The sequence below is a fragment of the Nycticebus coucang genome, chromosome 6 (genome assembly GCF_027406575.1).
Source record: "Nycticebus coucang isolate mNycCou1 chromosome 6, mNycCou1.pri, whole genome shotgun sequence".
Taxonomy (NCBI): Eukaryota; Metazoa; Chordata; class Mammalia; order Primates; family Lorisidae; genus Nycticebus; species Nycticebus coucang.
Window position 1 is genome coordinate 76,250,617 of NC_069785.1, and position 288,358 is coordinate 76,538,974.

A 288,358-nucleotide genomic window follows, 5' to 3' on the forward strand; every position below is an offset into this window, starting at 1 on the left:
ATAACAGATGTGGCAGTGCTCTACTGACTATACATCACGTAGAAATGTCGTTTAGTTGCAGCTGCCGTTTGAAGCGTGTTGCCAGCAGCCCCCATCCATCTGCTCCTCTCAAAGGGTCTGGAGGGAGTTATGTCCAGGGGGCTGCAGGATGGCTGATAGGAAATATCCACGTTTCCTGAATGACGGGTGGACCTGGGGCTGTGAGGCAGTGGGGTCAGGGACATTGTCATCTGAAAAGCTGCTGTGAGAGAAGAAAATAACCTTGTCCAGGCAACTTCCCGGAGCCTGCCTAACGCCAGTTGAGTAGAAGTTACCAGGAGTCAGCCAGTTTGGGAAATTCCTCAGAGTCAGAGCCGCTGGATGATGACATGGTTGCCTGAGGGAAGGTGAGGGCTAGAATGCTGCAGGGATGAGATCAACTACCCCTTATTAGCGTCACAACCCAGGCGGAGCCTACAGCCCCTACTCGGTTCCCTTGGTCTAGAGCCACCCCAAGGCCCCAGGAGCCCCCTGCAGGAGTCTTCTGAGCCTGCCCATTGGCCTCCGCTGAGGGGAGGGGTTGGCCTTGGGTCGCTTTCTGATTGGTTAGCTGTGCAGATTGGCAGGTCCCGCTGGCTGCGTGTGCTGGGAGGGAGGCCAGACATGGCGGAGGCGGGAAAAGTGTCTGGCGGCTTGGGGTTTCCTGGAGGAGGAGCGGCCCAGTGGCCTCTGCAGAGGTATGGTCGCTACATGCCCTTAGGTGCCGAAGAGCTGCCTGGGCCTGGCCTGAAAGCTGTAACAGCCTCCTCCCCAACGTGGAAGGTGAGATCTGAAGGCAGACACAGCTCGAGGCGCTCACACCTCCGAGGAGGGAGGGAAAACCGAGGCTGGTGCCCCAAAGGCGACTTGGATAGGAGGAGGGGACACCAAGGGGCTGCCAGGCGTGTCAAGGAATTGCCGGTCCAACAGCTAACATTTAACAACAACAAAATATATATATGTGTGTGTGTGTATAGTAATAGGAGAAGTGACTGGAACCCATTACATTCTCAAATTAATTATGCAGAGCAGTAAACATTCATATATTCAACAGATATTTATTGAGCATCAAGTATGTGCAAGACTCTTTACAGGGTTCTAAGGGTATAGCAATGAGTAAGATGTAAAGGTCCTTACTCTCACTGATGTTTTTAGTCTAGTGGAGGACATAGTATTTGTCCAAATAACTGTGTAATTATGGAAGGGACCGTTGAATCATCCATAACCACGTTTTCATGCTCTTTGGCAGTCAAGCATTCACACAGGACTAAATTTGAATCCTGTCTTTGCTACTGAATTTATGTGATACTGATTTAGTTCCTTAACCTTTCTGTACCTTACTTTATCTTAAAATAGAGGTAATAATTGGGCTCAAAGGAGTAGGGCGCTGGCCCCATATACCACAGACGGTGGGTTCAAAACCGGCCCCGGCTAAAAAAACTGCCAAAAAAAAAAAAAGAGGTAATAATGGAACAGGCATTCCTTGGAAATATTGTAGGCTCAGTACCAGACCATCACAATAAAGCAAGTCATTAATTTTTTGGTATCCCAGTGCATATAAAATGTTATGGTTACACTATACTGTAGTCTATTAAGTGTGCAATAGCATTATGTCTAAACAACGTATATGCCGTGATTAAAAAACAATTTATTGCTAAAAGAATGTTAAAATCAGCAGGTGGTAATCTTTTTGCTGGTGTAGGGTCTTGCTTTGATATTGATTGGCTACTGACCAGGGTGGTGGTTGCTGAAGGTTGGGGGCGGCTGTGGAAATTTCTTTATTTTTTTTGAGACAGTCTCACTCTGTTGCCCAGGCTAGAAGTGCCATGGTGTCGTATCTCACAGTAACCTCTGACTCCTGGCTCAAGCAGTCCTCCTGCCACAGCCTTTCAAGTAGCTGGGACTACAGGTGCCCTCCATGGCACCCAGCTAATTTTTTTTTTTCTATTTTTAGTAGAGAAGTGGTCTTGCTCTTGGTCAGGCTGGTCTCCAACTCCTGAGTTCAAGCAATTCACCTGCCCTGGGCTCCCAGAGTGCTAGGATTACAGGCATGAGCCACAGGGCCTAGCCTGTAGAAATTTCTTAAAATGAGACAATGATGTTTGCCACATGGATTTATTTACTTTTCCTTTCATGAAAGATTTCTCTGTAGCATGTGATGCTGTTTAATAGAATTTTACCCACAGTAGAACTTCTTCAAAATCGGAGTCACTCCTTTCAAATCCTGCTGCTGCTTTATCAACTAAGTGTATGTAATATTCTAAATCCTTTGTTGTCACTTCAACAGTGTTTATAGCATCTTACCCAGGAATAGATTCCATCTCAAGAAATACATTTCTTGGTGGCACCTGTGGCTCAAAGGAGTAGGGCACCAGCCCCATATGCCAGAGGTGGCGGGTTCAAACCCAGCCCCGGCTAAAAACTGCAAAAAAAAAAAAAAAAACAACAAAAAAACATTTCTTTCTTCATCCATTCATAGGAAGCAACTCTTCATCTGTTCAAGTTTTATCCTGAGCTTTACACATCTTTGGGCTCCACTTTTAATTCTCTTGCTATTTCCACTACATCTGCAGTTACTTTCTCCACTGAATTTTTTACCTCCTCAAAGTCATCCATAAGGATTGGAATCAACTTCTTTCAAACTCCTGTTCACGTTGACATGTTGACCTCCCATGAATCACTAATGTTCTTAATGACATCTATAATGTAAATCTTTTCTAGAAGGTTTTTGGTTTACTTTGCCCAGATCCATCAGCGGAATCACTATCTATGGTAGCTATACTCTTACAAAATATATTTCTTAAATAGTAAGAGTTGAAAGTTGAAATTACTCCTTGACCCATAGGTTACAGAATACAAGTTGTATTATCAGGCATAAAAACAACATTAATCTTCTTGAAGGTCTCTATCAGCGCTCTTAAGTGACCAGATACATTATCATTGAGTAGTAGGTCTCAAGAGTGAGCTTAAAATATTCAGCAAACCATGCTATAAACAGATGTGCTGTGATATAGGCTTTTGTTGTTGTTGTTGTTGTTATTGTTCTGTTTATAGAGCACAGGCAGACTAGAGTTAGCTTCATTCTTAAGGGCCCTGGGATTTTCAGAATGTAAATTGGCTTCAGCTTTAAATCACCAGTTGCATTAGCCCTAACGAAAGAATCAGCCTATCTTTTGGAGCTTTGAGGGCAGGTATTGACTTCTCTAGCTATGAAAGTCCTAGATGGCATCTTCTTCCAATAGAAGGCTGTTTTATCTACATTGAAAATCTGTTGTTTAGTGTAGCCACCTACATCAATGATTTTAGCTAGATCTTCTGGTTAACTTATGGCAGCTTCTACATCAGAACTTGCTGCTTTGCCTTGCACTTTTATGTTCTGGAGACAGCTCCTTCCTTAATCTTCATGAACTGATCTCTGCTAGTTTTAAACGTTTCTTCTGTAGCTTCCTTATTGCTCTCAACTTTTATAGAATTGAAGAGAGGGACTTTCTCTAGATTGGGTTTTGGCTTTAGGGAATGTTGTGGCTAGTTTCAGTTTTTCTTCAAACCACTAAAACTTTCTCCATCTGAGCAGTAAGGCTGTTTTGCTTTCTTGTCATTCTCTGGAGCAGCACTTTTAATTTCCTTCAAGAACTTTTCCTTTGCATTCACAACTTGGCAAACTGGTGCAAGAGGCCTAGCTTTTGGCCTGTCTTGGCTTTTGACATGCCTTCCCCACTAATCTTAATCATTTCTAGCTTTTGATTTAAAGTGAGAAATGTGCAACTCTTCCTTTTGTTTGAATCCTTAGTGGCCATTGAAGGGTAATTAACTGGACTAATTTCAATATTGTTGTGTCTCAGGGGAATAGAAAAATCTCAGAAGGAGAGAGACAGGGAAGGGCCAGTTGGTGGAGCAGGTGGAATACACATAACATTTGTAGATTAAATTCATTGTCTAATATGGCCATGGTTTGTGTGCCCCCAAACAATTACAATAGTAACATCAAAGATCTCTATAAGAGATATAACAATAATGAAAAAGTTCAAAATATTGTGAGAATTACCAGAATGTGACACAGAGACACAAAATGAGCACATGCTATTGGAAAAATGATATTGATAGACTTGCTGGATGCAGGGTGGTCACAAACCTTCAATTTGTAAAAAAAAACAAACAAAAAAACAGATATGCTGATACTTGCTTCATCAGATTGTTTTGAGCATTGAATAAGTTAAAATATATCAATCACCTGGTAAATCAAGGTGATTAATATAAATATATATCAATATATATATTGATATACTTAAAATATATCAAGTACCTGGTGTATGTTAAGTTACATAAGTGTTTGCTGTTATTCTGTTCTGGTGGTATGTTTCAACACCATGATTGCCAGTCGTTCAGTTGCCTTTGGTCTGGTTTGACTATTGGACCCGTGGACCCTGGCATTCTGGATATCCATGTGTGTGCATACTTGTGTGTACGTTTGTGTGTTTTGAGTAGCAGTAGGCAGGAGAAGAATAAAATAAAGAGAAGAAATATTCCAGGTAGAAGGCATGGTCAAAGTCCCATACCTGGGAAAACCTCAGCATGTGTAATGTATAGTGAGAAGGCCAGTAAGGCTGGTGCTTAGAGAAAAAGGGGAAATGATAGCCAGAGGTGAGGCTGTCTAGAGAGGCATGCAGGTGCATTATAAACATTTTCTTATAATTCACAGGAAACTACTGAAGGGTTTTAAGCAGGGGCATTTTCATCTTTGAAAGATCACTCTGGCTGCAGAATGACGGAATTCTGGGGAAATATGAGTGGATTTTGGAAGATTACTTAGAATGCTATTGCAGTGTTGTGCCCAGGAGAAGGAAGTTTCCTCAGTGGTATTAGAGTTATTTCAAGGGGAAAGCATGATTAAGTTTGTTGAATGATGATGCTTCAAAGTGAAAAAAATGATAATGAAGGGGTGCCCATCCTTAATGGTCTTTACCAAGAGACTACCATGGAGTGAAGGGAATGGAATCCAGATAGGAGTGGGCTGAAGAGTGACTGGTGGGTGAGGAGGTGAAGCCAGTGACCACGGAGAAGTGTGGCTGTGATTGTGAGTAGAGAGAGTATGATGAATTATTCACCACATTCTAGAACCTTAGAGCTGAGGCATTCCTTAAAGCTTGAAATCAATATATCTAGAACCATAAAAAAGGCATTAAAAACTTAGTTGTACTCTCATAGAACCCTGTATCCTGAGAAATGATAGAGGCTAAAAAGAGGCACACTGGGGTGAAAGAGCTAAATTCAAGGATGACTGGTCTGCAATTGGGTAGTTTGAGGACATATTTAATTTTTGAGCCTGCTCCGACAGATTTCCTTGATACTTTCTCTTAATACTCTTTAAACCCTTTCTCTTAAGGCTTCTATGTTGAGTGCCTGAGCTCAGATACAGCCAGGTAACTCTTAAATTCTTATCCTGCAACCCAGAGGCCGTGGACATTTGACCATTCTAAGGAGTTGACTGTTATCGCACTTTTTTCCCTTCTCTTTGCAAAGCTTTTCATAATTGCTTATAAGGAACAGCACTTTTCAACAGTTTTCAAATGTTTGGCATGAAGCCACAGCTACAGTGACAAGAGATGAGGTTGGCTTTTGCAGTGCTTTTGAAAACTGAACATTTGTACCTTCCTTTGAATCTGTGCCGAACCATCCAACCTGCTGTGATCAGTTTCAGCCTAGGTCTGTCATTTTTTTTTTTTGGAAAAACGAAAGAGAAAACAAGATTTGTTCTATTTTATGGGCACTGTGACTATTGTGCAATAATAATAATAAAAGATGAGCCATCTAAAGAACTGTACTCTCTAAGTCCTATGTGAATTTTTATTTTAAAAATATGTGGTACCTGCAATAAAAGAAGATAGGTTAGGTAAAGCTTAAAAATATATTATTGTGGAGGATAGAGTCATTCTAGTTGTTTTATTCTTTCAGAAACTTTAAAATTCAACCTTGGTTGAACCTATTTTGCGTTTTTTTCATTTTTTCTGAACTTATGGGGAGAATCTGTTCTCCTGATACTGTTGTGGTTGTTTAATTGCAGAGAAGACTTTCATCACCCTGGCTATATGCCAAGACAAAAATGTCAACTCGAGAAAAAAATGAATGGTACAACATGATTTCTAAGACTTGAAGTCCTAGTTGAGATGTAAGGTCAAATCTAAGACAAAAAGATTATTATATATAAATTGTCTAATATATGTCATAGAATAGCTAATATACTTTATTATGTGTGCCGATTTGATTTACTTCTCTAAATTGAATTATTATTAAAAGTCTCTAAAGAGAAATTAACCACAATTTGGAAGCAAATAAACTTTTTGTAACACAGTAAAAAAAAAGTCTCAAAACCCAGCAGATACTCATACTTAATGTGCATATCTGGGAATTAGTTAAAAATGTAAATTTTGGCTCAGAATAGGTCTAGTATGGGAAATAAGATTCTATAGTTCTAACAGGCTCCCAGTTAACACTATTGCTGTTGTTTCAAGACCACACTTTGAGAGACAAGGGCTTAGAAGACCTTGAATGAAACGGGCGGCCATATAGTAAAATTAATAAAATGAATTTATGAAGTTATGAGTAATCAGATTCATAATGAATATGCAAACATTATATTAATAGAGTTAATATTTAAACCATCTGTCATGATTTAAATGGAATGAGCAAATGAAATACAAACTTGAACTTGATTTTAGTTCCTTACATCTGTTGTCCCAGCCTTTCTGAAAAGATTATCATAATAACAGATTGGTCCATTTTATGTATTTTATGTCTGAATATAATTTAGTCTACTAATTTGAGAATAATTGTGAAAGGTGAAGTTAATTGCAGGTTGCTTTTAAATTAAAGTTTTACCATGTTTTTCACATTCCAAGGATTTCTCTTGCCCTAATTGGTTGAACCTGACAACTTCTAGATTATTTTTTCCTTTCATAGGGAGAAAAAAAACATCCTTTAATTTTTATAGGAGGAACTTAAAATAATTGCCCTACTTAGAAATTAAGCAATAGAATGTGAAGTTTGTACTTGAAATGAACTTTTAAATGTGGATTTAACCTAAGATTTACTTTGAGTCTTCTTAACTTTGTCTACTTTTCTTTTATATTCCTAGTGCCTAGGTGCTCAGTAAATGTTTGACCAAATGTGTGGTATGGTAACTTTTCTTATGATATTGGATAATTGTGAAATGATACCTGTTTGTTAAGTGTTTAGTGTATTTCTTAGAGCAGCCTTATCAAACAGATATTATTATGCCTGTTTTATGGATAAGGGAACTCCGGTTCAGTGGATTTCCCAGGAACACAAACTTGAGAAGAAAGAATTCAAACGTTGGTTTTCTTATCTTTAAAACTTGTGCTTTTAAACTCTATGCTGTTTGCCTTAGAAGTGTTACTATTTCATATGGATAATAGTGTTCAATGATGTGGATAAGGAAGTTTTTGAGATTAACACAAGTTAAAAATAACAAAAATGATAGTTTTTTTTTTTTTAAGGAAAATGTAAGATTCAGTAAAACCTCAAAATTATTTTTAAAAATAGTGACATGGTAGTTCTTTGCATTCCTGATAATTTTTGAATGGATGCCAAACGTTATGTGTTTTACCTTGTTGGATGCAGGATATTTTTGTATTCCTGTAAATGTTCCTGAGCTTTTGTTCTGGCAGAAGTTAGTTGGAAATAGTTTGATCCTTTGAAGTCTTGCTTTTAATCTTTGTAAGGGTGGGACCAGAGCAGCATTTAGAGGGAATTTTTTTCTGACTCTTGAGGCAAAACTCTTGTGTATTCTACTCAACACCTTGTAAATTATGTTCTCTCTGACTGAAGAACAGGCACTATTCCCTGCCCCCAGTGTGAGCTCTGGGGATTATTGCCTTAATCCTCTCAGGTGGTTCTTTCCCCAGCCTCTGGCAGTTTCCTCACACATATATTTAATATATGCTGATCATTACTCAGCTGCAGCAGAGGGAGGGGGTTTTACAGGTGTGGAGTTCTCTCTCCCTGTGGCTGCTCCCTCTGCGATGTTCTGGCCCACAGACTCTAGCTGCACTGCTCTCGGACTCAGCTCTAGCTCCCTAACTCAGGAGGCCTTGCCAGGGTATGCCTGGGTTTCTCCTTGCACTTTTTGTTGTTGTTTTGTTGCAGTTTGGCCGGGGCTGGGTTCGAACTTGCCACCCTCGGTATATGGTGCCGGCGCCCTACTCACTGAGCCACAGGCGCCGCCCTTCTCCTTGCACTTCTCCAAGTACTCTAGGACAGTGGTAAGGCTCACCTCCTTTGCTTCTTGTCATTTTTCAGTAGCCATGTCTTTCATTACCTGATTATCTATGGTCTTAAAAACTGTTGCTTCTAATTTGTCCAGCTTTTTAATTGTTTTAGCAGGAGAGAAACAGGAAGTATCTGATTCTACTTGTTGGCTAGAGGAGAAAGTCCACAGTGAGTCTTTTGATTCAGTCCCTCTTAGTTTTTTTGGACTTAAGGTCACCAACTCAAGAAAGTGTTATTAAATTATCTCCTAGGTACTTGGCATTCAGCTAGATATTGGAGATGCTGTGGGACTGTTTGTATGCTTCACACAATCCTAAAATGTGAGGGCACTTGAGTGGAGAATTATAAGAATAGATAGAGCCTGATCAGTGGAGCAAGTTTCAAGGTGGGCAGATGGCATTCATCAGAGTCTCTAGGGATGTTGCTGAAAATGCAACTTCATAGTTCTTGCTTTAGAATATACTTGATTCATATGTACTGCAATCAATCTGCACACTCAATTCTGAAGGAAGGGTGGAGAAAAGGGAATAACTGCCAAAGTAATGCTGTTACTCTATGGCACTTCATAGTTTATAAAGCATTTTTGTTAACCCTCTTTCCATTTAATTTTCAGAACTTTTTTATTTTTATTTTTTTGAGACAGTCTCACTTTGTTGCCCCTGAGTAGAGTGCCTTGGCATCATAGCTCACAGCAACCTCAAACTCTTGGGCTCAAGTGATTCTCTTGCCTCAGCCTCCCAAGTAGCTGGGACTATAGGCACCCACCACAGCACTCACCAGTAGCCCGGCTATTTTTAGATAATTGGTCTAAAAATAGACACCTTTAGTTCCGTGATCTACCCACCTCGGCTTCCCAAAGTGCTGGGATTACAGGTGTGAGCCACCGAGCTGCCTAGCCCCTCTTCTCAGAACTCTTTCTTTTCTTTCTTTTTTTTTTTGAAAAGTTAAAAATTCCTTAATTTTTTATTCCTGGTACCACTACCACAATTTATAGGGCAATGTACCTGATGTAATGAAAAGAAAAAGACAAACCTACACAGATAAAAGATCTCAGGAATTTACATCTAATTGACACTACATTGCATTAATCAATAGCTGCACTTTTTGCAAACTGTGGCTATGACAGTCCTGAACAAGAAGGATTTCTTGTTTAAGCTGCAGTAACTTTCCTGATATAGATCATCGTTCCTTCTGTGGCAGATTTTTACAGTTCCTCTAATGCATTTGGGACAACTGTCTCAAAGTAACCTGCAGCTTTCCTGACAACTCCTTGCTCTCTCCTGCTAAGAACTGTAGCCCTTTTCTGTTGTTTTTAGAACCTTCTGCTACCATATTCATCACTTCCACCACCAGATCCATAACCACCACCATATGGACGGCCAGAGCTTCTTCCACCAAAACTGCCTCCTTTCATGGGTTCATAATTTGATTGCCGTTGTTCACTATAATATCCAAAATCATTATAGTTCCCACCACTACCATAGTTACCACCTCCAAAATTTCCTCCTTCATTGTAACCATCACATCCTCCTCTACCACCATATCCACCACCTTGGTTTCCATATCCTGGTCCACCACCACCATAGCCCCCTCTACTACAGTAACCAGGACCACCGCCATAGTTCCCACTGTCACCTCCAAATCCATTGTATCCATCATCACCTCCTCCACAACTACCTCTGCTGCCACCACCTCCACCACCATATCCTCCTTTTCCACCAAAGTTTCCACCACGCCAAAATTACCTCCACTACCTCCAAAGTTTCCTCCCCAACCCATGAAGTTGCCAGATCCACCTCCATAACCTCTTTGCAATCCAGCAGACTGCATCTCTTGTTTAGAAAGGGCCTTTTTCAGGGCAGTGCCTGTGGCTCAAAGGAGTGGGGCACTGACCCCATATGCCAGAGGTGGCGGGTTCAAACCCAGCCCTGGCCAAAAAACTGCAAAGAAAAAGAAAGGGCCTTTTTCACTTCACAATTATGCCCGTTAATAGTGTGGTATTTCTGAACAACAGGTTTATCAATAGTATCATGATCATCAAAAGTTACACAAGCAAATCCTCTCTTTTTTCCACTCTGCCTGTCTCCCTTAACTTCTATGGTTTCCGTCTTGCCATACTTTTCAAAGTAGTCTCTCAAGTTATATTCTTCTGTATCTTCTTTAATACCACCAACAAAAATTTTCTTCACTGTGAGATGGGCTCCAGGCTTTACAGAATCCTCTCTAGAAACAGCTCTCTTTGGTTCCACAGCAGCCCATCAACCTTGCAGGGTTGAGCACACCTTGCTGCATCCACCTCTTCCACACAAGAGTAAGCCACAAAACCAAAGCCCCTGGGACGTTTTGTTTGGGGATCTCTCATTACCACACAATCTGTGAGTGTGCCCCATTTCTCAAAACGTTCTCTTAAACTTTCATCTGTAGTTTCAAAGCTCAGACCACCAATAAACAGTTTTCTCACCTGCTCTGGTTCCTTTGGATCATGGCTCTCCTCCCCCCTGGGTGGTGGTGGTGAGCCGGTGGAGGTTTTACCTCTGTTTTGAGACCGGACTCGCCTCTTCCAACTTGAGTTCAATATGGGACCGAGAGCTATTCTCAGAACTCTTAAAGTCATAATACCACTTTATAGATAAGAAGCTGAATTCTGTTTAGGTTGTATAGCTTGCCACAGGTTAACAGAGGAAGTGGAAGAACTGATTCTAAAACTGAGGTCTTCTTCAGACTAGTGTGCATTCTGCTCTACCCCACCGCTTCCTGCACTGGCGTCTTCTCTTGTAGCTGTAGGAGTAGCATCAGGAGCTAGTGTTTTTTCAGGTACCATGCTTTTTTTTGAAGCTCTAATAGGTAATATTTTATATTAATTGGGGTTAAGATTGGCTGGGAGTGACAGAAAATATGGTGGGTTAAATAAGATGAAAGTTTACTACTTTCTACAATTAAATGCAGATCTGGTGTGACATTCCAGTGGCAGGAACTGAGGCTCCTATTTTGTCTTCTGCCTTTCATGCCCATGGTGTCAGTCTGAGACAGAATTGTGGAGAAGAGGATGAGGAAATGGACAAAAGGTGCATGTCTGCTATCACTTAAGGAAGTTTCCAGTAAGCCACCAGATGATGCTTCTTCCTACAGCATTGTGGCCAGAACTTTGTGGCCATCTTAGCTGTATGAACAGCTGGCGCATGTAGTCTGAATGCCACAAGGTCATGTGTCTCTAAAAACTAAGGGTTTTATTACCACATAAGAAGGAAAAATGGATATCAGGGGACAACTGGCAGTCTGCCATATATTTTTCACTTTTTTCTTCTGAATCTGAAAACTGCTAAGAATAGACTTATTTCTGGTAGGAACTCAAAAGGCATTTTCTAATAATAGCAATAACAAAACTATTATTTAGTGCCTAAAAACTATATGCCAATACCTAGGACAGTGCTTGACAGACTCCCTCCCCTGCCACATGAATGAAATGAATCAAGGCGAGGCATTCCACTAAGCATCTGATCTTACATTTCTTTTAATCTTTCAGATGATCCTATAAGGAAGTTATTACTGTTTTTATTTTGCAGATGAGGAAATTAAATATACTTCTAAGTGGCAAAACTGGGATTTGATCTTAGGGCTATCTGATTTAAGATATTGTCTTTTATAAAGTAGTCATTAATGCTGTTCACCTAATATACTAAGATTGCACAGCTGGCCCTGGCCTCTTGAAGTTGATTGTGTCATGTGACTGCTTTCAGCCAATGAAATGTGAACAGAACTGACAAATGTCTAGAGCAGAAGCCCAGGCATGTTCATCTTATTCTTTCCTTTTGCGATGGTGTTGCAAATGCTAGCTTCTCTGCCAGCCTCCTTCCTATAGTGAGAACCTTAGGCAGTGCAAGGAGGAGTGTAAGATGAGGATGGGTAGGTAGAGTAGGTGAGAAATAAAACTTTTTTTTTTTTTTTTTTTTTGAGATAGTCTCATTATGTTGCCCTTGGTAGAGTGCTGTGGCATCACAGCTCACAGCTCACAGCAACCTCAAACTCTTGGGCTCAAGCAATTCTCTTGCCTTAGCCTTAGCCTACTAAGTAGGTGGAATACAGGCGCCTGCCGCAACACACGGCTTTTTTTTTTTTTTTTTTCTTTTTGAGACAGAGCCTCAAGCTGTCACCCTGGGTAGAGTGCTGTGGAATCACAGCTCACAGCAACCTCCAACTCCTGGGCTCAAGCGATTCTCCTGCCTCTGCCTCCCAAGTAGCTGGGACTACAGGTACCTGCCACAATGCCCAGCTGTTTTTTGGTTGCAGCCGTCATTGTCGTTTGGCAGGCCTGAACGCCCCACTATTTTTTGTTGCAGTTGTCATTGTTGGTTAGGTAGTTGGACCCAGTTCAAACCTGGGTATGTGGCTGGCACCACAACCACTGTGCTACGGGCGCCGAGCCTTAACTTTTATTTCTACAGCATACTCTAGGCTATACTTGACTGATAGGGAAATATTTCTACACTTGAAGTTATGTTTAATTCAATTATGTGTCATATGCATTGCATAGGCTTTTGAGGAAATACATTGCAACTAATGTTCTAGTATTTCTTTCTATGATAAAATCATTGCTTGTTCCAAAATACTAGTTTATAAATATGTATTTCCAACTTGGGATTAGTCTCTGTTCTCTTTCTCTAATAAACTAAAAGCTTAATTTTGTCATGTAACAGACATAGTTTTCATAGAGGCAATGGCTTGTTTGTGTAACATGATTTAAGGTAGCATTTATCTGGACAAGTACAGTGAAGAAGATTTTTTTTTTTTTCAGTTTAATGGTTTAAGGGAGTCCAGGAGGTGACAGTTAGAATGATACTCAAGAATATTAAAATTCATCCATTTTAGGATTTATTCCCCACCATCTATGTGCCAAACATGCTGCCAGGCTCTGTTCAGAGATGGTCAAGGCAAGCTTTTGCTACCGAAAGAGCTTGCCAATTGCGCCAAGTGCCTGCTTGTTTGGAATGGAAGGTATTTTAAACTTTACAAATGACAGCACTGTATCTGAGAAATAAATTGAGGTGTTTCTGTAACTCAGGTTTGGACATATAATTTGGATATTGGGATTGTTATGAGCTTAAATGGGCTTTGTTTTGTTTTCATGAATGAACAGAGGCGTGTGGCCATGAAGGTAGCAAAGGTGAATGTGAAAGATGCAGAGACCCAGGCGAGATAAATGTGCCCATGGGAAGTGCCACTTTCAGGGATAGTGGGTGATTTTTATAGGATTTATTAGTCTGGGAAAAATTTAAAGGATTTTTAAACATACTAGAGAAATGTCCTAGGAGTACTTTTTTTATAGAAAGAGTGATATCCAGGGGGGCCTTGATTAGTAATTTCAGAGACAAGAACTTATTCTTTTGTTGCATGGAGGGTGTTTTGAGTAAATCCATTCTATTTATAGCTATTAGAAGAGGTGATCAAGTCAACTTTAGTAGCTATAATTATCCTAGGACTGGATAATTTCATGACCAATAATTTAAATTTTAGGGCTGTGTGGTAAAAGAAGGGGAATCACATCTTGTACTTTGATACATGAGATAATTTTTGTAAGTTACGTTTAAAAGAAAAAAAATTCCCCCAGGTATACTTTGGGGAGGAGGAAGAACTGTATTATTGCTCTCGTATTGTTTTTATTATTATTATTAACACTTCGCATTTCTGTGAAACATCAAAAATTGCTGAATTTTACAGTTTGGTAATGGGCATGTGGCAGGACAACTTTGGTTAGCGTAATATACTCTGCAAGTTTATTGAAATAATTTGAGACCCTGTAACTACCAAGAGTCAGTGGGGAGGCAGTTGATAGCTTATTTAGCAATTTTGCTTATTTTTCTTATTTTGTAATGCACAAATCAGCAGTTTGGGCCAATATATAAAGCTTTTTTTTTTGAAGGGGCTTAAAAATAAAACCCATATTCAAGTACATAATTTAATTCAGCACAATCTAAAAAATAGCCCTAATTTAGCCTTTCATGTAGCTATAATTTACTTTAGGGTAAGTACACTTGAAATATTTTTCTGTTTTCATATTCTTTGACATTCTTCTACTTCATTTTAAATTTTTCTGTAGCAGATTTGCATAAATACTTGCATGTAAATTTTGAGAAGATATTGTTTATTTAACCTACATATGATGTGCTCTAGTTATTTAACTGACATATAAGCTTGTGATAGATTCCAAATAAATCAGTGTGTGTTATCGTGTTTATGGCAAAATACTGTCAGAGACGGGGGTCAGGTTGATGTCAATGCTAAGGTAAATTTAGGTTAGCTGGAATGAAGAGAAGATGTGCATATAGTATATGCTCTCTGTGACACCTTAACATTATCATCTTTGTATGTTATGGCTTGGTCCTTAGAGATAACATTTTTCTTTGTGCTTTCCATATTGTGTAAATGTGAGCATTATCATTCATTAAAGGTATTTCCCAAGAACCTGAAATAAGCAGATTATTTCTCAGATAACCTGGATTATGTTAGGTGTGATGATATTGGAATTTCTCTGTTGAATTAGGATGTTATGTTTAAGTCCTTAGTGTCCTTGTCCTTTGTAGTAAACTGAATGTTTTCCTTAATCTTGATTCTATCCAGTGAACAAAGCACACTGAAGCCTCTTGCAACAATTTTTATTCTAATGAATTTCAAGCATGATCAAAGGTGGAATAGTGACACATGTTTGTATCACCCAGCTATAAGAATTACTGACCCAGGGCCAATCTGGTTTCACCTGTACCCTGTTCACTTCCTCTTCCTTGTGTTATTTTGAAGCAAATCCCAAACATCATACATTTCATGAGTTATTCTTTCATTTCATAACTTTAAAAGAATGAATTAGTTCTCTAGAATCCTTATGACTCTTAAAAGACATAATACCCTAAAAAATAACAATTCCTTAAAAAAGCAAAAACAAAAGAAATTAACAGTACCTTAATATTAGTCTGTGATCAAATTTAAAATGGTCTCATAAGTGTCATAATTCTTTTAAACAGTGCTATGCATTGTGATGACTGGTATGTCTTTGAATTTTTAGGTTTTTCCTCCAGATGTTTTCCCAGCCCCACCTCGCTCCCTTTCTTGCAATTTTATTAGTTGAAGAAACTGCTCATTCTGCAGAGTTTCTCTCCAGTATTGATCTGCTGACTGCCCCTCTGTGGCCCTTTACTGTGATCCTCTGTGCTCTGTATTTCTCGTTAGGCTGTAGTTTAGTAGAGGATTGATTAAATTCAAGTTTGATTTTCTTTTTGGCAAGGCTACTTGGTAGGTAATTTGATTTTATTTTTTTAGGAGGTGTGTGATACCTATTTCTCTTTTTGTGACATTGTAGCTGTCAATGCACAATACCTATAGCCACTGATTAGGAGTTGCAAAATGTTGATATTGTGATTTTATCATTTATTCTTTATATTTATATATATATATATATATATTTTTTTTTTTTTTTTTTTGAGACAGAGCCTCAAGCTGTCACCCTGGGTAGAGTGCTGTGGCATCACAGCTCACAGCAACCTCCAACTCCTGGGCTCCATCGAGTCTCCTGCCTCCGCCTCCCAAGTAGCTGGGACTACAGGCGCCTGCCACAACATCTGGCTATTTTTTGGTTGCAGCTGTCATTGTTATTTGGTGGGCCTGGGCTGGATTTGAACCCACCAGCTCAGGTGTATGTGGCTGGCGCCTTAGCCACAGGTGCCGAGCCTATTCTTTATATATTATCTGAAACATTTCTGTGAAGAAAAACTAGGTTCCTGTTGGTTGGTTTATATAGGAGAGGTGGATAAATGCTTGATCCTTTCTCTTCATTTGACACTTAAAAAAAAACAAATTAGTTCTCTAGAATTGGTCCTCTAATGTGGAAGGAGAACATTTTTGTTTCTAACTGGAAGCTTTTCCGATCTTCCTCTATCCTTATAATTCAGGCATTTGCTGTGTCTCCACTCCATACCCTCCCCATTAATGCCTGGAACTCAGCCTGTCCATCTTTAGTCTCAAGTCTTTCTGCAGTTGTGGAATTTCCTTTTCTGTTTTTTTCCTGTTGTTTGTTTTATCAGTGTTCTTCCTCAGTCTGTTTCTCTCCCTCCACATTAGCCCCTCTCATTCACATTTGTTCTTCTGGATCTGAATCTTTGCTTCATGAATCTTGTTATATATGATTTCTTCTTTGTATTATCATTTTGCTCTGTTTCTGAATATTTCTCCTACTTGATCTTTCAGACCATTAACTTGGTCTCAGTAGTGTCCATCTACTTCTTCAATTAGCCATTGAATTTTGATATTCATAAAACATAATTTAGCTCCTGGGCCTCAAGTCTGACAGTGGGTACTGTAAGTGGTGAGTATTGGGGGATGCAGAGGTCACGGTGCCGGGGGCCTCCTGTAGAGAAGTAGGAAGGACTCAGTTAAGTTGTCCGGCCATGTCTGGTGCCAGGCTGGGAGCCCAGCTAGAACTTCAGAGCATGTAGTCTGGTCTGCCCATCTTCTTGAGGTCCACCAATTTCCATGGGCCAGGCTGTCTCCAAGAACTGATGCTTTGTTTTTGCCTAAGGGCTCCTTGCTCCGATTTTCAGGGCTTCCTTTCTCCTAGAGGGTGGGAACATTATACTAGTTGCTTTTATCTGGACCCTGAGACTTTGGCTCACCCTTCTGTCCCACTTGGATGCAGATCTTAATAATCACTCAAGGAGAGGTAATTGGTACTTTGGATTGGATTTGGGAAGGGAAGACTGCAGGGATGCAATCAAGCTACCATTTTTTCCTGAACCCTTTGGAAGTTCTTAAATTAGATATTTCTAAACTGTTTGAGCACCCCATACAGACCTTTTTTAGATGAGAGATTTGCAACAGATATCTGAAAAATAATATTCTTTTCACCTCCGTATCTAGTTTACTATTATACCTCCTATTTTTTGCTTAAGTTTCACCTTCTCAGTGATGCCTACACTGACCTCCCTATTTATACTGTGACTTCTGTGTCCTGTCCTAGCGACTCTGATTCCCTCCTACCCTCCTATATATTTTTTCCCCTATCTCTTAGCATTATCTAGAATTACTAGATAATCTACTTACTTAACGTGTTTGGTGATGTGCTTAGGACATCTGACACCCAGAATGAATAATTGTTTAATACTTTTTCTCTTAAATTATGAGATTATTTTCAGAAATAATCATGAAATTGAATTAGAAATAATATTCACTTATTATGCAGACAACGAAAATTTTCTTTTATTGAGCTTTGTTATAATCATGCCAGTTAAATAAATAGAAAACGCACATTATAGTATTAGTTAGGAAAAAACCCACAACTCTTTAGCCAGTTGTTTTTATGTCAGGTTGACTGTTTGAACTTTGATTCTCCAGTTGCAGAATGATATAGGCAGTCCCCACGTTATGAACAAGGTAAGTTCTGTAGGGTTTGTTCTTAAGTTGAATTTGTATGTTGTAAGTTGGAACAGGTACATTTATGTATTAACTGTAATAGCTTGTTCTTAAATGTGAGTAGTCATATGTCAGTTGAGTGACTGTAACTCAAGGACTTACTGTAATAGCCTCTATTCAATAACTACAAGTTGCATCCAAGTTGGGTGTTTCTAACTCAGGGACTGCCTGTATTTTATGTAGTTTTCCATCAATAAGTGAGTTTTTTTTTTTAAAGTACTTTTTTTTTTTTTAATTGTTGGGGATTCATTGAGGGTACAATAAGCCAGGTTACACTGATTGCAATTGTTAGGTAAGGTCCCTCTTGCAATCATGTCTTGACCCCCATAAAGTGTGACACACACCAAGGCCCCACCCCCCTCCCTTCTTCCCTCTTTCTGCTTCCCCCCCCAATAACCATAATTGTCATTAATTGTCCTCATATCAAAATTGAGTACATAGGATTCATGCTTCTCCATTCTTGTGATGCTTTACTAAGAATAATGTCTTCCACGTCCATCCAGGTTAATACGAAGGATGTAAAGTCTCCATTTTTTTTAATGGCTGAATAGTATTCCATGGTATACATACACCACAGCTTGTTAATCCATTCCTGGGTTGGTGGGCATTTAGGCTGTTTCCACATTTTGGCGATTGTAAATTGAGCTGCAATAAACAGTCTAGTACAAGTGTCCTTATGATAAAAGGATTTTTTTCCTTCTGGGTAGATGCCCAGTAATGGGATTGCAGGATCAAATGGGAGGTCTAGCTTGAGTGCTTTGAGGTTTCTCCATACTTCCTTCCAGAAAGGTTGTACTAGTTTGCAGTCCCACCAGCAGTGTAAAAGTGTTCCCTTCTCTCCACATCCACGCCAGCATCTGCAGTTTTGAGATTTTGTGATGTGGGCCATTCTCACTGGGGTTAGATGATATCTCAGGGTTGTTTTGATTTGCATTTCTCTAATATATATAGAGATGATGAACATTTTTTCATGTGTTTGTTAGCCATTCGTCTGTCGTCTTTAGAGAAAGTTCTATTCATGTCTCTTGCCCATTGATATATGGGATTGTTGGCTTTTTTCATGTGGATTAATTTGAGTTCTGTATAGATCCTACTTATCAAGCTTTTGTCTGATTGAAAATATGCAAATATCCTTTCCCATTGTGTAGGTTGTCTCTTTGCTTTGGTTATTGTCTCCTTAGCTGTACAGAAGCTTTTGAGTTTAATGAAGTCCCATTTGTTTATTTTTGTTGTTGTTGTAATTGCCATGGCAGTCTTCTTCATGAAGTCTTTCCCCAGGCCAATATCTTCCAGTGTTTTTCCTATGCTTTCTTGGAGTATTTTTATTGTTTCATGCCTTAAATTTAAGTCCCTTATCCATCTTGAATCAATTTTTGTGAGTGGGGAAAGGTGTGGGTCCAGTTTCAGTCTTTTACATGTAGACATCCAGTTCTCCCAACACCATTTATTGAATAGGGAGTCTTTCCCCCAAGGTATGTTCTTGTTTGGTTTATCAAAGATTAGGTGGTTGTAAAATGTTAGTTTCATTTCTTGGTTTTCAATTTGATTCCAAGTGTCTATGTCTCTGTTTTTGTGCCAGTACCATGCTGTCTTGAGCACTATGGCTTTGTAGTACAGACTAAAATCTGGTATGCTGATGCCCCCAGCTTTATTTTTGTTACAGAGAACTGCCTTAGCTATATGGGGTTTTTTCCGGTTTCATACAAAATGCAGAATCATTTTTTCCAAATCTTGAAAGTACGACGTTGGTATTTTGATAGGAATGGCATTGAATAGGTAGATTGCTTTGGGAAGTATAGACATTTTAACAATGTTGATTCTTCCCATCCATGAGCATGGTATGTTCTTCCATTTGTTAATATCCTCTGCTATTTCCTTTCTGAGGATTTCATAGTTTTCTTTATAGAGGTCCTTCACCTCCTTCGTTAGGTATATTCCTAGGTATTTCATTTTCTTTGAAACTATGGTGAAGGGAGTTGTGTCCTTAATTAGCTTCTCATCTTGACTGGTATTGGTGTACACAAAGGCTACTGACTTGTGGACATTGATTTTATATCCTGAAACATGACTGTATTTTTTGATGACTTCTAGGAGTCTTGTGGTTGAGTCTTTGGGGTTCTCTTAAGTATAAGATCATGTCATCAGCAAAGAGGGAGAGTTTGAGCTCCTCTGCTCCCATTTGGATTCCCTTTATTTCCTTGTCTTGCCTAATTGTATTGGCTAGAACTTCCAGCACTATGTTGAATAGTAAAGGTGACAGAGGACAACCTTGTCTGGTTCCAGTTCTAAGAGGAAAAGCTTTCAGTTTTACTCCATTCAGTAAAATATTGGCTGTGGGTTTGTCATAGCTTCAATCAGTTTTAGAAATGTGCCACCTATGCCTGTACTCTTCAGTGTTCTAATTAGAAAAGGATGCTGGATTTTATCAAATGCTTTTTCTGCATCTATTGAGAGGATCATGTGATCTTTATTTTTGCCTCTGTTAATATGGTGGATAACGTTTATAGACTTGCGTATGTTAAACCAGCCTTGCATCCCTGGGATGAAGCCTACTTGATCATGATGAATGACTTTTTTGATGATAAGCTGTAATCTATTGGCTAGGATTTTGTTAAGAATTTTTGCATCTATATTCATGAGTGAGATTGGTCTGAAATTCTCCTTTTTGTTTGGGTCTTTTCCTGGTTTTGGTATCAGGGTGATGTTTGCTTCCTAGAATGTGTTGGGGAAGATTCCTTCTTCCTCAATTTTTTGGAATAATTTCTGCAGTACAGGAATAAGCTCTTCCTTGAAGGTTTGATAGAATTCTGGAGTGAAGCCATCTGGACCAGGGCATTTTTTGGTTGGAAGATTTTTTATTGTTTCTTTGATCTCAGTGCTTGAAATTGGTCTGTTCAGGAGCTCTATTTCTTCCTGGCTGAGTCTAGGGAGAGGGTGTGATTCCAAATATTGATCCATTTCTTTCACATTGTCAAATTTCTGGGCATAGAGTTTCTGGTAGTATTCAGAGATGATCTCTTGTATCTCTGTGGGATCAGTTGTTATTTCCCCTTTATCATTTCTGATTGAGGTTACTAGAGATTTTACTTTTCTATTCCTCGTTAGTCTGGCCAATGGTTTATCTATTTTATTTATTTTTTCAAAAAACCAACTCCTTGTTTCATTAATTTTCTGAATGATTCTTTTGTTTTCAATTTCATTGATCTCTGATTTGATTTTGGAGATTTCTTTTCTTCTACTGAGTTTAGGCTTAGATTGTTCTTCTTTTTCCAATTCCATAAGATCTCTTTTGAGATTGTTGATGTGGTCTCTTTCTGTTTTTCGAATGTAGGCATCTAAAGCAATGAATTTTCCTCTCAAAACTGCTTTTGCAGTAGCTTGTGTTTTGGTAGCTTGTGTCTTCATTGTTTTGCAGTAGCTTGTGTTTTGGTAGCTTGTGTCTTCATTGTTGTTATGCTCAAGGAAGTTAATGATTTCCTGTTTTATTTCTTCCTGCACCCATCTGTTATTCAACAGAAGATTGTTTAATTTCCATGCCTTTGGGTGGGGTCGAGCATTTTTGTTAGAGTTGAGTTCCACCTTTAGTGCCTTATGGTCTGAGAAGATACAAGGTAAAATGTCAATTCTTTTGATTCTGTTGATATTTGTTTTGTGTCCCAGGATATGATCAATTTTGGAGAATGTTCCATGGGGTGATGAGAAGAATGTATATTCTTTATCTTTGGGGTGGAGTGTTCTATATGCGTCTATCAAGCATAGTTGTTCTAGGGTCTCATTTAAGTCTCTTATATCCTTGTTTAATTTCTGTTTAGAGGATCTGTCCAGCTCTGTAAGAGGAGTGTTAAGGTCCCCTGTTATTATGGTATTATCAGATATCATATTGCTCAGACTGAGTAAGGTCTGTTTCAAGAATCTGGGAGCATTTAAATTGGGTGCATAAATATTTAGAATTGAAATGTCTTCTTGTTGTATTTTTCCCTTGACCAATATAAAGTGACCATCTTTGTCTTTTTTGACTTTAGTTGCTTTAAATCCACATGTATCTGAAAATAAGATTGCAACTCCTCTTTTCTTCTGAATGCCATTTGCCTGAAAAATTGTCTTCCAACCCTTGACTCGGAGCTTTAATTTGTCTTTTGAAGCCAGGTGTGTTTCTTGCAGACAGCAAATGGATGGCTTGTGTTTTTTAATCCAGTCAACCAATCTATGTCTCTTCAGTGGGGAATTCAAGCCATTAACATTTATTGAGATAATTGATAAGTGTGGTAGTATTCTATTCGTCTTATTTTGTGAGAGTCCATTGCTTAGTTTTATCTTTTGCATCAGTGTGGAAGTTAGGTTCTGTCCTTTAATTTCTGAGTTCTTACTTTGCTGCTGATCCATTGTGGTGGTCAGTGGGCAGAACAGGTTGAAGTATTTCCTGTAGAGCTGGTCTTGTTGTGGCGAATTTCCTCAATGTTTGTATATCCATAAATGTTTTGATTTCTCCGTCAATTTTGAAGCTTAGCTTAGCAGGGTACAGAATTCTGGGCTGGAAATTGTTCTGTTTAAGTAGATTAAAGGTAGATGACCATTGTCTTCTTGCTTGGAAAGTTTCATTAGAGAAGTCTGCGGTCACTCTGATGGATTTGCCCCTGTAGGTCAACTGGCGCTTACTCCTGGCAGCTTGCAGAATCTTTTCTTTTGTCTTGACTTTGGACAGGTTCATCCCAATGTGTCTTGGAGAAGCTTGGTTAGAATTGAGGTGACCTGGGGTCCGAAAGCCCTCTGAAAGCAGTGTGTCAGAATCTTTGGTGATATTTGGGAAATTTTATTTTGTAATATTCTCTAGTATGGCTTCCATTCCTCTGGGGCATTCTTCTTCCCCTTGTGGAATTCCTATAACTCGTATGTTGGAACGCTTCATAAAGTCCCATAATTCTGACAGTGAACGTTCTGCTTTCTCTCTCTTCTTTTCTGCCTCTTTTACTATCTGAGTTATCTCAAAAACTTTGTCTTCTACCTCTGAAATTCTTTCTTCTGCATGGTCTAACCTGTTGCTGATACTTTCCATTGCATCTTTAAGTTCCCTAATTGACTGTTTCAGTTCCTTCAGCTCTGCTATATCCTTTTTATATTCTTCATATCGTTCATCTCTTATTTGATTCTGTTTTTGAATTTCCTTTTGGTTATTTTCCACTTTATTAGCAGTTTCCTTCATTGTTTCCATCATTTCTTTCATTGTTTTCAATATGTGTATTCTAAATTCCCTTTCTGTCATTCCTAACATTTCTTTATGGGTGGAATCTTCTGCAGTAGCTACCTCATGGTCCCTTGGCGGGGTTGTTCTGGACTGGTTCTTCATGTTGCCTGGAGTTTTCTGCTGATTCTTCCTCATGAGTGATTTCTTTTATCTGTTTCCTTGCCCTAAATTTTCCTTTCACTTCCTCTTGCTCTTTAAGTTCTCATGCCTGTGGACTAAGGGTTACAGGACCAGAAGGGTGAGAAGGTTGAAGAGCAAAAAAGGGATGAAGAAAGGAGGACCGAGTGATAAGAAAAAAAAAGAAAAATAGAGAAAGGAGAGGGGGTGGGTAAAAGGAATATTGACAAAAAGAAGAGAGGCACAGAAAGAGGGAGACAGAGCAATATAGGTGGATAGTAGGGTAGTTTGATACAACCTTAAAAAAAAAACCACCTTCTGGGGGTGCCCGGTTGGGTGGTTCCCTTGAGGTCAGCAGCTCTTTGCTAACCTGATCAGACACAGTACCCCACCTCCACCAAGTAGAGAGGAAAGACACAAATGCTATAAATCAAACCAAAACAAGCACACAGAAAACTTTATGGGATAAAATTGGGTGGAAAACCAAATATAGTGGTAGAAACACTAACAAAAATGAAGTTCTAATTATTGAAATAGGCAGCAATGGGAAATTATAATTAAACTAGAAAAATTGAGAAAGAAAAAGGATCTGTATGGAAAAGGTTGAACTTAAAAAACAAAACAACATCAACAACATCAAAATTAACAAAAAAAACAACCAAAGCAAAAAAAAAAAACCCACAAGCAAAAACAAAGCAGTATGTATATGTTATTGAATATTGTCTGGGCAACACGTGGTCTTCTGGGGTATGAGATGTTAATCACAGTTCTGATATGCCTAGAGGCTGCTAGTTTCTCAAACCCCAGCAGGTAGACACCCTAAATCTCTCTTCCGCCCACTTAAAAGGTTTGAACTTGTTCACTTGCTGAGCAGAAGCTTTCCCAGGGAAGTGCTTGTCGCTGGAATCACTGCTGAAGTGGCTATCCACTTACCCTGTGTGCCAAAACTGGTCTCCCTCTGCCCCCGAGGGTTAGGGCTGCAAGGCGGCTCAGACCCCACCCTTAGGCTACTTGGTTGCTGGGTTACCAGCTCCCACCCAATTCTAGCTCTGCGACCCTGAGGGCGGAGCTTGCCGGGGCAGATCGCTCACAATGGCTGCCTGTGACCCAGAGCCAAATACTACTAGCTCTGTCTGGCTCAGTGGCTCAGACTGGGGCCCTGACAAAGGCCAAAGTTCTCCGCACTCCCGCTCAGGCTCTCCCCAAGGCAGTTCAGCTGGGTGCCAAGTCCAGAGACACCAAAACAGTTCACAGGTAAGGCCTTTCTGGTTTGCAGTCTCGCTGCTACTGAACTTACAGTTGCGGGCGGGTTTAGACTTATTGAACACACGCGACCACTTGCCGGTTTTCCACTGTTTTAGTCCTCCTCTTGGGGTCCAGAAGTCTCTCGCTGACTCCCTGTATCCTCTCAGGGGTGATGATAGGCAGATCCCACCAGCCAGAGATGCCTGGAGTCCTATCTCCCCAGACTCACCAATAAGTGAGTTTTTTAAACTGTACACTTCCAAAATGTATAATTTAAGTAACTTGCAAAATTACTGATAAGTTTTATTCTCTTTTAATGCTCTAGTCTTGAACATTTAACAGTTTGAAAAGAATATATTTTAATGGTTAAAGGTATTGTTCAAATTTAGTAAAATATTTTGACTATAAACAAAATTTTACTAAACAAAATGTTACATCTTGCTGTTTATATTTCATTGTTTTAAATTTTAAACACAAATATAAATATCAGAAGGTGCCCTAAAATGACAGGATTTGAATAACTCAAGTTCTGTTTCTAGGTCTTTACAATCATGGTTCTATCTTTATTTTGAATCTACCATTTAAATGCAGAAGAATGTAGTACCACAGGGTTGGAGAAGTGACTGCATCCTACGAAAGGTTTGGAAATAAGAACTTCATATTCAGCCGCCTCCAAGTATAACAAAGTATTCTGAACTACTACTAAAACAAATGTGTGTGGCTAAGTTTACGTGTATAGGAGCCAGTTCTAACTGGGAGTTGTCCCAATGAATTTCTATGTGGAAAACAGTTTATTTAAGAATAAATAATAAAAATCTGATATTTTGGGCGGCGTCTGTGGCTCAAGGAGTTAGGGGGCAGGCCCCGTATACCGGAGGTGGTGGGTTCAAACCCAGCCCTGGCCAAAAACTGCAACAACAATAAAAAAAAAAACTGATATTTTGAAGTTAACAGGTATATTATTAAACTCAGGTCTGGACGCAGTGGCTCATGCCAGTAGTTCCACACTTTGGGAGACTGAGGTGGAAGGATTGCGTCCTGGAGTTCAAGACCAGCCTGGGCAACATGGCAAGACCCTACCTACTTCTATAAAAAATAAATAATTAGCTGGGCACAGTGGTGCACATCTGTAGTCCTTATCTATTTGGGGGGCTGAGACAGGAGATTGTTTGAGCCCAGGTAAAGATTTCAGTGAGCTACAATTGCTCACTGTACTCTACCCTGGGTGACAGAGCAAGATCCTGTCTCTATAGGGAAAAACCAAAACAACTCAGCACTAACTACAGTCATCATTTAGAACCTAGACCAGCGGTTCTCAACCTGTGGGTCACGACTCCTTTTAACAATGAAAATACATCCTTCATATCAGATATTTACATTACAATTCATTACAGTAGAAAAAATACAGTTATGAAGTAGCAACAAAAATCATTTTATGGTTCGGGGTCACCACAACATGAAGAACTGTAATTAAAGGGTTGTGGCATTAGGAAGGTTGAGAACCACTGACCTAGACCAACAAAAAATTTTTTTAGGGAGGAATATTTTATTACTGACATTGTTTAGAATTGCTGGTACATGGTAGTAGTGCAAAGCAGATTGATTTGTTAGTTTTATTATTATTTATGAATTTTCTACAGACTAAGCATTCCTTTATTACCTATGTCTGGGGTGGACAACTCCCACAATCCCACCCTTAGTAGGCCAATAATTATGTTTGTTTATTGTTGTATGTACTCTTGCTGTGCATGGCCACCCCACTATAGCTCTATCGGGGACAGGGACCTTTGTTCTGTTCAATGATGTATCACATCTAGAATAATTGGCATCTAGTAGGTTCTCAATAAGTATTTGTTGACTAAATGAATGAATGAAGCTCAAGGTCAGAGGTTTTCCTTCTATATATTTTTTTCTTAAACTACTTGTAAGAGGGATCAGTATACAGCAGGTACTGTTATTGTTAACTCACTGGCTTTAATGCTTGGTATATGGTCTCCTCTCTTGAAGTCTTGCATTTCCATATGAATTTTAGAATTAGCATTTTATTTTATTTTTTTTGTTTGTCCAAAATTTTATTTTAATTTAAATTAAAGGGCCAGCCAGATATTCTGATAAGAAATTCACTTTTCCTTAGGAGAAAGAAAATGCTTTCATGGCATTGTTAACAAATGTATACATCTCCACTTTTTTTAAGGGTTTAAAAAAAATCACATTAAGTAACTGCCTGTGTAAAATTAAACCTTTATAAACAGAAAAGAAACCACTTCCAGTATAAGAATTAGCATTTTAGAATTGGTTTGATTGATATTTGATCTCTCAACTCTGGAAGAACTAACATCAGTACTAGTTTCTTATTGCTGCTATAACAAACTAACACAAACTCAGTGGCTTTAAGCAACCCAGATTTATTAGCTTACAGTTCTAGATGTCGAATGTTTGAAATGGGTTTTATATGGCTAAAGTCAAGGTGTCATCAGGGCTGCATTCCTTCTGGAAGCTCCAGAATTCATTCCTTGCCTTCTCTAACGTGTAGAAGCAGTGACATTCTTCGCCGGCTGCCTTCTGTCTTCTGAGCCGGCAGTTACTTTTCCTCCTCTGACTCTTGCTGCCTCATTCTTTCCCTTGTAAGGACCCTTGTGATTATAATAGGTCCACCTGGATAATCCAGGATAATCTCACCTCAAAATCCTCAACTTAATTACATATATAAAGTCCCTTTTGGCATGTAAACACATCCATAGGTTCTAGGTATTAGAACGTGGAAATATTTGGGGGACCATTATTTTGCATACCACACCATCTTATAATATTAAATCCTCCCATCTATGAGTAAAGTATACGTCTGCGTATGTTTATGTGTTCTTTTCTGTCCTCAGTGTGTTCGTATTTCACTTCTTTTGTCGTATTCCTAAGTATTTCATATTTTTATGCTATTGTACATTTGAGGCTTTTAAAATTTCAAGTTCTAGTTCTTTACTAGTATATATAAATACAATTGGTTTTCATTGATGTTGTATTCTGCAACCTTTCCAAAGTTCATATTAGTTCTAGTAAAATCATTTGGATTTTCTACATAGATGATCATGTTGTCTGTGAGTAGAGAGTTTTACTTCTTCTTTTCCCATCTGGATGCTTTTTATTTCTTTTTCCTGTCTGATCACAGTGCTTAGAGCTGAAATGGACACCTTGTTTTGCTTATCTTAGGGAGAAAGATTTTAGTCTTTAACCATAAAGTGTGAAATCTACCATAGGTTTTCTATAAATGCCCTTTATCAGGCATTGGAAGAAGTTCCTTCTATTACTGGTTTGCTAAGTTTTAAAATCAGGAAAGGGTGTTGGATTTTGTCAAATGCTTTTCCTGCATTCTGTCATCTGTTAAGGTGATCATATGGCTTTTCCTTTTAGTATGTTTAACATGGTTAAATACATTTGCACAGTACTTCCTAATTTCCCTTTTCATTTCTTATTTATCTATAGATTACTTAGAAGTACGATACGTAGTTTCTAAATATTTGTAGAATTTTTCAGATATATTTCTATTACTGATTTCTAATTTAATTTGATTGTACTCAGAGAATATACTTCTGAATTTACCAAAACTTGTCCTGTGGCCCAGAATGTAGTCTTTGTAAGTAGTCTGTGTACTTGAGAAGACTGTGTTGGGTAGAGTGTCCGTGACTGTCGTCAGTCGTGTTGGTTGATGTTGTTACTCGAGTCTACTGTATACTTGTTGATGCTCTATGTACTTGCTCTCAGTTATTGAAAGAAGGGTATTAGAATCTCTGACTTTAATTGTGAACTTGTCTGTTTTTCCCTACAGTCCTATCAGATATTGTTTCATGTGTTTTCATGCTTTATTATTGGAGGTATAAATGTTTAGGATGATCATTGATTAATTTACCCAGTTATTATGAAATAACCTTCTTTATACCTTTTGATACTCTTGTGTAATGTTTTTTTTTGTCATCACTGTCCCTTGTTATTCTTTTTTTTTTTTTAATTAAATCATAGCTGTGTACATCAATATGATCATGGGGCACCATATACTTGGTTCATAGAATATTTGACACATTTTCATCTCATTAGTTGACATAGCCCTCCTGGCATTTTCTTAGTTACTCTGCCAAGACATTTACATTCCACATTTGCCAAGCCTCACATGTACCCTTGTAAGATGCACCACAGGTGTGATCCTTTCAATCCCCCTCCCTCTACCACGCTTTCCCCCTTCCCCCTGTTCTTAGGTTGTAACTTGGTTATAGCTTTCATGCGAAGGTCGTAAGTTAGTTTCATAATAGGGGTGAATACATTGGATATTTTTTCTTCCATTCTTGAGACACTTTACTGAGAAGAATATGTTCCAGCTCCATCCATGTAAACATGAAAGAGTGAAGTCTCCATCTTTCTTCAAGGCTGCATAGTATTCCATGGTGTACATATACCACAATTTGTTAATCCATTCATGAATCGATGGGCGCTTGGGTTTTTTCCATGACTTAGCAATTATGAATAGGGCTGCAATAAAGATTCTGGTACAAATATCTTTGTTATGATGTGGTTTTTGGTCTTCTGAGTATATGCCCAGCAGAGAAATTACAGGATTGAATGGCAGATCTATTTTTAGATCTCTAAGTGTTCTCCATATATCTTTCCAAAAGGTATGTATTAGTTTACATTCCCACCAGCAGTGCAAAAGTGTTCCCTTTTCTCCACATCCACGCCAACATCTCTGGTCTTGGGATTTTGTGATATAGACTAGTCTCACTGGAGTTAGATGATATCTCAAAGTAGTTTTGTTTACATTTCTCTGCATGTAGCTTTCTTCTGGCTGGCATTTGCATATTATACTTTTTTTTTTTTTTTTTGAGACAGTCTCACTTTGCCACGGTAGAGTGCTGTGGTGTTACAGCTCACAGTAACCTCAAACTCTTGGGCTTAAGCGATTCTCTTGCCTCAGCCTCCTAAGTAGCTGGGACTACAGGTGCCTGCCATAATGCCCAGCTATTTTTTGTTGTAGTTGTCATCGTTGTTTGGCAGGCCCAGGCTGGATTCGAACCTGCCAGTTCTGGTGTATGTGGCTGGCACCTTAGCCACTTGAGCTACAGATGCCGAGCCTCTCTTTTTGTTTTCACCTGCTCATGTTCTCATATTTCAAGTGTAGGTGACATACAGCTGCATCTTGTCTTTTTTATCTAATCTGACAACCTCTGCTTTTAATTGGGATATTTCAACTATTTTTTTATACATTGAATGTAATTGTTGATAGAATTAGGTTTAAGTGTATCATCTTGCTGTTTGTTTTGTATTTTTACCATCCGTTCTTTACTCCTTTTAAATTTTGATCCTGTCCTCTTTTGGATTAAGTGAATATTATTTATAATCCCACTTACCACTTCTCTTTTAAAGATACTTAAATAATAAATATATTCTTACATACACATATTTACCCATGTAATTAATATTTCCAGAGTTGTTTATTGCTTTGTAGAATAGTAGAGAGCTCAGTTTTCATCTGGTATCATTTGCCTTCTGCCCGAAGAATTTCCTTTAACATTTCTTTCAGAGTGGCTCTGCTGCTGCTGAGTTCTTTTTGAAAACATCTTTATTTTCTGTGAAAATTTTGCATCTTAATCTGGTGCATTTGTCTGGAATTTTATATTCATTTATCCATTTAACAAAATACCGGGTGCCTATAATGTGCCAGGCAGTATCCTAGGCATTTGAGTGTATAGAGGTGACCCAAACAAGGGGAAAAAAATCTCTATCTTCATAGAGCTTAAATTCTGCTCAGGGTAGATGGAGAACAAATAAGCAATATAAAGTAACAAGAATAAAGTTGTAAGAGCTCTGGAGAAAAGCAAAACTGGAGAAGGGAATAAAAGTAGTCTGGTTTGAATGAGTTTTCTGCATGATGGTTAGAAAAGTCTTATCTGCAAAGATGACATTTAAGCAAAGACGTGATAAAGATGGAGTAAGTCCTGTGGAAATCTGAGAGCAGAGAATTTCAGATAGATCTGGAAGAGCAATGGTAAGAGCCCTGAGGTTTACAGTCATCACTGTGCCCAGTGGGTTCAGGAGCAGTGATGGGGCCAGTGTGGCCGATCAGGATGCATAGGGAGTGGGTCGCAGAGGATGAGCGCAGAGAAGCTGTGGAGGGCTAGACGTGGAGAGCCTGGCAGGAGCTTGTGGAGGGCTAGACGTGGAGAGCCTGGCAGGAGCTTGTGGAGTGCCTGGCAGAAGCTTGTGGAGGGCTAGACGTGGAGAGCCTGGCAGGAGCTTGTGGAGTGCCTGGCAGAAGCTTGTGGAGGGCTAGACGTGGAGAGCCTGGCAGGAGCTTGTGGAGTGCCTGGCAGAAGCTTGTGGAGGGCTAGACATGGAGAACCTGGCAGGAGCTTGTGGAGGGCTAGACGTGGAGAGCCTGGCAGGAGCTTGTGGAGGGCTAGACGTGGAGAGCCTGGCAGGAGCTTGTGGAGGGCTAGACGTGGAGAGCCTGGCAGGAGCTTCTGAATGAGATGGACAGCTGCTGCAGGGCCCTGAGCCGGAAGTGACGTGATCTGACTTAACTTTAAAAGGATCACTCTGGCAACTGTATTGAGAATAAACTGTGTGTTAGAGAGCAGAAAGAACAAAAAAATGGAGAAGCCAGTTAGGAGATTGTTATTGTAGTCCAGCTAGAGACATGACACGTGCATAACTCAGGTGAGACCTATAAGGGGTGGTTAGATTCTGGATATTTTGAAGGTAGACATGAAGGATTCGCTGATGGCTTAGATATGGGTATGAGAAAAGGAGAAGAGGAGTTGAGAATAATTCCATGGTTTTAGCCTAAAGAAGTGGAAGGATAGAACTATTTTCTGAAGTGAGAAAACTGTGAGAGTCAAATGCCTACAACAGCCTAGCCACGTGGTAAGTGCTTTGTAACTGTTGAATGAATGATGAATGAGAAGGGTAGGAGTTCACGTTAGGGACTCTTTATACCTTTACATGGAGATGGTCATTGAGCAATTATGTGTCATAATTTAGAGGGCAGGTAATAAGTCTAAACTGGGATCCTCCTGGAAGTCATAGGCTGTCACTTAAAAAAATTATAAAATAATCCAGGAAGAATTGAAATTCTTATAATACTGTATTTCTATCCAACAAGAGACATAAATAAAAATATTTATAACAGCATTATTTGTAGTAGACCTAAACTGGGAAGATATATTCACCAACCCCCACCCCCACAAAAAAGGAAAAGAAATTGTGGTATCATCATAGTATGGTATTATACAATAATGAAAATGAATGTACATGTAACACGATTGAAGCCAAACATAATTCTTTCTGGATAATTTCACTCATAAAAATAAAAAAAAATATGGTGCTAAAGGTCAGGATGAAGATTATTTTAGGGGAGGAGGAAGCAGGTTACTTTTATAATTTACCTATTTGTTATCTGTCTATCCTGATGGAAGACACCACTAAGGAACCTTCTGGAAGACTTGTAATGTTTGATTTCCTCACCTGGGCAATGATGATGTATTTGCTCTGTCATCATTCATTGAGCTGTACATTTATGTTTTGGATACTCTTTGGTAGACATGTTCCATTTATATAAAAAAAAAAAAAGTCATGTTAACATATTGCTTTCCAAAGAATTTATTGCCAGACTCTAGTTTTGTACTTTTCCTCTTGTTCAAAGTGGTCATAAGACATACAAAATAATCCATTTAAACTATGGTGGGAAGAGTATTGTGTAAAGGACCATGTTCTGAATACTGGGAAGGAGGCAGAATTTTAACCCGAATGAGTTAGTACAGGGCTTAGTAAGCTGTCTCCCTTGACATCTAAAATGTTATTTGATTTTTAAGTTTGGAATTTTAATTAGAAGTCACTAAGAAATCTCAAATTTAAAAATAATTTGTTTCAAATGTAACATTAAAACTCCAAACCTCACATTTGAAACTATAAGATCGAGTATTTCTCAATACAATGTGGTAACCTTATAAACATAGACCTAAGTTGCGTTAAGTCTGTGTTAGTTATTTTGAACTTTGAGCATTAAGGTGAGTATATGAGTTCTTATGATTTATGAGGGTTTCCCCTGCAGTATTTATTAATGATATTAAAGCCACCTATATAGACAGTCCCACTTCTATATATGTATCAGTTATGTCCTCCCTGTCATTTGGCTTTAAGTGCTTCAATTAGATGAAATCTAATAAGATAAAGGTAAGAGTGAGTAAGGCTAAGTTCATTGAGGTTGAAGATAAAGGAAGAGAAAGTACAATTTACCAACATAGATGGTGAAGTTTCAGGAAGTTTTATCAACTGAAGATCAAACCTCAGTGGGACTACCCCTCAAAAGGTTAGCGTGTTTGTAGGCTTCACTATTCCAAGAATGGGAGATAATTAGACTACACTGAGAGTTAAGTGATGGCATGATAAGTTTGTGGCACTGTGTTTTAAGAGGGACATTGACAAAGTAAGCTCATCCAAAGGAAAGCATAGGCTTGGGGGGTTATGAAGAATGGGTTATATGGCTTAGGATACTTGGACTTGAACTCTCACAGCAGCCCTGTAAGTAAGGCATTGTCTCTGTTTTATAGAAAAGAAATTGAGAGAGTTAAAGCATAACTGAAAAGTGGTTGGCTCAGGACTCACATCTCTTGATTCTTAATCTGGTTTTCTGTTTCAGAATACTGGTTTTTAATTTTGTCTTTAAAAACGTATATATTGATAGGCTAATTAATGGCTGGGCTTTTAAAATATGGAAAAACTTGAAGATGATATTATCTAAAGATTAAAAGGGAACATTCATGGTAGGAAGATCAATATGAGCAAATAGTTTGGTTATCAGTATTATACATTTAGCAATATTATAGAAATGTATTGTCTTTTACATATTTCTCTTTCTTTTTTCAAGGTCTTTGACTCCAATGAAGAATCTGGGTATCTTGTTCTCACCATAGTTATATCAGGTCATTTCTTCATTTCCCAAGGACAGACACTACTGGTAGGTTTTGTGCGTAATAGTTTAATATGCAAATATTTCTTTATACTCTTAGCTTTATATGAATTGTATCCTCAAGCTTCTTCAGTCTCACTGAAATTTGTCAAGGTCAACAGATTAAGCATTTCTCAAATGTGCTATAACAGTGGGAAATACAGAAATGTACTGAATATTGGCTCTGTGCCTGTAGCTCAGTGGCTAGGGCACCAGCCACATACACCGAAGGTGGCGAGTTCGAGCCTAGGCCGGACCTGCCAAACAACAATGACAACTACAACCAAAAAATAGCCGCGTGTTGTGGTAGGTGCCTGTAGTCCCAGCTAGGAGGCTGAGGCAAGAGAATTGCTTACGCCCAAGAGCTAGAGATTGCTGTAAGCAGCTGTGACGCTACGGCACTCTACCAGGGGCAACATAGTGAGATTCTGTCTCAGAAAGAAAGAAAGAAAGAAAAAGAAATATACTGAATATTGTGGATATAAAGGGTTTTAGGATTTTGTTGGGAGTCAAAATGGATCTAGGTATGATAAAGGATTCTTAATTGGTGAGACTGAGTTGAAGATAGGCTAGATTTATAAACATGAGCATGGAGGGTTTTCCAAACAGGGAAAATAGCATATGCAGAGGGAGAGAGATTTGAGGAAATAGCTAAAAGAAAACAAAAAGTATGCTATTATTAATTGATAGAGCTTGCCACAAAACTCTAGATTTATAAAGATGCACATGTTCTTTATTCTGAATATGTATATACTTCTGGAAAATTTGGAATGAAGAAATAAGAATCACCTGACTTGAAAATTTAGGTTTAATTTGGTATATAAGATGGATTAAGAAATAAGATAATTGTTAACTTCCAATCAAAGAAATTGTACAAGAAAGGAAATATTAATATAATATCATTTAGCTGTGGATGTCTACACAGATTCAAATTCATGTAACAAATATTTACTGAATATCTACATGGGCATAATTTAGCAAATATGTATTGAGTAATACATATGCTAGACACTTTTGGTGATGCTAGGGATATAGCAGTGAACAGCAAAGATAAAAATCCCTATTGTCGTTCCAGTGGGAGAAACAGCAGTAAACAAATAGGTCGAATACATTGAAAAGACATTAATTTCTGGTGACTCCCTTACATGTTCTGTTATGATCTGATGGCAGGATCCCACACGTGCATACTGTAATGACTCATCTTTCCACTTCAGTGAAATATAGCCTTATCATTGAATGTGAGGTGACCTGCAAAGTCATGTTTGTGTTCCTTGTGACTTCAAACTGCAGCACAAGTTGTACTGTTTTGCTTTATCTGTCACTGTCAGGGTCTGCATCAGTTGCAAGAGATAAGGTTTCTTCAGTTGCTAACAAAGAGTACCTCAGACAGTAGACGAGGGACGCCCAGTGCACAGTTAGCTCTCCCTGTCAGTATCACGGGTTTTTCTGAATGTGATGTTAATACAGGTTGACTTCCTCAGGCATAGGGACCACCCCGTGCTTTGTCTGTGCTTTTATCTTTTTGCACCAGTGGTAAATGTTGCTGACAAATGGGTAGAAGCTTCTTTGTCTCATCCCTAGAATGATTTTGCACTTGCAGTTATAAAAATAAGTTTATCAAATTCCACCGTACCCACTACTGAGAAATACGACGGTAAGTCTACAAGTTGGAGCATACTGCGCATGCACCTCCTAATGATGTTGTGTTAGTGGAGGATGGCATATGTGACCGGGGTCCCCTAAGATCTTTTTTTTTTAATTATTTTTTTCCCATAAGGTTTTGATGGAGCCAAAGAGTTCCTATCATATAGTGACATCTTGAAATACTGACCCTGTGTAGGCTTGGGCTAATATGTGTGTTTGTAACTTAGTGTTTTGTGTGGTGTGTGTGAATGATAGGGTTTTGGACCTGTCACCCGGGCTAGAGTGCACTGTTGTCATCATAGCTCACAACAACCCTGAAACTCCTGGGCTCAAGCGATCCTCCTGCCTCAGCCTCCTGAGTAGCTGGGACTGCAGGCACCCACCACAGTGCCCAGCTAGTTTTTCTATTTTCGGTAGAGATGGGGTCTCACTCTTGCTTAGGTTGTTCTCAAACTCCTGAGTTCAAGGAAGCCACCTGTCTTGGCCTAACAGAGTGCTAAGATGAGCCACTGCACTTGGCTTCTTTCTTTCCTTTTTATTATTTTTATTTTTGGCAGGGTCTCCCTCTTGTGGCCCTGGCTAGAGTGCAGTGGTGTCATCATAGCTCACAGCAGCCCAGCTATCCTGCCTCAACCGCCCAAGTAGCTGGAACTACCAGGCACCTGCCACAAGACCCAGCTAATTCTTCTGTTTTTTTGTACAGAGGAGGTCTTGCCTTGCTCAGGCTGGTCTTGAACTCCTTAGCTTAAACAATCCTACTACCTTAGCCTCCCAGAGTGCTAGGATTACAAGCATGAGCCACTGCGCCAGGCCTGTGTCACAAAAACATTTAACAAGTTAAAGAATATTTTTTAAATAGAAAAATATTTTTAGGGTGGCGCCTGTAGCTCAGTGGGTAGGGCGCCGGCACATACACCAGGGCTGGTGGGTTCGGCCCGGGCCTGCTAAAATCAACAATAATGACTGCAACGAAAGAAATAGCCAGACTTTGTGGCGGGCGCCTGTAGTCCCAGCTACTTGGGAGGCGGAGGCAAAAGAATCGCTTAAGCCCGAGAGTCTGAGGTTGCTGTGAGCTGAGATGCCACGACACTACCAAGAGCATGAGACTTGAGACTCTAACTCAAAATAAAAAAAAGAAAAAAGAAAAACATATTTTTATAACCCATGTGTGTTTTAAGCTAAGTGTTATTGCAAAAGAGTCAAGGTTTTAAAAAATTTAGAAGTTTATGAAGTAGAAATGTTATAGTAAGCCAAGGTTAATTTATTGTTGAAGAAAGATAAATATTTTTTATAAATTAATGAGGCCTAAGTGCATAGTTTATAAAGTCTACAGTAGTGTACATCAGTGCCCTAGGTGTTCATAGTCACTCACTGACTCACCCAGAGCAGCGTCTAGTCCTATAGGCTCCATTCATGTTGTTCTCAAGACAGATGTACCTTTTTTTATATTTTTCATTTTTTATTTTATTTTTTAAATTTCAGATTAATATGAAGATACAAAATGATATTGGATTTGTTAGGTAAAATCCCAGTTGTAGTTGTGTCCTGCACCCAGGAGTATGCCATATACCTTTACATTGTGCCCATTTGGTGGGAGCACCCCAATGGCCCTCCCTGCTCCGCCTGCGCTTCTCCCCACCCCAACTTGAATTGAATTGAGTTTTTCTGTGTGTGGGCATGTATTAGTTGATCTGCTGGTTCATATTAATATTGAATACTTTGGGTATTTGCTCTTCCATTCCTGTCATACTGTACTAAGAAGAATGTGCTTCCATTCCATCCCCCCCTTTTTTTTTGATTAAATCATAGCTGTGTACATTAATGCAATCTTGGGGTACCATGCGCTGGTTTTATATACAATTTGAAATATTTTCATCACACTGGTTAACAAAGCCTTCCTGGCATTTTCTTAGTTGTTGTGTTAAGACATTTATATTCTACATTTAGTAAGTTTTAATTCCATCCCATTTTTTATCTTTTATCATATTTTTATTATACCTTTTTTATATTTAGTTATGTTTAGATTCACAAATACTTAGCATCGTGTTACACTTGCCTACAGTAGTCAGTACAGTAACATTCTGTACAGGTTTGTAGCCTGGGAGCATAGACTATACCATATAGCCTCGGTGGTAGCAGGCACCCATCCAGGTTTGTGTAAGTACGCTCTATGATGTTTGCACAAGGAAATTGTCCAATGACACATTTCTCAGAGCATATCCCTGTTGTTAAGTGATACGTGACTATACATATATAACATAGATATTAAGTAATATTTTTAAAATTCTGAAGTGTTTTCATAAACCACTTTTATTGAAGTATAATTTACATAAGATAAAATTCACTAATTTTGAGTGTTCAGTTTGATGTGTTAGGGTCTTGCTGTGTGTAGTTCAAGCTTGTCTTAAACTCTTGTCTTCAAGTGATCCTTCTGCCTAGGATTCCCAAAGTGCTGGAATTACAGGTGTGAGCCACTGCACCTGGTCCCAATTTCATAAATGTGTGTACCCATGTAGCCACCACCATAATCATGGTACAGAACATTTTAATTAACGTGAGAAGTTTCCTCGTGCCTCTTTGTAGTCAGTCCCTCTCCCCACCCTAGCACCTAACATCACTGATCTGGTTTCCATCACTATAGTTTCTTCTCTTTTTTCTTAATTAACTTTTATTTATTTTTGAATTGACAGATAAAATTTATGTATGTACTGTGTACAGCATTGTTTGAAGAACATACCCATTGTGGAATGACTAAACCTAGCTGATTAACTTGTATGTTACCTTATTATAGTCTTGCCTTTTCTAGAATGCATGTGTTAGAAACATACAGTATGTAGTCTGTGTCTGGCTTCCTCCACTTGGCGCAATGATTCTGAGATTCATCCACGTTGCTGTGTGTTATCAGTACTTAGTTTCTTTTTGTTACTCGCCAACTCAACAATATTTCATTTTGTGGAGAAACCTAATTTGCTTATCCATTGACGTACTGATGGACAGTTGGTTGTTTCCATTTATTGGCTATTATGAACAACACTGGTGAAGTTTTATATACAAGCCTTTGTATAGGCATGTGTCTTCACTTCAGTAAATGCCCATAGAGGAACTGCTGAGTCAGAGTATGCCTGTGTTTAACTTTACAAGAAAACACAAAATGGTTTTCCATGGGCAGCACCTATGGCTCAAGGAGTAGGGCGCCGGTCCCATATGCCAGAGGTGGTGGGTTCAAACCTAGCCCCAGCCAAAAACCAAAAAAAAATGGTTTTCCAAAGTTGCATTCCCATAAGCGGTGTATAAGGTTCCAGATGTTCTACATCCTAACCACTAGGTACTGTCAGTCTTTTTTTTTTTTACTCTCCGAGTGAGGTTAGTAATATCTCATAATGGTTTTGATCCACTTTTCTTAGTGACTAATGATGTTGAGCATTTTCCTTTTTTTTTTTTTTTTTTTTTTTACTTTTTTTATTTTGAGACCAGGCCTTGCTCATATCATCATAGTTAACTGCGACCTCAAACTTCTGGGCTCTCCAAGTAGCCAGGACTGCAGGCACATGCCAGCATGCCAGGCTAATTAAAAAAAATTTTTTTTGAGAGATGGGATCTCACTGTTGCCTGGGCTGGTTCATCCTTTTTGTATGCTGTTTAAAAAATTATCTACTGGATAGCAAAGATTTTTCTATGTTTTCTTCTAGAAGTTTTATAGTGTTAGCTGTTACATTTAGGCCCATGGTTCATTATGAATTTTTTAGTCTTATTTAATAATAATATTTTTATTCTGTATAGAATCCCTTCTTCCCCACAGTTAAAGCAATGTGGTATAGATAAAATTACTATATTATAGAATATTATAATGGATCTTAGTGAATTTAATTCAGGAACAATTAAATTTTTAATATGTGGTGAAAGTTAAGTTTGGGGTTTTCTTTGTACATGGATATCAATTGTTTTAGCACCATTTATTGAAAAAAAATCAGCTTTTCCTCATTGAATTACCTTGGCATCTTCATTGAAAGTCAATTTTCAAAGTACATGTTGGTTTATGTCCTGACTTTATGTTTTTAAATTTTTAATTAAAAAATACACGTAAATGGTCTCACTCTGTCAACCAGGCTGGAGTGCAGAGGCACAATCATAGCTCACTGAAGCCTTGAACTCCTAGGCTTGAGCGATTCTCCTACCTTAGCCTCCCAAGTAGCTAGGATTACAGATGTATGCCACCGTACAAGTTTTTATTTTATTTTTAAAGACAGGGGCTCACTGTATTGCCCAGGCTGGTCTCAAACTCCTGTCCACAAGCAATCTTTCTGCCTTGGCCTCCTAAAGTGCTAGGATTACAGGCTTGAGCCACTGCACCTGGCCTATTTCTTGACTTTCTTTTCTGTTCTGTTGACCTACATGTCTATCCTTATTCCAATAAAACGTTATCTTCACTTCCACATTGTTGTAATTTTTGAAATCAGGTAATGTAATTCCTCTGTGTTTTTTCAAATCTGCTTTGGGTCTTCTAGGTCGTTTGCATTTCCATATAAATTTTAGAATTACCTCTTTTATAAGAAAACTGCTGGAGTTTGGATGGGACTACTTTGAATCGTTAAATCAATTTGGGGAGAACTGACTTCATCTTCCAACTTGTGAGATAAAAATAGCTCTCCATTTATTTATATCTTCTTAAATTTCTCTCATCAGTGTCTTATAATTTCCACAGCATAGGTCTTGCATATACTTTGCTAAATTTATCCACAAGTATGTTTTATGTTATTGAAAATAGAATTTAAAATTTTTCAGTATCTAATACTTAATTGCCAGTGTTTAGAAATACAATTGATTTTTTTTTTGAGACAGACTCTCACTTTGTTACCCTCTGCTGTGGCATCACAGCTCACAGCAACCTCCAACTCTGCATCCATGTTGCAGAAAATGGCTAGATTCCTTCATTTTTGAGGCTAACACTCTGTTGTGTATGAGTGTGTGTATCATCATTTCTTTATCCATTCATTTGATGGCTTAGGTTGTTTCCATATTTTGGCTGTTGTGAATAATGTTACAGTAAACAAGGAGTATAGATATCTATTTTTTTGTTTTTATTGATTGATTGAGACAGAGTCTCACTTTGTGGCCCTCAGGAGAGTGCTGTGGTGTCATAGCTCACAGCAACCTCCAACTCTTGGGTTTAGGCGATTCTCTTGCCTCAGCCTCCCAAGTAGCTGGGACTACAGGCGCCCGCCACAATACCCTGCTCTTTTTTTGGTAGAAACAAGGTCTCACTTCTGGCTCAGGCTGGTCTCGAACCTCTGAGCTCAGCGCAATCCACCCGCCTCGGCCTCCCAGAGTGCTAGGATTATAGGTGTGAGCCAACACGCCCGGCCACAGATATTTTTTTAAAATACTGATTTAATTTCCTTTGGATATACATCCAGACGTGAGATTATTGGATCATATGGTAGTTCTATTTTTAAATTTTTCAGGAAATTCCATACTGTTTTCTATAATAGCTGTACCAATTTACATCCCTACCAACAGTGTACAAGGGTTCCCTTTTTTCCACATCCTTGCCAATACTTGTTATCTTTTCTTAGCCATCCTGGGAAGTGTGAGGTGATGTCTCCTTGTATGGAATTGCATTTCTCTGATGATTAGTAATGTTGAACACTTTTTTTATATACCTATTGGTCATTTATAGGTTGTCTTTAGAAAAATGTCCATTTGGGTCCTTTGCCAATTTTTAATTGCTTTTTCATTTTTTTTTTTTTTTATTGAGACAGAGTCTTAAGCTGTCGCCCTTGGTAGAGTGTTTTTATGTCACAGCTCACAGCAAACTCAAACTCTTGGGCTTAAGCGATTCTCTTTCTTGCCTCAGCCTCCCACAAGTAGCTGGGACTACAGGCACCTGCAGTAATGCCCGGCTGTTTTTCTTTTTTTGTTGCAGTTATCATTGTTGTTCTAGCTTGCCAGGGCCAGGTTCAAACCTACCAGCCTCCGTGTATATGGCTGGTGCCAGACTGAGCTACGGGTGCCACCTGCTTTTTAAATTTTTTCTCTACAAAGTTGTTTGAATTACTTTTATGTGTTAGATATTAACCTGTTATCAGAATTACAGTTTACAAATATTTTTCCTATTCTATAGATTGCCCTTTGATTTTGCTGATTATTTTCTTTGCTGTGGTTTGAGACTTTTTAATGATGAATAGGGGTTGATTTTGTTGAATGCTTTTCTGTATCTGCTAAGATGATTTTTCTTTTCTTCAGCTCTATTAATATATACACATTTTAAGACTTTTCAGTTCTTACTAGATCAACCTTTATTGCAGAAGTATTTTTTAAAAATTTGGGGTGGGCGTGGTAGCTCACACCTGAATTCCTAGCATTCTGGGAGGCTGAGCCAGGCGGATTGCCTGAGCTCAGGAGTTTGAGATCAACCCGAGCAAAAGCAAGACCCTATCTCTACTAATAATGAAAAAAACTAGCCAGGCATCGTGATGGGTGTCTATAGTCCTGGCTACTTAGGAGGCTGAGGCAAGAGGATCACTTGAGCCCAAGAGTTTGAGGTTGCTGTGAGATACGATGCCACCACACTTTACCCAGTGTGACAGTGGACCGTGTCTCCAAAAAAAAAAAAAAAAAATTAAATTATGTACATGTGTAAGAGTGATAGTGGCTCAGTCGGTAGGGCGCCGGCCTCATATACCGAGGGTGGCGGGTTCAAACCCAGCCCCAGCCAAACTGCAACCAAAAAATAGCCGGGCATTGTGGCGGGCGCCTGTAGTCCCAGCTGCTCGGAGGCTGAGGCAAGAGAATCGCGTAAACCCAAGAGTTAGAGGTTGCTGTGAGCCGTGTGACGCCACGGCACTCTACCGAGGGCGGTACAGTGAGACTCTGTCTCTACAAAAAAAAAAAAATAAAAAAAAAAAAGAATACATATTTAAAAGATACTTTACCTTCTAAATTAAAGAATACTTTTCCTCCGTTCACACAACTTATTCACAGTGTTTTGTGGTTCCTCAAGAGCCAACACACAGAAGAGCAACACATTTGAATGATAACACGAGTCTTTGTGATTTTATGTTGGTATTGCATTTATACACTCTTTCTCATACTAATCTGGGTCGCTATATTTTTAGAATTTGTCTCATAAAAGATAGCGACAGGATGGTCATGGAAAGTTTTAGTCACTTCTTAGTATAAGAATCCAATTGCTGGCATGTATTAAAATGGTGCTATATTTATACTCTCAAACTTTTGTGGAAGCTGCACAACCCCTCTTGAAAAAATCATTTCTTTCATGGAAACTGATGGTGAGGGCCCAGTAACAGCTCCATGTGTGATGTTTATGCAAAAAATCAAAACTGATCAACACAGCTTTGGGCTTTCTGCCTGGTCCTGGGAAGCGATTTGAATTTAATTTCCCCTAAACTTCACAGGTCTCTGATTGCTACTCCCTGTGAGGACCATAGGAACTTAATGCTTCAGATTAAACTACATGCATGGTGTCTGGTAATAGCACAGGTTTCTGTTTTGCTTGTTCATTTGGCATCTGCAGGCTTCTAGGGATGTCACTGCCAGAGGGCTTTGTGCGGACCTGCCACTTGCCTGTTCTGTTGTTGCTGGTGTCAGAAGGTTGGTATAGCAAGGAGGCTGAGATACCTTAGTGCCCCATTCTCAGTCTACCTTGGACTTGGGCTCAACTGGCATTTTGAACAAATTCTCCACTGGCCATTTTGAGCTTTTAAAATTTTTTTCTAATTGTGGTAAATACATGTAAAATTTATCATCTTAAAACCATTTTTAAGTATAGATGTCAGTGATATTAAGTACATTCACATTGTGAATCACCATCACCACCATTCATCTCTAGAATTCTACATCTTGCAAAACTAAAACTCTTTACCCATTAAACAGTAACTGTCCCATTCCCTCTTCCGCCAGCTCTTGGTAACCACCATTCTACTTTCTGTCTCTGAATTTGACTGCTGTAGGTACCTCATGTGGGTGAATCATACAGTATTTGTTTCTTTGTGGCTAGTTTGTTTCGCACAATGACATCAAGGTTCATCTAGGCTATAGCATGTGTTATAGTTTCCTTCCTTTTTAAGCTAAATATCATTCTACTGTATGGATACACCACATTTTGTTTACCTGTTTATCTACCCGTGGACACTTGGGTTGCCTCCACGTTTTGCCTTTTGTAAATAATGCTGCTATAAGTATGAGTGTATGAAACTCTCTTTGAAACCCTATTTTTAATTCTTTCAGGTATGTACCCATAAGTAGAAATGCTGAATCATATGGTAATTCTATTTTTAACTCTTTGAGGAATTGCCATATTGTTTTCCACAGAGGATCTACCATTTTACATTCTGACCATCAGAGCACAAGGGTTCCAGTTTCTCTGTATTCTCGCCAATGCTTGTCTTTTTTGGTTTTTCGGTAGTATCCACCATGGTATAACTCATGGTGGTTTTGATTTGCTTTTCTCTCATAATTAATGAGATTGAGCATCTTTTTTGTGCTCTCTGGTCATTTGTATATCTTTGGAGAAATGTCTATTTCATATTCTTCCTTTTAAAAAAAATATTAACAGAATTTATTGGTTTTCTTTGAGTGCCTCTGGTCAGGTTTTGGAAAAGCTCTCTGGGTTCCTCTGTTCTTATTTTTGAGCCGCTCCAATTTTTAAGCCCCTTTTTTCCCTGCTTCAGCTTTTAAGCCTCCTAGGAAACTACAGAGAATGTCTTGGTCGGGAAGAGGCAGGCTGTTCAGTAATACAGTGGGGAGGGTGTGCCAACCCCCACTCCCTGCTAGTCTTCTCAGAGACATCATAGCTAGTCTTGTGGAGGTTTTATTTTTTTGCAGTTTTTGGCCAGGGCTGGGTTTGAACCTGCCACCTCGGGCATATGGGGCTGGCACCCTACTCCTTTGAGCCATAGGCCCTGCCCGTCTTATGGAGGTTTTTAGGCATCTTTGTCCTGTGTTGATGCTTATCAGCAGTAGCTTTTGTGGACTTTGTCCTTTAGCTATTTCCACATGTGTTCATAATTTCAGACCTTGCTAGTCAAGGCAACAGTCTAAGCCTCCAGGGATCTGGTGTCCTCTGGCATCAACTGTTCTTGCTTGATTGTTTAGCCGCTGCCTCTGGTTGGCCATTTCCAAGACAGGAATCTTTTCATGAATTCAGCCTTCTCAATTACAGGGATATTCTGGTGGCCTTTGATCAGTGTGAAAGGGGGCAGGTCCTAGCTGGGCTAGCCTGGTTTCTGAATGGTATATCCATGAACAGTCTAGAGGAGAAGACTCCAAGGCTGCATACCCTGCTCGTTGGAGGGAACCCTGGAGGGTCCTCTGCCCAACTGCCCAAGGCCTGGGACACTGCCTGGGTCCAAATCATACCCAGTGTGCTCCATGTGGCCCTCAGCATGGGACGCTAGTTCCCACGGGCCCACTACAGCTGCCTCACTCCTGCCTATTGAATTTTCTGATTGGGGGTTTGTTGAGGATTGTCTTTACTTAAGCTATAATCCCCCTGTGCACACACACCTTAACTAGTGAATGTAGCTGTGGGGGGTCATGTCTCAGGTGATTGCCTTCTCTAGTCCAGTTTCTTCTTTCAGCTTAGTCTAGGCATAGATAGCACTTGAGCCCTTCTAGGTGGGGACTTGTAAGTGTAGCTTTTCTGGGGTACAGAGCTCTGCCTTGCTGTGCCCTCTTTCCAGTCACTCTTAAGTGTGAGGCTGCTTCTCTGCTTCCTGCTCAGCCTCCTTGGCTTCTCCCCTCCTGGAGCTTGGGCTCCTGGAGACATGCACTTACCCTTCAGTGGGCTACCATCTTTTCCCATATCACAAACTCTTTTTATTTTTTTGTAGAGACAGAGTCCACTTTATGGCCCTCGGTAGAGTGCCGTGGCCTCACACAGCTCACAGCAACCTCCAACTCCTGGGCTTAAGCGATTCTCTTGCCTCAGCCTCCCGAGTAGCTGGGACTACAGGCGCCCGCCACAACGCCTGGCTATTTTTTGGTTGCAGTTTGGCCGGGGCCGGGTTTGAACCCGCCACCCTCGGTATATGGGGCCGGCGCCTTACCGACTGAGCCACAGGCGCCGCCCCACAAACTCTTTTAAAACAAAATGGAATTCACTTTTTGGAGAAATATCCTCCTTTTGAGATGTCTCCAAATTTAAAAATCTATTTCTGTTTATAATTATAAGCCTCAAAGATCCACCTTTTATCAGCATCTTCCTTCCCAACCTAGAAGTTATAGATGACAATGTCTTAAGGTTCCAAAGATCTCCAAATGGGAGAAGTTATTTTCTAAGACTGTAGCCTCTATTTCCAGCCGCCCCTTTTTATTTCAGTTGGATCAGACCCAGCGTGCGTGTCTTAACCTAAATCAAATTATGCCTGAAACACAGAAGTTAAATGGTCTGGAGACAATTTTAATTCTGTTTGCTTGGGAAACATGGGTCATCCTGTAAATGATGGGGTCCATAGATTTTTGTTTTGTTTTAGTTTCCTTATTATGTTTTCACACCCAGCCCAAATATTCTTCCAGAAGGAATTGTCTATTTACCAGTGAAAGTATTACATTCCTATTTTAATTGAACTCTGGAACCTTCAAACAGTGATTTTAACCCAGATAATTAAAAAATGTCCAAATCAGTCTCAACTTCAGAATTTTCTAAAAAAGAAACATTTAGTACAAACTTCAAGTTATTTACACAGTTAAATTCTTTCAATTAAAGCCAGTCTTTTCTTCGGTCACTCTTTCAGGACAAATTAAGGAAGACAAAGCTCTTCATAACTTTATCACCCCTCTCTTTTTTTTAGAACCATTGGCATCAATTTAGTTTCACTGGTGTGTGTTTTGCTGTCTCTCCTATAGAGAGAGTTGGGTTAACAAGAGTTAAAGCATTTTACTATTCTCCATTTATGCAGTCCCACATCTAGTAAGCTTCAACTCTTATGTAGTACTTGTGAAGCATACGAAAGCCCCCACCACACCTTGCTTATCTCCCCTCCTGGCTTGTTCAGCTCACTTTGGGAACCTGTACGTGAAAAGCCTTACCTTTCCTCTTTTAACTCACTATTGGGCTCAATTGTCAGAGGGAGGGGGTCTTAGTCTGTTTGTGCTGCGATAACAAACTATCACAGACTGGGTAATTTATAATAAGCAATCAATAGTTAGACATCTTAACTAGTTCTAGCATCAACTCAAAAGTGTAGAGTCTAGAGTCTCATCTAAATCAGATATGGGTGAGACTCAAGGTAAAATTCATCTTGAGTCAAATAACCCTCAGCTGTGAGCCTGTGAAATCAAACAACTAATATTCTTCCAAAATACAGTGGTGGCACAGGCATAGAATAGACATTACCATACCAATAGAGAAGAAATAGTCAAAAAGAAAGGAATAATAGGTCCCAAGAAAGTCCAAAACCCAATGAGGCAAACTTCATTGAGTCTTGAGGCTTGAGAATAAACTTCCTTGACTCAATGTCCTACCTTTGGGATACACTGTGGGGTGGAGGTTGGGCTCCCCCCCTCACAGCTTTGCTGGGCACAGCCCACACAGCAGCTTCTCACGAGTTGGGTGCCTGCAGCTCTCCCAGGCTGGGATCACACCCTGGTGGCTTTCTCATCGTGAGGGCTCAGGGTGGCCCCACTCCCGTGCCTTCACTAGTTACTGTTCTAGTGGGGACTCTTTGCAGCAATCCTGCTTCCATGACTGTGCTAGGCATTGCCTTGGTGGGGACTCTCTGTAGCAGCCCTGCCCTGTGGTCTTTCTGCCTCTGTCCCCAAGGCTCTCTGAGGCATCTTTTGATTTAAGTAGATGTAGACATGCCTCCAAAACTTGTACACCTGGTACGCTTGCTGCCAAAGTTTATAACTTGTCCTCTGAAGCAGTGGCCAGAGCTGCATTTGGATCCACTTGAGCCATGGCTGGAGCAGCCAAGGAGCACTGCTACAGAATGCAGAGAGCAGAGGCTTGAGACGGTGCTGGGCCTGTGATGGGCGTGGCAGCTTCAGAGGTCTAGTTTCAAAAAAAGATATAACCTGTTTTCATCAAAGACCTCATTGAATGGCCTTTCTGTGGTATATTTCTATCAAGATTCCATTCACAACCACTCAGATAATCTCTAAGACTGGGGCTTTCTCTATAGTTCTCTTTTTCTGAGTCCTCCCCAGAGTCGGCATTAATCCTCTGTTCACAGCAATCTAAGCTTTCCCAGCATTAGCTTTAAAACTCTTGTACCGGGCGGTGCCTGTGGCTCAAAGGGGTAGGGCACCAGCCACGTATGCTGGGGGTGGTGGGTTCAAACCCAGCCCTGGCCAAAAACTGCAAAAAAAAAAAAAAGAAGTTAAAACTGTTGTACCTGTTACCTAATCCAAAGCTGCTTTCATGTTTTCAGGTATTTGTTATAGCAACAGCTTCACTCTCAGTACCAATTTCTATCTTAGTTTGTGCTGCTATAATAAATAAACAATAGAGATTTATTTTTCACAGTTCTGAAGGCTGGAATGTCCAGATCAAGAGGCTGGAATGTCCAGATCAAGGTGCCAGTGGTGTCGGGTGAGAGCTGCTCCCTGCTTCCAAGATGGTACCTTGTTGCTGTATCTTTTGGAGGGAAGGAACTCTGTGTCTTCACATGGTGGAAAATCGGAAGAGAGTGAACCCACTCCCTCAAGAGCTTTTAAGTGGGCCCCGATCCCAATTATGATGGTTCTTCTATCATGACTTATCATGACATCCCCTCTTAAAGGCCCTATCCACCTGTGAATCCTATTACATTAGCGATTAAGTTTCAACATAAGAATTTTGGGGGACAGTTCAGATCATAGCAGACCAAGAGTGTGAATTCCACTCTTACATCTACTCTGGAAAAAAACTCATTCACCTGGTCTAATCTCTCTCATCTCCACCCAAGGCTTCCTCATGGAGCAGTTCCCTCATTTACCCTCCCAACACTCCTTCCAAAAGTAGTATACATGGCAGTGTAACTTTCTGTGCCAATCTCACTTTTGATGTCAACTACAGCATTTCAGGTGATGCAAAGAGAAAGTACATTAAACAGCAGAGTTGAGGTTTCTTGCTTAATTGAAGAAAGAAATGGAGTCTTATAAGCAAAGCAATCACACCGGGGCTGGAATAGATACAATGAATCTCAGCATAGCTTTTCTTTTTTTTTTTCTTTTTTATTGTTGGGGATTCATTCAGGGTACAATAAGCCAGGTTACACTGATTGCAATTGTTAGGTAAAGTCCCTCTTGCAATCATGTCTTGCCCCCATAAAGTGTAACACACTGACAACACTGGTTTTAAACAGGCTCTGGAAAAGCTCACTTTTTGCTGGGCCATGGTCCCTGTATACTTGGGCCTTATGTCTCCATCCAGAAGAATTTGTATTAACAGCTTCTGAATCCAATGTTTGCAAGCATTGGATTCACCTCTGCATTGTTTTCAAAGATAGAAAGTTGTCGGTGCTCAGGTGTCCATGAAAATCTTATCGAGCTTTTCAGTGTTTTGGAAATTCACATGGCATCCTTCACATTTTCTGTTGGGATACTGAAGTTTCGTTGTTCGTGTTGGCATTATTTCTGTCGTCTAAGAATATTAAATGTGTGTATATTGAAATCAGGCTTTTCTGACATTGGCTTTCAAAAAATGAGTTTATTAGAGTATAATTCATATATACTTGTTGAGTTCATGGAGTTTTGATAAATATATACAACACCATAATCACAATTTGAAACATTTTTCTTACCCCCCCCACCTACCTTCATTTCCAGACAGCACTTTCTGTCTGCTTTCTGATACTACAGGTTAGTTTTTCCTTTACTAGAAACTGATATAAGTGGAACTATATAATATGTGCTCTTTTGTGTCTGGTTTCTTTTTTCTTTTTTTTTGAGACAGAGTCTCACTTTGTCACCATCAGTAGAGTGCTGTGACATCACACCTCACAGCAACCTCAAATTCTTGGGCTTAAGTGATTCTCTTGCTTCAGACTCCCAAGTAGCTGGGACTACAGGTGCCTGCCACAACACCTGGCCATATTTTTTGTTGTAGTTGTCATTGTTGTTTTAGCTGGCCCAGGCCAGGTTTGAATCTGCCATGCTTGGTGTCTGTGGCTGGCGCTGTAACCACGGAACTTCAGGAGCCGCCTATGTCTGGCTTCTTTAACTCAGCATGAGGTTTTTGAGATTCGTCCGCAATGTTGAGTGTATCAAATTCTTTCTTTTGTTGATTAGCATTTCATTTTATGGGTGTACCACAATTTGTTCATCTATTAACCTGATGACGGATATTTGGGTTATTTCTAGTCTGGAGCAATTATAAATAAAAGTACTGTGAATGTTTATATATAAATCTCTGTGTATGATCTTAATTTTGCGGGGGAGGCCTGGTGCCTGTAGCTCAGCGGCTAGGGTGCTGGCCACATACATTGGGGCTGGTGGGTTCGAACCTGACCTGGGCCTGCCAAACAACAATGACAACTACAACAACGACAACAAAATAGCTGGGTGTTGTGGCGAGAGCCTGTAGACCCAGCTATTGGGGAGGCTGAGGCAAGAGAATCACTTAAGCCCAAGAGTTGGAGGTTGCTGTGAGGTGTGACTCTACGTCACTCTACCGAGGGTGACATAGTAAGACCTTATCTCAAAAAAAAAATTTTTTTTTGTTTGGGGTACTAAGAGTAGAATAGCTGGGTTGCGCAGTAAGTGTGTATTTATGTGTGAGAAACTTCTGTACTGTTTTTCTAAGCAATTGTATGATTTTGCTTTTCCATCAGCTTTGACCATTCAACTTGCTCTATATTCTTGCTAACAGTGGTATGATGAGTCTTTGTAATTTTAGTCATTGTAGTGCTTGTTTAGTGGTGTGTCATGGTCACTTAATTCTCATTCTCTGGTGACTAATGAAGCACGTTTTTTATATGCTTATTGCCGGCTTAACGAAGAGAACAGTTCTCAGTATCCCTCATTCCTGTTGCCTGTCAGTGACGATACACCCACCTCTCCCAAAGGCTGCCACCGCTCTGACTTCCAGTAACCTAGATTAGTTTCCCCTGTCTTTGTGCTTTGTACAAGATGAGGAATACTAGACTCTTCTATGTCTGTCTTCTTTCACTCGTTATATTGATGGGCCTTGTCCAGATTCTCATTCTGTGACTACATTACAATTATCCATTGTATTATTGATGAGTGTTTGAGTAATTTCCAGTTTTTAGCTATCACAAATAGTGCCGCTGTGGTATGTCTTCTGGTGAACACTTGTATGTATTTTTGTTGAGCATATAACTAGGAGTGGAATGGATGAGTTTGAAGTGGGATTGATGAGTGATAGGACAGTACATCTCAAACTTTCATGCACATATGAATTCCCGGGGCTTTTATTAAAATGTGGATTGTGAAACAGCAGCTTCGGGATTTAGCCTGAGCTTTTGCATTTCTACCAAACTCCTGATGATGTGGATGTTACTGATTCCGGAACACACTTTGGGAGCAAAGTTGTAAAGTATGCCTGTGTTTAGCTTTGGGAGACACTGCCAAAGAGTTTCCCAAAGTTATTATTCCCAGTTTACATTCATGAAAGTAATGTATGAGAGTTCTCCACGTTCTTGACAGCAACATTCTTGGCAATTTATTATTGGTATTTCTGTTTTAACCATTTTGGCGAGTGTGTAGAGATAGCTTATTATGATTTTAGTGTATATTTTCCTAATTACTAAGGAAGTCAGGCCCCTTTTCTCATGTTTGACAGCCATCTGGATATCATCTTCTATGAAGTGCCTTTTGCAGTCTTCTGCTTATTTTTCTTTTCTTTTTTTTTTTTTTGTGGGTTTTTGTTTTGTTTTTTTTGGCTGGGGCTGGGTTTGAACCCGCCACCTCTGGCACATGGGACCGGCGCCCTACTACTTGAGCCACAGGCGCCGCCCTTCTGCTTATTTTTCTATGGGGTTATCTTCAATGTAATTTCTACTTCTGCTATTACTTTTTCCTCCCTCTTCTTATTTTCTTATTTCTTCAAATGCTCTACTTATTTCTACATTACCCTTCGCCAAAACTCAGAAGGTTTCTTAGTATCAGATCTTTAATCTATAGTTTCAAAGACTCTACGTTTTTCTAAATTTATTTAATCTTATCCAGGGCCATTTTAATTAAAGTGTACTTCTATTTCCAGTTTTGTTTTCAAAACTATATTCCCTTCCTCTTCCATTTGCTGCACTGCTTTTTCCTTTTCTTTTTCCTCTTACTACGCTTTCTCATTTTTTAATTTTCTTCGTCCTCATGCATGGAGATGTCTCATCTATAGAGGCCTGAAGATGGACTCATTTGCAATAACATGACTGTCCTTGGACACAAATGGATTTTTCCTTTCAAATATTACATAAGAGACCTGGCTGATGCACATTCACATTTCTGTTCGTTGGTCCAGTAGGCTGAGAGCTTGTCCTAGCAGGGAGTTGACTCTCATCTCTCCTGTGAGCAATCAGTATTTTGGTAGCCGTGATGTGAAGTGTATACTGTAGTTATATATCCACATTCTTAGTATCACTTCCCATTGTTTATAAGAAATTCTTTTGATTCCCTAGGTTATTGTTTCGATGGAGGGTTTCTTCTTTTTTTCCTGTGGCTCCTCTCTTCCCTAGTTCTTGCCCCCTTGGGAATGGTGTTTCTGTGGTGTCTCTGCCTGTCTCAGGAAGGCAAGTTCTAGTTGCCTCCTGGCGTCTTTCTTCAATCCAGATCTGTCTGACCACATCTTGCATACATTCTTCAACAGTTCTGTCGTGAGTGGCGTCCATCCCTGTTTTTTAGTACTAGTGTAGTTCTCCCCGGTTTCATATTTGTGTTGGCATTTTAATTTCAGCGGGATGAGGGTATGAGTCAAAAGCCTCTGTTCAAGGTGTTTTCTTACCTGGAAGTCTAACTTCTTCAAGATTATTTTTCTGATTGTTTTTTCTTCCTTTATTTTTTTTAATGAAAATTCTCTAAGTATCTTCCCTACCGCCCTCTTCCACTCAAAGTGTACCTTTTCTTACCATAGAGTAACAGCTAAAGTTTTGTGACTTTCTGTGAGGTTTGGTTGTTCCTGGTGTCGCAGATGAAGTTACGCTTTTGAAGTTGGCTGGTATGCAATCCATGGGCTAGGATATCCAAATATAAATCAGGAACATTTACGTGGGTATAAATAATTCACTTACTATAGTGGATCAGACAAAGGAGGCAAATTGGGTAGCTAGAACCGTGCTCTTTGACCTAAGCCTGTGGAAAGGCGGAGTGTATATCTAGCTTCCCTGGTATGGTAACTGCTCCAATAGGGAATTTAAGGGCCTATTTAGCCTGCTTTGCTTTTAAAACTATAATTACGCTTTTGTTCTCTTGTACTTACATTGTGACCTTTATATGTATTGTTTGTCTTTCTTTAATTAGGGGCTCATTCTTGACAATAATTTTTTAAAGAGCTTCTATTTTGTATGAAAATCTTAAGTACGTGAAGCCAATAATATTGACCATTTCATTTCTTCTCTTCTCTCTTCTCTCTATTGTGAGTCATAACTTGGAAATAAATGCTTTTGAAAGGGTACTGACTGCTCACATGGAGAGTAATTTTGACATTTAAATCCCAAGTGCCTTTTTCCTCCTCCCTTTTTTCATTTCCTAATATATTAGAGTCAGACATATTTGCCAGATTCTGAAGACTGTGTCTTTATTTTTAGAGCTCCCATTTAGTTTACTAGATTTGTAGTTTGGAAGAAGAAAATGCTTCTTTGGGGTTAAATTCTGGTTGATTCATGTTGGGTTTGCTGAAAGTTTTTCCATGTGTAACTCACTAGTTACTTCTGATAAATTGTATCATTAATGTCTTGACCCAACACAAAACATTGTAAATATCATAGTCTTAAATATTCCGTGTGCCAATATTTAAAAAAAAAAAAAGCTTCCTTCTTATTTTGACTTCAACAAAGTAAGTCATAGTTTAATTTATTTCCCTGTTTAGCTTCTTATCAAATTACATGGCATGAGAAGCTTAGTCATTTCATAGTAATCAGCCAGGCTCCTTGCTCCCTTCTCTTGTAAAGAGGTGCAGTGGTTCTCAACCTATGGGTTGTGACCCCTTTTTAACAATGAAAAATACATTGTGGCATTAGGAAGGTTGAGAACCACTGGGTTATAGAAGTTATAGTCTTTTTGAAAGGCTTTTGTATATTTCTCTCACATTATTCAAGTCTATGCTAGCTTCAATTGGATAGGCTTTATTTGGATTCTTTTAACAGAGCAAATCTTTTATCCTTATTGGAGAAAAGTTGTCATTTATATATATCATTTATTGTCATTTATATATATGACAGTACATATAAACTTTTATATATATAAGTTGTCATTTATATATATCATTTATTTATATCACTAATTATTAATGAAGGAGAAATAAGCAGATTTTACTTTGACTATTACTACTTAAACTCTTTTAAAGTCTATGGCCATACCACCCTGAATGCACCCGATCTCATCTAAACTCTCCTGTTTAAATCTTTAAAGTAATATAATATTTGGGAATGTTTAATCTTTCAGAGGAGGTAAGATTCAGGAGGTAAAACAGACTTGAAACAAAATGCATTTCTGGATGATGTGATTTAGATTCTAAGTATTAATACCAACATTTTTAAAAACACTTTTTATTTAGAAATAATTTTAGACTTAAAAGACAGTTGCAAAAATAGCATAGAGCTAACCCAGGATTCCACATTGCATTTAGTTTTTGTGTCTTCTTGGGTTCCTCCAGTCTGGGATAGTTTTGCAGTCTTTATTTTTGTGACCTTGACACTTTTTAAAGAGTACTAGCCGGTTATTTTTTTAGAGTGTCTCTGAAAGACAGAAGAGATGTTTGGTCTTTCTCAGTTCCTTATCCTAGGAGGTATATGATATTGATAATGTCTTTTTTAAATATAAAATTATAAGTATTTTATATTAGAGAAAGGGAAGAGAGTGGGGGGAAGAGATGAGAAAGAGAGAAAAGAGAACAGGGAGCAAAAGAAGAGAAGATGGGGCGGGGGGGGGGGAGGAGCAACAGAATGGCCTGGCCTCCCAAGGAAAGGAAGACTGCTGGCCAACAGTGTCTTATTATCATAGGTTACTTTGATGGCTTGGTTAAGATGGTAGGTGTCAGCTTTCTCCGTTATAGTTACTCTTTTTCCCTTTGTGATTAGTAAGTATCTTGTTGGGAGATAGTCTGAAGTATACAGATGTCTTGTTCCTCACTATATTCTGGCCCACTAATTTTTGCAGCCATTGAAGAGTCTTGCTTCCAACAATTATTTCTCTGGGGTTTGCCAAACGGCGATTTTCTGTTTCTGTCATTCCTTCAGCATTTATTATTAAAAATTGGAATTCATTATAATCAAGGGCTTTTTCCCCTTATTTGTTTATATATTCATTTATTTGACTATATTAGTATGGACTTGCAGATATTTATTGTGTGGGTTATCATCCATAACTATCATTTTACCACTACCACCAAGTTACTTGTTAGGCTGTCAGGGTTCTTTCTTTAACTTCCCAGGTACCATGAAGTTTGACTTTAGGCAAAATAGTTAGCTATTCCTATCCTCAGTACCCTCAGTAGTAAAAAAGGAATAATAATATCTGCTCCGCTGTATATAAAACAGATTTTGTGAACTATAAAATATGCTATAAATAGTAATACTGTCGTCATTTTGTTGCTAAATACCCATGGGTGTTCAGAGAACAGAGGCTCTTTTCAGGGGCATGCTTGAGAGCTAATTTCTTTAGGCTGTCCCCTTATTTCTGCAGGGGAATGAAGGTGGAGAGGAACAGTTGTACGGAGTAGAGAGGCAGATGGAAGCCCGAAGTAAATCACAGAAACTCCGAGCAGCATCCGTTCTCACATTCTGCTGTGTGCAGTCAATACTTTCTAAATTCCCTAGGATATTATGCAATAGTAAATCTATTTCTTTGACTATTGGTTTTGAAGACTGTCTTGTTTCATGTAACAGTGTATTTTGCTAAATTAAATGTGACATATAAAAACAACATTCACTTAATTTTTTTCCTGTACCTTAAACTGATGTTTGGTTTAGAAATGTTATCTCTGGTGTACTTTATTAAGAATGTGTGAAGCACACAAAACCATAAGGTGTAGTGAATGTTATTACTCTTGGCATTTATTCCAGTTTTGCTTTGAGAGTCTTTTTAGGTACCTATGGCAATACGGTGTACAAAAGTCCTCGATGTGGCTTTTTCTCATTAAGTTTCTGAATAAATACTTACTTCTGCTGCCCAGGGTCATTTGTTCCTCCATCCCGTTTGCTGTAGGTATTGGGAAGATCTGTTGTGATTTAGGTTGGGTTTTGTTTGTTTTTTTGGTCTTTGGGAATGAAGGTTTTATTTCTTCCTGTCAAATAATCAGGCAAAAAATAGTAGACTAAGCTTCTAAGTAGGTCGACCTGCCTGAGCACTGTAAGGTGGCAAATTCTAATGAGATTTCCTGACTTCAGCAGTTATCAGTGATGGGAACAGGGAGTAGAAATAGCAGTATTTGAACTTCAAATATCCAAGGAAGAATAAGTGAGTTTCCGTTTTGTTCAAAATTTGTAACTGAAGAAATAGAAGATTTCACACCACAATGTTTTTTCTACTTTATTCTAATGAAGGTGGCCAAATAAAGGCATGAGACCAGAATGAAATAAAGAATAGATCAGTGTAAATTATATTAATGGATTTAGGCTGTTTTAGTTGGCATCTTCTGTGTTCCCTAATACAGTAAAAGATCAGAGTAGATTTGCCTTGTGTATGTGTATAAAAGCTAACTTAAGGTGCTGAAGCTATTAAGGAATGCTATTTGGTGCCAGTTTGGGGCGGGGGGTGGATGATTTGTAAAATCCACTGAGACATCAACAAAAAATGCTCTGAATGAACTTCAAACTTTAGGTTTCAGCTGAGCTTTTGGTCTTAGCTTGGAATTCCTCTTTTTTCTTGGTCTTTGGCTATTGACTTATTTGCAGAATGGTGCTTCCCTGAACTCCCCCCACCCTGTCACTGATCTGCCAAACTCTCCAGATGACAACAGCCAGGGCAGTGAGCTCTGGTGAAATACCTGCTAAGGTGTTAACACTTCTGAATTAATTACCCTGGTTCCTTTTATTTAATTGACCTGAAACCAATTATAAGGGGCAAGTGTCATGGAAAAATGTTTTTAAATGCTGCAAGGCCATGCGGAGAAAGTTTTAAATAGCAAAATTAAGTATAGATTCAACAGAACTAAGTTTGACTGTTTGCTGTCTAACATAGCCCTTTGTGTAAATTTTTAGCTTAGTTGACAAAGGACAATGGGGTGTTTGTTTTTTTTTTTTTTGTAGAGACAGAGTCTCACTGTATCGTCCTCGGGTAGAGTGCCGTGGCATCACACGGCTCACAGCAACCTCTAACTCTTGGGCTTACGTGATTCTCTTGCCTCAGCCTCCCAAGCAGCTGGGACTACAGGCGCCCGCCACAATGCCCGGCTATTTAATGGGGTGGTTTTTAATAAATTGTATTACAACCAAGTATTTTAACACTTGAGTTCTCTTCATTGTCTTTCTTCCTTTGTGTGTGTGTAGACAGAATCTTAACTCTGTTGCCTGGGCTAGAGTGCTGCGGCATCAGCCTAGCTCACAGCAACCTTGAACTCCTAGATTCAAGAGATTTTCCTGCATCAGCCTCCCGAGTAGCTGAGAATGCAGATGCCTGCCACACCTGCTAATGTCCTGCTAATTTTTTTTATTTTTAGTAGAGATGGGGTTTCACTCATGCTCAGGCTGGCCTCGAACTCATGAGCTCAAGCAATCCACCCACCTCAGCTTCCCAGAGAGCTAGGATTACAGATGTGAGCCAGGGTGCTGGCCCCCTTCATCTTTATTATCATTACCTCAGTTAAGGTTTTCACTATCTTTTGCAGTGTTACTTCAGTAACCTCCCACCGATCACTGGTCTAGTCTCTTTTTAGTCTGTACTAATGTGTGAACAACCTTCTAAAATACGAGTTCTGATGAGATCATTTTCTTCAACACAGTTTCTCTAATAGCTCCCACTTACTTGCCTTAGGATAAAGCCCAGCTTTCTTAGCATGGAATGCAAGGACCTTAATGATCTAGGCCTGGCCTGCTTTTCATTCCTGACTCCTGCCACTCCCCAAAGTGAGTTGTGGCTCCCTGAAAACACTGTAGTTTTCCTTTGCACCGCTGTTTTTCATGTTTCTCTGCCTGGTATGCTCTTACTGTCTATCTCTTAGTCATGCTTCAAGACACAATTTAAATTAAAAAGAAAAACTTTTATTATAGACATATTTTAAAACACAAACAAAAGTAGAGAGAATAATGTATTAACCCCCCATTTGTCTATCACTCAACTGCAAAATATAGAATTTAGCAAATCTGTCAACTCTGGTATTTTTTCAGTCTTTATTGGGGTTTTCCGTGACCTTCCTAAGCAAAAAGAGCTACTACTCCTGTGTTCTCCTTAGCACCTGACACAAGCTGATCTTAGGATGCTCATGGATGGAGTGAATTATTTACCTGTCTCTGTCTTCAGGGTAGAGACAGAGCATTTTTATCCTGGTATTCTCGATGCCTAATGTAGATACTAACACATAGGTGTTTAATAATTATTAATAGTGGAAGTAATAAACCATCCTTCTACTATCTTTCTCTCACACACGCTTATTTTTATTTTTTTTAAGAAAGGCAAAACTAGCGTATGGTGATAGAAGTCAGAACAGAGGTACTGTCTGTGGCAGCAGGAGAGGTGGACGCATCGTTGACTGGGCTGGATCCTGCAGGAAGGAGCCAGTGAGGTTCTAGAAATGTTCTGTCTTGACTCGGTGCTTGTGGCTCAAGCGGCTAAGGCACCAGCCTCATACACCGGAGCTGGCGGGTTCAAATGCAGCCTGGGCCCACCAAACAACAATGACAACCACAATCAAAAAATAGCCGGGCGTTGTGGCAGGTGCCTGTAGGCCCAGCTACTTGGGAGGCTGAGGCAACAGAATTGCTTACGCCCAAGGGTTTGAGGTTGCTGTGAGCTGTGAAGCCATAGCACTCTACCCTGGGGGACAGCTTGAGGCTCTGTCTCAAAAAAAAAAAAAAAGTTCTGTCTTGATCTGGATGATGGTGAAATATACTGTACATATGTGTAAAAGTGTATCAAGTGGCAAAGTTAAGATTTATGAGATTTATGCACAGTACTCTGCTGCATGTAAGTTACAACTCAACTTTTTTTTTTTTAAAGCCTGATCTCTTCAATTTTTCTTTTCCTTCTGGTTGCATCATTTTCTTAATTACCCAAATTGGAAAACTGGGAGTTGCTCCAGACTTCTCCCACTCCCTCCCCTGAACTCTGATGAGTCCATTTTATAAATAGCATTAGGATCTTTCCCTTCTTATTCATCCTCAGAACCTCTGTGCCTAGGAGACAGACTAGCCTGCGTGGATGGGCCCACTGTGTGTCAAGTGGCCCCCGTGCTCTGTGTGTTAAGGGAGGGCGTCAGCTGGCATACCACCCACTGAACAGGAGTTGTGGGTGGCACTTGGCCCAAGGGAATTATAGTTTAGAAGGCTATGATTCATATGACTAATATACCTTATGTGAGAATTTAAGGCATGTCCATTAAGTCATGTTTAGTACCTAGATAAATGTATTCACATTAATGAGGTATGATATTTGAAGTTTAAAAAAAGAACCTAAAAAACCCAAACACTATTTTTTTTTTTTTGCAGTTTTTGCCCAGGGCTGGGTTTGAACCTGCCACCTCCAGCATATGGGGCAGGCACCCTACTCCATTGAGCCACAGGCGCCACCCACCCAAACACTATTTTTGCTAAGTGTGTACAGCCCATCTGTGAGGGCGCACTATTCAGTCTAGTTGGATAAATGTTAATTGAAGTTTAAAAGAAACGAGGCTTTATTACATATCACATAGAAGTATATAGTAAAGTGTAAGGTAAGATGCATTTACACAACTGTTCTTTGTCATTTTTTTTCCTATTGAACGAAGGGTGGTGAAAGCACAAATCCATAAGACGGTCCCAGATGGTGATGAGAATTTATTTATCCTGTGGGTTATTGTCAGTTTTATTATTGAAAGATAGAATTGACTCACTTTTAAGCAAGCTGATTTCATGTTGTATTCTTCAGAATAAATATTTCATTAGATGATCAGCAGGTATATAGATGCAAGGATCAGAGCAATGAATACTTAAATATACGTAGTTCGTGAACAGAGCTTATTTTTTTGTGAAATGACTTTTATTAAGATCATATTCTTCTGTAAATATGCTCATGATTTAAGAGTTCTCTTGTAAAAAGGGATGTGTACAACTTTAAGAATGATGGAGAGCCAGTCATTTTAGCTAATATAAACTATAACACTTGTATGCTTTGTATTCTCCTGGGCATTATTAAATAATAAATCTTATGGAAAACGTAATGAAAATAAAATATCAAAGCTGAAGATTGAATTTCCACACTTACTTCACCTTATCACACTATAGTTGACCCTTCAACAACACAGGAGCTGGAGGACTGACCCCCTGTGCAGCTGAAAATTAAGTGTAACTTTTGACTCCCCCCAAACTTAACTGTAATATTAATACTAATAGCTTACGGTTGACCAGAGCCTTACCAATGGCATAAGCCATCGATCGACACATAATTCCTATGTTGTATGCATTATATACTGTATTCTTACAAAAGAGTAAGCTAGAGAAAAGAAAATCATGAGGAAGAGAAATATATTTACTATTCATTAAGTGGCAGTGGATCACCATGAAGGTCTTCATCCTCACTGAACAGTCTTGCTGCCTCCCGGGTGGTGTACTCATGCAAACACGCTACCCAAGGGTTGGAGTAACTAGTTTAAGATTTCATTTCAGTAAGTTTTAGTACTAAAATTTTGCAGGGCATAAATATTTGAAAATATTATACCAATTTTGTGAAATCCTAGCTCATTCTTAAGCATATCATTTCCTCCCCCAAAACTATTTGCAGATGTATTTGCATAAAGAACAATCTCTTTATGGGAATAGAAGTTAAATGATTTTGTTTTGGCCGTGTATAAGGAGTTATAAAGGAAGATTTAAGCCCCATTTAAAGACATTTTATTAAATATCTCTGAAAATATTTCAAGTAGAAAAACGGGAAAATAAACACCATTTCATCTACCACCCAGCTTTAACCCACCTTTAATATTTTTCTGTGCTTCAATTCTTATTGATTTGATTGTGTTGATTAAAGAAATGCAGATTAAAACCCCAGTAAGATACCATTACATATCTATTAGAATAGCCAAGATTAAACTAATTAGAATACTATTTGCAAGGATGCCTAGTAAATGAGCTCTCATACTCTGCTGTTGGAAATGCAGACTGATACTAGCCACTTTGGCAAAAACATTTGGTAGTTTTTTGTAAAGTTAAATTTGTGCTTTCCATATGACCCAGCAGTAAAGGCCCTTAGATATTTATTCGAGAGAAATAAGAACTTATTTTCATGAAAAAATTGGTTAGCAAATGCTTATAGCAGTTTTTTTTTTTGTTTTTCTTTTTTATTTTGAGACAGAGCCTCAAGCTGTCTCCCTGGGTAGAGTGCTGTGACATCACAGCTCACAGCAACCTCCAACTCCTGGGCTTTAAGCGATTCTCTTGCCTCAGCCTACCAAGTAGCTGGGACTACAGGTGCCCGCCACAACACCCAGCTATTTTTTGGTTGTAGTTGTTTGGCGGGCTTGGGCTGGATTCAAACCCGCCAGCTCTGGTTTATGTAGCTGGCACCTTAGCCACTTGAGCTACAGGCGCTGAGCCAGCAATTTTATTATTTATCACCAAAAACTGGAAACCACCCCAAGTAACTGGTGAATGTATGAACAACACTTGTGTTATCTCCACGAAGAACTACTCGGCAATAGAAATAGTGACACAAACAACAAGGTGGGTGACTCTTAAAATTCATTTTGCAAGTGAGAGAAGCCGGACTCAAAAGCCAGACTCATCCCATCTACCTGGCATTTTGAAAAAGGGAAAACTATAGGAATAGGACAAAAAACCCAAAAAAAAAAACAAAGAAACGCCCCAAATCTAAAAAATCGTGATTGCCTGGGCCTGGGGGGAACCGTAGCTGGTTGATTACCAAGGGGCAGCAGGTAATTTGGGGGGATTATGAAAACATTCTTTATCTTGATTATGGTGGTGGTTTGTCAAACTCATAGAACTGCATGCTAAAAAGTGTGAATTTTACCATATGTAACTTATACCTCAGTAAATCTGACTTGAATTTTTTTCTCCACCTTTTATTTATTTATTTATTTTTTCTCTTTTATTAAATCATAGCTGTGTACATTGATATGATCACGGGGCATCATACACCAGCTTCATAAACCGTTTGACACATTTTCATCACACTGGTTAACATAGCCTTCCTGGCATTTTTTTAGTTATTGTGCTATGACATTTACATTCTACATTTACTAAGTTTCACATATATCCTTGTAAGATGCACCGCAGGTATGATCCCGCCTGTCCCCCTCCCTCTACCCCCCTCCCTTTCCCCCTTTTAAAAATACAACTATTTACAGAAAAAAATGCTATGATGTCTGGGACACGTCGGATTGGTCATGAATGGCACTTACCTTGGCGGGTGGTGCACAGGTCCTCTTTGTGCTCTTCTGTCTACTTTTATATGTGCCCCATGTGCCCTGTAATTTTTTTTTTTTTTCTGGCTGGGGCTGGGTTTGAACCCACCACCTCCGGCATATGGTGTAATTTTTTTTTTAATGTTGCTAATCTGGTGGATGTGAATTGGAATCTCATGTTTTAGAATTTCATTTTCCTGACTGCGATGAGCTTTAGTGTATTTTCATATTGGTGATTCAAGTTTCCTCATCTCTGAATTATTTTTCGTTTTGTACCCATTTTCATACTAGCCTGTTTGTCTTTTACTCACTGATTTTAGACCTTTATATATCCTGGATACCAGTCCTTTGCCAGATTATATGTGGGTTGTAAATCTCTTTGCCCAGACCATGGTTGGCTTTCCAATTAGTTTATGGTAGTGTTGCTGTAAATAAGTTTTTAATTTTTATGTGAATGGATTTATCAGTCAATTTTTCTTTTTTTTCTAATCTCATTTCAGAAATTCTTCTGTAGAAATATCTTATTTCTTTGTTTTCTTGTATTTATGTCTCTAATCTTTCTGAAATTTACTTTTGTGTGTACAGGGTTACGTAGTCCTTACACTGCCTTTCCTACGGATTTGGAAGGCAACCTGTCCTTCTCTATCCCTGGGCTGCCTGCTGAAGTAGGTTCCCTTCCCGGACTGTGTTCCTCCCTGGCAAGAAGAATCCTAGCCCATCCTTCCTGCCCACAACCAGCAGCTGCTTCCCCTCCTCTGGGGATTCTTCAGGAGCAGTTATAGATTTATGCTGCTTTGGTTTTGCTTCCTTCCAAGTTAGGAAATGGTTCGTTTTTTATTCTTCTTTAACAATATACTTGTGGGGGTTGGGTAAGGGAGGACCAGGCTATTGATTTTACATGTTGGGCTGGTCTGGATGGTTGCTTTAGATTATTTTTGTTATTTATTAAAGTGTTGATTATATACATATATGTGCTGCATTAAAATTTTATGGGCTTTTAAAAAGGGTTTTGTTAGAAAATATAGACATTTTATTAGATTCTATTTTAATTTGGGTTAAGAAACCCTGGACCTTGGGTTGCCTAAATTTCTACCATAGTAAAATTGCATCCTCTCCTCTAGCCAAACTAAATCACATTCTAGTCCTTGTTCATGTACTCTCTACATTTATATTTGTGATCCTCACATTCTTTTCTTTACTGATTGGGAAGCTCCTATATGTTTCTCCTCTTCACAGTTCATGAGCTCTCGCTATGTTTTATTTATCTTTGAATCCCATTTATCCTGCACTGCTCCTAAAATGTGGTAGGTGCCCTATAAATGTGTATGCATGATTCACCACGCTGTGGTATTCTTCATGCATACAGGTTTTAAACCTTTTCTGTAGTTTGGTTTGACATTTAGTCAGTGTAAGTTTACCACTTAACTACATGTGCTTGTTGGTCAGACACAGTAGACCCTGTTTGTCTCAAGTTTGCTAAATCTACCAACATTATTATGAAAACAATTTTTTTTTTTTTTTTGGTCTTGTTGCTGTGTGTGTAGATTTTCTGCCCATGTCTTTGGCACAAACTAGTTAAGATCCTTTTCTGGTTTACTGATGCCCTTTGCCTGTACAGGGCCTTTTCTCCTCCAACATTTAGCTGCAGTCCTCCTCCTCACCCCAGTTAGAGTACACAGAAAATTCCATGATCAGATCTTGGTTATTGTTGCTACTGTGACATCATGCTCTTAGTCTGAAAGACTCTCCTTTTCATTTTTATTCTTAGTGACGGAGACTGGCAGAGGACATCTGAGCAGTGTGGTCTGTGCAGGGCACATTCTTTCCAAACTGGAAAAGAATGGACGTGCTCACTACTTTGCCTTTTTTTTTTTTTTAATGGTAATACTTTATTTTATTTATTTTTTGAAACAGTATCTCTCTTTGTTGCCTGAGCTAGAGAGCAGTGGTATCATCATAGCTCACAGCAAATTCAAACTCTCAGGCTCAAGTGATCCTCCTGCCTCAGCCTCCTGAGTAACTGGGACTAAAGCACCTGCCACCACACCATGCTAATTTTTCTGTTTTTGTATAGAACAAGGTCTCACTCTTGCTCCGGCTGGTCTCAAACTCCTGGCCTCAATCAGTCCTCCCACTTTTGCTTCCTAAAATGCTAGGATTATAAGTGGGAGCCAATGCACCTACCCCCCATTTTTGCCTTTTTGTAAACAAATGTTTTCATATTGATATAGTGATTTTATATAGAAGGCTTCCATAAAATGGAATTATTATTTATTTATTTATTATTAGGGAGCAGGCTCCATAAATGAAATATAAGGAAAGCTTTGTTATTTCTTAGAAGCTAAGAGCCTTACTTTTTGCATGTTTTTTTTTATTATTAAATCATAGCTGTGTACATTAATGCGATCATGGGGCACCATACGCTGGTTTTATAGACCATTTGACACATTTTCATCACACGGGGTAAGATACCCTTCCTGGCATTTTCTTAGTTATTGTGTTAAGACATTTATATTCTACATTTACTAAGTTTCACGTGTACCCTTGTAAGGTGCACCGCAGGTGTAATCCTACCAATCACCCTCCCTCAGTTCATCCTCCCCCCTTCCATATTCTTAGGTTATAACTGGGTTATAGCTTTCATATGAAAGCCATACATTAGTTTCATAGTAGGGCTGAGTACATTGGATACTTTTTCTTCCATTCTTGAGATGCTTTACTAAGAAGAATATGTTCCAGGCTCCATCCATGTAAACATGAAAGAGGTAAAGTCTCCATCTTTCTTTAAGGCTGCATAATATTCCATGGTATACATATACCACAATTTATTAATCCATTTGTGGATCGATGGGCACTTGGGCTTTTTCCATGACTTAGCAATTATGAATTGGGCTGCAATAAACATTCTGGTACAAATATCTTTGTTATAATGTGATTTTTGGTTTTCTGGGTATATACCTAGTAGAGGAATTACAGGATTGAATGGCAGATCTATTTTTAGATCTCTAAGTGTTCTCCAAACATCTTTCCAAAAGGAATGTATTAATTTGCATTCCTACCAGCAGTATTGAAGTGTTCCCTTTTCTCCACATCCACACCAAATCTCTGGTCTTGGGATTTTGTGATATGGGCTAATCTTACTGGAGTTAGATGGTATCTCAAAGTAGTTTTGATTTGCATTTCTCTGATGATAAAGGATGATGAGCATTTTTTCATATGTCTGTAGGCCGTGCGCTTGTCTTCTTCAGAGAAGTTTCTCTTCAAGTCCCTTGCCCAGCCTGCAATGGGATCACTTGTTCTTTTCTTGCTTATACGTTTAAGTTCTCTGTGGATTCTGGTTATTAAACCTTTGTTGGAGACATAACCTGCAAATATCTTCTCCCATTCTGAGGGCTGTTTGCTTGCTTTACTTACTGTATCCTTGGCTGTGCAGAAGCTTTTTAGTTTGATCAGGTCCCAGTAGTGTATTTTTGAAGCTGCTTCAATTGCCCAGGGGGGTCCTCCTCATAAAATACTTGCCCAGACCAATTTCTTCAAGAGTTTTCCCTGCACGCTCTTCTAGTATTTTTATAGTTTCATGTCTTAAGTTTAAATCTTTAATCCAGCGAGAGCCTATCTTAGTTAATGGTGAAAGGTGTGGGTCCAGTTTCAGTCTTCTACAGGTTGCCAGCCAGTTCACCTAGCACCATTTGTTAAATAGAGAATCTTTTCCCCACTGAATGTTTTTAATTGGCTTGTCAAAGATCAAATAACGGTAAGTAGTTGGGTTCATCTCTTGGTTCTCTATTCTGTTCCATACATTTACCTCTCTGTTTTTGTGCCAGTACCATGCTGTTTTGATCACTATCGATTTATAGTATAGTCTGAGGTCTGGTAGCATGATTCCTCCTGCTTTGTTTTTATTTCTGAGTAATGTCTTGGCTATTTGAGGTTTTTTCTGATTCCATATAAAATGAAATATTATTTTTTCAAGATCGTTAAAGTATGATAGTGGAGCTTTAATAGGGATTGCATTAAAATTGTGTATTTATTGCTTTGGGTAGTATGTTTTTCCATTTGTGAACATTTTCAGCTATTTCTTTTCTTAGAGTTTCATAGTTCTCTTTATGGAGATCCTTCACGTCCTTAACGTCCTTCACGTCCTAAATATTTGGTAAACTCCCAAATATTTCATCTTCTTTGGCACTACTGTGAATGGAATAGAGTCCTTAACTGTTTTTTCAGCTTGACTATTGTTGGTATATATAAAGGCTACTGATTTATGAATGTTGATTTTTTTAACCTGAGACGCTGCTGTATTCCTTGATCACTTCTAAGAGTTTTGTAGTAGAATCCCTGGTGCTTTCCAGATATACAATCATATCATCTGCGAAGAGCGAAAGTTTGATCTCTTCTGACCCTGTATGGATACCCTCGATTGCCTTTTCTTCCTTAATTGCGATGGCTAAAACATCCATAACAATACGTCCGTAACTCCATTCAATACGATATTGGCTGTGGGTTTGCTGTAGATGGTCTCTCTATTAGTTTAAGAAATGTCCCTTCTATATCAATTTTCATAAGTGTTCTGATCATGAAAAGGGATGCTGGATATTATCAAAAGCTTTTTCTGCATCAATTGAGAGAATCATATGGTCTTTGTTTTTAATTTGTTGATGTGCTGAATTATACTTACAGATTTACGTATATTGAACCAGCCTTGAGACCTGGGATAAAACCAACTTGGTCATGATGTATAATTTGTTTGATGTGTTGCTGGATTCTGTTTGTTAGGATCTTGTTGAATATTTTTGCATCTATATTCATTAGTGATATTGGTCTATAATTTTCTTTTCTTGTTGGGTCTTTTCCTGGTTTGGGGATCAGGGTGATGTTTGCTTCATAGAACATGTTGGGTAGTATTCCTTCTTTTTCTATATTTTGGAACTGGTTGAGCAACTTGATTTCCCATTTTGGAATGTGGGTACTAGTTCCTCTTTAAAGGTTTGGTAGAATTCTGATGTGAACCCATCTGGTCCCTGGCTTTTCTTTTTAGGGAGATTTTGTGTGGTTGTTGCTATTTCAGAACTTGATATTGGCCTGTTCAACATTTCCAATTGATTCTGGCTAAGTCTTGGAAGGTGACGTGCTTGGTCAATTTCCTTCAGATTTTCATATTCCTGAGAGTAAAGTTTCTTGTAATATTCATTAAGGATTTTTTGAATTTCTGAGGAGTCTGTTGTTGTTTCTGATTGATGAGATTAGAGATTTTACTCTTTTTTTCCTGGTTAGGTTAGCCAAAGGTTTATCTATTTTATTGACCATTTCAAAAAACCAACTTTTTGATTTATTGATCTGTTGTATAATTCTTTTGTTTTCAATTTCATTTAATTCTGCTCTAATTTTGGTTATTTCTTTTCTTCTACTGGGTTTGGGGTTGGAATGTTCTTCCTTTTCCAGTTGCTTGAGATGTCCCATTAAGTTGTTAACTTCCTCTCTTTCCGTTCTTTTGAGGAAGGCTTGCAGTGCTACAAATTTCTCTCTTAGGACTGCCTTTGTGGTCCTAAGAAAGGTTCTGGTAATTCGTGTCTTCATTGTCGTTTTGTTCCAAAAATTTGGCAATTTCCTTCTTAATCTCATCTGTGACCCAGCTATCATTCAGCATAAGGTTATTTAACTTCCATGTTTTTGTATGAGTATACAGATTCCTGTTGTTACTGAGTTCAACTTTTATTCCATGGTGTTCCGAGAAGATGCTAGGAATAATTTCTATTCCTTTAAATTTACTGAGGTTAAACTTGTGACCTAAGATGTGATCGATTTTGGAGTATGTTCCGTGGGCTGATGAGAATAATGTGTATTCAGTTTTGTTGGGATGAAATGTTCTGTATATGTCTGCTAAATCCAAATGTTGGATTCTTAGGTTTAAATCTAAAATTTCTTTGCTCAGCTTCTTATTGGAGGATCTATCCAACACTGCCAAAGGAGTGTTGAAATCTCTGACTGTTATGGAGCTGGAGGAAATCAAGTTGCTCATGTCTGTTAGAGTTTCTCTTATAAATTGAGGCACATTCTTGTCGGGTGCATAAATATTAATAATTGAAATCTCATCATATTGGGTATTACCCTTAACAAATATGAAGTGACCATCCTTATCCTTCCTTACTTTTGTTGGTTTAAAGCCTATTGTGTCTGCAAATAGAATTGCAACACCTGCTTTTTTCTGATTACCATTTACCTGAAATATGGATGACCATCCTTTCAGCCTTAGTCAATATTATCTTTTAAGGTAAGATGTGAGTATGCAGCAAATGTCTGCCCTGAGATTTTGTATCCATTCATCCAACCTGTGCCTCTTTAGAGGACAGTTTAAGCCATTCACATTAATGGAGAATATTGATAAGTCTGGTAAAATTTTGGGTATCGGGTTTTTCAAAAGTCCAGTGGACATTTTTAATCCTTTTGCCACTGTGGAAGTTGGAGTTTGATCAAAAGTTTCTGAGTGAGTTTAGTTTTGTGGTAGAGGATTGGGTTGGTCATTATGGAGGATAGGTCTGAAAATATTCTGAAAAGCTGGTTGGTTATGGCAAATTTCTTCAACATATGAATGTCATTAAAGTATTTAATTTCTCCATCATAAATGTAACTCAGTTTAGCTAGATACAGGATCTGGGGTTGAAAGTTATATTGTTTTAGATTAAAAGTCGATGACCACCCTCTTCTAGCTTGAAAAGTTTCAGCAGAGAGATGTGCAGTCATTCTAATATTCTTCCCTTTGTAGGTAATGGATTTCTTACTTTCAGGATTTTCTCCTTCAGATTAACTTTAGTGAAGTTAATTATGATATGCCTGGGGGATGTCTTATTCGGGTTGAGTTGTGCTGGGGTTCTGAAACTGTCTGCTATCTGAATTTCAGCATCTCTTGGCATGTCTGGAAAATTCTCTTTCATAATTTCATGGAGAAGGGCCTCTGTGCCTTGTGAAGCCACTTCATCACTTTCACGGATTCCAAATGAGGCACATATTAGCCTTCTTCGAATTATCCCAGAGCTCGCTGAGAGAATGATCCATTTTTGCTCTCCATTTCTCTTCCTTTTTGAGAGTTTGGGAGCGTTCAACAGCTTTGTCTTCAATGTCAGAAATCCTTTCTTCTGCTTGCTCCCCTCTGTTACTGAGGGATTCTACCGTATTTTTCAGATCTTTGAAGGCTACAAATTCTTGCTTGAGTGCGTCAAAATCTTTGGTGGTTTTGTCTTTAAATTTGTTAAATTCTTGAGACAACTTTTGAATTGCTCCTTGAATTTCTAATTCCAAATTTTCTTTCATTCTAGTAATCTTGTTTGCAATCCAAATTCTGAATTCAATTTCTGACATCTCGGCCAGCTGTTATGAATGGGATCTTCAGTTACATCTGCTATATCTTTCCTTGGGGGGATTTATCTATTCTGGTTATTCATGTTATCAGAGTTTTTCCGCTGATTCCGCCCCATAATTATTTTACACCGTTTGACTTTTCCCCTGGAGCTTTGTCGAGGCCCCGTCTCAGTGCTACAGCCTGAGAAACTGAGGACCTGTTTGGTGTGGTGGGGCTAAGTGGCTCTCTCTTGTTTTCAGCTGGTCTCTGTCCGACCCTAGTGAAACAGTTACTCTGGGTTGAAGTCTCAGCTGTGGAGAAATACCAGCAATTAAGTCACCTTGCCCCCCATAGGTAACAATTAGAAAAGGAAAATCAAACCTTCCTACAACCACACACCCAGGGCACCACTTGGATAGTCATCAGGCGATTGGCTCAGTTCAAAAGGTCCAAATCAATTGTCTCAGTCAGCACCTGTCTCAGGTGGGAGATTTTTAAAAGGTCTCTGGCAACTAGATTGCAGGTGTCTGCTGACAACTCAAATATGACTTGCTCTAGTGCTCTGTGAAGTCAGGAGGACCCACCCAGCAAATAAATAAGTCTGGGAAGGTTGATGCCTCCTTTCCCACCTTGTACCTCTGTCACACCCAGTCACTTATAACCCCGCAGGGCTGTGACGCATTTGCCCCATATCTACTCCAAGGGTTTGCACCTGCCTGAATCACAAGGAAATGTATGTCTGCTCAGCCAGTCTCTCTGCCTCTATCCAGCAGGGGGAGGTGAGGCCTGATAACCTCGGGTGCTTGATGGAGGCTGGGGGGTGCTCACTCAGTTCCAGCCCCGCCCCTGATTGATGTTACTGACAGAACAGAACAACTTTGTGGGAATTTGTTTCCATCCCTGCTAAATTTCCCTGCAGAAGAGAAGCTGTTTTGAGTTCCCAGAACCTGCGCCTTAGGCCCTGTCTTTGCTCCTGCAGGTTTGTATCGCAGTACAGTTAGCTGTCAGTTCTAGCCCCTGCCCTCCTTTGTCTAGGCTGATGATCCCCTGAGGGCTGGGTGCGTCTTATGTTCAGTGAAGCGGTCTCTGGGTCAGCCCCACCCTGGGAATCTCCCAGCTCTGCGCATGCGTTTTCTAGTCCCCACACTCCACCCAGGCCGGTACCACCTCAGGCAAACCCTTTACTCACGGGGCCTGTGTTTCCGTCCCAGATCTGTTCTGTGGTGGTTGCCACCTGAGAAGATGCCTGGCCTCCTCTGGTTGCCCAGAGAGACAGGGGGTGAGCCCTATTGTTGCCAAAAACAGCTGCTGCTATGCGCCTTGGGGCATTGCCACTCCTCAGCCAACCGTCCTCTCCTCACTCCCGTGCTGCAGAATCAGCACTGACCAGCTGCAGTCCAGGCCCTGTCCATACCCCTCGAGAAATCACCCAAGAATCTGGACTCCTGGGGGACAGGCCTCCAGATCTCAGAGTGAGAGTGGAGGGGAGTGCTGGGAGCTCAGAATTGCAGGTAGAGAATATATACAGTTTTATACAGTTTTATGCCTGGCAGGAGAACGCCATGGCACCCTAGTAGGGGAGGTAGGTCCAGTTTTTAGAGGGTCTCTCCTGTGGAGTGTAGTGGGAGGACCTTTGAACTCTGCTCATTTGTTTGTGGGGCACTCCAAGCTGTTCTCATGGGGGAGGGAATGAATGAATTTTGTACCTTTTGTTTGTATCCTTGGGGTCGCAGCTTGCCTCAGCGGGGTTGGTGTGCGTTCTTCAACCTTCTCTCTTGGTGCATCTCTAATCCACCAGGTTACTTGCTAAATTTCTGTCCTTTAACTCTCCTTCTGGATGGGAGCCTCTGTGGAAAGCTGGCTTCAGTCAGCCATCTTGTCTTCGCCGGGAATTGTTCTTTCACTTGGTACTGGGCTCCTCAGTCCTGGCTTGGGCTGAGAAGGCCAGGGTGGGGAGGGCAGGAGGACAAGGTCACATCTGGTCTTTTATCACATCTATTTTCTAATAATGGAAGACGATAGAACTGAGAAATAGGGCTCTGAGCTGTGACCCTTCTGTTTCTTAAAAGCTTTTGCTGTTGTCTTGATTCTGCTTTTAATATCACTTAGTATTGTCTGAGCTGTACTGAAATAGCAAGAGGTGGCATTATACCTAACTCAGCTGGTTCACTGTGCTGATATAATTACTACTACTTGTGAAATCTAAAAATTTAAAGTTTAAAAAGATGCTGTGGTGCTGATATTACATGGCTGAAGTGCCACTAGAAATGAGTGCAAGGGAAGTTCTGTATTTAAGAATTCAAAAGTTAGATCAGAAATTATTAATTGTGAACAATATAGATATACTTGGTTTGATAAGGATTATAGTTTAATTCACCTGTCTATATGTCCTTATTAAAACTAAATCCAATTATTTGTAGAATCATTATTACTACAATTGTAAATCTTTTGAGGGGATATATGTAAATGAATGAGTTTTATAAATCTCATCTCTATACCTGACAGGCTAATAACCACATCAAAATTATAGGTCTGTGAGAAAGTACTTATATAAATTTGTATACTGACTCTGTAACATTTTCACTTTAGAAAGGATCTTTTCCTTGGTGATTTCAAAATCAATAGGTATTGACTATATAACCATGTAAAATTTTGATATGTCAAATAAAATCCATAACCAAACATAAAATAAAGTCTCAGAGTGAGAAGCCCAGAATCTATAAAAGAAATGATTGATAAAGCTTGCTTACATAAAAATTCAAAACTTTCTGCATTGAAAAAGTATCATAAACAAAGTTTTTTAAAAACAAGACAAAATCAACTCAAGACAAAGTATTCATTTCTTATGTATGTAAAGAATGTCTACAGTTCAATTAATAAATTATAACCCAGTTAAAAATGCACAAGGGAACTGGGTAGGGTGGCCCATGTCTATAATCCTAGCACTTTGATAAGCCGAGGCAGGATGATTGCTTGAGGCCAGGAGTTTGAGACTGGTCTGAGCAAGAGCAAGACCCCATCTGTACAAAAAACAGAAAATGTAGCCAGGCATGGTGATGTACACCTGTAGTCCCAGCAACCTGGGAGGCTGAGGCAGGAGGATTGCTTGAGCCCAGGAGTTTGAGGTTGTAGTAAGCTACACTCTAGCCAGGAAGACAGAGAAAAACCTCGTCTCCAAAAAAAAAAAAAAAAAAAAAAAAAAACAATGAAAAAGAAACAACCTAAATGTCTCACCAACCCAGGAATGGATTAACAAACTGTGGTGTATGGATACCATGGAATACTATTCAGCTATTAAAAAAGATGGAGACTTTACATGTTTTGTATTAACCTGAAATGAATTGGAACACATGCTTAGTAAAGCATTACAACATTGGAGAATCAAGAATCCAATGTACTCAATTCTAATATGAAGACAAGGTAGGGGGTAGGGGAATGAGCAAGTGGAGAGAGGGGAGGATGCAGCGGGATCACGGTGTGTGGCACACCTCTTGGGGGGCAGGACACAATTATAAGAAGGATTTTATTTAACAAATGCAATCAGTGTAACCTAATTCTTTGTACCCTCAATCCCAAACAATAAAAAAAAGATGATGATAAAACTTTCTCTCTCTTGGAGCGTAAACCAAAGAAAGGCTGTGTGAGTATACACCAAGAAGGCAACTGTCTATAAACCAAAAAGTGAGCCCTCACCAGATGCTGAACTTGCCAGTGTCTTGACCTGAGAATCCCCAGCGTCTAGAGCTCTAAGGAATAAATATCCATTGTTTAAGCCATCCTGATATATGATGTTTTGTTAGGGCAGCCTGAGCTGACTTGAAACATGGGCTAACTTTCATGAATATGGGATGCTGTTGAAGGTAGACAATAGCCATTTTAGTATTTTGCTCACAGTCTGAACATAAAGAGTGGATTATATAGCCTTTTTTTAGAGACAGAATTCTACTCTGTTGCCCAGGCTGGAGTGCAATGGGACAGCTCACTATAACCTTGAACTTCTGAACTCAGTATATCCTCCTACCTCAGCCTTCAGAGTAGCTTGTATTACAGGTGCACAGCTATGCAGGCACATCCTACCTCACCTGGCTAAGTTTTTAAATTTTTTATAGAGATGGGGTCTTGCTATGTTACCCAGGCTGGTCTCAAACTCCTGGCTCAAGTGATCCTCTTGCCTCAGCCTCCCAAAGTAATAGGATTATAGGCATGAGCCCTGCACCTACCCCTCTATAGCTTTTAAACTAATAAAAGTAAGGTTCCAATTATTAGTATTCTAAATATTTGGACCTGAAAATAACCCACCAAGAGCTTTTATGATCTTCCAAAATCTAGGACAAGAGAAATAAATTTCCCTGAGAGAGGTAAATGGTAAAAATCAAAGCAGAGGCATGGGAAGATTTCCCAATGAGGTAAGATGGCTCCCAGGCTGAGTCCTGAGGAAAAACAAATTGAGACAGGCCAACAGAAGCTTGGAGATTGTGCTGATGAGTGCAGTCCTGCATGACCTCAAAGCGAGACTGCATTTGGAGCCCAGTCCTGCTCAGAGAGAGGTGCTGTAGATGTTTATAGGCTCCACAGTTGCATTACTTAGTAAGACTACTTCAATTTCATTCCTCCCCAGATCCATCCTGGGGGAGGTGGGGAAGGAGTTGAGAGCCTCACTAGCGCAGAGGCTTGTTCTGCGTACGTCTTTGTCTTAGGAGGTTTCAGGGCCTAGATTGTCCTTATGATTTCTGGACAGTTTACGATCCTCAGAAGTCTTCTGTTTATCAGTTAGGTGAGCAGGTGTTTATATCCTTCACCCATCCCATTATGCCCTTGCAGATCGTAAAGAAGATTTAGTTTTTATCCTGAGAGAAATAAGGAGCTATTGAAGGATTCTAAGTAGAGAACTGACAGTGTCAGTTATATTTTAGATAAAAATGACATCTCTTGGAGTACTGTGGAGAAGAGCAAGGGTGGGCAGGAGGACATAGGAAGTCTATTTGAGGGTGTTTTAGTAAATCAAGAAAGAAGAGTAGCGTGGACTATAATGGAATGTATTGATTAAAAAGATATTTAGGAGTGAAAGTCAATAGGACTAGTGGCTGTTCAGAAATGAGAGTTAGTAGGAGAGAGATGTAAAGGAAAACTTGTAGGTTTCTGACTTGTGACACTTAACTGGAGGCAGCCTCATTCATGAGGTGAGGGGACTTCAGAGAAGAGCCAGGCCTGGTAGCAGGTGTGAGTGATGACCAGGGCTCTGGCTTTAGACAGTTTGAATCAGAGGTGTCTCTGAGATGCTCAAACAGAGATGTCAGTTCCACTTTTCCTCGTTTACTGTTTAACAATGAGCACTCCTTGTTCTCAGGAGATCAGAGAGAGGACTTTATTAGTGATATGATTTGGGAATCATGGTATTTAAATGGCAATTGAGGCTGTGGATCTGCTGAGGATAGCTTGGAGGAGAGTAAAAGACTGAGCAAGGGAGGAGGAGGCTGAGAGTAAGACAGCAACATAGGGAAAGGAGGAGCCAAGGTGGGACAGGTGTTCACAGGAGGGAGGAGTGGTCAGCTGTGTTGAATCCTGCTAAGACACTAAGATGAAAAAATAATTTGTTAATTGCTATATTGTTAAATGAGGAGATGTGGAGTTTTAAAATGGTGTGGCAGTTGGACTGGAAAGTTTGGATAGATAATGAAGCAGTTGCCTAACAATTGCAATCAGTGTAACCTGGCTTATTGTACCCTCAATGAATCCCCAACAATTAAAAAAAAAAAAAAGAAGTTAATTATACTTCCTAAACTGTGCATTAATTTCTTTGGGTTGCAAATAACAGAAGCCCAACTCAGGTTCTTTTAAACAAATTACTTATTGCCTCACAGAATTGAAATGTCTCGGGATAGAAATGGCCTTCTGTACCAGGGAACCCAGAGGCTCAGCCGGTATTATGAGCTGTGCCTCTCCTTACCTCTACTTCTCTCAGCTCTGCCTTCCTCCAAGGAAGGATCGCTCCCGGTGGTCCCTGGTAACTTTAGGCTTTTCTCATCCCTTGTAATAAACAATCCAAATGGAAAGAGAGCTCCTCCTCCCCAGTTCTAGCAAAAGCCCCAGGATTTACTTGAATTTTACTAATTTATATCACATGTAGTCAGAAGCAATTAGATTTGCTGACAAGCCAGCCTCAAGTTACCTTCTCACCCTTGGAGCTAAGCCAGGTCGAGGAAGCAGTCTTGTCTGAATCGCCAGGGCTGTGAGGGAACATAAAAACAACAGACATCCATTCAGCATTAAGAAGAAGCCTTTGGCTCAATACATTTGAATACCTGCTTCTGCAACATACTTTGTAGGTAATCTTTTGACCTGATAAATGGATCTGTGTGTTGCTGTAACTTATAGAAAGAGACTGGTCTGAAAAGTTGTAACTAATCTTGCTGCAGGTGCTGCTACTGGTTTGTCAAGCTGAATAATATCTAATCTTAAAGACACATTGAAGCCAAACAGCACTTGAAAAGATACTCCACATCATTAATCATTAGAGAAATGTAAATCAAAACCACAAGGAGATATCACTACACTACCTGCCCCATTTTGCCCTGTATTATTTTTCTAAAATGTGTGGTAATTTTACTTTGCATTGGCATTGATAGATGTACATTCTCCATTAACATTTGTCCTTCTGGTTCTCTCTTAAATAGTCCATTTGTGTAATCGGTATTTGTCTTGTAAAAGAATATTTTTAATCTGATTTTTCAGAGTTTATGGTTCCTTATTATATTTGTTTATAAGAAATCAGCCTACAGTATTCCTTTGGTTGGGTTACTGTTCTTCATTTTTTCATTAATCCATCACATGTACATGCACACTGAATGTCCTTGGTGAGCTGAGAGATACAGATGTATGTATGTAGACAGAATGTTTGTTCTCAGGGACCTCAGAGACAGAGCAGAACTGATAAGTGCTGTGACAAGGTCGTGTACAAGATATTGTAGGAACATAGAAGATCAGGAACTATTTCAGGACAGAGCAGGGGGTAAAGTCTTAGCAGAGGTGAGACTGGTTGGGCTAAACTTTTGTTTTTTAGCATATAAAGAATACTTAGTATAAGGAATGTTACTGATTTGGATACATTGATTTTGTACCCAGAAACTTTGCTGAATTTATCAATTCCAGGAGTCTTTTGGTGGAGTCTTTAGGATTTTTTAGATATAAAATCATAACATCAGCAAACAGGGTTAATTGACCTCCTCTTTCCTAATTCGGATGCCCTTTATTTCCTTCTCTTGCCCGATTGCTCTGGCTAGGACTTCCACTACTATGTGGAATAGAAGTGGTCACCTTTGTCTTGTTTCAGTTCTTGGGGGGAATGCTTTCAAATTTTCCCCTTTCAGTATGATGTTAGCTGTGGTTTGTCATATGGCTTTTATAATTTTGAGGAACGTTCCTTTTATGCCTAGTTTGAGAGTTTTTATCACAAAAAGAGTGCTGAATTTTATCAAATGCTTTTTCTGCATCTGTTCAGATAATCACGTAGTCTTCATTATTTTTCTGTTTATGTGGTGAATCATGTTTATTGATTTGATGTGCATATGTTAAAACATCCTTGCATCCCTGGATGAAACTCACTTGATCATGGTGGATTATCTTTTTGATGTGCTATTGAATTCGGTTTGCAAGTATTTTGTTGAGGAATTTTGCCTCTTTGTTCATCGGGGATATTGGTTTGTAGTTTTCTTTTTGTGTTGTGTCCTTTCCTTGTTTTCAGGGTGATACCGGCTTCATACTTTGAGTTCGGGAGGATCCCCCCTTCTAGGTGTTCTGAATAGCTTATGTGTAATGGGAACCAAGTCTTCTTGGTATGTCTGGTAGAACTCGACCGTGAATTTGTCTGGTTGGGGGCTGTTTTTTTGTGGGGAGATTTTTTTTATTGTTGCTTCAACCTCACTGCTTATCATTGGCCTGTTCAGGGTTTCTGTTTCTTCCTGATTCGGGTTTAGGAGGTTGTGGGTTTCCAACAATTCGTCCATTTCCTGTAGATTTTCTAGTTTGTTTGCAAATAGGTTTTTGGAGTAATCATGGGTGACATTTTCATTTCTGTGCTATCAGTGTAACGTTTCCTTTTTCATTTCTTATTGAGATTATTTAATCTGGCTAGTAGATTATCAATTTTGTTAATCTTTTCAAAGAACCAACTTTTTATTTCATTGATCATTTTGTATTGTTTCCTTGGTATCCATTTTGTTCATTTCTACACTGAGCTTAGTTATTTCCTCTCTTCTGCTGGCTTTGGGTTTGATTCTTCTTTTTCCAGTTCTTTGAGATGTAACATTATGTTGTTTACTTTTGACCTTTAACAAAGCAGATGACAACATGACTGGGAAAATTGGATACCATGCAGAAGAATGAAACAGGATCCCTATCTCTTGCCATATAAAAAAATTAACTCAAATAGTTAAATGAAAGGCATGAAACCATAAGAATTCTGGAAGAAAATGTAGGAAAACCTCTTTTAGACATTGGCCTAGGCAAAGAATTTATTACTAAGATCCCAAAGGCAAATACAGTTAACAACAAAAATAAACATAATGAATAGGACTTAATTAAATTTAAAAGCTTCTACACAAGGAAATAATCAGCAGAGTAAATAGACAACTTACAGAATGAAAGAAAATATTTGCACACTGTACATCCAACAAAGGACTGATATTCATATTCTACAAAGAACTCAAACAAATCAGCAAGAAAAAAAACTCCATCAAAAAGTAGGTAAAAGACACAAACAAGGTTTTCAAAAGAAGATAGACAAATGGCCAAACATACAGAAAAATATGTTTGGCCTAATAAAACTAATCATTAGGGAAATACAGATTAAAGCTACAATGAGATACTTACCCTGTCAGAATGCCTATTATTAAAAAGTAAAAAAAAAAACAAAAAAAAAAACTGGGCGCTGTGGCTCATGCCTATAATCCTAGCACTCTGGGAGGCTGAGGCAGGAGGACCACTGGAGCATAGGAGTTTGAGACCAGCCTGAGCAAGAGTAAGACCTCATCTCGCAAAAAATAGAAAAATTAGCCGGCCATGGTGGTGTTTGCCTGGAGTCCTACCTGCTGAGAAGGCTGAGGCAGGAGAATCACTTGAGCCCAGGAATTTGAGGTTGCAGTGAGCTACAATGATGCCACTGCACTCCACCTGGGGTGACAGAGCAAGACTCTGTCTTTTTAAAAAGAAAAGTTTAAAAACAATAGATGCTGGTGTGGATTTAGAGAGAAAGGGATGATTGTGCCCTCCCAGTGGGACTGCAAACTAGTACAGTCTCTATGGAAAACAGTCTGGAGAGTCTTCAAAGAAATAAATGCAAACCTACCATTTGATCCAGCAATATCACTGCTGGGTATTTACCCAAAGGAAATGAAGTCATTTTATCAAAAAGACACCTGGCTTGGTGCCTATAGCTCAGTGATTAGGGCACTGGCCACATGCACCAGGGCTGGTGGGTTTGAATTGGCCCAGGAATGTTAAACAATAAAAATAGCCGGGCATTGTAGCAGGTGCCTGTAGTCCCAGCTACTTGGGAGGCTGAGGCAAGATAATTGCTTAAGCCCACGAGTTTGAAGTTGCTGTGAGCTGTGACACCATGGCACTCTACCAAGGGCAACAAAGTAAGACTGTGTCTCAAAAAAAAAGACACCCACACTTAAATGTTTATCACAGCACAGTTTACAATTGCAAAGATGTGGAATCAACCTGAGTACTCTTCAATTCATGAATGGGTAAAGAAAATATGGTATATTTATACTACAGAGTACTATGCATAGATAAAAAAGAAATGAAATAATGTCCTTTGTAGCAACATGGAGGAAACTGGAAACCATTATCCTAAGAAGTTTCTCACAAATGGAAAGCCAAATACCCTATGTTCTCAGTAATAAGTGAGGACCTAATAGATGGGTACACCTGGGCGCAAAGTGCTATAAAGGACATGAAAGACCAAAAAGGGGGAGGGTAGGATAAAAACTTAACCTATTGAGTACAGTGACTGCTATTCTGGTAACGGAAACTCCAAAAGCCCTGACTTAAGCATTATACAGAGGTTGCCAAAACAAGTATACACATTTTTTTGTTTGTTTTTGAGACAGAGTCTCAAACTGTCACCCTGGGTAGAGTGCTATGGCGTCACAGCTCACAGCAACCTCAAACTCTTGGGCTTAAGTGATTCTTTTGCCTCAGCCTCCCAAGTAGCTGGGACTACAGGCGCCCGCCACAATGCCTGGCTATTTTTTGGTTGTAGTTGTTATTGTTTGGTGGGCCCGGGCTGGATTTGAACCTGCCAGCTCTGGTGTTTGTGACTGGCGCCTTAGCTGCTTGAGCTACAGGTGCCAAGCAAAAGTATACACGTTTTAAGAAAGGAAAAAATTGTAAAGTTATAATACTCAATATATATGGATGTTTGTTATCTTTCATATTGTATTTTGTATCTCTTGTCATTGCAGAAGTCAAATGTGACTTAAGTATTACAATTTTTTTTTTAATTTTTTTATTAAATCATAACTGTATACAATGATATGATTATGGGGCATCATACACTCACTTCATAAACCATTTGACACATTTTTATCACAGTGGTTAACATAGCCTTTCCGGCGTTATCTCAGTTACTGTGCCAAAACATTTATATTCTACATTTACCAAGTTTCGCAAATACCCCTGTAATATGCACCACAGGTGTGATCCCACCGATTCCCCTCCCTCTACCCACCCCCCCCTTTCCCACTTCCCCCTGTTGTTAAGTTGTAGCTGGGTTATAGCTTTCATGTGAGAGTCCCAAATTAGTTTCATAGTAGGGCTGTGTACATTGGGTATTTTTTCTTCCATTCTTGGGATACTTTACAAGTATTACAATTTTAATAGTTTTCTTTTCATTTTAAGATATCCTTATAACAAAGAAACTTGTGTCCCCTTAATATTTTGAAATTTAAAATAAATTATAAAATGCTTATGAATAAATAGACAAATCTGTAATCCTAGTGCAGAAGACTTTAACACATTTCTCGCAATAGCAAATAGAAGAGCAGACAAATATCAGTAAGGATATAGAAGGCGAAACAAAACAATTAGTAATCTTAATCTAATTGATAATAGAACACTGTACTCAGGAATAATTGAATTCACATTCTCGTGTACATAGTATGTATACTAAAACTGAATACTTGACAGTATCAACTCTGTATGAAAGCATATTAGAGAAGATGAAAGGCTAAAAATCAATGTTTTAAACTTTTTTTTTTTTTTTTCAATGTTTTAAACTTCTATCTCAAAAAGATGGAAAAAGAGGTTGGGGGTGGTGACTCACTCCTATACTCTCAGCACTGTGGGAGGCCAAGGTGGGAGCATCTCTTAAAACTAGGAGTTTGAGACTAGCCTGGGCAGCATGGTGAGACCCCAAGTCTATAAATTTTTTTTTTTTTAAAGAACAGCAAATTAAACGTAAGGAAAACAAGAGAAAAATAAAGGGAAAAAATTAGTGAATTATTAATATAAAGCAAATGTACAATGGAAAAAATCAAAGCCTCAAATTGGTGTTCTGAAAAGATTAGTAAAATTGATGAACCCTTACAAAGACTAATTTTTTTAAATAGAGAAAATACAATATGAAGAGTAAAATGGGAGATATGACTATAGAGCCTGCAGACATTAAAAAGTTAAAAGAAAAGAGGATATTTCCCCATCTTTATATCCTGTTTATTTGACTGTTTGGATGAAATGCACAAATTTCTTGAAAAATACAACTTACCAAAGCTAACAAAAGAAGCAATGAAAAATCTAAATAGTATAATGTATGTCTGATCCCATTATTTAAAACCTTCCAAAAGAATATCTCAGGCCCATATCATTTGGCAAATCCTGCGAATCTTTCAGAAATTTAAGGTAGAAACACCACCAATCTTATACAAACTCTTCTAGACAGAAGAAAAAGGCAATAGTTCCTAACTCTTGTTATAAGAAAGAAATGATAAGAAGAATTTGAAAGACAGGAAAATTACAGTCCAGTTCCTCTTATTGATCTTTTTTGTGGATGTAAAAATCTTTAACATAATACAGGTCTTAGCAAATTGAATAATACATACAAAGAGTAGTATGTTACAGCAAAATGAGTGTATGCTAGAGTAGCTTGATATTTAACAATCAGTGTATTCTACCAACTAGAAAGTAGAAAACTTATATGATCATTTTCATAGATACAACCTTTTAATTTGGCAGAAAAGGCCCTTTTCCAAGACTCTGCCTCTCTCTCCAGCCTTCTTTCCTTCTACTGGCATGTAAACACACCTTTCTTTAGCCTTATAAAGGATTGGTGTGCACTTTCCAAGTCATGTTTTGCCCCTGTGCCTTGACATGTATTGTATCACCTGTTTCTTTACCCAGTAATTTACACTTTCTTTTCAAAAGTCAGTTTATGATTCTGGGTCAAAGTTGGCAACACAGTCTCCTCTCCCCTTTTTTCATCTTTACTGGGGTGTAACTTACATACAATAAAAGGCGTCTTGGTGACATTACCACCGCCATAATCAATAGGTAGAACATTTGGTATTGCCCTTAAAAGGATGTTCCTTCTCTGTAATTATCTCTTACACCCAACCCTAGGCAACAACTATGACCTATCTGCTTTCTGCTATTTGTATTTCATCGAGTTTTATAGAATCTGAATTGTATAGTACGAACTCTTTCGTGTCTGGCTTTTTCAGTCAGTATGTTTTTGAGGTTCACGCATGGTATTGGTTAGGTCTGTAGCTCATTTTCTCTAATTGCTGAGTTGTATTCCACTGTATGAGTACACCACAAATTGTTTATATATGTACATGCTCGTGGACATTTATTTCTAATTTGAAGCTACTAAGAATAAAACGGTTATAAATATTAGTATCCAAATTTTTGTATGGACATGTATTTTCATATCCTCTAGGTAAATACCTAAGAGTTAAATTGCTGGATAGTTTTGCAGATATATTCTTAACTTCATGAGAAAGCTGTTTTGCAAACTGGTTGTAGCATTGTACGCACTGGTCAGCACGGCACCAGGGTCTGGTTGCTCCATGTCTTTGACAATACTTGGTGCTTCCGGCTGTAATTTTGATTAGTCTAATGGATGTGTAGTGATTATCTTGTGATTTTATTATTTTTTTTCTTTATTAAATCAGGACTGTGTACATTAATGCATTTATGGGGGGACCAGGAGGAGAGAGGGTAATTGGTAGGACCTCACCTAAGGCGCATAATACAATGGTACATTTCAAAACTATTAAGACTATCTTGTGATTTTAATTGATGTTTTTCTGATGATGAGTGATGGTCATGTATCTTTTAATGTGTTTATTAGCCATTAGTATATCTTACTTTGTGAAGAGTCTATTTAAATATTTTGCCTATTGAAATGTCTATAAGAGGTTTTGAAATATGTATATTAATTCATATCCTTTGTCAGATATGTATATTGTCAATATTTTCTCTCAATCTGTGGTTTGCTTTTATATTTTTTTAACATTGCCTTCACAAGAGCTACAAATTTTAGATTTTGTGAAGTCTGATGTATATAATTTTTTTTATGGTTCATGAGTTTTGAGTTTTCTGTCAGAAATCTTTGTTTATCCCAGGGGGCAAAGATTCTCTCCTGTGTTTCAGCTAGCATGTTTAGGCCTATGATTTATTTTCAGTTAAATTTTGTGCATGATGGGAGATCAGGGTCACTCCCCCTCCCCTCCCCTGTTCATGTATAATTTGGTTGTCCCAGCTCATTTCTTGTAGAGGCTATACTTTCTTCATTGAATTGCCTTGGTGCTGTTATTGAAATCAGTAGACTATGTACATGAGCATTTAGTTCTGTACTTTATTCTGTCCCTGAATTTTTATTTCTATTATGCCAAAACCATACTGTCTCAATTATGATTTTATAATACTTTTGAAACTGGTGGTGTAAGTCCTTCAGCTTTGTTCTTTTTCAAGCTTATTTTGGCTATTCCAGGTTCTTTGCATTTCCATATGAATTTTCAATTCAGGTTTATTTCTATAAATTTATGCAGGATTTTAATTGGGATTTCATTTAAGCTATGTATCAATTTGAGGAGAATTAACATCTTAAATGATATCATAATCCAATCTATGAACATGGCTGCCATAACACAATATTGTAGGCTGGGTGGCTTCAGCAAGAGAAAGTAGCTTTCACAGTTGTGGAGACCTGGGAAGTTCAGGAACGAGACGCAGTCCAGTTCAGTTCCTGGGTGAGTCTCTTCCTGATCTATATAGGTGGCTGCCTTCTCACTGGGTCCTCATGCGGTAGAGAGAGAGAAGTTGTCTTTGGTGTCTCTTATTATAAGGAACCTCATGACCTCATCTAAATATAATTACTCAGAAAGACTCCCATCTCACAACACCATCACATTGGGAATTAGGGCTTCAATATATGAATTTGGGGGAGTACACAATCCAGTTCATAGCAGTGTTCTATCCATCTGCTTGTTTAATTCTTATTTAATTTCTCTCAAAGGGTTTTGTAGTCTTCAGTGTTAAAACTCTGCATATATTTTGTTAAGTTTTAAGTTTGTTTTTTCATGCTATTGAAAATATCTTAAAAAAAAAACTTCAGGGTGGCACCTGTGGCTCAAGGAGTAGGGCGCCCGTCCCATATGCCGGAGGTGGCGAGTTCAAACCCAGCCCTGGCCAAAAAACAAAAAAACAAAAAACTTCAATCTCTAATTATTCCTTGCTAGTGTATAAAACTACAATTGGTTTTTATATACTGACCTGTGACCTTCCTAACTTTACCTACTGGTTCCCATAGCACTTCCATAGACTCAGTAAGACTTTCTAAGTATACCGTCATGCCCTCTGTGACTGTAAGGACAATTTGAGTACAGGAAGTGAGATTTGACTTCTTTGCTTCATCCTGTTCTCAGAGGAAAAGCATTCAGTCTTTTACTATGAAGTGCAATGTTAGATGTAGATTTTTTCATAGGTGTTCTTTACCAGATTAAGAAAGTATCATTCTGGCTCGGTGCCTGTAGCTCAGTGGCTAGGGCACCAGCCACATACACTGGAGTTGGCAGGTTAGAACCCAGCCTGGGCCTGCCAATAACAATGACAACTACAACAAAAAAATAGCTGGGTGTTGTGGTGGACACCTGTAGTCCCAGCTACTTGGGAGGCTGAGGCAAGAAAATCGCTTTCACCCAAGAATTTGAGGTTGCTGTGAGCTATGATGCAACGCTACTCTACCTGGGGAGTCATAGTGAAACACTGTCTCAAAAAAAAAAAAAAAAAAGTATCATTCTAATTCTAGATAGTTGAGAATTTTTATCATGAATGGGTATTGAATTTCATCAACGGTTTCTCCATCTATTGAGATAATAAGTTGTTTCTATTTTGTTACATTAATATGAATTTAATTGAGTTTTTAAAATATTAAACCAACCTTACATTTCTGGTATAAACTCCACGTGGTCATGATACATTATATTCCTCACATATAGCTGGATTTTTTTCATCAATATTTGTTAAGGACTTTTGGTAACTCTGTTCACAAGGAACACTGATCTGTAGTTTTCTTTTTTAGTATGTATGTGTTTTGTCTTGGTAGAGGATTACATGATTTTTTCCTTAAATGTTTGACAGAATTCACCAGTGAAACTCATTTGAATGTGGAATTGTCTTTGTTGGAAGGTTTTTAACTACAAATTAAATTTCTGTGTGCATGTGCTGTCAATAAGAAATTTACTTGTCTTTAAAAAATCCAAATACTGGATTTTACTTTTTAAAGACAAGTAAATTTCTTATTGACAGCACACGCACAAATACTGGGGCGGCACCTGTGGCTCAGTCGGTAAGGCGGCGGCCCCATATACCGAGGGTGGTGGGTTCAAACCCAGCCCCGGCCAAACTGCAACCAAAAAATAGCCGGGTGTTGTGGTGGGCGCCTGTAGTCCAGCTGCTCGGGAGGCTGAGGCAAGAGAATCGCTTAAGTTGGAGTTGGAGGTTGCTGTGAGCTGTGTGAGGCCACGGCACTCTACAGAGGGCCATAAAGTGAGACTCTGTCTCTACAAAAAAAAAAATATCCAAATACTGGCATTGTCCAGAAAAATTTAACAGATTTATTTATAAATGTTATAAAGTTGAACTGCTAAAAATTGTTCACTGAAACATTTTGATTCACCTTAATGCTTCACATCCCCACATTTATATTAAAAATTCATACATAGTCCGGGCAGAGTGGCTCACTCCTGTAATCCTAGCACTCTGGGAGGCCAAGGCAGGTGGACTGTTTAAGCTCAGAAGTTCAAGACCAAATTAAGCAAGAGTGAGACCCCCATCTCTGCTAAAAATAGCCTGTGTTGGGCGGTGCCGGTGGCTCAGTCGGTGAGGCGCCGGCCCCATATACCGAGGGTGGTGGGTTCGGGCCCGGCCCCGGCCAAACTGCAACCAAAAAAATAGCTGGGCGTTGTGGCGGGCGCCTGTAGTCCCAGCTACTCGGGAGGCTGAGGCAAGAGAATCGCCTAAGCCCGGGAGTTGGAGGTTGCTGTGAGCTGTGTGAGGCCACAGCACTCTACTGAGGGCCATAAAGTGAGACTCTGTCTCTACAAAAAAAAAAAAAAAATAGCCTATGTTGTGGAGGGCACCTGTAGTCCCAGCTACTGGAGAGGCTGAGGTAAGAGGACCTTTTGAGCCCAAGAATTTGAGGTTACTGTGAGCTCTAACGCCATAGCACTCTACCGAGAGCAACAGTGAGATTCTGTCTCACAAATAAAGAACAAAAGAAATTTTAAAAAATCCACACACAAATGAAAATGGAAAAACTGCAAATACCTGATCTGTCCCCTGTGTTTCCTTACGCTTAGGTATCTTTTGACTCCATGGGGGAAAAAAAAATCTAACATTCAGAATTACCAATAACAGAAAGAAGAGAATATTTTAAAGTAGTAAGATGTTTTCCCATCATAATGGATTCTTAAGCATGTTTCCCACGGATGCAGCATGCTAGCTGGATGTCTTTTGGCATAATTGTTACATATTTGGCACAGATAGCACACAGGTTGGTGTCTTCAAAAAGGTCAACCAGATAGGCCTCACTTACCTTCAGCAAAGCACCAATAGCTGTGCTCTGAAAGTGCAGATCTGTCTTGAAGTCTGGAGAAATTTCTCTCACCAGAGTCTGGAAAGGAAGTTTGGGAATAAGAAGTAATTTCACTGAGTGCCAGGGTTCCAGGCCTGCAGCAATGAGATCTCTTCATCCCTCCAGAAGAGGGTGCACTGGTGGGAGTGGCTTTGGTAGCTATTTGCTTCCTGGGTGCTTTACCATGGGTGGATTTGTGGGCGGTCTGCTTTGTACAAGCCTCAGTATACAGAGCACCTCACACTCCGTCTCCTGCTGGAGCTCGGAGAGCCAGAAGCGCACGGGCGTTAGACAGTGGCGGCTGTGCAGCAGCTGTGAACATCTTAAAATTAAAATTTTAAGATATATAGAGCTATTCAGATCTGTTTCTTCTGGCTTCACTTTTGGTATTTTGTGTCATTCAGGGTAGTTTTCTTCTACACTTAAATTGTCAGATACATTTGCATAAAGTTGTACTATTCTCATGTATCCTATTATCCTTTTAATGCCTGTGGGAGCTTTCATGATGTTTGTTCTTTTGTTTTTGTTATTGTGAATTTGTGTCTTCTCACTTTTTATTTTCAATCAATCTAGATAGATTAATGGTATTGATGTTTATCAAAGATCATTTTTTGGCTTTGTCAGATTTTCTGTTTTCTATTTTATTTACCTAGGCTCTTATGTATATTTATTCCCTTCTACTTACTTTTGGTTTATTTTACTCTCTTTTCTATTCATATAGTAGAAGCTTAGATCGTTTCATTTTTTTCCTAAAGTATTTAAGATTATAAACTTCCCAACTGACTACTACTGTCACTCTAGTCTCCAATTTTTTTCTGTTATATTTTCATTTTCATTCAGTTCAAAATATTTTTTATTTTCCCATGAGATTTTTTTTTGATACATGGGTTATTTAAAATTGTGTTATATAATTTCTAAATACTCAGAGATTTTGCTTTGAATTCATTGAATTCTTGAGACAACTTTTGAAATGCTCCTTGAATTCCAACTTTACCTTCATTCTAGTAATCTTATTTGCAATCCAAATTCTAAATTTGGATACTTATAAATCTGTAGCCTTTATATATACCAACAATAGTCATGCTGAAAAAAGTCAAGGACTCTATTCCGTTCATAGTAGTGCCAAAGAAGATGAAATGTTTGGGAGTTTATCTAACAAAGGATGTGAAAGATCTCTATAAAGAGAACTATGAAACTTTAAGAAAAGAAATAGCTGAAGATGTTAACAAATGGAAAAACATACCATGCTCATGGCTGGGAAGAATCAACATTGTTAAAATGTCCATACTACCCAAAGCAGTATACAATTTTAATGCAATTAATGCTCCATTGTCATATTTTAAAGATCTCAAAAAAATAATACTTTGTTTTATATGGAAACAGAAAAAACCTTGAATAACCAAGACATTACTCAGAAATAAAAACAAAGCAGGAGGAATCACGCTACCAGACCTCAGACTGTACTATAAATTGATAGTGATCAAAACAGCATGGTACTGGCACAAAAACAGAGAGGTAGATGCATGGAACAGAGTAGAGAACCAAGAGATGAACCCAGCTACTTACCATTATTTGATCTTTGACAAGCCAATTAAAAACATTCAGTGGGGAAAAGATTCCCTATTTAACAAATGGTGCTGGGTGAACTGGCTGGCAACCTGTAGAAGACTGAAACTGGACCCACACCTTTCACCATTAACTTAAGATAGGCTCTCGCTGGATTAAAGATTTAAACTTAAGACATGAAACTATAAAAATACTAGAAGAAAGTACAGGGAAAACATTTGAAGAAACGGGTCTGGGCGAATATTTTATGAGGAGGACACACACCCCCCCCAGGCAATTGAAGCAGCTTCAAAAATACACTACTGGGACCTAATCAAACTAAAAAGCTTCTGCACAGCCAAGAACACAGCAAATAAAGCAAGCAGACAGCCCTCAGAATGGGAGAAGATATTTGCAGGTTATGTCTCTGACAAAGGTTTAATAACCAGAATCCAAAGAGAACTCAAATGTATTAGCCAGAAAAGAACAAGTGATCCCATCTCAGGCTGGGCAAGGGACTTGAAGAAAAACTTCTCTGAAGGAGACAGGCGCACGGCCTACAGACATATGAAAAAATGCTCATCATCCTTAATCATGAGAGAAATGCAAATCAAAACTACTTTGAGATATCGTCTAACTCCAGTAAGATTAGGCCACATCACAAAATCCCAAAGCTAGAGATGTTGGTGTGGATGTGGAGAAAAGGGAACACTTCTACACTGCTGGTGGGAATGCAAATTAATACATTCCTTTTGGAAAGATGTTTGGAGAACACTTAGAGATCTAAAAATAGACCTGCCATTCAATCCTATAATTCCTCTACTAGGTATATATCCAGAAGACCAAAAATCACTTTATAACAAAGATATTAATACCAGAATGTTTAATGCAGCCTAATTCATAATTGCTAAGTCATGGAAAAAGCTCAAGTGCTAATTGACCCAGGAATTGATTAATAAATTGTGGTATATGTACACCACGGAATATTATGCAGCCTTAAGGAAGATGGAGACTTTACCTCTTTAATGATTACATGGATGGAGCTGAAACATATTCTTCTTAGCAAAGTATCTCAAGAATGGAAGAAAAAGTATCCAATGTAGTCGGCCCTACTGTGAAACCAATTTATAGCTTTCATATGAAAGTTATAACCCAATTATAGCTCAAGAATATGGGGAAAGGAGAATAGGAAGGGAGGGGGGAGGATGGGTGGTAGGAGGGTGATTGGTGGGATCACATCTACAGTGCATCTTACAAGGGTACATGCGAAATTTACTAAATGTAGAATATAAATGTCTTAACACAATAAGAAAATGCCGTGAAGGCTATGTTAACCAGTTTCATGAAAATATTTCAAATTGTATATAAAACCAGCACATTGTACCCATGATTGCATTGATGTACACAGCTATGATTTAATAAAAAAATAAATATTTAGAGAGTTCCTAGTTATCTTTATGTAATTTTTTCTAATTTAATTGTATGGTGCTCAGAAAAGCCTACTCTATAGTATTTCAATCTTCTTTTAAAAACCTGTATTTCAAGCTTCATAAAACATGATTTATGGCCTGGCATTCTGTTTTATGTGTACCTTACGTGTGTATATTCTGCTGCTGGGTATTCTATGAGTGTTAACTAGACCGGGTTGGTTGATAACTTGCTCTGTACTCCTACCTGATACTCCATCTATCTTTCTGTCAGTCACTGAAAGAGGAGTTTTGATCTCTCTAATTATAATTGCAGATTTATTTCTTCTTTCAGTTCTGTCGGTTTTTGCTTTGTGCATTTTGAGTGTGCTATTTGGCACATACACGTTCTTGATGTATATGTTACGTACTCTTGATGAATTTAACCCTTTATCATAAGATGTTCTTCTTTATCCCTGGTAATAATCTTTGATCCAACACATATTAGATATTATATACCCATTCTAGTTTTCTGATGATTAATGTTTAAATGGCCTCTTTCTGGTTTTATTTTTTTTAACTTATCTTTGTCATTACATTGAGAGTGACTATCTTCTAAAGAGAATATAGTCACATCTTTTCGTTAAATCTATCCTGACGACCTCCATTTTCTATTTACAGTGTTTGGACCATTTGCATTTAGTATTATTTCTGTGTGAGCTTAAATCTGTCATCTTGCTATTTGTTTTCCGTTTATCACGTCTGTTTTCTTGTTTCTTTCCCCCTCTTTTCCTACCTTCTTTTGGGTTATCCCAGTGTTTTATAGGATTCCATTTCATCTTCACTTTTGGCTGCTACTTCTTTATTCCTGCCCAGCATGTTTACTGTGGGGTTTACAGGTGCATCTTTTACTTATCCCAGCCTATCTCCAAATATAGCACTTCTGGTGTAATATACGAAACATAGTGTATTTCCTTTTGTCAATTCTCTTCTTTATGCTGTTGTCATCTATTTTACTTCTGTCTATGTTATAAATCCCACAATATGTTTTGCTTTTAAAAGCCTATTATCGGGCGGTGCCTGTGGCTCAAAGGAATAGGGCACCGGCCCCATATGCTGGAGGTGGTGGGTTCAAACCCAGCCCAAAACTGCACAAAAACAAAACAAAACAAGAAAAAATAAAATAAAAGTCTATTATCTTTTTCCCCTCATTTTATTGGCATTTTCTCTGATGAGATAGCTTGAGAGTTTCTGACTTGTTTTTAAGGATATTTTATACATTTACTAGCATTTTATTTTGTGAAAGATTCTTTTAAGTTGTGGCAAAGTACATATTACCTAAAATTTACCATCTTAACCATTTTTAAGAGTATACCAAATTGTGTTTTTAAAAGTCTATTATTGTTTATAGAAATTATAATACAGGCTCTGCGCCCATGGCACAGTGGTTATGGTGACAGCCACATAACACCGAGGCTGGTGGGTTTGAACCCAGCCTGGGCCAGCTAAAAGCAACAATGACAACTGCAACAACAACAACAAAAATAGCCAGGCATTGTGGCAGGTGCCTGTAGTCCCAGCTACTTGGGAGGCTGAGGCGAGAGAATTGCTTAAGCCCAAGAGTTTGAGGTTGCTGTGAGCTGTGACGCCACAGCACTCTACATAGGGTGACAACCTGAGACTCTGTCTCCAAAAAAAAAAAAAAGAAAAAGAAATTATAATATAGAAAATTCCTTTTATTATATACTTATTCTTTCTGGTGCTTTTTCTTCTTTCGTGTAGATTATATTTTCTAATTTCAGTTATTTTATTTCTCATCTTTATAATTTTATGTTTTCCATTTCTCTTATGTTCATTTTCTTAATGCTTTGAACATATGGAGCATATTCACGAAATAGCCTTTTAAACATGTATTCTGCTAATTCTCTCGTGTCATATTTCTAAGTTTGTTTCTATGGACTTATTTTTCTTAAGGCTATGAGTCATGTGCTGGTTTTTCATATGTCCAGTAATTTTTGTTCAGATGTCAGATACTGAGACTCTGACGTTGCTGAATGCTGGTTCTTACATTTCAAGAGCGTTGAATTTTTTTCAAGCAAGTAGTTAAGTTACTTGTAACTAATCTGACCCTTGTGAATCTTATTTTTAATCTCTTGGGTTAGAGTACCTTTGACCCTGGAACAAGTTTAGCAATATTCCTAAGGTGTGTTTTCTCCTGAATGTCCTCTGTATTCACTGAAGTCCTTCTACTGTAGCTGCTTATAATTCCCAGACCTGTGGAACTCTGGGACTGTTTGACTTACACTTCCTGGTGTTTCTTATTTTTCCAGAAGTTGTTCTTGCTTTGTCTTTTGGGATTTCATTCTGTGTACACACTATTGCTGTTTAGCCAGTCAAGGACCCCTCCATAGATTTCTGAGGTTCTTCCTCTGCGTAGTCTTCTTTGAGTAATCTGCCCCGCAGATGCTGGCCACTTTGGCTTTCCTGACTTACAGTCTTTTTCCTCAGCTCATTATTGGAGATCGCAGGTTGTATTTGGATTCCTATTCTCTGTACCACAGTTTGGAAATTAATTCTAGGCAGAAAGCCTGGGTGATGATTGGGCTAACTTCATTTATTTCCCCACGACCTGTTTTCTACTGTGTGAAAATAGTTGCTTTTGTCTAGTCTTATAGTTGTTTACAGGAGAAGTATTGTTGACCCTCTTATTCCTTTTTGGTCAGAAAGTATATCATAGCTTTTGAATTTCCTGAAATCTGTCCACAAAAATAACTCAAATAGGACTGTAGAACCGAAGACCCCGGATGACATTTGCAACCAAACTAGATGACTGTGCGTTCCTGTGACCCTCCAAATATGACAGGATAGCACTAAAACACTGAGAGTTAGAAGACCCGTATGATGAAACTGTGCAGGAAGATAGCTTCTGAGGTTCTAATACCTTGAGATTACAAGGATCACTTCACAAGGACTTGGGAATCAATTTGAGAAGGTCCTCAGTAGCCATGGGGAGATAATTTAAGGGTCAATAACTGCAGTGGATTGAAACTTGAAATATGTAAATTTCTTTCAAATGACATTTAAAAAAAACCCCTCTTATTGTCATCTTTTGGAGTTACTAGCAGATCACCTCATTATTTTGAATACTAGCAAACACAAGAAGTAAAGCAAGCATTTATGCTGCCTTTCCTAATTTTACCAGGAGTCATAAAATAGTTGACAAGGTAGTGTACCTCTTTCTAGATGTATTCCAGATCATAAATGAAGAAAGAGTGAAAAAAAATAAAAGATTGGGCTGGGTATAGTAGCTAATGCCTGTAATCCCAATACTTTGGGAGACTGAGGCGGGATGATCACGTGAGGCCAGGAGTTCAAGACTAGTTTGGGCAACATAGCAAGACCTCATCTCAACAAAAGATAAATTAACCCAGCATGGTGGTTCACACCTGTAATCCTACTTAAGAGGCTGAGGCAGGAGGATTGCTTGAGCCTAAAAGTTTGAGGTTGCAGTGAGCTGTGATCATATCACTATATTCTAGCCTAGGAGGTAGAGCAAGACCCTGTCTCTTAAAAAAAGTTAAAATATAATTGTTGTAATCCCTGATGAATTAATGAATCAAAGTAGTGATCATCAATGGCTGCTAAATGCACAAAAAAGGAAAAAAAGATAGTATATACCTAGGAAGTAGTCTTAAAAATATGAGGGAAAAAAATCCAACCTGAATCTGATTGAGCTTCTTAATCTGACTCACACTTTTCAAAAATTACAATAGACAGAGATACATATTAAAAGATAGCAGGAGATACAATAACAAAATTAGTGAGGGCAGCTCTGGGGCAGGAGTTGGCAAACAGTGGCCCATGGGACATATCTGGCCCATTGCCTGATAGTTTTTGAGCTAAGAATATTTTTTACATTTTCAAATGGTTAAACAAAAATCAAAATTAGAATGTTATTTTGTGAGATGTGAAAATTATATGAAATTCCAATTTCAGTATTCCTAAATAAAGTTTTATTGGAATACAGCCATGCTCATTTGTTTACTGTCTGGGGCTGCTTTCACACTAGGGCAGGGTTGAGAATGTGCATCAGACTGTACAGCCCACAATGCCTAAAAGATTTACTCACTGGCCTTTACAGAAAAAAAACTGTTGATCCCTGATGTGTAGAGATCTAAAGACCCAATTTCTTCAACAAAAAATTGCAAGCCAAAACAAAAATGAAAGAGTAAACTGTTTAAGAAAGACTTGAGAGACATATCAGTCAAGTGTGGACCTTATTTTTTTGAAAAATAAAACAATGTAAAAAACGAGGATGACAAGGGAAATGTAAACAATAATAAGAGTCGTTAGCTTTAGTAGAGACACATTTTGAAGTATTTACAGTTATCTGGATGTGCTTCAGAATGACCCAGGGAGTGGGGCGTTATTGAGTGTGGATATAAGTGTAGCAAGATTGGCTAAGAGGAAGATGAGTACGTGACGAATGGTTCATTGTACTATTTTTTCTACTTTTGTATATGCTTGAAAATTTACAGAGTTAAAAATAAATCATTATGGCTCGGTGCCTGTGGCTCAAGCAGCTAAGGTGCCAGCCACATACACCTGAGCTGGCGGGTTCGATCCAGCCCGGGGCCACCAAACAACAATGACGGCTGCAACCAAAAAGATAGCCGGGCGTTGTGGCTGGCGCCTGTAGTCCCAGCTACTTGGGAGATGGAGGCAGGAGAATCGCTTGAGCCCAGGAGTTAGAGATTGCTGTGAGTGTGAAGCCACAGCACTCTATCCAGCGTGACAGCTTGAGGCTCTGTCTCAAAAAAAATAAATAATAATAATAAATCATTATTTCAAAACAGAAGTTAAAAAAAAAAAAAAAGGCCAAAGGCCATTTGCTCCCGGCCTACTGATTTAATGCCTCTTTTCTGTGCTTCTATAGGAACAGAGAACTTACCACATTGATCATTATTATCAGATAGCTATTTGTTTGTTGAGAACCAGGTTCTCAACCTGTGGGTCGCGACCCCTTTGTAACAATGAAAATACATCCTGCATATCAGATATTTACATTACGATTCATAACAGTAGCAAAATTACAGTTATAAAGGAGCAACGAAAATAATTTTATGGTTGGGGGTCACCACAACATGAGGAACTGTATTAAAGGGTCACGGCGTTAGGAGGCATTGGGAAGGCTGAGAACCACTGTGCTAAACTATCAGTTCTTTGAGGGTGGGGACCATTTAACTTTTATCCTACAGTCATATGGCCTGGCACATAATCTGGTATCTAACAGATCCTGAGGAAGTACTTTTAGAACAAACAGTGACTTTTCATAGCATAGCATGATTTCTAGATGTTAAATTTACAATTGCTTTTATTTACCTTCCTCCTTCCAAACATCCCGTGGTTCAGCAAGAAACCAAACTGGTCATTTATCTCTTATAAATGAGGAAAACTGTAACTCCAAAAAAAGGTAAGTTATTGAGCAGGCATCTTATTTTGAGCTGTCTTGATCTGAGACACGATACTATTTATCTTCAGGCGAATTATAGAGTAGGTCCTTCTGAGTAAGACAACTATTTCTTCTCTATGCGCAACATATCTTTCTAAATGTAGCGGAAATATCCATAGTCAAATCTAAGACCCAAACCTAATCCTCAAACTGTAAATTATTTTTATTATCTACCTTATTGCTCCCTTTATTAGCTTAATAAATGTAATTTTTTGAAATTCCAATTCTTTTGCTTTCTTTCTTCCTCCTTCACATTGTTTTCTTCATATTTTGCAGCAGTTCTTTTATCAGTGATTTTTTTTTCCTTTTTTCAGTGAAATTTGAACCTCACAAACCCTGAGCTCTGGGAAAGTGAGTCAGAAATACAACCCTGAAGCTTAAGCCAGGATCTAATTTTTAAATAAATCACCTGGCACGAAAACACCTTCTCACATTTATCAAGAAGTCCTTTTGGTCCTCTGGGCTTGGGGACAAAGTGAATTGTCAGATGGTTAGTCATCAAGTTATTTTTGCATCCTTATTCTCCTATGCTCTTTTCCTCTGAATCAGGGTTTTGTAGCAGGTGTGAACATTTATAATTGTCATTGCTATAAAAGTAAAATGCTGTGTCTTTTTTCAAAACATTTATGAAATCCTAACTGGAAGGCTTTTTAAGCTAAGGTACCCAGCTAAATGCCAGTGACCCCTATGGTATCTGCCTGGCTGGCTGGCTTCCCTAGCAGATGTCTGAGACACTCAGGAAACTAGCTCAATGCCAGAGTCAAACAGACTTGGTAGAGCAGGGGCACACAGGCGGTGGTTCCCACCATCGTTTGATTTCTGAGTGTATACACTGAATCTCTCTATCCATGTTTATTTCAGTCCTTTTCTCTCTCTTTATCTTTATGGCAGCTCTTCATTTTATATGATAATGAGCCAAGAGGGCCTGGGTGACTAAAATCTAGGAGTACCCTCCATAATTTATGATGTGTACAAACCGACACTCGGACGGCCCACTGCCCCTCAGGGAGGCTGATCTGAGGAAATGGGGGTGTCAATCGTGTTCCAGAATTCAGCACTCTTGTTTTCCCTTCAACAGACATGCTGGACACCAGGAAGCCCAACTCTTGCCATCACAGAATTTGTAGCAAGGTGGGAGCCTAAAAAAGAGTGAGGGGTGGGGCAACAGATGTGCAGACAGGGCAGGGCATGCCTCCCACCCCGGACCCACAGACGTGTCAGCCTGTTTCCACTCTGTCCTGGGGCATCACCTGACACTTCTGGCCATTCCCTGCTGGAAACTCGCACCCCTCTCGCCACACTGCTCTATCCTGGACGTCAGTTCTTGGTGTCAGCTCCTATTCTTTTCTGTGCTGGTAAATTTGGTGTCTCCTAGAGGTCTCCATGCTTTTCCTTCCCACTCCACACTATCAGTTCTCAAGTATTTTTCAAACTCAACATTTCCATTTTGTCAGTTTCCAGTACCTTCCCACGTAAGTGATTCTTGACCTGTGGGGGAACAATACCCCAAGCACCAAAGGAAGAAGTTCCCTAGGTGATTCTGACCCATTCCCCTTCCTTTTAGGCAGATTCTGTGTCTTTTTTTTTTTTTTTTTTAATAACTGTAGCACAGTGGCCAGCCAGGTAGGAGCTCTGTGACATTAATTGTGTGTTTAGTGGCAGAAAGCATGACATACTCTGAGCACAGAGCAGGTCACTTACCTGTGAGAGAGTCGGGAAAGGCTGCACAGAGGAGCTGTTCGTCGACTAAACTGAATCCATCAGATAGATAAGCCTTAAAAGAGATTCTGACAGGCAGAATTCCACAGAAAGGGAGCCCAGTAACAGAAATCTGAGAATTCATGGATGATGAGTGCTTTGGTACACAGGCTTCTTTACTGTACCTCAGCATTAGAAAGAAAGAGCTCTTTCTGAATTTGGAGCAAAATTAGTATAAAGTCAGATAAAAGTAAGGTGCTCTGCATCATGGGGCAGGTAATGGATTTGCAGTCTTTATTGCTGAGGCTGGTAGATTGCTTGAGCTCAGGAGTTCAAAACCAGCCTGAGCAAGACTGAGACCCCATCTCTAAAAATAGCTGGGCATTGTGGTGGGTGCCTGTAATCCCACCTACTTGGAGAGTAAGGCCAGAGGATCGCTTGTGCCCAAGAGTGTGAGGTTGTGATGAGCTGTGATGACACAGCACTCTACTGAGGGTGACAGAGTGAGACTGTCTCAAAAGTAAATAAATAAAATAAAAAATTATACTGGCATGAAAAATATGTATGTGTGTGTGTTTATATATATATACACATGTTTTTTTTCTTTGAAACAGTCTCACTCTGTCACCCTGGCTACAGTGCAGTAGTGTCATCATAACGCATTGCAACCTCCAATTCCTGGGCTGAAGTGATCCTCCTGCCCCAGTCCCCTAAGTAGCTGGGACTATAGGCATAGACCACTACACCTGGCTAATTTTTCTGTTCTTTGTAGAGACAGGATCTCATTCTTGCTCAGGCTGGTCTCAAACTCTTGCCTTCAAACAGTCCTCCCACCATGGGCTCCCAAAGTGCTAGGATTATAGGCAGGAACCACCAGACCCAAAGAGATACTCTTTTTATTCGTTTATTCATTCACTCAGTAAAATTTACTGAAGCACCTTCCAGCATCAAACACTACAATATATATTCATAATGAACAAAACAAACTTTGCCCTTGTCCTTTGGGGCTTATAGCCTAGTGAAAAATAGGCCTTGAGAAAATAATCACTACGTACACAGAGCGTACACACACATACTGTGAAACAAAGACTGTTAAGGGAAAAGTGTAACCAGGTGACCTAGTTGAGATTAGGCACGAAGTGAACAATGATTAGAGGTTAATTAGGCAAAAAAGTCAAGAGAAAGAGCCAGAAGGAAGAGATAGAAGTTCTAGGGCAAAATGGTTTGGACAATTGATGAAGAGTATAAAGAGGGTCAGCGAAGCGCAGTGTCAGGCAGGAAGGCCGCACCCTCTCCCAGGTCCTACTCCTGCCCGGGCACTTCGAGTTCTACCACACTGGAAGGGTATATGTATGTTGGCACAAACCTTCTCACATGCAGGCATGAGGCTTACCCAGTTCAGAGATGAGAGCACTATGAAAGGCATTATACAGTGATAGCCGGGCGTTGTGGCGGGCGTCCATAGTCCCAGCTACTCTGGAGGCGGGGGAGAGAGCAGCACGCCAGCCCAGAAGTTTGAGGTTGCTGTGAGCCAGGCAGATGCCAGGGCACTCTACCCAGGGTGACAAAGTAGACTGTCTCAAAAAATCAATAAATAGGGTGGCACCTGTGGCTCAAAGGAGTAGGGCACCGCCGGCCCCACATACCAGAGGTGGTGGGTTCAAACCCAGCCCCAGCCAAAAAAAATCAATCAATAAAAGGCACATATAGTGAGAGCCCCTCAGCCCGGCCTGCCTGTCTGCCCTCATCCTCCGGGGTCGCGTTTTGTTAGCACTTGTGTGTTACTCCTGTCAGTTCTTTATGTAAGTATAAGCAGGTAAGAATATACGTTATTATGTTCCTTCCCTTTCTTATACAAATGGACATGGTTCTGTAGCTTGCTTTTTTGCTTAACAATAACCTCAGAGATCAGTTTATATAATAGAGCTGCACTGTCCAAAAGGGTTACTAATAACCACACGTGGCTATGAAATACTTGAAATGAGGCTGGTGCAACTAAAAAGTAGAATTCTAGGTTTAATTTAATTTAGATTTAAAAATGGAAGCAGTATAAAACATTTTCCTATTAAACTCAACTTTATTGTTTTGGCAGGACTACATTTCACTTTAACCACTGAAATATAATATCCACATTGAGATGTGGTATAAGTATAAAACACCAGATGCAAAGACTAAGTACAAAAAATACTTAAACTATCTCATTAATAATGTTTTACATTGCTTCTGTGCTGAAATATTTTTTGATATATTTGGTTAAATGTTAAAATTCTACCAATTTCTTTCTGTTTTTTTTTTTTTGAAGGGATACCAGAAAACTTTAAGTTACACATGTGGCTCAAATTCAGTTTCTACTGGACAGTGCAGACGTAGAGCATTCATTGCTTTTTGCAGCTGTTACATTATTCCATTGTATAGATTACCGTAATTGTATTTGACCAGTCTGATTTGAGTCTTTTCTAATCTGCTGTTTAAAAAAATGCAGAAATGCTTAACCTTGTAGATTCATCACTTTGTATATGTGCAGGCTGGTCTGTAAATGAGTTAGTTCTCAGCATGGGGATTACTGGGTCAGGGTAAATGCCCTTGTAATCTTGATATTGCCAAATTGCCCTCTATAAACTTCATACCAATTTGCACTCCCATCAGCAGTGTGTGTGAATGACAGTTTCCCCATATATTGTCGCTTGAAAGTACAATTACCTCTATATTTTACATATAATGAACACATTTCTTTGTGCTAATTCTGAGTTTTAATTCTTCGTTGTTTTCCAGAATACTGTTTTTCCAGTATGTCAATTTCTAGGAAGTTGCAGCTTTCATCATATTCAGATTTAGGAAGAGGAATTTGTGAGGGTTAGAATGGATAGGAACTCTGTTTTCCTTTGTTACTCGGCAGTCTCCCCAGAGAGAGGGGCAGAAAGGCAGTTTACACGCAGCTTTTGCATATTGTCAGTCACTGGTAACTGGTTCCCTGGATTAGTTTTACTATGTGCTAAAGCGGTTCTAACTCAATAGGGCTGCTTACCTGAGGACACAGACAACATAGCTGGAGCGGAAGACGTTCTTTCTGTTAATAAGCTGCAGGAAAAGGTCATCTTTGCACTTTAAGAATCCAACTTTTGAGACTTGTGTGCCCTCTACTGCCCTCTTTGCCTTTTTTGGTTTGTTTTCTCAGATAGAAATAAAGAACTAAACATTCCAAAAACAAATTGCTTCAAATTTTTCCATTCACAGGAATCTGAAATTAAGATTCTTGTGAAAAGAAAGCTCACTATGCAGTTAGAGATGTGTCATACCCTAAAAAATTAGGATAATGAGACTTTTGTTTTAGGGGAATACATGGTCATATTCTGGCAAGTTCTAGAGGCATAGAAGTGTATTTTATATAGCAAATGTGACTATGGACATTTACTATTTTTAATATTTTTTTGATTCTCAGTATAAAAAGATCGAGAGAACAAAGTTGACTGTTAGTGCTGATCCTGCAGGAAGAGCGCCAGGACAGGGGAACTTAGTGTAAGGGCCATCCTCGGTGACTGGTGCTACTGAGCGATTTCTACTGTGCTTAAGCTACAGAATAAATACAGATGCAGCCTTCACAGGAAACAGCTGTCCTTCATGTCTCTTTTTGCTTCTCTTGCTAATTTTGCCAATATTTTGTTCCAGGAAGGATTCTCACTCATTGGTTGCAAGAACTGGTTGAAGATCGTAAGACGCATGGACTGTCTGTTGTTCGGAACAACAATAAAGGCAAGAAGCAGTGGGCTGTGTAGCCAACCAGAGTTGAGCTACTGATCCTTCTGTGTGGTCTGGGGGAGGGAAAGGAGGGGGCACTTCTCTTTGTAGGTGAAATGGTACTGGGAAACATACACATCTTTTACAAAAGGTTTGCACTATGAGCAAAACATGAAACAAGGACTTTAGAGAGGCAGAAGCCTCCTTAGCTAGAGGCTTTGACTGATTTATCAGCACGTGGCTAATGGAGCAGTGCAGCCACTCCCCGTGCCTGAACACATACGGGAGGAGGTGGAGTGCTTCAAGATGGAGTGTTTCGTCGTGTGCCTTGCTATTTAGATCTTTAAAAAGGTGTGTATTTTTGGCTGGGCCTGGTAGCTCAAGCCTGTAATCCTAGCACTCTGGGAGGCTGAGGGGAGTGGATTGCTTGAGATCACGGGTTCGAGACAAGCCTGAGCAAGAGTGAGATTCTTGTCTCTACTAAAAATAGAAAAACTGAGACAAGAGGATCGCTTGAGCCCAAGAGTTGGAGGTTGCTGTAAGCTACAACGCCACAGCACTCTATCCAGGGCAACAGCTTGAGAGTCTGTCTCAAAAAAAAAAAAAAAAGTGTATATCTTCAAATGCTTTGCTGAGTATGTCTTTTCATTTTTTCCCTTTTAAATATTTTTAAAAAATAAAATTCCCTTTCATTTGCTGCACACCTGTATTAAACATACAGAATGATCCTCATCAAAGAATAATGCAGATGAATCACCTGAATTAGTCAAAAATATGGAAACCAACCTGTTAATATTCACTGAGTTGAAGATAATATTTAGATTCAGGTGAAAGACACTAATTTTTGATGAACCCAAGGACTCTGACAATTGGAAGAGGTCTTCAAGAGCATCTAGTGAAAAGGTCCACAGACCTCCCCAAAGGGTCCCCATAGAATTTGAGGGGGTAGTCTGTGAACTTCCATGGTCTTCCACTGACCTTAGTTGAAATCTATGATTTTCTTCCATTTATGAATGTAATTTTAGACCTTCTCACCAGTGGAAGTCACAGGTGCGCCCAAATCACACTGCAGTTGTTACAGATATCCCAAATGACATTTATGCTCCTGACTGCCTCAAAATTAAGGTATTTATTAGTTCTCCTGCTATATCTTTTTATTGAATACATTAATAAAAAAGCATATGTCATTACTTCACAAAGCAATCTTCACAAAGATTATCAAAGAATCAGGCTTCTTCTTGGTCTTCCCACCCCCAGTCCAGGACTAAATCATGCTGAATTGAATATATGGATCTTTTAAAAAGTTAGACCATGCTATATGCTTGATATTTGAGTTTTAATTTTTCTAATTATATTTTATTATTAAAACTTTCAACTATGAAACACAAAATAAAAGTCAACCATGACTTGGCCACTGAAAAATAATCTTGAAGTTTTACTAGGCATATCTATGATAGCAGTTAGGTTGTGTTCAGATGCATGTACCAGAAAACCCAGCTATATTGGCCTAAAAAGTAAGTTCCTTTTTCTTTTTTTTTTTTTCCCCACATAATAAATTCAAAGCCGTTGTTAGTATTGGCTCAACAACAGAACAGCTTCCAGGTCAACATTTCTGCCTTCTCTCCCTCACTGCTTGCCCCTCTGTTACATTTCTACTCAAGGGAGGTTAGCATCATCTGTCCATTTTATAAGGATGGTATAATCTCTCCTATAAGACTCTCCACCTCCCCCGTACCCCTGCTTATCTGCTTATGTGTCATGGTCCAGAACAGTGTAATACAGCTGTCCAAACTGCAAAGCTTAGTGATTCAGCAAAATCAGTTTGGCTTTTCCATCCTCTGTTGTGGATTGGCACTTAACAGTGTCTGCCAGCCAGGTAGTTTTTAAAATTGGGATTGTAGTCCTTTGTATCCTGTTCCTTTTGTCATGTAGCATTCTATCAGGAACATTATACCAAGTCATTGTTGTCTTTGACAACATTCTTAATGGCTACCTAGACAATTATTGTTTGGATGCACGAGAATCCATCTAATCCTCAGGTTTTTACAACTATAAAAATGTTTTTTCTTCTTTTATTTTTTTGAAATAGAATCTCACTTTGTCATCTGGGCTAGAGTGCCATGGCATCATCATAACTCACAGCAACCTCAAACTTGGGCTCAAGAGATCCTCTTGCCTCAGCCTCCCAAGTAGCTGGGACTACAGGCATCTCCTACCATGCACTCAGCCTGTTTTGATTTTTATAAGGATTTATTTACAGGGTTCTTGAGCTAGAAGTCCTAGAAATTTGAACTTTTTTTTTTTTTCTGTAAACACGCCCTCCAGATTGGGTGTCCCTACTTCAACTGCACCAGCAATGTGTAAGAAGATTCATGTATTCAGATTCTCTCCAATAAGCTGATAAAATTTAAATTGAAAAACTAGTTTCCAATTAATAGGAAGAAATGATCATCTCCCTTTGTTTCTTTGATAACTAGTGAGAATGGAAATTTTTTGCTAGACATCTGTTTTTTCTGTGTATCACCTGCCTGCTGCTTTTGCCTAATTTTCTTTCTTCTTCAAACTATATAGGCACTATATGTATACAATGGTTTGTGTAGTTGTATAATTCTTATACATAATATTTGTGTATATATCATATGGATTTTTTAAATATTTAAGGCTAGAAACTTTCACCTGTTTTTGTACATTGTATTCTTCTTTTTATTTTTTTTGAGACAGAGTCCCACCCTGTGCCCTGAGCAGAGTGCAGCGGCCTGGTAGCTTACTGCAACCTCAGACTTGGGCTGTGGGCACCTTGCTGCCTCAGCCTCCGGAAGCCACTGGGATTACAGGCGCTCGCTGCACTGCCCGGCTGGGTTTTTCTTTTTTTTAATGAGTCAGGGTCTTATTCTCACTCAGGCAAGTCTTGAACTCCGGAGCTCAAGCAATTCTCCCGCCTCAACCTCCCATAGTGCTAGGACTACAGGCGTGAGCCACCGCACCTGGCCGTAAATTGTATTCTTTATCTCAAAGATATTTCCAGTGACTTATTATTGGACTTTTCGGAGTAAATTTTGTCTCTGTACTAAACTATTCTTAACTCTGATAATTTGTCATTTTGTTAATTTCTAGGAAATTAACTTTATAATCTGCAATGATAATTTTATTTCCAGTCATCTGTACTTATTACTTTCTCCCACTTTCCTGAATTAGCCCTTCTGGAACACAGTAGTCATATGCATATAGAGTGTCCTTGACATCTTCCTGACTTACATCAGAAGTAATGTTTAGACATTAATTTTACCATGTTAAGGGAAATTCTCTTTCAGTCCTAAAAGTATTATTTACTAATACTTTCATTGGGATTACACATCAGATTTTTATCAAACGCTTTTTGAGAGATACATGCTGTCTCTTTGCACTTACCTGCATGTTCTCAGATTTTTATCAAACGCTACCGAGATCATGATTTTTCCTTCCTTTGGTGTATTGATTTGCTGCATTAGTATTGAATCAATAGATTCTTCTTTTTGCCTTACCTGGCAAAGGTACATATGTTATTAGTTCTGTTACACTCGCAATGTGGTAAGAATACAGTTACCAAGTATGATGCAATAAGCATGATTGTTTAAACTGACAAGTGGAAGAAGTAGAATTTTCATTCCTTTATAACTTACATTCTGTGGGTAATAAACATTCACTTCTTTTGTCTCTGGGAAAAATAAGTAGATTGAATAAATTCTGCCTACTGCCCAAGGTGGGATTCTTTTTGTTTCTTTTTTAGCAATTCTGATCCGTTAGTCCTGGCTAACATGTGCCTCCCTCTCTGAAGGGCACTTTGGTCACAGGAGTAACCGAGATCACAGTGCTATTTACTTTTCACTCCCAAAGTTCCTTCTCTGGTTAAGTCATTTTTTTCTGTACTTCCCTTCACATTTTTTACAGTAGAGGAGTTCACTATTAGTGCTGGTGAAAACTGCTTCAGCTGATGTCCTTGTGGTGATGGAAAATTTCTCACAGATCTGAGTGATGAATTTAAAACCCACAGGAAAACCTACCAGGTCTGTGAGGTCTCTGGTGTCCCCTTGCCTCTTCTCATGGTACTAACTGGGCACCACATTTTCCAGCTATGACAGTGCTTTGTCACAGCTGCTGTATAGCCTGTGGCTTAAGCATTGGTGTGCGGAGATGCTGTTCACATCTGTGAGTCAGCACTTAGTAGGCCTAATCCCTGCCAGAAAGTGAAGCTCTGATTTTCGTGAGAACATGCAGTTAAGTGCAAAGAGAGGGCACTTATCTCTCACTCTTGTTTAAAAGGGAATTTCCTGTCAGTTGTTATAATTGAAATTAAGTGTTCTGAAGTAGGGTGGGGACCCCTTACCATATAAGCCACCACTTACAATACAGTAATTATGAGCCAGTCTCACTAGAGAATATATTTGGGGCGATTCACGACTGCTGGTATACTTGAAAAGCTTTCACTTCTCAGCAAGGAGCTCTTTCTGACTTTGAAAGACTTTGAATTAGGTATAAGAATTAAGTTTCATCAAGATTTTCAACCTGGTAGTCCTTTTTTTGTTAACCCAACAGCAGGTTTCCCGTCTTGGCACTGAGGATGTAGCACGGGGATATAACTAATTTTCCGATTTTTCTTGATGTACCTTGGTTTTATCTTGAAGCAATTATTTCTGGCTCCAGTTGATAAGCTCAAAATCTATCTGAGAATTTTAGAGAGGCAAGCATGGAACAGGACTTCGGTTAAGCTATCAGATGTTTAACCTACCCTGTCACTTTTTGGAACTGCTCTCCAAAGACACCCTAACTCTTCAAGCTGATTCTTACGTACACTCACAGGTGGACGCCTTTAGACTTCTATAACTGGTCTCAGATTTTTGTCTTGCTTACACACTTAGCGTCTGCTTGTGCATACAGCTTTTCAGTGAGCTGTTGAGCTAACAATTTCTAATGTAACTGTTTCTCAAGAGGTTAATTACAGAATCCTAACAAAATGGCTACTATAAAATGCATGTGGTCATTTGGGACCTTAAGTAGGGTCAGTCTGAAACAGCTAATTATGTGTAAACAAGAAGTAAGCTCAGTTTTACAAAAGAAGATCCACGGTATCATCACAAACTGAGTGTATAGTTCCCCTTCCCCAGTGACTTGCTAATTTGGGAATTATCTGTGCAAGAGAAAAATGGCAAAGAGCATGAATAGACATGCTCACAGACACAAAAGAAAAAATACAAATGACCAATAGGATAAGAACAATATTCAACCTCACTTATAATCAAAGAAATTATTATTAGTATTTTTTTTTAGAACTGTTAACATAGTAGGTTGACAAAAATCAAAAATAATCTCCAATGCAGGAAGGGGCAGAGCTATGGGTACACAGTTGGTGGGAGTAAATCTGTCCTATCTCGCCCCACGGCAGTTTGGCATTGTGCAGCAAAATATGAAACGCACACATCCTTCGATGCAGCCAGTCTGCCTTCAGGTATTTATGCACAAAGATGTATGTGCAAGAATGCCTGTCAAAGCCTCGTGGTTAATAACAGGAGAAAAGCTGGAAATAACCTAAGTGTTCATCAGTAGGAGCCAGTTAAATAAAAGAATACTCTTCAGCCATTAAAAGTAATAAATAAGCTTCTACTTTATATATTTTTAAAAAATAAAATATTAGGCTACAGAATAGCAGGTAGAAATACATACCAAGGATGCCAAAAATATGTATATACATTTTAAGAGCTCTTGTTGGAAATCAATCTAAAAGTATACAAACTGCAGGTAAAATGGATGTGTGTAGCATGTCTGGGTACACTTGACCAGTGGTACCTTCAATTCAACTTTGACAAGTAATACATAGATAACATCTCTAATTATGTGTATAATTTTGGAGGCACCTTCTGTATATGCTACATAACCTATATATTACATACATAACCTATAAAATATGTATATATTTCCTTTTCATATATTTTGTGTGGGAAAGGTAATGAAATAGATTACTTTTACTAATAGTGTAAATTGTGACTAGGAAATCAAGGACTGTTCATAGGAACTTACGGGATTTTGTCAACCATGGTTAGAAATGTTTCAAATTAGCCACGTAGTTTATACTCTTAAGAAGTGAAAGGGACTGTCACTATGCCGAGCTCAGCACCTGCATTTCTTTACCAAGAGACAGAACAAAGGTATACAGGACATATACTCCTGTTTGGCGTGGCTTTTATGTAAGTTGACTCCTTTAAACTAGGCAGAATATTAGACTAGAAAAAGAAGAAATTGCTTCTAAAATGATGGTTTTATATTACAATCTAGCCCTATTTTTAAACTTAAATAAGTTGATGTACTTGACAAGAAATTGGATTGCGTCTGTCCCACATTTGCTAATTTGCCAAGGAAATTAAGGGCAACGTTCCACTATGTGGTCTGTGTGGTAGGCTGGCCTCTTTGAGAACAAAGGGCACTGCATGTTATTAACATGAGCTAGCTTAGCTTTGAGCACCTGCCTGTTCCCTACTCCCATTATTTAAGTTCACTGCTTTTTTTAATGTGGCATCTAACCTGGTTTCCTCTTTTATTTACTCTGATTAGAAAAATTTTGTTGAGCCAGAACTTTACTGTATTATCTTTACTGACTTTCCATTTAAGGAATTAGGAGCTGTGAAATCTTTACTCCTAAGCAAGATAAAACAGTGGTCTTCTGCAGTCAGCATAGCAACCTTCTTGTTTTTATGAAGTGGGCTATTCCATTTTTGTTGATTTCAGTTTCCTGAGGGCAATGAATGTTAGTATGAAAAACAGCTCCCAAAAGGGAAAAGAAAACAAATTACTGGGCTTTTCTATGCCTGCACCAACAAGCAGGTGACTACTCCCTTATCCATAACTCTCCCCCCCCCCCCAAGAAAAGGGAACCACTCACTTGAAAACCTCACAGTAAATAAAAGCAAAGTATTATGTTAAGGGTCTCTCAGGATAACTTCTGACTTGTCAAACAGAACAAGAGTCGCATGTTTCGAGTACAGTTTAGCGGAGAGTCAAAGGAGCAGGCGCTGGAACACTGCTGCAGTTGTGTGCAAAACCTGGCCCAGTATGTAACCGTTCAGGTGCCTGATGAAATCATCCAGGAGCTTCAGCCAAATCCTGGCCCGCTGAAACCAAGTGAGAGACAAGGGAAGGACCCTGCAAAGAGCATCCCATTGCAGTACGAAGTAAGTAGGCTGATGTGCTGGCTACACGTACAAGACACCTGACAGGGTAGTGCACTACGGGGGAGCCAGTCTGTTAGTGACTTCTTAAAATTGAGACTGATACTGTCACCACGTATAATCCTAGAAATGAGGGAGTCCCAGCTGCGTTCCAGGTGTCATTACAGAACAGTGATCCTCCAAGTGTGGTCCATTGACGCTTTCATAAGATCCCTTTCCAGGGGGCCAACAAGGTCAAAAGTAATTACTTTCTTAATATTTAAAGACATTATTTGACCTTTTCACTGGGTTGACATCTACACTGATGGGACAAAAGCATCATTAGTAAAGCTGCTGTCACCTCAGTACAAATCAGGCAGTGGCACCAAATTGTCCTAGTAGTCATGATTCTTTAGTCACTTGCAGTGAAAACAAACTTAACAAAATAAAATGACCCTACATTCTGCAGGACCTATGTGATGTTTGTGTTATGAGCTGAACTTGTTTCTTTTCATGAAATACCATCATCACTTGAAAGAACAATGGATTATCTTGTCATTCAAATTTGGTTACTTGGCAGACATTTTCTGAAAAATGAATGAACCGAGCCTATCACTTCAGGAAAACATCTGACCATATTTACCGATAATGATAAAATTTAACTTTCGAGTAAAAATTAGAATCTTGGAAAATTTGTATCTGCCATGTGAGCTTCACACCTTTCAACCCAGAAGACTTTTTTGAGGGTGTTATTAATGAATGTGATAATTGTTTTTTCATAAATCAATTACATGACAAAATGTGTCAGTATTTGAAAGATATGTATAGTTCAGTGAATCAGTATTCTCCAAATCAGCCATGCACAGTGCTACAAAATCATACATGGATAAAAGAGCTATTCAAAGTGCAGTAGGTACACTGATGGACTGTAATATAACAATATAACATGTTTATTGCTATGGTTTCAGATTCTGTATCACAGCTAACCTTCAAGCAACTCCCTTCACTGGGTTTTGGTGTCATACAAAGGAATAGCTGTCTGAAAAGTCTAAAATACTCCTCCCTTCTCCATTTACATATCTGTATAAGGCCAGATTTTTTTCATGTACTTTCTTTTTTGAGACCAGATCTTACACTGTCTCCCTGACTATAGTACAATAATAGCATCATCATAGCTCACTACAACGTCAAACTTCTGGGCTCCAGTGATCCTCCTGCCCTCAGCCTCCCAAATAGCTGGGACTACAGGCACCTGCCACCATGCCTGGTGAATTTTTCTATTTTTTGTAGAGATAGGGTATCATTTTTGCTCATGCTGATCTCAAACTCTTGGCCTCCCAAAGTGCTAGGATTATAGGCTTGAGCGACTGTGCCTGGCCTCTTCATGTACTTTAATAAAGCAACATATTACAGTGGACGGAATACAGGCAGCTCTGAGAGTTCAGCCATCTTCTATTAATCTAAAGATACTTGCAAAAATCATACTCTGTTTTGTTTTGGAAAATATAATTATTAATATTAACATAATGGCTTATTATTTTAATGAATTGATCAATATGTAAAAATTCTATGTTAACTTCTAACGTAAACAGCAGATAGATGTAATTCAAACAAAAGTTCTTAGAGGGCCTCAATAATTTGTAATAGTGTAAAGGGGTCTTGAGCTGCAACTCATTGCTATAGAATTTTTCAGAAATACATGCTCTAGCATTTCTTTGACATAGTCCCAAACATTGTTAGAATAAGTATCTACCTCTGCTCTGGGGATAGAATTTGTTTCAAGTTTGAGAAATAATTTTCCAAAGCTAATTTTTCTTCATCTGGTTAGTTTCCTTTTACCAAGACGATTCATTTTTGCTGTTTTATCATAAGGTGTTTGTCCTCCACGATTCATCTAAGATGAATGTAAATTTACATTATTTAGCAGCAAGTCTGTCTTTAAGTGGGTGCTGCATGACTTCCTCTTGAATGTGTTTAGTTTGCCAAACAGATTTTGATGTTGGGGAGTCCCTTCTCTTCATCTGACTTTCGTGAAGGTGCCTTAACATGAAGCTGCTCATCTCACAAACACTGGATCTAGTTTCAAACAATATGCCTCGTTGACTTGTCTTCATTGATTTAAGAATCCCCTCCCTACAAATGAGATGGAGTTTACTGTAAGGTACTTTATTGCTTAGGATTCTTTGCCCTTTAAGTAGATTTCTTCATAGGTTTTATGACCATTTGGTTGAGAGGACAGTGGACCCAATGCATGGAGTGCAACAAGGACCCAGCAGCGTCCCTTAGAAGCCCTCAGATTTGAGAAACATCGGCTAAGGCTACAATTAAAATTAACAAGGGCGAGGAGAAGTAAAAACTAAAATATGTGAAGACATTATCAGGCTAGAACCTCATCAGGCTACACAATTATCTAAATATTAAAAAATGCCAGATAAATTGAAGTCATAACATGTAACGCACAAGCTGAGTTGTGAACTATACAGCAGCACATGAAGGCTCCAGCTCCCTGATCTTATTGGCTCCAAATGTCTAGGTAGAAAGAGCCCAGAAGCGATTAGGAAACTTGCATGTCTTTCCTTGATTCTATATTTAGGGACTGACTCTCTGACCTGTAATTTGGTGTTCTGCATAGAACCACAGGTTTGGATTCAAAATTGATCTAGGTTAGAATCATGGCTTTCTTTTTTTGTAGCCGCATGGTCTTGTGCAGGCCACTGAACCTCCTCTGTAAAATGGTGAGATGGAGATGCTGTATAGAAAGCACCTTGAATGCCTGCAAATGCAGCCTAAGTAACACCCATTACTACTACCATTGACTACCATTGATAGTACTGCTACTTTTTCCTAAGTGCCTCACTTGCAAATGAACAGATTAATTTCCTGGTCAATTAGCTAGGGTCAGAACCTCCAGGGCCAAGAGGGGACAAGGACCAGATGAAGTATCTGACACTGCAGAACATTAGACAAGATAAAGCCACTGTCTTGATTCCAGAGTGCAGACATCATGAGGCACTGCCTAGAACATTCCAGTCTTCCTAATAACAAAACATTCCCAGGTTTGCTTTTAACTGCTGCCATGAAAATTTGGAATCAGGTTCCATTTCTCAGAATCCCTCTTAAGAGTTGTGAGGACGGCCAAGTTCTGGTCGTCACACTGCTCTTCTGTATTCAGGTGTGTCATTTTTCTAATACCTATGTATTTTTTAGTCTGTAATGGTTGGCTGTTCCCTTCTTTGCAAATAGAGATAATTCCATGTCTCTTTCAAGTTCTTGAGTCATTTCCTGGCTCATCTTTTAGTTTTTACTTTTTCTGAGCCTTGTAATTTTGTTAATTGTGGCCTAACCAGGTTTCTCAAGCTGAGTGCTTCTAAGGCAAACCCACCCCATCCCCAGAGAGGGGGTTGGCTGGGACAAGAAAAAGGACGGCGGCACCTAGGTGAACTGTTAATACAAGAAGTCCAGAAGAAGAAAGTAGCCAGAGCTCCAGCTAACTGCGCACGGAGAACCTTCCATCTGTATGCCTCGCAGGGTTGACCGTCTACTCCCAGAGCCCACTGGCCTCAGCTGCCTCAGTCGCGTTTGGCTCTTACTTACAGAGTTTGCAGCAGGTGATTTTGGTTGGCACTTTTCTTAGTTTGAGGAACACTGTCAGCTGAACTCATCTGTATCCTAGGAAAGTATCAATCATCAGAGCTGGCAGAAACTTGAGGCACTAGAGTCTAACTTTATTTTTACAGATGAGGAAATGGAAGAAACTGAACAAAGAACTGGGGCTTGTCTGAGGGCTACTGATTATGGAGTCCCTTGGCCTTCTTGCTCATTTTGACTTTAAAATTCTTGACTAGTTCTTTTCTGTCCTTTCTGTCCCTCCTGAGCACCCCCTCTCCCTTTTTTGGATGCTTCTAGATCTTGTTTTCTGCTACCTACTGACTGGGAACAGTTAGCTCCTCTACAGAACATGAGGCGCAATGTGGCACGCTCTTCCTTCTGGCAGTCAGATACTTTTGGTGGTGGGCAGAGGTGCCTCCAGAGAGGGCCCTCCTCTCTCCCCATATTACACTGTGGGTGCAAAGCTAGTGTGGAACACTGCTGCCTATCTGCAGATAGTGCTGCAGCAGCAGCGGCAGGTATCCAAAGCTTAGCAGGGCCTGCGGAGGCTGGGAAGGAGAACAGAGAGGGCCCTTGTGCCTCCAGACCTCCTTTACCTGGTTCATACTATTTGCCTGCAAAGTATCCTGTGTTCTTTGAGAGAGCGTGGTCCCCAGAGCATGCCTGCACATCCTGCCCAGCACAAAGCCCTCCAGTGGGCCCCCTCCTCTGTGGTCCTGATGCATTTATGCACCACTCTGCTCCAGCATCACCTGAGTTGTAGGACAATCCTCGTTTACCTTTTAGGTTCTCACTAAGCTGTGAGGTTTTCAGGAGGGCAGGACCTCTGTCTTGAGTTTTGTTAACTCCTGTCCCTGTATCACCCCTGTGTCTACTATATAGTAGATATATATCTAGGAATTTTACTTAAAGAACTCAGAACTCATTCATGTCTAAAAGGAGATTTTAAAAAACACCAGACCTGATTTTATTAAAAACAGTTATCTCAAAATTATAGTGCTTTCCCTGTTTTGCATTTGTAAGTAGACATGTATTATATAAGTAATGATTTTTAGAAGTAGACGAATCATGATCATCAGCTGGGCCCTGCGTACTGTTGAAAGGTGCTGTGGCAATGGTGCCCGCTTCCACCATGCTGGGCCTGACTCCTGGGCTGGGCCGGGCCTCTGATGACGGAAGAATGCACCGACATTTGACAGGGAGCAGCCCGCCAGATGCTGGGGACACAAGGTACAGATCAGGAGCCACAGATTTTAAACTCTTCACATACTTCTGCTATGATAAACCAGGTAACCTTCCATTTAAACCAACACAGACTTGGCTGATGACGATTTCTACCCCTTCTACTGATATGCATTCATGTTCAAAGAAAAAATGTTTCCACTTCTTTGATGGCTTATGGCATTTATGATTATGTTCAGCTAATCATAATCCTAATTATGTGTTTTATTCCAGTCCTACCAGCAGGTAGGTCTCAGAGTCAGCCCAGGCGCACCAGAGGAAAGGACCTCAGTGACACAGTTAGCTGAGGTACATCCTTTTTCAATCTTCTTGTCACAAAAAGCAATGACCCCTAAGAATCTGTATCCATCTCTATACTTCCTTGTTGTAGAACAGAAACCTATAAGTGTTGCTATAGAACAGAGATTTTTAACCAATGTACTGCAAAAAATTTTAAAGATCATTAATTTTTGAAAGAAGTTCAAAGCACAATAATTAGATTCTTTTTTACTATTTTTTTTGATCAACATAATTTAAGTGTGCCGTGGAAGTTTATAAGTTCAAGTGTATGGTGAGATAAAACAGGTTGAAAAACTGCTCCAGAAGAAGAGACAGGACATTTTCACTCCTGTTGGGAGATTAGACAAGGATGGCGCCTGCTCGAGAACTGCCCTCCTGAGGAAGAGTGGTTAAATATTTGAGAGAACTTAATCACCTTTTCCCAAAAAAGAATAAAGGGAAGAATTCAATTTTATTTTGATATTTGTCTTAAAACAGTTCCCCAAATTTCATTTCCAAAATTAATCTGGAATCGGATCTGTGATGATTTCTGAAGGGGCAAATTTTCAGTGCTAGGATCTAGATTCAATTCAAAACCTCTTCATTCAAAATCATGGTGGCTTAATGTCCACACTGCTGGGAGCTCTGCGGGGACTTTGTCCCCTCCCCCCCGCCCCCCACTGCATTTCCAGCTGCACTTGGCAAAGGTGTTCACACTGATAGCTTGTGCTTCTCACAGAACTCTGCGTGGAGCTCACCAATATTCAAGGCTGGGTATTCTCTTTAATGCATCTATGGAAACTGTACTAATAGTGGTACAAAAAAGAAACTATGGGTATTTTCTCCATCTGCCTTACCACTAACTCGAAATAAATGGACAATAATATAAAATGAATTTAAGAGGTAGGAAGACTAAGAGTTTGTGTTTATTTCTTTTAATAACCCAGAAACTGTGACAGAAAAAGCTAAAAAGCCTATTTGTCTAGCAGTAGGGCAGTCTTCATAATGCCTATATTTGTATTAGACTTGAGTGTGAACTGAATCCGAGCAGCTGAGGACACTCGAGTTACAAAAACACAGTACAACAAAACCAAGGCAGGGTTTGATGTCCTTATTTAGGAAATAACACTTGCTATAAACAGTTAATTTACATAGTAAGGAAGAACCATGTACAAAGGAGAAAATGCATGAGGCCTGGAGCTCAGATATATCACTTATTTGCTCTAATCTTTTGGAAAAGTCAGTCTGTGAATATAAGTTGGTAAAACTTTTTGGTAGGCATTTTCGTAATATATACCACATTCGATAATTCCATTTCAACTACACCAATATACATGTTTATCACAATGTTTATAACAGAGTTTAAAGTATGGTGTAACCATAAATGGGATAAAAATGCAATCAATAAAAGTTACATATAGATACCTATGTATTGACATGGAAAGATATTCACAATACATATCTAATTCCATTTTTGTGTAAACACACCTTAGTTTGGAAGGATGTACAAATAACATCTTAACAGTGGCTCTCAGTGGAAACAGCTCCGTGTTTTTTTCATTTTCTTTTTTATGCTATTAGGCAGTCTGAAAAGCCAGTATGAATTTATAAAAGTAAATTTCTATCACAGATAGTTCCGAGAGAAGTGTCAGTTGTATACTTATGCATCAAAACATGCTATCCACAGAAAGAGAATAGAACCACCACCTACCTCAACAGAATTCCTGTGAGGAGCCAGTGAAATGTCCACACCAAAGCAAGCAGATCACACAGAGCTGGAGCCCGTTGTCATATGGGACTGTGGATCCAGCGTTGCCAGATATTCCAAATTGTCAAGCACAATCAGACTTCTATTTGAACTCTCCTAATATTTAAATGTTAGCAACTTACTCAACGGGGTTTAAAACACTGCAGGTTACCAAAGAAAACATACAGATGGCACATGTGAAAAGATTAGCTTAGCATTATTAGTCATTAGGGAAACGCAAATTAAAACCACAAGTGTGATGTCCCTACACACTTATTAGAATGACTGAAATTAAAAAATACTGACGATACCAATGCTCCATGGATGAACAAATAGAACATTCATATGCATTGCTGGTGGAATGTAAGAAGGTAGAGCCATGGATGTCCACCATGGATAACCACTGGGCAGTTTCTTACCAGGTTAAATACACATTCTCCATATGACCCATTCCTGGGTATTTAAGAAGTGAAATGAAAACCTAGATTTATGGCAGCTTTATTCATAACTGCAAAAAGCAAAACAACCTAAATCCTTTTAACTAGAGAAAAGATAAACTGTAGCACATCCAAACAGTGGAATACTTAGCAATAAAAAGAGAAGAACTACTGATACATTCAGTGACATGGGTTAACGCCAAATATTTTATGCTAGGTGAAAGAAGCCAGGTTTCAACAGACTAATGATTTCCTTTATATGACACAGTGGAAAAGGCAAAACTGTAAGGATCAGTGGTTGTTAGGTCTTAAAAATTTGACCACAATGGCTAACATGAGCGAATTTTAGGGGGAGGTGATGGAAATACTCTGTATTTTGACTGGTGATGGTTTACATGACTATTTGTCGTATCTCACAGATGGCCAAAAACAAAGTGTTTTGGTGAGCTAATTGCGTGTTTTGGACAATTTGTGACCTCTTTTTCTTATATTCAGAACCCAACTTCCACACAGTGAACCATTCACACCTCTTCTACCACCTATGCTGTGGGGAAGGTGAACCAGTTCATCTGTTAATAGGTTTCTTATCCATAGGATGTTATCAGCATAGTTTTCTTCATCAACGCAGGATCTCACTTTCTATGTATATTCAAGAAATGTATATACAAAATTACAAATGCAACAGTAAAAAATACTGTGTAAAAGAAGGCTGTAAGGATAATGAACCCTAATTTTCCTTAAAGCATTGTTTTTCTGTGTTCTGTCCAGGTTGTTGCTCTGCCCTATAATCTCTAATGAACTGTTCTTCTGGTGTCCCCACAGTCTCTCTTGGCTTCAGAGGAGCTGCCCCTTGTCTATGAACAATCTGCATGGGGTGTGGAAGAGTTAGGCCCCTTTCTTCGCTTATGCCTCCTGGATCGGAATTTCCCAGCATTTGTGGAAGAGGTAGAAAAAGAACTTATAAAGCTGACAGGGTTCAGAAATTAATGTTCCCTCTACATGTCTAACTCAGGAACTTCAAAATATTGTAAAATGCTTCCTCCTAAAATTAAAGAAGATATCAGAATAAAGAGTATTATTCCAAACACCTTTTATCAATGTTTTATTTTTAAAAACAGGTGAATTCACGTTTTTATACATCATTGCACTTCAACAATTACACAAAATACCAGTACCATGCATCTACAGTTAACGTACCGCGTGAGAACCCTGTTAGGTTATAAAATCTACCATCAATCATTAAATCAATGTGAAAAATACAGTGTCAAACCAAAAAGTATAACTATAGTTGCATAGAGTATCACCATGCTATGACATTTCAAGGTCATGGAAAACAGAAGGAAAATTATAAAAGTTTGCCTTGATTGAATGTATAAGAATAAGGTTCAACACATCAGTGCAAAAGGATTTAAGAATTTACATGATTTAACAAAAGAAAAATCACATAAAAAGCAATCGTGTATGTATATACTGCAATTCATTATACCCATTCAGTGGACTGTACCAACTTCTTATTAAAGTCTTAGGGTAAGCCCTTAAAATTAAAGATTTCAGTTTATATTATTCATCTGTATGTACCAGAACTGCACATTTCCTCATTTGACAACATACAATAAGGAATGAATATCAGCAGCTTAAAAATGAAACAAGCATTTACTTTATTTTGGATTTCTCCCACCCCCAAAAATATAAATATATATATTTATATACTGTATATATCTGTAGGTTTTGCTGTACTTTACAAAAATGTATCACTAGATGGCAGCAGTGCATTTTAGAGCTTTGCCAATTTAAAAGCTGCATTAAGTAAAAAATGGCGCATGCACGATCTGATCCTCACAGGACCTTTTCACTTCTATTTAAATATTTTAACAAAGGAAAAAAAGCAACATTCACAGCACATCAAGCCCAAAATAGTTTACACCTTCTACATTGAAGCATTGTTTAAAATGTACCTGGCTAGGTCACCCTTACAGGAGAGGCTAAATAAGGCATGCTTTTAGACAGTTGTCGTGGTGGTGCTCACTTGAAAAGGGGAGAGAACCAAAGAGGTCCAAGCGGAAAATTTAGCAGGTCATGTTGCCACCAGTTTCAGGAATCTAAAAATCTGAGAAGATGGATTTCAAATTAAAAGGGAGTATATGAACAGTTACTCGAACGCCAACCCAAGTGCCACATAAAGTAAGGCTTTGGTTCCAACAGCATGCTCAGGGATGTGGTGTGAAATTCTGATCTCCATGTGCCCAACAGGAGGCTTTCTGGCCCTGCTGCTGCCTGGCCACCATTCCTATCTTGCCCTCAGAAGCAAGGCCTGATAGGCCTCTGGGAATAATCCACCCCACAAGGTGACAATTTAATCTTTACCTCTTTTTAAAGATACAAGTAAATAGTAGCTTCAAAGTATTTATTTTTAAATATCGTACATATTCTGAAATGGCCATTTATGTAAATAATTGAAACAATGCAGCTGAAAATGTTTCCAGTTGCTAAACTGGGAGGGCACAACTTCTATCAGCATCAGCTGCTCTGAAATGAACCCAAAGACCTTACAAACTAAGACCAACTACTGAATTTGTAACAAGGTCAACAGAGGCACATTCATTTGAATATCATTTTTAAAACTGCTAAAGATGACCATACTTACATTATATGCAGTACTTAATTTGTGTTTCTCTGGCGCAAGTTTTTATCTTTGTGATTGTTGGTAGAGTTGGTTTTCCTTTGGAGTAAAAATTGTATTACATGAGTTAAACTCGGTCAGTAACAACTTTTCAAAGTATTAACACATGGAAATACAGGGACTCTTTCACTTACTGCCATCCCTGGTGTAGTAAGAAACTTTACAATATTAGTGCATAAAAAATATTCCTTATGTCAAGGTATATACAGGTTGAGTATTCCCTACCCAAAATGCTTGGAACCATAAGTGTTTCAAATTTTAGCTTTTTTGGATTTTGGAGTATTGGCATTATACTTACCAGTTCAGCATCCCTAATCCAAAAATCCAAACTCCAAACACAACCCAAATGAGCATTTTCCTTGGGCATCATGCTGGCACTGAAGAAATTTTTGGATTTTGGAGCATTTTTGGACTACAGATTTTCATATTAGTATACTCAACCTGTATCTACCTTCATTAATCATCTTTTTGACTCCCAGGGCTGACAATATACTACGATTTCTAAACTATAATCCAATTACTATAAAAGTGAAAGTAAATTCTTCTCCACTGAATAGTCACTGTCTATCCTGACTGATAAAAGATAGTCACAAGCTGGCAGTGCTATGCACTCTGATACTTAAATAATTTGAGCACTGTTTGCCTGCTTCTTATTCCTCAAAGTCTTGGAGTGATTCCATACTTGCAGCTCCATCGCCCTTGGATGCCAGCTTATCCAAGCGACATTTGTCTATGCTACAGTCCAGCTTGAAATTAACAAAACCCAAAGCCTCAGATATGCTGGTCATTTCCTCTGCATTATCAGTGTAAGGATAAATAACATGCAAAACTTTAAACTATTTTTTTTTGCCTGATACTTCAATATGTATGACTATCAAAAACAAGACTATACAGCCTGTCCTGGGAATCAAATAGTCTTTAGTCAAATCCGTGTCACATTAAGAGGTCTACACTGCAAACTACATTTTCACTCACTACCTTCCTCTACAATCTTAGCTACTCCATTTCATTAAATGCAAATACAACATAATTCAAACTATTGAATCCATGTCCAAAAAGTACTTACATTGGCCCAGCTGGTTCATCGTCTACATTGGTGTTCAGTTTTTTAATAATCCATGAGAGATAGGAGAAGAAAGGAGAAAACTGTTAGACTCTACAAACAGATGAACACAACAGCAAGTACAAGTGGCAAACATGGCTGTTCACAGCATTTATTAAAGGCCATTCCATCCGGAAGTGCAAAACACTCATGGAGTTATTACTTTTAGATTCGAGTTTTAATGGCAGGTATGTTGTTTCAATGGTTTTAGTTAACACTTTGAATGCTTGTCATGAAAAACTGCAACTGTAGCGGACAGATAGGCTGCAATATCATTATACTCATCTTGTCCCCAAGTTCCAGTGGTTCACTCTTAGATGAGAAGACAAACCAACATTTCAGTTGTAAAATCCTGCTGTTTGTTTTCTTGTGGTGAATGCATGCAGTTTTGGCTCAACCCTGCAATATAAATGGATGTGTACATTCCATACATTTAGCTACACATCCTCACTCCCCAAAGGGCACTCTGTTTTTCTTGCTATTTTGTATTCTTTAGAAGAGTCTTTAGTCTGGAGAATGAGACTGAGGAAGAGGCAGCCACAATAGTTCAACCTAATACTGGGTTAGCCATGCTGGGCAATGCCAGCAACAAGCATGTGCATACCAGAGGATGTTCTGTGACACGCCAAGGAGAGCTGGATAGCGGTGACATCCCTCTAGAAAAGACTTCAGATACGAAGACAGGCTCACTCTTGCACCCTGGGCTAAACCAGAACCCAAACCCAGGTGAGCCATGAGATATCTTTTTTTTTCAATCAAAAAGCATGTATTAATCTGAGTTTAGAAGCCTTCTTAAGTAGATACTTTATGATTCTGATTTGTAAGTTTGTCTTTCCTAGTTTATCTAAGGGCAACTCAGTCCCCTTTAAGCAGATACATACATATAAGAATTTTTTTTAAGACCCACAAAGGGGAGGGAACAAGTGCTCTTAGTTTGTTTTTATTATACAAAAGTCAGGTGGACTACATGATCCAGTTTGATTTCACTGAAGGCTTCTAGAAAAACTTCCAGCAGGATTCCACAAGGGGGCTTGGTGCACATGAAGCAGTTATGGAGATCACAGTCTCAGTGTAGGCATCTGCAGGAGCACACGTTGGGAGTAATGTCTGTCAGAGGGAGACATTGCTCCACCTGTTCCTTCGAGGCAACGAAGAGGCAAAGCCACCGCCAGCACACACAGTGACTGGAGCAAAAAAAGGATTTCAAAAAAAAGAACTAACCACAAACCAATAACTCATCAGCCAAAACAATAGGCTAGCGACACGCCAGTGTCCACAGGAGTCCACTACTAACAACAGTACACTATCAAACAGGTACAGAGAACAAACTAAGACTGGAGGACACCCAAGACATCTGTGTGCTGTGTATGCAGTGGAGAGATACAGAGACGTACCAGGTACTAAACACACGAGCCCAGCCTAAATCCTCCCTCACAACATCATAATGCTCCGCATCTCGGCCAAGCCAGCTTAGCTACATGCTAGAAACTAAGCACTTTGGGGATTTGCAGGAAAAAACACAGGAGCAAACTTAGAATATTTTTAATGCTCTGGCTGTGCACCCAAAAAATACAAAATTCTAATGCAAGGTAGCTGAATCAAGAATAACACCAATCTACTCCCAATTTTAAAATAAAAAGCAGGGGAGGGAGAATTGTAATAGCCAGGCTAATCTTCTCAAAGCATAACACTGTAGGCACCAACCCAAGCACCCCACAACCACAGGTTTTTCTCCTTTTGGAGTGGAGGTCTTCCCTGGTGTCTGACTAGTAACATCACTTTCCAGCCCTACAAGCTGGTAACATGCAAAGGGCTACATGGAGGTGTTTTAGCGACAGTGCCTCTGGCACAGCTGCCATGCCTGCAAGTGGGAGCAGCAGTCTCACACTGGTGGCCAAATCCCTGGAGCCCCTTTCCCTCTCTCCCCAAATCCACTTTCACATTGACAAAGAACAAAGGAAAGAGCCTCATATTTCCCCACTCTCCTAGACTGAATCACTATCTACAGCGCCACTTCCCTTAAAGGTCAGACAAAAAACAACTTAATCCTAACAGGGAAGTCAGGAGAGGGGGAAAGAACAGAACTACAGAAAAAGGTACGAAACTCAAAAGTAAATGAGGATTAAACAGCAAACTGAAATCCAAATTAGTTGTGAAAGTGAATGAAGTAAACTTGGAGAAAGTGTTAACATTATGAACTGTGCATCGTATAGACTGAAGCGGAGATTAAACAAACTCCAAAAGCATGCATATCGCTCACTTACCACCATGTTTTAAGGGTTTGATGCAATTGAGGGGGGAAAAAAAAGAAGTCATAGTAACCGACAAGTATCAACATACCCCCAAACCCTCAGGCCAAGACAGCCAGCTTAAACAATGACTGTTCTCTCCATCCAGTGGTATTACAGCCACTGGCTAGATGACAGGAAGAGGACGGGGGCAGAAGGGAAACAAGGTGCTTCTGGAATCCACCTTCTGAGAGTGAAGTTTCTGGGGAGCTGCAGCACAGGCAGATTTGTCTGCATGCTCTGTCTTCCCAACCCATGCACTACAGCCCTTGTTCCGCCTACATCCTCTTCCTCATCAGGAAGGGGTGCTCGACCATGTCTAGTAAGTAACAGATTGCTTAATAGAATATCACCTCCAAAAAGATAGCTTTAAAGTAAAAATAACAAAGAGCTGACGCTCTGGTCAAAGCTCCTTTGTCACTGCATTCATCTCACTGAAGATGGGGTTTTATGGTTTCTAAATCTACTTAAATTTTGCCTGATGTCAGCAGATTAGCATTAAACCCAAGAGAGATTAATGTTTACTTCCAATGTCCTCCCTTATTTTTGGTTCTGTTGCATTTTCTCCATAAGGTAACTTGTTACTGTCCCAAATGACACCCTCCCCCTACCATTAACAGACACTGAAATGTGTGTTTTTGGTGTCAGTTTAAAAGTCTCATTTCATTTTCGATATTCCTACCCTGCTATAAGGGTTTACATGCTACCAGATATTTTAACAAACAGGTTTTGGAACATTAGTATAGCTCTTAGTTCTAAAGTCTCTAAGAGCTTGAATGTATCAGAGCCACTAAAAATTCCCTCCCGCCAAACCCTCGAATATCTTCTGCATCAGTAACTCAAAGAGTTCCTTTGACTTGCTTATAAAAATTATCCCAATGTGAAAATAGAAAGTTCATTTTGATGCCAGCACTTCTTTTCTTAAATCAGTTCCTACTGTTTTAATTTGATGTCTGTGAGGTGAATAAAATGCCCAGCAGACCTCAAGGCTTCAACAAAGCAGGTTCACTCCCCTTCTCCCTGTAGCTCTCTGAGTGTAGTCAGCAGGGAGCCAACACGGAAGGTGTACTCAAAGCAGGTGCCAACTATGACATGGAGGAGACTAAAGGATGCTAGCTTGACCTCATCTTTTCAGGGAATCATTGTTTAATATTTTCAGGGAATGCAACCAAGTGGTGAATAAAGTGAAAACCAAACCTCTTTATTTGGCTCCATGATTCACCTGTTCCTGAAAACACTGCTGGTAAAAGGTGGTATGTAGATAATTCACCTACATGACAACCTATTGGGCACTGAGCCTCAAAGACACCCGGAGATTTAAAAAATGTGGGTGTGAGATTTCATTTACATGTCATTCAAAATGATCTGAGTATACTCCAGTGGATACAATAACCCGGTGCTCTTGGGGCTTTTTTTTTTTTTTTTTAAGGATTTGCATTTAATAAGCAATTAAACCTTAAACAATTCTTAGGTGTTTTCAGTGTGAGAACTCTAAAGTGATCTTGGCCTTTCTAATGAAACACACGCGAACCGACTGCTACATAAGTTCAAATTTGTGTGTCTTTCTCTTTTTGTATTATTCACTTTCGTGCTTATCTAGTAAGGGCATGTCTTACCAAAAACTACCAGACTATTCAAAATATGAACACTGTGAGTTCAGTCTAAAATGAACTGTAGGTTTATCCTGACAATAAAGTATCAGTTTGGCAAAGAAAAAGCTGTCGGGCCCATAAAAAGTTCCGATTTTCATAATGGCATAAATAAGCCAACACAGAACTACAGATGGTTGATTATCTGATAGGTAACAATTGTATCACCCCTAAAACTCTTGTTTGTATCAAATATAATTTACTTATTTGAATAGGAATAAATGCACATATCTATATGTAAATGTGGGAGGAGCACATGGGAAGAAGGTTTGTCCTTGCTATGAATAACACACGAGTTCAGGGGAGAGTAGCTAAAAAGAAAAGAAGAAAAAGCCACTGAGTAAGGAAAACTCACTGAAGAACAACTGATTTTTTTTTTTGTTTGTTTGTTTAACAATTACTTTCAAGAAAGGAGAAGAAAAAAGGGGGAGGAGGCTGGAGCAGGGAGGAGTTTGGGAGAAAAAGACAGAGAAACAAAGGAAAAAAGCATGGGATGGAGATGCTGGAGCAAGGGTAGGGGTGTGGAGATGGAGAATGGAGCCCGGCCCACACTGGCTGTCAGGAAGGCAAGGAGAGAAAACAAACATTACCATCATTCCAGCACCCCATACTTTTCACCCCAATTCAGCAACAAAGAAGTAAAAACTGCTTGCGTTACAGTATTCTCCCAAGGGACTAGAGCAAAGAGGCTTAACCTGCAGTCATCTCTTATGTAGGATTTGTTCACTGTCTATATAATATCTTAGCTTAAAAGAGCTATTTTCCCTCATGGAAGCTGTTCAGAAGATTTGCTGGCCACAGATGTCTCCTATAACAAACTGGTTCCCCATTTAAGTTGATTAACCAAGAAACTTTCAAAAAGATAACAGTTTCCCTGTACTTTTCCGACAGAATTATACTATCCATTTCTCAAATCTAACCGGAAAGCCCACTGCATACACTATAATGGCAATCTTCCAAATCTAGTGACTTCTTAGGATAAAGACTGGACCCTCTGACAGGGACATGAGAGGCCAATGTGTCACTCTGTCATGACAGTGACAGCCAGCTTGTCTTAAAATTCAAAAATCAGGTTCTGAAAGCCATCTTTGTCTTCTCTTACCTGACTTTTTACCTCTCAACCTTCCAAAGGAGAGGCTGAAGAAGGTGGTTAGGTGGCAAAGCAAAAGCATTCTGGGAGGATGAAAAGGCCCTTTATGAGTCTGAGGCATAACTGTGCCCAAAGAGCCAGAGTTGAACACAGGCGAAAGACAGGCAACTCTCTCTCTTTACTCTCAGGTCTAAACATAGGTACACTGTGACTAAGGAGTCCTAATAAGTAGCAGGAAAGAAAAATCTGGAAAAAGCATGAGGGATACATGACAATCCTAAGAGAGCAGGTTTACTTCACAGAGTGGGGAAGTAAAACTCCTGGGGACACCTGTGTTGAGCAGAAGTGGACCACTCTTAAAAGGACCATTTGCTTACAGCCCATCCTGCTCCTCCGTCCAGTTCACTGCTGAATGTACGTTTGGAGGGTGCTCCCCAGGCCTTCCTGCAGACATTGGTAGTGTCAATAAAAAACCTCTTCACCAACCTCACTCACACTAATACTCAACTTACTGCAGAGATTTAAGAGCTGCCGAGAAGAAAGGAAAAACGAAAGGGCAGGGCTACTGCTCTCAGACACGTCCTTTCAGAGTGTCTTAAGCCACTGGCATGTTATACTCTTTCTGAGAGAGCACTAGCCCTCACTCAGTATCCTGCACTGACAAACATGGTGGGGAGCCACATCCTACTGTTCACCTGTAGGACAGTATCCTCTGTGGGACAGAATACAGTACAAGTGCACAAGCATAGGCCCAAGATCAGCCAGACTACAGCTGCCAACTCCCTCATCACCCCAGGACTACAGCTACCAACTCCTCCAACACCCCAGGCCTATAGCTAGCAATCCCTCCAGGCTATAGCTGGCAACCCTCCATGACCCCAGGCCTATGCCTGGCAACCCCTCCATCAACCCAGTCATAACAGCTGGCAACCCCTCCATCACCCCACGCCTATGGCTGGCAAGCCCTCCATCACACCCAAGTGAGCTTCCACTGAGCTTAAGGGCACATCTATAGGGGCATATCCTTGTAGTCTAGCCAGTGACAGAAAGGGGTTAAGATGATTGGCTGGCCAATTAATTTCCCTTTGCTGCACATGTAAGGCTGGAGGAGTGGGGGTGGGAGCTCGTTAGGAATCTGAAATACTACTAATAAAAGTCTCCATGAGTAGTTTTCCCCTGGTTGTAACCATGGTTAGAAATAAAAATCCATGATCAAAAAATACAAAAATTTCCCAGGGCTCTTCTGACTCTAGGCATATCCAGTAATCAAAGATTTTAGTTCTTCCTTCTTTCCAATGCTTAACGATTCGCTGTGATCCTGCAGCTCCCATCCACTCCCTTGTCTGACCCTAAGCCAGCTTGAGGGCACTTCCTTGGGGCATGGACTCCAGGTGTTAACCACCCAGCTATCTTTGTCTGAACCTGGGTAGGTGGTTACATCAGATACTCTCCTCCATTTGTCTGTGAATCCAGAAAAACCAACCAGTAGAGATCCTTGAAGACCTATCAAAGGCCCAACCAAGAAAACAAAAGTCTGGCTTGTTTAATGGCTTTGCTGAGAACAGCTGAACTGGGCTAGGGCAGTTACCTGCAGGGGCTACACCAGGCAACCATGTGACAACCAATTAGATACATTAAATCTGCCTAAAAGGCCAGGTGGCCTGTGATCTTGGGGTGGCTTCTAGGCTTGGATTTCCCTCAAGCCCAACCTGCCTGGTAATCTATTCTGAAGGAGGACAGAGGTGAAGAAAGAGACTGACAGTTGCCCGTTCACTACATGGGGCCCAAAAAGCAGGCAGGACTGGGATTTGGAGAACACTCAAATACACAGAGAGAGCTAATTAGAGCTCTAGGTGGCTAATGCAAAAAAATCTTAGGAGTAGGGGGTTAGGGAACCGGTATAAGAATTTTCCTTCTTTCCTTTGGGATTGAGTCCCAACATCTTTATACTCGTACTTGGAACTAACCTGAGGAAACAATCCCAATATTACAGCTATTTTGTAGGGATGCTCTTACCGTCAGGAACCTCATCTGGTCTCTTCCTCTTCTCATACACAACAATGATCACCACAAGGATGATGATTTCAGCCAGAATCCCCAAGAAAGGCCAAAGCGGGGCCAGGTGGCTCCGTACCCTGAGGATGGTGACAACAGATTTGGAGCCGATGGAGTTGGTAGCATTACATTCATACTCGCCAGGGTCTTCTGTGATCTGGAGGTTCATAATGTTCAACTCGGTGTAATTTTCCTTATTGACGATGAAGAAGCGACCAGAAGTATTGACAAGCTCCTACAGAAAAATTGAGAACACACAGAGATTGGAGTAGCTGAGCTAGTACCCAAGGGAGGGTGGCACTGCTCTCCATGCGCACTAGGGCACTAGCTGAAATGAAGGAGCAGTGTCTGGCCTCGCCTTTATCCAAGGAACTCTGAGCACTTCATTCATTACTTCCCTTTAAAATCAACAAATTTTTAGCAGGGTCAGGGTATAATAAGCCTCCCCTGCCACTGGTCCTCTGGAATTCTCCAAGCTTCATGCAGTTAGTAGAGATCCTAGTACATACAGACCCAGAAAAGACCAAAACAATTTAATAAACATTATTTCAAAAAAACAGGCAAAAAATGTTATCAGGAAGAGGATGGAGGGAGCAAGGAGGTGACCCCCATGGTCAGACCTATCTGATGACTTCAGAGTCAGCCCATCTACTTTGTCCTTGGTAAATTCTGAGAAGTCTCCTAAAACTTCCTCCATAAGCAATGCTAAGAACTTCCTCCTAGTCAAAGTGGGGAAAATTCATAACTTCCCTTTTCTTCAGGACGACAGGATGACCTTCAAGGGGATGAGTGGTTATAGGAATGTTTTGGAGTCAGAGAAGAGCTAACATTTGCACTAGATGGTGGAAAAGAGGAGCTTATCAAGCAGGGAGAAAGCATCCCAGGCAGAGATCTACACGTGTGGGAAGGCAGAGGTGTGAGAGCACACAGGCTGGGGGTTTGCATGCAGCTGAGATGGCTTGCAGGACACTCAGCTCATGGAATCCTGATGGGAGAAAAAGGAGACTTATGTGATTTCATCCTGCAACAACTAACATGTAATCAGAAATTAGCAGAGAAAAGGGGGAAAGATTATCTACCAAATGATTCCAGATACAGCATACAATCATGTCTGCATTTGAGTGTGGGTATGGCTAAAATGAGGAAAACTCATAGACTTCAAAAGAGCTATTCTGTGAAGCTTCGAGCTTCATCTTTCAAGAGATAAAAATACCCATTGAATCATTCCAACCTGCTCTGGCAAAAGCTCACAGGCTGTCCTCCCCAGTTGACCAGTGGAGACAAACGAGCATTTCCTTACCAGCACCTTAGAAAACTAAGCATCTTGTAGCTCTTTCTAGGGCTGCCCTGAAAATACTTGAGTCAACATCTTTATCTCTCTATTCTTCATCGTTACGCCCCTATTAAAGGATGTCTGAAATCTAGCCATCATTGTTAATATTTGAGGCATTATTACCACTTGGCATTTTATTATCAAGAGGTAATGAAGTGAGAACAACAATTGACTTGAAATAAAAAAAACTAGATATGACTCTTGGTTTTGCCACCTTGGTTACTATTAAATCTTTCCAAAGAAGCTGGATTAAACGATCTTTAGGGTCCTAATTCTGAAGACTTGACAGTCAAAGAGGATGCCTGGGATGGGGATGCAAGGAATGTATGGTCTGATGCACTCTCTGGCAAAAAAGGTTAATTGAACAAAAACCATTCAATTAGAATTTCATCATTAAAATCCTAAGGCAATGACTCTCTGAAACACCATCAGAATCATCCCCCAGATTGAAAAATATTCTCTTTGAACTTTCCTGGAGCAAATGCTGTCAGATCTCCAATGTCTAAGGCTTCCCAGAGCCTCTTCACATTGCCCAATTTCTCATCAGTATTTTCTGTATTCTAGGAATACAGTAATAATTGCCCTTAATGCCATGTCTTCCCAAAGCATAAGACAGGTACTCCAAGACCATTTCAAGAATACTATTTTCTTTAGGATAAACAAACAAGAATAAGATTAGAATTAACATTAAGCTTAATTTTTTCAGTGTCCTACCCTGAAAGCAAGCAAGCTAATCCTTTACCAGACAGTCAGCTTTAACCAATCATGTACACTGATTTCCTGCTGGATGGAGTCTGTCGGTGAGGCCCAGATTCATGATGCAAACCATTCATGCCTCAAGTGACCCAACCCACACACACATCTGAAGATATACCAATTACAGCAACTGGTCCAGATGTCTGAACCTCCCCCAGGAGAAACCCCAGCAACCACAGAGACCCAGAGCTGCTGCTTACTCACCATAGGCATACCGTTCTCCTTCTTGCGCCATATCCACTCTGGGTGGGGGTAGCCAACTGACTTGCAGTACATCATGGCATCCTGTCCTTCATTCTTGTTTTCACTTCGTTTATGGCCAGTGATGTCAGGAGCAGCTGTGAAAGTGTTAGACGCAGTCACCATAGACGCCTACTCTAACAGGGATACTAAGGCTCCTAGAGGCCTAGTTCTACTGTAGCCAGTCTTGGCTACCTTATAATGTGGCCCACCCTTATATTCAGCTTTGAGAAAGAACAGGGTAATGGGACCAACCCCATCATCCCCAACCCTACCCACCAAAGCAGCCCAAGTACATATCAGGGTTACCAACATGTGAGGTTCTACTAATGTCTGATGTAGGTGGTTCTCCAACCTACTGGAAGAGAACATAGGCCCAACTACCCTAACTTAAGCCTTCCTCTATAGAAAATGCAAGCACAGGCTATTATCATCTCCTCTATCAATTATTATGCATCACGTCAAATGTCACACATTCCCTTAAGAAAATGAGAGATCCTAAAATCAAACACTATAATCAAATCCTATTACAAGGATGTAAGAAACAAATGCTTAGAGAAGGTACTTGAATATCAATGACTAAGCCTCTTCCAGGAAAGTAGGAATCCAGCAAATTGGTCTTCACCAGGGGAGGAAAGGAGTGAACAAGAAATTCAACCAGTGTCCCAAGAGCTTTTATTCATAGCTTAAGAATCTGTCTTGTATACCTGATTTGCAACAATCTCGATGAACCCAATATAGGGGAGAATTTCTAGATGTGCTAGAGGCCATTGGTCTCCTCTACTTCTAGGGATCACTCAGAAAGAAAGAAATAGTGCTCAGTCTTAAAAATTAGATAAGTTTTAATGATCCAAGAAGCCTGAGATGGAAGCTAACTCTCTATGCTTCTTTTATCTCAACTGTATTTTCCACCAATGCCTCACCAGTTATAGTAATCTGAAAGCAATAAAAATCAAAGAAGGCTAGATGACACTTTTTTGGCCAAAATGGGAAAGCAAATCAATGGGCCTTGGACCAAATTTCAGGTTTGCTGGTTAATTATTCTGTGCTCTGTTCTTTACCCATTATCAAATGGAAAAAATTCTTGCCCCTGCAGACCTCCTAGTGTTCGTATATAAATAACATGTCAAAACATTCATTTTAAGACTGGAAAATCTTAAAGCAATCATAAAGAAAATAAAATTGTATTATATTATGGGCCAATCCCATGTACTACCTTTAATTGGCTTAATTTTCTTGGCTTAAAAATGATCCAAAGTCCTGCTACTCACAGACTGTGCTTCCCAGATGCACACTGGTCTTATATTCACACTGCAGAGACACCTAACAAGAGCAGACTGGCAAAGCCGCAGCTGTCTCCGTAACAACTCCCTGCCATGCTGAGGCCTGCTCAGTGGCTCTGAGTGTGAAGTGCCTTCTAGGCAGGTTATAAAGGAAATGTCCTTTGCTTTTTCAAGGCAAGATTTCTTACTACAGAAGGGAGTAGTCAAGCTGGCTCTCTCTTGTCCTCACAGCTACTCAGTCACGTCTCAGGCTTACTGTGCCACCTGGCTCCCCTTCCTCAGTGCCTTTTTCAGAAGTCAGAAAATATCCAGTACTTCAAGGAATGAGCCAGGCAGCAACCAGAACAGAATAGTGGGGGGTGCAGAGGGCACAACAAGCCAAAGAACTCCACATGTTTATTCCAGCTGTTTCATTCATCTGACAAACATCTGCTGAGCACCTGTACATGCCAGAAATGTCATGGAGTTGGGAACAGCCTTTCCGACAAAATGAATTTTAGCAAAGTCATAAAGAAAATAAGAGAGTAGGTCACAGGTATTTGTGGGAAGAACATTCTAGGTAGTGGGAAAACAAAGGCTTTGAGGCAGGATTGTGCTTATATACAAGGAACGACAAAGAGAAGTTTGGCTGGAACGCAGTAAGAAGAGAATAGATGAAATCAGGGAACTGGAGGCCTCCGCCACTGTGAGGACTAGCATTTCTGCTGCATCTCTTGGAAAGCCACTGGGGAATGCTAACAGCACATATAAAATGACCTGCATGTTTTAACAGCTCCCTGTGGTTACTACGGGGACAACTGCAGATACATGACAGTGTATGAGACCAATCTAGGAGGCTATCAGAGTAATCCAAGCAAGGGAGAGGGTGGTCTGGAAGAGGACAGTAGCAGTGCAAGCGGGGAGATATGGTGAGACTCTTGATAGATTCTGTAGGTTAATACATTTGTCAATGGATTGAATGTGGCTGTGAGATAAAAAGGAGGCAAGGATAATTTCAAGGTTTTGACCAGGGCAAATGCAAGAATGGACTGGCCAGTTTCTAAGATGAGAGAGACTACAAAATAATTGGGGTGGTTTTTAGTTTGCCTTTTTGTTTTTTTTAGGGAATAGAGAAATAGTGATCATAAAAAACCAGCAGTTCAAGGCGGCGCCTGTGGCTCAGTGGGTAGGACGCCAGCCTCATATACCAAGGGTGGCGGGTTTGAACCCAGCCCTAGCCAAACTGCAATGACAACAACAAATAGCTGCTGGTGCCCCATGATTGCATTAATGTACACAGCTATGCTTTAATAATAATAAAAAAAAAATAGCCGGGCATTGTGGCAGGCGCCTATAGTCCCAGCTGCTTGGGAGGCTGAGGCAAGAGAATTGCCTAAGCCCAGGAGTTAGAGGTTGCTGTGAGCTGTGACGCCACAGCATTCTACCAAGGGTGATAAAGTGAGACTCTGTCTCTAAAAACCAAAAACTAAAAACCAAACAAACAAGAAAAAAAAACCCAGCAGTTCAGACAGGAGTGTCCAACCTGTGGCCCATAGACCACATACTGATTTTGTGAGGACTTTGTTTTTTTTTTTTTTTTTTTTTGGCTAATCTGTGGTGTCTGATATCATGAAAAATTTGAAACTTTTTTTGCTAATCAGCTTTCTTTAGTGCTTATGTATTTGATGTATGGCCCAAGACAACTCTTATTCTTCCAATGTGTGGCAGAAAACAAAAAGGATTGGAGAGCCCTGGCAGAACGTGTTAAGTTTAAGACAGCCATTTAACATACAAGTGAAGTTGTCTAGGAGGCAGCTGAAAATCAAGTCTGGAGCTGGGGGAATTGGTCTAGGGTGGAGACATAAACTTCAGAAATCAGCTAATATGTGGCATATTTTCCTAGTTTCATTCCTCTTTGCCCCAAAGAAAACACCCAGTGTGGGCCATTTATTTGACTATGATAGTGTTGGAATTCAGTACTATCAGCTTTTGCTTTGAGGAGTCATCCCCAAGATTACAGATAAAAGTTGAGTTGAAATATGGCTCCATAACCTCTAACGTCACTATCTTGAAAGGAGATGGACTTAAAGGTCAGGACCTGGAAAAGGGGTAGGGATGGTCCTCACTCCTGCCTTGATAAGAAGAGAAGACGCTTCCCTTTTTTAGTCATCTATTGCAGTAATCCACGGACATTTCTATTTATAAATGAGAACATAGCCTTAAAGGCTACTATTAGCTTAACTGACATTTTTTTGGCCATGTTTATATAGCATAGGCCTACCAGAATTAATTTTCAATGGTTAGATCTCTTTTTGCTTTTTCCTCATCTTACCAAAGAATACTGAATGTAGTTCAGAAATATCCCCTCTACCTAAGGTACACAAAGAATAATGCCCTGATTATTTACCCTTGGGGTTATGGAAACATTACTAGTCAACTAGGCAGAGAGAAAATGAATCCTAGGGAGTTACAATAACAACTATCACTTTAGCCTTTGGGTCAATGAAAAGGTCCGTCACTTCTTTTATGGTTATCTGCTCAATCAGAATTCCTGTTCCTGCCCCACCTGCTGAACAAGGCAATGGACTCACAGCAAAGAAGGTAACCAGGTTCTCAGAGTACCTGTTAGCACTGGTCAGCCTCAGGGCTCCTTAGGGCTCAATCACCTACAGTAGTTTGTAAATGGTCCTCAAATTCTCCTCCTTCAAGAGGTGGCAACTAATTCCCTTCCTCTGGAGCAGCACTTCTCAATCTGTGGGTTGCAGGAACTGTATGAAAGGGCCACAGCATTAGGAAGGTTGAGAACCACTGCTCTTGAGGGTGGGTTTGATACATGTTTTGTAATCCTCAGTGTCTCAAAATTTAAGAGTCACTTATGCTAACTGACTCAGCCTACAGTAACACTGCTGACCCCTCAAGGCATATATATATATATGATGGGCTGAGGTGATAACACCTGCTATGGCCAGGCACAGGGGGGAACCTGACAAGAAAGTAAAATAAAGCTCAAAGGTGGCTGAGATAAACTCCTAATGGATGGCCATAAAAACCAGTGCTATGATGCCCATAAAAGCTCTGTCAGTGGGAACTTTGAAGCATCTTTTTCATAGGCAGCCTCTGCTGAAAGCTCTATTGGGAAAAGAGCAACAACTCCCCTCACTAGTGGATGTTTCAAGAAGAATCGAGACTTGCCTGGTTCATCAGTCAGTGTATTTGGTCTCTGGAGCTCCTCGCTGGGGGTTCATACCCCTTCTCTCTTACTACTGTCTTTGTGTGTCAAGTATATTTACATGATTGTTGGTGTGTGAAAACCTTTCAATAACCCATAAATTCAAAAGCATTTAATTGACTATTGAATACTGTAAAATCTTTTGGCTCCCTGGTCAGAGTTAACACAATTAGGAACTAAGTCAAACCTAGTACAGGACTGCTGGATTTGGTGACTTCCTTGCAACCAATAAAATAAAGCAGAAGAGTGAAAGTGTGCAACTTTGGAAACTACTTCACAAAAGGTACTATAGCTTTTTCTTGTTCTTTTTCTTTCCTCTTCTCTTTCTCTCTCTCATCATACACCCTGATTAGCTACCATGCTAGGGGGATACTCAAACAGCCTATGGAGAAGGCCTATGTAATGAGGAACTAAGGCCCACTGCCTCCTTGGGAGGCTCTGTTCAAGCCTTCAGATGACTTTGGCTCCAACCAAAAGCTAGACTAAAATCTCAGGGAAGACCCTGAGCCAGAACCCCTCACTGAGCTTCTCCCTAACTCTTCACCCACAGAATCTGTGAGGTGTAAGTGTTTGTTGTTTTAAGCAACAAAAGTTTGGGGGTAATTTATTGTGCAGCAATGAAGTAGACATCACTCCATTTTTATAAATTGGAAAATTCAAGTTTGGAAAAGATATTTAATGTCTATGGTAAAGCTAGAATCCAAATTCAGGGCAGTCTGAATCCAGAGGCCATGCTCTTTGTATTTTATCATACTGAGGAGAAGATAAATCAAACAGAACAGTGCTCACAAAAACAAAAATACACAATGCACTTTACTGGTAACTGGGTAGCAAATGGCCCAAATGTTACCTTTACTTGTAGATATACTAGAACACCCTGCAAGTGGGGCTGATTACCAGCCAGACTTTACTCCACATAGTATCATATAAAGAGCAAAGCTTTGGACTTGAAAACAGAGCAACCTGGACTCTTATCAAGGCTCTGATACTCACCAACTGAATAACCTAAGGCAAATATTTAAAATACATTGAGTTTCAGGATTCACTTATATAAAATGGGAAAAATACATATTTCAAAGAGGTCTTATAAGGATTAAACTACATCTCTATACAAATCTAGCACATGCTTGGAGCTCAGGGTCAAACATAAACATTAAAACTAAGTTACTAGTCAGGGAAAAAAAGGGCAAGGCTCGGACTCTGTCATTTTTAGTTCTAAGAAATCAAAGAGATGCTGACTATTATGTGTTTCCCTATTTGCTGAAAGGAGCACTATTTCTGTTTATAACTCTAACAAGGTTTAATCAGGTAGGATAAATTATATGACTAAAGGCCTATTTCAGTGCTTCACCATATATAGCCTTGCCATTTAATAAGGGACAGCTTAGCCAGGTCCTACTGGTCAAAAAGCAGATCTGGAGAGTCTGACCAGATCTTCATATCATGAAGGAGACAGAGGAAGCACTTCTTACTTCCCTTTACCCTCTCAGCAGGGCACAGGCTGAGTGGCAAGAGTGAGGGGTGGAAGGAATAAAGTACAGTAACATAGAGACCCTTAAAAGAGATCACTGACCCACTGGGAATTAACTCACTTTCTGGCCTTGTCAGTTATATATTCTAATCACATTAGTTAATGGATATCTTTCCAGTATTCTAATAAATAGCAGTACAAAGGTCCCAAAAGAGTTTTAGTTACCCAACAGCACCTGACCCAATTTCATCATCCAGGCAGTCCAGGCTGAAGACAGATTCAGTACCCTCTGCTGCCTAACATGCCTGCCCTAAGAACAAAGCATCTGGCTTCTTTGCCAAGCTGGAGGCTGTAGAAACTCAGGCAACGGAGACATGTGCACATAAAGCTGAGCTGATGTCAAATAATGTTAACAAAATAGACCCAAGAAAGGTATCAAAGAATGAGGTGTCTCTCTTACACAGAATGCTTATTTGGTGCTCATATTTCAAAGGAAATTCATAACCTAGCAACTTACCATCATAGAAAATCTAATCTTAAAGGTGTTGTCAACAAGCAGACTGTTTCCAAGTAAACACTGACTGTGCATAGCTAGCCTTTTTGCTTCTTTTAGGAAATCTATCAAATCTCAGAGACATTGCATCTTTGCTGTAGACAAAATAAAGGCTTGGCTGACGGATGAGGCAGAGTTAACATTTATTGGTAGGCAAGGGCAAAGCATAAAAAGGAGTATGACAACGTCAAGAGGGAAGCAAGCAGACTGCGGGTGGGCTTTTAGCTCAGCAAGCCTTCCCCACCCAGAGCAGGTTCATCACCGGCTATCATGACTACAACAGTCGAGGTCGAGGACCTGTGCTGCCTTCTGCAGGTGAAACCACTGAGTAGAAAAGGCAGACATTTCCTCTGAGACAATGAGTCTCAATCTTGGCTGCACATTATAATCAGCTAGTATACTTTTCTAAAAGTCTGGTGTCCAGACCACATTTTGTACAAATTCAATCAAGCTTGAGAACCACTGTTCTAACACCTCTCCTGGCACCACAGCTGGAGGTCAGGTGGCCTCATAGGAAGGGGAGATGAGTGGGCAGAGGTGCAGACAGACAGCACCTGAGGTGACATTCTCCAAGCTGAAAAGCTTCCAGTCATCACCACTGGGAAAATGAGCTTGGAAATCATTTCCTTCCATAGCCAACCTCTCACCTATGTCCATGTGAGAGAACCACAGACTTCCAGAACCACACCAGAACAAAGGAACCTTAAAGATCAGCTGTGCCAGCCCACTTCATCATACACTTGAGAAAGCTGAGGCCAGGAAAGGGAAGCAACTGGTCAGAGTCACACTGAGTTTAATGGCAGGGGCAAGATTAGAAGCCATTTCTTATAACTCCCAATCTAAGGGCTTTTGACAATTCCGTGCAGAGTTCAGCAGCATGATGACTTGGTGCTCGGGAGCAAAGGCTCTGAGGCTAGACTGCCTGGGTGAAAACCTACTTCCACCAGTGAACTGTGTCACATTGGGCCAGTTGTTTAATTCCCCTAAGCCTCAAGTGTTTCACCCGCAAAGTGGAGGTAATATTAAATAACAGCGTTTATCCCACAGAGTTGTGAAGACTCAAGGAGCAGAAAGGAATGAGCCCAGCGCAGCGCCTGGTACATAGGAAGTGAGCAATCATGTTTGCTGTTTTTATCAGAGAAGGTCAGGGTAGCACTCAAAAGAGAAGTAAAGAAAGAGTAGATGTATTTGGGGATGATGTTCAAAATGGTAGCAGTGTCAAGATATTATTATTATGCCTTCAAAGACTTCTAAGTAGTTGCAATTTTGAGTCACAGCCGGGGTGCTCTGACATCAGCTCTGACCTAAAGGATGTGACCTGTAAACTAACCACCTTTCTTGCCTCACAAAGAAAGGACTGAATGCTGTACCTGCTGTACAATATGACATGATACTCATCATTGTCACCACACGGTCTATCTTGGCCAATCTGAATTTTGATATGTCACTTAGTAGGCATTGTGACAGAGTAGGAAACAGGAAAGCAGGGTAAGGCCACTTGCAGAAATCTTAACAAAGAAAAGCGAGGAAGTAGGGAGGAGAAAAACAACATCAATCGTGGCTCTCATAGCAATCAAAAGATAGAAACTTCATTTGAAATGTCCAATGAGCAGGGAGAGATGGCCTTTTTTAAGACACTAGGTCCAAGTCCCTCTGGGACTAGGATGTACCTCTCACAGGAGGCAATGACATGTTTCTTGTCAAGGATTTGATGACCAACAAAATTCTTTTCTAAAAACAGTGATAAAACTCAAACTCCTATTTCTTGTATTCATCAAAATGGTTGAGGGATAAAAATAATGTTTGGTTAGTATGAGAAGAATTTTTCTGTTCTTATTTTATAAATGATACAGGAATTTTTAATTTGCTTTTTTTTTTTCTTTTTGAGACAGAGTTTTGCTGTGTAGCCCCAAGGAGAGTACGGTGGCATCATGATAGCTCACTACAAACTTAAACTCCTGAGTTTAAGTGACCTTCCTGCCTCAGCCTCCTGAGTAGCTGGGACTACAGGTATATGCCATGACACCCAGCTAATTTTCTTTCCTTTTTTTTTTTTTGGCCGGGGCTGAGTTTGAACCTGCCACCTCTGGCATATGGGGCCTGGCCCTACTCCTCTGAGCCACAGGCACTGCCCCTAATTTTCTATTTTTAATAGAGACTGGGTCTCACTGTTGCTCGGGCTGGTCTGAAACTCCTGACCTCAAGCAAACCTTCCTCCTCAGCCTCCCAGAGTGCTAGGATTACAGGTGTGAGCCACTGTACCTGGCCTCATTTGCTTTGTTTTATGAGCGTATTTTTTTTAATTTTAGAAAAGGAAGGAAGGAGAAAGAAAGAGAGACTGAAAGGTTGAAAAATTATAGAAATAGAAAAACAACACCTATTCATTCAAAATTCTCTATGATAAGATGTGGAGTTTCTGGAAGCCACCAGCCTCTGAAGAATCAAAATGCTATGGAAAAGATGTCCTCCCTAGTGTTAGCTACGTGGGTCCCGGGAAGGCTGGGCTTTGAGGCAGAGGTCCCGGTAACAACTGGTCACTGCTGTTTCCCCTCTTCTGGCCAGTCCTGTTCTATCCTTCTTTTCCTTATCTGCTCAGATCACCTGCCAAACACCTAAAAAACGTAATCCTTAATAGTATCTCCCTGTTTACACTGTGCCTCACTCTTGTCCTTTAAAAAAGAGAGAGAAAGGGGGGGAAACGCCTACTTTACATGCAAGGCTTCCCCTCCTACAAGTACATCCTCAAAATCCTTTCCAACAGCGATCTAGAGGCCTGGGTTAAAACTGTGGTCACCATGGGCCTACCCCCAGGCACACAGCCCTCTCTCATTCCTTCAGACTTCTGTTCTTTTGTACATACAGGCACAATATGTGGTACTGTGACAGATAATGCACAGACCCTGGCTAGACTAAGTCCTTCACTCCCCTCAGTGCTAAGACCAACACCACTCCAGATATGTTCTGATAGGCAGAAAAGCCAAGTGGGGGAATAAAATGGCTGGGGGTAGAAGCTATTTATGGTCTGAATTCTACTCCCCTGAAGTGCTGATTCAGTTAAAGCCACAAATGATGAAGATTCTCATACTCCTTTAAGCTAAGAGGTCACTTACATTCCATAAATCTTTCTGTTCTCAAGTACAACCACCTCTTACCACTCTATTACTCAGCAGATTTTTATAATCACTATAGCTATAAAAAGATAACTGTCTCTTATCTCCACCCTGAAGGCATTAAGGAAATAAAATGGGAGTTTATATGAAAATGCTTTACAATTGGGCAGCGCCTGTAGCTCAAAGGAGTAGGGAGCTGGCCCCACATGCCGGAGGTGGTGGGTTCAAACCCAGCCCTAGCCAAAACTGGGGGGGCGGGGGGGGGGGGAGGGAATGCTTTGGAATTAACACATACACACACACCACTCTAAATGCAAGGCAGCTTTTCTATCCCAGCCACAATTGGAACTGAGCCTTGAATATAATACTAGGCCTATAGCAAACCTTTTTATTAGAAAAAGCCAAAAGTCCATAGTCTTTACCAGACACAACTTTACACAACCTAAAAGACAAGACATTAAGCATTCAGCTGTTTTCTACCCAGATTTGGGGAGGAGAAGGGGAGAAAGACTAGAATTCCTTACAAACATACAATGTATTTTTCCAAAGCAGTTACAGAATGTGCCTTCGGATTTTTATAAAACAATTCTCTCAAGGTGTACGTCTTTAAAACCAAGATACTACCCACATCCCACCTTCCCCACAGGAGTCAGTATAGTGATAATGCAACAAGCACAGTAAGCACTGTGAATATGATGCTGTCTAAGTTGTAACTTCCTCTGAAAACACTCCTGGCTTGTAGTGTTCTCTTCTTCTGACCAGTGCTTCAAATCTGCTAAAAAGAATATGAAGAAAGATTCCCTCCAGGGCCACTGAACCCCATAGTCTCAAGCAGTCAAACAAATGGAAAAACCAATTCTGTTTCCATTCCTGAAAATGCTGCCTGGAAATCATTAACTCCAAATCAATAAATATTACAGTTAGTCAGAGGACTGCAATTGTATGTAATTATCCTTTAGGCTTTGGGAGGACAATTAACAAGACACCCCCCTCTTCCCCTTCCTCACCCATCCTTTCCCCATGTACCTGGACTCTGTGCTGAAGGCTCAGCCAGCCAAGAATGTTGCAGGGCTATAAGGCTCCTACGGGATGAAAGTCTCCCCACAAAGCTCAATTCACCTAGGCTGGAAAAGACCCTCAGCTGGCTCAGAGAAAATGTTTTCCCACACCTTTCATTCTCATGTTGAACAAATGTCACATTCTTCCAAAACAGAGAGAAACCCAGATCTCCCCAAGAAAAGCCACTGATGAAATCAAATATCAGGCTCTCTGGCCGGTTGTGATCTGTAACCACTCTGCCTTATACAACCTCCTCAGACATTCAGAATTAAATCTGGCAACTGGAGTAAGCAATGGCCATCTTACAATACATCAGCTCACAAGTTGGGGCTGTTTCACCCAAGATATTACTTTCCTGAATCTGCACTTATAATCTTCCAAATACTTTAAGGAAGTAGGGTCTTTCTTTCTCCTAAATTTATCCTCCTAGTTTCTAGGGATGACCCTAGATTTAACAAACAAGTCTGTGTCCTTTCTAAGCAAAATTAAAAACACTGAAAATAGGGGCAGTGCCTGTGGCTCAACGGTGTAGGGCGCTGGCCCCATATGCCGGAGGTGGTGGGTTCAAACCCAGCCCCGGACAAAAATTGCAAAAAAAAGACTGAAAATAAAAAACATCAGCTCTTCAGTCTGACCTCAAACAGCAGCCTTGCCTCCCCATGGTCATTTTATGACAATGGAAAAAACTGGGATTAGGAGTCAAGACCTAGGTTCTAGATTAGCTCTGTCACAAACTCAGTATGTGACATACAGCTAGTGGTTTCAGTTTTGTGTGTCTTAGATACTTCTTTAAAATAACACAGGAAAGTTGAGATTAATGATGTTAGGTATCCTTAACTTTTATAGTTCTATTTTGCCCTACTTGAAACTTTGTTACATCTCTTTAAGATGCCATGCACCCACAGGGATTCCATTAAAACTCTAAATGAATTATCCATCCTGCACATGGTAATTTCCCAGATCTTGGTAGCCTACTAAAGGCCTCAGTAAGTACTTGTAAGGCATTGTTCTAATTACACATGGTCGAGCCACATGAGTTGCCAACACTCAGACATTTCTGGCATGCAAAAACAGCAATTCGTATAGTTCAAGCTACTACATTAACTTTTCTAATTCTCTTAACAAACCCATGTGGAAAATGCTGCTGTGTCCTCATTTTCCAAATCAGGAAACAGAAGCACAGAGAAGTTTGTAACTTACTGTAGCCACACAGCTGGTAAATGGGGGTTTGAATGTAAACCTAGACAGCCAGGCTCCCAAGCCTCAGTGTACCCTCATACTGCTTCTTGGAAAGGAAACAAGAAGGGTGTGAAGGCTGAGAGTGCAGACCAAGACAATGTCTCAGACGGAGAGTGAGAGGCTCACACCGCAGCCTCTGCTGAGTTTTACCTTTCACTTCAATAGTGGCATTTGCTTTAGGAGCGCTGACAAAGTGATAAACGCAGTGGTATTCGCCTGAATCCTCAGCTCTTGGCTTGTTGATCCTGCAGAAGTGAGAAGAAAAATCAAGTGAGGGAACCAGGAATGAAGAAAAGGAGGAGCAAAAGGGCAACCAGGGGCCCTGCTCTCCAAATCCTGCCCTTTAATGCAACTCACCTCTGCCTAATCAAAAATCCTCCTCTGTGCATCCCCAAACGTTAATGCCTTACTCTTTACTGGGTGCCAGTAATACACGGATAGAATGGCATGTTGTCTCTATCCTTCACCTGCTCTGGTCCATTGGGAGAAACAAACTATAAAATAAGTAATCAAAATAGAGGGCTGTACAAAGTACCATAATTTATACTACAGTATAGAGGATGGAACCATCAGTAAAAACTTGTGCACCGGGCAGCGTCTGTGGTTCAAAGGGGTAGGGCGCTGGTCCCATATGCCAGAGGTGGCGGGTTCAAACCCAGCCCCAGCCAAAAAAAAAAAAACAACAACAACTTGTGCACCTCATGGTTCTAGTCAGATAAACAAAAACAGAAAACAAAAAAACAAGCTTTCTCTGAGCTTCCCTAAAGACCTACCTAACTCCTCTCCCACACATCTCGATTTACGTGGCACTCTGTCCAGCTTCAATCTAAATTTCATCACTCTCTTTGACATTCTCTCTCATAATACCCTGTGATTCTTCACGGTACATACCACAATCTGTGATTACATACTTATGCAATGGCTTGATTAATGTCTGACTTCCCAAAAGACCAAGTTCTGTGTGGGTAGGCACTATGTGGTGCACAATTCTACACCCAGCACCTTGCCTAGTGTCTGAAATATAGGAGGTGAATGAACAAACAAATAAATGAAAACAAAGAGTGAATGACTGTGTACACATCCAAACCAAGTTAAACACAGTGATAGGAAGGACAGTAACAAGTGTAGATGGCCAGAACATTTTCCTCTGAATCTCACAGAGTGACCCCAAACAGGCTTTGTGCCCCCTGAAGGCCAACTTCATGTTAGCTCAATATACTTTGGCCTACAAGCACACACATCAAAAACGTGCAGAAAGGTTGGTAATTACAGAAACAGAAACAATAGCCTTCAGATAAGAGAATTAATATTTATAGTAGGGCTCTGTTGCTTAGTGGTTAAAACATGATACCTGTGATGGTCGAATCTCCATCTCTGTACTATTTAATGTCTAAGAGAAACTCCTCAATGTGACCACTAACTGGCCCAATGCATATCCATCTTACTGCTCATTTAAAAAAAGAAAACACATTAAAAAACGTTAGATGAGGAAAGACATAGCCTATCTCTAGAACTGTCTTAGCTCATCAACAGCAGGGAATATTCCACAAGGAGCAGTCAAGATGTCTCCAATTTGACATAGTGCCTTTTCTTAAGTTAACATGTTTCCACTAGAAAAAGAGATACAAGTTAGCTGCTCTGAACAGCAAGTGTTTCAGAGTTTGAGAGAGGAGCAGCAGCTGTGTCTTCAGGATTTCAACTAAGTTCCCTGAAAAATACTTGGATAAGATAGCTCCCACTCTTGAGGCTGTGTGTATGGGCTCAAAATCTACCCAGCCCACTCCCGTAGGCTAGCTATTAGGAAGAAATTAAAGCAAATGGAAAATGTCCCATATAGGCTGAGCAGCGGCAGGGTTCTGAAACTGGGTCCATGACTGACTTACTAGGTAGCCCAAGGGACTCATCAATTGTTACCTCACAAAATGTGGAATTCCCTGAAAAACCCCAGGGATGCAGAACCCCTAGGAGAGCTTCAAATCAGCTGAGAAAAAAAGAGCAGAAAAACATTTTATAAAGTCAGGCTGAAACTTTATGAAGTAACAGCTCAGAGCGTTGTAGGGAGCAGTACGAGACCCAAGAGAAACACAACTGGATGTCTGCTGCCCTGAAAGAAGCATTGTAAAAAACAAATCAGTGAAGGGCGGTGCCTGTGGCTTAGCGGGTGGAGCGCCAGCCCCATATACTGAGGGTGGTGGGTTTGAACATGGCCCTGGCCAAACTGCAACAAAAAATAGCTGGGCGTTGCGGGGGGCACCTGTAGTCCCAGCTACTTAGGAGGCTGAGGTAAGAGAATCACCTAAGCTCAGGAGTTGGAGGTTGTTGTGAGCTGTGACGCTACAGCACTCTACAGAGAGCGATAAAGTGAGACTGTGTCTCTTTAAAAAAAACAACAACAACAAACCAGTGAAACTAATGGGCGGACAAATGCCTTTCAATCCACTTAATATCTTTATTTGATTAACCTTTTCTAAACATCTATGAGGATGCAGGTGAGCTTATATGTCTAATTTTATATCAAGGAGAAACTATAGGGGAGGTAAGTTAACTAACTTGCCACTAAGTAGTATGGCAGAACAGAAAAAAACAAAACCACTAATTTTAGAGAATATTCTAACCAGTCAGAAGACCCAAACTCTAGACTTGATTCTGAAACTTATTAGATACAGAATTTGGCATTACAGCAGCCAAGAGTTACTCCTTGAGTCTTAGTTTCCTGCCCGCCCCCCCCAGAGAAAAGAATCCACAAATTCAAGTGGCTCAATTAAGTAAGGGAGTGAAAAGATCTCAATGCTGCAGAATGCCCTTGCTACTACTACTGGGCACACAGTTTTTCTGGTCTTACTCCAGTGCTCTCTCTCTTTGCCCTCTATCAGCCTGCCAAACACGATTAACTGATCCTTTTTCAGATCAGTTTTCAACCAGGAACAAAGTATTCTGAAAGGTGTGGTTCCAGTGCTCCAGATATTCCAAAAAGCCTTGAATGCTGGGTAACTTTAGCAAGCAAATTAGCCTTTCTGAGAGAGAGAGATATTTCCAGGCTACCATCCTCACTCCAGATCATGAAAGAGCCCTGTAGCTGCTGGTCCTTGCTTATGATGATATTAAACATTCCTAAAAAGTAATTCCCTAGGAAATCTACCCAGTGGAAAGATGACTTTGGGAGATGTCTTGCTCTCAGAATCTCAAAGCAGATTTCAATCTGATTCCCCAAACTACTGGATTAAGAGACTGCTACATTCTTTTTTTTTTTTTTTTTATTGTTGGGGATTCATTGAGGGTACAGTAAGCCAGGTTACACTGATTGCAATTGTTAGGTAAAGTCCCTCTTGCAATCATGTCTTGCCCCCATAAAGTGTGACACACACTAAGGCCCCACCCTCCTCACTCCATCCCTCTTTCTGCTCCCCCCCCATAACCTTAATTGTCATTAATTGTCCTCATATCAAAATTGAGTACATAGGATTCATCCTTCTCCATTCTTGTGATGCTTTACTAAGAATAATGTCTTCCACGTCCATCCAGGTTAATACGAAGGATGTAAAGTCTCCATTTTTTTTAATGGCTGAATAGTATTCCATGGTATACATATACCACAGCTTGTTAATCCATTCCTGGGTTGGTGGGCATTTAGGCTGTTTCCACATTTTGGTGATTGTAAATTGAGCTGCAATAAACAGTCTAGTACAAGTGTCCTTATGATAAAAGGATTTTTTTCCTTCTGGGTAGATGCCCAGTAATGGGACTGCAGGATCAAATGGGAGGAGACTGCTACATTCTAATTGTGACCCTCCTATTGACTAGCATTTCCACTCTGAGCAAGTCATTCTCTCATGCACTCAGTTTCTCTGTTATCACAGTGAAGGGATCATTTATGGCTATCAAGTCTGTCTGCTCATCAGAATCATTTGGAAATCTTTTATAGATTCCTGGGCCTTACGCCAGACATACTGGATTAGACTCTCCAGGGAAGGACCAAATACATCTCACTTCCCTCCCACATGGCATAATTATGCATGAGCGTTGAGTAAGCTCAGCCACACTCCCTCCTGTCTTCCCAGGAGCTGCTAGCCCCTCTTACCTGTATTCCATGTTACTGGCATTCTTCCGAGTGGCAGTTAGTTCCACCCCATTCTTTGTCCAGTAGCTGTATGTAAGGGTGTGAGAGCTGGAGGTGAGGTTACACTGCAGGGTGACAGGGAGAGCAGCACTGTCTGGAATAGTGACCTCTTCACTGGTGACAATTCTTGGCTCTGAAATAAGAGTACACAATGATAGGGGCAATAGCCTTCTATCCACTACAGCCCTGGCCTGAGATTTGTATGGGGTGGGAGGGGGAGACTAGAAAAAGAGGGAGGGCAGACAGGACCACATGAGGAATTTCACTTTACCACTTTGGAGGAAGTCAAGAAAGGAAAAACAATGATTATAAGCAAATGACCACTAGCGCAGACAACAGCCTGAAGACCAATTGAAGACCAGTTGGCCTAGACGTGAAAGAATGGGAGTTATTACAGATACTTATACTGGCCACAATCCACTTATACTTTTGAAAACCACCTTCTATAAGAACCACCAAATCATTCAGCTTCATTTAGAAAACCAGGCTCCACCTCCCAGTTCTGAAGACAAAGGCAACATCATTTACATGACTAATAAACTCCCTACGGTGTCACTGGGTCTTAGAACAGTAATAGGTATGATTAGGTAATCATGTATGGCTTTTCCCACATGTTAATATCAAACCTATGGCAAACCAGCCATGGCTGTTACTTATGCAGAAAAAGATAGTGTCCACCCTAAACACAAACTTCCTATTTGAAGTCTTCCATTTTCCAAATTTTGCTAAATTCTTAAGAACTATCAGTTCTTCTCTCCAGCCCACATTTATTACCAAAATTTTTTTTTCATAATTGCACTTTAAAACACATTCCATTCCAAGATAATATAAGTAGAGTGCAATATGTGTTGGTATTAGGGCTCCTAGAATTGTAGAAAGGCCCTGGGAGTTCACAGAATCCCACTCTTTTGAGAGCCGAAAAGTGAAATAACTTGTACAAGGCCATAAGTATTACCAGTGGCAAAGCTAGAACTAGAAGACGTATCTGACTAAATTTTCTATCCTTGTCCAACCCCAACCCCTGCCCCACCTTCCAACCTAGGGCAAGGCATACACTTCACCTTCTGGTTCTATCCTGGGCTTCGAAAACCTGGGATCACTAGTGTATAAAAATAATCTGCATCAAATATTACAATACATTGAACAGGAAATCTTTTAAGTAATAGTATATCAGTCCTATAAGTTTCATCTTTAAATCACTGTGCAATCCATCACTATTTAAATTCAAGATGTTTCTATGTTTGTTATTTGTCTTTTGTTGTTGTTCTTTAATTTTTTTCCCAGGATTAGTTCTTTTGGTCAAACATTTTCAGGTGAAGTTTAAACTAATCATCTTTTCAATCCACAGTTAAGAGTTATTTGCCCTTTTAACGTCTTCTAATTCTTTTTCAGCAACCCTCCACTGACTTCCCACTTCCCTGTATCTGGCTACATCATGCCTACAACTCCACAGCTGCTCCCCCTCACCATTTTATGCAGTACAGTGCTGACCCTTAGCTCTTGAGGACAGAACTCTCTCCCTCCACTGCAACTAAGGTTTGTTTGCAGTTTAGGGAGAGAGAAAGGACAAAGAAGTCGCAGGATACTTGGAAAACATTATGTCTTAAGGACTTACTAACCAATGTAACACTTTTGGCCATCAAAGAAACTTATAATAAAGCAAATCCTTAAGTTTGCTCAATTAACAGATTGACTCTAACTACTGTCCAACTCTGATAAAAAGATAATGTTTATCTTCCATTTAGCACTGGTCCTTATCGGTAACATCAAACAGGGTCTCTATGTACAAATAATGGAGGCATAGCAGCCACTAAGACAGAAGCAGATGCATGTAAACACGTTAGCGCAGTGGTGTCCCATGGTTTCCAAGACACACTGGACAGAAGCCAAATCCCTGGGCCTTAAGAAGTCGAGCAGAACGGCTGAAACCCTGGAATGGAAGGCGCACACACACCATCAGCAGAAAGCATCACGATTCCAAGAAAAAACCAAGCAAAAACAAAAAGATATAACCAGTACTCCACAGAAGAGAAATTAAAAATATATAAAGGCAACATTAAAACCCAAACACACTTTTAGGTTTTCACTGAATTTTTATTAATCAATTTCATTTTCTGGCCCACTTGGGGATTTCTTTCTGGCTCTTCCTCTCAGATTGTACTGAGAAAGGGTGAACTGTGCACCCTACTGTGGCCTACTGTGACAATAGGTCAAGAGCTTCCAGATGTTTAAATACAAGAAGGCCAAAGTAAATGCTACTCTTACCTGTGGTGATGCAAAGGACCACTGCAGGGAGATTAAGAAGTTGATGAAAGCAACCTGGGTAGACTTTCTGCCAAGAATTCATGGCAAAGGAAAACACTTTTTCCCTTAAGTGTTAAAGATCCAGGAAAGAGTCAGCTGGGAGCAAGTGGATAATTTAAATGGGTTTAAATAGGATACCATAGGAGGGTTGTGAGGAGGTAACCTGGCCCCTGTGGCTGCTGTATGTGAAAACCAGTGCTAGACAAGTTCCTTGGCCATGGTGTCACATCTGCATTCTGCACCAGGATGAAGGTGGGGCTTTTATTTCAGTGGCCAAGCACTGCCCAGGGAAAGTCCAAGAGAGATGAACATTTAGGAGAAGCTCAAACATTTTTACCTGCCACTGACTCCTATTTAGAAGCAGCAGGTAGGAGTCCCTTACCCTAGCCATCATCCGTGTTGTAAAAAACATGCTATAGCCAGAGAGATTACCCTAAAATCTGGGCACATTTCTCTTCCTGCCTTACATTACTTAAAGAGCTTTGGGAAAAGTAATCCCAGGAGGTCATAGGTAGATAGAAGGTTCAACCTCTCCCTGGAGGCAATGTCTTTGGAAATGCTGAGATCATAAAACAATCCAATTAGAGTTGAATCTGGGGTGTTTGGGGTGGGGGTGGGGAGGCGGCAGCAGCAACCTCCAGGAAACAGCTAATTAGAGTTAAATGGCTGAGGGGAAGTCTGCAGCAAGACTGACTGGCCAGGATTTGGTTTACTCACATGCAGACAACCATAAGTTAGGATCCTGTTTCTAAGTAAACTGGGGAATGTAATCTTGGGATTGGTAGGTAGATACCCCCAAGCCTCATCTTTTTCTAGCTATGAGTCAGGATCCTATAAGTACCAAATGCCCAGCCCAGCACATGTCTATAAACTTCTGCAGACTTCTGTGGACACTTGGGTAATTCTGCTTTTATAAGGAAAGGAGCAAGGGGACAGGAAAAGGAGGCGTGCAAGGGGAAAAAAAATTGTTTAAAAAAGGGGGAAGGAGGGAGGAAAAAAAAGAAAGGAAATATTACTGGGTTAATGTTCCCCATTTTCACATAGACAAGGCTTTCTTTTCCCCTTTCCAGAAGCAGGTGCTCTCATCCAACAGTGCCGTCTGCAGCAGTCTCCCATCTCTCCTCTAAAGAGTCTTCATAGGCATCTTTGAGCGGCTACAAAGAACAAATACTAATTTTCTATTTTCCATATAAGTATATAAATTCGGGGTCAAAGTCATGTTAACTCCTGAGTGATCACCAAATGCCTCATAAAACTAGTATTTTACTATTTTCACTTACTTTCTCTAAATGAATCAGCTCTTTAAACAAGAACTGGCTACAGGTCTCTGAGTCCTTGAAGAAGGTGAAAACCCAGAGGATCTTTCCATTAAGTAGAGAACACTCCCTCAACTACATCCAGGCCTGAAAAGGGGGGCTAGAGCTCTTCTTGGCCAGCAGTGCTGGTTCTGTGGTGGCTTCTCCTTCCCTCTCCTTTCTACCATACAAGTAACAAGTCACTCTTGAGGAAGAGAAGTGGCCACAAAGTGCCTGTGTCACACATCTCACTTGTACCTGCTCCAATAGATGAAGGGAAGGATACTGAGCTAGCCACTCCGCTCACCTCATCAATGAGAGGAAGAGGGCTGGAATTTAGTTTCCTCTTTCTTCAAGGCACAAAGAAAAGGCTAGCGTGAATGACTTCCAAATCATTTCTGGGGTTGCCATTCTCCGAGATGAGCAGAACTGTGCCAACAATAGTCACCAAACTGTGAAGAGGAATCTGATACAACTCAGACTTTGAGATAGCATGAAGGGGTTTAAAAAATATATATGTTTTGCAGCTTAGTGTCACCTGGCTCCTAACAGCAAGACATATGGAAGAAATCTCAAGCTGCTACTTTTAAGAACAGGAGAGTGAATGGGCAGGCCTGGTGAGGAGGGTACTGCTGCAGTGGAAGGCTGGTATCAGAGAAGCACATGCCACTGTTTTAGAAAAGAAAAAGAGCTGGAACTGTGGAAGTATCCAAGCTTACATGCCACCCAACAACCAAAACACACCACCACATTGCACCAATGGCAACATTCCCATCACAGAACAAGATGACACCAAGTCACAGGGAGGGAAGAGGCTAGGCAGACACAAACTCAAAACCAGAGGTGTAGGCAACTGCTCATAGAGCTTCAAACAGATGAACAGGAGAAAATAAAAAGTCGTTAGATTGGGGAGAGAAACAAAAATACAAAGGCGCCAGAGAAGAAGTCAGCAAAAGGATAACAGGAAACCTACTACAAAATCAAAGGGGAGGGAAAGAAACAATTTCAACACTACCCTCCTTTGACTGCCTGGTTTGTGAATTAAAAAAAAAAAAATTTTTAACCTCCCCAGTTCTCCCTCCCACCTCTCCCCAACGCAGATGATTTTGGATAGTCACAGATTTCCTCAAGTTCTTTGTTCCTGAGAAGAAAGACACAGTGAAGGGTTGGGGAACAAGGGAAGCAGAGAGGACGGCAGAGAAGAAAAAAATTGCCACAGATGTTTTCATACACTACAGCCAGAGGGTTGTGGGTTTGAAAAAACGAAGACAAGGGGTGGGGTAAGTGATCATACTGGGGAAGAGGGAAAGGAAGCAGAAGGGAAGGGTCATCGGGCCGCCTCTAGTGACTACAGTACTACTACTGTAGGGTGCTGGACTCACTCTGAAGGACGCTTATGGTGGCCTGGGCTCGAATCCATGTTATGGAGGGGTTTTGCCTCAAGTCATTCCTCTTGGGGTCGTTGCTGGCCCTGCACTCGTAAGTCCCAGAGTCCTCCAAGGTGAGCCGGGTTATTCTCAGCACACTCACGCCGTTTGACCCGTAGGCGGTGTTTACGGTGACACGGCGCTTCCGAGCACCGTCCCACAGCTGTCTGAAAGACTCTGCCCGGTTGACTTCCGCGTACCACCACTGGATCTCTGGCGTGGGGCTCCCGACCACGTCACAGTACAGCTCAAAGGCGTCCCCCGTGAGCTTAGTTTCTGACATGGGTGACTTGACAAACCCAGCTAGAGGGAGGGGGAGCAGGAATGCAGTGATAGGCCAATCAGAAAAAAAAAGAATCAACAGGTGTTAATAGTAATTTAAAGAAAAGAAAAGAAAAAAGCAAATGAGTTGCAAAGAACAAAAAAGGATTCATTTTTAAACTATAAAGAGACAGTAATAGCAATTCATACAAGCTTTTAGAAGAAGAACCACCCTGGGAAGCTTATGAAGCAAAGGCAGGCTAATTTACAAGCTGGGGCAGCCCAGGTGCTGGCCAGGCAGAAGCAAGCCCACTGGAAAGCGTTTTAGCAATGGGCCCAGCTGGTGGGAATGAGAAAGCCTCAGGTCTTAGGGAAGAGCCACTTTCCTTAAGAGCACAAACCATTCATTACCTTTTGAAACTCAGGCAAGTAATGAAAGATAACTGGAAGTGGCAGTAGGTTTATATGCCAAGTCAGGATCTCTCTTTTGGATGGGTAAACACTGTTCAAGATGTAATGTCTCTTGAAAGCCTCAACAAGAAGTTCACACTGAACTATTGCCTTCTCTTGAGATATAGAGAATGCAGCAAATTTCCCTCTCATGCAGGACCCTATCTTGAGTTCAGATTAGACTTTCTCCACCTCCTACTCTTCCTTGGGCCTATGGCAAACAAACAACCCAGTTGTCTGTGATTAGCCTCTACCTGAATGACAGAACAATCTGTATTTCACACCACAATGAGATATTCGAAAGGTCAGCTTAGGAGTGGGACCAACAGCAGCAGCAACCCAACTCGTTACCAGCCAATGGAGAGACTATGCCCCCATAATCCCATAAATACATGTAACAAGAAAAATCTTCTGAAAAGCAGTTTTAGAAATAACCATAGTGTACTTGACAGGCTCTATATAGCTTAGTTGCCTGGCTACTAGAAGCCAGCTCAAAAAGAATGAGAAATATACACTGATGAATTAAACTAAACTTAGGGTGAAGGGCAAGCCTCAACCAACACAGCCAGGGATTGCCCAGGAACTAAAGTTGATGGCTACCCTCCACTTGCCCTTAATTTGCTTGAGGTTACACATCCACAAGACTAAATGGAAATGGCAGAAAGAGAGTTAAAAAAAAAAAAATCCAGGTTTATTTAAAAACTTGGAGTTGGGTCCACAGATAACAAAATCACAGAGCAAGCATACTCTCTCACCCACTCACTCCACCTAGAATTCATTCAGCATTTCTACCAATTCACGCAGTGTCCTAAGGTGCAGGGCAAGAAAGAGGCAGTCAGTGGCGTTGACAACTTCCCTTGGGAGGCCTGGAACACGACCCAAGCCAGCCCCTCTGCAGTGAGCAGAAGGAGGTCAGGGTCTGCCAACATCAGACTAAGAATACTCCAAAGGAGAGTAAGAACTAAATGAAATAGTTTTCCTACAGCCCAGAAGCAAGCATGTAACAGGGGTAGCTAAAAAATCAAGGTTGCTGAGTGGAAAAATTTCTGTTTATATTCATAGCAGTATCTGCCTTTGGAGATAAACCCCACCCCATGGGTCTAAGAACATGAAGGGAGATACTATATTTACTCAAGAGAGGTCAAGACCTCCAACTTCATTCTAGTCTTTCAATTCCTAAAACTTTTAGAATCTGGGGAGGACAGATGTGATTAACAGACTCAGACAAAATGTTCTGGTTTGTAATATGCCATTCTAAACTACCTCTTCATACCCAACAAATCTTATTCCCTATGAGGAAATAACAAAAGATCCAAGAAGCCAAACAAATACCATTTTCAGATGCAGAAGTTTTAAAGTTACAGAAAAGACCTCCCAACCTCCTGCACAAACAATTGAGCTCACTGCCAAATAAAGTGATATTCAAGGAGTCACGCCTCAGTCCACCTCACAAACTGCCACCTTCCTACCTGTCAAAGTCAATGCCAGCCAATATTAAGAGAGAGGTAAAAGAAGCTGGTTTTATTCATTTTTCTACTAGTTCAACCACCAAAGAAAATCAGGTCTCAGTAAATACCTGGAATGCAGTAAATAATATTACTGTATTTTATTTTTATTTATTTTTTTGAGATAGTCTCAAGTTGTCACCCTGGGTAGAGTACCATGGCATCATAGCTCACAGCAACCTCAAACTCTTGGGCTGAAGCGATCCTCTTGCCTCAGATTTTTCTATTTTTAATAGAGACAGGGTCTTGCTTTTGCTCAGGCTGGTCTTGAACTGGTGAGCTCAAGCAATCCACCCACTTCAGCCTCCCTCAGTGCTAGGATTACAGGCGTGAGCTACCGGGCCTGGCCAGTATTACTCTGTTTTTTTTTTGTTTGTTTGTTTGTTTTTGTAGAGACAGAGTCTCACTGTACCGCCCTCGGGTAGAGTGCTGTGGCGTCACACGGCTCACAGCAACCTCCAGCTCTTGGGCTTATGCGATTCTCATGCCTCAGCCTCCCGAGCAGCTGGGACTACAGGCACGCGCCACAACGCCCGGCTATTTTGTTGTTGTTGTTGTTGTTGCATTTTGGCCGGGGCTGGGTTTGAACCCACCATCCTCGGCATATGGGGCCGGCGCCCTACTCACTGAGCCGCAGGCGCCACCCAGTATTACTCTGTTTTAATCATATTTCTTGACCGTAGTAGAAATCACAAATGCCCTTATTATCACATTCTCTGTGAACTTGGGGAGTTTACAGACTCTCAAATGCTGTAATTATGCACTTGTTTATGCCCTGAAACTCCGTTAGTGGATTTGTTTTGTACTTTTTTCTCTCTTCTGAATTGTACTTCACAGCAGGCTTAGACTTAAGTCTATTTCTCAACCTGTTGACCACACTAATGTAAAAATGATGCTTGCAGGGTGGCGCCTATGGCTGAAAGGAGTAGGGCGCTGGCCCCATATGCCGGAGGTGGCGGATTCAAACCCAGCCCTGGCCAAAAATTGCAAAAAAAAAGATGCTTGCAAATATGTTCAGAACCACCAAGAATCCATTCCATCCAATTTCAGTCTAACTCCAAATCTCAATATCACACTATATAAAAGTAGCTAAGAAACAGTCTAAAAAAACACAATTCCCACTACTCACAACTGAATGAGTCATTCATAACACCAAAGGCAAGACCCCTCCTAAGGAGGAAGGAATGGTGGTCTGCATCAGTTCAATTTTCTACTAGCATTGAGGAAAACAGGACCAAGACAAAAATGTTCTCTGAATTAGTAAATTATATGCTATATATTTCAACAAATTTATTTAAAAACATTGAAATCCTTTAAAACACTGACAATGGACATCTTCTTGTGCTCCCTTTGAAAGTCATTACTATTATTAGACTATATATATTAACATTTCCTAAGTATGTATTATATGTTAAGCAATGTGCTAAGAACTTTATATTTATTATCTCATTTAATCTTCACAACTGCCTTATAAGTGCCATTATAATCCCCTTTGAGATGTGGAAACTAAGGTCCAAAAAGTTAAATATTTTCCCCACAGTTACAAGCTAATAATGAAAGTCTAGGCTTGGAATACAGATGAGTCCAAAGCCAAAGCATGGTCTCTTTTAACACTTTCCACAATTGCAGTCAATGTGTCTTATTAGGCTAGAGAAGTTTTTGTAGTTACTTAATGCTTTGTTACCACTTAGTTTAATAAATCATTTAATAATTCCTGGCCGCAAAAAGCCAGGAAGCCTCCAGTGGAATGTGTAACACACTATGATCACTAACTCCTTAAAATGACAACCTTACTAAGAATGGAGATAGAGGAGCACAGGACAGAGAGTTCCTAAAGCAACTCGGAGAGGTAAGGAGTGAACAAGGAAAAGTGAAAAGATTGTTACAACTGCCCCTAATTCCGATGATTCCAATGCCCACTTCCTGAAAAGGCTGGCTTCACAGGAAGAGTTAAAAGCATCACAAACATTTCTCTGGTGTTGTAGCTAGAGCCAAATTAATAAAGGCCAGCATCTGAAATTTTTATAAAACCTGACATTTGCAAAGCGCTTCCACATACATCAATATCTCACCTATTCACACAGAGACAGCTCCATGACTTGCCCAAGATCACTTAGGCAGCTCACCCTAGTGGGGCTGAGACACAGGTTTTCCACTCCCAGTCTCGGGCTCTTTCCAATAAATCATACTGCCTCTGCACAAACCAACTAAGGGATTCCTTGATAGGTTAACACTCATCAGAAACCACAGAAACAGATCTATTTCCCCTCCAAACAGCAGGGGAAAGAAAACAACACCTCTTTAAAGAGTACTGTGAAATCACAATTAGCAAGGAAAAGTTATTAGCAACTATCTACCTCATTATCCATCCAAAATTAGGTCCAATTCAAGAAAAGAACCAGCTCTCAGTAGCAGCAGGAGGTAGGAGTTCAGAGCCTGACTCACTGCCCTGTCTTTCATTGTCAAGAGCTTTTAAACAAATATATGCCCTCAACATGAAAGCACACAACTGCCTAAAGCTTGAGGCCAGCAAAAGCATCTGTTTGATCTCCAGGTCAAGCCTCATTCAATATTTTGGAAAAAGACTAAATTTTAGAAAAACCACCTCCCACCCTATCCCTTCCCTGCCATCATCTCTACCCATGTGTTCAGTGACTGGGCCATTCTCATAGAGTTTTGGTCAAGTATTAGTATCAGTGTAACAATAATAAAGAGGGGAGCTAAAAGGTAGACTATACTGGCTTTGGAGGAGAGAGGGACTAGAAGCTGCTGTTGGAGGGGGTAGCAGGCAGAGCATTAAAAATGGAGGCAGCAAAACCAGGAGAAGCATAATGTAAAATTGCATAACTGAGGGTGGGGGATGGGAGGCAAAGATGACAGCTGGGACTCGCAGCCGGAGAAAAGGAGGAGCTCTCTGGCAGGGAAAACTGGATGCGTAGATATGTAGCAGAGGGTGAGAAGAAAAAGGGAACACAGAAGAGCAAGTTGAGCCCAATCCCAAGAAAAGTGCTTTTATAGGGCGGTGCCTGTGGCTCAAGGAGTAGGGCGCCGGTCCCATATGCCAGAGGTGGCGGGTTCAAACTCAGCCCTGGCCAAAAAAAAAAAAAAAAAAAAAAAAAAAAAGAAAAGTGCTTTTATACGTGCCCTAAAGAAGCAAATAAAAGCTAACATATCTATAGGAGAGACCAGTGATGTTTGCATTTACTTCTAGGGCAACCACAGTATTCTTAAGACTACCTTCTCTCTATCTCCCTCAGATGACTACTGCCAAGGCCAGGCCTCTAAATCTTACTTCCTTTTGTCACCTTTAAAAAAATAAACAAACCAACAACAACAACAAAAAACCCAGCTGTTCCCTACAGTGCCCATTACTGCTAATTCCCTGTTGGTGGCTCAGGCTGTTCTCTCCCTCATGCCTCACAATAAAGAAGAAATGACAGCCAAGGGCATAAGAGCATTTCTCTCTCCTGTCTCCCTCTCTCACACGTTTAGATCATCTACCTCAAAAAGACGACTAAGAAAGACCCACAGACATCTAAACGTAGTTATAGACTGAGTACTTCAAATGTCTACATGATCCAACTGCTATAAAGCTGTCATACACTTGAGCCTCAGACTACTGTACACCTTGCCTACCCTTACTGTCAATCAAGAAATAGATCATTTATCCCTATTCCTTGACACCAAAGGCAGATCAGAAGTCTACATGCCCTCACTGGACTAAGGATAAGACAGCCCTGAGAGTGGACTGGAAACAGGGTGACTTCATTCTTTGCAGCAGAAAGTACGTACTATGTGTTAGTCTGAAATTTAGGTAGAGATGGCAGCAATTATAAATCATTTTCCATGTTCAAGCCTGTTCCTTTCAGGCAGAGATTATAAAAGTTTGGAAGGTAAGATTATCCCTATCAGTAACTCTGAAACTAGGGCCCACCCTTTATTCTGAAATTATGCCATCCAAAAGTGACTACAAGAATCTGCTCAGCCTATATTAACCACCCTTCTGCTTTGGAGAAACTGGGAAAATCTAGTTCATCCCAAGAGAGACTACGGTTTGGTGACCAAAAGCAGCAAACTCTAAAATCAGATTGCCTGAGATTCATGTCCCTAATCTGTGAAACAGGGCTAATAATAGCAGCTTCCACATGGGGTTTTTGTGAGGATTACATGAGGTAACATAGCTTAAAACAATGCCTGGCATATAGTAAGCACTCAATAATGATAACTATTATTACATTCCTCCATAAATAGGGCACAGGTAGCAGCCTGCAGTGCTGCTCCACAGAAGGCTGGGAAGCAAAACTTTACATCCAAAATCAGTTTCACTTAAAATCCAACTCCTTCAAGGAACAACAAAAAATTAAACTTAAATTTTCAAATAACATGGTAACTAGAATAGAAATGTTAACTGCAGAAGGGAATGAAAAATAAGGAATTCTTCATTCCTTTCTCTCCTTAAAGCAAACTACAATGAGGAGATAATAGACACTTGTACATTGACTCAAAGAATTACCAAACATTACAGAGTTGTAAACCATTACATCTGAAATATTACGAACAATGTGGTAAGTCCATGAATAATGAGAAAAAAAGAGTCAGTCCAAATTCACCTTTTGCAAAAACACAAAGTAAAGAATAAACCTGTGAATTATAAATCAGGCTATTTAACAATAATATGTGGGAAGAAAGGGGCTATTGGACAGGCCAAACTGTAAATTCACAAATGTAAGATGAGAGGATAGTTGTGGGATTTTAGATCGTGATAAATTAATTTCAGCCTAAGAAAGAGCATCAGCTTTTGGGTCACCACTTTTACAATTTAAATTCTCTTATCTCTGATCAATTTCTGCAAACGGGAACCCCACTATCTACTTTTTAGGATATTTGTGAAAATCATGTAACATATGTGGAAGAGCTCTGTAAACTGTAAAACTCCATGCACATGTCAAGTTACTTTACAACAGGCAGATAAGCATTTGATATGGCTGATCTCCTTCAACAAGGATTTTCATTCCATCCTATGGCCAATATCTATTGACAAGCTAATCAAGCTTGATCTACCTTGATCCATGGGTCTAAAACTAAATGACAAAAAAAGAATAAAGTTAAAAGTATGGTAAAATGCCATGGGCCTCTCTCATCCCAGAAACATACAAACATAATTTTACATATAATTTCAGATGTGTTCTAGACACCAAGTTAGATATCCTGGATCTAGACCGTATCACTGTTAGGTGAGTGAACAGTTAAGGGTCTCTCTGTTAAGCTGAGAGCTCACCTTATAAGGAAATGAGCCATGATTTAAAACATCTGGGTTGGATTCCTCAATTTCTTCAACCTCAGTTTCCTCATCTGAAAAATGGGGACAATAATTCCTATCTTCTTCATAAGGTCATGGTGAGATTTCACATGAACAATGTATGTAAAATTACTATGTAGCCTATAAAGCTTTCAGTGGAATAATATAATGACAGTTTTAAGCAAGCATTCTACTCTGTTACTTAAAGAATGATCTAAACCAGTCCTAAGCATTCTGTTAAGGTACCTCAAAAGCAGTGTGGGAGAAAATAGGGGACAGGACTCAGACTCACCCATGGAGGTGGGAAATTGTCTACTGCATTGACTTTTTCTGAATTTTTCAATTAAAAAAAAAAAGAGTACTGAAAGCCACTAATCTGGCCAGGCATGGTGGCTCATGCCTGTAACCCTAGCATTTGGGAGGCCAAGGTGAACTCAGAAGTTTGAGACCAGCCTGAGCAAGAGCCAGATGAGCCCCAACTCTACAGAAAAATTAGCTAACCATAGTAGCATGCACCTATAGTCCCAGCTACTTGGAAACTCCAAGATAGAACAATTCTTCTTAAAGCAAAGAGAAGAATTAGCTCAGAATTGAGTCCCGCTTGCATTTCTTCTTGCATCCCTAACATGTTCCCAGGGCTCATGCCTGAGACTGAATATCTCTACATGGGCTCCAACAGATTGAAAACCTTGCTCATCTTTTATTTATCAGAAAATACTAGTCACTTACTCTAGGCTTCTATAGCACTCACATAAATAACTTCATTGTCAAAGACACTCCCTGGGTCTCTCTCACAACATTTCTTCCTCACCCACCACCCACCGGGAAGAAAGAGGCAGTTAATTTACTCTTAAGCAATGAAAGTTAGATCCAAGAAAGTAAGGCTAAATATGAGATCTGACAATTAAGTTCATGAACCTGCCACCATGCACTTAAATTGACAGCACTGTACAAACGACTCAGTAAAGGCTCATAACCTTGGTATGTTACTGTCTCACAGCTGTGTTCACGTTGACCTATGGCCATGTCTTGCTACAGGGCATTCACTATTGTGTGTCATCACGATGATGTTGGAGCTTAGAGCAATGAACAAACATTAAATTTCTTGTTAAACTTGGCAAGAGTAGAAGTGATATCAGGGACATATTAGTCCAAGTTTATGGGGATAATGCCATGAAGAAAACAGCAGTTTACAAACCGACTAAACATTTTTCTAAGGGGAAAGAGTCACTGGTAAAGAGAGGTCATGGTAGCTTATAACAAGCAGAATTGATGAAAACACTGCAAAAATTTGTTAATTGTGGGTCAAAATCATCGGCTGACTATGAGAAGCACAGCAGACCGACCAAGTAAATGTCAATAGAGAAACAGGAAAATCTTAACTGAAAATCTTGGCATGAGAAAGGTGTGACTCATGCCTCATGACAAGGCACCAGCTCACACAGTACTGTCCGGGAGGGAGTTTTTAGCCAGTAAACAAATTGGAGCACCCTCCCTACTCACCCTATCTGTGACTTTTTTCTTTACCTGAAGATAAAGGAAATATTAAAAGACATTTTGATGTCATTCAGGACATCAAGAGCAATACGACAGTTCTGATACCCATTCCAAAAAGAGTTACGAAACTGCTTTGAAAGGTGGTCTAGGCACTGGCATCAGCGCACAGCTTCTCAAGGGGAGCACTTCAAAGGTGACCAAAGTGATATTCAGCAATGAAATATGCAGCATTTTTCTAGGACAAATTCACGAACTTAATTGTCAGGCTTGTACAACAGATCCGCTATCATTTTGATATAAAAATGACCAAGACTTTTTAAAAACTTATAATTTGTCCAAGAGCAAAAATTCAACAGCCACAATCTACGTTCAAGCTAGTCTTGTTAGGAAACTTTAGGTCATTCACTTTCTAACTCCACAACTATAACTCAAGGTGCTGATATACAAGGAAAAAAGTCTAGTTCTGCTAGATGTTAAAAACCAATTTTGTTTGTCTCATCCAAACAAAATAGATATGCACACAAACCAGCTGTATCTTAATGAAACCTTTCATTAAGAACCCTTAGTAGTGAAACCCTTACATATTTAAGCAAATGTCCATAAAGCTCTTACCCAAAAGACTATCAAAAAATAGCTTTAGGCATCTAGAACTTGGAGCTTTGAGGACAAAAACAAAAAAATAAAAAAAGAATTCCAGAGTATTTTAAGAGCCTAATTCAGATGACCCACCAGTTAGGATTTTACTAAAGGCAAAATCTAAACAATATTGCTACAAAGGTTGAATGTTCCCTCCAGTTTGATAAAGATTCTTTGCTTTACCAAAACTTAGTCAGGCTTCAGAACCTTCTCCTAAGCTCATCTGTGAACTTCCTTGTAAAATTCAGTATTAGCAAAGAACCCTGCTAAGTCGCTTTAGCAAGAACTCCTCATCTCTGAAATCACCCTCAGTATCTGATCAGGTTCCTTATCTTCCATAATACTCCAGGTAAAGTCTGATCATCCCAGCCTGTCTTCAGTTCGAATCTGTCAGGTTGGTTTAGCCTGAATCTTCCCTACTCTTGAAGTTTTCTCTTAGTACATTTTCCATCCACTGACCCTGCTCCTTGGCTATAAATTCCCACTTGTCTACGCTGTATTCAATCTCTCTGCAAAATCATACTGCAGTGGTTCCTCTACTGATCACAATGAGCTGAATAAAAGTCTTGTTTACCAAGTCTTTAACAAGTGTTTTTTCTTTAAAACGTGAATAAACCATTCTCAAATGCCATGGGCTGTCATTAATCAAAAGCTAATCTCACTAAACACTTTTTCTGTGAAATGCATTTGTCTAATACAGGTGTCCTCAAACTTTTTAAACAGGGGGCCAATTCACTGTCCCTCAGACCATTGGAGGGCCGGACTATAGTTAAAAAAAAAAACTATGAACAAATTCCTATGCACACTGCACATATCTTATTTTGAAGTAAAAAACAAAATGGGAACAAATACAATTCACACCACTTCATGTGGCCCACGGGCCACAGTTTGAGGATGCCTGGTCTAATAGATACAGTATAATTTCTGACAAGTTTGTCTCTCACAACACACCAACAATCAGGACTTAAATGTTGAAGATAACATAATTTATCTTGTTCTTCCATCATTATATATCCCGTGAGTATGACAAAGAACATAACCTGTTCAAGCTGACAGTATAATCTAGAAGACATTATAACTAAAAGATGTAGGAAGCCCTCCCCCTTCACCTTTTTTTAAACAGCCATTCCCATAAACGACAGTCAAATTCTTTGCAGAGGGAAATTCAATTTTTGAATCATATCACAGGATGTTAGGTAATATTATTTCTAGTCTTCCTAGCTAACGAATTATTTCCAAAGCATAAATAGCTTATAGTAGAAACCACAACGGGAACTTCGTTATTATATATAAAAAACAAAACTTTCCTCCGATGACAAAATCCTAGACAGTAATTCTTAAACTTCACCATGCATCAGAACCACTTGGAGGGCTTGTTAAAACATGGACTGCTGGGCCCCACCCCAAGCTTCTGACTCAGCAGAGCTAAAGTGAGGTCTGAGATCTGCATTCATTAACTAGCGCTCAGGAACCACAGTACTGCACTCTGGTAACTAATGCCTTAGAAAGTCTTAAGCTATTAAAAATCTCAGCTTGTTCAAATGAGAGAAAAATAAGGGCATAGTAGCCACATAGATATTTCTGAATAAAGACTCTCCCAGTAGCTTAGTCCATGATCCATGGCCAAAAGGAGTAGCAAAAATGGTTGCTAAAAAAACCATGTCACTCATTATGACTTCAAAATAACCACCTTTATCTTGGATTTGTTCTGCATACCAATCTATAAATTGAGAGCACATTTTCAATTCAGCATGCTGCTTAGTAAGGGCCTATTTACCAAGGACTTTGCACAGGGATAATTAAAATAAACTTTGTTTCTAAATAGATCTAAACCTTGCAAGCCAGGAGACAGAATAATCAAAACAATACAACACACAATAACCACTTCTATAACAAACATACACAACAGGCACATATGAGAAAAATAACTAATTTTGTTGGAGGCATGCACTAATGCACACCTAGAAAGCTTATGCATTAAAATCTGAGTCTAGCCTTGTCAAGTAGATGGAGGAGAGAGATGGTCTTGTTCTAGGTAAGAGGAAATAGTATGGACACAGTGTTGAAAAGTAGCAGAAACAGTTTAAGGTGAAAGTTAAAAAATTCAACATTTTTTGAGTACTATTATATACCAATCACCTGGTATGTGCTCATGCTATTCAGAAAAACAGGACAGACTATATCTTCAAGACCTCCCAATTTTGGAGAATGACAGGTCCCGTAGGCTATGAAGAGCACATAGGTAGGCACCCTGGGCTTCTTTCCATAGAACAAGACATGCAACTGATCAACTGGGTGGCAGTGCAAAGGATGTCAGAAATAAGAAAGTCAAGAAGGGGTTAGGAAGCTTCTTGAATAATCCAAACGAAAAGTTAGTTTTAACTACTCCAGAGTGGCTGTGGGAATGGTGAGGATGTGAGAAATGTTTAAAATATATAATCAAGTAAACTTGTTAGCCTGCAGTGGACAGTGATACGGCAAACGGAATAAGGGAAGGCAGGCGGAGAGTTGTCCTTGGAGAAGTACAGGATAAGTTATCCCATTGAGATGTCCAAATGTAGTTAAAAATAAGAATCTGATCTTCAGGACAGAGGTGGAGGCTGGAAATTTGCACTGGGGAATCATCAGCTTAGGTGGAAGTTGAAGCCATGGGAGGAGATGAGATCACACAGGGAGGATGAAAAGGGGACTGAGAATGGAACTTTCTACGTAATTATACTTCTTTCCAGATGATTCACCACTGAATGCAATGTACTTTTACTAGGATAAAATACACCAAATTAGGAATTAATTCCCTTCTTATATCTGTATAACAGTTTTAATAAATACTTTATTAATTCTGCTTCAGAAGATTAAAAAAAGAAGTCTTCTCGTATCCTCCACATCGATCACTCAGATATAAGGCAAACAGTATCCATACCAGCAGGTCCCAAAGCAGCATTAGACTTCAGCTGAGTAGAATGCATAATGCTATTAACTTTAACAAATAAAAATCCTTGGGCGGTGCCTGTGGCTCAAGGAGTAGGGCGCCGGTCCCATATGCCAGAGGTGGCGGGTTCAAACTCAGCCCTGGCCAAAAAAAAAAAAAAAAAAAAAAAATCCTTAACTTTTGAGAGAGATAGTGCCCATTTGGTTCCAAAATGGAAATGCTTTTTTTTTTTAATTTTTTAAATTGACACATAATAACTGTACATATCTATGGAGTACATAGTAAAGTTTTGATACGAATAATACATAGTAATCCAGGGTAATTAGCATATCTATCACCTCAAACATTCAAGTCAGAAACATTCAATATCCTCTCTTCCAGCTATATTAAAATATATAACATTATTATTACTGTTGCCGGCCATGGTGGCTCACACCTGTAATCCTAGCACTCTGGGAGGCCAAGGTGGGTGGATTACCTGAGCTCACAGGTTCAAGACCAGCTTGAGCCAGAGCAAGCCATCATCTCTAAAAATAGCCACGTGTTGCGGCAGGCACCTGTAGTCCCAGCTACTTGGGAGGCTGAGGCAAAAGAATCGCTTGAGCTCGGGAGTCTGAGGTTGCTGTGAGCTGTGATGCCACAGAACTTTACCGAGGGCAACAAAGTAAGACTCTGTTTCAAATCATAAATAAATAAAATATTACTATTAACTCTCACAGTGCCATAAAACACTAGAATCCACTCCTCTTGTCTAGCTGTAATTTTGTGTGCTTTAACAAATCTCTCTCTACGCCTCCCTTACCCTTCTCAGTCTCTGGTAACCTCTGTTCTACCTTTTATTTCTATGAGATCAACTTGTTTTAGCTTCCACCTATGGGTGAGAACATCCAGTGTTTAACTTAACATGGAAATGCTTCTTTTTGGGGAAAAAAGAAAATACATAATCCGAACCAAAATTTCCTCAACTTTTAAAAAGGAAAATAATCTTAGTCTAAAGCCCAAAGGTAAACCAACTCCCACCCTGTACCCTGCAGTAGAGTACGGAAAAGAAACAAAGCGAGTATATCACAGACCAAGTGATTCTAGAGGAAGTATTAACAGAAATAGTAACTCCTATTTTAGACCATGATAAAATTACTGTAATATTCGTCCTCTTTTTCCCTCATTCTGGTCCTCTTTAATAATTCTATTAAAATTAACCAGATATGATTTTGGAAAATATGGATGTGACAGTAACAAACAGGTAAGTGACCAAGACAGTCTACATTTCTACAACAGCATGGAATTTCCTTCTCCTCCCTACGTCCGATTGGTCTCTCGATTTACAAAACTGAGGATACTCAAAATTTCACTGAGTCTTATTTTGAATTTTAAAAATGAGTTATGAAATGTGATAAATTTGACTCCTTTACTAGACCACATTGGCAATGTGTTAAAATTGTAAACTTTCATACTACCTAAGTTGTGACAGCAGTAAAAAGTATAATAAATAATAAATCATCTGGGGGGGTCCAAGTAATATTTGATATTACACACTGTTTGTAAAAATCTGTGTTTCTCCTCAAATTTTCAACAATTTTTATAGTTATTGTTCATTCAGGAACACAGGGCAAATCATTCTTAAGTAATAAACAATTTCACTCCCATTAAATAAGAATTTATCACAGTCAACCCGCTGTTAAACGAATTAAAAGATCCTACACGTGGAATACAGTATGCCAATCTAAAAACAGACCATCAAGAAAACTTTCTTAAAATTAAATATACTTCCAGACAATATAATACTATTCAGTGCTAAAAAGAAATGAGCTATCAAGCCACAAACAGACATGGAAAGACCTTAAGTGCAGATTACTAAGTGTAAGAAGCTGATCTGAAAAGGCTACATAGTACAATTCCAACTATGTGTCTGTGACATTCTAAAAATCACAAAACTATGCAGAAAATATAAAGACCAGTAGTTACCAGGAGTTGAGAAAGGGAAAGATAAGTGGGTGGAGCACCAGGGATTTTCACGGCAATAAAACTATTCTGTGTGATACTATTCATGGTGGATATGTGCCATATTTGTCAAAATCCACAGAATGTACAGCACCAACAATGAACCCTAACATAAATTATGGACACTAACTGATGACAATGTGTCATTTAGATAATTTAGGTTTATTAGCTGTAACAAATGTACTGCTCTAGAGGATGATGTTAATAGTAGTGGAGGCAGTATGGGGGGGGAAGGTTATGAGGAAACTGTAGTTTTTGCTCAATTTTGCTGTGAATCCAAAACTGTTCAAAAGAAGTCATTTTTTTTAATTAAAAGTATTATCTGAAAAATAATTATAATCATGTACCAAGATTTATTTGCCCTGGGGACTAAGTGTATCTAATTGTAGATAAATTTACAAAACAAAATTACATAAATCTTCCAGCAATGAGAATTCATTCCTGCCCAGACAAGCTAGTAATGTCCACCTATCTTAAGTTTCTGACATAAGCATAGAAAATATAGGGCTCTTTTCTAGCCTATAAATTATCTTAAACTTTGAGATGTCCCAGACTTCCACTAGGCCATCTTAATAAATGCCTTCCTAATTTAATGGAAATTTAATTCCATTTGACAGAAATCTCCCATCACAGGGAAAACAATGTTACCCAAAACAGGAGTAAATTTCATAAACTTTCATCTTGCTAGGTAAGTGCCCAGAGGCAGATATTACACTTCTGGGTAAGGTACCAAAAAATCTGTCATCCAAAGAAGACACTTTAAAGAGTAAAAGAGATTAACTATTAACGATTATGATGGGGTATCAGGCACAAACTGAAATTATGGTGACTCAACCTACAGAGAACCTAGAGAATGTGTTGTGTTAGATAAAGAAATTAGAGTTGGAGCTATTCCAGAAAAAACTCCAGGTCAATAAACTTCCAATTCTAAAAATAGTATATTTGTATCTTACAAACTTTCCCCAAGAACTTTAATAATTTCCTACGAACCCATTCCATTGTTAAATACCTGTATCTCAGATTCAAACTATCAAGTCCTCCAAACCACCTCCAAATTTCTGGTTTTATTTTATTTAAATCTTCCACTTTATTCTTCTACCTCCAATATTATTTGGTAACTATACCATCTTTGGCCATAACTTTGGTATAATTTTCCCATTAACCGGAACCTCTCACCTTATTATAAAAGTATAAGGCCCTATCTATTCTCAAACAGAATAAAATACTTCTCTTAATTTTAAATGGTAATTTAAAAATATCAGTAAACACTAATATTTGCAAAAGGCAGTTCTCCACTTAATAATCTCAGAGGATTAGCATATTTAGTAAAATCATAAACCGTGGTTAAAAACAACAGGCCAACATAACAGTGATTTTTCTAAAATGCATTTTCACATATTCTCTTATCAACTGCAGAAATGATACCAAACTACATGATAATAAAATGCTGGACATATTAGTTTAAATTGTGGCTTCCAAAAATGTATACTGATGTGTAGAACTCATTCTTTTAATAAATATGTACATGTTAAAATCTGAAATCTCCGTTCCCTTGCCTACAAGAAGATTGAAATAGTTGATATCTAAGGTTCTTTAGGCTTTAGTCTTCTGCAAATCTACATATTAGAAATAATTGAAATGTAGTATTCTATGACTCCATGAAGATACATGAGGCAGACAATATATTTCAATAGATCACAAATTATTTCAGAATCAGGGCATATCTCTAATATTCTATACCTATAATGCCTCTCTACGTACATTATACTCAATAATATTTGTTAAAAGAATGGTGAGAAATAAGATTCTCATTAACCAAAGATTAAGGATAAAATCCTTTCATTAAATTTTAACCTATTAAATTTAAATGTACCAGTCATGTTAATAACCAGTACAATGAATGAATCCATCTTTCTTTGATTAATGGGATTTTTCTTAAACAGGTGGATGTCAGAGCCACCCTTGTGAATATCAACAGAATCATACATTTCAGAAGAACAGATTATGATATATCTGAATTTACCATGGATGCCCTAGGAGTTACTTTTATAAAAAAAAAAAAAAAAAAATCAAATCCCTAAAGTCAGTTTATTTTCTAAAAAGCAAAGAATAAAAACTGGTTATAAAATAGTTTTTTTAGTTGAAATTTTACTTTACAATACAACTTAACTGCTCTTTTCCAAATCAGGTAGTGATGCTGCCTATCATCACATCTGAAAGAGAGAAGGAATTTCAGATTCTCTGTAAACCACCTAGAATCAAAACTGGGAATCTTCTTTTTAAAAAGATAACCTTGAAGAAAAAACCACGGGGGTGGAGGGGCAGGGAGTAGAACATTTTTTTCTTAAAAACAAAAAAGAGGGGTGGCACCTGTGACTCAGTGGGTAGGGCGCTGGCCCCATATACCGAGGGTGGCGGGTTCGAACCTGGCCCCAGCCAAAATGCAACAGAAAACAGCCGGGCATTGTGGTGGGTGCCTGTAGTCCCAGCTACTAGGGAGGCTGAGGCAAGAGAATCGCCTAAGCCCAGGAGTTGGAGGTTGCTGTGAGCTGTGTGACGCCACAGCACTCTACCAAGGGCCATAAAGTGAGACTTTGTCTCTTCAAAAAAAAGAGAGAACACTTTGAAAAGACACATAACTAATGTCTCAAAGCAAATTCGTAACAACAGCAGTTAACCTTTCTTGATCAGTTATGTCACACATAATGCAAAGAATACCATATAATTTAATTTGCTACATAATAATAAAGTCTATCTCTTAAAGTTGTTATTGCCATTCTACAGATAGTAGAGGCAGGAAGCACACCCTGGCAGCATAATTCCAGAGCTTTCAACACTCCACTACATCACCTCACTTACAGTAATGCTTTGTTTACTGCTGTCCATATTCTATATACACTAATTAATTCAGATACATTTTATCTTAGGATGACTGGCATAGAATGAACTCTACTTCTTCCTCATAAGGTAACCAGTTCAGGCCTTTACCACAACACATCCATCCCATTTTGTAAGTTACCTATACAAAAATTCTTTGTGAATCTATGAGTTTAAAAAGTATTCAGCATCACTAATCATGACCGTTTTTTTTTCTTCTTCTTTGAGAGAGGTTTCACTATGTCACCCAGGTTGAAGTGCAGAAGCATGATCATAACTCACTGTGATCTCTACCTCCTTGGCTCAAACAGTACTCTGACCCTCAGTCTTTTTGAGTAGCTGAAACTAGAGGTATGAGCCACCATGCCTGGCTGTTTTCCATAGGTTTTGTTTTTTGTTTGTTTGTTTGTTTTTTTTGTAAAGACAGTATTTCACCATGTTGCCCAGGCTGGTCTTGGTCTCCTAGCCTTGGCCTCCCAAAGTGCTAGGATTAAAGGGGTAAGCCTCTGAGCCTAGCTGATGACCAATTTTTTAAAGCTTATGTTCCTGACTAGTAAACTATAACTTATTAATATGTCTCTGTTCTTACTGGCAGGATCTGTAAGGTGGATGCTAAAACTACACTCCCCTTAGATATTCTTTCCACCAAGAAGGGATGAAAATAATAACTTTTCATTCCCTCTCCAAGTAGAGACTTAACGCAACCCAGCATTCTCCTATTATGTACATATCCTGGATTTCAAAACTCAGAACAAACGATAGCTCTTTCCCACAGAGGCTGACAAGCCTTGTAGTAAAAATTATTGAATTCCTTTTGCATATGATAGTTATCTTTGTGCTATTTTATAGATTCTGCCTTAAAGGAAACATCTTCTGATCCCATTTCAACCATAGACACATGTGTAAATATTTTAATCACTGACTTTGCAAAGTATGCACAGGATCCCTTCATGCAGGTATCAAGACAGACCTAGAGATCATAAGCTAAAGGTACAAAATGGTCTTTAAAAATAGGTCTACAAAAGGGTCATCCATATCATCGACTTAAAGACCCTGCTCCTTAGACCCTTAGGATTCTCTGGAACACTTAGGGGATTCCCTCTACCCCAAATAGCTCTACTTTTATCTAATTAACAAATGCAGATTCTACTTAATATTAAAAAAAAAAAAAAAAAAACTTTCTTTAGCTACAGGTTGAAAACTCCCAAATCGAATTCCTACCCCAATTTAACACTTCATATACCATGGTCCAAAGATACTATAATTTAGTTGCAGAACCCTTATTAGAATTCAAATATTCTGATTCCTGTTCACTAATGTTCTATCCACTAAAACTTGCTGCCTCCTCAGTCCTTAAAAAAAAATCCCCAAATTCAGCCAACTGTCCAAATCTATTCCATTCTCCTTTATGTGCATGCTAACCAACTTGTTTCAGGTCTTCATTACCTCAAAACTACATGATTAACGTAGAATCTCCACCTCCACAAGGAGATGGAGAGTCACGTTGTATTACCTACCTAGTTTCCCAAAACCTGAAGAATATTGCTGCTTGCCTTGAAAGTGACAGCAAAATTGTTCCTAGAATGCTTTCGCTAAAAATTAGCAGAGTTGTCCCAGGAATTATCCACAAGGCTAAGATACTAATGTGTGAATATTTAAGATTTCTGCCAAAAAGTATACGCCTGAGGATAAAAAAATCAGAGCAATGTATTTTTCTTTTCCATTTAATGAAGAGGTTTCTTGTTTGGAACAAGAAAGGCCCTCTCAATAGGCCAACTTTAGTATCAAGAATGCAGTGATCAGTTGGTGGCTTGCTCTGGAAGGCCAAAGCGGTGGATCACTTGAGGTTAGGAATTCCATCCTGAGCAAGAGCCAGACCCTGTCTCTACAAAAAAGTTACTCAGGCATAGTGACACACGCTGGTAGTCTCAGCTACTCAGGAGGCTAAGGCAAGAGGACAGCCTGAGCCCCCTGGAGTTTGAAGTGGAGTAAGCTATGATCTTGCCACACTGCATTCCAGCCTGAGCAACATAGTGAGCCCCTGTCTCCAAAGAAAAAAAACAACAATGCAGCCAACAACATAATTCCTTTTGGTGACAATTACTAACAATGGATGTATTCTAGCAGCTCCATACATTTACATAAATGAAAATACCTGTCACTACAATGACTAGATTCAAAAAAGACCATAAATACCCTGTTTCCTCGAAAATAACACAGTGTCTTATTTTAAGGTGTGCTCCCAAAGATGCGCTAGGTCTTATTTTTAGGGGACGTCTTATCTTTCCTGTAAGTAGGTCTTATTTTCGGAGGATGTCTTATTTTCGGGGAAACGGGGTACCAAGATGAACTGTAACATAATACTACCAAACGCACAGTATCACATTAAGTAAATGAGAGATCTATAACCTTTGAAAGGATATACAAACTACTAACTTATTCCTGGGAAGAGGGAACCTAGGAGTAAAAGGAAGAACTTCAATATTTTATGTTCAACACTTGGGTATTACTTCAAGTTATCATGTAAGCAAGTCCTTTCCTAATTCTTAAAAATCCAGTAACTTTTCCTTTCTTTCAAAAAATTAAATGAATTCTATGTTAAAATAGTGGTTAACCACGATCCAGTGCAAGAAGAGTGCATTCTTCCTGTCTGCTAATATTCCCTCCTATACTTAGCTACATCTTTTTTTTGAAAATTAAACCCGATGAAAACTTCATTGAATTCTAGGCAGAGATAGGTGACCAGCTTTAAGTATTGAGTTACCTCAGGCTCACCTAGTACTACCCCCGACTGCCAAGTTTTTCCAATGGTGTGTTTCTAGAGTGTAAGACTTAATAAAATTCTTGAGCTCTTTCAGTAATGAACAGCGGATAAGTCTACTCAGACACTACTAGAACACATTCCACTCAAACGCTTTCCCATTCTCGCTTTTAAAGCTACTGAAATACACATACCTGTTACTAAAAGACAAATGCCAGGAAGTTCATGCTTCTTTGGGTAATTTCTGAGCAATTTTCACTATAACCTAATGTTTCTATAGCAAGAACTACTGCTCTGCATATTTCAGTGGGTTTTTTCTTTAATAATCAAAGTTTACCCTTTCATTATTCTCAAGCTGATTACCCTAGCACTACCCCCACCCCAAAATTGAATTTTAATGTCTACTTGCCACTGAGTAGCAAATTACATGCTCCATAGGGCAGACGCTTTGGAATGTTTCACATGCACTCCACAGTAAGTGGCAGCCTTGCAGGCAAGCACTAAAATTTACCAGTCCACAGCAAGTACACACAGCTCACAATCAAAATTCATTAGTAGCCGCCCCCTGCCTAGAATTCCTTCTGTCCTCATGTCCTCAGTTCCATCAGAAATTAATTTCCTTTGTGACTAGGCCTCAAAGACTAGATAAGTGTTTCTGAGAAATATGGACATTATGACCCTGTGGGTATCAAAAGATTTAAAAAGCATTGTAGAGAAATCTCCACTGTATAAAGAAAATCATTAAACAGCTACTAGGAAATGCAAAAATACCCAGAAATCACAATATGCAGACATTCCTCAAAAACATCAGAAATTTTCATATTACAAGTATAATAGAATATGCCACCCTCTGACTAAAAAAGGATTAAAATAAAACAGATAAAAACATTTGAAAATGCCAAATCTAGAATTTAGTTTATCTAGAAACTAAAGATACCAGAAGGGACAGAACCAAGAAATGTTATAGGTAAAGAGAATAAGATTAACAAAAGAGGGCAGCGCCCGTAGCTCAGTGGGTAGGGCGGCCAGCCACATACACGAAGGGTGGCAGGTTTGAACCTGACCCAGGCCAGCTAAAACAACAATGACAACTGCAACAAAAAAATAGCCAGGTGTTTTGGCAGGCGGTGGTTAGCTGGGCGTTGCAAGAGAATCACTTAAGTCCAAGAGTTTGAGGTTGCTGTGAGCTGTGACGCCCCAGCACACCACCGAGAGGAATGTAGTGAGACTCTATCTCAAAAAAAAAAAAAAAAAAAAGTATATAAGAAAAAACAGAAAAAGACTTTTAAAAACTTATATATATACACATGCATCTACAGAAGGTGCCAATAAATGTATATACATTTTAAAGAAGAAATGTATTAAAATTATAATACTCAATGTATTCAGATAACACTGTTATTGTGGGTTTTTTTGTTTTTGTTTTTTTTTTGAGACAAGGTCTCACTATGTCACCCTCAGTACAGTGCCATGGCATCACGGCTCACAGCAACCTCAAACTCTTGGGCTTAAGTGACTCTCTTGCCTCAGCCTCCCAAGTAGCTGGGACTACAGGCGCCCACCATAACACCCAGCTAACCACTGTTACCTTGTATACTGTACCTTTTCTCTCTTGTAATTGCAGTAGTCAAACATGACTTGAGTATTACAATTTTAATAGTTTCTTCCTTTCTTAAAATGCATATACATATTTTGGCACCCTCTGGATATACACATGTATATAAAAAACATCCGTAAATATAAACTAAGGCATTAAGCTTTATTAAGGACTCAAAATCATATTGTGGAAGAAAACAAAAATGAACAACAGAATTTTATGGGGATAGGAATAAAGCACATGTTTACATGTTTCTTATATTGGTTTAACAATTTAGATCAATGTCTTAATTACTTGAGAAAAGTTAAAGAAGAAAAAACCTTTCTGCTGCTAAAGATTAAAAAGAAGATGCACGAGGCGGCGCCTGTGGCTCAGTGAGCATGGCGCCAGCCCCATATAACGAGGGTGGCGGGTTCAAACCCGGCCCTGGCCAAACTGCAACAAAAAAATAGCCGGGCATTGTGGCAGGCGCCTGTAGTCCCAGCTACTTGGGAGGCTGAGGCAGGAGAATCGTCTAGGCCCAGGAGTTGGAGGTTGCTGTGAGCTGTGTGATGCCACGACACTCTACCGAGGGCGATAAAGTGAAACTCTGTCTCTACAAAAAAAAAAAAGAAGATGCACGGCAAGACATGTATGTCTCTTCTGTGCTTCATAAGAACCAAGAATACGCTGAACTTTCAAAACATTCACTGAATTGGAAGAAAATCATATACTAAAGTTTCCTAGTATAAGTCACGTTGCTAAATTTCTAACTTCAGCAACTATAAAAAATCACTTCTATGGAACAATCTAATTTTCATGATGCAATACATTACTGTAGCACCTGCAACATTACCAGCTTCAAGGTGACTTCAATAATAAAGATCATTGCTACTTGGATACATTAACAGAGAGATAACCTGAAAGACTAAGGAATGTGATTTACTGAAGTAGTTTGGAATGTGGTAAGTAACAGGATCCATATATGTTAACTAAAAAAGTTCATTTTAATTACTTCTTTGCTTCTATTAAAAATAAGAAACTAGGGCGGCGCCTATGGCTCAAGGAGTAGGGTGCCGGTCCCATACGCCGGAGGTGGCAGGTTCAAACCCAGCCCAGGCCAAAAACCACAAAAAAAAAAAAAAAGAAGAAACTAATAGCCCTTATATTAAAAATTCAAATTTAATAACCATTCACTACAGAACACATAGCTAGCTTTCAAACGATTAAAAGGTAAACTAAGATAAATGAATGGATACTAATAGCAGAAAATTTTATCAAGCTCATATCTTGTGAAGAAACTATGCTAGGCAGGTGCTTTACATATGCAATCTCATTTTAACCACCATCCTGTGAGGTATGCATTGACCTAATAGGCAGATGAGAAAACAGAGGCTAAGAGAGATTAAGAGATTTGCCAAAAATGGAGATTTCAACCTAATCTCTCAAACTGTAAAATTCATAATATAATCCTTTGGTGAAAATGACATAACACAGAGGCCTGCTGACAATTTTATTTGACCAGCACAATGTTTTAGTTTCACTCAAGTCACTAGGCTAGAAACGGCATGATCATAGCTCACTCTAAGCTCAAACTCCCAGACTCCATCCTCCTACTCAGCCTCCCAAGTAGCTGGACAGATGTGTACCACCACATCCTGCTTATTTTATTTTTTTTTTTTTTGGTAAGGATAAAGTCTTGCACTATTACCCAAGCTGGTCTCAAACTCCTGGCCTCAAGTAATCCCTTCTCCTCAGCTTCCTGAAGTGCTAGGTTTACAGACATGAGGGACTGCACCTGGCCCACACACTGTTTCCAAAAATCCAACTTTTAAGAGTTTTCAAAGCATGTATTCTCCTACTTAGCAAATAGTATTTTCTTAGCTCCTGCAGTGAATGAGTTTACAATCCTGATTTAATGCATGTTAACAGAAAGAATAAAGGCAAGTGAACCGTTCTTCCTTGCGTTTTCACTGCTAGAAGAGGTATGATTTTGACCAGTGGTTGTCATGGGGACTAAGTGCTATAATCCCGTATCACAGGATACTTACAAGTACAGAGACAGAATGGAGATATTCTCAATGAGTGCCTTTTATAACATTTTGGAAATTTGTGGGTGTATTTCTGGTTGACACGGTAACTGTGGTGGCACTACTGGCCTTAAGTCGGCAAACACCAAAGATCCTCGATATCCCAGAAAGTGGAAAAAAGTCTTACACAATAAAGAATTGCCCCTCTTCCTACACCACTTTCAAATGACATTCAGGATGAAAAACGTAACTGTTTTAAATGTATTGCATAGTTTAATCATCATTTAATTTTCCAGGAATGCAATTACTGTTGAAAGCAGGCATAGATTGTTCTGTGTTTCATTTGGACACCAAGAGCTACTCACCTTTTCAGAAAATCACATTATCAACAGCAATGCTACCTGTATTATTTGAGTCACCATTACAACATAAATGTGTAGGTCTGCACTTGCAGCTTTAACAATCCTTGGTTTTCCTACATAAAAACCAGGGGTGCCAAAAAAATGTATACATTTTGAGGGATCTTGTTGGCAGTAAAATCATTCCCCCAAAAGTGTACAAATTGCAGGTAAAATGGAAACGCACAGCATGTCTAGGTACATATGATTTCAATTCAACTTTGAAAAGTAACACATAGATAGTATCTCTTAAAACATGTATACATTTTCCGGCACCCTCTGTATACAATACAAATAGTGGGCTACTTCACTGTCTTCCTGTGTAGCCATGAGTGAACATTTACAGATTGATCTAAATATTTTATTATGTTATTTTCTTTTGTTTTGCCCTTTATATTACATTTAGACAATTACATTGTTTGGGTTTTTTTCTTTAATAATATGTAATGTTAAAACATCCATGATTTGATTTCAGGACAGTAAAAGTGGTTATAAAACATATGCTAATAAAAAGGAGACACAGACAGATACCTGACTTCACTATCTGTCAGGGGGTGACGGGGTCAGGGGGTGGGGATGAAGGATAATAGGATGTCCCTGTGACTAAACTGAACTTGAGATGAGAGCAGTGGAGCAGTGGGTATACTACAAAGACTACAGAAATTCAGTATCAACCTTCTCTAGTAGAGGGGAATAATTAATTCAGTGAAAAGGCTAGCCTACTGGTAACCTTTTAAAATGCACATTTTAATATCATCACTATTTGTCAAAAAAGTCAAGCTTGAAATAATCTGGCTTTTCTCATTAGTACTTTATTTTTCCTCTTCACTTTCTTATGAACTACCAGACTTGCAGTTATTCTATTAAAGGTAAACACTATACATAAGAGGCCCTATAACTCAAAGCTATATAAACACACCACTTTACAGTATAGCTTACTATGCACCTTTTCATACATTATCATTTCATCTCATAAAAACCCTGTGTTAAGTATTACAGTCATTTTAAAATAGAAACTATAGTAACTAAAATGCAAAGAGACAGGATTTATAAATCCAATGCTCTTTCAATTCAACTTCATTACCTCACAATGAAGTTCTGACTTACATTTTACATTTACAATGGTGACAGAACATATCAACTTATTTATTCTGTGATATTATCTCCAACCAAGTTTAGGCATCAAATTTGAACTATACTAACTCATACTTTCATTAAAAACTACAAATTGGCTCAGCACCTGTCGCTCAGCAGCTGGGGTGCCAGCCACATATACTGGAGCTGTCAGGTCCAAATCCAGCCTGGGCCTACCAAACAACAATGACAACTACAACCAAAACAAACAAACAAACAAAAAAAAAAACCCACAAATTATTTTTCATTTAATACTGCTTAAAATTGCCTTAAATATATTTCAAATAAATATGTGTAGCTAGGATTATGTTTCACGTTACTTAATACCACTTTCCCTGAAACTTACTCCATCATTCAATTCTTGTTAGGTACCACTCCATGTCCCAGTCCACATCAATGGGATGAAAGGTAAATTTCTTACAGTGAATTTCTATACACTACAGCTCAAAATAATTTCAAATAAAACTCCTGAAACCATTTTTTCTTAGTATTGAAATTTAACTGTAAAGAAATCCATCCCTAGTCTGTTGCAGAGCTAATGTCCACTTTCTCTAACTCTTTAAATCAGGTGATAATTCAGTAAGTGAAAATTATTCAGAACCCACTCAGAAGAAAAGGGCGTCATCAGTTACATCTTCATTCATACCTTTTTCTTCTTCAAGAATACAAATATATTCCAAGATCCCAGGCAAAAATCCGAAAAAGAATAATCCTTGGACCAACAGCCCCAGAAATAACCTTATCATATGTATACCCTTCAGGTAATAATGCCCTGAAGTTCAAAATACTTTAGGTAAGAGGGGAATTGCTGAAAAACAGCCTGAGGCACTCTGCTCACCTTTCTGAAAACTTTAATTTTCAATAAATAAATGAAAAAATGACTCTGTCAAATGTAAGGTAGCTGAATTAAAGAAAACATATATGGAAATGTAATATAATCAAAATACAACCACACTACCCTAAACTATATTTTTCTCACACAAATTTTGCAGTGTGATTTTACACACATTAAATCTACTCTAAGAAGATTTCTTTTAATACACAAAAACTCACTAATTTACAAGGCTTTTTGTCATTTTAAGTTCTAACTGGATAGCCAAAATACCAAAAAAAACATTCTTTTAGGGTTGCCAGACTTAGCAAATAAAAATTCATTATTTATCTGAAATTCAAATATAATTGGGCACCCTACATTTTATCTGGCGACCCTACCTCTCTGTAGTAATTAAAAGTGAACTCCCATCTCCCTCAAGGTCTTACATACACCACCACCTTCCTCTCCTAAAGAACAGGATGGGGGCTTCTGTCACAACAAAAATTTGACTATTAAAGTCTTAGGAGCTAGGATGGAAGCACTCTTTTCCATGCAGTATGGCTTTCTTAGAAGCACATTATGTATCTTTTAATTTATCATAAAAAAAGAAAATGTCTAAAGTCTAACGGGCAAAGGTTATACATTTATACATGCTTCTTTGTATTAAACACAGACTGGACGAATTTCATAGTTTAAGTTTTTGATAACAAAAAGTAGGTGCTTCTGAAGGTTATAATAAATGGAATCGTGCTCTAAGTATTAAAGGCAGGCCCTAATAGCTACTTTAATGGGTTCCAAATTAATCTGTCATGTTTCTTGAATTCATAAACAAAAAGCTTTAGAGCTAGAAACAGTTTCTGACCCTTAAAAACTTCTAAAAAGCTTATTTCATTTCATATTAATTGCCAAATATTTTTCTCCTATTGAACTCATAGGAATTATGAGCTATCTACAATAGTAGATATAATAGAAACCAGATCTTTGCCCTACTTACAATGATTCTGATGGGTAAGTACAAATAAATTTATTCTTCTGTTAGTTTCTTCTCCCTGCTCTAGGCCAATGCTCTCTGATACAACTCATCCATCTTTGGAGACTGCCTAATTCCCTTACTTCATTTGCACGGCTACCTTGAGGTATTAATAGATAATCACATCCCCTAGTGCTCCCTGTTCGTAAGTTTAGCTCCTTCAGGTCTTCTCCTAAATCTTAAGCTACCATCAACACAGATTCTATATGTCTTTTCCTAAATGTGGTTAAAAAGTATATACTTAGTTATTTGAAGTTCAATCCTTATAAGAAAACAATAACACTTAGTAGCACCGCAATTTTGATATATGATCACTATGTTATTTGTCTAAGGGTAATTCAATGACAATGTACTGCAAGCTATTTGAAACCTCTTTATACTTGCTCTTTTCCAGGTAGCAGTTTCCTGGTTTGCATTAAGGCCATTTATTTCATCTCCCTTGGTGAATGATTTGAGATTGAGCATTAATGAATATAATTTCCATGTTGGAGTTGCTGTTCTATTTTTTTTTTCCAACTGCTACACAATGGTCCTCAACCCTGCTAAACTCGTATATTAAAAAAATCCCAAGTTAAATTTAACACATTCCTTTAATCTCTGGGTTGAAAAGTTATTTCACAGAGAGCTGCCAACAAAGGACACGGATATCTTATTGCCTTTTTTCCCCCTCCAAGCAGCAATGTCTAAAAACAAGAAAATAATCCTGCTACTCTATGATCTTAAATGTGAAAGGCAGATGATTCTTCAGAGATGATTCTGCTCCCCCCTTCCTATTCTCCCTTGGCCAGTATTAGAGACAATCTGTACTCACCAGAAATGTGACAACAGCACCTAGTAAGCATTCAGGTTGCAAAAAACAGTAATGCTCCCAACCCAGTACTGAACTCAAAAGGCAGCAGCTAGGGAATAAGGAACACAAGCCTTAACTTAAAAGAATGGTAAACTGGTGGCGCCTGTGGCTCAAGGAGTAGGGCGCCAGTCCCACATGCCAGAGGTGGCGGGTTCAAACCCAGCTCCGGCCAAAAAAAAAAAAGAATGGTAAACTAAACATCCTGATTATGATATTCAAATTACTGTGGCTTCCCTTTTTCTCCCAAGATCTAATATGAAAAAAATAATAATAAAAATAATGGCTATGGTATTTATCCAAATTGCTATATTTTCTTCACAAATAGTGAGTAGTAAAGAGTATGTGCTGATATTACTGATAAATGACTTTTAAAAATCCTTATTTTGTTTACAAAGATCATCAAAATAGGCTCGACACCCATAGCTCAGTGGATAAGGGCGCCCGCTACATGCATCCGGGGTGGTGGGTTCAATCCTGGCCCAGGCCTGCTAAACAACACTGGCAACATCAAAATAGCCAGGTGTTGTGCAGGTGCCTGTAGTCCCAGCTACTTGGGAGGTTGAGGAAAGAGAATCATTTAAGCCTCAGAGTTTGAGGTTGCTGTGAGCAATAACACCATAGCACTCTACTGAGGGCCACATAGTGAGACTCTGTCTCCAAAAAAAAAAAAATTTACCAGAATATTCCAGACTGACATTGTGCGTGTGTGTGTGTGTGTGTGTGTATGTTATGTGTGTATATATATAATAAAAAGAAAACTATTTCAAATCTGAAAATGTTCTGTTTCCCAAATTGAGTCTCATGCCCATTAAGGAACTGTAAAATCAATTTAGAGTGTCTTCTTTTAATACAGCAAGCACACCTGAAGTTAAGGATAGCTATTTGTTTCATAAAATGTTACATATTTATAACTTTATCACATATTTATATTAGTCACAAATGAACTTTATTTCTCTATCTGGGTCACAGACAAAAAGGTTTGAAAGCCTTTTTCTAAAGACCTTTTATATTTTTAAAGTTATTTTAATATGATTACATATTAGTCAAATATTGTATTTTACTAACCTAAACGAACCCCTACTAACTCCATCTCAGGTCCTCAAAAATTCTATTTTGCAAAGTAGTTTTAGGTTATTTTAAAATTAATAAGCAGTAGCTGAAAACTGTTGATACTAGATAATGAGTATATAGGGGTTTACTCATTATTTGATCTAATTTTGAGCATGCTTGAAATTCTAACAAAAAGGTAAAGGGAAGGAAAAAGCAAAGAAATGGGCCTACCTAACAGATAACAAAGTAGTACAATGAGTAAGCTTGTGTTGTTTTGAAGTGTCAATCTAGGCACTTCCTCAGATTTAATTCAGATAACATTTGGGCTGCTTTCTTCAACTATAAGAAACAGGTTTACAAGTCTTTAAAAAGATGCATAACAGGCCAGATGCTGTGGCTCAAGCCTATAATCCTAGCACGCTGGAAGGCTGAGGAGGACTGCTTGAAGTCAGGAGTTCAAGAGCAGCCTGAACAAGACGCTACAAAAACTGAAAAATTAGCTGGGTGGGTGTGGTAGCTCATGTCTATAGTTACACCTACTCATGAGGATGAGGCAAGAGGATCACTTAAGCTCAGGAGTTTGAGGTTTCAGTGAGCTATGATCAAGCCACTGTACTTAAAAAAAAAAAAAAAAAAACTCTCAAAAAAAAGGTGGAGGGGGGCTGGAGAAAGTAAATCACATAAAGAAAACAAACTTCCTCAAAAGATAACATAAAAATACAAGGAGTTAAATGTGTTTCATTGTCTTAAATCAACCACTTTGAACCAACAGAAAACACAAAAACACCTACCTACCTGGCAGGAATTTTCATTTCTTAATTGTTTAATTCACAATGACAATCCTCCCAGAAGTTTAATATGAGATCTCTGAACAGCATGCAATGTTCTGCCTTCCTTGAAACAAGAACTGCAAGCGTTGTCTGAAGTAGATGTAGAGACAGATTTCAAAACAGAACACGCCTCAAAGTCAATTTTCATTATTTCCAAAAATAAATTTCTAAAAACTTTTCAAACCCGAAAGTATTATGGCCCTGTGCCGTTGGAGACAGACAGTACCTAAACTGTAATGTCAATAGAATTCTGCAATTTTTAGAATTGGAAGGAAATTTAGACAAAATCTAGTTTAGTGATTTTAAACTACCATCATTACGAAGAAGAAAATAATCAATGGCATAATAATTTATATATGGAAGCACACTCTTACCTGTTTGTTTTGTGTATCTTACTGTATACGAACATTATGTCTTATTAGCATTTTCTCAAGAAAGGACTTAACATTTTGTCACGTATTTTGTGTTTAATCACTTTTAGAATTTGAGTATCCCACATAGATGTGATTATTGGTACAATTTAGAACTTAATGTTTCTAATAATAGAACCTTATATAACATATGAAACCCTGACACTTTTGAAGTGATTCCACATCATCTCATTTATATTTCACTGTCTAGTCAATTTGAAGTAATACTGGGGTGTAACAACGATAAAGTAAAAGGAAAAGACGCATATACAAATTGACATGCTTCTGGACAATACCATAAAGCATACAATAAAGCTCTAGTCATCAAGATTTGGTAAAAAGGCTAGTCTTAAAACATTCCATAACTGTTTCCAAAAATGCAAAAGAATATCATTTAGTATTTTTTAGGATAAGAAACCTGACAACAAATTTTTCCATCAAGCTAACCACATTTGGTTTTAATGAACAGATATGAATTGGGGGAGTTTATTTGAAAATTAACAAAAAGAAGCAAGCAAGCAAAAAACCTGCAGGTGTCTGAGGAACATTAAACGTCTCCCCTATCTATGTGCAAATAAATGTAGATACTTAGGAAATTCTTTAAATATTCAGTAAACACCATTTCCACACAGATAGACCAATTAAAAGTTCTAAGCCATCAGGACTAAAAAACCTCAAATTAATAGTTTGATTGATAAAAGTTTATTTTTGCACATTCATAAAAGCAAACTAAAAAAAGGCCAGAATTGAAACTTTCAATTTCAGGTAACAAACTAAATTGGAATTAGGTACAAATTCTGACTCCCCCTCCTAAACTGAATAAATGCATGAAATGTAGATCCATTTGACTTGTATATTCACTCTTTAAATATAGACATCAATATTACTGGAATAAGGTTTTTACACAGAATCACTTTTAAATTCAGTGAGAAGTTTATTTATATATATAAGCCTACAAAATGTAACCATTTTTAACCAAGTAATTTTACTGGGGAGGTTTCCTGTCTTCCCAAAGCTAATCCTTACCAACTAAAATTAGGAATTCTGGAAAAAAAAAATTCCACAAGAAACTCACAAACAAGCTTAAAAATGCATTATCTAAGGTGCTTAAAATTAAACTCCATTATTTTAGCGTTGATGTGTGAATTTACTTTTGATGTCCCTGATCTATTTACTCTTTCTGACAGAGTCTACTTTTCCAGATGCTCCTCAAACGAAGATGCATTCCTCATTCTTGCATGCTGCTTTTCTCCTTGTACTAGTGAAGCCTTTCTTCTGTCTTTCCCTTTCTCTTACAACTTCATTCTCTACTTCTGATCCTGTCCAGATTGTGCTCTCACTGTAAACAATAAATTAAATAGAGTACATCAGAAAAATTTTCACAAAATTCACTTTTTCCAAAACTTATTTGCATAATTTCATTCAAATTTTTGTTGAACATCTCCTGCATGGCATCCAACATGGCCATTCATTGTTTTTCTACATACTTGTGATAGATATTAGCTCCTATCTCCATCCCAATTTGTCTGTTGCAAAAAAAAACCTTTACATAAATCCAGGAAAGTTTCAGATTTTATGTTTGAAACACCTTACTTTTAAAAAGTACCCCATAGTAATTAAATAAAAAACAATATCCAAACTAATAAGAGTGCTTTTCTAGTCACATTTGGTCACCTTTGAAGGTCCAATTAAATAATTACTTTTAATTTTTTAAAAATAAATATAATACAATAGTATTTGCCTTTTATTAGTCTATAGATACATTCCACAAGAGAAAATGTTCCACATCAAAATCACATTAATGAGAACAAAGGATTCCTCAAAATAGCCTATGATAAAGTCACACCTGTAATGAATTTCAATCTTTGTTGCGAATAAATTAACTGTGGAGCACATTTTTATTTAAGAGTTTTTATTACCTTTTGCTGTTTTAAGCCTTGATAATGTTCATAAGGTAAGCTCTACCATATCTGGCAACAGAAAAAAACCAATCTGAATCTGTAATTTGGATCTAGTAACCTTGTAAAACAACCCCAGGAACAGGTACTGATGTAGTAACATGGCCTTTCCTCCCAGACCCCTGGCCAATTTCTCATGCCTGGGTGCTCCATTATATCAGGACTGACATTCAGTCAGTTGCCTGAGAGACTAAAAGCCTATTATCTCCTTAGGAAAGGATTTATTCCAAGGCAAACTATTTCTTCTGGTCAAATCTTCATCTGGATTAATTATGTCAAAATTTGTTGCTTGACATTTGGCATGTCATTTGTGCTACAGCGGCAACCCATAATAGATTTGTCTTCTCTTGCTCATTTCAGTTCACCCAAAGAGTAGATGCACAATAAGTTAGCAAATACACCCCTAAAATTGTACTCAGGAAGAGAAAATTTCCAAACTGCTGAAGCAAACAGCAATTGACAGAGAAGAAAAAGATCCATGAATCATCTAATGCAAATATCGGCATTGTTATAAAGTGCAATGTTCACAACTACTTAGTATCACCCAAGCAAAACGACTTAAAATTTAGCTCATCAATAATAAAATTCATTAGATTCCTTACTTTCCTCAGTGAACAATGATAATTATCCAATTTTATGTTTTCAGTATAAATATATTGTTACACTTAATTCCGCATTCATTCATTCAGCTAACTTCTATAACATGCCCACTGCTGTGTGCCAGGTACCATTTTATCTCCCTTATTCACCATGGCATTGTATAAAAAAGTTATACCTGGCCCATTAAAAATATACATATATATAAAAAAAAAGCCATGAAATTTCCAAACAATCAAATTGAAACATAAACTTTCTCACCAGAATTTACAATTGCAGACACAGTGCTGCTGGTCATTTTTCTAAAAACGTTACATAAGCAAAAGCACAAATCCCTGTGTGGGGCCTTCGAATGTCCTATTTACCTTTATTCAAGATGACAACAGCATTAACCTTTAAGTGTTCAATAAATACATTAAGAAAAATAAACTAATAATGCTACTTTTTAGAGGATAACAACAGTAATAGCAAATATATACTGAGATTTACGATATGCCAGGCTAAAATCGAAGTGACCATTCTCACTCATCTCTCCCATCATCTCTAGGGAATGGACATTATTTTAATCTCCATTTCACAGAAGACAAAACTGGCCTTACCTCACTTGAGGTCACTCAGCTACAGAGAGCTGGAATTCAAAACCAGTCTATCAGTGTCCAAACCTGTACCTTGATCATATTATACTGCTTGGTGTATACTCAATTGAAGTCTGAAGCTTTTGAATGTCTTACTAGGAAGGTTACCTTTAAGAACAAGTTTCTTGCTTAAAATGAACCTCCTTTCTGATAATACAATAATTTTTTAACAGCATGCTCTTACAAGTCTAAATCTATTGGAATGAAACCTCTGAATCCCTATGTAGTAGCTTGAAGACTCACTGGAGCTGAAAGAGACCTTGAGGGTCATCTAGTCCAAATTGTTCATTTTAGGAATAATGAAACAGAGATCTTTTGGAAAAAAAATCTATACTCAATCTAAACTACCACATTCTCAATCCAGAAACACTTTTTTTCCCAAACCACAACCTTATCAGATAATCTAACATTTTAACATCACACAGAGCAAGGTATCCCTTTCAGAAGCAATGTCAGAAAATATAAGCCCTATGACATGAATCCAGACAAATGCAGGGCTATTATCAGTTGAAAGCTTGAATATTATAAGACATGTTACAGAAAGCTATAAAATGGCATCCTTAACTATGAACTCAAACTCAAAAAATAGCCATTTCTTCCTTGAATTAAATTTACATTCATTTGGGTCAACTAGCAGTTAAGCATCACTTCATAGGTCATGTCATGTGACTGAATTGAAGCTCAATTCAAGAGAAAAGCCGTCCCGTGCTGTATTTAGAACACATATCACTGAGAGAGCAGCCAGATGAGTCTTTGTAGGCCTATCCAAAAACCTTGCTTTAGTTGCTAAGAAACTACGATTTCACTGTATCATAAATCATTGGGGAAAAGCTATGCCCACAGGGATTAAACACATTAAGATCAAGAACCTCTCACCTATTGTGAAAAATGAAACCATGGTATTTTCATAAATTGAATAAATGAAATTAGCATCTTTAAATTATATTGTTAACACAGCTGAAAAACTGATACAACAAAGCTGACCAACTCTACCCTGCGTTTCACAGTGGCTTCCTTCTTTCAGGGGAAAACAGGAAAACACCTAATACATTTATCACATTCAATTCTAGAAACAGAAAAATGTTTCCTTCCTGACCCCTGCAGTGATAATCCAAGACCATGAAGCATACATAAAATTTGATTAGTACAATTTGGTACAAAAAACACTTATATTTAACCAATGATGCTTTTTCAATCCTTTATTGATATATTTTCACGGTAATATTCAGTATTTTAAGCTGTTTCTCCTTAGAATACTCTACTCCTCTGGCTCTATCACTGACTTTTAAAAATTATAGTCATTTTAAATTCCAGGCTTTCTAACAAGAGTAATGTTAAATTGTTCTAGCATAATACACATTGAAAGATTAACAAAAATAATTTATAGTTCACTTTTGAGTACTGACTTCTCATAAATTCACTTAAAAAATGTTCTTAAATCTCTTAATGGCTATCTCCACAAGAGCAGAAAACAGGTTCACAATCCTTCAAGTCTCACTTCTGAAAGATCAATTCAGCAGCTGAATTGTAATACATGCCTTCAATCAGAATCTGTTCCCTCTAGATCCCCCATGCCCATGATAACCCCACACATACCCAATCTCTCCTTCTCTAAAGACCTTCAATTTAAAACCCAGTAATTCATTTCCACCACACCCACATCCCAGGGACCACTTTTATGTTTCTCAGAAATAATGTCTCTTCTGTCTTCAAACTTTTAGATCTCAGTAACACACCTCCTCCATTTCTCTCTCACACCAGTCACGGCCCCCAGTCCCACCACTGCAGCTGCATCTGTGTCCCTGTCTTCCCAAAGGGCCAATCAATATCCCACAGCGTTTACCACAACCCACTCCTCCCTTCCTAATTTATCCCCCACACTGCAAACCAATATTACACCCCCGGCTTTCTGCCTTTTACTCCTTTCTCTTATTTTTCATCTTCTTCCATCCCCATCTTCTTTACTTCTACCTTCAGGTTCAATCCTTTCTCCTTTCCTCTGCTCATCTTCCTCTCCTTATTTAGAAACTCCTTTCTGCTTTCCCAACCACTACCCTAGAATGCCCAGCACTCCACCCTCTTTAGCAAACCCAGCCCTCTTCCCCCAGCTCATTTAGAGACACTGCTGCTTCCCTTTTCCAGGTCCCCTACTGCAGTCAACCTACTCCTTTATCTTTCCACCCACCTTTCCTCCACCCCCATATGGAAGGTTCCCTCTTTACCCCTCTCCTCAAGGCTCTAGTACTCAGCTCACCATCAGTATTCTTGAGGATTCCCTTCTCCCGATTTCTCCCTTATTTTTAAGAATGTCACCAGTCTTACGTGGCCTCAGTAGTTCCAGGGAGCCCTGTTCTCTAGTGCAGGGCCCGACCAACACCACCCCGGTCGCTGAAACACAAACGCCGGTCCTCGGCCACCTTCCATAAGAGCTGCACCACCTCCTCAGCCGCCCCCGCTACTTCACCTCCTGAAGTCGGCTTCCTCAGTGTCCCCCCGCCGACCCCGAGCGACGAGCCCCATGATGTGAAGCCTCTAAGTCAGCAGCACCTTCAGCGCACACCGGACGCCCCCACCTCTCCGACAGGCGCCTCCTGTCCTCGCACCCGCGCCTCTTCAAACCTTCGTCCAGCATCTCCTCCTCTCTGACTCGCAGACCCTCAGACTCCCACCTGGTTCCCATCCCCTTGTTCCAGCACTTCCTCAGGCCCAGGCCTGGCCCCCTCCGGCCGCCGGCGCCCTCAGCCCCCGCCCGGCCCGCCCCCGGCGCCCCGCTTACCGTTCTGAGCGGCCCCTGGCCCTGGGAGGTGGGAGCCAAAGACCAGCAGCAGCGAGAGGGCCAGGACGCTGGGGAGCGACGAACCCGACATCCTCCCCAGCAGAAGACCCAACAGCTAATGGGCCAGGGCCAGAGCCAGCGCCGGGGCCGGGGAAGGGAGGGGAGGGAGGGAGGGGGCGGGCGAGTGCGCGAGGGAGTGAGCGAGGGAGGCAGCCAAGGCTGGGCTCCGTCCTTCCCCGTCCTCCTCCTACCGCCGCAGCGCCCAAGCCTCGCGAGATCTTTGCCCCGAACCGTGGGCGGTTGTGGAGCGACGGCTCCAAAGCTCGCGAGAAGAGGCAGCTTAGACGGATGCTCCCGCCCCTCGGACTCCGTGTCTCCGCCCCTGCAGAGGCTGATTGGCCTGGCGCGAGGTAGGTCACGTGTCAAGAGCGCTTGTGGCCACGTGACGGGGTGAGGCGGCAGTCTGCCGGCTCTCTCCGCGATGGAGAACTGAAAATCCCGCTTTCAGTTTATTGCTCCGTGGAACTGTAACGCCCATAAATGAAAGGAAGCTTTGGTAACCTGGTGTATTTGCTCCCCCCATCCTGCCTTCATTTGTTGGAGCTCTTGACTGCAGAATTGAATACGCCACGTCCTCTTTCCGCCTGCCTTATTGTCCCCTATGCTGCTGTTTTTTCCTTCCAGACTTTGACTACAGGTCTTTGCTGGTGTCCGGGCCCAACCTCCTCCTCTCGTCTGCTTTTTTTTCCCTTCCAGTCAAAGGGATGTGCTGCCTGTGTCCGCTGGTACCTTGTGATTTACTGCCTCGACATCTGCTTGAAATGTCCTCCTTTTCCTCCTCTGCCTGCTTCCCTCCCCCACTTTGCCCTTATTTTAGCTTCATAGACTCTCAGGGCCTGAAGTTCAACTAATCTAATTGCATGTCGATAAGATACAATTCCACAAGGAAGTTATCACGGGTCCATCTATGTGAAGACTCCTTAGAAGCATTTTAATACAGTGAACGTTTCTTAAATACATGCTATGTAGCAGGCACATAGTGAAACCCATACAAATAGGTAGTCTCTCATGGAGTTCACAGCGATAGTCTTTTAGAAGAACGAGGAAGGGGTCAGTGACCCGTAGGAAAGTAGCCAGCAAAGCACTCTAGAGGTTGATTGGCAATGTGGTCACTACTGTTCGCATGGAAGTTTGGGAAATGCCTTTTGTTAAGGGCATTTTTTTTTTTTTTTTGGTATGGCCCTCAGCACCTGTGGTTGGCAAAGGAGTTTGTATGCCTTAGCTCCTGACTCAGACATCCTGGGGAGTGTCCATGAAGTGAAACTCTGAGAAGCCAAGAAAATAATCCTAGTAACTTGACTTAATTCAGAGAGAGCTTGGGGGAAAGATACTCTCACAGTCTCAAGCAGAGATGTCCTACCTTTTTTCTTTCCTGCCACACATTGGAAGAATAAGTTATCTTGGGCCACACGTTAAACACCAACAAAGCTGATGAGCAAACTTTGCACGATATTAGATACCACAGATAAGCAAAACAGGTAATCTGTATGTGGCTGCAGGTTGGACGCCCCTGTAGGCAGTCAACATAGTCGTCAGCAACAGTTGGCGGTTCCAGACTGAACTTTCTAGCAAGGGCCAGGACCAACTATGGCATGTTGATTTAAGTGAAAACTATACCTTTCAAGACTGTGCAGTGAGTGACAAAAATGGCATGAGGGCGGGTGCGGTGGCAATAGTACCTGTAAGCCTAGCACTGTGGGAGGCAGAGATGGGTGGATTGCCCTGAGCTCACAGGTTCCAGACCAGTCTGAACAAAGAGCGAGACCTTGACCTCTAAAAATAGCTGAGTGTTGTGGCGGGCACCTGTAGTTCCAGCTACTTGGGAGGCTGAGGCAAGAGAATCACTTGAGCCCAAGAGTTTGAGGTTGCTGTGAGCTAGAACACTACCACTCTACCAAAGGTGACAAAGTGAAGCTCTGCCTCAAGAAAAAAAAAAAAAAGATTGGCATGTATCTTCATCCAGAGAAAGGCCATTCTGCAGGTAGCCCTGGAAGGAGGGCTATAGGACTACCTGTGGACGGACCTAGATTTTTCAGCTGATGGAACCTATGGTTAGGTGCAACCATTCTGCCTCATAATAACCATAACAAACATCTCTATTTGATCCCTTGTTATACAAGGGATTCTTACAAAATGATTACGCTCTTTTTGTGGGCAAAGAAACAAGGTTGAGAGAGAATATGACCTGCCCGGAGTCTTGAAATATTTGTGCTACATTAATGCCAAACAGCCCAAATGCCTCATGGTAGAAGGGCACTTATTTGCCCTCTTAAAGTTGGATGTGGCATGTGTCTTGCTTCAGCGAGTGAAATGTGTAAAGTGACACGAATCACTTTTTTTGTCTTGGTAGTGACCACTGATGATGGTGAAAGCACATGACATAATGAACCTTATGTCAGCATGTGTCCCTGAGTTAGCACAGTAACCTGAGTCCTCCTGCCAACTGGTACAAAACAGATAGCATCTGCTAAAGTAGGCCACTGAGATACAGAGGGGTTTGTTCCTACAGTGTAGCCTGGACTGTTCTGGTTAGGGGAAGATGAAATTCAAATCTGCTACACCATCTTCTAGCCATGTCCCCTTAGGCAAGTGACCCTATCTCTCTGGATCTTATTTTTCTGTCAAGTGGGATTAAAGATAGTTACTGCCTCATAAAATCAGGAGAGGAATAAATGAGTAAATTTATTTTAGAATAAATAAATTCTAGAACCGTTTCTGGTGCATAGTAAACACTCAGATGTTGATGATGATGTTGCCACTACAGTTCTGACTCCAGCCCTGAGTCTCCCACTATGTCAGGTATATAGAAATAGGAAGAAAAATTTTAAGTATGGGTTTTACCAGTAAACTCTCCATCATGCCATTATGAGGACTCCTTCTACTAAGGAGAAAATGTCACCAAATCCCGTATGATGATCATAGCTGTACTTTTTTAGTCTCCTTTTGTTGAGAAAATACATAAAAACTAAAACCTTCCAGTAATTCAATAACTTCCTTAAAGGAATTTAGGAATTTTGATTTTTGTTCTTGTTGAATATTTACATACCCTTTTAAGAAATCTTTGCAAGAGCTCTTGTGCCCCAGGGCGGCTGAGCTCCTTGCAATACCTTAGATGAGCCCTAGGGGTCCTCGGAGCTCAGGCTGAGACACACTTTCCCGGCCTCCAGGGACTGCTTTGAGGTCGGGTTTCCTGCATTGAAGGCGCCTCCTGGTGGGAATACCTAAAATGCAGCATTCCTGATTGAAAAGCTGCTTGTGGATTGGTTTGGTGTGCTGTTGGAAGGATGTCAGTCAAAAACGATAGTAGTAATAGTATTCGTTGAATTGACCTGGAACTTCCCAATGTTTTTTCCCCCTCCCTCTTGCAAAGAACTCTGCTGCTTCAAAGCTCTTGCTATTCAGATATACCACCCCACCCATCTTGTTTGCTGTAAATCTTCTGACCTCCCAAACAATATAATCTTATCCTTGCCCCTTCCAACTCCTAGCCCTCCTTGAACTCTATGGGTGAGTTCAACATCCGTGTTCAGTACTCTCAATCCTTTTACCTTCTCATTGTCAATATCTTTCTCCTGAACTGAACTACTACTTCTAAGATTACACCCTCAACAATTTAATTGCCCCAACAAACTATCTTTGAATATGAAACTATATTACCCCACTCTCCATTCACCACCCTTTCATTTCCTCCTACTAGTACCCCATTTGCTGTCATTCTTCAGCCTCACTGAGACCGCAATCCGCTAATCCCACCACTTTCTCTTGTCCGTTCATTTCTCTCTTGGGTTTAGAACCCATGATTCGTCATTATAACCATCCCTTTTTGCCCACTTCAATCTCCAACATACTTCCCTGGAAAAGCCACAACCTGCTTGAATACTACAAGCCGAGATGGGGTTTCATGCCTATACTTTAGCAGCTGAATGTTGCCGGAGAAAAATCACACAAGGCGGCGCCTGTGGCTCAAAGGAGTAGGGCGCCAGCCCCATATGCGGGAGGTGGTGGGTTCAAACCCAGCTCCAGCCAAAAACTGTAAAAAAAAAAAAAAAGAAAGAAAAAGAAAAAAGAAAAATCATACAAACAGGCTGAATGACTTCATTTTAAATTTATGATCTTAAACCTCAAAAAGGTACTCAATACTGCCCAGCAATCCTCCACTTTCCTATGTGGTAAGCATGAATTTACAGCTACAATGGTGATGTGCAAGAAATGCCTCATTCATTTCTCTAAATCATATTTTATCTATTCTGAGCACTTTTCTGCTAAGATGACAAGAAATTCCATTTTGGTCTTTATGAGCCACCGTCCCTACTTCCTAGGAAAATATGAAATTCCTGAGATTTTATACAAGACAAGATATTTGTTTTTTTAATGTTTGTGTTTTAGTTCAGGATGGTCACTGCTGGATATGCTTCGACCAAATCCACATGATTCCTTAAAAGTGGATGGTTCATTACAGCCCCAGCAGCTGCACCCCACACTACACTCCCTTTCAGTTCTTTGTGATTGTTTTGCTCCTTCTCACCTTGGGGCCTTTGCATACTTTGTTCTCTGCCCAAAAGAACACAATACCCCATCCCCTTCATCTGGTCTACTTTTCATCATCCTTTAGAGCAGTGGTTCTGAACCTTCCTAATGCTGCAGCCCTTTAATACAACCCACAGGTTGAGAACTGCTGCTTTAGAGGTTAGCTTCAAATCATCCCTCCTAATATGAAGATTAAAACCACATGATACCATTTCACATACACACATATATTTAATGACTTTTTTAAAATCTGAAAATACCAAATATTGGTGAGGATATGGATCAATTGGAACTCTCAAACACTGCTAATATGCATATAAAAATGGCAAAACTGGTGGGGTACGGTGGCTCATACCTGTAATCCTAGCACTTTGGGAGGTTGAGGCAGGTGGATTGCTTGAGCTCAGGAATTCGAGACCAGCCTGAGCAAGAACAAGATCCTGTCTCTACCAAAAATAGAAAAACTAATCAGGCATAGTGGTATAGGCCTGTAGTCACAGCTATCATGGAGGCTGAGACAAGAGGATTGCTGAAGCCCAAGAGTTTGATGTTACTCCAGGGCTCTCTGCCCAGGGTGACAGAGTGAGATTCTGTCTCAAAAAAAAAAAAAAAAAGTCAAGACAGGTGGATAGCTTGAGCTCATGAGTTCAAGATGAGCCTGAGCAAAAGCAAGACCCCGTCTCTACTAAAAATAGAAAAACTGAGGCAAGAGGATCTTTTGAGCCCAAGACTTGGAAGTTGCTGTGAGCTATGGTGCCACAGCACTCTACCCAGGGTGACAATTTGAGACTCTGTCTCAAAAAAACAGGGGGTGTGTGTGAAAAACTACTATGGATAACTATTTGGTAGTTTATTATAAAGTTAAATACATATCTAATCTATAACCAGTAATTCTACTCCTGTGTCCCCAGTGCTCAAAAGAAGTAAAAATGTATGTCCACAAAGTTATTTGTACAAGAGTGCTCAGAGCAGATTTATAATAGCCACAACAGGAAATAACTGAATAGATACTGTTCATCAACATGTGAATGGATAAACTAACTGTGTAATGTTTATATAATGGAACACTACTCAGTAGAAGAAAGGAAGGAAGGAAGGGAGGGAGGGAGGAAAAAGAAAGAAAGAGAAAACTATTGATAAACACAAAAACATAGATGAATGTCAGAAGAATAATGCTAAGTGAAAGAAGTGAGACCAAAAAGAAAGCGTATATACAGTGTGGTTCTACAAAGTTCTAGGATAAGCGAAACAAATATATATTGACAAAAATCAGATCAATTGCAGTGGTTTCCTGGGATGGGGAAGGGAGGAGATTGGCTGGAAGGGACATGAAAAAATGTTCAGTGGTAATAAAAATGTTCTATAGCTTGATCTGGGTGATGGTTATGTTGATGTATACATTTGTAAAAACTCACTGAAATCACTGGGCACAGTGGCTCATGCCTGTAATTCCAGCAACTGGGGGGCTGAGGCAGGAGGATCACTTGAAGTCAAGAGTTTGAGGCTATAGTGAGCTATGATTGCACCACTGCATTTTAACCCGGATGACAGTGAGACTCCAGCTCTTAAACAAACAAAAAACCTAATTGAAATCATACCTCAATTTAAAAAATGAAAACAAAACCAAAATCATCTCACTGCTAAAGAAGCCCTTTCTGGGCTCCATAACTCAGTTAAACTTCACTCTTAAATGTCCCGTCTTCATACATCTTATCACAGCTAGAATTTTACACTGATTTGTGTGGTAACTTGACTTGCATTTGGATCTTTCTCTAGACCCCTAGGAGGAAGGAACCATGACCAACAGCACCATCTGTATTGTTTACCACTGTATCTCTGGGGCCTCACACAGTGCCTGGCAGAGAGGGCGTAGCAAGGCTCAGAATCGAAAACTCCTGATTCTCAGTTCAGTGCTCCCTGCACTCTACTGCTCTGATAATAGAGACAAAGGTCTGCCTCAATGCCTAACTCTAATCCCAGTTGCCCTGGGACACCATCTCTATTCATTCATTCGTGGCTCACTCATCTCACAAATCTTAAGTGGCTACTCAGTGCAAGGATATGGGTATACAATGGGGATGGAGAACAGGGACTGAATAATAATGATACAATTCCTTCATTATAACGTAGGTCCCTGCTAGAAGTAGACATATCCAAGGCTAAGAGAGTATGTTACAGAGAAACCTGAGTCTCAGATGGGAGGGGTGGGCAACAAGGCTCCTGGAGAAAGGGACTGTGAAGCTGTGCTCCAAAGGATGCTTTAGAGCTAACCAGGCAAAGATAGGGCAGGCATAAGCAGGGCCTATGTTCCAGGCAAATGTTAAGGGTCTGAAGCTGGAAAGAGTTTGTCAAGGTTTTCAGAAGAGTCTGGTGTACATAGTGCTCAGAGAAACAGGGGAAAGGGTACAAAAATAGGCTGAGGCTGAAGGAGGGGCATTAGGATCAGGCAACGCCTTGAGGATAACATCAAGAGTTTAAGAGTTTGATCACTTATGAGAAAACTGTAGGTTGTTTTAATAAAATTTAGCACAGAATCTCCTTAGTTGGCAATGAAGGAAATCTGACAATAAGTAACATGTATCAAAGTAGAGTGAATAGTTCATGCCACCTGTAAGCCTGATCACAGGTCCCTCTCCATCATCACTGCCTATTATTAATAACATTTTGTTTAGCTTTCCCCTCAAGGCTCAGCTGTGCTGCAGGGAATTAAGGGAAGGGTCATTACTGTCTCAGATTAGAACATAAAGGAGCAGGCACCCTCTTCCCTGAGGCCATGACGTGGTGGGGGCTGTCTCCAGATGGACAGTGAATGAAGCACAGAGAACAGAAATCAATGTAGTGGGTCAGAAGGGAGGACCAGTCCTTCCTCCACAGAAGGAGGCTCTGTCAATTGCCAAGGCTAGATGACTAGTCCTCAATGCTTCCTCCTTCAGATGCCTGCCTCCTCTCTGTACACTGGAAACCATGGTCAGGTCTTGCATGATGGGTTAATTTTACACATCTCCACATCTAGTCTTCCCCTCTAGAACATTAGCTCATTACAACAACTTCTTACATGCCACAGCTTTTCACAGCTTAGGAAGCATTTTCCATTATTTCCCTTGTTTATCACAGTAACCTCATTCCATAAACAAGATAACTAGGGCTCAGAAAGGAAAACGACTTGTTCTCGGTACCCAGCTGTCATGTAATAAAACTAGAATTTGAACCGAAATCCTTGGAATATGTTGAGGGTAGCCAAGTCACATGAAGATAATATCTTGCGATGACCTTCCCCAGACAGTGTGAGTTTTTTCTGAGTACAAAGTACTCTCCTTAGGCAAGCTCTCCATTCAAGGTCTGCTGAGGTTAGCATAACATTTTTTCCCCTCCTAGCCAGGAGTTTGTGGTGCTCATCACTTCTTCAGGAAGCACTTTGGATATCATCTCTACTCTGCCAATACAAGAATGGGACAGGGCAACTCAGCAGCTGAATTAGGCTATCTCCATTGTTGTGGTCATATCTTTAGGGCAGCAGTTCTCAACCTGTGGGTCATGACCCACAGGAGCTGTAATAAAGGGCCGAGGCATTAGGAAGGTTGAGAACCACTGCTTTAGGGGCTAATACATAACATCCCTTTAGTGTCTGCTCAAATTTGGAAACAACTGAGATACAGAGGAGTCAGGCATAGAGAGATCAAAATATCCCCCTTATAAAGGTGATGTTGGAGAACATGGCTCAGTCAGTTGGCCAAGTGAGCTTGCTACACTTTGCTCCTGAATTTGCCAGATTTACCTTTTAGGGAGACTGGCAGTGCAGGACAACCACACGTTTCCCACTACCACTGACAAACTTAGGATACCATGGAGGGACAGAACCAAGCACCAAGGTGGTGGGTCTCAGTCTCAATCAAGTCCTTCTGTCTTACTTGCCCACCAGAAAACTCACTCGCGAGCCCATGGTAAGAAGAAAGAAAAAGCGGCCACAAGTATTACAATAATGAAATGATTCTCTGCCTTGATTGCACATTAGAATCAACTGGGGAGCTTGAAAAAATACCAGTGCCAAAATAAATACATATACATACACCAATGCCCAGATCCCAGCTCTAGAGATTTCAGTTTAATTGATCTGGGTTGAGGCCCACCCTGAGTAGCAGAGTAATGCACTCTGATGTGTGCTAATGCACAGCTTCTTGAACTTCGATGAACATTAAATCACCTCGGGAACTTAAAAAAAAAAATCCCAATACCTAGAGCACACCAATTAATTCAGATTCTCTGTAGGGAGGACCTAGGCATTAGGATATTGTTAAGGCTTCCCAGGTGATTCCAGTATACAGCCAAAATCAAGAACAGGTACTCAAATATTTTAGTGTTACTGTTTCAAATTTGTGTAGCAGAATCAACAGATTGTGTGGCCTGGCCCCCAGAATTTCAGTAGGTTTGAGGTCAGGCCTGAAAATTTGTATTTCTAATAAGCTCTCGGGTGATACTAATGCTGCTAGTTTGGCGATCATATTTTGAGGCCTGTTCTTCCACAAAGCATGGAGAAAAATGTTTCCTTCATCACCAGTCACAGCCCTGGTGAGACCTGATGTAATTTCTTTCTTTTCTCCTTCTCCTTCTTTTTCTTTTTGAGACAGAGTCTCAAGCTGTCACCCTGGGTAGAGTGCTGTGGTGTCATAGCTCACAGCAACCTCAAACTCTTGGGCTCAAGCGATCCTCTTGCCTCAGATTTTTCTATTTTTTGTAGAGATGGGGTCTTGTTTTTGCTCAGGCTGGTCTCAAACTTGTAAGCTCAAGCAATCCACCCGCCTCAGCCTCCCAGAGTGCTAGGATTACCAGGTGTGCACCACCGTGCTTGGCCTGATGTGATAACTTTCTTTCTTGAAGTTCCATGGAAAAATAATTATGACAAAACCAGTCAAATTGGCCCACATGGTGTTTTAAAGAGGGTTAATAATTCTGATTTTATTTATTTATTTTTAATTTTAATTTTTTTATTTTTAATTTCAGCTTGCTTGTTCATTCTTCTTCGTTTGAAGTACTCTTTTTTTATTTTTGTCCATTTTCTTCTTCCTCTGGCGATGCTCTGTCCTGCTGTTTTTGATGTTAGTAGAAATGGGGTCTTACTCTGGCTCACTGCTGGTCATACTGGTCTCGAATCTCTGAGCTCAGGCAATCCACCCGCCTCGGCCTCCCACAGCGCTGGGACTACAGGCGTGAGCCACCACGCCCAGAGTCTCAGTCTGTTGCCCTGGGTAGAATGCCACCTCAAGTAATCATCTTGTCTCAGCCTCCTAAGTAGCTAGGACTAGAAGTGCCCTCCACAATGCTCAGCTAGTTTTTCTATTTTTAGTAGAGAAGGGGTTCTCACTCTTGCTCAGGCTGGTCTCAAACTCCTGAGGTCAAGCAATCCACCTGCCTCAGCCTCCCAGAGTGCTAGGGTTACAGGCGTGAGCCACGGCACCCGGCATTAATTCTCATTTTAAAAGAGAGTTTTCCACGCCGTGGCTGGTGTCAGAAGGCCCAAGGTGCTCTCTAGGCTGATGATCTCCTCACAGTTGGGAAACTTCTTTCTGGTTTTTTACCAAGGTAATGGTCAATTATAGTTGTGACAGGGTTATCTCCTGAGTATTGACCATTTCTCCTGAGAATAGTCTGATCCACATGGCTCTTATTGGACCACTCCATTCTTGCATGTGCCTGCCTCCCTTTCTAGTTCAGGGGTCATCGCAAGCCTCAAACTAAGCTACTTAGAAGACCTGGAAAAATTTGGGATTAAAATTTGGGAAAGAGAGTTTTTTCCTCTGAGTGATACAAGGTATGAAGTGCGAGACTGGAGGTAAAACAATGTTTCCTCTCTACTGTGAGCTCCTCAGAGACAGGGTAGTACTGTTATATTTACCAGTGTCTAGCCTAGTAACTAGCTCAAAGCCAGGTTCAATAAATATTGTAAACAGTTATAACAAGGCATAATTGACATACAACAAACTGCACATATTTAAAGTATACAATTTGATAAGTTTTGACATATTTATATACTCTAATTTACAGTCAGATTGGATTATTTAAAAACCAAGACCCAAGTGTATGCTGTCTATAAGAAAGCTATTTCGGGGAGGGGGGCAAGATGGCAGCTGAGTAACAGCTTCCTTGCAACTGGGAACGGTGAGTCTGGGGAGAGAAGACTCCAGACAGCTCTGGCTGGTGGGATCTGCCCAAAAACATCCCTTTGGGGACACAGGGAGTCAGTGAGAGACTTATGGATCCCATGAGGAGGACAAAAACAGTGGAGAACTGGCAAGTGTTTGCGTGTGTTCGTTCTGTCTAATCCCACCGGCAACTATAAGTACAACAGCAGTGAGATTGCAGATTGGAATAGGCCTTACCTGTGAGATGTCTTGGTTTTTTTGGACTTGGCACTCAGTTGAACTACCTTGGGAGAACTTGGGCAAGAGTGCAGAGAACATTAAGCATTGCCTAGGGCCCCAGACTGAGCTACTGAGCCAGAGGGAGCTTATAATGTTGGAGCTATAATGTGGGCCACGCAGAGGCATTGTGGGAGAACTGCCCCAGCAAGCTGTGCCGTCAGGGTCACAGAGCAAGGATTGGGTGGGAGTGAGTAATCTAGTGACTTAGCAGCCTAAAGGCAGGGACTGAGATGCCTTACAGCCTTGGCCCTCAGGGGCATAGACTGAGACTGGGTTTGGCACACTGGGTAAGTGGACAGCCACTTCAGGAGTGATCCCAGTGACAAGTGCTTTCCTGGGAAAGCTTCTGCTTAGCCAACGTTAGCAGTTTAAAGTGCCTTTTAAGCAGGCTGAGGAGAGATATAGGATCTCCACCCTGTGGGGTTTGAGAAATCAGCAGAGGCCTCTAGTCTCCACCTCATACAGCCATATCAGCATTGTGATTAACATCTCTTACCCCAGAAGATCACCTGTTGCCCAGACAATATTCAGCAAGATATATATACTGCTTTGTTAGGGGTTTTCTTCTTCTTTTTTAAATTTTAACGTTTTCTCTATAGATTTTTCTTTCCTTTTTTTTCCTTTCTTTACTTTCTTCATTTTTATAGTTTAAACATAATTTTCCATTGTTGCCTTTTTTAACAATTAGAACTTCATTTTTGCTAGTGTTTCTACCCCTATTATTTGGTTTCCCCCCCAGTTTTATCCCATAAAGTTTTCTGTTTGCTTATTTTGGTTTGATTTATAGCATTTTTGTCTTACCTCCCTACTTGGTGGAGGTGGGGTACTGTGTTCAAACAGGCTAGCAAAGGGCTACTGACCTCAAGGGAACTACCCAACCTGGCACCCCCAGAAGTTGGGGGTTTTCAAGGTTGGTCAAAGTACCCTACATCTATATTGCTCCTGTCTCCCTCTTTCTGTGCCTCTTCTTCTTGTCAATATTCCCTTTTACCCACCCCTTCTCCTTTCTCTTTTTTCTTTTTTTTCTTTCTTTCTTCCCTTCTTGCTCTTCAATCTTCTCATCCTTCTGGTCCTGTACCAAAAGGACTCCTCGAAACCCTAGTCCAGAGGCATGTTAACTTAAAGAGCAAGAGAAAGTGAAAGGAAAATTAGTGCAAGGAAATAAATAAAATAAATCACTCATGAGGAAGAATCAGAAGAAAATTCCTGGCAATATGAAAAAACAGTCCAGAGCAACCCCTCCAAGGGACCAGGAGGTAGCGACTGCAGAGGATTCCACCTGTAAAGAAATATTAGAAATTATAGAAAGGGAATTTAGAATATAGGTGATGAAAACAATGAAGGAAATGATTGAAACAATGAAGGAAATAATGGAAACAGTGCTGATAAGTGGAAAATAACCAAAAGGAAATCCAAAAACAGAATCAAATAAGAGAAAAACAATATGAAGGATATAGAAAGGATATAGTAGAGCTCAAGGAACTGAAGCAGTCAATTAGGGAACTTAAAGATGCAATAGAAAGTATCAACAACAGATTAAGACCATGCAGAAGAAAGAATCTCAGAGGTAGAGGACAAAGCTCTTGAGATAACCTAGATAGTTAAAGAGGCAGAAAAGAAGAGAGAGAAAGCAGAATGTTCACTGACAGAATTATGGCACTTCATGAAGCATTCAAACATACAAGTTATAGGTATCTCAGAAGGGGAAGAAGAATGCCCCAGGGGAATGGAAGCCATACTAGAGAATATTATAAATGAAAATTTCTCAAATATCACCAAAGATTCTGACACTTCTTTCAGAGGGATATCGGACCCCAGGTCGCCTCAACTCTAACTGAGCTTTTCCAAGACACATTGTGATGAACCTGTCCAAAGTCAAGACAAAAGAAAAGATTCGTCAAGCTGCCAGGAGTAAGTGCCAGTTGACCTACAGGGGAAAATCCATCAGGCTGACTGCAAGACTTCTCTAATAAAACTTTCTAAGAAGACAATGGTCACCTACCTTTAATCTACTTAAACAGAACAATTTCCAGCCCAGAATTCTATAACCTGCTAAGCTTAGCTTTAAAATTGATGGAGAAATGAAATCATTTACTGATATATAAACATTGAGGTAATTCTCCACAACAAGATCAGCTATACAGGAAATACTTCAACCTGTTCTACACACTGACCATCACAATGGATTAACAGCAAAGTAACAACTCAGAAATTAAAGGACAGAACCTAACTTCCACACTGATGCAAAAGATAAAACTAAGCAATGGACTCTCACAAAATAAGATGAATAGAATACTACCACACTTATCAATTATCTCAATAATTGTTAATGGCTTGAATTCCCCACTGAAGAGGCATAGATTGGCTGACTGGATTAAAAAACACAAGCCATCCATTTGCTGTCTGCAGGAAACACACCTAGCTCTAAAAGACAAATTAAAACTCTGAGTTAAGGGTTGGAAGACAATTTTTCAGGGAAACGGAATTCAGAAGAAAAGAGGAGTTGTAATCTTATTTTCAGATACATGTGGATTTAAAGCAACTAAAGTCAAAGAAAGCAAAGATGGTCACTTTATATTCATCAAGGGAAAAATACAACAAGAAGACATTTCAATTCTAAATATTTATGCACCCAATTTGAATGCTCCCAGTTTCTTGAAACAGACCTTACTCAGTCTGGGCAATATGATATCCCATAATAACATAATAACAAGGGACTTTAACACTCCTCTTACAGAACTGGACAGATCCTCTAAACAGAACTTAAACACAGATATAAGGGACTTAAATGAGACCCTGGAACAACTGTGCTTGATAGATGCATATAGAACACTCCATCCCAAAGGTAAAGAATATACATTCTTCTCATTGTCCCATGGAACATTCTCCAAAATTGACCACATCCTAGGACACAAAACAAACCTCAACAGAATTAAAAGAATTGAAATTTTACCTTGTATCTTCTCAGACCACAAGGTACTAAAGGTGGAACTCAACTCCAACAAAAACATTCAACCCCACACAAAGGCATGGAAATTAACCTTCCATTGAATAATAGTTGGGTGCAGGAAGAAATAAAAGAGGAAATCATTAACTTCCTTGAGCATAACAACGATGAAGACAAAAGCTACCAAAACCTGTGGGATACTGCAAAAGCAGTTTTGAGAGGAAAATTTATCGCTTTAGATGCCTACATTCGAAAAACAGAAGAGAGCATATCAACAAACTCCCAAGCCATCTTATGGAATTGGAAAAAGAAGAACAATCTAAGCCTAAACCCAGCAGAAGAAAAGAAATATCCAAAATTAAATCAGAGATCAATGAAATTGAAAACAAAAGAATCATTCAGAAAATTAATGAAACAAGGAGTTGGGTTTTTTTGAAAAAATAAATAAAATAGATAAACCTTTGACCAGACTAAATGGAAAAGTAAAATCTCTAGTAACCTCAATCAGAAATAATAAAGAGGAAATAACAACTGATCCCACAGAGATACAAGAGATCATCTCTGAATACTACCAGAAATTCTATGCCCAGAAATTTGACAATGTGAAGGAAATGGATCAATATTTGGAATCACACCCTCTCTCTAGACTTAGCCAGGAAGAAATAGAGCTTCTGAACAGACCAGTTTCAAGCACTGAGATTAAAGAAACAATAAAAAAGCTTCCAACAAAAAAAATGCCCTGGTCCAAATGGCTTCATACCAGAACTCTATCAAAACTTCAGGGAAGAGCTTATTCCCAGACTGCAGAAATTATTCCAAAAAATTGAGGAGGAAGGAATCTTCTCTAAAACTTTCTAAGAAGCAACATCACCCTGATACCAAAACCAGGAAAAGACCCAACTAAAAAGGAGAATTTCAGACCAATTTCATTCATGAATATAGATGAAAAATTCTCAACAAAATCCTAGCCAATGGATTACAACTTATTATCAAAAAAGTCATACATCATGATCAAGTAGGTTTCATCCCAGGGATACAAGGCTGGTTTAACATATGCAAGTCCATAAATGTTATCCCCCATATTAATAGAAGCAAAAACAAAGACCATATGATCCTCTCAATAGATGCAGAAAAAGCATTCAATAAAATCCAGCATCCTTTTCTAATTAAAACACTGAAGAGTGTAGGCATACGTGGCATATTTCTTAAACTGATTGAAGCTATCTATGACAAACTCACAGCTAATATTTAGAGGAAAGCTTTTCCTCTTAGAACTGGAACCAGACAAGGTTGTCCTCTGTCACCATTACTATTCAACATACAATTAGGCAAGACAAGGAAATAAAGGGCATCCAAATGGGAGCAGAGGAGTCTAACTCTCCCTCTTTGCTGACAATATGATCTTATACTTAGAGAACCCCAAAGATTCAACCACAAGACTTCTGGAAGTCATCAAAAAATACAGTAATGTCTCAGTATAAAATCAATGTCCACAAGTCAGTAGCCTTTGTATATGCCAATACCAACCAAGATGAGAGACTAATTAAGGACACAACTTCCTTTACCATACCTTCAAAGAAAATGAAATACCTAGGAATATACCTAACAAAGGAGGTGAAGGATTTCTATAAAGAAAACCATGAAATCCTAAGAAAGGAAATAGCAGAGGATATTAACAAATGGAAGAACATACCATGCTCATGGCTGGAAAGAATCAACATTGTTAAAATGTCTGTACTTCCCAAAGCAATCTACCTATTCAATGCCATCCCTATTAAAATACCAACATTGTACTTTCAAGATTTGGAAAAAATGATTCTGCATTTTGTATGGAACCAGAAAAAACCCTGTATAGCCAAGGCAGCTCTTAGTAATAAAAACAAAGCTGGGGGCATCACCATACCAGATTTTAGGCTGTACTACAAAGCCATGGTCAAAATAGCATGGTACTGGCACAAAAATAGAAAAACAGATATTTGGAATCGAATAGAAAACCAGGAAATGAAACTAACATCTTACAACCACCTAATCTTCGATAAAACAAATAAGAACATACCCTGGGGGAAAGACTCCCTATTCAATAAATGGTGCTGGGAGAACTGGATATCCACATGTAAAAGACTGAAACTGGACCCACACCTTTTTCCACTCACAAAAACTGATTCATGATGGATAAAGGACTTAAATTTAAGGCATGAAACAATAAAAATCCTCAAAGAAAGCATAGGAAGAACTTTGGCCTGGGGAAAGACTTCATGAAGAAGACTGCCGTGGCAATTGCAACAACAAAAATGAACAAATGAGACAATTAAACTGAAAAGCTTCTGTACAGCTAAGGAGACAACAACCAAAGCAAATAGACAACCTACACAATGGGAAAGGATATTTGCATATTTTGAATCAGACAAAAGCTTGATAACTAGGATCTATAGAGAACTCTAATCCACATGAAAAAAGCCAACAATCCCATACATCAATGGACAAGAGACATGAATAGAACCTTCTCTAAAGAAGACAGACGAATGGCTAACAAACATATGTAAAAATGATCAACACCCCTAATTATTAGAGAAATGCAAATCAAAACCACCCTTGAGATACCATCTAACCCCAGCAAGAATGGTCCACATCACAAAATCTCAAAACTGCAGATGCTGGCATGGATGTGGAGAGAAGGGAACACTTTTACACTGCTGGTGGGACTGCAAACTAGTACAACCTTTCTGGAAGGAAGTATGGAGAACCCTCAAATAACTCAAGATAGACCTCCCATTTGATCCTGCAATCCCATTACTGGGCATCTACCCAGAAGGAAAAAAATCCTTTTATCATAGGACACTATGACTGTTTATTGCATCTCAATTTACAATTGCCAAAAATGTGGAAATGCCCTAAATGCCCACCAACCCAGGAATGGATTAACAAGCTGTGGTATATGTATACCATGGAATACTATTCAGCCATTAAAAAAAATGGAGACTTTACATCCTTCGTATTAACCTGGATGGAAGTGGAAGACATTATTCTTAGTAAAGCATCACAAGAATGGAGAAGCATGAATCCTATGTACTCAATTTTGATATGAGGACAATTAATGACAGTTAAGCACATGGTGGGGGTGGGGGAAGGGGAGAGCAGAGAGAGAAAGAAGGAGGGAGGGGTGGGGAAAGAAAGAGCAGAGAGAGGGAAGGAGGGAGGGGGTGGGTTCTTGGTGTGTGCCATAATTTGGGGGGGCAAGACACGATTGTAAGAGGGACTTTACCTAACAAATGCAATCAGTGTAAACTGGTTTCTTGTACCCTTAATGAATCCCCAGCAATAAAAAAGAAAAAAAAGAAAGAAAGCCATTTCAAATACAAAGCCACAAGCAAATATAAAGTAAGAGAATCAGAAAATGAAGCAAAGGAAAGCTGGAATGGCTATTTTAATATCAAAAGTAGATTTAATAAGAAGAAATATTATCAGAGAATAATGGCGATATTACATAATGATAATGGGATCAATTCACCAAAGCACATTAGTAGTTTGAAATAGTATATACCTGATAATCAAGCTTTGTAACACATGAAGCAAAAACTGAAAGGTAAAATAGAAAAGTCTATAATTTTATTTGCATATTTAATTTTTCTATTTTTTTAAAAGACAGGTTCTCCCTATGTTGTCCAGGCTGATCTGGAACTCCTGAACACAGGCAATCCTCCCACCTCAGCCTTCTGAAAGTGCTGGGATTATAGAAATGAGTCACTGTGTCTGGCCTCAAGTTTTTTTTTTTAAATATATATGTGGAAAACACAGTTGGTTGTCTGCCCAATGTTTTTACTTTTTTTTTTTATGAGACAGTCCCACCATGTCACCCTCAGTAGAGTGCTATGGGGTCACAGCTCACAGCAACCTCAGACTTTTGGGCTTAACCAATTCTCTTGCCTCAGCCTCCCAAGTAGCTGGGACTACAGGTGCCTGCCACAATGCCCAGCTGTTTTTTGGTTGTAGTTGTCATTGTTGTTTGGCAGGTCCAGGCTGGGTTTGAACCCGCCAGCTCCATTGTATGTGGCTGGCACCCTAGCTACTGAGCACAGGCACCAAGCCATATTTTTTATCCTCTTCTTTATTACTATGGCAATCTCGCTTTTATTCCCTCTAAAGAGGGAAGGGTAACAACTGAAAAAATGCTTTTCTCTACAGATTCACTTCAGCTAAGAATGACTATATGACCCATCTAATTCTAGCTAATGAGATACAGACAAAGATTTCTGAGTGGGGCTTCAGAAAAATATTTTCGATGGGAATGAATACAGTTTTTATATTTCCTTCTTCGTTCTTGCTGGGAATAAATATTCAGTCCTTGGAGTTGGAGCAATGTCTTAACAGTTCTGAAAGAAAATGATTTTCTTTTTTGTTTTTTGAGATACGATCTCACTCTGTCACCCAGGCTGGAGCATCAGCCTCCTATAGCAACTTCAAACTGCTGGGCTGAAACAATCCTTCTACCTCAGGCTCATGAAGAGTTGGGACTACCGGTGTGTTCCAGAACACCTGACTGATTTTTCTATTTTTAGTAGTGAAACAGCTTCTCTGTCTTGCTCAGGCTAATTTCAAACTTCTGACCTCAAGAGATCTTGCTGCCTCAACCTCCCAGAGTGCTAGGATTACTGGCATGAGGCACCGTGCCTAAACTTTTTTTTTTTTTTTTAAGAGACAGGGTCTCCCTCTGTGTCTCAGGCTGGTGTACAGTGGTATAATCATAGCTTAGTGCAGCCTTGAACTCCTGGACCCAAGGGATTCTCTCACCTCAGCCACCCAAAGTTCTGGTACTATAGACATGAGCAGCTGAGCCTGGCCACAGCCTTTATTCTCCAAGATTAATCCCATCTGGCTGAGATATGCATGAGAAGAGATAGCAAGGGGAGTGGTCTAAGGAGGATGGATGCTTGGGATGTTGTTTACAGAAAGACTTCCGCTTAATCCCCACTCTTTTATACGCTAAGACTCTTCTTTTTTCATCTGCCAACCCTTGGTCTCTGTTGGGGGAATCAACCCCTCCTTTCTTTCTTCACTTCTGGACAGTGGGCCCACTTCTGTGTTTCATCCATTGATAGCTTCTCTCTACTTATTATTTTCCAGAAATCATGGCTAAGTCTCCTGTTTGGTGATCATCTACTCTCATTCCCTTTGCTGAGTTAGGTTCATTTTCTTTTACTATCATTCGAAGGAGTTCCAGGAAGAAGAGATGACATATGTGTGCTTGGCTCACCATCTTTGCTAATAGTTTAATTTTTCATCTATCTTCATAAATGAGATTGTTCTATAGTTTTCCTTAGACCTTTCTATGGTTTTGGGTTTAGAGTTACAATAACTCACATTCTATACTCTTCCATGCTCTGTGAGAGTTTAAATTCACCCTTATACTAGTTCAATAATTTACTGCATTACAGTCACCTGGGAATATGTTTCAAAGTACAGATTTTATTTATCTTTGTATAATCACAGGAAAAATACTTGTAAATATACATAAATAAATATTAATTTGTACATAATGTATAATGTATAATACATTTGTACATAAATGGATAAAATTTGTCCCAGAAGGAGTGGGATTAGGTAGAAAATGGGGAGACAATGTTTATTTATTTATTTATTTTTTGAGACAGAGCCTCAAGCTGTCATCCTAGGTAGAGTGCCATGGCATCACAGCTCACAGCAACCTCCAAATCCTGGGCTCAAGTGAGTCTCCTGCCTCCGCTTCCCAAGTAGCTGGGACTACAGGCACCTGCCACAATGCCCGGGCTATTTTTTTTTTTTTTTTTTGGTTGCAGCCATCATTGTTGTTTGGTGGGCCCAGGCTGGATTCGAACTCGCCAGCTCAGGTGTATGTGGCTGGTGCCTTAGCTGCTTGAGCCTGTAGGCACCGAGCTGACAATGTTTATTTCATACATATCTACATTGTTGGATTAATTTTTCTTATTTTATTTCAAAATCTTTCTTAAAAAAAAAAAAAAAGAGATGGGGCAGAGCAAGATAATGGACCAGAAGCATGGTTTGGCTAAGCTCCCCTAGTATGACTGTGGAAAGAAGAGAACCCAGCCATATCTATGACCATGCCTGGAGTCATAACTCAGAGTGCACAGTGAGGTGGTGGTGTACAGGAGAAAGCATGTGATTCAGAGCAGTGGAGATCACTAGGCAAGTGATTGGTAACCTTTGAGAACAGCTCCCCCCTACCCCATGGAGGTCAAGGGTTGGGAGGAAAACTTTCTGCAGTTTTCAGATTTTGGGTGAAGCTGTGCATTGAGTGAAAAGCTTGGAAGAGTGGACAGACTTGAATAATACACAGTAGCCAGATTTGAATACCGGTTGGAGTGGATTTACCATTGGTTTGGTGGCTGGCAGGGCAGCCATACTGGGAAGGTCCCAGCTGCCAGGGGGCCGCCATTGTGGGAAGGTCATGAAAAGTTTGCGAGGGTGGGCCTCATAACAAGGGCCTAAAGCATAGCTGTCTTTGTTCCACCTGCCAGGATCAGAACTCCACTCTTGGGACAAGCTGAGTGGCTTCCACACCTCATGGGAACTGTTGTCAGGGAGCACTGTGAGACCTGCCTCTGAAAGATTCTGGAGAGCTTTAAGATCCCAACCCTGCAGGGTCTCAATGCTAATGAAACAATCAAGTGATCACTGAGGGCAACTAAGCTAGGAACCAGGACCATGCCTAGGAACTAGAGAGAAATTGCTGGCTGTGTTTTCAGCCTCCTAAAAAACCACAGCTCCACCTGGTGTCCCAAGAATATATTGCAACATATATATTCCTATTTAAGTTGGTCCCTTCCACTATATATATACATTTTTTAGTATATTTTTTCTTCTTTTCTTTGTTGCTGAAATTGTTGTTATTTTTGGCTATTTGAGATATTTTTGTTTTGCCTTTTTCTGTTTTGTTTTTGCTAATTTGTTTGGTTGGTTCTAGTCTTAACTTCCATTTTTACTTTCATCAAGAGCAAGAACTCCTGTATTTTTGATTACCGTATTTTAGCTTCATTTATTCTCTCTATTTCACTCCTCTCCATTGTCTCTTTTGATAGAGACCCTTCTACTTTTCTCATCTTTCCCACATGAATCACTTGTGCAACAGCTAACCTATCCCCTGCTTTTTTGGGGGGAGGGAGAGGGTGTCTTTCTTCTTTCTTTCCTTGTTCCTCCTCCCTCTCTCTCCTTTATTTGATATAGTGATATAACTGTATTTTTAATTTTCTTTATTCTTACTTTATTATTATTATTTCTTTTTTTCTTTTTTCACTGAGAGCTAGGGTGGCACAGCTATGGTCTGGTGGGGAGGTCATGGCAGTAGACTGGCTCAAGGAGGCCAAGAGGTCATGGTATAGGGAGCCCTACTACCTTTGGCTCTGGGAAGACAGTATTGGCAAGTCCACAGTGAAGAATTTTTCTATTTATATTTCATTTTTATTTATTTTTTCCTTCTTGTTTTTTGTTTTTGCTCTTTTCTTTCTCTTCCTATTTTTGCCAGAGGAATAATCTGGCTTTGCTCAGGCTAGTAAGGAGCTCCTGATTTCAAGGAACCTACCCAGCCCAGCCCCTCAAAATCCTTGAGATAAGGGTGGCACCTGTGGCTCAAAGGGGTAGGGCACTGGCCCCATATGCCGGAAGTGGTGGGTTCAAACCCAGCCCCAGCCAAAAATTCCAAAAAAAAAAGAGTTCTATAAAATCCTTGAGATACAGGCATGGTCTTACCACATGTCAATAAATACCATTTCTTTGATCACTCTCATTCTCTTTCCCTATCCTTCTTCTCTCCTGTTCTTCAATTCTTTTCTTTCATACCCCTTCCTTTTTTCTTTTTCTCTTTTCTTCTTTCTTTCTTTTTCTTTCTTTTTTTTTTTTTTTTTGTAGAGACAGAGTCTTACTGTACTGCCCTCAGGTAGAGTGCCGTGGCATCACACAGCTCACAGCAACCTCTAACTCTTCTTTCTTTCTTTTCCTCTTATTTATCCCCGCTCATTCTTTACCCTTCTCTTCCTTTTGGCCTTATACCAAGAGGCCACTTCAACACCTAACCTGAGACAAGGTAATTTGAAGCAAAGGAGAAAGAGGGCAGGAAAAACGAGGACAAGGAGGTGATCAAGAAGAAAGAACATGGGGCGGCGCCTGTGGCTCAAGGAGTAGGGCTCAAGTCCCATATGCTGGAGGTGGTGGGTTCAAACCTAGCCCCGGCCAAAAACCACAAAAAAAAAAAAAAAAAAGAAGAAAGAACACATGAGGATGAACAAATAGAAAAATTTGAGCAACATGAAAAACCAAAATAGAGCAACTCTTCCAAGGGACCATGAAGCAGCTATCACAGAAGATGCCACCTATAAAAAAATTAATGGATTTGACAGAAAGGGCATTTAAAATATGGATGATAAAGACAATAAAGGGCATGGATGAGAAAGTGGAAAGAGAACAAAAACACAGATGAGAGATATGTACAATACAGAAAGAATATGGCAGACCTTAAGGATATGAAGGCAACAATAAGGCAATGTAAAGAGGCAGTAGGAAGTATCAAAAATAGGTTAGACCATGAAGAAAAATAACCTCAGAGCTAGAGGATAAAGTTTTTGAGTTAACCTAGGTAGCTAAAGAGGCAGAAAAGAAGAGAGATAAAGCAGAACAGGTGCTTAGAGAGCTACAAGACCCCATGAAGCATTCAAATGTATGAATAATAGGGATTCCTGAATGGGAAGAAGATTGTCCCAAAGGAATGGAAGCCCTACTGGAGATCATCATAAATGAAAACTTCCCATGTTTTACCAAAGACCCCAACACACTCCTTTCAGATGGACATTGAACCCCAGGTCATCTCAACTCAAACAGCCTCTCCAAGACACATTGTAATGTACCTGTCCAAAGTGAAGATGAAAGAAAAAATTCTGCAAGCAGCCAAGAGTAAGCACCAACTGACCTACAGAGGCAGAGCCATTAGGATGACAGAAGACTTTTCAACTGAAACCTTCAAAGCCAGAAAAGCATGGTCATCCACCTTCAATATTTTTAAATAAAACAATTTTGAACCCAGAATTCTGTATCCTGCTAAACTAAGCTTCAAAATTGATGGAGAAATCAAATCTTTTGTGGACATACAAGCACTAAGGAAATTTGCCACAACAAGACCAGCTCTACAGGAAATACTTAGACCTATTCTCAACACTGACCACTACAATGGATCACCAGCAAAGTAAACACCCAGAAGCTAAAGGTCAAAACATAGCTTCCACAGTGTCCTAAAGGATAAAACAACACAACGGACTTTCACTTTATAAGATGAATAGAACTCCACCACACTTATCAGTTCTCTTAAACAGCCTCTGCAGTGGTGAATTCAGTCTGTTGACATTTATTAATGTCAATTAATAATTAATGTCAATAATAAATGTCAACAGACCGAATTCACCACTGAAGATAAACAGCCTGGCTGATTGGATATAAAAAAAAAAAATCACAAGCCATATCTGGAGACACACCTAGCCTTGAAGGACAAATCAAGATCCAGGGTTAAGGGATGGAAAACAGTATTTTAAGACACACCTAGCCTTGAAGAACAGATGAAGACTCAGGGTTAAGGGATGGAAAACAGTATTTTAAGCAAATGAAAATCAGAAGAAAGGAGGGGTTGCAATCTTATTTTCAGATACAACCAGATTTAAAGAAAGTACAGTTAAGAAAGACAAAGATGGAAATTTTTTACTGGTCAAAGGAACAATTCAACAAGAAGACATTTCTTTTTCTTTCTTTCTTCTTCTTCTTTTTTTTTTTTTTTTAGATAGAGTCTGACTATGTTGCCCTCAGGAGAGTGATATGGTATCACAACTCACAGCAACCTCAAAATCTTGGACTTAAGCAATTCTCTTGCCTCACATAGCTGGGACTGCAGATGACCACCATAATGTCCACCTATTTTTTGTTGTAGTCATTGATGTTTATCAGCCCTGGCTGGTTCGAACCTACCAGCTCTGGTGTATGTGGCCGGCACCCTAGCTGCTGAGCTACAGGTGCCGAGCCAACAAGAAGACATTTCTTTTTTTTTTTTGGCCAGGGCTGGGTTTGAACCCACCACCTCCAGCATATGGGACCGGTGCCCTACTCCACTGAGCCACAGGCGCTGCACAAGAAGACATTTCAATGTTAAATGTTTATGCATCCAACTTAAGTGCTCCCAGATTTATGAAACGGACCTTGATGGGTCTAAGCAATATGATATTCCATAACACCATAATATCCAGGGACTTTAACATCACTCCAACAGAAGTGGACAGATCCTCTAAACAGAAACTAACCAAAGATGTAAAGGACATAACTGTGACTGTAACAAATAGGATAAATTGACATACACAGAACACACCATCCCAAAACTAGAGAACATACATTTTTCTAGTCAGTCCATGGAACATACTCCAAAATAGATCATATCTTAGGATACATATCAAACCTCAGCAAAATTGAAAGAACAGAAACATACCTTGTATCTTCTCAGACCACAAGGCAATAAACAGGCAAGGAAATAACCTTAATTCCAACAAAAACATTCATCCTCACACAAAGACATGGAAATTAAACCTTACTCTGAGTGATACCCTGTTTCCCTGAAAATAAGACAGTGTCTTTTTTTTTTTTTTTTTGACAGTGTCTTATTTTAAGGTGTGCTCCCAAAGATGCGCTGGGTCATATTTTCAGGGGATGTCTTATCTTTCCTGTTAGTAGGTCTTATTTTTTTGAGGATGTCTTATTTTCGGGGAAACAGGGTAGTTGGGTTCAGAAAGAGATAAAAGAGGAAATTGTTAAATTCCTCAAGCATAAAAACAATGAAGACACAAGTTACTAAAACTTGTGGGATACAGCAAATGCAGTCTTCAGAGGGAAATTTATCTCATTTGATGCCTACATTCGAAAAACAGAAAGAGAGCACATCAATAAACTCACTAACCATCTTATGGAATTGGAAAAAGAAGAACAAGCTAATCCCAAACCCAGAAGAAGAAAAGAAATAACCAAAATTAAATAAATGAAATAAGAGATAAATGAAATTGAAAACAAAAGAATCATTCAGAAAATCAACACAATGAAAAGTTTGGTTTCTGAAAAAAATAAATAAAAACAATACACCTTTGACCAGATTAACTAGAAACAGAAAAGTAAAATCTCTAATAACCTCAATCAGAAATGATAAAGGGGAAATAACAACAGATTCCACAGAGATACACGAGATTATCTCTGAGTAGTACAAGAAACTCTATGTCCAGAAATTTGACAATGTGAAGGAAATGGATTAATACCTGTAATCACACCCTCTCCCTAGACTTAATCAAGAAGAAATAGATCTCTTGAACAGACGAATTTCAAGCACTGAGATTGAAGAAACAATAAAAAAACCTCCCAATAAAAAAATGCCCTGGTCCAGATGACTTCATACCAGAATTCTATCAAACCTTCAAAGAAGAGCTTATACCCATACTGCAAAAAATTATTTCAAAAAATAGAGAAGGAAAGAATCTTCCCCAATACATTCTATGAAGCAAACATCACCAAAGCCAGGAAAAAACCCAACTAAAAAGGAGAACTTCAGATCAATTTCACTAACGAAAATAGATGCAAAAATTCTCAATAAAATCCTAACCAATAGATTATAGCTATACATTAAAAAAATCATATAGCACAATCAAGTGGGTTTCAGCCTAGGGATGCAAAGCTGGTTTAACACATGCAAGTCCATAAATGTAATTCATCATATCAACAGAAACAAAAACAAAGACTATATGATCCTCTCAATAGATGCAGAAAACTTAAGAATTTAGGCATAGGTGGCACATTTCTGAATCTGATCAAAGATGTCTACAACAAACCCACCGCTAATATACTGAATGGAGTAAAACTGAAAGCTTTTCCACTTAGAACTGGAACCAGACAAGGGGCAGAGGAGGTCTAACTCTCCCTCTTTGCCAATGATATGATCTTATACTTAGAGAACGCCAAAGACTCAACCGCAAGACTCCTGGAAGTGATCGAAAAATACAGCAATATCTCAGGATATAAAATCAATATCCACAAATCAGTAGCCTTCATATATGCCAATAACAGTCAAGTTGAGAAGCTAATCAAGGACATAATTCCCTTAACAGTAGCTTCAAAAAAAAAATTGAAATACCTAGGAATATACCTAACAGAAGAGGTGAAAGACCTCTATAAAGAAAATTACAAAACCCTGAGAAAAGAAATAGCAGAAGATATTAAGAAATGGAAGAACATACCATGCTCATGGCTGGGAAGAATCAACATCCTTAAAATGTCTATACTTCCCAAAGCAGTTTACAGATTCAATGCAATCCCCATTAAAATACCAATATCATACTTTCAAGATTTGGAAAAAATAGTTCTTCATTTTTGTTTGGAGCCATTAAAAAAAAACCATATAGAGGGCAGCACCTGTGGCTCAAAGGAGTAGGGCGCTGGCCTCATATACTGGAGGTGGCAGGTTCAAACCCAGCCCCGGCCAAAAACTGCGAACAAACATATAGATAAGGCAATTCTTAGTAATAACAACAAGCCAGGGGCATCACCCTACCAAACTTTAGACTATACTACAAGGCCATAGTGGTTGAAACAGCATAATATTGGCACAAAAATAGAGACATAGACATTTGGAACTGACTATAAAACCATGAAATGAAACTAACATCTTACAGATGATATTTGATAAACCAAACAAGAGCATACACTGGGGAAAAGAATTTCTATTCAATAAATGGTGCTGGGAGAACTGGGTAACCACATGTAAAAAACTGAAACTGGACCTGCACCTTTCGCCATTTACAAAAATTGGTTCAAGATGGATAAAAGATTTAAATCTAAGGCATGAAACAATAAAAATCCTCAAAGAAAGTGTCGGGAAAACACTTGAAGGTATCTGCCTGGCGAAAGATTTTATGAAAACGACTTCTGCAGCAATTACAACAACAAAAACAAACAAATGAGACTTAATTAAACTGAATGGCTTTTGTGCAGCTACGGAGACAACAACCAAAGAAAATAGACAGCCTCACAATGGGAAAATATTTTTGCATATTATGAATCAGAGAAAAGCTTGCTAACTAGGATTTATAGTGAACTCAAATTAATCCACAAAAAAGAGCCAACAATCCCACATATCACTGGGCAAGAGACATGAATAGAAGACACGTCTTTAAAGAAGACAGTCAAATGGCTAACAAACATGAAAAATGCTTAGCGTCCTTTATCATCAGAGAAATGCAAATCAAAACCATTCTGAGATAGCCCCTAACCCCATTGAGAACAGCTCGCATCACAAAGTCTCAGAGTTGCAGGTGCTGGCATGGAGGTGGAGAGAAGGGAACACTTTTACACTGCTGGTGGGACTGCAAACTAATACAACCTTTTTGGAAGGAAGTATGGAGAATCCTCAAAGAACTAAAATTAGACCTCCCATTTGGTCCTGCAATCCCATTATGAGGCATCTACCCAGAAGAAAAAAAATCATTTTATCATAAGGACATTTGTGCTAGACTGTTTATTACAGCTCAATTTACAATCTCCAAAATGTGGAAACAGCCTAAATGCTCACCAACCCAGGGATGTATTAATAAGCTGTGGTATACATATACCATTCAGCCATTAAAAAGATGGAGTCTTTACATCTTTTGTATTAACCTTGAGGTGGAGCACATTCTTCTTAGTAAAGCATCACAAGAATGAAGAAGGAAGAATCCAATGTACTCAATTCTAATATGAAGACAGTAAATAATCTAATACAAGATGCAAGTAAGGGAATGAGGGAGCCAGGAGAGGGGAGGAGGGAGAGGGATGGGCGGTAATGGTGTATGGCACACCTGTTGGGGATGGGGCACAGTTATAAAAGGGACTTTGCCTAACAAATGCAATCAGTATAACCTAATTCTTTGTACCCTCAATGAATTCCAAACAATACAAATACAAATAAATAAAAATAAATAGATGTCCAGGTTAAATTTTGGAGTCTCTAGTTCATTATTTTCAAAAGCATACCTAGATAATTCTGATGTGCAGGCAATTTTGGAGACCCCTGGGATAAACATGATAGTAATTATCTTTTCCTTGAAGGTGTGAAAGTACTTGCCTATAAAACCCTATGGGCCTACACTTTGGTGTGGAAAGGCAGGGCAGGTGGAGGAAAGATAGTTCTTTGACTTTTTCTTTCTTTCTTTTTTTTTTGTCTTGTAGATAGATCAAAATGTGCCACCCACAAATATTCCACTTTGGCTTATAGTTATTTCCACCCAAAGATATTTGAAATTCAACAGATGTATAAAGAAGCCTTCCCTGAGACTCCCTTATCTGATGAAAAGCAGAAACTTCTGAGAAATGAGGTCTGCTATAAATCCCCTCTCCCAGTGAAGTTTTATGCCCACAAAGAAGACAGAGTCGGCGCCAAGATCCGTCTGCACAAACAAACCTTACTCTGCTAGTTTCCCCCATATATTTACCTTCCCACGGTTTGCTGCCTTTGGGGGGCCTTTAAAAGCCTTTTCCTTTATCTAGTCGCTTCTCTACAAATTTACTGTTTTTTGTTAAGAAGCTATAAAGCCCAAATTCTAGCCATCCCTTTGAGTTCCTCTTCACTGAGTTTCTCTTTTGTATATGTGCACTGTACATGCTAATCAATTCCTTGTTTCTCTTGTTAATTTGTCTTTTCTCTGTTAATTTCTGAGGTCTCAGCCACAGAATCTAGAGTGGTAGAAGAAAAAGCTTTTTTCTTCCTCTCCTACAGTGTAGTTTTTCTACCCCTTCTTGAGTCTGTTTTAGTATTTTCTGCATCTCCTGGGAAAGCATCTGTACTAATAACTTTATTAATAAAAAATTAGATCTACTAATTTCTTATTACCCTTACAATCACCCTTTTATGCTTCTTTTGAAATCCTTTCTTATTCTTAGTATTTGTGGTTTCTTTATATTTTCAAAGTTTTATTGTAGTAAAATATTTACCATTTGATCTGTTTTTAAGTGTACAGTTTAGTGGCATTAAGTATGCTTACAATGCTGTGCAACCATTCACCAATATCCATTTTGGAAATTTTCCATCATCCTAAACAGATACTTTGAACCCATTAAACGATAACTTCCCAGCTCAGAATGGTTACTCACATCTATCATCCTAGCACTTTGGGAGGCTGAGGCAGGTGGATTGCCTGAGCTCAGGAGTTCAAGACGAGCCTGAGCCAGAGCGAGACCCATCTGTATTAAAATAGAAAACTAGCTGGGCATTGTCGCAGGCACCTCTAGTCCCAACCACTTTGGAGGCTGAGGTGAGAAGATAACTTGAGTCCAAGAGTTTGAGGTTGCTATGACCTATGACGTCATAGTACTCTACAGGGTGGCAGAGTAGACTCTGTTTCAAAACAAACAAACAAACAAACAAACAAAACCCCAGTAACTTCCAATTTCTCCTCCTCTAGCTCCTGGTAGCCTCTATGCTACCTTCTGTCTCTATGAATTTGCCTATTCGCCTATTCTAGGCACTGCATTGTAAGTGGAACCATAAAATAGTTGTCTTTTTGTGTCTGGCTTATTTTACTTAATGTTACATACAAGTTGTAACAGAATTTCGTTCCTTTTAAACAAGACTGAATAATATTCCATTGTATGAATATATCACATTTTGTTTATTCATTCAAACATTATGGATTGTTTTCACTTTTTGGCTCTTGCGAATAATGCTGCTATGAAGCTTAGTAGCCAAGTTTCTGTTTGAGTCTCTGCTTTTGAATCCTTTTGGTATATACCTGGAAGTGGAATTACTGATACATTAATGTTAAACTTTTTGAGGAACTACCAAATTGTTTTCCATAGCAGCTGCACCATTTTACTCTATTTTTTTTTTTTTATTGTTTCAGGTTCATTGAGGGTATAAAGAATTAGGTCACACTGATTGCATTTGGTAGGTAAAGTCCCTCTTACAATTGTGTCCCGCCACCAAGAGGTATGCCATACACCATAATCCCCCATCCTCCTCCCTTCTCCCTCTCCCTGCTCCCTTGCACCATTTTATTATCGATATTTTTGTGGAGATAGGGTCTCACGATGTTGATCTTGAACTCCTAGCCTCAAGCAATCCTCCTGCCTCAGTCTCCCAAAGTGCTAGGATTATAGGTATGGGCCATTGTGCCAAGGCACTCACCATTTTATATTCCAACCATCAATTACAAGGGTTCTGATTTCTTCACATCTTCCCTAAAGCTTATTATTTGCATTTGTATGTGTGCGTGTGTGTTTAATGATACTCATCCCAATGGGTGTGAATTGGTATCACATTGTGGTTTTGATTTGCATTTCCCTAATGACTAGAGATACTGAACATCTTTTCATATGCTATTTCAAGTCCTTTGCCTATTTTTGAATTCAGTTGTTCAGCTTTATTATTGGTCTTATTCATTATGCTGTCTCTCATGAATTCCTATGATGTATACATGGTGTCTTCTAGATTTGTTTTGTCCAGTATGGTAGCCAATAGCCACAGGTGATTACTGATTTAAACTTTAGTTAATTAAAGTTAAATAAATTAAAACTTCATTTCTTCAGAGGCATTAGCCACCTTTCAAATTGTCAGTAGTCAGTCACCTGTCACTAGCGGCTACCATATTGGACAGCACAGAATGAACATGCATAACATCATTCAAAAGTTCTATATCTACCTTCCACATCTCTTATTTTTTCCTCTAATATTCTTCATGTCTGTTTTTGTCTTCCTTCTGAGAGATTTTATTCAAACCTTTAATTAGCATTCAACCATGCCATACATTTCTGACTTCTAATATTTAATTTTAAATGTTAATTGGCTATTAGCTTTTTATTGTTGTTTTTGTTGAGACAGAGTCTCGCTTTATTGCCCTCAGTAGAGTGCTGTGGCATCGTAGCTCACAGCAACCTCAGACTCTTGGGCTCAAGTGATTCTCTTGCCTCAGCCTTCTGAGTAGTTGGAACTACAGGCACTCATCACAATGCTCAGCTATTTTTAGAGATGAGGTCTTGCTCTTGCTCAGGCTGGTCTCAAACTCAGAGCTCAAGCAATCCACCTGCCTCTGCCCCTCAGAGTGCTAGGATTATAGGCGTGAGCCACTGTGCCCAGCCTGTTGGCTATTAGCTTCATAAATATCAATATTCCTTTTGTTTTCTTATTGCTACCTTTTAACAGCAGTATATTCTTATTTTATAGGTGCAGTTTGCTCTTGTCCTATCTTCAAGGACACTAATTCACTTTAAATAATTATTTTAAGTTTTTCTGTTTCCTGAATTAACTATGTTCCCTGCAGGGTTGAATGTCCTATTTGTTCATCTTGATTTTTCTCTTCCATCCTGTAGATTTTTCTAAAATGGCTATTGATTCTTAATTGTCCACCTATATTTTATAAATGCAAGCCTATGCTGATAAATAGTTTATACTAATTCTCTTAATGATTGATAGAAGTCTCCAAGTGTGTGAAGGTCAGAGATAGACAACTCCCACAGATGCTGAAAAAAAAAGGAAGGTTTACCCTAAAGAGGAGTGTTTCATGTCAATCATGGGTGGGGCTGCCTTTCTATTTTTTTTCCTTCCTTGTATTTTGAATTTGCAGAATTGTTTTGGGCCTAATCTAATTCTCTGGTCTCAAGACCTGACTAAGAGTCCCCTTCAGGAAGATTTTCCAATTTAATCAGAGAGGTAATCATCCTGGGGTCAAACATTGCAGCCCCTGCTCCAGATGGAAAGAGGAGATATGATGACTGGCTCACATCATCCAGGATGGACCTTTAATTTGTTACTCTAACTTGCACTTCTGCTTCTTGCCTTTGCTGACTCCTTGAAGCTCTTTGAGAGAAAATGTCTCTAACTTATGTTTCAAATCTCTGCTATATCTATTTAGGATGTGAATTTCTTTGCTGTGCTTTGTGTACCAATTGATTGATTATCAATTATTATTAATGTAATTAATTATTCATTAATTGATCTTTGCTTTTGTGAACCTCTGGTGCATTGGATTGAATTAATCTTCTATTCATAGTAATCAACTGTCATCCATCATTGTAGATCATTATTATTACTAATATGTTACCATTACTTACTTTGGGCTTTGTGTATGATGTAACCTCTTTCTTTTGACCAAAACTTTAGTCAAATTCCTCTGAGTTCTCTGCTTAACTGGCCCAACCTTAGACTTTCTTCTTTGTCCTTGCAGAATCCAGTTTGAACAAGAATCATGCTAAATTAGTTTGTGAAAATCCTCCATCCTTGGCATCTGACCCTCTGTGGCCTACCTTCAGCAAGAATTCTCTTGAGTTAATCTAGCAAAACTCCCCCTTACCTCTGATGTTTCCTCTTAGTAATTTTCCACCACCACTCTGCTCCTTGGTTATAAAATCTCACTCGTTGCTGGTGTGGTGGCTAATGCCTGTAATCCTAGCGCTCAAGGAGGCCAAGGCAGGTGGATCGCTTTAGCTCATGAGTTTGAGACCAGCCTAAGCAAGTGCAAGACTCAGTCTCTAAAAATAGCGGGGCATTGTGGTGGGTGCCTATAGTCTCAGCTACTAAGGAGGCTGAGGCAAGAGAATCACTTGAGCCCAGGAGTTTGAGGCTGTTGTGAGCTATGATGCTATGGCACTCTACTTAGGGCAACGAAATGAGATTCTGTCTCAAAAAAAAAAAAAGATCTCACTCATCCTTATTGGAGTCAGAGTTTGGGCTAATCTCTCTCCCCTACTGCAAGACCCCATTGCAGTGGCCTCTGTACTTTGAACAGAGTACAAAGGCATCTCTTGAACAGAGTCTCCATGACCATCTTTAGCAAGTGTCATGAATCATTTCTTTAACATGCATCATCCCAACTCCTGTTCCTCGTCATAAAATGAATGTACTTATCTTCATATATGTTTGTATTTTTACTTACATAAATAGTACTAAAAGGCTTGTTTTGTTTCTTTTTTCAGTTAACTTTATGTTTGAAATATAGATATCCATGATATCTTATGGATTGCTAACTAATGCTTTTAAGTGTACAACCCTACTATGTGACCAGAAGGAAGAGAACTGGAGATACTTGGTAACTAGCACTAATGACAAGCTTTGGCTGTCTTTCTGGCCAACAAACACACAGACATTCAGTTTCCTTTTTTCCCTTCATAAAAAACACACTCCCTTTGTATCTAAGGGAGTTGTCTAAAACATCCCACATGGTCATCCCACCCTCTATCCTGGGGATACATGTGTTCCTTGCTTTGGCCCTGATTTCCGGTTCTGGGAGCAGCTACCTTGTTTTCTTTCTTATTCTCCTGTCTCTACCTTCTGGGACATTCTTTCTTCTCCATTATCTAAGGTAAGCCTTTGTCCATTTCCTGCCCATTGTTGGTTGGGGGCCGTTGGGTCATTTTAAGACTCAAAGGGCTACAGATCTTTTCAATGTTATACTCATAATTTCTTTGGAAATGCAAAGCTCTTTTAAAATTTAGTGGCTTTCTTATTTATTTGATTCCAGTCAGTTCCATATGGCAGAGCCCCATCTATATTTTCTGGATATTCTTCTGGGATTTGCTATATTTCTTTCTTTTTCAGTCCATCCTCACCTTGATAAACTCATATAAGTACTGAGCTTATCAGGCTTTGGTGGAAAAGCAGAACATTTAGTCTCTTTTCCCAGAACCGTTTTGTCAAATGAAAAGGAATTATTGACTATCTCACCCTTAGCTAACGTTCACTTTGAGACATCTTCATGCATCAAACATTTTTATCAGTGGGTGAAACAGCCATAAACTTAATTTGATTTTTGTTGAAAGCTTGAAATTTTCAATTGGTCTTTGTCCTTCAAAATGCTTCTCATTTTTTCTTTTACTTATTAAGGTTGAGAACCATTTATTCTCAACTTCCAGCTGTGCAAGACTCCAAATTTTCTGGTCCCTCTCAATTTCCTTCCATTCTTACTTGGAAACTTGCTGATTATTTTCTGAACTTACCTCAATTGCGATCAACAAAAACAAATGACCATTGCTATCTTCCCATCCTCTTAGGGTTAAAAGTTTATTAGGGACAAGATCTACCTTCCAAGTCTTGATAGATCTACTTTCCAGTATTTTGCCACTGCATGACATGAATCACCATCCTTTCAACATTTGCCAACAGTTTTCTTGCCACATGGTGACCAACTCCCAGGCCATCCCTGCATATGTTAGATTATATAATATTATTATGGTAGGATTTCACTTTTTTCTCTTTTATCCCCCCCCCTTCTTTTTTTTTTCTCTTCTTTTATTCTGTTGCCTTGGGTAGCGTGCCATTGTGTCATAGCTCACAGCAACCTAAAACTCTTGGGCTCAAATGATCCTCTCATCTCAGCTTCCCAAGTAGCTGGGACTACAGGTGCCTGCCACAATGCCTGGCTGTTTTTAGAGACAAAGTCTTGCTCTGGCTCAGGCTGGTCTTGAATCTGTGAGCTCAGACAATCACACGCCTCGGCCTCCCAAGTGCTAGGATTACAGGTGTGAGCCACTGTGCCTGGCTAGAGTTTACCTTTTTTAAAAGGTATGAGGTAGGCATTTATTTTAGGAATGAGCCAATATTCTCAATACATCAATTATAAAATTAATATTTTCTCCACTGGTTTATGGTTCCATCTTTGTCATTTTAATTTGTTTGTTTTTGTCCCACTGGTTTATTTGTTTGTTCCAATTATTATTATTATTATTTTAAACAGAATATCACTCTATTCCTTAGGCTGGAGTACGTTTACATCGTCATAGGTCACTACAACCTCAAATTCCCAGGCTCATGTGATCCTCCTGCATCAGCTTCCTAAGTAGCTGAGACTACAGGCATGTGCCACCATGCCCAGCTAATTTTTCTAGTTTTTGTAGAGATGGGGTCTTGGTCTTGCTCTGGCTGGTCTTGAACTCCTGATCTCAAGCAATCCTCCTGCCTCAGCCTCTCAGAATGCTAGGATTACAGGTATGAGCCACCACGCCCAGCCCACTATTCTAATTTCTATCCTTGTATTTTAGTTTTGCCTGTTCTAGAATATCATCTAAATGAAATTAAAGCAGAACATACTTTGATGTGTCTGTTTTTTCCATTGGCATAATAATTTTGAGATTCATCTTTGTTGTCATTTGTACCAGAAGTTTGTTCCTTTTTATTGTTTAGTAGTATCTCATTGTATGAATATACCAGAGTTTATTCATTCTCCTTTTGCTGGGCATCTGGGTTTTTTCCATTTGAGAACTATTATGAATAAAGCTGCTGTAAACATTCTTATATAAGGCCTTTTGTGGACATATGCTTTTATTTCTCTAGGATAAATATCATTTGGGTGCTATAGATGTAAATTTAACTTTTTAAGAAACATACAGTGGTTCTCAACCTTCCTAATGCCACAACCCTTTAATACAGTTCTTCATGTTATAGTGACCCCCACCCACATGAGGAGCGATGTCTCGGTTCCTAAGACTATCAGAAATACGTGTTTTCCGATGGTCTTAGGTGACCCCTGTGAAAGGGGAAAGGGTCATTCGACCCCCAAAGGGGTCGTGACCCACAGGTTGAGAACTGCTGCCAGACTTTTTGGCTTTTGGCTTTGAGGAGGCCAAGTTGCAACTTTCTTTGGACATCTGGAAATTGGGGTTCACCAGACACCAGCCACCTCCACCATGCTGCCTAATCAGGCCAGGCGCACCACTGGCAAGTTGGTGCCACATTTGCCTTGGTCCCCAAGATTGGCCCCTTGGGTTTGTCTCCAAGAAAGGTGGTGATGACATTGCCAAGATAACTGGTCACTGGAAGGATCTGAAAATTACAGTGAAACTGACTATCCAGAACAGACAGAGCCAGACTTAAGTGGTACCTTCTGCATCTAGCCTGATCACCAAAGCCCTCAGGGAAAAACCAAGAGACAGAAAGAAACAGAAAAACATTAAACACAACAGAAATGTCACTTTTCAATGAAATTGTCAACATTGCCAGACAGAGGCGACCCCAATCTTTAGCCACAGAACTCTCTGGAACCATTCAAGAGATCCTGGGGATGGCCCAGTCTGTGGGCTACAATGCTGATGACCACCATCTTCATGACATCACAGATGACATCAACAGTGGTGCAGTGGAATACCCAGCTAGTTAAAAAGTACAAAGGAAAATAATTTCTAGAAAAGATTATTCGACACCCTCCACCCCCAAAAAGAAAGAAACTCACTAGTTTTCCAAAGTGGTTGTTTCATGTTACACTCCTATCAGCAATGGATGAGAGTCCTGTTTCTGCACATCTTCTCCAACATTTAGTGTTGTAAATCTGTTTCATTTTAACATTTTATCAAGTATGTAGCTGTGCCTTATTGTTGCTTAATTTGCATTTCTCCGATGGATAATGATTTTAGGCACTTATTTTCATCTGTTTATTGGCCATTCACATATCTTCTTTTGTTAAATGTCTAGGGTTTTTGACCACTTTAAAATTGTGTTCTCTTTTTGTTATTGAATTGCAAGACTTTTTTATATATGTCAATACAAGGCCTTTATTAGATATACATGTTGTTAGTATTTTCCCTCAGTTGATAGCTTGCCTATTCATTTTCTTCTTTTTCTTTTTCTTTTCTTTTCTGTTTTTTGTTTTTTTTTTTTGAGACAGAGTCTCACTATGTCACCCTGGGTAGAGTGCTGTGGTGTCACAGCTCACATCAACCTCAATCTCTTGGGCTTAAACTATTCCCTTGCCTCAGCCTCCCAAGTAGCTAGGACTTCAGATGCCCACCATAAAGCCCCGCTAATTTTTTATTGTAGTTGTCATTGTTGTTTAGCAGGCCCGGGCCAGGTACAAACCTGCCAGCCCTGGTATATGGGGCCAATGCCCTACTCACTGAGCTACGGGTGCCGAGTCTCTATTTATTTTCTTGATGGTGCTTACTGATGAAGAGAAGTTTTTAATTTTGATGAAGTCTAATTTATTAATCTTTTCTTTTATGGCTCATGTTTTCTAGGTCTAAAAAAACCTTGCTTACTCTCAGTGGGTATGCATGGTCAGATAGAGTGACATAATGAACACTGGAGATTCAGAAGGTTGAGGAGGCTGAAAAATTACCTATTCAGTACAACATACCAGGTTGGACACAAACTCATCCTACAGAAAATGCTACTATACACTTCATTGCTAAATATTACTATGGTCACCTTCAGAGTTCTTGGGAAAGCTATAAGCCTAGTCCATGCTTCAAAGCAATTCTGGTACTCTTTCTAGAATGGCCATCAGAGCTGTTGGCATGCTTTAAAGGGAAGACTAGGTCCTGGCACAGGTGCATATCTTCCCAAGAAGAGTACTTTGAAGGTAACAGTACTGATATTCAACAATAAGGTATGTAGCACTTTTTCTAGGATGAGTTCATGAACTTAATCATGTGTTCATCTGTTCACCACAGCACTCCTCCCAGGGTGACATAATGAGACTCTGTCTCAAGTTCATGTTCATGAACTTGTACACTATTCAGAAGATGGATACTCTAAACTTAGACTTCTACACTAAACAATTCACCCATGTAAGAAAATTTGTACCCCCATATCTACTGAAATGAAAAATGAAATAAAAAAGAAAAAATATTTTCTTGCTCTGAGGTCACAAAGATATTCTCTTAGTACTTCTAGTATCTTCATTTGTTATTTGAGCTCTTATGTTTAGGTCTATGATCCATCGGGCTGGTTTTTGTGTATAGCATTAGGTAAGACTGAGGTCCTTTATTTCCCACATGAATATTAAGTTGTCCTAGCACCATTTGTTGGAATATTTTTCTTTCCCCATTGAATTGCTTCAACATTTTTATTTTCAAAAACATTTCATTGTATAGGTGGAGGTCTGTTTCTGGACTCCCCATTTGATTCCACAGGTGTATTTGACTACCCTTTCTCTAGTAGCCCACTACCTCTGGTAAAGTTTTATTTGCCCACAATCTCTTATTTTAAAGGGTATCTTTCTAGAGTCAGGATTACATTTGCAGGGGGGTTTTCTTTCAATATCTTGAAAATGTCATTCAATTTCCTTCCAGCTTCTAAAGTTTTTGATGCAAAATTATCAATTCTTACTGTTGCTCCTTTGAAAGTCAGGTGTCTTTATTTTTTGGCTTTTAGGATTTTCTACTTAGGTTTGCTTTTCTGCTTTTTGACTAGGAAGTACTTAGGTGTGGTTTTCTTTGTATTAATCTTACTTGGGTTTCACCTGGCATTTTGAATCTATACATTGATATTTTTGATCACTTTGAGAAATTTTTTTTATTAAATCATAGCTGTGTACATTAAGGCAATTATGGGGTACAGCGTGCCAGTTTTATATACAATTTGAAATACTTTCATGAAACTGGTTAACATAGCCTTCACCACATTTTTCTTAGTTATTGTGTTAAGACGTTTATATTTTACACTTTGTAGATTTAACATGTACCCTTATAAAATGCACCATAGGTGGGGTTTCACCAGTTACTCTCCCTTCCCCATCCTCTCCCCTCCCCTCCCTTTCCTCTCCTCTTTACCCTTCATCTTGGGCTATAGTTGGGTTATAGCATTCATATGGAAGTGTGGGTGTTTATTGTGGTAGAGCTGAGTATATTGGATACTTTTTCTTCCATTCTTGAGATACTTTGCTAAGAAGAATATGTTCCAGCTCCATCCATGTAAACATAAAAGAGGTAAAGTCTCCATCATTTTTAAGGCTGCATAATATTCCTTGGTGTACATATACCACAATTTATTAATCCATTCATGGGTTGATGGGCACTTGGGCTTCTTCCATGACTTCACAATTATGAATTGGGCTACACTAAACATTCTGGTGCAAATATCTTTGTTATAAGGTGATTTTTGGTCTTCTGGATATATAACTAATAGAGGAATTGAAGGATTGAATGGCAGGTCTATTTTTAGATCCCTAAGTGATCTCCAAACATCTTTCCAAAAGGAACATATTAGTTTGCATTCACACCAGCAGTGCAGAAGTGTTCCCTTCTCTCTACATCAATGCCAACATCTATGGTTTTGGGATTTTGTGATGTGGGCTAATCTTACTGGAGTTAGATAATATCTCAAAGTGGTTTTGATTTGTATTACTCTGGTAATGATTAAGGATGATGAGCATTTTTTAAAATTTTTTTTTATTGTTAAATCATAGCTGTGTACATTAGTGCAATCAAGGGGTACAATGTGCTGGTTTCATATACAATCTGAAATATTCCCATCAAACTGTTCAACGTAGCCTTCATGGCATTTTCTTAGTTATTGTACCCTGTTTCCCCAAAAATAAGACATCCTCTGAAAAAAAAAAGACCTACTTACAAGAAAGATAAGACGTCCCCTGAAAATAAGACCTAGCGCATCTTCGGGAGCACACCTTAAAATAAGACACTGTCTTATTTTTGGGGAAACAGGTTATGTAGACATTTGTATTCTGCCTTTAGTAAGTTTTGCCTGTACCCATTCTAAGATGCACCATAGGTGTGGCCCCACCTGTTACCCTCCCTGCACCCCGACCTCCCCCCTCCCTTCCCCTCCCTTGACCCTTTCCCCATATTCTTGTGCTATAGTTGGATTATAGCCTTCATATGAAAGCTATAAATTAGCTTCATAGTAGGGCTGAGTACATTGGATACTTTTTCTTCCATTCTTGAGATACTTTGCTAAGAAGAATATGTTCCAGCTCCATCCATGTAAACATGAAAGAGGTAAAGTCTCCATATTTCTTTAAGGCTGCATAATATTCCATGGTATACATGTACCACAATTTGCTAGTCCATTTTGGGTCAATGGGCAATTGGGCTTCTTCCATGACTTAGCAATTATGAATTGGGCTGCAATAAACTTTCTGGTACAGATGTCTTTGTTATATTGTGATTTTTGGTCTGGGTATATACCTAGTAAAGGAATTATAGGATTGAATGGCAGGTCTATTTTTAGATCTCTAAGTATTCTCCAAACATCCTTCCAAAAGGAACATATTAGTGTGCATTCCCACCAGCAGTGTAGAAGTGTGCCCATTTCTCCACATCCACACCAACATCTCTGGTTTTGGGATTTTGTTATGTGGGCTATTCTAACTGGGGTTAGGTGATATTGCATTTCTCTGATGTTAAGGATGATGAGCATTTTTTCATGCGTCTGTAGATCGTGCATTTGTCTTCTTTAGAGAAGTTTCTCTTCAAGTCCCTTGCCCACCCTGAGATGGGATCATGTGTTCTTTTCTTGCTAATACGTTTGAGTTCTCTGTAGATTCTGGTTATTAAACCTTTATTGGAGATATAACCTGTAAATATTTTCTCCCATTCTGAGGGTGGTCTGCTTGCTTTACTTACTATGTTCTTGGCTGTGCAGAAGCTTTTTAGTTTGATCAGGTCCCAGTAATGTTTTTTTGATACTGCTTCAATTGCCCGGGGGGTCCTCCTCGTAAAATATTTACCCAGGCCGATTCCTTCAAGAGTTTTCCCTGCACTTTCATCAGGTATTTTTATAGTTTCATGTCTTAAGTTTAAATCTTTAATCCAGTGAGAGCCTGTCTTAGTTAATGGTGAAAGGTGTGGGTCCAGTTTCAGTCTTTTACAGGTCGCCAGCCAGTTCACCCAGCACCATTTGTTAAATAGGGAATCTTTTCCCCACTGAATGTTTTTAATTGGCTTGTCAAAGATCAAATAATGGTAAGTGGCTGGATTAATCTCTTGATTCTATATTCTGTTCCAGACATCTAATTCTCTGTTTTTGTGCCAGTACCATGCTGTTTTGATCACTATCAATTTATAGTACAGTCTCAGGTCTGGTAGTGTGATTCCTCCTGCTTTGTTTTTATTTCTGAGTAATGATCTGGCTACTTGAGGTTTTTTCTGATCCCATATAAAACGAAGTATTATTTTTTCAAGATCTTTAAAATATGACAATGGAGGTTTAATAGGAATTGCATTAAAATTATATATCGCTTTGGGTAGTATAGACATTTTAACAATGTTGATTCTTCCCAGCCATGAGCATGATATGTTTTTCCATTTGTTAACATCTTCAGCTATTTCTTTTCTTAAAGTTTCATAGTTCTCTTTATAGGGATCTTTCACATCTTTTGTTAGGTATACTCCCAAATATTTCATCTTCTTTGGCACTACTGTGAAAGGAATAGAGTACTTGACTGTTTTTTTGGCTTGGCTATTGTTGATATATATAAAGGCTACAGATTTATGGGTTTTGATTTTGTAGCCTGAGACATTGCTGTATTCCTTGATCACTTCTAAAAGTTTTGTAGTAGAATCCCTAGTGTTTTCCATATATACCATCATATCATCTGCGAAGAGTGAAAGTTTGATCTCTTCTGACCCTCTGTGGATACCCTTGATTGCCTTTTCTTCCCTAATTGCAATGGCTAAAACTTCCATTACAATGTAAAATAACAATGGAGACAGTGGGCAACCTTGCCTGGTTCCTGATCTAAGTGGAAATGATTTCAATTTAACTCCATTCAATACAATATTGGCTGTGGGTTTGCTGTAGATGGGCCTCTATTAGTTTAAGAAATGTCCCTTCTATACCAATTTTCTTAAGTGTTCTGATCATGAAGGGATGCTGGATATTATCAGAAGATTTTCTGCATCAATTGAAAGAATCATATGGTCTTTATTTTTTAGTTTGTTTATGTGCTGAATTACATTTATAGATTTACGTATATTGAACCAGCCTTGAGACCCTGCAATAAATCCCACTGGTCATGGTGTATAATTTTTTTGATGTGTTGTTGGATTCTGTTTGTTAGGATTTTGTTGAGTATTTTTTGCATCAATATTCATTAGTGATATTGGTCTATAATTTTCTTTTCTTTTTGGGTCTTTCCCTGGTTTAGGGATCAAGGTAATGTTTGCTTCGTAGAATGTGTTGGGTAGTATTCCTTCTTTTTCTATATTTTGGAAGAGGTTTAGTAATATAGGTACTAGTTCTTCTTTAAAGGTTTGGTAGAATTCTGACGTAAAGCCATCTGGTCCTGGGCTTTTCTTTTTAGGGAGATTTTGTATAGTTGATGCTATTTCAGAACTTGACATAGGCCTGTTCAACGTTTCCACTGCGTTCTGGCTAAGTCATGGTAGGTGGCGTACTTCCAAGTATTGGTCGATTTCAGATCTTCATATTTCTGAGAGTAAAGTTTCTTGTCATATTCATTAAGGATTTTTTGAATTTCTGAGGGGTCTGTTGTTATTTCATCTTTACCATTTCTGATTGATGAAATTAGAGATTTTACTCTTTTTTTTTCTGGTTAGGTTGGCCAAAGGTTTATCTATTTTATTGATCTTTTTAAAAAAACCAACTTTTGGATTTATCGATCTGTTGTATAATTCTTTTGTTTTCAATTTCATTTAATTCTGCTCTGATTTTTGTTATTTCTTTTCTTCTGCTGGGTTTGGGGTTGGAATGTTCTTCCTTCTTCAGTTGCTTGAGATGTTTTGTTAAGTTATTAACTTCCTCACTTTCCATTTTCTTGAGGAAGGCTTGCAGTGCTATAAATTTCCCTCTTAGGACTGCCTTGGCAGTATCCCAGAGGTTCTGATAATTCATATCTTCATTGTTGTTTTGTTCCAAAAATTTGGTGATTTTCTTCTTAATCTCATCTATACCCCATCTATCCTTCAGCATAAGGTTATTTAGCTTCCATGTTTTTGTATGGGTATGCAGATTCCTATTGTTATTGAGTTCAACTTTTATTCCATGATGGTCTGAGAAGATGCAAGGAATAATTTCTATTTTTTAAAATTTGCCAAGGTTAGATTTGTGGCCTAGGATGTGGTCGATTTTGGAGAATGTTCTGTGGGCTGATGAGAAGAATGTGTATTCAGTTTTGTTGGGATGAAATTTTCTGTAGATGTCTGTTAAATCCAGATGTTGAATGGTTAAGTTTAAATCTAACATTTCTTTGCTTAGCTTCTTTTTGGAGGATCTATCCAGCACTGCTAAAGGGGTGTTAAAATCTCCAACTACTATGGAACTGGAGGAAATCAAGTTGCTCGTGTCTGTTAGAGTTTCTCTTATAAATTGAAGTGCATTCTGGTTGGGTGCATAAATATTAATAATTGAAATCTCACCATATTGAGTATTACTTTTAACAAATATGAAGTGTCCATCCTTATCCTTCCTTATTTTGGTTGGTTTAAAGCCTATTGTATCTGCAAATAGGATTGCAATGCCTGTTTTTTTCTGCTTTCCATTTGCCTGGAGTATAGATTACCATCCCTTCACCTTGAGTCTATATTTGTCTTTTAATGTAAGATGAGATTCTTGTATGCAGCAGATATCTGGCCTGAGTTTTTGTATCCAGTCAGCCAACCTGTGCCTCTTTAGAGGACAATTTAAACCATTCACATTAATTGAGAATATTGATAAGCCTTTCGAGAGTCCGGTGGACATTTTTAATCCTTTTGCGACTATGGAAGTTGGAATTTGATCAAAAGTTTCTGGGTGGGTTTACTTTTGTGGTGGAGGATTACCTGTCTTTATGGAGGATAGGTCTGAGAATATCCTGGAGAGCTGGTTTAGTTATGGCAAATTTCTTCAACATGTGAATGTCATCATGTATTTAATTTCTCCATCATAAATGAAACTCAGTTTAGCTGGATACAACATCCTGGGTTGAAAGTTATTTTGTTTTAGGAGGTTAAAGATTGATGACCATCCTCTTCTAGCTTGAAAAGTTTCAGCAGAGAGCCCGTGATGGGGGGACGCGGGGGGAGCAGGAGGCAGGCTCCCAATCCAGTTCCATCCGGTTCTCCCAGCACCCCCGCCGCGGGTCTCAGCAGCTTGGGCAGCAGGAGGAGCGGCAGCGGCCAGGCAGCACAGCTTTGTGAAAGCTCTCAGCGCACTGCATCCCACAGGCACCCGGCACGTGCCCTGCCCGCCACCAAGATGCCAAAGAGGAAGGTCAGCTCTGCTGAAGGAGCAGGGAAGGAAGAGCCCAAGAGGAGGTCGGCGCAGTTGTCAGCTAAACCTGCTCCTGCAAAAGTGGAAACGAAGCCAGAAAGGCGGCAGCAAAGGATAAATCTTCAGACAAAAAAGTGCAACCGAAAGGGAAAAGAGGAGCAAAGGGAAAGCAGGCTGAAGTGGCTAACCAAGAAACTAAAGAAGATTTACCAGCAGAAAACGGAGAAACTAAAACTGAGGAGAATCTAGCCGCTGATGAAGCAGGAGAGAAAGAAGCCAAGTCTGATTAATATCATATACCATGTCTTATCAGTGGTCTCTGTCTCCCTTCTTGTACAATCCAGAGGAATATTTTTATCAACTATGTTGTAAATGCAAGTTTTTTAGTAGCTCTAGAAACATTTTTAAGAAGGAGGGAATCCCACCTCATCCCATTTTTTAAGTGTAAATTGCTTTTTTTTTTAAGAGGTGAAATCATTTGCTGGTTGTTTATTTTTTGGTACAACCAGAAAATAGCGTGGGATGTTGAATTAATGGGAGGCTTTGACTATCTTCGGTGTGAGCTTAACATTCCATAGATGGGGGTTAGTTTTTATATCCTGTAATACGAAGCATACTAAATGGCAGTGTGGAGTCCCAGTCCTGCATTGATGTGTGAATATTTTAAATTACTTCTATTCCCATGTTGTTTTGTACTAGAATTGTTTCCTAAAGAAAACCACTCCCGTGATCATGGCTCTCCATGTCAGAACTGTGTACACCCCTTAACATCTTTGGTTGTGGTGCTCCTGTTTTCCTAATAACTTTGTTGCTGTGCTGTGAAGGACTGAAAATCTGAGCATGTAGCATATGGTAATGAAGTGTGAATTGGTGGGACTTACCTAACAGCGTATCAACATTTGAAGATACTGGTACTTGGTATCCTCTTAAGGAAAATTTGCCTCCAAATTTTAATCTGGAAAGTCACTGGAATAAATGTTTAAAAAAGAATTACAATAAATGGCTTTTTAGATTTTGGGTACATACTTTAAGAATTGTGTATACAAATTGAAATGTCTGTACTGATGCTCAACACAACCAATAAAATCTCAACTACAAAAAAAAAAAAAAAGAAAAGTTTCAGCAGAGAGATCTGTAGTCATTCTAATATTCTTCCCTTTGTAGGTTATGGTTTTCTTACATCTGGCTGCTTGCAGAATTTTCTCCTTCATATTAACTTTGGTGAAGTTAATTATAATGTGTCTGGGAGATTCTTTATTTGGATTGAATCGTGCTGGGGTTCTGAAACTGCTATCTGAATTTCAGAATCTCTTGACATGTTGGGGATGTTCTCCTCGATTATCTCTTTGAGTAAAACATCTGGACCTTTTGAAGCAAACTTGTCACCTTCAGGAATTCCTATAAGGCGAATATTAGTTTTTCTTGCATCATCCCACAGCTCTCTGAGAGAATGATCCGTTTTTGCTTTCCACTTCTCTTCCTCTTTGAGCATTTGGAAGCATTCAAAAGCTCTGTCTTCAAATGTCAGAAATTCTTTCTTCTGCCTGCTCCATTATGTTACTGAGGGATTCTACTGTATTTCTCATATCTTGGAGGGCTGGAAACTCTTTTTTCAATGTGTCAAAATCTTTGGTGATTTTGTCTTTGAATTCATTGAATTCTTGAGACAACTTTTAAATTGTTCTTGGGATTTCTGATTCCAACTTTACTTTCATTCTGTTAATCTTATATTCCATCCAAATTCTAAACTCGATTTCTGACATCTCAGCCATTTGTTTATGCATGGGATCTTCTGGTGTGTCTGCCTTATCATTCCTTGGGGGAGTTGATCTACTCTGATTATTCATGTTGCCAGAGTTTTTCCACTGATTCTGCCCCATGATTGTTTTTCACCATCTGGCTAGATGAGCAGGTAAGGTGAAATTGGATTGAGGGCTCCTGGAGTAGTGATTAACCAGCCCTTTGCCCAAAGGTGACTACAGCTTTTCCCCGACAGCTTTGCAAAGGACCCGTACAGTACTACAGCCTGAGACACTGGGGACCTGCAGGTGTGATGGGGCTAGGTGGCTCTGTCTTGTATTCAGCTGGTCTCTTTCAAATCCTAGTGAATAAGTAACTCTGGGTTGAAGTCTCAGCTGTGGAGAAATAAAACCAACTAAGATGCCCTGCCCCCAACGGGTAACAACTGGACAAGGAAAATCAAACATTCCTACAACAACACAACCAGGGTACCACCTTGGATGGTCCTTGGGTGATTGGCCCAAGTCAAGAGTTCCAAATCAATTGTCCTAGTCAGCACCAAGTCTCAAGTGGGAAAGTTCAAAAGGTCTCTAGCAACTGGATAGCAGGGTTCTGCTGGCAGCTTGAGTAGGTAGTCAGCTCGCTCTGGTGCTCCATGGAGTCAGAAGGGCCTGCCCAGCAAATGAGTTAGTCTGGGGAGTTGATGCCTCCTTCCCCAGCTTGCACCTCTGTCACACCCAGTCACTGGTAACCCCACGGGGCTGTGGCTCAGTTCCCTCCAATAAGCAGATGCACCAGTATTTTGCATCTGTCTGAGTCACAGGGAGATCTGTCTCCTCGGCCAGGCCACCACACTCTGCCACAAGCTGGCAGGGGGAGCTGAAGCCTGACTACCTCGAGTGCTTAATGGAAGCTGGGGAGTGTCACTCAGTTCCAGCCCCGCCCCAGATTGATGTTGCTGCGACTTATATTCTCGGGAATTTGTGTTTCTGTCCTGGCTGTATTCCACTATGGGCCCGGCACTGTTTGAATTGACAGAAACTAGAACTCAGTCCCACCCTGTGCTGCTGCCGCTGCTCCAATTCTCATGGATCTGGCCTCTGTCTCCACTGCGGCGGGCATGGTTAGAGCTCAAAAAGGGCTCTCAGTTCCTGCCCCTCCCTGAGCTGATGCCACTGCCACACCTACTTTTATTCCAGCTATGCTTCACTGTGGGCCGGGTACATCTTGGGCTCACAAAAGCAGCAATTCTGACTCAGCCCCACCCTAGGAGTATGTCGACTCTGTGTGTGCTATTCCTGCCCACTGCACCCCACCAGGCACATACCACCTTAGGCATACCCTTTGCTCACGTGGCCTATATTTCCGTGGCTCCCTTTGGTTACTAAGAGAGACAGGACATTTTTCTCCAAAATATCACCAGGGTGTGAGCCCTATTGTTCCCAGTGCCTCAGGGCTGTGGCGGGGCAATGTTTTTCCCTCTCCCATATTGCTCCCTTGCACCACAGTCCCTGCTTTACACCCATGCTGCTGATTCAACACAGACTTACAATAGCCCACGTCTTGTCCATACCTCTTGAGAAAATGCTCAAGAGTCTGGACTCTGTATGGGACAGGCTTGCAGACCTTGGGGTTGGAGTGGAGGGGGGTGCTAGGAGTTCAGAATTGTGGGTAGAGTATATGTTCTACCCACAGAATTGTGGGTAGAGAATATGTTCTACCCACAGAGGGTAGAGAATGCCATGGCACACTAGTGGGTCCTCTCTGGGGGAGAAGATCTGGTTTTTAGCGCCTGTCTCCCATGGAATAGAAAAAGAAGAAATCTAAACTCTGCTTGCTTTGTTTGTAGAAAGTACACTGTAAGCTGTTCTCAATGGGGGAGGGGATTCCCGTCTGCTTTGTGATAGGTTTTGTTTGTTTGTTTGTTTGTTTTCTTGGGGTCGCAGCTTGCCTCAGCAGGGGTGATGTGCGCTCGTCAATCTTCTCTCTTGGCTCAGCTCCAAACCATCAGCTTACTTGATAACCTTCTGTCCTTTAACTCTCCTGCTGGACAGAAGCCTCTGTGGAAAGCTTGCTTCAGTCAGCCATCTTGCCTCCTCTCCCGCAAATTTTTTTTTGAAACAGAGTCTCCCTTTGTTGCCCTTGGTAGAGTGCCATAGTGTCATAGCTCCCAGCAACCTCAAACTCTTGGGCACAAGTGGTTCTCTTGCCTCAGCCTCCTGAGTAGCTGAGACTACAGGCAACCATCACAACACCCAGCCATTTTTTTAGAGATGGGCTCTCACTCTTGCTCAGGCTGGACTTGAACTCATGAGCTAAAACAATCCACCTGCCTTGGCCTCCCAGAGTGCTAGGATTATAGGCATGAGCCACTGAGCCCAGCCCAGTTTGAGAAAATTCTTGATCATTAGCTCTTCCAGTTTTGCTTTGGTCTCATTCTCTATCTCCTCTTTTTTGTGACTCCATTTACACGTATACCAAACTTTGTTTACCACATATCCTATGTGCTCTGTTCTTTCAGATCTTTTTGCTGTGTGGCATCATCATAGCTTACTGCAAGCTCAAACTCCTGGTCTCAAGTGATCCTCCTGCTTCAGCCTTCTGAGTAGTTGGAACTATAGGCACATGTTACCACGTTTGGCTAATTTTTCTATTTTTTGTAGATATGGGGTCTTACTCATGCTCTAGAAACTGGTCTCAAACTCCTGACCTTCAGCAGTTCTCCTACCTTGGTCTCCCAGATTGGAAGGGTTACAGGTGTGAGCTACTGCACCCAGCCTATATTGACTTTTGAGTTCATTTATCCTATCTGTTGATGTTAAATCCAGCTAACAAATTTGTAATTTCATATGTTGTATTTCACAGGCCCAGAAAATCTATTTGTTATTTTTTTAGATAATTCTCTGTTGAAGTTTTCTTTTTAACCACTTTGTTGTATTTTTCATTATCATCTTTAACATATTTGTAATAGTTATTTAAAATGCCTTGTTTGCTAACTGCAGTGTTTAAGTCATCTATGGGTCTTCTTCTGTTATCATTTTTTCCCTCCTGAGAATGTATGATCATATTTTCCTGCCTCTTCACATGACTTATAATTCTTCATTGATAAGTGGAGATTGTATATGAATAGACTGAGACTGAAAATAACAATATCTTTCCCCAGATAGGTTTTACTGTTTCCTTATTAGGTAGGTAAGATAAGGCACCAATCACAACAATATGATTAGAAAACGAACTGGATTGGGATTGAGTTGTAGTTCTGTTAGACTCATCTCCCTTTGGTTTGCTTGAGAGCCTGTCAAGCCTCTACCTCCTCAGCATAACACTATGCGGGAAATTCATTTATGCCTTTCAGAGGTTTGAACTTAGTGCTTTAACATTCTATCCAAAACAGCTTCAAAGTTGGTAAATATAAGTGGGCTTGACACAGTCCCCCTCCCTCTAGCAGGACAGTGTGTCCTGATTATTGAGAGAGTGAAAATTTTCACTTTGTTTTCTGTGCCCATCCCCCAGCCACTCATGTCACCCAAGCACTCAGCAAATGTTTTGTGGGGAAAATTGGCCATGCGTCAAGGGTTCTTTCCCTCCCTTCCTTCCTTCCTTCCTTCCTTCCTCCCTCCCTCCCTCCCTCCCTTTCTTCCTTCCTTCCTTCCTTTCTTTCTATTGTTGAGACAGAATGCCCTTCGTAGAATGCTGTGGAGTCACAGCTCACAGCTACCTCAAACTCCCAGGCTTAAGCGATTCTCTTGCCTCAGCCTCCCAAGTAGCTGGGACTACAAGTGCCCACAACACCAGGCTATTTTTTTTTTCTTAACACATATTATGGAGTAAGATAACTGGCTATATTTTTGTTGTAGTTGTCATTGTTGTTTAGCAGGCCTGGGCTAGGCTTGAACCTGCCAGCCCCGGTGTATGTGGCTGGTGCCCTAACCACTCAGCTACAGGCACCAAGCCTTCAAGTGTTCTTTTCTATCTCAGGTTCCACCTATTTAATTATGAGAAATAATTGGACATTGTATCATAACATACTTTTCTGTTTAGTTTTCTTTTTCTGAGATTCCTATTACATGGAGAAGGTGCTTCTACTTTTGTCATCTATATAACTTTTTTTAAAAAAACGGAGTCTCACTGTGTCACCCAGGGTAGAAGGCTATGGTGTCATAGCTCACAGCGATCTCATACTCTTGGGCTCAAGCGATCCTCTTGCCTCAGCCTCCCAAGTAGCTAGGACTACAGGTGCCCTTCACAATACCCACCTAATTTTTCTGTATTTAGTAGACACAGGGTCTTGCTCTGGCTCCAGCTGGCCCGGAACTCCTGAGATCAAGTAATCCACCTGCCTTAGCCTCCCAGAGTGTGAGGATTACAGGCATGAGCTATTGTACCCAGCCACATCCGTGTAACTTTTTAAAAAGTATTTTCTATCATTATACCCTTCCTAACATTTTCTTTCTTTTTTTTTTTTTTTTTTTGTTGGAGACAGAGTCACCCTTGGTAGAGTACTGTGGCATCACAGCTCATAGCAACCTCAAACTCTTGGGCTCAAGTGATTCTCTTGCCTTAGCCTCCCAAGTAGCTGGGACTATAGGCACCTGCCATAGTGCCCGGCTATTTTTTGTTGCAGTTGTCATTGTTGGCTAACTGGCCCTGGGTCGGGTTTGAACCTGCCACCTTTGGTGTATGTGGTTGGTGCCGTAACCACTGTGGTATGAGTGCTGAGCCCCTTCCTAACATTTTTGATGTTAGTGTTTGCCTTCTGCCCAGTCTTCCAACTCTCTAATTTATTCTTTGGTTGAATATGTTCTGCCAAACATATTTGTTTCAATTATTATATTAGTCATTTCCAAAATTTCTGGGGTTTTTTATTTATTTATTTATTTTATTGTTGGGGATTCATTGAGGGTACAATAAACCAGGTTACACTGATTGCATTTGTTAGGTAAAGTCCCTCTTGCAATTGTGTAATTTCTGGTTATTTTTAAATCATTGTTTTTTCTTGCTTCATATTTACAGTGTCCTCCCTTCTATCTTGAAGATAATTATTGTCCTATGGTAAATTCTTTTTCTGCCAGTCTGTTCAATTTGCTTCTCCTGCTAGTCATTTTTTTTTTTTTTTGGTGGTTCTTTTGGCCCTGAGCTCATATTCCCTAGGAAGTAATTAATTAATAGCTATCTTGGCCAATAATATGTATTCTGTGGGGACTGGGCTCCAGCTTTGCCTCCTGGGGTAAAGTTACGAGAAGTGTGCTTCAGGTTGTGACAGATCCTGTGCATCTCTTCTCTGATTGTTTTCACTGTCCATGGAGAAGTCAGAGAGCTCCTTCTTCCACAGAACTTTTTTAGAAAAATTGAGTCAGAGGCCAGGAATGGTGGCTCATGCCTAGAATGCCTAGAATCCTAGCACCTTAGGAGGCAGAAGCAGGAAAATCTTTTGAGATCAGGAGTTCAAGACCAACATGAGCAAAAAGAGACCCCATCTCTATTAAAAATAGGAAAATTAGCTGGGTATGGTGGTTGGCGCCTATAGTCCCAGCTACTTGGGAATCTGAGTTAGGGATTTACGTGAGCCCAGGAATTTAAAGTTGCTGTTAGCTAAGCTGGGGCCATTGCATTCTAGCCTGGGTGACAGGGCAAGACTCTGTCTCAAAAACAAAAAAATCGAGTCAGGGTCTAACTGTGTAACCTGAGCTAGAGTGCAGTGGCATCATTAAAGCTCACTGCAACCTCACACTTCTGGCCCCAAGTGATCCTCCTACTTAGGTCTCCTGAAGTGCTAGGACGGAGACTATTTCTGAATTTTTCTCTAGTCACTGCTTTTTCCAAGTATTGCCTCCTTCTGTGTAGTCACTTATCCCAACCAAAGTATAGAAGAGGAAGAAGAGACTTCCCAGTGGCTCCCTGTCTGCCTTCCTCTATTGGATCTGTTTTCTACTTTTCAGTTGACTCTAGCACTTCCTTGAGGTGACCTTGCCACTTTTGGCTGGTGCTGTGCTGGTGTTTTCTGCCCACAGATATGAAAGGGTAGGGTACCATCCACCTGGAGAATTATGGAAGGGAGAAAAGTGCACAGCTAGAAAGCTGTCCCCTGACAAAGAGCTGATAACCAGAATCTACAGGGAACTCAAATTAATCAACAAAAATAGAGCAAACAATACTGCTCATCATTGGGCAAGAGACATGAACAGAAACTTCTCCAAAGAAGATAGATGAATGGCCAAAAAAACACATGAAAAAATGTTCATCATCCTTAGTCATCAGAGACATGCAAAAAAAAAAAAAACACCTTGAGATATCTCACCTAACCCAATGAAAATAGCCCACATCACAAGTCCCAAAGCTGAAGAGCCTTGATGTGGAGAGAAGGGAATGCTTTTACACTGTTGGTGGGATTGCAAACTAATACAGACTCCTTGGAAAAGAGTATGGAAAATCCTCAAAGACTTAAAAGTAGACTTTCCATTTGATCGCATAATCCCATTACTATTCATCCACTAGAGAAAAAAAATAATCATTTCATCGTAAAGACATCTACACAAGAATGTTTATCACAGCTGAATTCACAATTGCCACAATGTGGAATCAACCCAAGTGTCCATCAACCCATGAATGGATTAATAAACTGTGGTATATGTATACCATGAAATACTATTCAGCCATAAAAACAGATAGAGACTTTACATTTTTTGTATTAATGTGGATGGAATTGAAGAACATTCTCCTTGATAAAGTATCACAAGAATGGGAAAGCAAGAATCCAATGTACTCAATGCTAATATGAAACCAGTAGATGGACAACTACACCCCCACACAAGAGAAAAGTCAATTTAATTCAAGTTGGAGGGAAGGGGGAGGAGAGAGGGAGAGAGGGAAAGAGAGGGGGGGATTAGTGCGCTCTCACCTAACAGGCACAATGAAAGGGTATATGGTACACCTCCTGCGTGAAGGGCTCAACTACAACTTTGACTTTACCTAAAAAATGCAAGCAATGTAACCTAATCATTTGTACCTTCATATTAATCTAAAATTTAAAAAAAGAAAGCCTCCCCCCACACTTGCATCCATCTATGATATCAGATTCTCCCCACCCTAGACTGTAGTATTTACCTAGACTGGGACCCATCTAGCATTTGTTTCTCCAGGAGTAGACTCTGGATACGACATCCCTCTCTCACTTATACAGCATCTCCAGGCTTGAGTCTGGGGGAGGGAATCTGCAGTCTACTTAATCCAGCATCAAGTTAAGAACCCAAAGCCCCATCTGCTTTCCATCTTCTAAAAATTACCCAATATATCTGTTCTACAAATGGCTCTTCATCTTATTTTGTAGTGTATATTGTATGTTGTAATTGTTTTTAAAAATTATTTGTATATCTTTTGTCATTTCAAATGCAAGACCATGTTCTGAAAGCCTTATTTTTCTTCTGAAGGATCTCTTATTTAATAGAAGCAGGTGTTCCTATGTGGCTGTGTAGGTTGTATTTATCTTATTTGCTCTTTCCCCAGTTTTTAGCATCTGTAAAATGGGACTCAATGTGCTAGGTGATGTTTGAGAGTCTTTCCACCTCCCATGTGCCATGACTCCAAGGATCAGGACCGATTATTGTTTGGCTCATTTTCTTCTAAAACATTCTGCATTTGTTCAGAATTGTGAGTAGTAGCACCACATTCTTCCTGATTTCACTCTGGTCCTAGTCAGAAACAAAAAGTTGAGAAATGAAGACTGTTTCCTCTTAGGAGAAAAAAAAGCAAAGCATAAACCATCTATAATCATTCTCATAATGGGTAGCTGAGGTAGATGAACAGCGAGAGAACCCTTCTGAGAAATGTGAACCTGGTGGCGGGGGTGGGGAGCAGCGCAAGCGTTCTTTCCCTTTCCAAAGCAAAAGCAGCTTCTAAATTGTTTTTATCTTGTTCTCTGGCCTCTTTCAAAGCCCCTGAAACCCCCAAAAGCTGCTAAATGTGAGACTATAACTCTGCAGGAGATAGGCATGTCTCTGCCTAGGATGCCAGAAAATGGGTCAGTAAATACAGTGAACTCCAAGAATCTTGCCTATCAAATACAATACTCAGCAATGTCTCTGCAGAGGCAAAGCTTCTAAGAAGGGTTGGAAAGGAGCTCTGCGGTGCTCACTCTCTCCTAAAGCTAAAGTTCAATTTGGCTGGTGGCTCCTGGGCATAAAGACCTGAGCCTGATGGCTCTGGAAGTGGAGGGCTGGGTGATGGATGGGCTTGTGAGTCCCAAAAAAGAGGCACAGGAAGCTCTCACTCCTTGCCACCCATTATTTTAGGCACCATAAATCTGTACATATTGGGCAAGGACTTCAGCACAACCCTCATATATGATAGGGAAACTGAGTCTGAAAGAGGTCAGAGCCTTGCCTGACATGTAGTGAGTCAGTAACCAAACTTGTAGCAGCACCTAAGGCCTCTTACTCTATGCAGGAGTCTGATTCCTGTACGCAGATGCCTCAGGTAAGTTCCTGAAGCTTCTAAGCTCCAGCTGAGTTCGAGAGAGACCCTAGATCAGGCAGAGGATAAGAGAAAAGTAAATGTGTGTTACTATGGTGGATGTGGTGGATCCCTCTTAATGGTTGAAGGACTTATTCCTACAGTTGCTGGGAGTACCTCAGGAAGATGGCTCTTGGCCATAAGTCCTCTTTGGGAATTGCCTCTGTTGAAGAAAGTAGCCTGGATCAAGGTAACCCACCATCCCTTCCAGGAGACCCACATCCAGCAATTGATCTGTGCTTGAGTATTAAAGGCCAGCTCTGCGCTGCACAGCAGGACAACTCTAAAGAGGTTATCCCAGCCTCATAGTGCAGTTGACCAAGGTCTTTGTTGAAGCTGTACTGTGGCCCATCTTGTCCCTCTGCCCAATTTTGCTCCTGTTTCTTTTCTTCCCCAGGTTCTGTGCCCAAGAGCACGCCCTGCTAAACTTCTAACATGCTAATATGCTTCCCAGGGAACCCATTGTGCCACACTTGGGTTGAATTACAGTCATGAGCTAGCAGAATTTAGAGAGAGGCTGGGGTCTGGTGATTTCAGTCAGGGGAGTAGCTAAAGAGAGCTGGGTCGTGAGGTGTGGCATAGGCCTGGACCTGGAAGGCCTGGATCCCTGCTTCCCCATGGCAGCTCTCTGGCCTGATTGTGATCTTGCCTGCAACCGCCAAGGCAGGGGGGGGAAAGGCTGTGTGATTAGTGCTGTTCCAAATTGTGTCGTTTCATCACTGCTTAAAAACCATGCTATGTTCCAGAAGATCAATCTCCCCATTTCTTAGAGCCATGACCTCAAATCTTCACTCTTCTTTTCAGTCTCTGCTCACTTTTACTTCCCTTACTCTCAGATGATCTTGCCTTGTACTGCACCGGGGTGGGGGAGGGGATACAGCCACCAGTGGCGTTTCCATTAATTCTCTATCTCACATCCTTCCTTCCTACCCTATCCCCACCTCCCTCCTTCCCACCAAAGGAAGAGGGGAAAAGATGGCTCTCCCCAAGCTCTGGGTCCTGTTCCTTTCTGCTTCCTCAGAGATTTCTACATATCAATGATCATACCTCTTCTCCCTCCTGGAAGTTTCTAATGCCACATAAACATGCTTAGGTCTCTCATATCTTGAAAAAAGGATCAAAAACAGACTAGGAGAAAATATTTGCAAAAGATATATCTAGGCCAGGCACAGTGGCTCATGCCTGTCATCCTAGCACCTTGGGACACTGAGGCAGGAGGATCACTTGAGGTCAGGAGTTCAAGACCAGCCCAAGCAAGAGCAAGACACCATCTCTACTAAAACAGAAAAATTAGCTGGGCATACTGGGGAGGCTGAGGTAGGAGGATCTCTTGAGTCCAAGAGTCTGAGGGTGCTGTGAGCTATGATGATGCCACTGCCCTCCAGCAAGTCTTGCCTCAGTCTCCTGGGCAACAGAGTGAGACTCTATCTAAAAAACAAAAACAAACAAACAAAAACTCTGATAAATGACGTATCCAAAATATACAAAGAACTCTTAAAACTCAACAATAAGAAAATAATCTGCTTAAAAAGTGGGCCAAAGAACTTAATACCTCACCAAGAAAGATATATAGATGGCAAACAAACATACGAAAATATGTTCCACATCACACGTCATCAGAAAAATGCAAATTAAAACAACAAGATACCATCACACACCAATTAGAATAGCCAAAATCCAGAACACTGACAATACCAAATGCTAACGGGGATATGGAACAACTGGTATTCTCCTTCATCACTGGTGGGGATAGATTCAAAATGATACAGCCACTTCAGAAAACAGTTTGGCAAGTATTTCACAAAACTAAACATACTCTTACCACATGATTTAGCAATCATAATCCTTGGTATTTAACCTAAGGAGTTGAAAATGTATGTCTGCACAAAAACCTGTACACAGATGTTTATAGCAGCTTTATTCACAATTGCCAAAACTTGGAAGCAGCCAACAAGTCCTTCAGTAGGTGAGCAAATTAATAAACTATGGTACGTCCAGACAATGAAATGTTATTCACTGCTAAAAAGCCTGAGCAATCAAGCCACTGAAAGCCACAGAGGAAACTTAAATGCACATTACTATGTGAAAGAAGCCAGTCTGAAAAGGCTCCATATTATATGATTCCAACTATAAGACATTCTGGAAAAGGCAAAACTACAGGAGACAAGAAAAATATCAGAGGTGCCAAAAGTTAAGGGGGAGGGAAGGGTGAAGAAACAGAGCACAGAGGACTTCTAGGGCAGTGAAACTATTCTGTATAATACTATAATGGTGGGTACATGTCTTCAGATATTTGTCAAAACCCACAGAATGTACAACATAAGAATGAACCCTAATGTCAACCATGGACTTTATTTATTTATTTATTTTTTGAGACAGAGCCTCACCCTGTCGCCCTCGGTAGAGTGTCAAGGTATCACCATAACTCACAGCAACTTCAAATTCTTGGGCTCAGGCAGTCCTCTTGCCTCAGTCTCCTGAGTAGCTGGGACTATAGGTGCCTGCCATCACGCCTGACTAGTTTTTATATTTTTAGTAGAGAGAGGGTCTCACTCTTGCTCAGGCTGGTCTCAAACTCCTGAACTCTAGCAATCCGCCTGCCTCGGCCTCCCAGAGTGCTGGGATTACAGGCCTGATAAACTAAGGATTTAGGATGATGCTGATGTGACATCAGTTGTAACAAATGAGCCACTCTGGTGTGGCATGTTGATAGTGGAGGGGGCTATACATGTGTGGGGGCAGGGATTATATGGGAACCTAAAACTGCTCTAAAAAATAACATCTATTTTTTTTAAAAAAAAGTCCCACAACATTTTTCTCACCCTTCATTACTCGACAAACATGTATTGAACACTGTTCTAGGTGCAGGATCACAGCAGTGAATAAAACCAAGTCCTGACACTCATGGAAGTGAAATTCTATGGAAGAAGATAGAAGACAAATGCACAGACAAAAAAAGATATACTATTATCAGGAGGCAAATACATACTAAGGGGGAGAAGTCCAGCACAGTAAAGGAGATGGGGATGGCTGGGGCTGCTGCAGGGGCTGGTGGATACTGCTTTATATAGGGTGGTCAGGGAAGGGCTTCCTGGACAGGTAACATTTCAACTGAGAACTGGAGAAAGTAGGGAATGAGCTACATGGACATCTGGGGGAAGACTGTCCCAGTCAGAGGAAATGGCAAGTGCAAAGGTCCTAGCTTTTACTCTGGAGAATTCTGAGCAGAGAAATGACTTGATTTGCCTAAAAGGATCACTCTTGCTGCTGTGTAGAAAGTTACCCATAGAGAGCAAAATTAGGAGGCCACTGCAATACAGGCAGATGATGACATGGAGATGGCTTGTGTAGCAGTGGGTATTGTGAGAGGTTGCCCTAATTTTGGACAGATTCTGAAGGTAGAGCCGGTAGGATTGCTGATATGGGTTTTGCAAGAAAGAGAACAATCAGTATGGTTGCAAGGCTTTTGGCCTGAGCTAAGGGAAGAGTGGAGGTGCCATCATCTACGATGGGGAAGACTACAGGATAAATGGTTTATTGTTTTTTTATTTGGCAGTGGGTGGAGGGAGAGTGAAAGCATGAGTATGATTCCATGCAAGTTAAGTGGAGATGTCAGATAGTCAGTTGGATATGCAGAATTCAAGAATACAGTCCAAGCTGGAGGTTTGAATTGAAAAGTTGTCAGTCCACAGATGGTATTTAAAGCCATCAGACTGAATGGGTTGACCAAGGGAGTGGGCACAGACCCAGAATAAAAGAAGGCCTTGGGAAGAGGAGAAGAACCCGGCACAGGAGATAAGAAGAAGCAACCAGTGAGGAGAGAGGAAAAGCAAGAGAGGGGAGCGTTCTAGAAGCAGAAAGTATTTCAAGAAAGAGGATGAAAGTGAAAGAGGCTGATGATACTGGAGAGATGGGAAAATTGCTGGTGTGGTGTCCTTGAGTGGGTGAGCATGCATAAGCAGAGGGCTGGCCTCAACAGGAGCAGCTAGAGGGAAGGCAGAGGAGGTGGCCCAGGTGTTCCCTCACCTCCCAGCTCTGCTCTTTGAAGTGGGGGCCATCCCCTTCTGCCTCCAGCACTTCACTCCTTTCCGGGTCTCAGGTGAGCAGCACTACCAGGGTAATTAGGTCGAGGTCTTCCCAACTGTGTATCATCTTAGAGAAGGCCAGACCTGGGTAGGCCCCTGATATCTTTCACTTGCCAAGTTCTCTACTTGGCAACTTCAAACTTCCAGTTCACATGATCTGCCAAGGTAAGCTATGATCCCACTTCCTCTGGGAAACCCTTTCCTGACCTCTATAGCCCCAGCTCACACTTTTTTCCCTCCTCTCCCCTACCATTTCGTCCTCCAACTCCAAACCTGGCCTGGAGGAGTATTCTTGTAGGCCTAGACTTGGGGAGGATTGAAGCCCTCTGCAACTGTATTTCCACTCATCACCAGGAGGGGGCTCAGGATAGCAAGTGATGTCAGCGAAGACCCAGAGAATTTGAAAGGGTAGGAAAGTTGGAGGCCAAACATTGCAGGCTGCTTGTCCATGGCACTAGCCTGCTTCATTAATCCTATCTGCTCCAGGGCCAAAGGAGTAATCCTCCTGGTGCCCTCAGTGAGAAATAGTGGCTTAACAGGCTGGGGAGGAACTTGGGAAGGATTCTTGGAGGAAAAGGAGCCAGAGCCAGTATAGTTAAGCCACTTTCCCCATAGCTCATCGCTGGTGTGGCTGGTGTCCTGGCTTTCAGTCTGCCATACTGTCTACATCTCCCTCTGGCCATCTGGGGTTAAGGTATTCACTGCAGAGTTCAAGCTCTCAGTCAGCTATCATGGTGAGGTGGGGTGAGGGTTAAGATTGGGGAGCCTGGAAAAGAATGAGCTAAGGTTCCTGCACTGAGGGGGCTCTCAAAGTGCCCAGGGAGAGAAGACACATGGTGCAGGCCAAGCAGAGGTCACTGTGGGCAGCACATACCAGAACAGACCAGGTTTGAAGTCGATACCTACTTTGGAGGTGGCTTAGAAAGATGAATGGGTTTGTCCGGTGTGAGGGGCCCACCTCTGATAGACTCCCTCTTCTTGAGGTAAGAGGAGCGGGACTGTGTGACATTTATGGAGGGATATGAGGTGTAGAAGGTGATGGAGAGGGACCACATTTTTTTGTTTTTGTTTTTGAGATAGAGCCTCACCTTTGCCCTTGGTAGAGTGCCATGGAGTCACATCTCACGGCAAACTCAAACTCCTGGGCTCAAGCAATTCTCTTGCCTCAGCCTCCTGAGTAGCTGGGAATACAGGCATCCACCACAATGCCTGGCTATTTTGAGAGACAGGGTTTCGCTCTTGCTCAGGCTGGTCTTGAACTCCCAAGCTCAGGCAATCTACCCACCTTCGCCTCCCAGAGTGCTGGGATTAAAGATGTGAGCCACTGTGCCCAGCCTGAGGGACAAGGTTTTTGACAGCAATGCTGACCCTAAGGAAATAATGAAGAGCCAGTCTGGGAATTTCTAGGGTGAGGGGAGAGAGTCTGTGGCTGGCATTATTCCTCAGGGGTGGCCACACATCTCCCTGAGTAGATAAAGTCAGTGCTGCTGCTGAAGTTTGCAAACCCAAGGCCCATCACTATTTGCCCGTGGAGGTGTCAGGTTTCCCAGAAAGTCTGGTGGTAAAGATTTCTTTAGAAGTTATGTTTGTGATGAACTCATCACCAGAAATGAGGAAAGAAGAGGTGCCAAATATGTTATTGTGCTGAAAGTCCTGTTTTAAGAAAACAAACACAAGATTGTATTAATTAGCACCTGCTAACAACAAAAACAGAAGAAGCAATTAAGCCAATGAGAAATAATTTCCTACATCTGATGTAGTAACCTTGGGTGAAGTGGGCCAGTAGTCAGTAAGCCCCATATATGGTGGCAAAATCATGGTGGAAGGGAAATTGTAAGGGGACTGAACCTCAGTCACTGACTGGGGAGTCTACGACTCACACATCCTGCAGTGGGTTGTTTGTCAGGATCAGTAACCCAGCTGGAGATGTAGCAGCAGCTGAGACCTGGTCCCAAGAAGGGTCACTTCCATTGCAGGTAAAGAATGCCCCATTAGGGGGGATTGGATAAACTATTGTTACCACTGGGATAGTTCCCTTGAGTCCATACCAAGGCTGAGACTATGGTAAGATGCTCCAAAGATGCGTAGGTGGGGGGGGGTCTGAAGCCCAGCTGAAAACAAATGACCCCAAAGAGACTCTGGGCCTCTGAAAACAGAAATGTTATCACTTCAATAAGACTCAGCATCTAGGCCCAGTATAGTGGTTCACGCCGGTAATCCTAGCACTCTTGGAGGCTGAGATGGGAGGATTGCTTGAAGTTAGGAGTTCAAGACCATCCTGAGCAAGAGCAAGACCCCAGTATCTACAAAAAAAAAAAAAAAATACAGAAGTTAGCCAAGCATACTGGTGGGTACCTGTAGTTTCAGCTATTCAGGAATCTGAGGAAGGAGGATCGCTTGAGGTTGCTGTGAGCTGTGATGGCACCACTGCACTCTAGCTCAGGAGATGGAGTTTTTAAATAAATAAATAATAAAATTTTTAAAAGATTCAGCACTTGGATTGAAATTAGGATTTCTGGAGTTCATGTAGTTTATCCATTGTCTTGTTTAAGAGGGTCACCATCACTGGCTTCTGATGAGGTAGGAGCCACTCTCCTTCAAGGCAGGAGCACATGAACTTATTTTTCCAGCCGGAACCTTCATTGTTCTGGTCTGTGCTAACTTTTCTGAGCCAAGCCTAGGAGCAGGGCCAAGATTAGGGTGAGGTGTGTGAGGCACCTATGACACAAAATCAAAGAAGTGCCTACTTTCAGGTCAGCACAAGTGCTGAGCCTATTTTGAATGACTCAAATATGTGCCATGTGAAAGCTATTAGAAAAAAATGTCTAATGAGACAGAATTGTTCTCCAGTATTGTTTTTGGTTTGTTTTGTTGTTTTATTGTTTTGCTTTTTAACTTTGTCCTATGTCCAACCCTCCTATATGGGGGCCCCCCCACCAACACCACAGTACCACGACATAAACTTTGAAATGGATTCCTAGTATTAGGAATGTTGTTGGCTGGGCTATGGAGAAGAAATAGGAAATAGGGAGGGAGTTGAATGATTCAGTTCCACCAGGGACAGATAATGGAAGAGGATGAAGAGGGAAGAAAAGGTTAGGGGATGAGATGGAGCCTGGTTATGAGAAATTTTGTTCTTTTGTAATGTATGCTTTGGGGATGGGAGGTGGAGGTATGTTCCCAGGTTATTCTCCTTGGAGGATCTGTTCCTCTCTTTCATTAGGCTGCTCTTGTTATATTTTGTCTGCTAGATGCTTCCGATTGGAGGTATTTCATTACAGACGCTTGAAACCTAGGGCAAGACTCAAGTCCCAGGAATAAGAAACTAGAAGCAGGAACCTGCGATGGTCACTATATACCATATTCAACTTTACGCTGGATTCAGTCATCTGGGGGGAAATGCGGTTGCCTTAGTCTGGGCTGGATGGAATTGCTCCAGATCGTAGCCCAGTGAGCCCTAAATGAGTGGGCAAGGGTAATGTGGTGGCCTTTGCCAAGCCATCAAGGGCTTGAAACCTAAAAATGCAGACAACTTGGAGGATGTGCACCAGCCGGCCTGGGTGGAGGGAGGCTGGTGCCAAAGTGTTGGCTGAGTGTCATGGGGATCCTTGGGAAAACCCAAACGTGGCCTTAAATCCCCGGTACTGCCAAGAATTGATTTTTCTTTCTTATGGAAGTAGCCAAAATGAATAGATTTTAGTATCATTCTTAGCAGAGACATCCCAATGTCTCTGAGCTTCTTTCTACAAGATGGACTGCTTAGCTGCTCTAAAGGGCAGAACATCTGCAAAGCCCCTACTTTAAAAGTTGATGTACATGCATTTAAATTAATGATGAAGATACTTTTCCTTTTTTTATATCAAAAGAGGCAAAGGGAATTTGTCTCTTTATTTCACTATGAACTCATAATTTCTGCCCAAAGGAAAGTAATAAGAGGGTATTCCATTACAAAAGTTTTGAGACAGATTGTGTTATGGTCCATTATTTCAGTTCCAAGAAATACAGTTGAAGTGTCCTTTCTGATTCACCTGTGCAAGTTTCAACTTGATGGGCTTATTCATGTTGCTGGGAGGGCTTTCATTTTTTTTCTGTCTGTGCAGATTTCACATTGCTTAATTTTTATATGTCTCAAAACTTTTGTAACAACCCACCAGATTTTTCTCATTCATTCATCTGTAGATGGACACTGGAGTTGCTTCCACACTTTGGCTATTGTAAGTAATGATGCCATGAACATAGTTGTACAAATAATTCTTTGAGACCCTGCTTTCAATTCTTTAAGGGATATACCCATAGGTGGAATTGCTGAATAATAGGATGATCCTATTTTTAATTTTTGAGAACTCATCATACTGGCTTAACTATTTGTTTGTTTGTTTGAGACAGAGTCTCATTCTGTCACACTGGGTAGAGTGCTATGGCATCATAGCTCACAGCAACCTCAAACTCTTGGGCTCAAGTGATCCTCTTGCCTCACCCTCTTGAGTAGCTGGGACTACAGGTGCCTGCCACAACTCCCAGCTAATTTTTCTGTTTTTAGTAGGAGATCTCGCTCTTGCTTAGGCTGGTCTTAAACTCCTGAGCTAAGAAATCCACTCACGTTGGCCTCCCAAATTGCTAAGATTATAGGTGTGAGCCACAGCACCCTGCCTAACTGCTCCTTTAAAAAGCTTTCCCTAAAGCTCCAATCCATGAGTTTCACTTCCATCTCATTGGCTACAGTAGGTCATGTGACTGGCTGTAGCTGCAAGGGAGTTTGAAAACCAATGTACTTTTGACCAAGCATAAAACTTCTTAGAACAAAACCTATAAACTGTTGGTAAGGAGGAACAGGAAAATGAACTTTAAGAGACAACTCGCAACCCAAGGGCAAATGAGAACAATGGAGGGCTTCAAGTAGGTGAGGGACATTGCAGGAGGATTTGTATTTTAGAAAAATCTCTCTGGAAGCTAGGGACTGAGGAATTATAGTCAGGAGACTATAGTCAGGAATTATAGTCAGATAAGAGGCTTCCACAGCAATCCAGTGGGTAGTGATAAGGATGGGGTGGCAGTGAGGTATTCAGGGAAGGGATGAAATCCAAAGAAATTCCAGGGCGTCCCTTCATGCCTGTCTGGATGGTGGCAGTAGGGGGAGAAAAAGTATAAGATGAGTCCAGATTTGGCACTTGGTCCTTCCTGTATATGTGGGAGGAGAAAAAGGTTTTGGAGGATAGGTGATAGTTAACTTTTGCACATTAGTTTGAGGAGCCTGCAAGATGGTAGGCAGAAAAATGTGGGGAAGGCTTCTTCCAATTTTGATCTTTTTGGATTGTTTTGTGACCTCCTTGGAAAACTTTGTGACAAAACTGAAGATAGACTATTCTGAGTCATCCACTTCTCCTGTATTGGCTCAGGAAGCAGGTGGGGAGCCCATTGTCCAGAAGAATGCGTGAAGACAACCCTTCATCCTTAATTTTTCTGCTTCAGATGGGGATCTCTGTGAAGCACTCATTCATATTCCCAAGGTCCCAGGACAACCAGACAAACATTCTGTGAACCAAAGAGACTCCTCTGTGCTGGGATTGTCATTTTAGGCATCTATGTCTGGGGCCAAGTGTCTGAGTCCCAGCTGAGCTGGCCCTATAGACACACATCTGTTTCCCTTTCCTAGGAATCAGAGCCCTCTCAATCCAGTGCTCCTAGAAATAGGAGACACAGGTATTGAGAGCCAATACCTGTTTCCTTTCCTCCTAACGTGTGATCTTGAGCAATTATGATAAAAATCTCTCTGTACACCCCACTATAAACAGCCTCACGTTGTTCCTTCTCTGTCCATCATGGCTGAGTCATGCCTTCCCTGCCAGACTGTAAATCCTCTGTCACCACTGTAGGGCACAAAGCACATGACTAACTCTTGGCAAAGCGAAGAAAAGTAAGTTCCTCTAGATCTGTTCAATGCCACCTACAGCCTCCAGCAGGAGTCCTGCTGCAAGAGTCCTGGCTCCCCCACCTCTCCCTGGCTGGCTTCTTTCCCAGGTTGCTGGGCCAAGGAGGGGCTACTCATTCTGAGACTTGTGTGGCTAGACCCGGGCTGGACAAGGCTGGACAGGGTCTGACAGGGTAGTGGGGAGCAGCATAGATTGGTCCAGAGGCCCTGGAGATAACCAGGAACCAGACAGCTGGGCCTCTCTGCCGCCATCCCTTGGAGCAGTCAGCAATCACCCAGATACAGCTGCTGTCAAACACATTCAGAGGGACTCAAAGGCAGAGACTTGCATGTGTTCACAAATGTCCACACACATGCACCACCACCCCTGCACATACACCTTGCATACAGTTAAGTTTAACTACAGCACTAAAATTTAAGGGGACAAATCCTAGTTCCTCCCTTAATAGCTATGTGTCCTTAAATAAATTACTTAATCTCTTTGTGTCTTAATTTCCTTATCTGTAAAAATGAAGATAATAATGGCAGACTCCTCAAAACCTTGTGAAGCCTAAATGAGATTAAAAAGGTAAAGAGCTTAAAGCAGTGGCAACTCGTGCAGAGACACAGGTATTCATACATATTTCCTAAGTCTTCTCTGTCACTTGGTGATGAGCCTGGCAGCAGCACGAGATTGGAGTCCCTGCATCCCTCTGAATCTCAGTTTTCTTATCTGAAAAATGGAAAAAAACATTATCTACCTGGTGGAGCTGTTGTAAAGATCTAAAGAGGCCCAGCATAGAAAGCTCGTAGCCTAGACTCCAGCCCACAGAAGTCTCCCTCCATTTCAGCTGTAACTTTCTAGAACAGGAGCAGGGAGGGGATGCAGCAAAGCAAAACCGGGACAGGCCTGACCCCCATTTCCCCGCAGGCTGGAGTTGAGTCCTCTAAGGACAGAGTCCAAGGGCACCAGGCATCAGGCCTGCTCCCCTGTTGAGAGCTTGATCTGGCCAGCAGCCTGGCTTGGGGCTGGGGCAGGGCTGGTCGGGTGGCCGTGAGTGGGAGGAAAAGAGGAAAACCAGCTCAGTGAAAATTGCCCTGTGGTTGGCTCAGGCGCCCACGACACTGTATTTATAGAGAGTTCCCAGCGGCTCTTAATTCCTGGCTGTCGGGTTAACCCTTTCTAGGCTGCGGTTCCAGCCTGGTGTTGAGGGAGAACACAAGACTGGGGTTGGACAGCCGTACTGAAACCCTGCTCTGCCTCCCGCAGCCGGGAGGGTGGGGTGATCAATGACCAGTCACCTGTCCCCTCTCGCAGGAAAGAAAGTTCGGCTCTCGGAAGTATGGGAACGGGGTGGGGGATGGGCAGCGAGTAGACTGGCCCTCCTCTCCCCAAGCACCGGGTTTTCCCCGCTTGGGTCAGGACCGGGGTCAGGGGTGGTGTCCAGGCCGGGCGCCCTGCCCAGCGGGCGGGCTCAGGACCCCAAGTCACCGCCGCGGGGCCAATCCCGCCTCGGGGGCGCACCCGCGCTGCCTTCCGGGCCGCGGCTTTCTCCAGGCCGCCCCGCCCCTCGGCCTCCGGGCCGCCCCCGACCCCCACTCGGACTCGGGCTCGGCCTGGCTGCGGCGGCGGCGGCGACTCGGCCCGGCTCCGCCGCGTCCGCGAGCCCCGGAGTGGGCGCGCGTGGTGAGTGCCTGCGTGGCGCGGGCGGCGCGGGGCGGTGCGGGGTGGGGCGGCCTTTGTCTGCGGCCAGGCCGGGCCCGGAGCCCGCCGAGGCCGGTGGGCGCTCCAGCGGCGGGGCTGCTAGAGCTGGGCGTGGGGCGCCGCTTCCCTGGCGGGGCTCCCCCACCCTGCAGTCTCCGGCGTCCCCGGCTGGCCTCCGCGCACGTGAGCACGGGAACTGGGGGCCGCCCTCGGGCTCTAGGGCCAGGAGGGAGCTGAGGGCGCCAGCACCCAACCGTGCCCGCCACCCAGCCTCCCCTCCCCTCTGGCTGATCTGCTTCTCTGGGCTGGGAGAGACTGTGCTCGCGGAGGCCCTGGGTGTGGAGCCGGGGGTGGAGGCTGTCACTGTGTTGAGGATGCTGGAAGCTTAACGAAGCCGGGGCTAGGAGGGAAGCAGGGGCCCTTGGCCCCGGCAGAAGAAAACACACTAACGTGAGGAAAACACGCTCCGAGGAGGGGGCGTTGCGGGGAACAGGGTGATGGTTAGGGGGAGGGTCCAGTCTGCCTGTCCCTGACGGATGAAGGAGTGGTCGGCTTGGGACGTGAGCATGAGAGGGGCAGATTCTGGGAAGGACGGTTAGGGTGTGGAGGTGGGAGGTCGACAGAGGCCCAGGAAGATAGAGGGGGACGAGGGAACAAAGATGGGTCACTTGGGCTCTGAAGTCTCAGGGAGGTGGTGGTAGAGGTAGGGACTGAGAGGAGGTGGGGAAGAGGGTGGAGGGAGGTAGGGACTCAGGGTAGGGGCATCCTAGAGAGGAGGGAATTGGATGCCAAGGCTCCAGGGCCCTCAATCATTCCTGTTCAGCCAGCGAATTGGCAAATTTGAGAGCCTAAGGCAGGGACTTTATTTCTAAGCCAAACCTGCCCTAATGAGAAATTCGTGATGGATGACTCAGACATGGAATCTATCACTGAGGAAAAACATGAAGCAAATAGTAAAAAGCAAAGAAGATTTGTGTGTGTGTAGGGAGTGTTCTTTGTGGGGGTATTGTTTGACTTAATTGAGATAAACTATTTACCTTCAAACTAGATGTGGATAATTATAAACGAGCCTAATTTCTTCATTAAATTAAGGCCTCAGGTTCTTTGCTTATAAGCATGTCTTTAGCAGTTAGTTTCTATATTAGAAAGTAATGAAGCAGTTTTGTCTTTAAGAGAGTTCTTAATTTATTCAGCCTCCTCTCTAATTCCCTCCGGCCCCCCAGAAATACCTAGGAAATTTGATGCTCTGCAGCCTTCCTTGTAGTTTTGGGGGTCTGCACATGGGTGGGGCACCTTTGGAGGCAGAGGGAAATTAAAGTCTAAACTTGTCCAGATGGGTTGAGCTGATCTGAATTCAGGGAGAGGGGGGTGAAGGGACAGCTCTTGTTTCCAGTTTGTTTGGGAATTGAGAGTATTTTGGGTGAGTGCATTTCTCTGATATCTGGGGTTCCTGGGCTTTAGCACTAACATGTAGGTTAACTGTTCACGTGAAAATTGACATATATCAGAGTCGGCTTACCAGAGTATCCCAATGGGAATGAAGTTTTCCTTCATGACTTGGGGGTCAGCCCTGTACAGGTCAGTTTTTGCAGTGAGGAGTCTGATGGCAAGGGGGCTCTTGAGGGATAGAGCTGTGCCCCTGTATTAAGTGGCCCCAGGGATGCTTTTGTTGGTCCCATGACTGATTTTTGGAGCTCTTCTGTGTCCTCTGGCATTGCTAGTGGTTTCTCCTGACTGCTGTGTAAGCTTTCCAATTTACTCTGTGCTGTGAGAAATCAGGCCCTGCAGCTGGGCAGAGGTGAGAAGCCCAGGTTAATTCCAGACTGGGAGTGAGAGGGGTGTTGGGGTTTGAGGACCCAGTTTTCCTTTCTGTCCCCATCCTTCTTTAGCTCTATCTGGGCACCCAGTGGAAACAGGTTGGCTGAACGTCTCAGATGCACAGATACTTAATAGGTGGGTTGGGTGCTTTACTTTTTGTGGAAAGGACAGTTATAGAAATGTTCTCCCTTCAAAGTAGTCCTCTAGGGGGTATGTGTCCTTATTTTTGTGAAGGTGACTTCTGAACCTTTCTTTTCTTCCTTATTTATTTATTTATTTTTTTATTCAATGAAGTTTTATTTTTCCAAATATACAGTTGGTTGGACCTGTTGATGCATCCACTCCTTCTCCAGCAGCCGGGGCTTCTCCACCCTTGGTATTTCTGGTGTAAATTACTTGAGCTGTGTGCTTTGACACTAGCTTGAGAAGTCCTTCACTAAGGAGCTCCTGAAAAGCTGCCTTGGCCAGGGCACCTTGAATCTTCAGTCTCTCAGAGACCACAGCTGGGGTTATAAGCTTATGGTTGGGAACTTCTTTACAGAGTCTGTCATATGTAGCTTTGTCAAACAAGGCCAGGTTGTTAGGCCCGGTGCGGTGGCTCACACCTGTAATCCTAGCACTCTGAAGGCCAAGGAAAGTGGTTTGCTTGAGCTCACTGTTTCAAGATCAGCCTGAGCAGATTACATGGATCAGTCCTTTTAAGAGACAGCTCTTAAAAAAGAATAGGTGGGTATTGTGGCGGGTGCCTGTAGTCCCAGCTACTTGGGAGGCGGAGGCAGGAGGATCACTTGAACCCAAGAGTTTGAGGTTACTATGAGCTGTGAGGCCACAGGACTCTACTGAGGGTGACAAAGTGAGAATGTCTCAAGAAAAAAAAAAAAAGACTAGGTTGTTGAGCTTGTCCTGAACTTTGCCTCTGGACCACAAATCTGGGGGCCAAGCCCCAAAAGAAGATTTGTTCACTGGGTCTTTGTCTTTCTTGGCTGACTTTCCGGCATCTTTCTTCTTCTTGTCATCCCTGGGCAACATTGTGAAGCTCAGAGAGGGGCTGCCGCTACCGCAGCCTTGCTAAGATGTTGGACAAAAAGTGACTTCTGAACCTTTCTGTATGAATTATCCCATCCTTAAACTTTCACCTTTTCTGGAGCTGTAAATCTTCATTCTTTATAGTAGATTTGGGTTTGACAGGGAACTAGGCAATGCTGTTTGGGATCAGAGATGCAATGTGATTAGGCACTGTGAGTTGGGATTCTACAGTGCCCAAAGGAACTCCTAGAAAGTGTTATAGAACAGATGTCTGGCCTTTTGTGAAAGGTTCTTGGTTGGACATGCAGAGTTTGGTTTGTGTGCAGAAAAATGACCAAATCCAAGCAGCTTCCGGGTTTATGACCACATGGAGCTGCTGAGCTGTGGGTTTGAGTCATGGGGTCAGGAGAGGATGAAAAATGGCAGGGAGGATGATGTCATTGCCCATAAGTTTATCCTGAGTGGGTGGTGACTTCTCATCGCTCCTTTTCCCACACCCCCAGGGCAGGAATGGCAGGAAGGTCCACTAACAAAAGGAGACGGGCACAGCCAGGGCCTGGGGGAGGGGGAAAGGAGCAAGGCTGATCCATGTGATCTTTGAGAAACTTCCCTTGTTCTGTTGGCTTGGGGACCCCACATCTAGGGCAGGGCTGCATGCACTGTAATGCCACCCCTGTAGTGTGCCAGATGGGAGCACTGGGTTTGGGGTTTGGGGGATGGGGTTGTGGGAGATGCTTCATAAACATCATCTCATTTAATCATCATAGCGGTCCTATGAGGTATAGAGAATCATTAGTGACATTGTACAGATAGATAAACTGAGATCCAGATCCAAAGACACACAGCTGGCAAACAGTGGAGCTGAGCTGGGCTGTTGTCTGCCTCTAGAACTGGCTCCTTCTGCCACTCTGGAGGCAATTTGGCAAAATGCGCTAAGGGTCTCCACAGAGATGCAGAGGGGACTAATCTGGGAGTCTGGGGAGAGGGCAGGCCTGACCTGGGTGACTCTCACACTTGTTCCAGCACCATGGGCCCAAGTGGGACTGGAGCCCATGGTGCTGGAGCTGAGGCCTGGGTTCTATAAAGAGGAAGAAAGAAATGACTACTAGAATGAGCCAGACCCAGAGATGGAGTTGAGTTGTAGATTAGCTGCTTTGGAGCTGGGGTGCTGGTGGGGATACTAGGTGGAAAGGGGGACACAGAAGGAGTAATGGTCCATGAGACTTAATGCATGGACTGATGGAGGAGGTCTTGGCCAGGGAGAATGGGGTGGGGAAAAAGGGGAGGCCCAATGCAGAGGGGCCCAGGAGGCCTTGTCCCCATGCCTATGGCAGCAATAACAACAAGAGTAATAATTGTTACTACTGTTTTGGTGCTAGACAGTTTCCTGAGTCCTTTCTATATGTTGTCTTATTTTATTCTTACAGCAGGCCTGTGGGGGAGGGATTCTTACCCCTGTTTTGAAGATGTGGAATGGAGTCTCAAATAGGTTAAGTCATCTGCACTTGGTCAGGTGTCCAGCAAAGCTTCTGTGTCAGGGCTGCCTTCTCCCAGCACATTCTGTATCCTGGACAGGCAAGGTGGCCTGGGGATTCCATTTAATAGGTGAGGGATCTAGGCCCAAGAGCACTTGTTAGCTGGCTCTTAGTCACCTCTACTGGTGACTAATGACTTGGCAGTGGGCCTCCCCAGCGTGGGCTCAGATTCCCATCTGTACAATGGGTGTGAAGATTGGGACTGGCCCAGGTGACCTCCAAGAGGCTCTGAGGACTGCTACGCACTTGAGAGAGAATCCCTGGGAGAGCCAGAGGGGTCTGGCGCTTAGGTGAGTGGGGCTGGCGGAGTTGTTCCACTAGGTGAGGGTAGATACCCAAAGAATTTGGAGGCTATGAGGTGGTTAGGCAGAACATATGTAGAGAAAGTGTGCCCTCCCTTGAGTAAAGTCTGGAAAGTCTTCTGAAAGGGATGGGATTTCCAGACATGTTTAGTTAGGCTCCTAACAGGACTCAGCAGATGTGTGTGCCACAGGCCTGCCAGTATTTGGCCTGAGATCTGCCCTCTGATTTGGTTTCGTGTGCTCTTATCCCTTCCCTTCCTTTCTCCATTTCTCTTGTTGCCTTTCCTTCTTCTTGTTGGACTTACTGTGAGCTCAGTGTAGTTTTCTTTCTTTCTTTTTTTTTTTTTTTTTTGCATGCCTCTGTGCCTCCAGTGAAGTGTGTATGTGCACGTGCACAGATGTGTACAACCATGTGCATGAATAGGTCAGCTTGTCTGACTCTGCCTGTGCCTCCAGTTCCAAGAAGACCTTGGTCCCACTCTGCTGGGCCGGCCCTGATGACATATTACTGTCCTGACTCACACAGAAATCACTTGCAGAGGAAGAATTGATTTCTTCTCTTGAGTGGGATCACAGGACTGGGGAGTGGTGCCCAGTGGATAATCTTGAACACAAAAGGCCCAGACTGACTCAGATTATCAGGAAAAAGAAAGGCCAACATGGAGGCTGTTCCCAGGGAACTCTGAGACCTCTCATCTCTCTCCACAGCACCCCTGACCCATTTATAGAGCACCTAGTATTAATTAGGTCAGTTTAGATAATTTCACGCAGTTGAGTCATAATCATTCTATGAAGATAGGTTTTATAATCCCTATTTATAAATGAGCAAACTGAGGCTCAGAGAGGATATTTCCCTAAAGTCATTTGACTAGAAAGTGGTAGAGTCTCTCCAACTCTAAGTCACCTTAAACATCAGGGCTCAGTTCTTCCATGAAACCTCTTGTGATTTCACTAGCCCAACATGTGATGTGGCCATAGCACAGGGTGGTGGCCAGAGCTATTCTTTGATGGTTAAGGAGACAACAACCTGGAAAGGTAAGCAGTTTGCTCTAAGGAGCCTAGCAAGTGAGTGATAGAGCCTGGTCTAAAATTCACATAAATCTTTGATGCTGCCATTTTCCTTTTGTTAACTTGCAAAAGAATTACTACATACATCTTCATTGTTAAAAAACAGAAGTATATTAAATAGGAAATGGTAGTAGACTCTTACCCTCCTTCCTGTACTCCAGGGTTGGGTTCACTATCAGGCTTCCAGATCACCCGTCCTATTTCTATCCATCTACCCATCTTTCTGTCTAAACATATATGCACTCATTCATTCATTCAAAAGTGCACTGAGCACCCATATGTGTCAAGCCTTCATTAGAACGTAAAGATGCAATAGTTAATAAAACAGATGTATTTGCTGCTCAGGGAAGTTTCAGTAGGACATGAAGAAAATTGACTGGATGCGATGACTAACTGGGAACTCCTCAGAGTGGCAGGTCTCTGACTTAGCTTTTATGCCAAGGTGACCCTCAAAGTATAGAGGAAAAATTAGTTGGGCCTTGTGACAGGTGCTTGTATCTTAAGACCTGTTGTCTTAGTCTGTTTTCTGTTGCTATACTGGCATACTACAGACTGGGTAATTTACAAAGAAAAGATGTTTATTTGACACATGGTTCTAGAGACTGGGAAGGGCCTTCTTGTTGCATTATCCCATGGTGAAAGGGCAACCCAGTATGTGAAATAAAGGATAGGGGTGGAACTTACCTTTATCAGGAACCCACTCCCTCAATAACTAACCCCCTCTCATGTTAACACGATCAATCCCTTTATCTCCTAAAGGTCCTATCTCTTAATACTGTTATAATGGCAGTTATATTTTAGCATGAGTTTTGGAGGAGATATTCAAACTATAGCATCTATGTCATCCAGGAAGAAGGAACTACGTTGTGAAGTGAGAAAGAGGGTCCTATGTTGTAAGAACTGTGGTAAGGAGGAAATGGGAGGAAGTGAGGCTGGGGAAATGGGCAGGGCCAGACCACGGAGGGCTGTATAGTACGTGGCGGAGCTATGATCTTATCCCAAGAAAAGTGAACAGCCCTGGGATTAGATTTTGAAAGCAGTGGTGTGATATAATTTATGTTATTATAGCAGTTATTCTGGCTGCTATAGGTTGGAGTGTAGAACAGGGTGGGAAAACAAGAGAGAAAGTGGGCAGACCAGTGAAGAGTTTTTTGTAGTCATCCAAGCAAGAGATGATGGTGATACAGAAGACCAGGAAGGAAGCAGAGGGGAAGAGGAGCAGAGAGTGTGAAAATACATCAGATAGATTCAAGGACCTTTTCAGTTGCAGGTTAATAGAAACTTAGCTCAACTAGCTTAAGAAAAAGCATTTTGGGAGACTGAGGCAGGAGGATTCCTTAAGCTCAGGAGTTTGAGACCAGCCTGAAGGAGAGTGAAACCTCATCTCTACTAAAAATAAAAAAATTATCTGGGCGTTATGGCAGGTGCCTGTATCGCCAGCTACTGAGGAGGCTGAGGCAAGAGGCTTGCTTGAATTCAGGAGTTTGAGGTTGTTGTGAGCTAGGCTGACACCATGGTACTCTAGCCTGGGGCAACAGAATGAGGCTGTGTCAAAAAAAAAAGGAAGGAAGGAAAGAAAGGAAAGAAAGAAAAAGGAAAGGAAGAAAGAAAAGAAGGAAGGAAGGATAGATTGGGCAGCCTGTGTGTGCTGCTTGCTTGAGGCACAGACATTTAAAAGAGGTTTATAGGACTCTGTATCCCTCTGGCTTTGATCTCTGCCTGTTTATTTATTTGGATCAATTCTTTAGATTGTCAGTAGCTGATAGATTCGTTGCTAACAGCGCGGTACCCTATCCTCAGCGGGGAAGAGTCTTCTGCAAGCTCCAGCACCAAAGCTCTGGGGAAGTCTCTGATTGGGTGTGGCTTGGCTCACAGCCGGGTCCGGAACCAATCACTGAGTGGGGGCGGGGCAGGGGTTCTCCAGTGAGTCAGGTCACATGCCCAGGCTGAGGCTGGGTGGACTGGGTTCCCTGCTGAAACGTGGAGCCCTGTTGTCAGAAGGGGGTGGGGGTGTGAGTTGGGGGGGGGGCGCTCTGGAATAAAGAGCATGTCGTCAAATAAGTAACGGTGTCAAGAGTAGCTACCGAAGACAGCACCTGTTCAGCTTCTATTTTGCTTCTTTGTCAAGAAAAAAAAGGAGCAGACAATGCTAAGGAGGAATTGAAGTGCAGACCAGGTAGGGTGGTGATTATCCATTTTAACTGAATTTGCCTTCTAGTCCCTGGGATTGCCTGTCCTGGTGCTGAGTGAACTTGGAGATAGTATCTCTAAGAGGCTGTCAGGGATGTTTAAGGACAGTCTAGGTTGGAAGGGAGTGGTGGGAGGGGTTGTGGGTCACAGTGTTCCAGTTTCCCCCTGTGTACAGATTCAATCCAGGGGCCTTAGCTGACTCCTCACTGCCTCCTCTGCCTCACCTCCAGAATCTCCGACTTCCCTGGAGTCCCATCTTCCCTGAATATGCTGTGTGCATTCGTGGTTCTGTGACTTTGCTCATGCCATCCCCTCCGCCAGACAGCTAAAACGTCTCTTTCTCCATGCAGCCCCATGCCTCGGGGAATGTCTTGACCCTCCACTTGCACAATACTTTGTCATAGTGCATTTTGATTATATATTTGTTTTCCTTTCCTATTTTTATGATGAAAATGTGAGATTTTAAATATTTATCCCGCTTAGCTGCTCTGTAACCTTAGGCAAGTTATTACTCTTCTATCCCTGAAATGTGATAATAATAATAAGTACTTCATAGAATTGTTGGGTGCATAGCAGGCTTTTAGCAATACTGGTGTTGTTATTGAGATAAAATAATATATGTAATGTAGGAAACCGCTGAAGCATAATAATAAACACAACACTCAGTTTAAGAGCCAGAGCATTTATAATTGAATATTTACATGTGTGTTTCTTCATCTTGATTTGTAGGGCATAGCACAGCACAATGCCTTGTACATAGATATTCAATGAATGAATATTCATTGGTACTTGTTGAATGAATATATGAACCATTCTAGAAGACCTGAGATGGGGAAATAATCAGTTTTATGGGGAAGAACATAGATTATAGGAACAATAGATCGGTGATATTGTCCTTCAGCCCTGACAGAATCTGGGAACCATTTATCAAATGAGCTGTGGAAGAAGAGTCAGTCCATCAGTAAGAGCCAGAATGGCTTTACTGAAGCCTTGCAAGTGAGTCTCTTTTCCTGTTCTTTTCTATTTGATTGGTACCCTGGCCAGAAGCAGTGAAGCATCTCATTATAGCCTCGGGTATGAGACAGGTAGATAGGAGCTGGGCAGCTGCACAAGTGGGAACTCTCAGAACCCCAACGTGCTGAATGGTGAATGGACGCTGACCTGGGGGCAGACAGTGATGTGAGGCTTTCCTATGCCTGTTCCTGTCCTCTCTCTGAGGACCTTGATGGATGACACATGATATAGAGCAAGGAGAGGATAGCAACCTTTATGAATGACATTCAATCTTTTCATCTACCAAACAATTACTGAGCATCTATACACCAGGAATGGTCAAGATCAAAGCACTGTTATATAGCATTGTAAATACACTTAATGCCACTGAATTCTATGCTGAAACATGGCTGATATGGTAAACTTCATGTTATATATATGTTACTGCAATTAGAAAAAGATCATGCAGTTGGAGGGATGGACTCAGTTTAAGAGAGTGAAATGCAACAGTAACAAGTGAAACATCCTCTGAGGCTTTATCCTGTCCTCCACTCTTTCAGAAGAGAAAGGCACAAGTGTGGACTTCTGATCACTGGCTACAGTCTATTATTTGGGGTTATTCTGATGAATGGTGTGACGTGGCTACCAAATGGTGACTTCATCAAGGAAGGTCAAATACTTGCAAGGCTGTAATAAGGAAGGAGCACACCTGTTCTGAATGGTCCAAGGATCAGATGAAGACAGATGTGGGCTGTATTAGGAGACAAATTTGGGTTCAGTATGAGGTCATCTGTCCAAAAGCAAGCAGACTGCCTTTGGAGGCAGTGGGTGCCCGTCCCTGGAGAGGCCGTCCCTGTTTTGACCATTAACTTCTGCAGTTTCTCCAGAATTTGCCCTGGAGCCTCTTGGCATTCCATCATCTCTCTGAGTAATCTTAACATTGCCTTCTGTCAACACCAATGCAGGCATGACTCCCCTGTCACCCTCTGTTCTGAGCCCCAGCTCTGTGTGTCCAGGAGTCACTGGGACAATTTGGTGTGATCCATAGCTCAAGCTCCATAGGAATTGTTCTCCCCCCCACCACCCCGAATAAGTTTCATTTCCAGGTCTCCCCGTCTTAGTGTGCGCCCACATTTGCTCATTTGTTCAAGGCCTCAGTCTGTCCTCCTTCCCATACAAACAATCCCCAAGCCTGGCCACTTCTACCCTTGCAATACGTCCGAAGCTGAGCTCAGGTGTCACTAGGGACTCTGATAAAATAGTCTCCAGTTCACGTTTTGAGATACCTATTTTAGGTGTGGTTTCCTTGCGTGGCTCTGGGCAGCGGCAATTTTTCATGGGCTAGGAAGAGGGGGAAGAGGAGAGAAGGTAAAGGAGGGATGGCTCCCTAAAATTAGTTCAGTTGCTGTAAGAAAGTCCTAAAATAACAGCGACTTAAGCCTGAATAGATGTTTATTTGTCACCTATGTAACTGTCCAGGCATATCCAGGGATGATATGACAGTCCCTCGGGGTCCTTCTGCCATGCTGCTCCGCAGTCCCCGCGGTATTGCCTTTGGCAGTGTGGTCCTGGATGGCTCACCATGTCTGGGTTCCAGCCAGTGGGAAGGGGGTAGAAAGGAGAGGGTATGCTCCCTCTCTTTAAGGGCATGCCCAGAAGTTACACACATCAAACACATCAGTGCACACATCACGCACCTACACCCAGCAGCAAGGAAGGCTGGGATCTGCAGTCTTTAGCTGAGTGGCCGTGTGCCTACCTAAAACTTCTATAGAAGGGGGGGAGCGGGTAAGGGAACAACTAATAGTTTTTGCCACAGACACTTTGTACATTACAGTGTGACCTGCATGGCAGCAAATTGGTTAAACCTTAAGGATATAGTACCTGAAAGGTTGAAGTACTGATGAAGCTCCACTAGCACCCACAGAACTTTTCTTTTGTAGGTAGGAACGTTGAGCTCAGAAAGGAGAAATCACCTAGTTAAGATTGCACAGCAGTCCCAGCAGAGTTGGGACTAAAACCCCATGCTTTGGGTTCATTTTCTATAATTTCAGGATCTAGCCAGGAGGCCGAGAGGCAGTGCCAGGAGGACAGGTCTCTTGAGGTCAGGGAAGGGACCACTTTTCCCAGCCTGGGGAACCACTCGCCCCTTTTCAGGACTCACCTTTGGGGTATCGTGTCTCTGAGGTGGCTCCAGTAGCCCTCACTGCATCTCGGCGGTATACTGTGCTGAACTGCAGTGATTACGTGCGGGTCCCCCTTTCCAGTGACAGCCTGCTGCTTGAGGACAGACAGCTTAGTCATCTCTCCATTGCTCTCCTGAATAGTAAAATGAATTATTGAAGATGTAAATGAATGTATATTCAAGGACTCCTTTAGTCATGGATAATAGAAACTTACTTTAAACCTGATTAAGGACAAAAAAATGATGGGCTAGAGTATCTGGGCTGCCACTTGGTTTGGGCATGGCTGGATCCAGGGACTTACATGCTATTTTCAGAGCTCTGTGTCTCTCTGACCCTTCTTGTCCTCCTTGTGGGCCCGTGGGAAGTGTTGCCCAAGGAGCCCCTGCAGGGATTGGGAGGAGGTGGGGGTTAGAAGAATGTGGGGTGATGTTGGTGGTCCCGGTGGGTAGAAGGCGATTCCCTTGGGCACCTCCAGGCCCAGTACATCTTGGCCCAGAGCCCAGGCTCAGTCTGGTTTTGTTGCTGTTTTGGATTTATAGGGGCACCGTTAGGTCATCACTTGGGGACTTCTCCGTGGCCCTGCTTCTGCTGACTATTTGCTATAACCTCAAGCTGAGGCTGGCCTGGCCTCTCACTCCCGCTTCCCTGTGAAAACCCGTGGTGGTTTTTCCCAGCAGGGCTCAGTGGAGTTGTCACATTTGTCTGAGGCTGGGGTGGAGGAAGGGGGAAGAGGAGGGTGGGCTGGCTGGTGACTCACAGGGAGGGGTGGCACATGTTGACTCCAGGGCACGTTTTGCCTGGAACGAGAATTCCCCTTTGTAGAAAAGGTGAGTGGGTGTTTTATGTGTAGTGTGAGGGCTGCCTGTCTCCACGTGGCTCTGGGTACCAGGGCTGCCCATCTGTCCAGGTGACTGGCTTTCTGTTCTCAGGTCACCCTCCCATTTGCTGAGCAGCACTTCATCTCTGAGATGTGTTTCTCCCTCTTGCTCAGCTCCCTGAGGCCCAGCTCTTGAGCAATTACTCTGGGTGCTGTAGATTCTCTGGTCTCTTGCTTCTCTCCAGGGCAGGCTGTGAGGGTGGCTTTCTGGGGCTCAGAGTCTAGGAAGGGAATCCAGGGAGAAAAGCCCACTGCCCAGTCCCAGAAGCCCATCATCCTCTCTCTGGAGGGAAGGACACCTTGGCCTCTGGGGAGCCCTGGCTGGTCTGATTAGGAGAGGGGCTCTCTGCTCCGGGAAGGACACGTTGGCCTCTGGGGAGCCCTGGCTGGTCTGATCAGGAGAGGGGCTCTCTGCTCCTAGAAGGACAGTTGGCCTCTGCGGAGCCCTGGCTGGTCTAATCAGGAGAGGGGCTCTCTGCTCCGGGAAGGACACTTTGGCCTCTGGAGAGCCCTGGCTGGTCTGATCAGGAGAGAGGCTCTCTGCTCCGGGAAGGACACCTTGGCCTCTGGGGAGCCCTGGCTGATCTGATCAGAAGAGGGGCTCTCTGCTCCCCGCCACGTGCCTGCAGGTGTCGCTCTCGTGTGATCGTGAGCAGTAGACCCTGGAGGCAGGAATTAGCCTTGTGTATGGAGGAGTCAGTCAGAGAAGGGTCTTGAGTGCTGGGCAGAGGAATGTGGGCTTGCCTAGTGGGCAGCCACGGGAGGCTCTTGAGCAGGGGAGGGATGAGTCTTAGTTCCTAAGAGAAAGCACCTTGAGAAAGAGGATGGCAGGGAAAGAGCGGAGCCAGCAGGGCAAGTGAGGAAGGTCACAGGGGGGCCCAGGTTAGGGTGGGAGATGGTGGAACAAGCAGGAGCACGAAGGGTGAGGGAGGTGGGCCAGGAAGAACCCACAGGCGTGGTCCTGACTGGGGGTGAGGCAGGGTAGGGAGACACGGGATGGGGGTGGGGGTGGCAGCACGTGGGCTGCTGCCTGCTGGGTGTTCCTGTGGGCCGGGTGTCCTTGCTGAACAGGATGTGATGCCCGCCAAGGGCGCTTTATGAATGGAGTGGGGAAGGCCGCTGACTCAGCAGGCGGGATGGCTTTGAAGCTGCCAGATTTTGGACGGGAAGCGTCTGGACAGGAAGTGGCTGCTCAGGGCTTCCCCATGGAGGACAGCTGAGGGAGGGGGAGGGCTGGCCAGGATGCACCCGGTTTCCCTGAGGGACTCCCTTAGCCCAGCTGTTGGATGTGTGTAGGTTTGGGGACCGGGTGTGCTTGGCTGGGAAGGGAAGGGTTGAAAGGTTGGGTGCCTGGGATGACTAGAAATGATGCTAACGGCTGCTGATGGGGTTGGCTGCAGCGAAGGGCACAAAGGACTCTTCTGCACTTGCTCAGTGGCAATGATTAATACATGACACTAACCAAATCACTTACCTGGGCTTTAATTTTTTTTCTCCTGCAAAAATGGGCCCCAGCTGTGTAGCCTGTCGCCTAGGTGTTCGGAGGATGTTAAATCATTCCCACTCTTGATGATCAGTGTTGGCTGGCCTAGGTGGACACTGACCGTGTGACTTGACCGGGACGTGGCAGCAGCTGTGGGAACAGGGAAGAGGTGTGTACCTCCTGCCTTCGGGGTGGCTGACATGGGGAGAAGGGAAGTCTGTGGCCACAGCCTTGACTCCTACTCAGTCCTAACTCCAGCCTTGGTCCTGGGACTCTTCCATTTCTGATCTGTCTTGGTCACGCAATACAGATATGTCAGATTTGTCAAACTAGCAAATGTCCTTTATCTCAGCTCCTGCACCCATATGCCCACCTGCCTCCTGTAACTCTGCCGGGGGTGGGGGTGGGGAGGGGGCGGTTCACAAATACCATTAACTTCACACATCCATGTTTTCTGCCTCAGTGAATGTCCCACCTGGGCAAGGAGGCTCAAACCCATGGACACCCTGACTGCTCCCTTTCTCTATCCCCATGTCCTCAGCTGCTGCTGCTTCTCTTCTGTCTAGCCCAGTCAGTGTTTTTCAACCTTTTCGTCTCACGGCACATTTGAACGTTTAAACTTCCACAGCACACTTAAGTTATGTTGCTTACAAAAAAGAATTAAAAAGGAAAGAATACGCTTACTGTTCTTTGAACGTCTTTCAAAAATAATTTAATTAATGATCTCTAAGATCCTCTCATGGCACACAGGTTGAAAATCAGTGCTTTATGCAGGTGCTGTCAGATTAAACCTTATGAAGCACCCCCTACTCAAGAGCCTTCAGTGGTTCCCAGCTATCCTTAGGATGAAGTTCACACCTCTTAGCTGATCCCTAACCTGGGCTCCAGTTTGAGCTCCTGCCCTCCCCTACCAGCTATTGCCTCAAGCCAAGTTGATCCCTGCATCTCCTTGCTCCAGGGCAAGCCCACCTGGCCTTTACTTGGCTCCTTGCTTCCTCTTCCTTGTATTTGGAAACCATCATTTTAGGGCTGAAAGAGTGGATCCCTTCTCTCTCATAGAGATCCCTCAGCAGGGAGCCCTGTGGGGTATGGAAGGAGGACCTCCCAGTGGGAAGCTGCATCCTTCCCAAAGCTGGTCCAGGGGAGATGTGGTGAGATGTGATGAGAGAGAGAGATGTGCAGACAAAGGCCTCCCTTCTTCTTCCTCCCAGGCAGGGACAGCCTTCCACCGTGGAGAACCCAGGTGTCACCTGCCTCACAAGAAGATGCTGCGTGGAGGGGGCAGGCCTGGCACAGGTGTGCATGTGGGCGCAGTGCTAGGAGTGCTGTGGTACTGCCTCGCAGGTGAGGGGACAGCATGGGGACTGGAGGTGGGGCACAGGGAGAGACAGTGGGGGAGGGGTGCCCACTCCCACCAGGGGTCCTGCCACGCTGGCTCTGGCCAGCAGGCCAACAGTCATTTCTACATGTAGGATCCGGTAAGCAACTTACTATACCTTTCTTAGCCTCCACTTCTTCATCTGTAAAATGGGAATGTGAGCACTAAATGTGACAATGCCATTTCTTGAACACACTGTGCGTGCTTTTTCCTCAGGACCTTTGCACATATGTCTCCTCTGCTCGGAACTTTCTGCTCTCCAGGGCATCTGCATGACTTGATCCCTTATTTGGTTCAGGCCTTTTGCTTAAATGACACCTCCTCAGCAAGACTCCGCTGGTTACCTTGTATACATTAGCACACCATCCCGCATGCCTCCCTATACCCACCTTCCTGCATTTTTCTTGCTAGCATTTACCTCCCCCAACAGGCCATATGTTTCCTTGCCCATTATTCACTGCCTCTACCCCATCCCCCTGTTCTAAGTGCAGGGTCTACCCGGAGGCAGGATGAGTGTCCGCTACAGGGGTGCTTGAGAACTGTGGAATAAATGAGGTGCATCTTCCTATACATGCGTGGCACATAGTCAGCACTCAGTTATGGCAGCTACTTTAATAACAATATCATCATATTTCGAATCCTAATCAGCATCTTTGCTCTGAGGGAGAGACGTGTTTGTCCACAGGAAAGACAAAGCTGAGTGTCTGTCGCCACCTTGTGGCCACAAATACACGTGCTGCACCTCTAGGTGACTTCTCAGGTTTCATGCCCCAAATGCCCCCCTAGGCCGGGAGTCTCAGTCCATCTAGCAAGGGATGAGAACTGGCCTGATGCACCTAGGCAACAAGAGATCCAGGGCCAGCTTAAGACCTTGAGAGACCTCCATGTGCTGCAAAGATTATGATACACTCTCCCTGTGTGGAATTCACAATAAAAATGCTAACCATAAAATAAATGTTATTTTTCTAAATATAAGAAACCTTTAATGAGTCCTGTATTCAACTAGATCAAGACTGTTTGATCTTCACAGATTTTGAGTGTGTCTGCTTTGCTAGACAAAGCACATACTTGATCTAACCATTATCTTAGAATGGCAGTGCTCGGGTCGGGGGGCTTACCTCCCCCAAAAGAAAGGCTATCAGGAACCCCTGCCTTATGCTCCAGGTCTCTCAAAGAAGTGGTACAATAGAGACAGAGGTGACTGACTGATGTGGAGTAGCAGGGTAACTCCACAGGATAGAGGGTGGGGGTGGGGGCAGGGGACCCTGCCCCAGGGGCTCAGGCTCTGGACAGCCTGACCCTGCCTTTGGAGGTGGAGTTGTCTCTGGACTACTGGAATTTCTGCTCCTGCTTTACCCTCATGTCTAATTTATCGGCCAGTCCTGGCCTCCCTCCTAAACAAACCTTGAATCTGTCCCATTCTCTCCATCTCCCCTGCCAATCTCTGAAACCATATAACCACTACTTTTTTTTTTTTTTTTGAGACAGAGTCTCACTATGTCGCCCTGAGTAGAGAGCTGTGGCATCACAGCTCACAGCAACCTCAAACTCTTGGGCTTAAGCAATTCTCTTGCCTCAGTCTCCCAAGTAGCCGGGACTACAGGCGCCCACCACAATGCCCAGCTATTTTTCAGTTGTAGTTATCATTGTTGTTTGGCAGGACCTGGCTGGATTCGAACCTGCCAGCTCTGGTGTATATGGCTGCTGAGCTACAGGCACTAGCCTCACCGCTACATCTTACAGCAGAAAAGGGTCTCCCTCTTGCCCTTCTACAATCTGCTCCCCTCCGCTGAGAAAGTGTTAAGCATAGTTACCCAGATTATGCCTGATTAACACTCCCCAGTGACTTCTCATTGTTCTTGGAAAAAACCTAAATCCCTTACCTGGTCTCTCAAAAGCCTCTTTGATCTGGTTTGGACATGCCTTCTGTCCAGATGCTTCTGCCATACTGGACACTTCCTGATATTTTCACACAGAATGTCAGAGCTTCCCACCTGCTGTTCCCTCTACCTAGAAAACTCCTACACTGGCTTTTGTATGTTAGCTCTTTCTCATTCCCTGTAAATCTTCCCAGGCTTAATATATCTTTAAAGAGGACATGTATCATGTCATATTTAAATTGTGGGTATTCTTTCTTATACAAAAACTAGTCGTGTTTTTTTAGGAAAAGATAAGAAGCACTTATAATGATCCTCTCATCCAGAGAAAACTACTAACAATTTTGGTGAATACTAAACTTCCCTTTCCAATTTATAAAATAACATACGCTTATAGGAAACTGCAAATAGCACAGACGGGTGTAAAGTACCTGCCAGATTTTTGAAAAGGCATCTCTTTACTTTCTAATCTGTTTGGCTTTTCTTCTTTCATACTCTAATTACATGCTAGTCAGAATTTGTATGCTAGTTTGTCCCTCTCTTCTACTAAAATGTAAGTTCTATAATGGTGTGACCTTGGTCTTGCTCTCTGTTGCATTCCTAATTCATACCACGCACAGTGGGTGCTCCCTATATTCTCCTGGACTGAATGAGGAGGTAATAAACTTACCTTGGGTCTCAGGCCTAAAAGGAGTAGACAGGGCATGGGGTTTGCAGGGGAACAGAGCGGGGCTACCAAGGCTGGGATAGACCCCACTCCTCCACTTCTCTGCCTCCAGGAGCAGTGGAGGTCCAGGTCCCTGAAGACCCGGTGGTGGCCCTAGTGGGCACCGACACAACCCTGCGCTGCTCTTTCTCCCCCGAGCCTGACTTCAGCCTGGCGCAGCTCAACCTCATCTGGCAGCTGACAGACACCAAACAGCTGGTGCACAGCTTCACCGAGGGCCGGGACCAGGGCAGCGCCTACGCCAACCGCACGGCTCTCTTCCCCGACCTGCTGGCTCAGGGCAATGCGTCCCTGAGGCTGCAGCGCGTGCGCGTAGCAGACGAGGGCAGCTTCACCTGCTTCGTGAGCATCCGGGACTTCGGCAGTGCTGCGGTCAGCCTGCAGGTGGCGGGTGAGCGCCGGGAGGGGGCGCCCTCCCCTCGGTCCGGTCTCTGTCCCTCCCGCAGCCCACCCTCTGCGCACCGCTGTCCCTGGAACCGAAGCCCCAGCGCTGACCCTGTACTAAGGGCCCCACACATTCTTTTCTTCCCCTCCCCTTGACCCCTGCCCCTTGCCATCCTCCAGCCCCCTACTCAAAGCCCAGCATGACTCTGGAACCCAACAAGGACCTGCGGCCGGGGGACGTCGTGACCATCACATGCTCCAGCTACCGGGGCTATCCTGAGGCCGAGGTGTTCTGGCAGGATGGACAGGGTGCGTCCTTGACCGGCAACGTGACCACGTCGCAGATGGCCAACGAGCAGGGCTTGTTCGACGTGCGCAGCGTCCTGAAGGTGGTGCTGGGCGCTAATGGCACCTACAGCTGCCTGGTGCGCAACCCCGTGCTGCAGCAGGACGCACACGGCTCCGTCACCATCACAGGTGAAGGGGCAGATGGACAGCTGGGGAAGGATGGAGGGAGCAACTACCTCTTTATCTGAACCAAAGCTGAAATTTCTATAGGTTTCAGTGGTCAGAAGACTTTAAAAATGACCTTCATGGATTTCAGTTGTCTCAAACACTTTACAGCAAGAAGTTCTTAAAAGACTTGGTGATAACAATCCTAACATTTGCCTTCCTGAGAACACTTTTGATGACACTTAATGCTGCTTGCTTATGCAAAGTACAAAGTACTGCCTGAAAGCTGGAAATGTGGGAGGGAATTCTGAGGCGGTCACAAGGCGTTGTCAGGGACATGATGAGGGTGTGCTTTCCATCAGGAAGGTGTTGCTGAGTACATGGGCACCATCGGATGCTGGAGCCCTGGGGGACAGCAGGGCCTCTCCTCACCCGAGTCTGTGCCAGCTCTTCTTTTGCAGACTTGAGTTCCACCCGAGCAGCATTTGGGTTGGTCGGTGCTGTCTCTGCTGCCCCCATGTGGTCACACACTAGATAAGAGGCCGCTCATTTGGAGATTGTCTCCAGGTCCTAAGCTCAGGTGTGTAGAGGGCTCAGGCCAGGAGAGGCAGGCGGTCTAGCAAGTCCTTCCCTAGCCCTGCCTGCTCAGTCTGGCTCCTCAGTCCCTCCTTTGGGCCAACTGACCTTTCCCAGGTACCTGCCCACATACTGAGGGCAAGACAGCAGGTTCCGTCTGTCTGGTTCTCTTTTCTCTTCCCACAACTTCACCTGACCCCCAGACTCCTGCCCCAAGACTAAACCCACTCTCTCCCTGGAGACCTCCTGGGTCTGTGCTCTCTGAGTCACTGCCCTGGGCTTTTGGGTGTTCTGAGACATCTCCTTGACCTTTTATTATTTTTTTAATTTAATTTTTTGTTAAATCATAACTGCATACAGATGTGGTCCGGTAGTGAAGATGCAGTTCACAGGAGAAAGTAGGAGCTGTACTATGGAGTGAGATTGACAGAATGAAAACCTTCCAGAGAAGGTAATGGTCAGGAAGCCTCCAGTTGTAAGTACCCCATTTCCCCGAAAATAAGACATCCTCCGAAAATAAGACCTACTTACAGGAAAGATAAGACGTCCCCTGAAAATAAGACCTAGCACGTCTTTGGGAGCACACCTTAAAACAAGACAATGTCTTATTTTCAGGGAAACAGGGTAGGAGTAGAGAGGACCTCAGAGGATAAGGGGACTCGGTGGTCATTTGCACACTGGGCTAGGTTAGATATTTGTAATGCTACGCATAAAGGGTTTATGAGTGTAAACATGATTGCAGGGAGAAAGTTCTCTATTTTAAACTTTAGTAGCTAACATTTAAGTAGTTTCATTTAGGGGCCATTGTTGCCAAGCACGTTTCACAGATGAGGAAACTGAGGTCCAGAGAGAAGAAGGAACTTTCCCAAGGCCAGAGACTCTGAATCTTTGGGGACTCAGGGCCCTCTTAGAAAATGGAATTGATGATAAATGCAGTACTTTGCATATAACTTTGGAGGGATCATGGCCTCTCTAAACTCAGCCACAGGGATCTGTGGGCCTGGGCTCTAGTACCCTGCAGTGAGCAGCTGAACCAGCATCAGAATCCAACTTTGGTCTCTCAGCCTAATTTTCTCTCCCCACCAGCCAGCCTCCTGTTTTCTTAGAGCAGGTCTGGCCTACTTTGGAGCCCTTGGCCTGTATTTTGCTTCAGGCAGCTTTGCGCCGTGTAAAACATTCTGGGATTCAGACTGTCAGTCCTCCAGCTGGCCTCTGCCACACCTGATGGAGGTTAGTGAAGGCACGTGTGCTGTGCAGTGCCTGTTTGTGGAGGGAGCCTGGAGAGTGGTTCTGACCCCTAGCTCTGTCCTTTCCTGGGTGAATAAGGGCAGGTCTGATTTATTATCAGCACCCGCCTAGGGGTGAACGTAGAAAGCCATCTTCCCCCTCCTCTTGAGTATTTCTGTAGCTGTTTCCTCTTCTGCTGCTAGGGCCTCAGGTTGGGCTTTCCAGGGGCTTCTTATGTGTGTCCTGTGGACTGACTCTCCCGGTCACCGTGTCAGCTGCCATCTTCTTTTCTTGCCCACCACTCTTGCTCCTGTTAACCGGGGTGATGGGTCCCTTTGCCTCCAAAGTCCAGAGCAGCAGTTTTGCCAGCCATGCCCACTGAAGGTTACATCTGCTGCAAATTGTCACCCAAGGTGCATCTGTGCCAGGTGAAGGCACAACCCTGCAACTGAAAGGTTAACGGGCTGCTCATGGCACTGATGGTGCCTCCTGCAGGAGCTGCTGCTGCCCTGGGTACTCACTGTTTCCAGAGGGCAAAGGAAAGTAGTGCCATCTTTTGTTAGATATTTTTCCTCCAAGGTCTCTGCCCAGGACCCAGCATGGGTTTCCAGGCTGGGCTGGAGGACCTATGCTCAGGACAGCTGCTGGCCCTGACCAGGCTTGGGCTCCTCAACTTCATCCTTCGGGTCACGTGATCTCTAACAGAAGGAGCCTCAATGTTTCACATAAATGTCCCCCGGAGACCTATATGAGTCTCCAGAGAAAGTCAGAACACTGGCTCCAGCACCCTCAGTGACCTCATCTGAGGGCACAGCCAGGCACGTGTTTTCTGTAAAGAGCCAGGGAGTGGGTGCTGTAGGCCTTGCTGCTGCTGCTGCTGCTTCTCCTGTTCCTCTTCATCCTCCCCTACCCTTTTCTGGTAACCCTTCACAAATGTAAAAACTATCACTAGTTCATGGACTGTGCAAAAATAGGCCACCAGCCAGATTTGGCCCATGGGCTGCAGGATAGAGATTCCTGACCCCTAGGAGGGGGATGTTGTCAGGTGGGGCTGGAGAGGTCTCCTGAGGAAGAGGTTGTGGAGCTGGGTGGGGGTTTGGGAGCACTTTTTAAGTAGGGGAAACAGATAGCAGTGTGTGGAGGCTGGAAAGAGCCAATGGCCCTTGTTGTTTCTGCGGAGAGTGGTTAGGCCGCCAGTTTGGCTGGAGCAGAGGGTACTGTACTGGAATTATTGTTTTTTGAAGTGAACATAACCTCAAGGTTTTATTATCATCCATAATAAAAGATGACACTTGGAACTGGATTGCCCAGCCCTTTCTCCTCTTATGTCTTCCCAGTTCAAAATGCCCGTGTCCCTCAGTAGCCAGCATCCTCTTAGAGCTGCACGTGGGCTCGGCACAATCACACCTCAGCACCATCTTCTTCGTGGCTTTAGCCTGTTGCCAGAAAATCGGCTAAGTCTGCCCACCACAGCCATGCCACTTCCTGTCATAATGCTGCATTCCCTGGGCATACGGAGAATCCTTCCCTTCTTGTAACTGTGTCACTTTGTAGGGTTGGTGCTTGTCACACTTTTTACTGAAAGTCTGGCGGGCTTTAGGAACATTCACCATGTTTGCAGGAGCGCTACCAGCGTCAAAAGTATAAAGGTTCTTGAATCATCCTGGGACGTTTGAAGCATTATACTAAAGTCATAGAAGGTTCTTGAGCATCGTTCAACCATAGCCTCTTCAGCCCTTCCTGGTAAAGCCATGGCTGTCAGGGTTTGGTGGCCATGTGGGGAAGGGGCAGGGGGCACTTGAGTGAGCTTTGTTTATAGAGTTAGGGCCCAGGGAGGGTGGGAACCATAATGCACCTTGGGCTATGGGGACCAGGCATACTGGTCTCATTCTCCCCACTTCCCCTCCCAGGGCAACCCATGACATTCCCCCCTGAGGCCCTGTGGGTGACTGTCGGACTGTCCATCTGTCTTGTGGCACTGCTGGTGGCCCTGGCCTTTGTGTGCTGGCGAAAGATTAAACAGAGCTGTGAGGAGGAGAACGCAGGTGAGTGAGAGGGGTGTGTGTGTACATGAGAGAGAGAGAGATCACTAGTATCACTTTCTAGAGACAGAGTGAGTGTGTGTGCAAATGAAGCTAGATTGTGTGTGTATGTGTGTGTGTGCTTGTCTACTATATCTTTCATGTGTGAGCCTGTCCATGTGCAATTGTAGCAGGGTGAGTGTGAATACAAGTGTGACTGGAAGGTGGTGGGTGTGTAGGGCGGACTGCATCTGTGCAGATAGGTGTGCCTGTGAGAGCACATTGGTACCTGAGAGTGGCACCAATGTGGACGTGCTGGTGGGCGTACGGGTCACAGGTAGGAGTGTGTCTGCCTCAGAGGGGCTCCGGTCTGAAGCAGCTGCCATGTGCTGGGCTGAGGGTTGTCTGAGTGGATGTTGATGGCTGGTAAGTGGGTCCAAGGATGTTGGCGGGTGGGTACCTCCCCACGTGGGTCAACAGAAGCATGAGAGTAGGCAGGTCACCAGAGGCTGGGAGAGGGGAGTGGAGGAGAGGATGGTCAGTTGGCCAGGAGGACAGGTGGAAGGACGAGTGGATGGATGGCTGGGTTTTTCTGTGTGGGGTGGGTAGTGATGGTTGGTGGGGCTGGTGAGGGAGTAGATGGGTGAGGTGAGGGCTGGGTGGGCTGCTGGAGGGTGGGTGGTGGGCTCCAGGCTGAAAGCCCTCTCATCCTGTCACAGGCTCAGTTCTGCCCTGGGTCCCACATTTGAAGACCCCATCAGGCTTTCTCAGGCCCTGTTTACCAAGTGAAAATGGGGCTGAGGAAGATAGTTGTTCACTCTGAGTTCTTATCTTCTAGGAGCTGAGGACCAGGATGTGGAAGGAGAAGGATCCAAGACAGGTGAGTCTGAGTGTGGAGCTGGCCCCTGTGGCGGCTTGGGAAGGAACACAAGGGGTGGGAGAAAGAACTTCAGGATCTGGAGGGGCCAGCCTTGCTGTCAGGTTTGAATGAAGCGAGGCCTCCTGACCCATGAAAGAGTCAGGCATGGAGGTGGAGCTCCCGGCTGCCCCCAGGTAGAGCTTCATTTCTCTTACTCTCCTTTACGTACCTGCCAGGGCCAATTCCGCCTGATTGACCCTGTATTGTGGAGTCTGGTGGCTTCCCAGGGTTGGGAGCAGGAACTCAGAACACAGTGCAGTTTGGGTTTAAGTTGCAGCTCCATCTCATGTAACCTGAGTGGCCTCAAGCAAGTTGCTTTGCCTCTCTAGCCTCGGTTTCTTCATATGTAAAATGGGCATACTAACAGGCTCACAGACTGTTTGGGTGGAATTAAATGAGATAATGTATCTAAAGTGGACACTTAACCTGGTGCCCAGTAAGTGCTCGATACTTAATACTGGAGTGCCATTACTGTCAAGCAAACAGCTATGACAATCCTGTTCTGTGCTCCTCTGGGCTTCAGTTTCCCATCTGTAAAATGTCATCCTGCCCCTGTCTGTTTGGAAGTTCTCCTGAGTGACTGGATTGGGAGGTGCTTCACAAAGGACATTGTCCAGTGAACCTGGAGCCCTGCTTGGGGTGGGCGCCAAGATTCTGCTGTGGCCACTGGAGGCTCTACTTCTGGGGGTCCTGGGCTGGAAGAGGCAGGTTCCTGCTGAGCCATTTGGGATGGTTCCAGTTGACAACAGTTCCGTCCCTACCCCCACACAAAGGAGATTGACACCTGGGGACTATTATAAATTATGCCAATTAATTCTCTGCCTGTCATGCCCAGTGTGGCAGGCGTAGAGACAGCTTTGGGATCAGACCTCATTTTTCATGCTCAGAGGCAGATGTTGGCAGAAGGGAGGGTGTGGGGAGAAGAGGGTGGTCAGAGATTTGGTCAGTCCCAGGCCCACCTGGGGATCCCTACAGACCACCAGCCTCCTTTGGCTCCCCACTTCACTTTGCGTGTAGCCTGGGCGCAGGTTACTGCCACATCCCCTGTTCACGGGAGGGCTGGGGGTTGTCCCCATCCTATAGATGCAGAGAACTGAGACCCAGAGAGAGGAGTGACAAGCCACAGGGTGGAGCTGGCACTTGGCAGTAGGGTTTGGGACAGCAGCCCAGGGCCCTTCCTTGGTGCCATAATGTCATCCCTACCCTGCTAATTTTTTCCTCCTGCTCCTTGTGGCCTGACACCCTACCCCACCACTTTCCATGGTTTCTCCTCACCACTCACTCCTGTCTTTTGCAGCCCTGCAGCCTCTGAAACACTCTGACAGCAAAGAAGGTAAAGACAGGTGTTGTCTGTGTATTGGTGCATCTGTGTGTCGGGGGCTGGCTATCACTGTCACCTCAGTGGTTACCTGAGGCTCCCTCCTCAGAAGAACAGCCTCAGCCCCCAACCCCACACCATGAGAGGGCAGAGGGCTGAGTCACCAAGGTCCCAGCTGTTCTAATAGGACCTAAATATGGCAGAGGTTTAACCAGGGCAGGAGTTATTTTTCTCTCTCCTGTTGTAGTCTGAGCGTAGGTAATCTTAAAGCCACTGCTGTCCTGGAGCCAGGTTCTATTTTGTCCACTTCAACTGGAAGCTTCCATTCTGAAGTCTGAAAAGCTACTCCTTAGAAGGGGAGGGCGTGTTTCTCTCTAGGGCTTCACTGGAAATAGTACCACGTCACTTCTGCTTACATCCCATTGGTCACAGCCTAGTCACGTGACCTCTAACTCAGGTGAGGCTTGAAAAGTCATCTCCAGCTGGATGGCTGTGTTCCTAGTACACAGTAGGTGGTTGGTAAATGTCAACCATAATTAGTATTCATGATAACAGCAGTCACATTAGGAAATGTAGGAAATAAGTTGTTCTCCTCCCCCTTGTTTGGAACCAAATGATCATAGAAGAGTTGAGCAGATGGAGATCAGAACGTCTGCTTGGCTTTGAAGCATTGCGGAGAACATGGCCTGGATGGGCAGAGCAGTTGGCTTCCTCATCCTGCTCCTCAGGGAGGCAGCCTGTCTCCCAGTCTCTGGCCACACTGGACAACTGCTGAGGTGGCGTCCAGATGGAGGAGCTCCTTCCCTCAGGGACAGACAGAGCACAAGAACCAGACAGGGAGGGGCAAGGGTAGGCAGACCCCTTCCTCCTGACTGCATCCAGGTCAGGATGTGGAATGAGGCTGGAGACATGTAGCTACTGGACTCCCCCCACCCCCCACATGGAGATGAGGCCAGAGGGAAGGAAGGAGGTGGCCTGCTCGGGGCATCATGCTCAGGGAAATCAGTAGAGGAGAAGGGCTTCCTGCTAGAGGAGGGATTCGGACCCAGCCTTGGAGGGTGGCTGGGGAGGACAGGCAGGGGAGACAGGAAGGGAAGTGTGTCCCCAGTGGAGGGGCCAGTGGGAGGAGAGAGAGGTGGATGAGGAGAGGGTAGTCTCCCTGGGCGCTGTCTGCTGGACAGCTGTGGCCAATCTCATACCACACACCCCACCTGAGTTATGTGACCTGGTACCTGGGCTTCTGGCATTTAATAAATACTTTGTTTTCCCTTTTTTTCCTCCCCATCATGAAATGCAGATGAAGGTCAAGAAATAGCCTGACCACGAGGACCAGGGAGCTGCTGCCCCAGCCCAGGGCTCCTGTCCACTGGCTGCACTGGGGCCTCAGTGTGAGCCCTGTCCCCAGCAGCGGGGTCCCGCTCTGGCAGGTGTGCAAGTTCTCCAAGGAATGTGACACACAGACCACCCTGCCATCTTACTTCTCAACAGACGTGATTCCCAAATCATCCCGCTGCCTTATTTCTTAGGGACACAGCACACGATTACCCTACCACTTTATTTCTCTAAGTCACCCTGCCACCTGCATTATTTCTCCAGTGACACAACACATCTTGCTGTCTTATTTCTTAGGGACACAGCGAATACACTTACAGACCACCCCCTCATTCTATTCTTCCGGTGCTACGTGGGCCATCTGGCTGCCTTTTGCTCCAGATATTCAGACCGACCCCCTGCCTTATTTCTGCAAAGACACGATACACAGTCACCTCTTGCCTTGTTTCTCCAGTGGCCCTGACCCACTGGTCGTGGTTGCTCAGCCTTTCCCCTACACCTGCATAGAATCCTGTCTACCCAGACAGGGACACTAAGCCTTGGCATCATCTCCTGGAGTCTAGAGACTGTCTCCTGCCTCTTCCCACTCTGGCCCCAAAGTTGGCCTTTTCCCTCCCCACCAAGTGAAGACTGTCCCCTGCCAATGCCACACAGGTGTGCAGAGACACGCAGCTGCTCGTGCTGGAACATGGACGCATTTGGTTTCCCCCACCCAGTCTCCTGTGCCATGCCCTGGGCTGTGCCCTGTGAGGCCCTCCTCTCTGCCTGCTGTCCCCACAGGAAGCATGTGCTGGTCACACTGGTTCTCTGGGGGTCTTCCATGGACCCCTGGAGGTTAGCTTCTATCTCTGTGCTTTCCCCACCTTTGGAGCATTGATTTCTTTTTGTTTATCCATTCAATTAATGTTTATTGGGCAAGCACAGGGTTTCAGCACCGTGTTAGGTGTTGAGGCACCATGTGGGGACAATCCATCCAGGGTGTCCCCACCCACCCAGGAAGCAGACAGCTTCTATGCCTGCAGGCATGGGGCAGCTCCTGCCTTGCTCCCTGCTGTGCCCACAGCTTTCTGGATACCTCATCCCCATCACACCCCTATTCCTACCCAGAGCATGGGGTGGGGGCAGAAACCTGGAGAGAGGAACATAGTTCTTTGCCACCCTAGGGAATCACGGTTTCCAGGTGAGAGCAGGTGGCCAAGGCCCTCCATACCTTGGGCAACAGCAATACGGGCAGAGCCTGGGGCCTCTCCTGCCTGGCTGGAGCCTGGAGTGGAGCAGGGCTAGGAGGGCTCCAGAACACAAAGGGGACTCCCCCCGCCCCCCACTCTCACCATGGTGCTATTCTGAGGCCGGGGCAGACACCTCCTGTGGCCTCTGGCTAGCCCCAGCCCCCAGTAGAGTACAACTTCTGATATCCAGTAATGGAAGATGTGAGGATTTCTAATTTAAATGTGGGACTCTGAGGAATTTTATAAACTGAGGGTGTACTTTGGGAAAAATAAATGTCTTTATAAAAAGCGTTTTTCTCTGTGAAGTGCTTGGGAGCAGGGTGGACCACAGGACTCAGCAGAAGGATCCCCTTCTGGACATTTCAATCTTTGATCTTACCACCATCCTTAAATCACTGGGTCTCCATGGCCCCTGTGGCCCCTTTCCAGCCTCAGTTTCCCTCTTGGTAAAGTGAAGTTGGTTGTCCAGATTTTTTGATAATTGTATGGGTCTCCTCCCACTCCTGGAAGCATCAGCCAATTTCTTTACCTCAGAGGACTCAGACTCTAGGCTTGCTTAGGGACTCTGCTAATGTCCCCATTTTACAGACTGGGAAGTTGAGACCCAGTAAGAGGCTGATACCAGGGAACAAGTTATGCATGCCATTCTTGGCTGACCCAGTGTGATGGGTCCCAGGAGCCAGGGTCCAGGCCCAGGGCCTAGTTTGCCCTGTGACCCCAAGCAGAGCATTTACCTTTCCTGGGCCTTGGCACTTTATTCTATGATAAATGAGCCTAAGGTTTTAACCACCTTTCACTTAAAAAGACCAATGGGAGGCAGACAGTTTTCCAGAGAACCAGGTTCAGGGAGGTGGGAGCCTGCAGAGCATCCTGTGTTCATTTGCCCCTGGATGACACTGTCTTGCCACTGGGCCTGTGTGTGGATCCCAGTGCTCCACTGGTCCTGGGAAGCAGGAGGAGCCTGGGCTGGAGTGAGGACATTTGACTTTCCATCCTGGCTCTACTGCTACTAACCTGTGACCACATCCTTTATGCCTCTGAACCTTAATTCCTTATCTTTTAAGTAGGAGTAATGAGTCCTCTTCTGAAAAGTGTGAGGCATTCTTTCCAAACTGAAGGATTTGTTATCAAGTTGATGGTCCGAGGAGTGAGATTGGTCACCTTGCTTGAAGTCTCGTCCCTGGTACTCTGCTTAGGTTGTTGAATCAAAAGACTTGTGCTGAAGACCTGCTTTTGCCCCTAGTGGCCTCCATGTGCCCTTCACTGTGTTTCCCCTCGCTGAGCTTCCGTCCCCACCTGTAAGGCGGAGGCAATAATAGCTCTTATTTTGATGTTGCTGGGAGGGTTGGACCAAGCATTAGTAAGAAGACACTGCAAATTATAAAATGCTGGGCACGTGGGCGGCGCCTGTGGCTCAGTGAGTAGGGCGCCGGCCCCATATGCCGAGGGTGGCGGGTTCAAACCCGGCCCCGGCCAAACTGCAACAAAAAAATGGCCGGGCGTTGTGGCGGGCGCCTGTAGTTCCAGCTGCTCGGGAGGCTGAGGCAGGAGAATCGCGTAAGCCTGGGAGTTGGAGGTTGCTGTGAGCCGTGTGATGCCACAGCACTCTACCGGAGGGCGGTACAGTGAGACTCTGTCTCTACAAAAAAAAAAAAAATGCTGGGCACGTGTGAGGGGTTATTTTTTCCCTCTGTGCACTTGGACCCATGCATTGTTGCTCCCCAGACTGAAGACTGAACACAGTGACCCAGCGCAAACTATTTGAACCTCAGTTTGCCATTCTTTAAAACAGGCATGGTCCCTGGTGCTTTTCCTTTGTGATGGGGCGGGGGTATGACCCGGACAAGACACTGCATTGAGTACTTGTGGGAGGAACCTGGCAGGTATGGGACTCACCTGGAGGCTGAGGGGTTAGATAGAGTCCTTTGGTGATGAGTGCCCTGGGCAGCAGTATTTTTAGCCGCCCTTCCTGGGCAAAGTGCCAACTCCTGCATTTTAATGGAGAAATAATTCTCACAGTGCGTCAAGCTGTAGCCTGCAGGTGTCACATCCATATTAAAGAGGGGACAGAGGGAGGGTTCATTTGCCTGGCTGGAAGTGTGACCAGAATTTGCCTCCAGGACCATTTGTAACCAGGGCTGTGAAGACTAATTAGTTGATCTGACCACTCACCACCCAGAGAGAGGAGTCTGGGGGAGAGATTAAAATGGTGTGGCTGGGGACCCCTGAGTCATTCTGCCTCTTCCCTTGTGTGTTGGAGAGTGTTCTGCTCACACTCGCAGACGTGAACGGTGCCTTCCACACAAGAGTCTGTTCACGGAAAGGAGGAGCCTGACCTTGCTGTCCTGGAGGCAGCTGCTGAGTGGGACACTGGTACATGTGAGCAGTGCCTCTAGCAGATTTTGAGCCCGGTTTTGTCCAAGGATCCTGTTGCAAAGCCCAAGTCTGGAACTGAGACATGGAGCCACCAAAGTTTGACCTAAGTAGCCAAGAACCTTGCTCTCCAAATTCAGGGACTCACAGAGAAGCAAAAGTGGTGTGTGGTGGGATGGTGGGAGGTGTTGGGGCAGGGGAGCTGCCCGGCAGCAGAGTCAAACACCACAGGTGCAGACAACACGGAAGGGCGGTCCTCCCCCTCAGAGGAAAACGGGCACAGTCCCTGCCCTTCCCTTCCCTCCCTCTCCCTTCCTTTCTCTCCCCTCCCTTCCCCTCCCTTCCTTTCCCTTCCCTTCCCTGAGGAAGCATCAGTAAGGGTTTGCTATCCTTCCAGACTGCCTTCTCCAGGCTTACACACTATAAAACTGCCATCATGTGTTTTCTGTTTTTCTCTCCTCCTCCTCTTCTCCTCCCCCCTCCCTTTTCCTCCCCCCACTTCTCCTCCTTTCCCTCTCTCTCCTCTCTCTTCCTCTTCTTCCTTTTTTTTAAGACCAGGTCTTATTCTGTCTACCTGACTGGAGTGCAGAGAGGCATTATCAAAGTTCACTACAACTTCACACTCCTGGGCTCAAGAGATCCTCCCGCTTCAGCCTCCTGAGTAGCTGGGGCTACAGGCACCCACCACTGCACCTAGCGAATTTCTCTATTTTTTCTTTTTGTAGAAATGGGGGTCTCACTTTTGATCTTGACCTCTTGACCTCAAGCAATCCTCCTGCCTTGGCCTCTCAAAGTGCTAGGACTACAGGCATGAAGCTGTATTTCTTTTTTTTTTGTTAATTTATTTTTTTAATTTTTTTATTGTTAAATCATAGCTATGTACATTAGTGCAATCGCCTGTACCCATTCTAAGATGCACCATAGATGTGGCCCCACCCATTACTCTCCCTCGACCAAAACCTCCCCCCTCCCTTCCCCTTCCTTGGCCCTTTCCCCATAGTCTTGTGCTATAGTTGGGTTATAGTCTTCATGTGAAAGTAAAGCTGTATTTCTTTACCATTCTTCCAAGTCAGCTCTTCTAGAGCAGGGGTCCTCAAACTTTTTAAACAGGGGGCCAGTTCACTGTCCCTCAGACCATTGGAGGACCGGACTATAGTTTAAAAAAAAAACTATGAACAAATTCCTATGCACACTGCACATATCTTATTTTGAAGTAAAAAACAAAATGGGAACAAATACAATTCACACGGCTTCATGTGGCCCGCGGGCCACAGTTTGAGGACGCCTGCTCTAGAGTATCCTCTTTTTATATTGATGTGTAACATACCTCTAGTGCATGAAAGATGCTAATTCTCAGTGTGTAACTCCATGAATGTTTACACAAATATCTACCGGTACAACTACTACCCAGATAGAGTACTTTCAGAATCCCAGAAAGTTCCCTAATGTCCCTTCCCGGTCAATAGCTCCACCCTGGCCATTTTTGCCAAAGTTAGTTTTGCTTGTTCTTAAATTTCAAATGAATGGGAATACTACAGTAAATGCTATTTTCTGTCAAGCTCCTTGCAAAGATCTCCCTCTTTCTTTTTAAGTGGTTACATAGCATCTCATAGTACTGCAGTTCTAGAATATATTTTGTTAGTTCTTACTGTTTAGATACAACAAACAATGCAGACTTGTGCTCAAATTTCTCTAGTAGGAGCCCTAGAAGTGGGATCTCTGGGCACATTTTAAATGTTGGTGGAGTTGCCCATTGTTCGGGCTGTCTTTTTAGGTGATTCCAATGCTTTGGTCTGCGACAGGAAGACTATGCAAGTGAAGAAAACTTCAGAGTTACTAGCAAAATTGATTCTAGACAGGGCAGAAATGGTGCCTGGAATTCATACCCAGTTAGGCTCTCAGGGACCTCATGGGTGGAGCCTGATCTGTAGTGTACAGGGCCTGCAATCATTTTCTCCCACTTCCTCTGGACTGCCAGGCCCTTCAGCATCTGCTTCTGGCTGCCACCATCTCAGTTCCCCAGGAGCTGTCTTTGCATTTCTGGTCCCCCAGTCCTGGGGAGAGTGTTCCTGACTCTTGTTGGAAGGTGTGGGCCCAGGATTATGGTGGGAGTGTGTGTGCCAGGGCGGGGTTGAGCCCGACACCCAGGACACCTGACTATAATTGCTGGGGTAGATTCAGCAACTTATTGCATCCAGGTGCCTCAGGGCAAGATCAATCTCTTGCACTTGTGTCCGAGGGCATTCATAACCTGCCATGTGGCTCTACCAGTTCCAGGTAATTATGGTGACATTATTTCATCACTAATGAAGCAGCACTTTGCTAGAACAGGGAAAAACCTGAGTCTCTTAGGGCAAACATATCCCAGCCCTCAGAGGGTCTATGACTTTTGCTCCCAGCGTTTCTTCAGCATCTGAGCATGAAAATATCCCCTCCTCTCAACCTCCTTCAGCTAATACGATTTCTCCATCCCCAGTGCCCTCCTCTGGATGTTTCATCATCATTCCTCTCAGATTGAGGCCTCTCAGATTGAGGCCTCTGACATGGATCATAATGGTTCAGCTCATAATAGATCAGGTCGTACTTCCTTGACCCTGGGTACTCTGCTCCTAGTGATATAGCCCTATATCCCATTAGTCCAGTAGGTTCTTAACCCTGGCTGCACATTAGAATCACTTTAAGAGTTTTAGATTAATACTATTGCCTGGGCTCCATCCCCAGAAGTTCTAGTGCAATTGGTTGAGATCATTGCTAAATATTTGATATGCATGCCCCAGGGGCCCTTGCCTGGCTTACAAATTAATGTAAAATAGGATTGAGAAGGCCAACCTCAGCAGAGACCGTTGAGATCAGGCACCTGAGATAAGCCAGCTGTTCTCACTGATCACGATATCAGACCAAGTGTTTTTTGTTCTCAAACTAAGGGAAACACAGAAAATACGGAGCAAGGGAGATTAAGGGAAGTGATGGAGAAGGAGGCCCTGTCCCCAAGTATTGTGGGCTCGGAGACTGGGGGAAGCAGTGAATTCCAAGTTTCTGCCCTCGGTCAGATCAGAAACCCAGGCTCTGTGAGACTGAGGAAGGATGAGGTGACACCGGTCATGGCTCAGTTCCTGTCAGTTCCAGTATAGGAAATGCAGGGTCCTCCCGTGTCCCCTCCTCTCTCCCTCCACTGCTTCCCTTTTTCTCTTTGTGTCTCTCCCTTGTCACCCCCAGGCCTGCAGATGTGCACAGTGACATGGCTCCCTCCTCCCTCCAGCACCATATTCTCCATGGAGGGAAGGACCATCTGTCCTGCCCCCTGTGGCCAGCAGTCTGTGCGTGTGCACCAGACCCGGGGAGACAATAGCCTTCGTGCTTTCTGCACGCTGCCTCAAAGGTGCTTTTGCCCCCATGGTATCTTAGGACCTCTGCTGTACTGCACACCTGGCATCCAAGTGACCAGAACACGGCATCTCTCCTCGACCCCTCCCCCTCGGCCTCCCACAGCTCTCTGGGCTCTAGTCCTTCATTCTCAAAACTCACCCATCCAGGTAGGTATCTACCTACCTACCATAATTCACAGGCCGCCAGACCCCCTGGGTCCTGGTCTGCGCCCTTTCCATCTCCTTCCTCCTCCTAAAATGTCCCTGCAGAGTGTGACCCTCACTGCTGGGGGTGGGGAGGAGGGACCAGCATGTGTCTCTGCAGAGCCTGTCAGCCACCGAACTGACATTTTGCCTTATTTGCTAAGATAATTTACTGTAATTTGCTGCTGGTGAATGAACACACTTCTTGTTCTTACAGCTTTTGTAATTGCACTGAAGTCCATGTGCTCATGGACGGCAGGTTCAGCAAACGTTCCCAGAACTGAAGCTGGCCAGGTTGCAGAGGGAACTAAGCCTCCTTGGGGGACCATGCTGAGGGCCCTGGTGACCAGGGAGGCATGTCCAGGGTGCTGATTTCCTTGGTGTCTCTATCTGTGCTGCTTTTCTCAAATGTCCTCCCATCTACTGCAGCCAGGAGGATCTGGGTCAGCCCAACAGGAGAACGTGCTGGCAGACAGAGGTTCTGGGCCTAGGATGTTTTTGCAATGGGCTCTGCAGTGGCAGGAGAGGAGAGAGCATTCTGTTCTGCCTACAGGATAGGTGATGAGGGAGTCAGGGGACGTATAAGGGAGAAGGGGACAGAGGTGACTGACAGGTGGTGGAAGTTGCTTGCCTCATATCCACTTGTGTATATAAGCTTTTGCTCAAGCTGCTAACGACACTGGATTAGCCCTCTCTGTCCTCTGCCTGTCCAGGTCCTGCAGACCCCTCCCTGTATCTCCTAGACACCTGCACCTTGGTGTTTCACAGCCACAATGAAGTGCCTGGGCATTCATTTCCCTCTGGGAGTTCCAACCCCCACCACCCAGCCCAGGGCTGGGCACAGAACAACCCCGTCTTCTGGTACATGGCAGGCAGAGAGGTACTCAGATCACATTAATTCAGGTTTCTGAATGAAGTGACCTAGGCTGAAGTTTGCTTCCACGCTATCCATAAAGAAAAGATGTCCTGGCAAATGAACAACATAAATGAGGCTGCCAAAGGGTGCTTAACCTATTTAAAGGAATAATTGATATGATAATTGCAAGTCATTCTTTTTTATTTATTAACTAGAGAAGGCTCCCTGTTCGCCCACTCCCACTGTGTGTGTGTATGTGTGTGTGTTTGTGTGATGGGGGGCTACCTTCTAACTCTGGGAAGATCTGTGTCCTCTCAGGCCATATTCACAAGGTGGGGTCAAGAGGAGGACCCTTCCTGACTTAGTTGACTTAAATGGGAGAGAAGTTACCCAAAGGACAGAGCTTCATGGGGCCACCTCACTGTGCTCACAGTGACTGGATAGATCTGAGCAGGTGGCATCAGGCTCAGCCAGGACAAAGGAGAGAGGGTTGATCTGAGACTAATAGAGAGGGATAGGCAGTCAGTGTTGGGGAGACAGGCGTGGGAGGGTAGAGACGGAGGCAGCGAGGATTGCCCATTGCTCAGCCCAAGATGGTAGTTGAAGGAGCCCCAGCACAAACAGGAAAGCAGCTCGGTCCCCTGAGGACCAGCACTGCAGATCTTTGACCTCCAGATCGATTCTGCTTTCTCAGAGTTTGATTGGCTTGTTGGCTTTGGCTTGGGGAAGAGCATATATGTCAGAGGTAGCCATGGTGCCTCTGTTCCTGCACCCCCACCAGAGGGTGATGGGGCAGAAGGCAGGACCTCATTCTTACCCTCTCCTGGGCCCTGGCCAGGCTCTTCCTGCCTGGTGGTGTGGAGTGAGGCAAGACAGGATTCCTGGGCTGAGGAGCTCCTAGGAAGGTTGTCTGGTCCCGTGTACCTGCTCTGCCTCAGCTGCTCCTGGTCTGATGTGTGTGGCCCTGGATGGAAGGGTGTATTTGGTGGGGTGGGAGGGGGAGAGAGTGAGGAGAAGAGGGCAGGAGAAAGAAACCACACATTTGGAAGCATCAGCCTGCCGAGGAAGGGGCCTTCCAGCCTTTCTTCTCCACAGAATTGTTGAATTGGGAGCAAATCTCAGAGCAGGACTCTGGAGACTACTGCCCTCAGCTCATACCATGTCCACAGGACTGTTACATACCTCTATAGGGTTCAGTCTGAGGACAAGAGCATGGGCATCTGGCTGGCCACTTCCTATATGGAGTGGGGCAGCTCAACACAGGGGCCTCCTCCCTGCAGCCCCCCACAGGGCCAGCTCCTCCTTGGGAGAAAACGTTTCACTGGCATGGTGGTGCATGACAGCTGAGCCCTTACAGGGCACCTCTCCTCCCAGCCTCAGCAACCTCTTCTCTGCTCCTGTGGTTTTCCTAATAAACCCTTTAAAATATTTATAAAGGCAACTTCAAAGAAGTAACACAACATTGCTTTCAAATGATTTTCTTCAAATAGGTGGTTTGAACATGGGCACGGAGTCCCAAGCTCCTGCAGGCCATCAGGGTGGAACCCAGGCTGGACACTCAGGGGTCCTCGTGAATGAGCCAAGCCATGGGTATCCCTTCCCTGTCTTGGGATGGGATGGGGCAGTCCTGGTGGGAGGTGTGGAGGCATGGCACTGTGACAGCACGTGATGAGAAGCCAGGAGCTGGGAGCTTCTGGTGGGAAGGGCTGACCTCCAGAAGGAAGTGATGGACACCACAGGCTTTGGGGGAGGGGCCCGGGTGCCTTGGCCACTGAATAGCTGGTGGCCAAGCTCAGCTCCTGTCCCGCAGCCCGGGGTGGAAGGGACATGGTGGGGATGCCTTCTGTGCACATGTTGCAGGAGTGGTTCAAGATGTGCTCTTAGTCCCAGATTTGTCTGTCTGGTCTTTGAAAATCCAACGAGCTGCCTCCTGCCGTCTCTGCACAAATCCCTGAGTGGCACTCCCATGTCCAGCTAGGATGGCACCTTGTTCAATCTCCTCCAGGCACAGAGAGGGAAATCGAGGTTCCTCCCCTTCCCTCTCCCCAGGCTCAAAGGAAAACTCCTGTCCACGTATACCTGCATGCAGACAGAGGGAGGCCCTGACAGAGAGAGATGGGGAGGAATGTTTTAGTCTCTTTCTAACAATGAGTTGTTTTCATCATGATCGCCTAAAGCTGGAGCTGCTCTAATTACGTGTCAGGCTGAAATTTGACAGGAAGCATTTTAATTATTAATTTGAAGTGTGCTGAGCGTGGGGATGGAGGGAGCCGGCTCTCTGAACTCCTGCCCAGCCCCGTCTGTCTGTTGGGACCTCATTAGTGACACCTCAGGCCTCCTGGCCTGCCTTCCCCAGCAGGAGCCTCTTTCTTGGCCATGGTCTAGGGTCTGCACTCCCCAGTCCTCTAGTTTTCCTAACCTTGCACTCCACACTGTTATTCTCATTTTCCTTTATTCCTAAGCCCTTCGGCACAGAGGCAACTGTTCCCAGCGTATAGGTAGAAGAGACCAAGGCCACAGAGGGCAGAGAGTCTGCCTGACATTACAGCATGTGTTAGCCACAGGCAGGGCAGGACATGTTGAGGTTCTTTCTTTAATCCTTGCCTGCCAGCATGGGTGGCCTTCTGCGGGGCTGTCTCCCTCCAATTGTCTGCCAGCTTTATATCCACATCTTCTAAGGGGACACACAAAGTTTCTTCAATTTCTTGCATGCATATCACACTTTTAAGGAACGGTTTCCTTGCTCCATTTACACCCAGGCATGGGCTCCCCTTTCTGGGTTGAGGGGCCAGACTGCTTGTCCTGTCTCAGGTGAGACCCAGTCAAGGGCTATCATGGACTAAGGATGACATTTTGCCTGTTTTCTCTCTTGCCCCTAATCAAGAAAGATTTATCCTCTGTTCATAGGTTGTTTTTCGGATCAAACCCCGGGCACTCTGGGGCTTGTCTCTTTAGTCACATGTCATTGTTTCTGCATTCTGAATTGTGGGCCACAAAGCCCCAGACCGGGATGCAGCCATGGGGCTGAAGAATGTGCTACTTCACATGGGTCTGGCGGCCCATGTGGTTCATGAGGTTGAGATGGCTTTTCTTTCCCAGTTTTCCTTCCTGGGTTGATGGCTCATCCCCTTCCTTTCCAGGACATCCCTGCTTCTGCCTGCATCCTTTGTGTGCTCGGGGCCCCGCGCTCCCAACAGCTCCTTGCTCATTTCTCTCTGCAGCCTTCCTGTATATCAGATTTCAGTCTATAGTTGTATGGCAAAGTCACGATCTACCAGGGAAGAAAAACATTCATATGAATTTGACTTAGGAGGGGTGATAGGGGCCACGGGAGAGAGAAAGGAATCCTGGAGAAATTGTGGAAGAATTCCCAGACATGGTGACATTTTAGCTGAGTCTTGAGGGACACTTGCTATCTTAGTCATGCTTGGGTGCAGTAAACAGAGGCTACTATATTTTAAGCAGAACGAAATGCAGTTCAGGGTATTGGGTGCCTACAAAATTGTTGAAAGAGCCAAAGGAGCCAGCTTGAGGCCAGGTCTCCAGGAATGACTTCCAGAATACAGGGGGGCTGCTACCTTGGCATGTAGTAGGCTAAATAATGATCCCAAAGATGCCCATGTTCTAATACCCAGAGCCCACAAATGTCACCATACATAACAAAAAGAACTTTGCAGATGTTATTAAGAGTCTTCAGATGGGGGAGATTATCCAGTGTAATCACAGG

The 288,358-nt window shown here is 41.3% G+C and overlaps 3 protein-coding genes and 2 pseudogenes across 11 annotated transcripts; 3 read left to right on the forward strand and 2 right to left on the reverse strand.

Moving 5' to 3' along the window:
• The first annotated feature begins 642 nt into the window (after positions 1 to 642).
• REC114 (REC114 meiotic recombination protein) lies at positions 643 to 115,832 on the forward strand. 2 transcript variants are annotated; one of them, XM_053593808.1, is made up of 7 exons: positions 643 to 801; positions 33,270 to 33,359; positions 99,960 to 100,043; positions 107,015 to 107,231; positions 110,334 to 110,359; positions 112,268 to 112,342; positions 115,319 to 115,832. In XM_053593808.1, the coding sequence occupies exons 1-7, from the start codon at positions 643 to 645 to the stop codon at positions 115,481 to 115,483; spliced, it is 816 nt and encodes a 271-aa protein (XP_053449783.1). In that variant the 3' UTR covers positions 115,484 to 115,832. The 2 variants fall into 2 exon arrangements, with proteins under 2 accessions (XP_053449783.1, XP_053449784.1); XM_053593809.1 differs by lacking the exon at positions 99,960 to 100,043.
• Positions 9,617 to 10,918, reverse strand: LOC128587693 (heterogeneous nuclear ribonucleoprotein A3-like; annotated as a pseudogene).
• Positions 115,582 to 185,356, reverse strand: NPTN (neuroplastin). Of its 2 annotated transcripts, XM_053593806.1 has the most exons (9): positions 185,060 to 185,347; positions 148,711 to 149,058; positions 143,691 to 143,862; positions 139,763 to 139,857; positions 127,654 to 127,787; positions 125,322 to 125,595; positions 118,243 to 118,264; positions 117,141 to 117,215; positions 115,582 to 116,603 (listed from the first exon to the last, which is right to left on the reverse strand). In XM_053593806.1, exons 1-8 carry the CDS (start codon positions 185,148 to 185,150, stop codon positions 117,155 to 117,157), a joined length of 1,197 nt encoding a protein of 398 aa, XP_053449781.1. In that variant the 5' UTR covers positions 185,151 to 185,347; the 3' UTR covers positions 115,582 to 116,603; positions 117,141 to 117,154. The 2 variants fall into 2 exon arrangements, with proteins under 2 accessions (XP_053449781.1, XP_053449782.1); XM_053593807.1 differs by lacking the exon at positions 148,711 to 149,058 and having other exon boundaries at positions 185,060 to 185,356.
• Positions 185,357 to 228,771: 43,415 nt separating this feature from the next.
• On the forward strand, positions 228,772 to 229,602 carry LOC128588448 (non-histone chromosomal protein HMG-14-like; annotated as a pseudogene). The gene has a single exon (XR_008380780.1). The product of XR_008380780.1 is annotated as a non-histone chromosomal protein HMG-14-like (transcript).
• Positions 229,603 to 250,569: 20,967 nt separating this feature from the next.
• Positions 250,570 to 278,109, forward strand: CD276 (CD276 molecule). 6 transcript variants are annotated; one of them, XM_053594317.1, is made up of 10 exons: positions 258,747 to 258,839; positions 259,755 to 259,849; positions 264,425 to 264,561; positions 265,604 to 265,736; positions 268,427 to 268,765; positions 268,939 to 269,235; positions 272,925 to 273,059; positions 273,874 to 273,915; positions 275,252 to 275,287; positions 276,570 to 278,109. In XM_053594317.1, exons 4-10 carry the CDS (start codon positions 265,658 to 265,660, stop codon positions 276,590 to 276,592), a joined length of 951 nt encoding a protein of 316 aa, XP_053450292.1. In that variant the 5' UTR covers positions 258,747 to 258,839; positions 259,755 to 259,849; positions 264,425 to 264,561; positions 265,604 to 265,657; the 3' UTR covers positions 276,593 to 278,109. The 6 variants fall into 6 exon arrangements, with proteins under 6 accessions (XP_053450288.1, XP_053450289.1, XP_053450294.1 ...); XM_053594313.1 differs by lacking the exons at positions 258,747 to 258,839; positions 259,755 to 259,849 and adding an exon at positions 250,570 to 250,896; XM_053594319.1 differs by lacking the exons at positions 258,747 to 258,839; positions 259,755 to 259,849 and adding an exon at positions 251,080 to 251,097.
• Positions 278,110 to 288,358: the final 10,249 nt, after the last annotated feature.

What these genes read in the sequence shown, in the direction of transcription:
- REC114 (XM_053593808.1), top strand. Translation starts at nt 643, where the DNA reads ATGGCGGAGGCGGGAAAAGTGTCTGGCGGCTTGGGGTTTCCTGGAGGA. An exon ending in CCTCCTCCCCAACGTGGAAG is followed by an intron (nt 802 to 33,269) that starts GTGAGATCTGAA and finishes TCTTTTTTCAAG; the next exon opens with GTCTTTGACTCCAATGAAGA. An exon ending in CAGTGACACAGTTAGCTGAG is followed by an intron (nt 112,343 to 115,318) that starts GTACATCCTTTT and finishes GTGTCCCCACAG; the next exon opens with TCTCTCTTGGCTTCAGAGGA.
- NPTN (XM_053593806.1), bottom strand. Translation starts at nt 185,150, where the DNA reads ATGTCGGGTTCGTCGCTCCCCAGCGTCCTGGCCCTCTCGCTGCTGCTG. An exon ending in AGGAGAACGGTATGCCTATG is followed by an intron (nt 125,596 to 127,653) that starts GTGAGTAAGCAG and finishes ATTTTTCTGTAG; the next exon opens with GAGCTTGTCAATACTTCTGG. An exon ending in GATGAACCAGCTGGGCCAAT is followed by an intron (nt 117,216 to 118,242) that starts GTAAGTACTTTT and finishes TTTACTCCAAAG; the next exon opens with GAAAACCAACTCTACCAACA.
- CD276 (XM_053594313.1), top strand. Translation starts at nt 265,658, where the DNA reads ATGCTGCGTGGAGGGGGCAGGCCTGGCACAGGTGTGCATGTGGGCGCA. An exon ending in GCTGTGGTACTGCCTCGCAG is followed by an intron (nt 265,737 to 268,426) that starts GTGAGGGGACAG and finishes CTCTGCCTCCAG; the next exon opens with GAGCAGTGGAGGTCCAGGTC. An exon ending in CGGCTCCGTCACCATCACAG is followed by an intron (nt 269,236 to 272,924) that starts GTGAAGGGGCAG and finishes TTCCCCTCCCAG; the next exon opens with GGCAACCCATGACATTCCCC.